This window comes from Cupressus sempervirens, chromosome 11 (assembly GCF_028749045.1).
Source record: "Cupressus sempervirens isolate cs-2001-9-10 chromosome 11, ASM2874904v1, whole genome shotgun sequence".
NCBI lineage: Eukaryota > Viridiplantae > Streptophyta > Pinopsida > Cupressales > Cupressaceae > Cupressus > Cupressus sempervirens.
This window is the reverse complement of record NC_143128.1, coordinates 156,153,373-156,441,730: the sequence shown is the minus strand read 5'-3', so window position 1 is coordinate 156,441,730 and position 288,358 is coordinate 156,153,373. Positions and strand designations below refer to the sequence as shown.

Here is a 288,358-nt window from a genome sequence, read left to right as displayed (position 1 = left end):
TCATATAGCTTCTTCCAACCACTTATAAGGCAATTTGGACTAAGGCATTACTCAAAATTCATGCTAAGACTATAGGCAACTCCTATACTTTGAATAGAGTGTTGAAATTGGTGATCTGAAAATGTAAATCACAAATTCGTGTTATGGGCAGCCATAGTCCTAGATCATTTTAGACCTACCACATGCAAAGTTTCCATTTTATGTTAGTTTGAGCTTCACTTGGTTTCAAGAGTACTATAATATTCTCTACTTAACAAGGCCAACCATGTGAAGGTGGAAGCTCATCTGGCCTCACCCCCTTCCCCCTAACATCAATCTAAATTATCCATTATCATCTAATTACATACTTCATTCATTCATTCATCCAATTATGAACTATAAAGTTCAATCAATACAATCACATGATATTCATTAATATGATATACAATACTACTCAAGACTTCATTAACACATAACAATATTCATTAACATAAAATAAAAATTAGTATTAACACGCATCATTCATAGATAATTACTTAAAACAAAGTTCTTTCATTATCCAACAAGGTTTATCAAAGAAGATTTTTAAAACATCATTTCTTCTTTTTATTTTTTTGAGCTCTCTTAAGAAAATCACTCATAGGAGCATCCATATTTGCATCATTATCCTCCTCTTCTAACACATGTAATGTCAAGTTATGATGGCTCCTTCTCTTTGGAGGAGCAAGAGGCTGCTGCATTAAAGGGGGCTCTATTGTAAGAACAAGTAAATGGGATAAATTGGCATACTCTTTTTCTTTTTTTAATTCTAACAAGTCTATAATTAAGTACTAGTAAAATATAACATGCATTTTTCTTGCCTGAAAATCCTGCATCATGTACATTAACATTTTGATCTACCACCATGTCAACATGTTGAACACTTGGAACATGCTCCACTCCTTCACCATGATGTTCAACATTCTCTAAAATATTCAAAAAAAGGATACATCTCAAATCGAAATTGAAGATGTTAAATTGTATTCATAATTTCTTAACTAATTTCTAATAGATAATTAATACCTCCACCACTATAATGCACATGATGGCCTTTTTCATGAGCAAGTTCTGTGGTAGGATATGAAGGCTGCAATAAAATGTTATGCACATTGTTATGTAGTCAATTTACATTCAAAAGTAATACCAAAAAAGAATTTTCTCAACTATTCAATTTTATTTACTTTTTATCTAACCAATTTACCTATGAGATATTATTTGGTTCATTGGATTCCTAGGAAAGGCTTTCAAATTCTTTGCATAGGCATGCAACCATGAATTTATAGCCTTCCTTCAAGGCAATTTTTCTATCTTCATCTATGACCTCCACATTGAATTCTATGCCCTATCTTTTTTGCTTAATATTGTCAGTTTTCCATGTATGGTTTCATTAAATAAAATTGTTTACAACATTATATAAAAAACTAAATATGAAATTTCATTGCTCCTACGTACAAGTTGAGACTAGAGATTCATATAGTCACCAGAGCCAAGTTTGTGTTGGCCAAACTTTTCTAGTCTCACTTTTGTAGCCACCGATGTGTCCTGCAATCTATGAACAATTTCAAACATCTTAGATTATATATTTACAAATATCAATAATTAGTGGATAATTACAATTTACTTAATACTATCATAACATACCTTTTTTTTCCCCTGTGCTGCTTCATTTACTCTATTTTCACATATTATTTTCTCCTTTACATCTTCTATTATTTCATTCCACTCCATCAGTGAAATCATAGGAGGATAGTCGTACTTTGGTTTATCCTTTAGAGCCCTTCTATATTGATCACTCATAGTCTTTATATTCTTTGATGCTCTTTCGAGAAGTAGGCCAGTGTCAAAAATGTTTTTTCCAAATTTCTCCTCAAAAGATGCAATCAGCTGATTCTTAATTCCACTGCTTGTAAATTCCACCTTTTAAAAAAAAAATAGATTGTTAGATCAATAACTTTAATATATTACAATAAATGGAAGAAAAGAAAAGTTATGTAGCAATGATATGAAACTACATACCTTTTACGTATGGTGGGTCCAAATAGTCTCAATGTCATATGAAAAAATGGTCAAAGAAAGCATTATTACCTACTAAAACATAAAGGTTTTATCAGTCCAAAATGAGTAATGTAAAAGTAAACTAAATTTACACTTTAAATAATAACAATTTTAAAGCACCTGGAAGCTTTTGTTCTTTTAACAGAAAAATAGTTTTCTTGTTCAACAAAAATGTTCCTTCATATGAACTAGTACTAATCACACAGACTTCTCTAGGAAATGGATCAGCTTTAGAAGTATTTTTTTGTGTTTCTCTATCAACTGAAATATCATGACAATTAAAGTAGACACCAAATGAAATGAAAGATAGAGAGATGCCACCAGTCACACTTTGTTAATATGACCAATTAATTTTTTGCCTAGAAACATATGTAAATTATAATACTCATCAAGTAGAATAATGTTTCAAATTGGTCATGGGCAACTCAACTTAATATGGTTGACTTTATAAAAGACTTTAATTTATTGATAGACTTGACAACTGGATTATATATCTATAAGCTAGTAGAAGTATCTCAACGTTAGATATTCAAATTGAGTTTATTTAGCATGAACAACAATCATATTGCATCAGTAAGACTATCAGTCAGCAAATTGAAACAAATGATTAGAGTGTGTTGTAGAAAAGTTGTTAAGAGAAAAGATACAATAATTATAGAGTTTGTTTGATGACAGTGATTTGTAGAAAGGAGCAATCTTTTATTAATTCAAAGAGGACAATAATGATTATTGTTTTAAAAGGTGTGATTCATAACTAAAGAAGCATAACTAGGTTTAATTAATTATATTATGTTATTACATGTTCATTATGTATCTTCCAACTTATTATCTTCGATAATATAGCTCCTTAGCTTCACATTTGGCTATCACATAATGCATTTTCTTTGAGCATACAATAAATAAGTCACTCTACCCCTTTCCTATTTAGAAAATGCTTAAGTAGAATACATATGTCAAGTACATACCAAACATCTTTCCCTCACCTATTTTTCTTACAATAAAAAAAATATTATCACAACAACAATCTAAATCAATCAGGAAACATAACATGCTTCACTGGAAATGTGATCTATAGTTAGGTTAGCTAAGTTGTGTTTAGTTTATAAATGCCATTTTAAACTAAGCATGATATAAATTCAAACTATGACACTCTTAATTATAAGTCTAAATGAATAAAATTTAGCAAAAGGATAGAATATACGCTTAATACTCTTCAACAAACAACAAGACAGTCCTGGTCGATGGTACAATGGTAGCATTCTTAAAGGCACATTAACAACAATAAGAATGCAAAAGTTAAAGATTCAACAAACAAACTATTGTTACTATTTTAAGTATGCATGAGTTTGTTTGACTATGAATTAGTCTATTATCATTTCTTCTACATTTATGCAGTCCAGTCCTGATCAAGATTAATAGATTATTACCTAATGCTTGAGAAGAAGACAATACCAAAGTCTATGAAAGGTGTAGTGAATAATAGCCAAACAACTATTATATTAATGATACAACTCATTCTTGAATATTCAAGCTTAGAAACTCTTGTATATTTTCCCGAAACAAATTTTAGATGCAAATACATATTCATAGTTATGGATATAATCAAATTGAAGAAATTGACTAGCAAAAATGTTTTTTCCTCACATCATTTAGAACATTGTTAGTAGTAGCTTCTAACTTGGATCTGATTGTTCACCAACTTGATGTAAGATTAGTGTCCTAAATGTAGAAGAATAGTTATACATGCAATAAACAAAAGTTAAGAAAAAGGACAAGTGAAAATTTTGTGAATTACGCATACAATTAGATGGGTTTAAGCAAATCTATCTTGGCTATCTCTATGGATGACACACCAAAACACTTTATTCTTACTGGTAATTTCAGCACAAAGTTAGCAGCAAAATTATAAAATGAGATGTCATGTAGAGATTAAATGTTGCATGTGAAACCAATAGCTAGAGATAGGAATAGACGGTTACATTACCTGAATAAGAATATGCATTCTAGCCTGTCTATTTGGAATTAGTAAATATAAGTGTGCTCTTCATTCTTGTAATATGGTATTTCTTTGAAATTGGTAGCTAAGAGTTACAAGTTTCTTTGCACACATTTGTTATGTTTATATTATTATTATGCATTATTTTATAACAAACATACTAATCATTTGTGGATAAAAATGGGAAATATAGGTGTTGTAAGTGGATTTTTTAGTAGGATGCAATTTGTATATGCCATTTATTGGTTGTGTCATTGTAAGTCAAAAAAACAAAACCAAAGGCCTAAGACCACTTGAAATATTTATTTATTATATGCATACTCACCAATCCATCTTTGAAACATTCTCCTGAACCCATACAAAACTTCTGTGGAAAATCTTAGTGTTGTAATTTATCCTTAATTATTTCAACTTTTAACCACACATTAAAAAGTCACAAGGGGAACTAGTTGTTCTTGTAATTTCACAAGCCTCATCATAACATCTGAATATTTCTATTTTCTTTATTCTCTAATTTAACTGCACAAGCACTTTGACCAATGTATCACAATGGGTTACCTAAATTGGGCTTGTAGAGTCTGTGATGTCCCCATACTTAAACCAATAATACTAAAGAAATTGTGTACTTTATGATTAAGGGGTGTCAGTCCTTGAACAACAATAGCAGTAGAAGTTAGAATATTTTAAAAGTATCTACACATATATGTTAGTAGAAGCATAAGATGTAGTTTGTCGTGAATTCTTAAAAATAAGATGGTTTCCTTAATTGCATTAGGAAGAATAAGGGTTAGTTACATTTGATGATCCCCTTCAAGAAGGATGGTGAACATTCTATACATCTTCATTTTCATCAGCATCAAACACTCTATGTTGTATGGGTAAAAAAATTCAAAAGGAAGGTTAGCATGACATCTTCAAACTAGTCATCATATAAACTTTAAAGCAATAACCATCACAAGATTATCCATGATAAAATGGTGAAGGATCCTTAGCATGACATCTAGTATTGAGAAATAATTTCTAGATGAAGGAAAGTACTCATATTAGAGAATCACAACTATGGATAAATCATGATTTAGAACTATATTCTCTAGTAGCTAAGATATCAATATACATCATACATGGAAGAAGTTGAAGAGTAGTCAATTAGAAAACTCTAGTATAAAAGTAGGTATATTTGCACCAATCATGAATTGGAAAAATTTTAGATAATTGTGTTCATGGTCTCAAGGAAAACAATGATTGCTTGATAATAGCAAGAAACAACACAGATGACTTAGAAATAGTCTATCATAATGAAAAACATATTTTTCCCATCATAACACTAGTAGTGCTCTACTATCTTGTTTTTGGTAATAGAGACTAGCAGAAACATCAATATGAACTCGAGGTTTATACTGAGAAAATGCAAGGTATGTAGTGAACTCTAGCCGAAGTGCACTCAAATATTCATACTTCTTTGGTATGTATTGGTTAATTTTTTTTATTGTTTGATTGTTTTCTGATTTGTTAGAGGATTCATGTGCAGGAATATATATAATAAAATATGTAGGTTTCTATGCTAGACTAACTCCAATTTGGACAAATATTGAAAAATTGGGATTTAAACTAAGAAAGAAGATAACTGAGATAAAGAAGAAAATATATTGGTCTGACATTTATTTATTGTAGCACAAATAAATTCTTTACAAGAATGCAGAAGTCTGAAACTAGTTCAAAGATTCAACAATTACACTGATAAGAATATGAAATATAATTCAACAATTACACTGATAAGAATATGAAATATGGAAACATTTTGTGTTGTCCAGTTATTGGTTGATGGACAAGACCACAATACACCTATAGAGGGACCAAAATAGACCATGTATAGTAGGGAGAGGTCTTATTTCTCCTCTCAATAACTTGGCCAACACACATGAAGAGTTTCAACTGACACAGCGCAAGGCAGGACAATCCCCAAAGTAGATGTCCTAGCCCCCAACTATACAACCATGTAATGGAAACACAATAACAAGAAGTAATACCACAAGATCTGATACCAAATCACAACTCTTTATTTATAAAACAACTGTTATATGAAATGTGCCAAGCAGTAAGGCCTTCCCAATTATGGCCAAATACAATAGCAATTACAATAATAGTTCTACAAGATCCCTCAAGATCCAGTCTAAACCCTAGGTAGTCTAGATCCACACTCTAGTAGAAACCTCCAAGGAAGATCTCAACTTGTTCTTGCAAGTCCACCAAGAAATCTCCTTGTTTTCCATGCCACAACTACTAGCCTTTCTCAAAATTTTCTCTTCTAAGCTCCTCCTCTTCTCCATGATGGATGAATAATGACTAAAGACTTCCCCACAACCCCTACTTATACCAATCTAAGCCACAAGTTAGCCTAGAATACAATTTAAATACAAATACATAAATTAAATGCCATAAGTCGGCCAACAACAACAATTAAATTCCCAAAATCGATGTCTTATCAAAATTGTGATATCTCCTAGCTCTGAATGAATTAGAACTCATGCTTCAAATCATAGGCAAAAATGCCTTCTTAAATTCTTAAAATTTTCATCCTCTAACTCATTGTGAAAAATTAGGTATATGGACTGAAACAGAAACCAAATTCCTAGACCATGTTGAGGAACCAAAGAACAAGTCGAGCTCCAAGACCATGTCGAGCTCCAAAGACCATGCCAAGCTCCCAAACCATGCCAAGCTCCATAGACCATGTCAAGCTCCAAAGAACATATCAAGCTCTCGGACCATGTTGAGCTCCATAGACCTTTCCAAGCTCCCAATATTCACCAAGCTCCATAACCATTAACCAAAATCCCTCCAAACATGTAGGATTGCAAGTGAACAAAGATGCTCCTACATCAGACACCCTAGGTTAAAGAAAATGTTCTAGTAATTAGAAAAAAAGCTTTTGGGATTCAACACATAAATCAAAAACTAGTTCTAAAGATACATATCCTTTGATTGTTCAACTTGCAAACTCCTTCCCTTGTTTTTCTTCTTCCTCACATCCATCACAAGTGTTACATAGGTATGGTTTCCATGCTGATTTCCAACCCGTCTAGAGTCTGCCAATTCAACTTGGCTACCAATAGTTAGGTTCTTCCTACCAAGCTCTTCATTTTGCAAAGGAATTAGGAAAAACTTCCTACCACCTTTCTCAATTGTAAACACATTCCTAACACAATCATGCATAGCCCTACAATCATGCTGCTAGGGTCTACCAAGCAACACACGACAACTATTCATATCCACAATATCACACAACACTTGATCCTTATACTATCCATTCTGGAAATCAACAAGGCATTGATTCCTCACTTCCAAACCATGCTCACCGTACTATCCATTCTGGAAATCAACAACACATTGATTTCTCACTTCCAAACGATGCTCACCTTGCAACCAACCAATCCTATAAGGATAAGGATGTCTCATTCTCTTCAAACCAATTTTTTGAACCATCTCTTCAACAACAAGGTTATTAGTAGTAGTACCATCCAATGTCCTCTCACCAACCAATACTCATTGAGCCAAAAATCATTCTCCTTGCTTAGGCTGACTATCTTGGATTTCAACCTCATTCACAACTATAGTTGTCCTACCAATCAGGCATTCAAAAGATCTATGCCCTTCTTGAAAAAAATTGAAAAAATTACCTCTAAACCCACCTCCACTTGTCCTTCTTCTTTGTTCAATAGGTTTTGGTTCACCTTCTATGTTTGTTTTAGCTTGTGCTGAACTATCTTATTTTTCCTTCCCTTGGGAACTACCTTGATTTTTCCTCTTTATCTTCTCCTTTGCTGTCAAAGCACATTGATAAGCATCCTCAACTGAAGAAATTTTTAGCATACCAAACTCATCTTTAATATTGAATCTCAAACCATTAATATACCATGCTATCTTCTCCTTTGACAACTCTCTATGCCTAGACCGAATAGTCAACTTGAAGAACTCCTCTATATAATCTTTCATAGTCATATCCCTCTACTTTAGATTCTGCAACCTTTTAAATAACTTAAGTTCATAATCATTAGGAATGAACTTGGTCACCATCAATTTCCATCTATTGATCTTCATTTAACCTTCCTCTTCTCTGTCTCTTTGTAGTTCTTTCCACCGAAGAGCAGCATGTCCCTTCAGCTTAGTCTATGCCAACCTTACTTTGAGTGGATCCTCAATATACTCAAGCTCAAAGTAGTCTTCCAATTTAGTAGTCCAATCAATCAAGTCTTCAAGATTCAAAGTACCCAAAAATTTAGAAACCTTAACCTTATGCTTCAGCTTCAACTGAGATCCAAGTTGAGCAAGCTAACCAACCCTAATTCCAATAGGTCTCTCCACATGATCAGATCTATCCTCACCACCAAATCAAACAACTTCAAAGTCTTCAAAAACTTCCTCATAACTACCTTCAGTACCCACATGCCTAGGTACACCACCTAAATAACTCACAATTTCAGCAATCATGTCACTCTTCATTGATGCTATCTCTACTCTAACATCCTTAAACTCAGATCTAACATCTACTTTAACCTTATCTTAAATCCATTCTTCTACAACATCAGTAAGATAAAAAAAATTCTTATTGTCCAATATTTTTGGATGCATCTTTCCAAAAATTTTGTAAGCCTTAAGTAACAAATCCAACAACTAAAAGATCAACTAGCCACAAGATCAACCTTCATCAACCCAAGTCCTAGTGCAAATTTCCTTAGCTTCGGTGATCTGTCTACATGCTCAAGAACAACCTTCACTTTGATAGCACCTAACATAGTGCAAGGTAGGAGAATCCCCAAAGGATATGTCCTAGTCCCTAGCTATACAACCATGTAGGGGAAACACAAGAAGAAGAAGCAGTAACACAAGATCTGATGGAAAATAACAACTCTTTATTTATAAAACAACTATTACATGTAATGTGTTAGGCTGTAAGGCCTTCTCGATTATGACCAAATACAATAGAAATTACAATAATAGTTCTGCAAGATCCCTCAAGATCCAATCCAAACCTTAGCTATTCTAGAGCTACGCTCTAGTAGAAACCTCCAAGGAAGATCTCAACTTGTGCTTGCAAGCCCACCAAGCAATCCTCTTCTTTTCTAAGCCACAGCTACTAGCCCTTCTTAAAATTCATTCTTCCAAGCTCCTCTTCTTCTCAATGATAGATGAATAATGAATAAAGACTTCCCCACAACCCCTAATTATACCAATCTAAGCCACAAGTTAGTCTAGAACACAAATTAAATACAAATACATAAAATAAAAGCCATAAGTCGGCCAACAAAAACAATTAAATTCCAAAAATTGATGTCTTTGAAAAATCATGATATCTCCTCGCTTTGAATGAATTATAACTTGTTCTTCAAACCATAGGTAGAAATCTAGGTCCTCTTGAATCATTGAAATATTCATCCTCTAACCATGCCAAGCTCTAAGACCATGCCGAGGTCCAAGACCATGCCTAGTTCCATAGACCATGTTGAGCTTCAAAGACCATGCCAAGATCCCATACAATGCTAAGCTCCATAGACCATGTTGATCTCCCAATATTAACCAAACTCCATAACTATTAACCAAAATCTCTCCAAACATGTAGGATTGCAAGTAAACCCAATATGCTCCTACACCATCAACCATCATTGAAGTCAAGGCATTTAATGCAACGAAGAACCATTGATTATCCTTAAACTCCACATTAATAAAATAATCTCCAGTAGTTAATCATCCAAATCTGAGTCCCTAGCCTCAAGGCCTAGCAAAGAAGTACTTATGTTCTTAAATTAGGATATCATTTTAATCCAAGAGAAATTGGAGTCTTGCCTAATATAGAGAAAGTGATGTTATTTGATGGATCTTGTTGAAGTGTAGATTAGGTCTAAGGATTTTCTTCATCGTGTATGATGAAATCTATTTCTAATTTTTGTTTTAAATTGGTGTAGACATTCCTCATACATAGGATGATGATTCAAACAAAAGTCTTAACATAGATTACATTTTTATGGGATTTAGAGAGTTTATTTTCTACATACATTTAGTGGAGTTGTGATAGATACCCATCAAATTCTGAAAAAAATACATTTGAACTTGTGGAATTAATATATATGTTGATATTAACAAAATTTCCTAACAAATTTGCAAATACTTACATGCGTCACATTTTAATATTACTTGAGAACATAATGTTTCCCATCAAAATAATCAATACAAATTTCCCCATACACTTGCATATGCTTAAAGGTGGAAAATGGGTCAAACTCTATGCTCATTCACTACCAATAAATGGAGGCATGCCAAGGTGTTAGAAGGTGAAGTTGGGCTTAAAATGAATAAGAAAACTAGTGTGAGAAGAGAAGGAGGTGAATAATCTAAGTTTTTATGGATGATAATCAGATTTCAAAATTAAAAAGCACACTTGTAAAACAAAAGAATTTTATATTATCCTAAATTGTACATGTGATATTTATAATTTAAACCATACTTAAGAATGTAATATAAATGTGAGGAGTAATTCCCAACATCCTTCTTCAATGTGAACATGTAAAAACTTTCACACTTCCAACTACAATAAGCCCAACTTGTGTATCTAATGAAAGACGCCTCTCATGGTTTTCACACATGTTTACCACAAACCTAGAGACTAATTAGGATACACTCATCAATGTTGTCATGATGAAACCCATATCACAAATAATAAACACCAAATAAATAAAAATCAAAATAGACAAAATAGACATAGTCCATTGAACACTATATTAAAATAGATCATGATACCAAGCGAGATCATTTCTTCCATACTCTCGTGGAGGGTTTCTTGTGTTCTTGCAGGTGATCATGAAGTGTTGGGCTAATCTTCAGCTCCTATAGTGTGTAGATGAGAAGTGCATCAAGGAGTTCACTACAAGTAATAGCTCATCTAGCTGAACAGAACTTATAAATAGATGTTAACATATATGTATATTGATGAAATTGTATCTACCCACACACATTTATATTGCAAGCACAAAGAACATGACATATAAAAATCAATACAACATTACTTGTAACAAATTTTTTCATTAAGTCCAAGCTTGAAAACTAAAATTAGGGAAGATGAATTTGAGAAGCATACCAAATATGTTTAGTCCCAAAATCACATATACTAGTTTATAAAAACCATCGAAAAACTAAAAAAACCACCAGGAGATATAGAAAGTTATTGCAACTGGAAATAGAAGCACACTACAAAATTGTGTTCAACATTCCAATCCCACATAATCATCTAGTACACATTTCAACATAGATTAATAAATCCCCAATCCTTATTAGTACTGAAATTTGAAACAAATGAAATGGTCTATAGACCAATAGGTTTCAAAGTGCAATGCAACAAATTGAAAAAATGCCTTCCTACCATCTACTGATGAACTTTTTGAAACCTAGCTCTACACAATAGCATAAAAAGCCTGGCCAACTAGAAAACCACACAACTTTGAATTACCAAACTGTTCAAGAATTTACTAAGCTTTTGACAACAATAAAAGGAAAAATAATAAAAAATAACTGAGAGAAAAGATACTAAGTAAAATCTCCTCAATGTAACAAATATAGGATATAAAAATTTCTACATAGAAAAAAGAATACATACATATACATTTATTATAGCCTTCATATGCATGAAAAATAACCTTAGGTATATTTTCAACCTTAATTGACTTACTTTAGAAAACACTATGCCATTCATCCAATAGATAATTTGTACCAAGTAAAAGAAACATAACAGTAATCTTGTTTAACTTGAAGCACTCAACCTAAGAAACTTATCATTGCAAAAACTTAGAAAATTGAAACTATCAACCTTAGAGGTGCACAGTGATGTTAGAATAAGAAAGTTCAAAGCAAACACTTGGAAATTATTCCAACCTCCTGATGTTTTTGACTATTTGAAAAGGATTGACCATTTATTTTACACTTTTTTTTTTGGTTTCACTCTCTTTCCAACAACCCCTTTCTCCATTTACTGCCTCCTAATTCTCTTCCACACTTCTATAAGCATACAACCTATGCCAGGATTACATAACATTATCTAATGGTACAAATTTTATATAAATGGCATTGTATAGATATTCAACATAATACAGTGATTTTAATCCCCCAAAAAAAAAACCAAAAAATTAAATCATATGTATAAAAAATAGTGATTTCATTAAAAAATTAACATAGTTTCATGGATTTTCTTAATGGGGGGATATGGTGCAATTAACATGTAATGGAATCTTCCATATAGCAAGAAAACTAGCAACATTCCTAGTGTAGGTGGCAAATGTCATGGTTTTTTGGAGCTACATTTCTCCCAATTAGCTTAGTCTGAGAAACGTCCCTCTACAAGGGATGGTCATTTCCAAGACTTGAAGAATTTTTCTAAAACTAAAATGACAAAGGGATACATAAACATTTCTTAGACTTAGGGACATTCCCAAGGCTAGTGTTAGGTTCAATCCTAGGTGTTAGTCTTCCAGAATCAATTGAATGGCATTATTTGGAATCACATTGGTAGAATTCTAAATGTTTGATTATAGCTCCATGGAGATTTGGAGTACAAGATGTTGATTAAAGTTGTGCATATGCAAAGAATAATTGTGCACCAATTATGAAAACTAATCATGTAAAGTCACTATTCCTGAAGTCCCTCAAGCTTTTAATTTGTCTTTTTTATTAAAATCACATTCAAATCAACGAAGGTTTATTTCCATAGTACCTAGCATTTTTAACAAATTAACACCTAACATGACACCATCTCCACACATAGGAATGCTAAATGTATTGCTAGTCAAGACAAATTTAGATGTTGTTCATTTAGAATTCAATTATAAAGAGAAAACCACCTTCCACCAACATGTTGAAACTTGTTTGAACCCTCCATTAAAAAAAAAAGGAATAGAATTCGTGAAGTGCCACACATTTTAGCCAATTAGATTGGGATACACATTAAGGCAACAAATGTGTCCCAAGGCCACAAAAAGATTGAAAGAGAAGTTGATGATTTTATGCTAAATTTTTTCCATAAATTTATATGGAAAGCCACACAAAAAAGATTGAGAGAGAGTTGTAACAATTGATTAAGGATAAGCGAATGTGTGAATGTTTATGTTCACATAAAAAATGACAATATCTTATAATAAGATTGCATTGGCTTCTTGTCAACTAGTTTGAACTCTTTTCAATTTTTTATTTATTTGTATTTTAAAACATGTATGTCAATCAATTTTTTTATGTTTGATTGAATTTCTTAAACATCACACACTAAAATTTGGTTCCTATATTAAAATTATTAAATAGTGAAAGTTAATTTATTTTTCCAAATTTGTTTCTTCTTTAGTATGTGATATTTAAGAGTGGTTGTGTTTGATATATGCATATAAATAGTTGGTCTCTAATTGCAGGGAGGCTTCTTGGGAGAACTAATAATGAAATAAAGAATTATTGGAACACCCATCTCAGAAAGAATTATGAAATTGCCAAGAATGGGAATAGAATAGCAAGAACATGAGGTTCTAGTGAAGAAGAAAATTATGATATTGTTAAACCTAAACCTATGAGAGGTATCATGAATAATGGTATTCAAGATTATGGCTCCAAACCACTTTGCAAGATTTTTATGGATGATTCAGATCCCACTACCTCTAATTTAATCCCATATAACACTGAGATTTTCTAGGGGATCAATATCAACATTGGAGGAGATAATCCATTGAATCTAAATGAGATGCCAAATACACATTTTAATATTTTTTCTAACCCATCTAATTTTAGACTTGAAGATTATGAGGAAGAAATATCAGAGATTTATAATGGCCCACAATAGTTAGATTGGATAAATGAATTGGAATATATGTAAGGAAAAATTTAGGGGTTCAACAAATGAACTGAAATACATGTAAGGAAAAATGTAGGGAAGGATCAAATATGCTTCCATACTATTAATGATGAATGGAAACTATGTGTATCTAATTTTAATAGAATGATATGTTGTGCTGAATGGCTACCATTCTACTTTTAGCTTGTAAAAAATTTGTATTGTTGGAAACATGGATATAAAATATAGTAGAAATATCAAGTTTTTGTAAATGCCAAGAGAAAAGAACTAAATGCATAAAAAGAATAGTTAAAATTGTATGGAATGCAAAACAAGGGTTTTGATATTGATAGATATATCATGTAATAAGAAGCTTTCTTCATTAAACACCATGTCTAGGCTTTATTTCACTTGGTGCATGAAACTTGTAGAATGAGCTCGAGTGGTTAATGTATGAGGGCTTTTCAAATTACAGAAGAAGTGAAAAGATGCAAAATTCTAGTGTAAACACCAATCCAATATTTAGAGTGTGCCAAAAAAATAAAATGAAACAAAATGCACATCTAGAGTGAATTTACAGGAAGAGATAAAAGAAAAATAAAAAATAAAGAAGCTGACCTTACTATGTAAGACAAAAATCTGAGTTTATTTGCTTTGCCTCCACCAACGTAGGCCAGATTGATGACTCAATCGCTTGTATTCTAGGAAATTGTAATACCACAAAATTGGTTCTTTGCCATGATACCAATTATGGTCTATTTCTGATAATTTCTAAGTCCTATTCTAATAGGCAATTCTCATTATGCTATTCGCTACTTGACTTAATTGTCAGATGCAGAAAACCCTAATCTGCATTCATCATATTTCCTATTTAATTCCTATAGTACGTACTCATATTAGTCGCATTAAACCTACTTGATTTAATTATAATTTAATTATTAAGTATTTATACTTTAATTAAATTAAATTATATCCTAAGGCTAATGTACTATGGAATTAAATTTATTTAATTTAATAAATACGCCTATCTTGATTAATTAAATGTAATTATTTAATTAAATGGGAAAGGTATTTCTAATTAATTAAACAAAATTATTTAATTAAATGGATTACTTACTTCTAATTAATTAAACAAAGTTATTTAATTAAATGGGAAGCCATTCCTAATTAATTAAATGAAGTTATTTAATAAATAAGAAAAGTGTCTCTAATTAATGAAAGATTATTTAATAAAATAGAAAAAGTAATTATGAGAGCATATCTCATTTTATTAAATTAAATATCTCAACAAAATCTCTCTTCAGTTCAAAAAGGGAAATTTCCAGTTCACTATTGATCAAAAATGAGTTAAATGAGTTAACTCCTTTTTCTATTCAAATTAAATCAGTTAACTCCTTATTTTACTCAAATTAAATTTGTTAACTCCCTTTAATTTGGGAATCTCCCTTTATGATTGAATCTCATCTTCAATCATGACCGTTGATCCGAATTGATCTCAACCGTTGATGGATTTCAGGAAAGTCTATTTAAGAGACCCTCATCTCTTAATTTTGGGAGGATGAATTTGGAGAATTTGCATCGAATCGCTGCTGAAATTCATGCTCACATTTACTTACATTTCTTGCATACATTCTTATTCTTAGTTTAATCTCATTTTAGTTTAATCATGCATATGCTTAATCTAGTTTGCTTTATTTGTTCTTAGATTACATTGCATCTTTCATTCTAGATTAATCTGCATACTCATTCTTAGCTTAATTTCATTGTCAAATCCTTCGTTCTTAGAGGGTCTGGTTCGTTAAACACGTCGAATCTGACGATATCTGACAAGCAATTCCCTTTAGATAGAGGGCAACAGGTCGCTTTGCAAGCTGATTTTCGGATGAACAATCCAATGTTTATTCTGGGATGAATCCGCATACAATGACTGTGTTAAAGTGTGTGTGTTAACAGAGGCCACATATTCACGCATACAGTTTTGGAACCCACCGTGGGGCACAAAAATTAGTTTTTCTGGCCTCTTTCTATATTTTTTTTTTTGAATCATTTTTTTGTTCTCTATACGTACTATTTCGTACAGATTCAAGAATCTTCACGCGAGACTGTTCATTTTTGCACGAGGATCCAGAATCTTCGCGCGGAGATTCTTTCCACATCGTGCGAGAAAGTTCTTTGGCGTGCAAAACTTCATGCAAAACCTGTAATTTCACGCGAGCCAAATTTGATTTCAAGTGGGCCATAAAACCTCTTCGTGCGGACTGTCTGGAATTTCACGCGAAAATCTGCTGACAAAGGCAATTTTTTTGCATTGATTTTCATGTTTTTTGATTTTTCTATTGACTATTCGTGGATTCTAGTGTTTTTGGGTTTTCTAATTTTTTTTTGGAATAGTATAACAATGGTTTGTGAGACAACGGGAAAAGTGTGATAAAGTCACTAAAAATAGGTAAAATCTACTAACCGCATTGCGAGGATCACCAAGTAACCTTCCTCGGCTGATATCACTTCATTTGGATCTAAAACAAACATCTCTCGTGTTGAGCTTGTGTGTGTTTTCTTTCGTATTTTCATTTTACAACACATGCATAATTTGATACTAGGGTGTGATCTCTGTTAGTATTCATTTAGCACGCTTAGGTACTAGTGATAGATTTAGATAGCTATCTTAGGTTATTGGACTCACTAATCCACCGGCCCCTCATTCCACCCTGTGGTTGCAAGATCAGCACCACGTTAAAGGGGAGGGTTCTACAGGACATAAACATTAAATGCTCCACTAGGCAACCCTTTTGTGCTTTCTAGAACTCACTAGTTTCTGAGTTGTGGACTTGCATTGGCTTGTGTGAGGGGTTAAATGTTGCACATCTTTGGACTCACCTCACATTAGTTAAAGTGTTAAGTGTACCACCTTGTGCTCTTTTATTGCTTTTGGATAGATTTTCTTTTAGAAATTAACATCTATACACACATAGTAATTAAGCCCCCATGAACACTATTCGTGGATCTTGAGGGAGTGGGTTCCTAGTGAAACTCCTCTCTAAGATGGATTCCTTATAGGTGGGGAGGATACTTTGAGCATCTCATAGATAGATGAATCTTCAACTTTTTGATTAAGGCATCCTTTCTTCAGAGAGGTTGATAGATCACGGGGAGATGATATCATAGATCTTTAAGAGATAATCTTAGTTTACCGTGTTGAATTAATCTGTCTATTTTGATTGGGCTAAAGGTGAAAAGGTGTCAAAACCTTGAATCTGGAAGCTAAGTCCCCTCATGGTATACTACTATGAGTCTGTCACCTTTAGAGAGGGTTAACCATAGCGAACAATCCCTCTATAGGGAAAACTGTGTTGACGGAACCTCAAGCGGTAATAGCCATTTTTACCATGGTAGTGACAACCACTATATAAATTTTCTTGTGGAAGAAATCTCCACAAATTTGGTTCATTGTGGGTTGTTAGATCTCCCTAGCAGCTCTTGAAGATTAAGTACTTGGACTGTGTCAAAACCTTGGTGCACCAGGATTGGAGGTCACCCTTGTGAGTCATAAAAGTTGCAGTGTCGAACCATTACTAAATACCTTAGAGAGGCCAACTTTTATTTTCTAGGGATGTATGCGTGATTGCAAAACTCTTTGTAAATGTACACAAATAGTTCTCTTAGGGATTAGCACAAACTAAGTCACTTGATTGTTCATGTGCAAGGTTGCTTTTGCCCTTGCTCATTATTTTTAGACCTGCTTGAAATCACTTGCTTGTTGTTCTACATGCCTATTTATTTTCTTGGTTCTTGGAACGATCAAAAATTTGGTCAAAATCAGTCGCTGTTGTGAAACTATTCTATCCTTCCGCGCAAAATCATTTGGGTCTCACACGAAATCATCTGGCTCTTGTGTGAAGCCATTTTGTCCTTGCGTGAAATTAAACTTCTATTTTGCATCTTCGCGTGATCCGGTAAACATTCTCGTGCAAAATTAAAAACTATTACTGACCTTCGCGTGAGACAGAAACATCTTCGCGCGTCTCGTAAAACTTCTTCATGTGACCTGTAAAGGTTTTTCACACGAGACTTTGTATCAGCATTAACAATCTGGGTTTGTTCTAAGCTATCTGTGGCCTACATGCTATCCTTTTCTGCATCTTTTTATCACTCTCTATTTGTAAACAGCCTTGAAACAATGACACTTTGCTTAGCCGAAGACTTGTGTCTTATATCTTGACTAGTCTCATCTCATAAGTAATTTTGGTCCTCGTCTTAATGCTTTTCATACTTTGTGTCGCAGTAGTCATAATCTTTGGCTATTCTAGCCTTTAAATCAGACCATTTGTGCCTTAGTGAGCAACATTCTTGCTATTATCTTGTTCTTATTGAGACTCAGTCTTAGTATAGTCCATGTCTAGGTTCTAGCTTCTTGTCCTTGCCTATGACTGTCACAACCAGAAGTGGCAATGTGTTTTATCCTGATAACATTAGATGTGGTTGTGCTAGGGGTCATAATTATGGTAGAGGTAGCTTACCTTTTGCTATGCAATTTGTATCCAATTTGGCTAGTGAGGTGTCTTCACGATCTTCCTCACCTGCAAGGTCATCTCAAGTTCAACGAACATTTTCCAATTTGCAACAAATTAGAAATCCTTTTTACCAAGAGGATACTGAGACAGGTAGAAGTCCTACATTCCCAAACACAATGTATGATCCTTTCTCCATGGATCCTTTTGAAACACAACATATGAAAATTGAACAAGTCCCTTTAATGACTAATCATGAACCTAAACGGGGTAGTCATAGTCGATATCAAGAACAACCTAGGGATGAGAAGGAGAAAGAGAAAGAATATGACACTGATGAGGAGTAGGAAGAGGTGGAAATCCTTCCTGAACACATAGAAAAATGTCAAAGAGACAAGAACTTTTAGAAGGTCATGGGAATCCTACTCAACGAAGAGAAAGAAAAGTACTTTCTCAAACTCACTAAAGAGGGAGCTAAACTACCCACACATTTCAATGTGGAGACTATTATCACACATAAAGAAGAAACTAAGACTGCTAAACTCCAAAAACAACTAAAAATTGTGTAAGACCAATTGGCTCAGATGATGCATGAGAAAGAGAAACCCAAAAAGACATACACATTGGATGCTCTTTGTTCATTCCCATTTGACAAAAGTATAAACATGCCGCCTTTCCCACGAGGAGTAGAACTACCCAGATATGACAAGTACTTTGGTACTACTGATCCCCAAGATCACTTGTGAGAATTTGGTGCTTTGTCTAAGGAGTTTATACATAATCAAATGTACCTCATGTGTTTATTCCCTAGAAGCCTAGGTGGTTAGGCTTTGGAGTGGTTCTCACATTTACCTCCTGGTATCAAGACGTTTGAAGAAATTTCTAATACATTTGTTCGGCAATATTCTCATAACATTCAACATCCTATAAATATTCAAGATCTATGCAACCTTAAACAGAAGGTTGGTGAGGCTTTTCTCACTTTCCTCCAACAGTGGAGACAACTTTACACTAAGTATTCCCGTAAAATCCCAGAAACAGAGAAGCTCAACATTTTCACTGATAACCTCTTACCTGATTTCAGGTATAGAGTCCAACTACAAGGTCCAGGTACCTTTAAAGACATGATTACACAGGCTATCCATATCAAAAAATTTATGGTCAAGAAAAGTGAGCTCACTCTTCAGAGAGACTCAAAACAAGGTTCCACTTCCAACAGGGATAAAACCAAACATGTCAACAAGAATCAAGAAATTGTACATGATGGGGTTGTTGATAATGTCACACCAAAACCTATTAAAGCAGCATTTAATATCACAGATTCCCCCAAAGCAGTCAAAAATGCTGAGAAGCCTCCTCCTAACAATAAGGCATCTGGGAACAAACCGAGAAACTCATGGGTAGCATGACCCAAGTGAGAGTATACACCTTTAGGAGAACATTTGGATGTGGTTTACAAAACATTGCTACAACACAAGCTTATCTCACCAATGGATAACCCTTGTCCCTATAATCCACAACCACGTCCACCATGGTGGAATGAGACCTCATTTTGTGAGTATCACCAAAACAAGGGACACAAAACTAGCAACTATATAAACTTGCATCATAAAGTCTAGGACATGATTGATGCTGGTAAACTTGTGGTAGATGGACATAACAAAAACTCAGACCACAAGGCATTCAAAGAGCCTTTCCTAGCTTATGAAAAAGGAGAGACTTCAAAACTAGAACCCTACAATAAGGTCAACTATATGTATTCCAATGATGACAATGTCATTCACATGGTTGAACCTGTAGATTCTAAATACTGCGACATTATTACCATAAAGGGGAAGCAATATAATGACAAACCCAAGACACAATTTGTCTTAAGAGGCCCTACTTCCAATAACATGGATAATGCGTCTTCGCAACATTTTGTTAATGCTATTACTCGCTCTTATGCAAAGTTGGTGCTCAAAGGCCCTACACCTCCTATTTCAAATCTTGAACAACACAAGGACAAAACCTTTGCTGGTCCATCCGATAAAGGTGCAAAACATACAATGAACTTGATTGCAACCAGTTATAGTATTTTAGATCAATTGAAATGAACTAATGCTCACATTTCCATATTTGAGCTGCTTAAGATCTCACCTGCTCACAGGAAAATTCTAGACAAAGCCCTCACTGAGGAAAATGTTCCTCAAGATCTTGATCTTGAGCAATTTCAATCCATGGTAGGTCACCTAACCTCACGTCATCTTATGACCTTCTCTGAGGAGGATGACAACTCACTAAATCACCCACACAATCAGCCTCTACACATTGAGGTTATGATCCACCAAACATGTGTTCGTCGGGTACTCATTGACAATGGCGCTGGCCTAAATATTGTTTCTGTTGCTTTGCTTAGACAATTGGATTATTCTAAGGACTCTTTTGATCCTTGATGAAAGATCACTATTAAAGTGTATGATGAAGTAGAACGAAAGTCACTAGGTCTTGTGACTTTACAAATTTGCATCGGTCCTATCAAAAGGGATGTCACCTGTTAGGTGCTTGACATTCCCTTAGCCTACAACATTCTATTGGGACAGCCATGGATACATGAGATGTGCGTTGTGCCATCCACATACCACCAATGCATTAAATTCCCATTTCATGGCTTCGAAGTTACTATTCCTACCACTACTAGCTACACTTGCAATATGCTCAAAGCTGTTGATTCTTTTGTCCCTGCTAACCGTAAGTCTACTGATAGTCACAACAATAAGCTGAAACAAATTGAGCAGTCATTTAAATTAAATGAAACTGGTATGGGAGAGTACCACATGGAACCAATGCTGTCATTAACATCTATTCCAGAGTCCCCTCAACATTTTGGAGACCCTCAAAAGCAAAGAAGCCATTTGTGTTGATACCTCAGACCAAGTTTAATGGCTCTTTTGTCAAAGCTACAGTTCCCTTAGAAGATGAAAGTGAAAACAAAGCCATTGCTGGATGGCTTTACAAAGAAGAGGCTCTAGTAGACCTAACAGAACAAGCTCAAGAAATCACTCCTAAGAAGTATGGGCTTGGTCTTAAGCTTATGAAGCATTTTGGTTACAAGGGAATGGGCCCTATTGGGTGCAATAACAATGGTTTAATAGATCCTATCAAAGCAATAACTCGAAGCAACAGTGACACAATTGGCCTAGGGTTTAAGAAGGTCCCTTTCCATTTGGGATCCAATAAATTCATACTGGTACCTGAGAGTTCATCTGAAAATGAGTCACAATCTGAGTTAGGTACTCGAGAGGAAGAATCTAATGATGAGGATTCTTACCCTCATCCCATTCCTTATGATCTTGGTAAATTCTTTGCTAAGCCAGATGACTTTGTGCCACGTGTTAGCATTGTGGATGATACTAGTGATTCTTCTGAGGAAAATGTTGAGCAACTCAAATATCATTCAGAAAAGGGAGAATCTAGTCAGTTATGCCATATTGAGTATTTGTGTAAGAATCCAGAGGCTGAAGGAGAGTATGTCCCTATCACTATTGGGGAGTTCTATAGTCTCTCACCATGTAGCACCGATTCTCATGAATATGAATTTGACAATCTTTCAGAAGCGACTATTGATAAAGACATTGACCAAGTGCATGTCTATGAAAATCAAATCGAAGTGAGTGAAACGTCTAGGGATAGGTCACAAGGGTCTGATCCAACTAGTGTCCTAGAGTGGTCAATTACTAATGTTCATACTCTAAGGTGTTTGAATACACTTGTGGGTGAGGTCGCCGTAGGTCTCGAATTGCTGGTCCACGCATTTAATGACTACACTATGAACACAATTGAACCAGTCACTACTCTCTCACTTGCACATCCTGAGCTTATAGACTGGAACCCCAATGCATCTAATGAAGTCCCCACGTTCCATAATGACTATGCTCTTGCCTGTTACCTAAATTCTATCAAACCTATAACGTCTTCCACCAATGAGCAGAGCATTAACATGACTAAGGCTGACATCAAATATCTAAGTCACATAATTAAAAGGAAAAATTGCAAGAGGTTCGATGGTGAAAACCACATTGTGGTAGTATCCGATCCCAAAAAGGTAAAAACAAAAGACATATCCAAGGGTGAAAACCTCTCTAAGGCGCCTGCGGATGAGATATTTGATGCCCTTCCCAGTCACTTTCAGGAGAGATCATCAGTGTTAATAGAGCCAACACAGCCAATTAACCTGGGCATAGAAGAACATCCTCATGTGATACATCTGGCTTAGTCATTGTCAACTGAAGAAAAGGAACAATTCATTGCCTTTTCAAGGAGAAGAAAATAAATTTTTCTTGGACATTTTCTAACATGCCAGGGTTGGATCCTGATCTTATCATGCATCACTTGTCCATAGCACCAAGCATCAAACTAGTGAAATAGATGCTTCGAAAAATGCATCCTCATGTTGCATTACTAGTCAAAGCCGAATTGGAGAAACTTCTGAAGGCTGGTTTCATTCGTGCAATTGATTATGCTGAATGGATATCCAATATTGTCCCTGTGTCCAAGCATGATAAGTCTATCAGAGTTTGTACAGACTTCCATGATCTTAACTTGGCATTTCCTAAAGACAACTTTCCACTCCCTAATATTGATATGATCGTGGACATGATGGCTAGCTATGAGATGTACTCACTTATGGATGGTTTTTCCAGATACAATCAGATAAAAATTGTGCCAGAAGATCAAGAGAAAATAGCTTTCACATGTGCATGGGGAACCTTTTGTTGGAATGTGATGTCATTTGGTTTAAAGAATGCTGGAGCTACATATCAGCGGGTTGTTACTACAATTTTCCATGACATGATGATTAGAACTATGGAGGACTATGTTGATGATACCTTGGTCAAAAGTGCTAAACACAATACTCATTTGCATGATTTGGGACCAATCCTCAATCGTATGGAAAAGCTTAGTCTTCGGCTCAATCTTAAGAAATGCGCATTTGGTGTCATATTAGGAAAACTATTAATATATATTATTTCTATAAAGGGAATTGAAGTAGATTCAAAAAAAGTACAAGGAATAATGGACATGCCACCACCTCGAAACATCAGTCAGATGAGAGGACTACAGGGAAGGTTTCAATCTATTCACAGGTTTATTTCATAATTGGTGGATAAATCACAACCTTTCACAAAGACCTTACATAAGGGTGTGAAATTAAATTGGAGCCAGGATTGTGAGAAAAGCTTAACACAAATTAAACAATATCTTGTCAATCTACCAATCCTGATGCCTCCTATGCATGGGAAGCCTTCTCTTTTATACATTTCAGCCACTGAAACATCTTTGGGAATCCTGTTGGCTTAGGAAGACAATGACAAAAAAGAAAGAGCTATTTATTACTTGAGCTGAACATTGGTCTCTTAATAGAAAAACTAAATCGTTATTGAGAAAGCTTGCTTGGAAGTTGTCTTTGCTTCCCAAAAGTTGAGACACTACATGCTTGCCCACACTAAATGGCTTGTGGCTAAAATAGATCCATTAAAGTACTTGCTCAGTAAGGCAGCTCTCATAGGAAGATTGGTTAAATGGGTGATGATACTAAGTGAGTTTGACATCCAATATGTTGAACGCAAAGCTATAAAGGGATAGGCAATTGCAAACCAGCTAGCTGAGGCACCCATACAGAGTCTTCTACCAATAAACATTGATTTTCTAGATGATTCAATTCTAACACTCACTCACCATACATGGGTTATGTTCTTCGATGGGTCCTTCACACAACAAGGATCAGGTGCTGGATTACTTTTTATTACACCACAAAGATACCCATTGCCTAAAGCATACAAGATTATGTTTCCTTGTACAAATAACATTGCTGAATATGAAGCTTTGATCAATGGTATGAAAATTGTAGCTGAATGGAGAATAGATCAGTTAGATGTCTTCGGTGACTCTCAGCTTGTCATCAACCAAGTAAATGATGTATATCAAATAAAGGATGAAAAAATAATTCCTTACAAATACATGGTTGATGACTTTATGAAATATTTTGCACATATCACCTTCCAACAAGTTCCACGCACAGATAATAAAGCGACTGACACCATGGCCACTCTGGCCTCCCTTCTACAAATGCCAGAAAATGATCTACGATACAAGTTCTTGGTGGAAGCGTTACACTACCTAGCCTATGACACACCTGATTCCAAGATGATCTGTCTTATTATAGGACAAGAATCATCCCGCTACCATCACATCTATTCCTACCTTCATAATTAAACCATTCTAAAAGGTCTGACCTGGAATGAGAAACGTTACCTAATCTGTAATGCTTCACATTATGTTATTATTGCTGACGATCTGTATAGGAGAGGTCTCGACAAAACACTCCTTAGGTGTTTAGAACCTGACGAGTCCAAATTTGCACTAATTGATGTTCATGAAGGCATTTGTGGATCTCATTCCAATGGCCTAAGACTAGCTCGTAAACTCCTTTGTGCTAGTTACTACTAGCCTAAAATGGAGCAAGAAGCTATTAAATATGCTAGGTCCTACAAGCAGTGTCAACTACATGGGAATCTCATTCACGCTCCAGCTAAAGAGTTGATTCCCTCTACTATGACATGGCCATTTCAACAATGGGCCTTTGACTTGGTGGGGCAGATTCACCCAACCTCTTCTAATGGACATAAGTTCATTATCACCGCTATAGATTATTTCACAAAATGGGTAGAGGCAGTCCCTCTCACAATTGTTGATGGCAAAATTGTAGTGCTTTTTATCACAAACTACATCATCTGTAGATATGATATACTGTCCTCAATCATTTTTGACAATGGAGGATAGTTCAAAAATAAAGACCTCAAAGAACTGTGCAAGAAATTCAAGATTACACAACATTGATCTTCCATTTATTACCCTCAAGGTAATGGCCAAGCTGAGGCATCCAATAAGGCGATCCTCAAAATTCTTCATCGCACAGTCAGTAAGTCAGGGAGAGACTAGCATCTCCAAATCAATCTAGCCCTATGGGCATATAGAACAAGCATTAGAACTCCAACGGGTATGACTCCTTTTGCATTGGTATATGGGGCAGATGTTATACTTCCAATAGAGGTTCAGATTCCTACTTTGAGAATCTCCATGAAAGGTCTTATCACTGATGATGACTATAGGATAGCTCGGCTTCAAGAGTGTGTGTTGCTGGATGAACGATGACAAGTGGCATGTGATCATCTACGAGCATATCAATAAATAATGGCACGAAGTTACAATAGGAGAATTAGGCCACGTGACATCTAGCTGGGTGATCTCGTCCTGAGAGAGAACCCTAAGAATCAAAAACAATGAATGCAAAAGGAAAAGTTTGAACCAAACTGGCTAGGTCCTTACATCATTACTACAGTATATGGATCTGGCGCCTATCATCTTTCCACAACCGAAGGAGAAGTTCTTAAAGAGCCTATGAACACACTCCACCTGAAGTGGTTTTACAGTTGATTCAATCTCAGAAAGCTCTCTATACATATCTAAATGTCCTAAAAAAACTCTAAAAATCCAAAAATTAAAAATTAAAAAAAATTGAAAAATAGAAAAGTGCCATTGGTGAAAACCTGGAAACAGGCGTCATGGTAGCAAAAAAAAGTTAATCTTGCCAAGAAGGTGAAAACTTGGTAAACAGGCACCTCTTGTTCCCAATGCTCCATCTTGCAGCGCATCTTCTGGCTATTCTGTACAACCACTTTCATGCTTTTTCTTTCCTACTTCCTGCTCATGTATCCATGGATTGAGTCTTGTCACAGCTCGGGGGCATTCCCCCTTAGTGTCACTATTTTTGAGATTCTCATAGGATCTCCTTCATGACAATCACCAGTCATTTTGACTGCGTCTACCTACTATCGCCAGTGTCACTCTTTTCGATATTCTCCTCATAGAATCTCTTTCCCAATGGTCACCAGTTGTTTTAGTTGTGTCTGCCTACCGTTGCTTGGGTCATGTCTCAAGATTCCTTTATGGAAGATCTCTTTTGTGTCAGTCACCAGTCATCCTGGCTGTGTCTATCTACTGTCGCTTAGTCCTTCTTAGGTTCTTCATCGTGAAGATTCCTCTTTGACCTCAGTCACCAGTCGTTCTAACTACGTCTACCTACTGTTAACACCCTACTGAAGAGATTTCTTTCTTACATGTTCTAGACATTAGCACTTTACATCAATCTCGAAAATATTGAACTCAAAAAAAAATGACATACTTGTTTGGATATGCTGAGCATTTTCATTGTTTGCTTTTTTTTTCTTTATCATATCTCCTCAAGCAACTCAATGATGTCATCTTTGACTAGAGAGGTAATGACTGGGGGCATGATCTTTTTCTTCGCTTTCTGTTTGCAGTTTAGTTCCAATAAGTTGATCTATTCCTATAAGAGGGGTGTCCACTATAAGAGCCTTCATCTCATATTGGATGGCCGTGTGTACCTTGACTCCTTTTATATAGATATGTTAATGACATTGGTTCTTCTCCTTGTTTGTTTGAGTGCACTCTTCATGCTATAGTACATACTGATACTCATCCTATTAAGTGAATGTACAGGTCATTGAGAGTATATCTAACACACTTCTATCTTAGGTTATGAACGTAAGGTCATTGCGGACAGAATGAATACAGAATACTTAGCATAAGAGGAATCTCCCGTGTGTTCGGTGTGCCTGTCATGCAAGCAACATTAAGGTCATCCTAGTGTTTATGCTCTAATGCTTATGTTAACTTGCTACATTAAAAGGGACAAATGTTCTGGTCATTCTGGCTTGTTGTGCCTCGAATGCTTACATTTAATCTTGACATCCCAATAATGTATGTTATATTTATATCTTCATGATTGCAATGACATGTAAGGAAATTTGGCAACAAAGAATAGAACTGTTTCCACATAACCCATAATAGATCTAAAATAAACACGGAATTAAAATCCACATGCAAGAGAATAGACAACATACCCATAAAATGTGACACAAGATATACCCTGGGAAACCCTCATTGACGAAAAAACCCAGCCTCCAAAAGCATCCATCACCATGTATTATTCAGCAAAAAATACCATTGCCATACAACCATGGAAGCCTTCATGGACATAGCCACAACCGAGCAAACTATGCGAACAAGCATGAATCCACACATCCCATGCCATGCTTTCAACCTTCACAAATGCTCCCTTGGCTAACCTATCAAGCCTTGTCCTGCTTGACTCCTGCCTTTTGTCTTCTCCTTGTCACTCTTACTTTTTCTCTCTACAACAACTACCCTTGTGGCTGCTTATATAGTAGCAAGTTCCACAAAACCACTAAGTGGTATTACATAAACCATGTGCTACCTAACCCACTGACCCCACATTTAATATTGAGCATTTAATTATTTTCCCCAATATTAAATAATTACATGAAATATTATTTTAATGTTACAATACAACTCATCAAGAATATTCCATGAGAATCTTTACATGTTGCATGTCCATCTAGATGGAACATTACATAATAAAATAAAATAATAAAATAACAATATTATGCAATGTGTGCAACACCCATTATCTCAACAATCTCTCACTTGTTGTATACATTGCATAGGGTCAATCCGTAGCCACATAAATGAACAAGGGAACAATGCCTCCCAGCACATCCACCATCATGGATCAAAATACACCAAGTACTCCATCCTGGTACCCGCAAAAAAATCAAAGTATCTAGCATCTCGAACATGAATGATCTCACCTCCTATTATGCCACTCCCACTGGACATACATAGAAACCATCCAAAGAGAAAACCACCCAACCTGTCACATTAGAAGATCATAAAATCCTGTACCAACTGAAATTCCAAGCACAAAAAACCTGATCCAAAGGTAATCACATGTATCCGTAGTTGTCAAAATATCCATAGCTGAAATAGCACCCACAGCAAGTGCCAAACCCATCCAACTATCCATACCTCAAAGGTATAACAAGTGAATCTCATATCACCGACATATCCAATTTGCAACCTGCAATCACAAGCCTCAAGAGCAATACCTACCACATATATGTAGGGCCCATTTGTCATTGCACCAAAAGCCATGATTGTTAGTGAACATGGAACACCACATAATTAACCACCTGTGGGTAGGGGAGCGCGTTGCATCACCCAACAATCTCCCCCTCAACGCACGTACCAGGCGCTTACGCGGGTCGGGAAGGCACCGGGGAGATTTGAACCCTTGACAAGGCCAAAACCAAGCTCTGATACCAATTGTAGGGCCCATTTTCCGTTGCACCAAAAGCCATGACTGTTAGTGAACATGGAACACCACATAATTAACCACCTGTGGGTAGGGGAGCGCGTCGCATCACCCAACAATATATACCAAGAAGCTCCCACTGCAAAAGATAATGTCAAATCTATAACCAATCCACTCACAATATCTCAAAAAAGTGAATCCATGTAGTATCATGGACATCCACAATACATAAACTAATATCCTGCAAGAACAACTCTCATAAAAAGTCTCCAACAGTCTCCCAAATTCTCCACAACCAACAAAGGAGAGAGAAAGAAATAACCATGTCATCTCTCACACGACATACATGAGCACAAACCAGTGATCACAATCTCCAACCAATCTCAAATCCAATGTAGAAAAAATTGAACATCCAAGAAAATAACCAAGACCAGAGAAACCATGTGAATCATAACATGTATCATGTCCTTCTACACGCACCTCTAGATGTATACTGTGCAAGTATGATCTCCTCCATAAAACCCCAACAAGAAGCCTCAACAACACCCAAACCATACCATATAACTAATCATGGATGTAAGCCTCTCACAAGAAGATCAAACTCAATAAAACCATTCCTAAACCAAGGAATAACCATTCCTAATCCAAGGAATATGCCCAATATAAAACCATCTCCCAAACTCAACCAACATAATAACATATGCACATGGAGATAACCAATGCTAAACCATCTCTCAAATGAACCCTCTAGAACTAACTCATGTACCATAGCTCAAGATCCATATCCATGAAAGACAAGCATAAATATAATGTGACTGAGAGAAAAAAAAATGGGCTATACCTCTCAAGTAGCAAACCACCGAGTAGACCAAGAGTGGGGAATGAGAATGCTCATTAAGATACCCAAGTCTCCAACCAAGACTCATCTAAGAACAATCTCCTCTCAAGTCCATATCAGGTGACTGCCCCTCGGACTTCTTGCTAAAACCATCAACCGTCCCAAAAAATACTTCTCTAATCCAAGAGAAATCAGCATCACCACCATCTCTAAGTATCCATGAGCACCTATAACCAATCAATCCATGCCAACTCCAAATGCAACATAGCAATATCATGAATATCTAGCTTATGATCAGTGTACTCAATACCAAGAAACTAAACCAAGATCAATGTCAAAGTTCCAACCATGGCCTCAGGAACATAAACATGACAACATGATCTAACCATCTCAACCAAAGAGATAACATGCTCCACATGAACATACTATAACATGTCACAACTCTAAACGTGTATCAAGAGTATACCATGACATAATAATAAAACCATCCTCATACCAAGGATAACATGCCAAATAAAAAATATAAACCACACCTTTGCCAAGAACCCTATGAGTTCTCAAGATGCAACCATCTCCACACACCATGAAGAAAACCATCTCTACATACCAGGAAGAACCATCTCCATACACCATAAAGATAACCAAGAACTCAATGAGTCCTCAAGATCTAACCATCTTCAAACACCATGAAGATAACAAGTGCACCATGCAAATGTCAAAGATGCTTCTACAGCAACAGGATCTAAGAAAAACTTCCAACATCTGCAAACACTCAATAAATATATCAATGCCAACAACTCCCAGTCAACCGTGGTACCAAGTCACCTATGGCATCATAAAATTCATCTCCTATATGAAGATCCAAATCAAACTAGGAACTAGTCCTGCACTGTCACCTCATCATTTGTCACAAGCTCCCACTAAACCATTTATCCAAGCTATCCATGACATCATGATGAAAAAACTATCATCTAACCATGAGAATCAACCAAGGCATCAAACCATCAAAGAACTCAAAGTGCACATCATGAGCTCCTCAAAAAAAAACCAAATAACCATGATCCTCAACCAAGAAGATATACCACCATAACCAAATCAGAAAATCCAAGCTAATGAACATCAAGGATGTACCTGTATATCCAATCATGTCATGCCAAAAAAAAATCCATAACACCATGATCACATCCATGAACTGAGCATCTGGTTCTCAATATGTCCAACCTATCAGCATAGTCAACCACAATCCTCTACCATGACTGTACCTAGTAACAACATCTCATCCCTTCTACATGAAGATAAAATCATGTGACTTAGTTCATATACAACCCAAATCCAAGCCACCAATCTGAATATGCATCAAAAATGAAAGATCAATGGGCAAAGACAACCCATAACCAAGCTATAAATGCAACCTGTAAGTATAGACCGCTTACAACACTGCACAACTTGTAGACCCAACAAGTCATCATACATATCCAAATCAAACACTGATAACCATATCATCATGAGACCAATCTGAATAATGAACTGAGTATACAATGACATCAAATCTTAAATCTTCCAATGCCATAAACCCACAATATTACCATAGTCAAAATATATACCATAAACTGTTCAGATAAATATATTAACAAATAAATCATGCCAAACCTGCACCAAATCTAAACCAATGTGTAGAGCTCTCCAAGAGCTTTCTGTTGACTACTCGAAGTCCAAAATCCGACTTCATATGCCCAAGTTATGCCCTAATCCATGCTCAAAATAAACAACATCTGACTTTGGGGCTCTTAAAACCTGACAAAATTTCAAAATCATAGAACCAAACCTACACCATGTTGTAGTGCTCTAAATTAGCTTTTCAACACCTATAAGAACTCTAAAATCCGATATTCTGAGAGAAAGTTATGGCCATTTTACTAAGACAGTCTTTTTACCATTTTCAGTACGATTTTTCATTTTAAATTTTTTCAGTGACGAAAATTTCGACGGGATTAAATTTGACGGCCATCATGGGCTGAAACCAAAAAAAATTTTCATTTCCTCTGAACATGGCCAAACTAGGGCATATTATTTATCAAATTTTATGAAAATGTCGACCCGGATCCAATGGTGAGGTCTATTTTTACCCAGGAGGTCATTCATGCAAGCTACCCCCCAAAACCCTCATTTAAATAAAACATCCAAAAAAAACTTTTGTCCAACAATTTCACATGCCCAAATCTTTTAACATCCCATCATAACAGCAAATCCAAAACCCTCAGATCTGCAATAAATCATTCATATATCTTGCCATTTTCTTTTATCCTCTCATGCATTCCCATGGATTCAATCTAGGGTAACAATAATAAAACCATAGCTCTGATACCACTTGTAAGGAAACTTGGCAACAAAGAATATAACTATTTCCACATAACTCATAATAGATCTAAAATAAACATAGAATTAAAATCCACATGCAAGAGAATAGACAACATACCCATAAAATGTGGCACAAGATATACCCTAGGAAACCATCATTGAGGGAAAAACCCAGCCTCCAAAAGCATCCATCACCATGTATTATTCAGCAAAAAAGACCATTGCTATACAACCATGGAAGCCTTCATGGCCATAGCCACAACCAAGAAAACTATGTGAACAAGCATGAATCCACACATCCCATGCCATGCTTTCAACCTTCACAAATGCTCCCTTGGCTAACTTGTCAAGCCTTGTCCTGCTTGACTCTTGCCTTTTGTCTTCTCCTTGTCACTCTTACTCTTTCTCTCTACAAAAACTACCCTTGTGGCTGCTTATATAGTAGCAAGTCCCACAAAACCACTAAGTGGTATTACATAAACCATGTGCTAAAACCATGTGCTACCTAACCCACTAACCCCACATTTAATATTGGGCATTTAATTCTTTTCCCCAATATTAAATAATTACATGAAATATTATTACAATGTTACAATACAACTCATCAAGAATATTCCATGGGAATCTTTACATGTTGAATGTCCATCTAGATGGAACATTATATAATAAAATAAAATAATAAAATAATAATATTATGCAATGTGTGCAACACCCATTATCTCAACATGTCAGTGGGAGTTGTATAACATACGAGCTTTATTTTATATCCAATGATGATAAATCATCGAGGCTTGGTAACCAGACCTATGGTTGCATTTAACATAGTCTTGCATTACATACTTCATTTGCATTAGCATGCAATTCGATGGTAATTTTGTTCATACTCCACATGCATCAGATTCCTCCACAGTTGCACAAGCATTTGGTTTGTCGATTCTCGCTCCTCAATGGAATACCTATGACTGTCAAATAAAAATATGCAACACTACATAAGATGCCAGTTCATACATATGCGTTCTATCTAAGTACAACATACATCTCATGTAGATCAAAGAAAAATAAAATAGACAATGACATGTACACAGGAATACTCAGGTAAAAGTCTCGTATAGATATGTATCAAAGAATGGGTCAGTACAAAAATGGGCGCTACTCGAGCACAATCGATCAAAAATGATACATGCGGTGTTGGCACACCAATCGATACATAGCCAAGGATCAATATCAAAAATTAGACACAGAGCATCTAACTTTGTCCCGAACTCTCACATCTAGGAGGAGCAAGAGGAGCAAGGGCAGTAGGTGGCAGAGGTAGTTGTGGCATATCGAACCTGATAGGATGTCATGCACCTCCAAACTCGCGTGCATACTGAGAGAATCGTTGAACCTGCAATGTCTCATTAGGTACTACACTAGTATATGCTGCATAATAATATGTTGCTTGAGCTGATTGGAAGTGGATCTCATCTTGTGCCAACTCTAAACTCTGCTCTACAGTCTCCCCGCACTCTCTCTGAAAATTTGTCTCTCACTATTGCTCTACTAGTTGCGCATCCTTGACTATCAATGTAATCTATAACTCTCCCAACTGTCGAGAGGCCACACGAACCCGCTCATAGTACCACCGTACCGCATCCTATACCCCACCTGCCGACTGATCTAACATATCCTCATCAACCATCTCAGGTGCCTGCTATGGCTGAGGCACCTATTGCTGTGGGACCTCCTGCTGAGGGGCCTGCTCCTCTATTCTCTGCCTCCTCCGCCGACTATGTCCTGCCCTACTGCCCCCAGCACTTGGGTTTGATCCCATCTGACGTGGGAGAATAGGCATCTGCTTTACCCGATGCTAGACCTGTGGTGACAACTATGGTTGTCCCTGTTGTTGCTGGGGCACCTGTCCCTATCCCTGTCCCTGTACCTGCCTTGCCATCTCCACTAGATCTGTAAAACATGGGTATGGATGACTGATAAAAAATTCTTGATATGTAGGCATCATCTCGGCATCTGCTATCGTCGGCAGGTAGTCCCACTAAACTGTAGCTAGGTTGCAGATGTCTATCATAGATCATCCTGGATCCATCTATGGAGGCCATCCCTACTCAATATCCCTCTGCACCCTGGCATAGGCATAGTACTCACCTAAAATGTCCTATGGTCAGCCATACTACTGCCATACTCTTGAGATCATGAATCTCTCTATGACTGATGTCATCCTACCTGTCAGCGGTCGAGAACTAAACACCCAGGGAAGCTCTCTAGGGGCATCATCCCAGTCCTCTATCTCTCTCTAGGGTCGCCATATAACAGACACCAGGTCATCAAGATGTGTCCGCCAGTGCTCAGTATTACCCAGGTGGGCCTGGGTAATATGCCCTCAATATCTGCAGATGTAGGACTCCATGGGCTCCCGAGAATCCTCAAAAATTAGTCTACATACAGGGAGATGCTCCCAGACCCAGATCTGTAGAACATAAACACCCACTGCCATGGTCTTCTTCTTGTAGAAGATGACCTCATCCATCTCATGAAAAGGAAGGGCCAACATGCAATGACCCCACCCAAAGATCTCGGGTGCCTCAACCATCCTACGGAGCATGACACCCCATCCACACTCCAACCCATGTTGTCCCCTATCAAGACATAGGAAGCAGCTCAAGAAAATACCCAGCATGGATGCCAACCTATGTGTGGGTCCATAGGTATGCATCAGCTCATCCGAGCTGATGGCCCTGCCTCTCGGTAGCTCTCTCTCAAAAACAATGGATAGTGCCTCTGTCCCTAATCGAGGCACTGTATCATACACCACCCGAGAGCTGTGAAAAGGAATCCGCAAGATCCTCCATATGTCCTCTGGTGTGATGGTCATCTCACCCATCAAAAAATGAAAGGTGTTCATCTTCGAATGGAAACACTCTACCAAAGTAGTCAGTAAGCTATGATTCACCATCACGGCTGGAATATGGCAAAGAGAAGACAAACCCAATTGGGCAATGTGTGCCCGATCTGCGTCATCCAGACTCCACAATAACTCTCCATATGGAAGATAATGAAATCTAAATGAAACATCTCCAAATACCTCCTACACACACAACAAAAAAAAATGACAAGAAAACGATCAATATCAAGTCGAATCGAAGCATCAAAATGAAATAAAGTGCAATTTCTAAGTGCGAAATCACAAAACTGTCATAGAATTTCACGTGAGACTCATGAAATCTTGCATGAAGACATTCAGTTTCACGCAAAATAATTCTTTCTTCATGTGAAGAATCTAGCCTTCGTGCAAAAAAAGATCTTCTCGCACAAAGATAGAGCGGCCTGCACGAGAAAAGAGATTCTTGCGCGAAGAATCCCCATCCTAGCACGAAACCAAAATTGCCCCTCGCGAAGATCCTCTGGCCACGCTCGAAGAAACATCACATCCTATTTCTTCACCTGAAGAAAGAAGATCTTTGCACGAGAAGAGATCGGTCTCGCTCGAAGAAAGAATTGACAAGCCTAAAACATGCTAAAAACATGTAATAAATGACCTTGAAATGGGTGACAACAAAAGTATGAAGATGGGAAATCGATGACTCACTGGTGGTCCTTAGTCTGCTGGCTAGCTGTGTCGTCTAGAGTCCTCAAAATGATGATATCTCACATTCACTGCCATGTCTCTATCAGAGCTCAAAACCACAAGACAAAAGCACAAATGAATTGAAAATGACCCTTCGAGCCCTTATATAGGTGTTGACCAAATTTTTCAAAGTGCTCAGATTTGCGCAAAAATCACACCCCTGGCTAATTGGACCATTCTAGATCCATTTTTGGGATCAAATTTGAAATTTGACACACCTAAGAGCCTCAAAAATGCATTTTAAAATTTTGGGGACTGACACGATCGAATGCTTGTGCAGCCCAAATCTTTCTGATACTTTGTGATTCTTGGAATCCTTTCAAGTTTACATTCTCCATATTTTCAAAAGTCAATTGTGGCTAAATCTGGTCAACTTTTGGTGAAACTCAATCTTTACGACTTCGCAATCATTTCAAATCAACCCTAAATCTTCTTCAAGTCATTCTGATCTCTTCTAGATTCTATTGAATCTCAAATTTCTTCTGTATCTCGTGATGTACTGCTTTAATCATATTTTTGGTGTGTCATCTTTCGATTTCGCTCCCAAGGGGGCAGGATGATTACATCATTAAATACTTATTGCTTGGAGCATCTAGTTCCCATCTTATGTCTTAGTCACTTAGGGCATCTCATCACTTGGGGCATTTTTTTCCCTCCTATCTGGCATCTTTTCCATCTATTTTATCTTTTCATCAATTGATCAACCTTATAAAAACTCTTCTCAGAGTTCGATAGACAGGTATTGGGACAGTCTAAACCCTGACTCCTGAGGATCAAGCCTCATTCCAGGGATAATTCTATGACTCATGATGGGACCTTGTTATCTTTTATCAATCTCAGGTATCTAGGTGTTCTATCTAGATCCTTGAAGGTTAAGCTCCGTTCTGGAGATAGTCTTCTAAATGCTATTATTCTCAGGTATCTAGGTGTTCTATCTAGATCCTTGAAGGTTAAGCTCCATTCTAGAGATAATCTTCTAAATGCTATCAATTTCAAGTATCTAGATGTTCTGTTTGGATCTTTAAAGATTACACTTCATTCTAAAGATAGTCTTTTAAATGCTATCAATCTTAGGTATCTAAGTGCTCTACTTGGATTCCTTAGGATTAAGCTCTATTCTAGAGATAGTCCTTAAAAGCTTATCAATTGGTCTCCGTATCATCAACTTCGGAACCAATCTCATCTTTGCATTATGCTTTCTGATTTTCTTTGAATTGAACGTGCTACTCGCACATTCATTCAAAGAGGGGCAAAATGTAATACCCCAAAATTGGTTCATTTCCATGATACCAATTCTAGTCTATTTTTGATAATTTCTAAGTCCTATTCTAATAGGCAATTCTCATTATAATATTCGCTACTTCACTTAATTGTTAGATGCAGAAAACCCTAATCTACATTCATCATATTTTTTATTTAATTCCTATAGTACGTACTCATATTAGTCGCATTAAACCTGCTTGATTTAATTTTAATTTAATTATTAAGTATTTATACTTTAATTAAATTAAATTATATCCTAAGGCTAATGTACTATGGAATTAAATTTATTTAATTTAATAAATATGCCTATCTTGATTAATTAAATGTAATTATTTAATTAAATGGGAAAGGTATTTCTAATTAATTAAACAAAATTATTTAATTAAATGGAGTACTTACTTCTAATTAATTAAACAAAGTTATTTAATTAAATGGGAAGCCATTCCTAATTAATTAAATGAAGTTATTTAATAAATAAGAAAAGTGTATGTAATTAATTAAAGATTATTTAATTAAATAGAAAAAGTAATTATGAGAGCATATCTCATTTTATTAAATTAAATATCTCAACAAAATCTCTCTTCAATTCAAAAAGGGAAATTTCTAGTTCACTATTGATCAAAAATGAGTTAAATAAGTTAACTCCTTTTTCTACTCAAATTAAATCAGTTAACTCCTTATTTTACTCAAATTAAATTTGTTAACTCCCTTTAATTTGGGAATCTCCCTTTATGACTGAACCTCATCTTCAATCCTGACTGTTGATCCAAATTGATCTCAACCGTTGATGGATTTCAGGAAAGTCTATTTAAGAGACTCTCATCTCCTAATTTTTGGAGGATGAATTTGGAGAATTTGCATCGAATTGCTGCTGAAATTCATGCTCACATTTACTTACATTTCTTGCATACATTCTCATTCTTAGTTTAATCTCATTTTAGTTTAATCATGCATATGCTTAATCTAGTTTGCTTTATTTGTTCTTAGATTACATTGCATCTTTCATTCTAGATTAATCTGCATACTCATTCTTAGCTTAATTTCATTGTCAAATCCTTCATTTTTAGATGGTTTGGTTGCTTAAACACCTCGAATCTGAGGATATCTGACAAGCAATTTCTTTTAGATAGAAGGCAACAGGTCGCTTTGCAGGTTGATTTTTGGATGAACAATCCAATGTTTATTCTAGGATGAATCCATATACAATGATCGTGTTGAAGTGTGTGTGTTAACAGAGGCCACATATTTAGCATACAGAAATAAGCAACATACCAATGAAATTAGGGTTCCAAAAGGACCTTTTTTTTATTTTGACATAATGAAGCCATGGGCATGTTTTTATTTTGATATAATGAAGCCCGTATTGGTCAAAATTTTGACCAACATGGGCATGTATTTTTAAAAAAAATGTTTCCTTGCATATTTTGACCAATTTGACCCCTTTTTATTAGATGGTCAAAAATTTTGGTCTAAAAACGGGTTCAAATGTAATAATGATAACAACATGATAAATATGATGGTTGCCTATACTGGAAACTATGAAGGATGCTCTAACAACAAAGTTGAAGCTCCAGTGCTGTTGTGGGAGATGAGAATTGCGAGAGCTTTGGGAATCAATAAGTTGGCCATTAAGGGGGACTCTATGCTTATGATTAAGGTTGTTAAGGGAGATGGTCAAAGCATCTGGTCAATTAAAATCATAATCGATGAAATTTGAAGGTTGATGGAAGATTACCATGAGATCCAAGTGGTGCACATATATTGAGAAGAGAATGGCATCGCATATTAGCTACCCAAATTTGGCCATGGTATCATGAGATCAGTGGGATGGGAGGATGTCAAATTGTTGCCATCATTAATGCAAGTGGTGATGGAAAGGGAGTGTACTTTCAATAGTGCCATATGAATAATCAAAATAGGTGGCAAGCTTTCATTTTTCTACATGGGCATGAGGACAAGGTGCTCAATAACGGGCTTGTTTGGAAAGATTGTATGATGATATGAATTAATTTTTTGACTACCATGAGTATTGATTACTGAAAAAGGGATATAGAAGGGGGATTTAGTGAGATATAGAGAATGACCTACTAATAATCAAAATAAAAAATTGTTGAATTCTAGCACAAACTACAACTTAGGTTAGCTATTTACAGATGGAAAGAGATCATTCACACATGTCAGGCAGGGTGGATTTTTGTTTTTCAAGAAACTTTGTAGAGTTATAATGAGTATACATAGCCTTTTCATTTTTATCATTGAGGCATTTCTTTTTATATTTGATAACTACCATACCTACAACAAGGCTATGTAGTTTGAAGATTTGGTGTTTGAGCTGGGAGAAGGCATGGGTGTTAGTGATTACATTAAAATGGTGGGTGTGGAGGGGAAGGCATACTCTTACCGTACATGGAGGGTATGGTAAAGCATGATGAGATTGTCTCAATGCAGTTCTTGTAGAGTTGGAAGGATAGAAATTTGACTGTCAATGGAATGGGATTTGAGATCTCAGAGGAAACCATTACAAGGGTTAGAGAATTTACTATGGAAGGAAAGAAATGGTAGAGGTAGGCTAAGGTTAATCAGGAAGCCAATTTGGAAAAAAAATTCAAACTCAAGGACGAACTGATATGAATACATAGAGGATTTTCATAGGAAGCCCTCCCTAAGCCTTGGGACACCAAATTCTATTTGATTATGTTTTATATCACCATGGAGGACTTCTTTCAGGTAATCTATTATTACAACTTCCCTATTTTGAATCACTTAAGGAATCTTGACCATATTTCCTTCCCATTTCTGTTATTGCATTCCTTGGAAGATTGTATTTATAAGGTCAAGACAAAACATTAGGAGGGTAAAAATTTCTACCTTATCTACTAGGGACTTATGAAAAAATTGTATATCCAACACCTAACCAAAACCCACCTCTTTTGGTTAACCCTTTGGCCTTTGTCACCCCCCAAGTCTCCTTGGACCCAGGCTCTGGCCCTAGCCACAAGAAGTTCAAGAAAACCCCTAGCCAGGAAGTCAAAATGGACCAGAAGGTTAAAACTAGCCTCACAAAGTTAGATTCAGGTACAAGGGAGGGTATATAGAGCACTAGGAGAACCAGTATTTATGTGTCTAGTTAGAAAAATTTAAGTCCCCTCCCCAACATGATTCCACCTCTAAGTCTTCCAACAGTGATGTCAAACCTATGAGAAAAAAGAGATTGCCTCATGACAGTTTGACAAGCCTGCCCCCATCCCTCTTAGCCCTTCCCATATATCTAACACCCTAGAGACTACCCTGGCTAATAGTGGAGGGGAGGATATCACTTCCCCTAGGAAAGAAACCAACAAAGATACTAGGAAGAAAGGGAAGTAAAACCATAGAAAAGCTAGACTAGAAAGGTTGGAGCAATCTATGAAGGACTTGGCTAACAATCAAACTGGTATCTGCCAAAGATGCAAAACTTTGGTGAATTTTACCACCAAGGTCATGCACTTTCCAACCACAACCTTATACTTCTTGTTGGCTAATAAGAAGGAGAAGGACCTTGGCAAAGCTATTGAGATCACTCGATGCATCTGTGGGTTTCTAGCTGAGGATTGGCTAAAGACCATCCTGGACAAATTGGTTAAAGTGGAGACGGAGGATGTGGAAAAGGATGTTGCTAAGGAAAGGAAGGAGGAAAAGGAAGGGCAATAAGAGGGTAGCTAGCCTTGGTTCTTGGTGTTTTTTTTCTATGTGGTTTTCATTCTCATTACTACGAACTTGGTACCCAATGGGTTTTTAGTTTTTATGTTTATGTCGATTAATAGCAACGTTTTGTTTAGGAGTTGTTGGTCTATTTTAAAGTTTTTTATGCATATTAGATTAAGGACCAATATTATCATCAATTATGCTATGGACATAATTTGTTTATTGAAGTTTAAAGATGGCATAGGGTAGATAAGTGGGAGGCTACCTCTGACGGATTCTTCAGCCTTTTTGTTACTTGGGGTAAATAATGCTTGTATTTATAGAGGAAAATAATCATATCTTGTACTCTATTTTAGCACATAAGTTATAGCTTTAAGTTTTTGATTTCTCTGGACATAGAAACCTTGTATACAACCCAATAATGTTGTAGTTTTTTGTTTTGTTTAGTAAATAACAATAGGAATTTTTTTCTACAAATATCTACCAGTTGTATTATTAAGTTTATAAATCAGGTAGAAATAAATACAATATTTTTCATAATCCAGCATTGTTATTATCTCCATTTAATTTAAGTTAGGTTATATTGTTGGATATGTAGCATCCATCTTTGTGCATCCAACACTCTGCCTGGTTAGGGTACAAATATACTTGGTTTTGGAAACATTATTTTTCATATTTCTTGTTCTATTTTGTTTCTTATATCTTCACATTTGGTCATAGACATGTCCAGGTAGGAAAAATACCTAGAGCCCTAACAAAATATTGTAAATGGTAGAAATATTAAAGGATAAACTAGTCCAAAGCCTCTACATTGACTCTATTTAGATATTGTATTCAAGAATCATTAGAAATGAACTTACATACATATGCATTTCCTTGCACATATCTCCAACCTCTAGCTTTTAAATTTAATCACGTAGAAAAAGTAAGATAATTCTATTTTTTCATTTTTGGGTGTGATTTCATTTTTAGGCTAATAATCCCATGAAAATAAGTATTTCCATGAACCTTTTTCATCTCTTTTTTCTCCATTGCTAAGAATAGTTCTGATATTATTAGATCTATTTTGGTCTATAGTTGTGCATATAGTTACACTTCAAATTAATTAATAAGAATAGTTGGTGTTGATCTTCTATCATCTTTATTAAATTGCTTTCTTAATTTGAAAGAAGTGTTATGTTTTCCTTTGGAGTGCATGAAGAGTTGAACATAGTTATTTGTTACCAGTTTAAGTTTTTTCTTTAGAAGTTTTGCATTTCTATATGTGGATTTCATGCCTAAGATATGCCTCATAGAGCTTTTATTTTTCTTCATTGGACATTGCCTATTTAAATATCAACAAGTCAAATCATTGGTGTAGTTTGGTAGTGGGTGAAGATAGAAATGACTTGAGTTTATTACCAATCATATTCCTTTTGTAATTTCTTTAGTTGGCTATGAAATACAACTGAATGAATCTAATTAAGCTTAAGCTAAATAAGGAAATTATATGGTATAATTTTTTAATAAAATCTTCTAGAAGTAATTGATGGTTATGGTTGGCTAAAGATTGCATAGTTCTTTCGTGTATAGACTTCAAAATATTGATTCTTTCCAATAATCGATTATTTTGAATCATTATTTTAGAAATTATTATTTTTCTCTATTAATCTATATTTTAGAAAATTCCTCAAAGATAAATTAGTTTGGAATTTATTTTAATATTTAAACCTCCTCTCTCTTATGTAGATATGATAGGAAATTTAAATATCTAAATTACTAAAAAAAAATATTTTTCTTCAAACCAACTATGTGTTTGTTTAATTGTATCAAATGTGGGTAATAGGTTTCTCACACAACCTTGTCTTCATGAATCCATATTTTGGCTCTCCTTCTCAATGTTTAACCATTTTATCCAGAGTTTGGAGTTGTACTTAACATAACTTTGAATATGTAACTATTTATGGTGTCTAGGAATGATCCCTCCAAATTAGTTATCCTTGGATTTCCAAGATGGGTGCCCATGAACATGACTTTGGTCACACCAAAGAAATATTATATTTTGATATGGAACAGGAAAAATGAGGAACAAGTCACTTCCACTAAAATCAATTCTACAATAGCCTATTTTATATTTGCATCTATGTTTGGCTTTCTTACTTTTTTATAAATTTTAATTGAAAATTGAAACCCAAAAAGTTTTCCAAAAAATGGTATTACATGAGGTAATGTACATAACATATTTATATAATTATTAATTGTTTCCCATAAAATATATTTATTTTAAAATCATTTGCATGGATATTATATTGAATTATATATTGCATAGTTGAAGATCACTGTAAGGAAATCATTTATAAGCATATTGTTGGGACTCAAAATCACCTTCCCGATTTGAGTACCATTCCAAACTTTTGAGCCCTTTAAAGCACATTTAATGTATGTTTTACCGGCTATCCATTTGAGGCCTAATAGGTGTTTAATGTTTCTAACTCCTTGCATTCAATATATCCACTTATCTTGTCAAGATAAATTTCCATTCTGAGTCATTCTATGAAGTTCTATTTTGAGCAATGTCCAAATCTACATTTTTTCCTAAGTGTTAAACAATGACAGGAGGCCTAGTTTGAAATTCAATATTTCACACCTATAAACATTTCATGACTCGCCACATTGGGAGTATTTAATATCCATATTAGAGAACTTATTTTTCATATTTCAAGTTTTTTTGGTATGCTTTGATTAGGTTTTGAATCCATCAAAGTTAGTTGTTTATTGTTGTCATGTTGAATTGTTCAAAATTCTAGGAGGCCCTGTTTGACTTGTTATAATTTTGACCTAATTTATCAAAATTAGAAAATTTCTTTTGAATTTCATTCTAGACCTTAAAGACTCATTATGTTCCAATTTTGAGCTTATGCCGTATCCATTTGATCACTTTTTCAATGTGATTACATTTGCAATTTTTAAAGATTTATTGGTGTCATAAAATGCAGATTGATCGGTACCCCTATTAGTGATGTCATAAATCTAAATCTATGATAGGTGAGATTGAATGAATTGTACCAATTTACAAGTTTTAACAAATTCATCTACACACATTCTTAGGTCCATTCCATTTGCAAAAAATACTTTTGTGTCAGCGTTTCTAATCCTACAAATCTGAGTAGCCCGCTTTGACCATTTGCCAAATTCGCCTAGTTATTCATCATGAGCCCAAATACTAGATTTATATTGTCCTCGTAGCACTAATTCTAATGCGCAACCTTTCATGTCCCAAAGTGTCAATTTTCATGTTTTCAAAGCCAAATCTGAATGCATATTATGGTTTTCTAACACATTTCTTGCAGGCAATTTTGAGAAGGCAACTTTGATAGTCAATATCTTTTGATTGAGAATTCCAAATGAGACAAGATTCAAGATGGTGCAAGAATGTGGAAAAAAGAATCAATGCATCTAGGGATTAGTCAAGTGTTTTGGTCAATTTTTATAGCCAGTCAGAGAACCCCTTGGCATGAAAATTGCAATTTGCTAAAGGTCAAAAATTGAAATAAAAATGATTCTTTAGTGGTCAATTTTGATTTTCATCAGTATGATAGGTTTAGTAGACCAGTTTAAGGAATTGGGTGTTCCAGTTTGAAATTTCTTTTTAGCCAGACCAAGTTTGGGGCCCAACTAGTTTAAGTAGATTGATTAGATGTTGGGGATTGGGAATATCCAAGTGATTTTATAATGATTCTAAATCATTTAGGGCACATGATCATAACAAAAAAATGGTGTATAAAAGTGTATACCTAATGATAAATAGAAAAGTTGAACATGCTAAACGTATCAAGTTTCACATGATGAGGATTATTTTAAAATGTGGCTAGTTCTTCAAAATTATTGTCTAAGAGTCATCCCATAAATAAAATAGTTATAACTCTTTTCACCATTAAGAGTATTCACGTTGAAGAAATGCAAAGCATCCACAATGATTCAAAGGTGAGTAGGAGGAGAAATCATGACATCAAGTAGGTTGAGGTACATCATCCATGTCATGATGCATATATCCATATAGGGTGAAGATAATTGGTGTCCATGACATGATAAGTAAGGAAACTAGTATTGAGGAAGTTGCAAATCATAGAGGGCAGAACTCCACATGCAAGAAAAATATAGATAAAAATTAGCTGGAGGGTCACAATGCAAATTGTAGAGATCCATGGTTAAAAGAGAAATGTAAGGGTAATATAGGACAAAGCAACTCTATCACAATCTCATTAACCAAAAAACTAGCGATTAGAAAGGCACGAGTTATAATAATGGAGTTCATGATTCTAATCCCACATTGGATGTGAGAGGAAATTTATTTTTATTTTTAAGTTTTAACACATAATATCCAAGTCTCTTTAAGACACCATGCATTTTATAAGCTACTCATCTGTGGATGGGGTCCACCTTGGCTAGATGGCAATAGGGTCAACAAAAATTTGACCAACCTTGCATAATAGAAAATTGACATGTGGCATATACTCCATAAGATCACAAAGGGGATGTTAATGTGCTAAGATATTATGGTATTGTGAAGTCTTATGTTGTTATGAAGTTAGCATGAGATCAGAAGGAAAAACCAAGAGGTCTACGATGCTACAGTGGTCACATGCATTTCATCAATTGTAAGATTTGAACAAGGTAATTACCATAGTAAGATGTTATGATGAATTTGAGTTCACAATATTGTAAGGTTCGTATGGTTGGGAGTCACAATTCTTATGGTTCCTATCTTATACTTGAGGAAGACGTGGGGCCCACCTAGGTAAGGTTATCAAATAAGAATTTGACACATGGAACCTAGTGATTGGAGAGATAAGGAAAGGATAAAAGAGATATTTGAATCCAATGTTTCCCATTCTCACATTTAGAGTTGAAGATTTAAATAAAATGTTTTCATAATATATAATTCTCACTATATAGTTTATTTAAATTTTTCAATTTTATTGTTCAATTCATGGTCCATAGCCAAGTTTTTCAAATGCACCTTAGAGGCACCATTTACATCAAAAATAAAAAAATATTATATATCACCACAACCGAGAGAGAATGAACTTTCCATTTTTGGAGTTTTTTTTGCACAGGAAGCCATTGGTTCAAGTTTTACAAGGTTTTGTCCCAGGTACCCAATTTTTAGTTTGATTCTATTAAGTTCAGCATTGATTTCCAGTGAAATGGTGAACTGGATGAGCATGAAAGGAAATATGAATGCAATTAGGAGCAGGTTTTGTCACCTCCAAGTTAGTTAAATGAAGATTTAATCAGCATTTCAGATGCATTTCATATATTTTGGCAACAGAAGGGTTTTCATCATTGAAGAAGAGATATTTCAAGTTTGTTATAAAAAAATGTTGAGAATCATATCAGATTTTAGTTGTAGAAAGAGGAGACACATTTTACAATAGTAGGGAATGAAGATTGAAGTGGTCACATGTCACTTCCAAATTAGATCCATGATTTTATTCTTTTCCTATATCTCTCTCTTTCTGATTCATTGTAAGGGATCCAGTATTAGAGAAATTTTCACATTGTTGTGATATCAAAGGGGTTCCAATCTTGAAATTTTTCTCACTATTATGAGACCAAGGTTCCTGTGTTGGAGAAATTTTCTCATGGCTATGATACCATTTCTCTTTAGCATCTCTCTATTATGAACAACAATTGTAATTTCTTTTAAGAAATTAGATTTTTTAGTCATTTATTGTGTATATTCTAAGTTTTGGCATATACCATGATGTATTGGTTTCAAGGAGATTAATACAAAGCTTCATTTTCTTAGTTTTATTCTCATTCTTGTCTCCTTCCTCTATTGTCTGCAATGTTTTGTGATTAAGAACAAAGAACTTAAACTCATTTGCAATCCCTTAAGGTTGTATGTTTAGATAGGTTTGCTATTGGAACAAAGAGCTAAGTAAATGTTTATTTACCTTGATAGGGTTGTAGGTTTCACCAAGAGGATATTATAATAAGTATGAGATATTTTATGAATATAGATGTCTATTTACAAGGTGAATGGATAGATTAGGTATCTAAATATATGAGTATATATCAGGTATCCATGTGTATGTTTTGGCTTAGCTTGTGCCCAATGGATAAGGGTCTAATCAGCCAGGAGATTGCATGTGTTTTTTGTTGCATACTTGGGTTGTGCTAATTCTCAACATCATTAATCAAAATCTTTACCCTTTCATGTTGAAAAGGTAAAAATAATTGCCCTCACTCAAGTTCTCAATTTCATAGAATTTGCAATTTTCTATTGCACATCTTTGTAATTGCATGAGTATAGGAGAAATAAGGGATTTAATTTGCTTTGCTTAGATTTAGTCTATTATTTGAATATTGGTACCATATGAAGAATCTAATAGGTCCACCTACCTAGGTTTTACAAAGCCTAAAGTAGAAGAAGGGTCTAGCCTTAAAGTTGGCCTAGTGTCTGAAAGGATGTGTTGCATATGGGAAGTAGCTGCCCTTAGAGGTATTATGTTCTCATCGATGTAATTTGAAATAGTGAAATTCAAAAAACCAAAACAATAGCAACTCTACTAGCGAGTCTATGAATAAATTAATCATTAAAAGTACTAGAATCTCTAGTATAAATAGCATTTTTAGAATCTCTATGATAGACAAACCTTGAGAATATGAAAAAGATTCAATACAGTAGGAAGAATTTGCTACAACAGTAAGGTTATGAAGTGTTTCCCATTTCTTTTCTGAAGAGTCATGTCTTCTAATAATGTTTTATCCATTTCCAATAATAGCTTTCAGGTTGAGTGTAAATTGTGGCTGCTAAGGGAGTTCATCTTGAATTAATTCAGCTAGATTTTGTTTTCAAATTGCTATTGTAAAATTAGAGTCAAGAATGGACAAAAGGTTTTGTTCTCTTTTTCAAGTTTGAAAATCTACAAAAGTGGTTTGATGATTCACATCTCTCCTACATCTAAAGGTTTGGTTTAGATTTTCCAAGTGAAAAATTATGTTTTATTTCTCACATGCATGAGTGGTGACTCTAAATCTGTGCACTAGTTTGTTCTGAGTTGATCTCATTGTAATATTTTGAAGGACTTTCAAGTGTATGGGAAGACCTAAATATTTTGATAGTCTCTTCAAAAGAAAGTATATATTCTTGATAAGTTTCAAAGTTTTTTTTTCAATCTATTGTTATAAGGAATAGATGTGTTAAAAAGTAAATCACAATAGTGATTTCTTTAACCTCAATCTTGGAGGTGGCAGCTCTACAAAGTTTTATCAATGATGTGAACGATTTTTAGTATGCACCCATGTGAAATTAGTAGATCAAAGTCTTGCATCAGCACTAGAGGTATTTTTTATTTTTATGTTTCTCTTTCATGGAAGTTAAGTGTTAAAAATGGCTTCCTCTATTCAATGATTTTGAGCACTAGAAGAAAGAGGTAGAAATTTTATTTTAAGGTGGAGTTAGATCTCAGATCTAAGATTAGTTTTCCAAGTTTTTAAATTTTGGAGACTATGGTTAACAATATTTTTATGTTGAATAAATAGATCTAAAATAAGATTTTCAATGTCATAACAATTGAAGTAGGAAGTACTCAAGGTCTAAATGTCGAGCAATGTTATCTAAAGATTAAATTGATAATCAACAAGATGCCTTTATATTCTAGACCTTAGGAATCTTCCATGCCTAGTGTTTTCCTTGATGTTCCGAGGCCTGATTTAATTAATTGGCTAGCAACTATAAGATTAAAAGAGTTTTTGCAAGTTGAAAGATTCATTAAGGAGATGGAAGGTGATAATTACAAAATTCATGTTATATCTTGTAATGATCATAATGGGTTACTAAAAGTCAAGGTAGTTATGAATATAATGAATCTGCATATAAAGATAATTTTTCTTCGAAGTGTGAAGAGATGGATTCAAATGCTAGTGAATCAAATGATTGCAATCAATATGAGGTAGATGGATATGAAAGTGAAAATGAACTTTGTTATTGTGAATATGAAGTTGAGGAATTATATAACAGCAATGGAGGTAGTTTGTGCCATGATGATAATGAAAGTTATAATGATTCTGATGTTCTAGGTTGTTATACTAATTATTTTTCTATTATAAGTTTTTCATGCCATCTAGATGACAATCACAACTAGGAGAAGATTTGTGAGGTAGTCTTCTTGAGTCCTGATGAAATTTCAGCTTTGTTGGCTCATGATTTTGAAAATCATCTAAGTGTTTCGAAGGATTCTCATATTTTCCCTCATAATGTTTCTTCATTTAGTCAAGTTACTTCCCCAAAGTTTGATGTGGAAAGAGCTATAGAATTTTAACAATATTTGTCAGATTTTTGAGGTGTATATGATAGTACCTCAAATTTCTCTACACATGACAACTTGTTAGATGTGGGGGATGTTAGTGAAGAGAAATTTCACACTGTTTTAGATTCCTCTCATGTTGGTATTGCTGCAATTTGTTTTGATGTTTTGTTTGATGAAGGGGAAAATAGTGAAAGTTGTCAATCCAAATATGGATTTTCTTTATGTGCTGATAAGTCTTGTAGTGATATGTTTAGGGTTTATTTTGATATTATGTTAGATGAAGAAAATAAGTGTGATCAACATAGTTTAGATCAACATTTTTAGGATAGGTTCTCATACTTGGTGATTAATCAATTTTTCAAGTGTGAAGAGGTTACAACAAAGGATAAATCTGATTTGATGAGTATCAAGACTACAAATGAGGTAGAGAAATCAGGTTTCATGTACTCCTCACATTCGGTTACACAAGGTGAGGTGTAAAATTTTGACACATGCAAATTTTTAAACAAAGTAGAATATGAATCATTTTTGTTCTCGGTTGATAGCATGCAACAGTCATATGTAGATGATGGTTTTTAGTTTGACAATCGTTTAGGTGAACATGTTGATCCATATTTTCATAGTAAGCATGATGTAGAAGTTAATGTTGATTTATATATGCACTATGAGAATGAAGGAAGTTATCTCATTTTGCCAAGTGATTTAAATCAAGATGCTAATCTAATTGGTGAAAATAATAGAAGAGATGTTTCGAGCTTACCTCCTAAAAGTGAAGATGAAAGTTTAATATATCATAGAGGTAAATTTTTTTGAAGATTCAGTGGCCTGAGACCATGATTTGTACAGTTTAGGAGTAGTTGTTTTTGCATTCAATAAAGTTGTTCGAGAGAAGTTTTTTCTATTAAGCATGTGGTATACTTCTTCCAGTGATTTTGAGATCCTTTCCATGTCCACAAGGGACATGCATCCCTAAACAAAGCCACTATTGGGACTCAAAATTTCCTTCCTCATTTGAGTACTATTCCAAGCTATTGATCCCTTTAAAGAACATTTAATGCATGTTTTCCTAGGTATCCATTTGATGCCTAATAGGTGTTTAATGTTTCTTACACCTTGCATTCAGTATATCTACTTGGCCCATAAAGATAAATTTCCATTTTTAGTCATTATGTGAAGTTCTATTTTGAGCAATGTCCAAATCTACATTTTTTCCTAAGTGTCAAACAACGATAGGAGGCCTAGTTTGCAATTGAATATATAGCACCTAGTAACATTTCATGACTCACTAGTTTGAGAGTGTTTAATATCTGTATCGAAGAACCTATGTTTCATATTGAAAGTCCTTTTGATATGTTTTATTAGGTTTTGAATTCATCAAATTTGGTTGTTTATTGTTGTCATGCTGATGTAATTTGTTTAGAATTTTGGTAGGCCCTGTTTGACTTGTTATACTTTTGACCCAGTTGACAAAATGAGGAAATTTCTTTTGCATTACATTCTAGAGGTTAGAGAATTGTTATGTTTCAATTTTGAGCTTATGACAAATCTGTTGGATTAATTTTCAAATGCAATTCCATTTGCAATATGTAAACTTTTGTACCCCTGTTTGTGATGTCATAACTTTGATTCCATGATAGATGATATCAAATGGATTGTACCATTGTGTTTTACTCTAAAAATTATTTAACTGTACCATTTTTTAAGTCTTCAAGAATCCATTTGCACACTTTTTTAGGTCCATTCTATTTGCAAAAATCACTTTTCTACCAGTGTCTCCTATCCTGCATATCTAAGTAGCCCACTTTGATCGTTCATCAAATTTGGCTAGTTATTCATCATGAGCCCAAATCCTAGATTTTTATTATCCTTGTGGCACTAATTCTAATGCTACAACTTTCATGCCCACAAGTGTTAGGTTTTCCTATTTTCAAAGCCAAATCCAAATGTGTTTTATGGTTTTCTAACATTTTCTGGCAAGCACTTCTGAGAAGGCATCATTGACAGTTAATATCTTTTGACTAAGAATTCATCATGAGATGAGATTTGACATAGTGGAAGAATGTCAAAGAAAGAATTAGTGAATTTAATTTTGAACCTTAGTCATTTATTTTGGTCTATTTTTGTGGCCAGTCAGAGGACCCCTCGGCATGAAATTAGCAATTTGCTAAAGGTCAAAAATTGAAGTAAAAATGATTCTTTAGCGATTGATTTTGATTTTCATCAATATGATAGGTTTAGTAGACCAGTTTGAGGAATCAAGTGTTTTAGTTTGAAATTCTTTTTATGCAAACTCACTTTGGGGCCCAACCAATTTCAACAGATTGATAAGATGTTGGGGATTTGGAATATCCAAACAATTTTATAATGATTCTAAATCATTTAGGGTGCAAGAAAAAGATAAAGAATGGTTTGATGGAGGGCGGCAATGCATATTGTAGAGATCCATGGCTAAAAGAGAAATGTGAGGGAAACAGAAGACAAAGAAACTACATCACAATCCCATGAACTAGAAAACTAGAGATTAGAAAGGCACGAGTTGTAAAAATGGAGTTCATGATTCTAATCCCACATTGGATTCAAGAGGAAATTTCTTTGTATTTTTAATTCTAAACCCATAATATCAAAGTGTCTTCAAGACACAATGCATTTTATAAGCTACTCATCAGTGGATGGGGTCTACCTTGAGTAGGTTGCAATGGGGTCATCTAAATTTTGACCAACCTCGCACAATAGAAAATTGACACATGGCATATCTTGGGTACTCTATAAGATTACAAAGGGGAAGTTGATGTGCTAAGATATTATGATATTGTGAAGTCTTACAATGTTATGAAGTTAGCATGAGATTGGAAGGAAACACCAAGAGGTCTATAATGTTATAGTGGTCACATGCATTTTGTGAATCATAGTATCATAACAAGGTAATTACCATGGTGAGATGTTACAATGAATTCGAGTTTCGAATACCATATGGCTTCTATGGTCGGGAGTCAAAATTCTCATAGTTTTGATCTTACGGTTGAGGAAGATGTGGGACCCACCTAGCTAAGTTTATCAAATAAGAATTTGACACATGGCACCTAGTGATTTGAGAGATAAGGAAAGGATAAAATGAGATAAATGAATCAAATATTTCTTGTCCTGACATTTAGAGTTGAAGATTGAAATAAAAGTTGTCATAATCTATAATTCTAACTATATAGATTATTTAAATTTTTAAATTTTATTGTTTAGTTCATGGCCCAAGGCCTGGTTTTCCAAATGAACCTTAGATGCACCATTTTCATCAAAAATAGAAATATTATATATTGTTGGAACTAGGAGAGAACAAACTTTCCATTTTTGGAATTTTTTTTTACACAGGAAGCAATTGGTTCTAATTATACAAGGTTTCTCTCAGGTGCCTATTTTTCAGTTTGATTTAGTTAGGAAAATTCAAATTTTGTTTCTAGTGAAATGGTGAACTTGATGAACATAAAAGGCAATATAAATTTAGTTAGCAATGTATTTTGTCACCTCCAAGTCAATTAACTGAAGATTGTATCAATATTTCGGATGCATTTCAAATATGTTGGCAACACAAGGGTTTTCATCACTCAAGACAAGATATTTCAAGTTTTTTTTTATAGAAAATGATGAGAATCATATTAGATTTTAGTTGTAGAAAGAGGAGACATTTTGCAGTATTAGGGAATGAAGATTCAAGTGGACACATTTCACTTCCAGATCAGATCTAGGTTTTTATTCTTTTTCTATATCTCTCTCTTTCTAATTCATTGTAAGGGTTCTAGTTCTAGAGAAAATTTCTCATTGCTGTGATACCATAGGGGTTGCAATCTTGAGATTTTTCTCACTATTATGAGATGAAGGTTCCAGTTTTGGAGAAACTTTCTCATGGTTGTGCTACCATTTTTCCTCAACATCTCTCTCTTATGAACACCAATTGTAATATCTTTTAAGCAAATACATTATGTAGTCATTTATTGTGTATATTCTGAGTTTTGGCATATACCATGATGTATTGGTTTCAAGGAGATTAATATAAAGCTTCATTTTATTAGTTTCATTCTAATTCTCATCTCCTTCCTTTGCTATCTGCAATGATTTTTGTTTAAGAACAAAGAGCTTAAAATCATTTGCAATCCCTTAAGGTTGTACGTCTAGATAGGTTTTCTATTAAAATAAAGAGCCAAGTAAATGCTTATTTACCTTGACAAGGTTGTAGGTTTTACTAAGAGGATATTACAATAAGTATGAGAGTTCTTATGAATATAGATGCCTATTTAGAAGGTGAATAGATGGATCAGATATCTGAATATATGAGTATATCTCGGGCATAAATGTGTATCTTTTGATTTAGCTTGTGCCCAATGGATAAGGGACTAATCTACTAGGAAATTGCATGTGTTTTTTATTGCATACTTGGGTTGTGCTGGTTTTCAACATCATTAATCAAAATCTTTTCCCTTTCATGTTGAAGACCTTAAAAGAGTTGCCCTCACTTAGCTTTTGGATTTCATAGAATTTTCAATTTTCTACTGCACATCTTTATAATTGCACGAGTATAGGATAAATAATAGTTTTAATCTACTTTGTTTAGACTCACTTTATTCTTTGAATATTGGCACTATATGAAGAATCTAATAGGTCCACCTGCCTAGATTTTGTAGAGCTTGAAGTAGAAGAAAGGTGTAGCCTTAGAGTTGCTCTAGTGTTTGAAAGGATGTGTCTTAGCTGGGAAGTAGCTAGCCCTAGATGTATTCTATTCTCATAGGTTAATTTCAGATAGTGACATTTCAAAACACCAACACATATGATGATATTTATTGGTCATACCTTTAGTTGAAATTTGAATATAGGCATAAGAAATAGGAGGAGGATATAGATGTATGTGATAGAAAATCTATACATGACAATTCTAAGATCATGTGTTGAGAGATGTGCCTAAACATCTCAAACAATTCTAAAAGCATGTGTTGAGAGAGGTGCTTAAATGTATTGACATATAAAGAATATACTCATGGTCATTGGTCCTATTGAGATAACTACAAAACTAAAGTATGGTGGTATTTCTTAGTATATAGATTATATGATTACTAAAAGATGGGTAAAATTTTTATTGAATACCATAGAGAAAAAAATAACATAGTAAACAAAGAGCACTAAAGAGCTTTATCCTATTCAAGAAGTTGAGCTAGCTTGTGAGATAAATTAGGGGTAAGCATCCTATGAAAAACAATGTTCCAATCCACCACATGCTCAAAGGCCCATTTAGCCAAGCAATCAGCCACACCATTTCACTCCCAAGGGATATGCATAAAACACACCAAATATATAGAATTGCATAACTAAGTGATCTGTTGAATAACCAGAGCCAAATGCGAGTCCACATCCACAAGGTACTATCTATTCAATAAATTTACAACCACCTGTGAGTTAGTCTAATGGGTAATTCTTCCCTAGAAACGTTGATAGCATTGTTCCACTATAACCAAGATTAAAAGGGCTTCCATGAGGTTATTTGTATGGTAACCCTTGTAGATAGAAAATAGAAACTGAACATCACCAGAGCTATCATGCAAAACTCCCCCAATGCCAGTCAGTCAAGGATTTTCATGAGAAGAGCCATCAATGTTGATTTTAAGAACTCCAACCTAGGGAGGAGTCCAATGCTCCTCATGATTAACACACCTAGAGCACTACCTAGTTCTATTCCTAGAGCATCTATTGGGGAGAGAGAGAGCACTGCCCTAAAGAGGAAAGGAAAGGCATGAGTAAATACTAGCATTTCTTGGGTCCAAACTTCCACTAAAGTCAAATTTAGGTGAGGAGTGTTTGATGAAGATAATGAGAAATTTTCCCCCACAAATGCCTGATCCCCAACTAAACATCATGAAAGATCCTCCTATTTCTTTAATGCAAAACATTCCATTAAATAAGGGAAGCACCAATACTCAAATAAACCTTAAGAAAAGAGGTCTTGGAAGGGGGATGACCTAGATGGTCCCAAAACATAGACAAGGAAGAGACATACTAGAACATGTATCCCCACACACTCCACTAGAAGTGCCAAATTGCTTGAGAAAGGGGCACTAGAAAAAAAGGTGGGAAAATGTCTCTACACTATTGTGGCATAAGACATAAAAAGAGGGTCCTTGGAATCCTCTCTTGCAAAGATTCTCCCAAGTAAGACAGTGATTGTAAACCAAAATCCAGAGGGAAAACTTACACTTAGGCCAAGAAAAGCTATTGTAAGCTTTCTTCCACCAAGAGATGTCCATCTCACCAAATAGATGATTAGTTAGTGCAAGGTACCCTAAAGAAATAGAATAATTTCCAGAAGAAGCACCTCCCCAAGCCAAAACATCAGATTCTTGTAGAGAGCTACACTCCCTAGAAGCCAAGATTTGAGAAAGCTTCAACTAATCCCCTAGAGAGCCACCCAACAACCAATTAGAAGAATTCTTCCATCTATAACCAATAGCAAGGCCCAAGTTATGAGGCTACTTATAATGAGCCACCTTATTCCATCTAGAAACATGAAAAAATTCACAAAGAGGCTATAAGTGCAAATGAGAGGAAAATAGAGGAGGACGCCCATTCCAGGAATCACTCTGAAATAGAACCCTAGTGCCTTTGGTATAGATCCAAAATAGACTTCTCTTCACCAAGTGAGTACAAATTTTGATTGTATTCCACATCATAGAGCGTCTTCCCTCAAGAGGAAACCTAGAAACATCTAAAGGTTCAATGCCAGGTAAATACTTATGTGACATGATATGGGCCCAAAGCTGAGACTGGCTGGGACACCAATGCCAATATAGCTTGGCAGCAAGAGCTTGATTGCACAAGATAGAAAAACAAAGGCTGAGGCCTGTTTCCTTTTTTGGTCTATAGATGGTATCCCAACTGATGAGGCTCCATTTAGTATTTTGCGAATTTCCACTCCAAATAAATTTTCAAGAAAGAGCATCAAATTCCTTAAGAAAATATGTCAAGGTAGCCTGAACCATACATTTGTATATGGGAAGTGGATGAGTCATAGATTGTTGGAGAGTCACCCTACCAGCAATAAAGAGCCACGTATGAGTCCAATGATTGAATTTTTATCAAAACCTATCAAGAAAGCTCTACCAAAAAAGTTTGGGCTATCTTTCCACCACAATAGGGATCCCTAAGTGAGTCAAAGGGAGAGACTCAATCTTAAATTTTAGGATATTAGGAATCCTCCACTAAATAGGCTCAAGAGTGTTGAAGGAAAAAATAGAGGACTTTTGGTTATTGATTTTTTGACTAGAGGCAGCCAAATAAGTATCCAAGTTTAGCCAAAAGGCTTTAGCTTCCCAAATTTGAGCTCTCCCAGCAAGGGTTGTATCATCAACAAATTAGAGGTGGGAAAGAGTGGGCAGACCATTTCCCCAATGCTATCCCTGAATTAGATGATGAGAAACATGAGACTTGATAAGTGTGCCAAGTCCCTTAGCCATAATGATAAATAAATAAAGAGAAAGGGGATCTCCCTGGCAAAGATTCTTAGAGACCTGTTGTATTTTAACTTTCTCGCCAAAATTCATAATTCATATTGCCCTTCCCACCTTTGAAATATCCATAGTCAAATACCTGTGAAATATTCAAAAATACCAAAGTTTTAAACGTTATGATATATTTTGTGGCCTACAAGTTCTCTACCATCAGATCTGAGGAAGATCTACGGAGGGCGTTGTCTCGCTATGGTGAAGTTGTGCGAGATTTATGTTAGCGACATCGCGCCCTATTGACGTGTATCCGGTGGGTCCAATTTGTAGGTCATCCAAGACTCTTTGGTAGGTCAAAAAATTTTCACGGCAAGTCAGAAAGGTTCCACGGCACCATAGGCGCGATGTCACTATTGTGTGTTGGCCGAGAAATCTTTATAGCGACATAGCACCTTGTTGACACGTGACCGCTCTGTGGGGTCAAGTCTTTGGTCTGCTAGGTTGATGTTTCAAAGGCTAGTAGGGAGGCACCAACTGTATGAGTCAGAGCATATGTGGTTCATGGGCCCAGCAATTCTCAAGGGATGTGTAAAGTACGAGGTGGTTCTTACCGTCAGATTGAGATTGATCTACGGTACATGCCATCGCGCTATGAGAAACTGCTCGAGAAATATCAATAGTGACATAGTGCCAGGGCACCACGTGTCCTAGTGGGACCATATTTTCATGTAGCTAACACAGTAAGGGTTGGGGTCGCTCATAAATGCTAGATCAGTTCAGATCGATGGATGATGCTATGTCGCTATGGTAAAGTTGTGCGATCGTCACCATAGTGACATGACACCCATCCACCACATAGATCAGTAGGGCTAGGTCTCACCAAAGTATGACAGGTGTCATTTGAGTGTGGTGCGTTGTTGAGGTGGCACCAGATGTGATGGGCCTGGGGTAAGGAAAGCACAGAACTTGACGAGTCTTCACGATTGTCAAATAAGAGAAGATCAACGGAAGGCATTGTCTCGCTATGGTGAAGTTGCACGACCTTTACCATAGCGACATAGCATCTTGCTAACACGTGTCTTGCTAGCAGACCAAGGTTGATGGTTAATGATCAATAGTCAGTGTAATCATCATGGTCAACGTGACAGTTAGTTTTGATGTTATGGCTAGATGGTGGAAAGGTGGCGCAGTCAAGTTAAGACCACTAGGCGTTATGGCGCTATCAAGATTTTCAAAGACTTTTTCAATGGCGACATGGTGCCCAGTCAATATTAGGGGTGGTCAAATGTGGAAATGGTGTCCAGAATGGCAGAAGGAAGGAATGCAATTGGCCCGTGTGGCCCTGTAAGCATGTTGAGCCATTTGACCTCACAGACCCTGTCGATTCATGAACCAAGAAATGAAGGTAATCAATTTTGTTGTGTGATTTGATCTTCATGATCAATCTCAACCTACCAAAAATGAATGAAAAATATAGGGAGACACTCCACCATCTCAATCGATCCATCAACCCAGTCAGAACGTCGATGGTGCCATTTTATGTCCTCTCAGGACACCTATTGCAACAAAGATCAGATTTTCCTCAAATTCCCATGATTGTTCTTTGCAGGACTTAATGGTAGGTAGTTGTAGGGTCACTTCAGCTGGAAAAGATCTCAGTTATGCCTAAACTATAAAGGCAGATTTTGTAATTTTTGTAACAAGGACCTTTCTCTCTGATTTTCCTCTACTTTTGCTCTGCAATTCTAGTGTGAACTCCCCTGTGCCTCTGAACTGTCTGATTCTCTACTTATCTCCTTCAGCCATTCATATTAAAGTGCAAGAATTCTTTGCCTTTACCATTGTTTTGTGGAAATCTGTAATCCACACGACTGTATCTTTGCTGGCCTGTGAATGGTATATAAGTGAATTTCTTCCTTGTGTCATTCATCTTGGTTTTTTGATCTGTATATGGTTATTTGATTAAAGCAAGTCTAGATGTGTATATTATTAGTTTCATTCTGGTTCAGTAGTGCATGTATGGGCAGAGAATTGTTTTGAACACTCTATTTTGGTGCATCACCTCCTTAGATTAGACTAGGTAGACTTGCTTTCGTGCTCTCCTTCTCCCTTTTTCTCTCTAAAAGTAGATAGGTGCACCCTGATAGTAAGAGGAAGATGGCCTGCTCCGGAGACTCAACCTCACAGTTCAAGTCCCACAGCTTAGAGGTTGTTTCCATGTTTCACTAGGTTGTCCTGACGCATAGGCCTTGGACAAGGGTGGAAACCTAACTGACAATAGTTTTTGGCATGCTCGGTGGGACACTTTTAAAACAAATTTAAAGTCTACTGGTGTTAAGAAGAAAGAGTTTTAGAGATTAATGTTGAAGAGGTAGTGCTCGCTTCATTATTCAAGCCTTTAAGAGGCTGATCCTTCAAAGTACTTGGTGACACTGAACATTAACAAATCTGGTTCCAGGCCAAAGTTGTAGTGATTCATGCCCAGAGCTGAAACAAGGGCGTCTTCTAGAGGTAAATTTCAATACCAAGAGATTTCTCTTTTAAACCCTAGAAGAAGGAGGACTAGAACTTCATTATCACCATTTAGGGGTGTAATAATAGTTAATATACCTATAAGATCTATCTCTACTCCTCCTACTATTCAAACTCAACCTAGATTGCCATCAACACTCATCAATAGAATGCTTGTTTACATGGCACAACCAAGAGTTCATGCTTTCGCCACCTTTAATGGTGGAAGTCCTCTATTGTTAGCAAAAAGACATGATATACTAGTATCTACACTCAAAAGTATACCTAATTTTACTGGTGAAACTTCCATCTCCCCTTTAGAGCATATCCAAGAAGTAGCAAATGTCTGTAATATTCATGGTATTACAGAGGACGATGTTGATGTTAGACTTCTAGCCTCATCTTTAAAAGGAAAAGCACTACAGTGGCATAGAGGCTTAGCTCATGGTTCTATAACTGATTGGGATGGACTAGGAGTAGGATTATGCAAACATTCTGAGGATAGAAGTGACCATCTGTCACTTTTAGAGCAGCTGACTACTATAAAAAGAGCCCCCCATGAGTGTATGACCAATTTTAATTATAGATTTCAAAAGACATGGGATAGAATACCTACTACAGTGAAACCTACCCCTAGTAATGCCTTCTTGCATTAGCTTAGAGCTTTTAATAGTGATATTGCCACTACAATCCAAACTATGGGAGGAGATACCTTGCCTAATGCCTATGAGATATCCATAAAAGTTGAGAACATCCTAATACAAGGAGGAAAGTTGGCTCCAAGGCCCCCTATGCCTTTCTTTCCTGATGTTCCCAACCACCAACCAGCAATGGCCCCTCCTCCTACAACTTCTACATCACAAGCCCTTACTCCAGTTCCCCAAGCTTCCACATCCTCAAACGGGATAGGTGAACTCAACGAAATGCTCCAAGGTCTACTGTTGAATACAGATAAGAGAGAGAAGACCCTGGATAAAAAATTACAAGAGCAGGGGAGGGAGTTGAAGGACCAAGGAAAGAGATTAGAGGATAGTTTTTCTATGATACAAAAAATGAGTAACAAGGTGGTGGCCTTGGAAAGGCAGCAAGCTCAAGGTGGCAAGCCTCCTCAATTGCAATATCAAGCTCCAAATGGTGGTAGGCCTCCTAATTAGTGGAATAGCTTTTTTGATCAGGGTAGACAAAATAGTCATGCTTCTGCTTCAAGCTCAAATCAGAATAGAGCTATAGTCCCTCAAAATAACTTGGCCCAAGATCAAGATTTATGTCCTTCCTGCAACTATTCTTATGCCTATTGCATGTGCCAGAAGGCAGAATCTTATTTGGCCTTGACTAACCAAGAACCTGCAGCAAAGCAATCATACAAGGAGGCCTCATATATTCAAAGACATGATGATTGTTCTTTCATTAATCATCAGATTGAGGAGAATTGTAATGTAAACTAGGATTCCATCACTCATAACACAAGAAGTAAGAAGAGAGCTATGGAACATGCTACCCCTCCTTCTCCTAAGCAGGCCTCAACTTCAAGTGTTTCACCTCATGCACATGCAGCAAATGAACAAACAAGTACTTCACAATAGCAAATGCAAGATTCTAGAAAGAAAGATGTAGGTGATCCTTATGTTGCCCCATCTCAACCTCTTATAAGTATAGCTCCCAAAGTTTATACCAAAGTTCCTAATACACCTTTCAGTGTGGTAGAGTAAATGAAGAAGACAAATGTGAACATTTCTATGTGGGATGTTGTTGCTACCATACCAATGTAGAAGAGGATGCTACAGCAAGAATTAGAGAAGTTTGAACCCAAGGATCAGCCATATACCATGGAGAGTGCCACAAGTCTAGTACAACTAGCAGGGGATGTGGAGACAAATAAAAAGGTTAGACCTCCTCCATTCTATGTTTCTCTGATTATAGGGGGCAAATTAGTCCACAATTGCATGATAGATTCAGGGGCTAGTAGCTCGGTAATGCCTAGGTGTGTTGCTGATGCTTTAGGAATGAAGTGTGAGGCCATTGTTAGGGATGTGTTACAATTAGATGGTAGTACTGTCAAAACTGTGGGTATCCTTAGGAATGTGGAAATGGCCCTACATGTATGCCCTGGTTGCACTGTGATTCAAGACATATCTGTTGCTGAAGTCAAGCCCTATTTTGCTATCTATCTTTCAAGAGACTTCACTGCTCAAATTGATGGATTCATATCTACTGATTGGTCATATATGTCATTTAAGACCAGATATGGATCCAATGCCTCAATTAGAGCAAAAACTCAAGCCCTTCATCACACTAAATCTTACACCACCAACCCCATCAACATGAATTGCACTATTCTAGAGATGGATGAAAATGACATAGTAAATGAGCCTACTACTTCTATAGTGGAGATTCTTGATTTCTTCTTAGATGAGTGGGAAAATGCATATCAGTTTGAGCCTGTGTTAGAAACTCTTGAGACAGGTCTTAGTACATATTGCATAATAGAGAAAGATGCTCAAGTTCCTGATCTTGTTGGGACTAATGATGATATAAATGGAATGTGGAGTATGTACTTTGATGGCTCAAGGAATAGAAATGGGTTAGGGGATGGTGTTATGTTGATCTCTCCTGCACAAATTAGATACTACTTCTCCTTTAGGCTCCAGTTCGGTTGCACCAATAATGTGGCCGAGTATGAATCTTTGATTCAAGGTCTCTTACTTGCCCAAAAGAGAGGAATTCAAGCCTTGAAATTATATGGGGATAGTGAGTTGGTAGTTAACCAAGTGAGAAACTAGAATATCACCAAAAATGGCCTGCTCAAGTCTTACAAACATAGAGTCTGGGATTTGCTTGAGGGCTTCAATGCATTTAATATTCAGAGCATTCCTAGGAAAGAAAATAGACATGCTGATAGACTTGCAGTAGTGGGTGCAGCTTGTGATGTACCAAGGAATCTTGAAGAAGAGAAGAAGAAACAAATAAGGGTGGTAGTGAGGCCTGCCATCCCTGATAACAACACTCATTGGCAGGTGTTTGATTCTGATGAGAAAATTGTGAGTTTTTTGCAGATTGATGCAGAATTCTCAAATAGAAACCAGTCAAGACTGCAAGATCAGTATAGTGATTAGATCATTCATCTAAGTTCTAAGAATTTTCCAAAGGATCTCATTACATTGGAGAGTGTCTTTAATCCTGATGATCAAACAAGAGGCAAAGGGATGAATCTAGCTACAAAAAAGGATGATTATGCCCCAATTACAATTGCTGATGGAAAATCTCTGAATATGGGGAAGGTATGTTCTGAAACTGAGCAAGAAAACTTCATTCAGTTATGTCAATAATTTCATGATGTATTTTCTTGGACATGTGATGAATTAAAATGGTTTGACCCTAGTTTGTTGCAGCATACCATAGATTTAGTTGATAGGGCCAAAAAAGTAAGCCAAATATAGAGGCCAGTGAATCCTAAGATTAAACCTCTAATGATAAAAGAACTATCCAAGTTGATAGAGGCTAATATAATATTTCCTATCAAACACTCATCATGGGTAGCTAACCTTGTCCCTATAAGGAAGAAGAATGGAGAAATCAGACTGTGTGTGGACTTTAAGGATCTTAATCAAGATTCTCTTAAAGATCACCATCCTCTCCCTTCCATGGAGAAAATTCTATCTAGAGTCAGTGGTTCAAGGAGATTCTCTTTTCTTGATGGGTTCTTTGGTTGTAATCAAGTGTTGGTTAAAGAATCTGATAGATATAAGACAACATTTACTACTAAATGGGGCACCTATGCTTATTGCAAGATGCCATTTGGACTAACAAATGCAGGTTCCACATTTCAGAAGGCAATGGAGATGGCCTTCAAAAAATTAATTGACAAATTTGTCTTAGTATACCTTGATGATATAACTGTGTATTCAAAGAATGTAGAAGATCATTTTGATCATCTAAGACATGTATTTCTAAGATGTAGAGAGTTTGGGGTCTCCCTCAATCCAGCCAAGTGTGTCATTGCTACAAGCCAAGGAAAACTATTGGGACACATTGTATCTGAGGATGGGCTAACCATTAATCTAGAAAGAACAAAGGCAATACTTGCCCTTCCTCTTCCTAAACACAAGAAGGGGCTGCAAAGTTTCCTTGGTAGAATAAATTTTGTAAGAAGGTTTATCCCTAATCTTGCTACCATGGTGAAACTTCTTACAACTATGCTTAAGAAAGGTATGGTCTTCTCATGATCTTCTCTCTGACCCTACTCTCATGAACCCAAATTTTAAGAAAGATTTCATCCTCTACACTTTAGGTGGTGAGTCAAGTATCTCTGCTGTCTTGACTCAAACAAATGACAAGGATGAGGAGCAGCCCATAGCCTTCTTTAGTGAAAAGCTCAAGGAATATGAAGATACGTATAGTTATGTAGAGAAGAAAGTCCTTGTAGTCATCAGAGCCTTGAAGAAATTCAAGCACCTCTTATCCCACAATAGGATCCATTTGTTGGTGCCCCACGCCAGTGTAAAGGATTTCCTGTTAAGCAAGCATATCAGTGAAAAGAGAGTTGGATGGATCACTAGGGTAATGGAATATGATGTTGTTATTCAGATTACCAAGTAGGTAAGAGGGAGAGGATTATGCAAAGAAATGTTATCAGGTCAGGATTTTGATGAAGAGACTGCTATGGTAGTAACAGAGCAGCAGGAGGAAGGAAATGTTAATGGTCCAAGGAGCTAGATAAATGATATGAAGAGCTTCTTATTAGGGAATGGATACCCTCAGGGATTGGACAGAGCTAAAAGGAGACAATATAGACTGTAGTCCATCCCCTATGTTGTGATTGATGGTATCCTATTCAAGAAGGATTTTAATGGGACCTTGTTGAGATGCATTGAAGAGGATAAGGCTAAGAGAATAATTAAGGAACTTCATGATGGCCCTGATGGTGACCATATCTCTACAAGAACAACTGCCATGAAGATCATGAGGGCTGGTTATTATTGGCCATCTCTGTTCCACGATTGTTATGGATATGTGAGAAAATGTGAGAAATGTGCTTTCTTCTTAGGCAAACAGAGGCTTGCAGCTCTCCCCCTTCATCCTATTCAGGTAGATCAACCCTTTACTTAGTGGGGGTTTGATTTTATAGGCTCCATTAATCCTCCATCTACTGTAGGTCATAAATGGATTTTGGCTACTACTAATTATTTCACTAGATGGATAGAGGTAGTTTCCTTGAAGGATGCCATAGAACCATCAGTTATTGAATTCCTAGATGGAATTGTGTCTAGGTTTGGTGGTCCTTCTACTATCATCTCGGACAATGCTAGGTCTTTTGTTGGAACCCAGATTTGTGCATGGGCAATGAATCACAATATCTACCTAAGCACACCATCAAATTACTATCCCTAGGGTAATGGTTTGGTTGAGTCTTCTAACAAGAATCTAATCAGAATCATGAAGAGGACAATAGAAGACAATCAGAGGCTCTGGCATAAGAAATTAAGGACTGCTCTGTGGGCTGATAGGATAACACCCAAGAGATCTATTGGGAATTCACCTTTTGTGCTGGTATATGGTAGGGAGGCCAGACTCCCAATTTCATCAAAATTCCCATCCTTGGAGTTAGCTCATCAGCTAGAATTGATTGAAGATAATGCCATGTCAGTAAGAATGGCAGAGCTGATTGAACTAGAAGAAAAGAGAAATAAAGCTATGCAAACCCTAGAGACACATCAACGGTAGATGAAGAGGAATTTTGATAAGAAAACTAGGGTCAGAACCTTTAGAGAAGAAGATTTAGTCCTCAAATGGGATTCAGACAGAGCAAAACCAGGAAGACATTCCAAATTTGATGCACTATGGAGTGGCCCCTATCTAATTGCTAGTTGTAAATAGGCTAATGCATTTCAGTTGAGCCAGCCCAATGGAGAGATTTTGCCCATTCCAGTCAATGGGATCTATCTAAAGCCCTATTTTTGAAAATTTGGGAATCCATGTACATAAGTAGTTTAGTTTCTTTTCTGTTGTTTCCTACTTTTCAAGAAGTGCACGAGCACAGCCACCTCCCTGTGAGGTAGTAGATTTTGAGGTGTCTCAGTATGCAGAGGAAGTTTTTTTTTTTTTGTTTCCAGTTGCAGTTGCAGAGCTGGGGTTTTCAATGTTTTGATCCCCTCACAAACGGGTTAGGGTTTTGCAGTTCTTAGATTCATAACTTTTTGACTCCATGGCCCAATGGATTGTTTACAGGCACTGGTCATGCATCGAGTAGGCTCATGCCCCATGTGAGTCACCAGAAATGTTGTATTTTAACTTTCCCGCCAAAATTCATAATTCATATTGCCCTTCCCACCTTTGAAATATCCATAGTCAAATACTCGTGAAATATTAAAAAATACAAAAGTTTTAAACCTTATGATATATTTTGTGGCTCGCAAGTTCTCTATCGTCAGATTTGAGGAAGATCTACGGAGGGCGCTGTCTCGCTATGGTGAACTTGTGCGAGATTTATGTTAGCGACATCATGCCCTATTGATGCATGTCTGGTGGTTCTAGTTTACAAGTCGTCCAAGACTCTTCTATGGGTCAAAAAAGTTTCATGAAAGGTCGAAAAGGTTCCACTGCACTGTGGGCACTATGTCACTATTGTTTGTTGGCTAAAAAATCTTCATAGTGACATAGCGCCTTGTTGACACGTGATCGCTCTGTGGGGTCAAATTTTGGGTCTGCCAAGTTGATGTTTTAAAGGCCAGTAAGGAGGCACCAAGTGTATGAGTCAGAGCATATGTGGTTCATGGGCCTAATGATTTTTAGGGGATGTGCAGAGTACGAGGTGGTTTTGACCGTTAGATTGAGATTGATCTACGGTAGGCACCATCGCGCTATGAGGAATTGCTTGAGAAATATCAACAATGACATAGCGCCAGGGTGCCATGTGTCCTAGTGGGACCATATTTTCATGTAGCTAGCGCAGTAAGGGTTGGGGTTACTCGTAACCACCAGATCAGTTCAGATTGATGGATGACGCTATGTTGCTATGGTGAAGTTGTGCGATCTTTATCATAGCGACATGACGCCCATCCGCCACATGGATCAGCAGGGCCAGGTCTCACCAAAGTATGCCAGGTGTCATTTGAGTGTGGTGGATTGTTGAGGTGGTGCTAGATATGATGGGCCTGGGGTAATGCAAGCACAGAAATTGATGAGTCTTCACGATCGTCAGATCAACGGAAGGCACTGTCTCACTATGGTGAAGTTGCGCAACCTTTACCATAGCAACATAGCATCTTGCTGACACATGACTCACTAGTAGACCAAGGTTGACAGTTAACAGTTGGTAGTCAGTGCAATTGTTGCGGTCAACATGACAGTTAGTTTTGATGTTATGGCTAGATGGTGGATAGGTGGCGCAGTCAAGTTAAGACCACTAGGCGCTATTGCGCTATCAAGATTTTTGAAGACTTTTTCAATGGCGACATGGCACCCAGTCAATATTAGGGGTGTTCAAACATGGTAAGGGTTTCCCGAATGGCAGAAGGAAGGAATGTGATTGGCCCGCATGGCCCAGTAAGCATGTTGAGCTATTTGACCTCGCTGACCCTACTGATTCATGAACCAAGAAACGAAGGTAATCGATTTTGTTGTGCGATCTGATCTTCATGATCAATCTTGACCTACTAGAAATGAATGTGAAATATAGGGAGAGACTCCACCATCTTATTTGATCCATCTACCTAGTTAGAACATCGATGGTGTCATTTTCAGTCCTCTCAGGACACCTGTTGCAACAAAGATCAGATTTTCCTCAGATTCCCATGATTGTCCTTTGAAGGACTTAATGGCAAGTAGCTGTAGGGTCACTTTAGCTGGAAAAGATCTCAATTATGCTTGAACTATAAAGGCAGATTTTGTAATTTTTGTAACAAGGACCTTTCTCTCTGATTTTCCTCTGCTTTTGCTCTGCAATTCTAGTGTGAACTCCCCTGTGCCTCTGAACTGTCTGATTCTCTACTTATCTCCTTCAGCCATTCGTATTAAAGTGCAAGAATTCTTTGCCTTTACCATTGTTTTATTGAAATCTGTAATCTGCACGACTGTATCTTTGCTAGCCTGTGAATGGTATATAAGTGAATTTCTTCGTTGTGTCATTCATCTTGGTTTTATGATCTGTATATGGTTATTTGATTAAAGCAAGTCTGGATGTGTATATCCTTAGTTTCATTCTAGTTTAGTAGTGCATGTATGGGTAGAGAATTGGTCTGAACACTCTATTTTGGTGGATCACCTCCTTAGATTAGACTAGGTAGATTTTCTTTCATGCTCTCTTTCTCCCTTTTCCTCTCCAAGAGTAGATAGGTGTGCCCTGATAGTAAGAGGAAGTCGGCCTTCTTTGAAGACTCAACCTTGCAGTTCAAGTCCCATAGCTTAGAAGTTGTTTCCATGTTTCACTAGGTTGTCCTCACACATAGGCCTTGGAAAAGGGTGCAAACCTAAGCGACAAGAAGACCCCAAAAAGCTTTGACAGTTCACCATTAAGAAGGACTGAGAAGGATGGAGTAGTAACATAGCTCACGACATAGCTAACCCATTCCCAATTGAAGCCAAAAGCTAGAAAAAAATTCCACAAGAAACCCCAATTGACTCTATCATAAGACTTAGCCATATCAAGCTTGATGAACATGGCACATTCTCTAGAAGTATAAATAGAGTTAATAGTTTAGAAGAAATAACCACCGCATCCAAAATTTGTTTTCCAACTACAAAACCCCCTTGCTCCTTAGAGATAACCATTGGAAGCCAAACTTTAAGCATCTCTACTAGGAGCTTATTAATGATTTTATAGACCACATTACAAAGAGAAATGGACCTAAAGTCCAGTTGATTAGCATGTTCCTTCTTCAGAATAAGGACTAGGAAAGTAACATTCAAATCTCAGAGCATACTTTTTTGGAATAGGACTCCTAAACCACATCCAAAAGGTCATGATTGATGATATCCCTAAATTCCTAGAATAATTCATTAGGGAAGCCATCAAGCCCCAATACTTTTCCCTTATTCAAGATGGAAACCACCTCCTCCAAGTTAGATATACAAATCAACCACATAAGAGAGTCATTCATCTCCTTGGTCACAATAGAGGGAATAAATGACATGATCATATTCTCCTCAATCTCTATTGGAGGCAAGTCATCCAAAAAGAGAGTAGAGTAAAACTAAATAGCTTCCCTAGACATAGCTTGAAAGAAGGTTAGATGTGTCCCATTAGAAGTAACAAGAGAAGAAGTGTATCTCCTGTTATGTCGAGCGTGCATAAATTTATGGAAAATTGTAGTGTTCTTATCCCCTTATTAAAGCCACTCAACTCGAGCCTTTTGTTTCCAATAATTTTCTTCTCTAAGATCCTACTTTGCTAAATCACTAGAAGCTTGGAATTCCACTATGCTAAGAGCTTTAGAAAAACCACAATCCTAAATTTGCCTAGTAATAAGATCAAGAAAATCCTAAGCCCTCTTCTTCATAATATGGACATTACCAAAAAAATTCCTATTCTAATTCTTCAACATCCTTTTGACATACTATAATTTTGTAGAGAAGGAGAACATAGAAATGCCATAGGCAGGGTCTCCCTATCTCCACCAATGAGCTATTAAATCATGGAGAGAAGAGTGTCAAAGCCACATCAATTGGAACATAAAGGGATTCTTCTTGGGGATAGCAATATAACTAGCCATGAGCTTGATAGGCCAGTGGTTAAAGCCTCTCCAATCAAGAATTTTTGAAGAGAGAGAAACAGAGCCACAATTCCAAAAGCAAGAAACCAAGAACCTGTCTAAGCATTCTGAGATGACATCATGTCCAACCCTTCTATTGATCCAAGTAAAGAGCCCATTAAGAGGTTTGACATCAAAGAGATCTAAAAGATCTATATTTTCCTAAAGAAGCTTAGAAGAAGGACCCAAGTGAGTCAACCCACCCCACTTCCCCTCTAGACTGATGATAGAGTTGAAATCCCTAGCCAAAATCCAAGGCAAGAATGGGTGATAGCTTCTAACATGCCTAATATGTGCCCAGAGTTTAATCTTGCCAGGAAGATCAATAGGAGCATACATATTAGTAACAAGAATGGTCTCTCTAGTTTCTAGAGAAGAGGCCACCATTAAGAGAGCCAAGTGGAAAGAGATCTAGTAGAAAGGCATCACTTTCCTAGGATCCCAACAAATGGCAAGAGCACCAGAGCTCCCCAAAGCACCAACATAATAACATTGCCCATGAAACCACATTTTAGGAGCACATATAAACATGGAATCTATTGAAAGCTTGGTCTCCTGGATACAAAGGATATCTGGAGAATGATCAACCACTAGCTCATGAATAGCTTTTTGTCAAGGGACACTACTTAACCCCCTCACATTCCATGAGAGAATAATCATTGAGTAGAGTGGGGAAAATTTTCATCCATGGTCTTTATGGCCTTAGACTCTACTAGTAAATCTCTTGTAAGTTTAATTTTTTCCTAATCTTTCTTTTTCCCAATTCTTGAGGGAGCAACAAAATAGACTTTTTTAAATGGTCTTTGCATTAGGTCCAAAGCAAGAGAAAATCCCTTTCCTTTGCTAGAGGAAAATATATCTTTGACCAAATCTTCAAGAAGAATATCCTTTTCCTATGGAGTAGGAGAAACCACAAGGGCACCGGACTTAGGGCCAACAGACATCTCCAAATTCTATTGAACTACAACATCTTGGTTGCCACTAAGAATAAAACTCGTCCCCTCTAAGCTAGTAACCCCACATTGAGCCTCTATAGGAATGCCTTCTTCTATGACCATGTTGTCAAGCACCTCAAATCTATGGAACCCTGAGTCCACTTGTTGATCTAGATAAGATTACGTCTGATCCCTTCCCATAGCATGATTTTGCGTCTTCTTTTCTCCTGTGAGATTACCCTAGGTGAAGATCCACGATAAGTTTAGGCTCTAGGAAGAATGAGACTCTTAGTGACCTTTCTCATGGCCATAAGAACCCAAAAAAAAAACTCCCTCACAACTAATCTACACAGTAGCACTCAACCTTAACACACCTCTAAAGAACACTCCCATGCACTCACATAGCCAAACAAAATAGATAGAGTAGGAACGGTTAGCAGTAGGGCACAAAACCCTTGCCTAGATGAAGCTCAAAGAAGAACACATTTCCATTCCCTTTTCATCTTTCATCTTGGCATGAATTGATAGTGAGGAAAGAAGGAAAGAAGATTTGATCTTATTCTGTTACCACATAGATTCTATGATTGATGTTGATGTAGTCAATATTTTCATTTTGATTTCATTGATTTTAATTTACTTTTTAGTTAGAAAAATAATTCCAAAGAAAAATAATTAGATACCATTCTATTACATCAAGGATTCAAATCAGAACTTTAAAATCAAACAACCAATATTACATAGATCTGCCAATTTCCCAATAAAACCCAAATCGGCACTATTTAGCACAAAGGAAAACTCTGTATGAGCATGCACATGGAATGGCTTCAAACTCCCATCTTTAGCCTTCCTGGAAACCTGCAAACTCCCATTCTTGGGTCTCCTTCTCCATAGGTTTGGCAGCCTTTGAATAACAACAAGAAAACTAGCAAGAATCAAGTTGTAGAATGAGCCCAAAATGCTTCCAAACCCCTTTTAAAGAGGGCATAACCCTAACTCACGTCCAAGAGGGGTTAATAAAATATAATTTAATAATAATTTTTATTTATTAGTCCATTGGTTTCCAAAGATTAACCCCTTTTTCAAAAATTTGCATAACAATGATATTTTTTCCAAGTTCTTTGTTTGTGTGAGGTGCCTCTACTATTTGTAACTAATTTTTTTCCCTTTAGAATTCTCATTATTGTAGATTCTTAATTAGGTTTTTCATCATATGTTCCAATATTTACCAATCCAAGTTATTCCATTCAAATGCCATCTATGATGCTATCACTATGTATGCTTTATTAAAGATTTTGACATAGAATTATATGACCATGCCATATTTAAGAAACTAGGGCTTGGTCTTATGTTGTAATAATTAAATGTGACTATATGTAATGTGTTTTTGTCTCTATTAATGATGGTATAATAGAAGGGAAAGAAGGATAAAATTTAAGTAACCATGTTTTCTATGCCTATGTCATGTAGAGTCTTAAACCTAGATTTGGTTTAGTGAAAATTTAGGTAAATTTGGCTGTTAATTCCCTTTTATTTCCAAATATTTCCAATTTAAACAATGACTAACTAAATTCCATTTATGCTTGCATTTTTTCTATGTAATTCTCCTAGTGATGGTATAATTGCGTGAGTAGTGTGAGAGGAAATTAGGTCCACTCTGAGGTTATACTTCAATAATTTCCAAAGTTGGACTTATTGTTTTCATTATTATTAAACAATTTCTTTGCATGTGATTTGAATGAATTTAATATTTGATGTTTTTTTGGAATTGTGTTATAATATAGAAGGACATTACTTATCTTTTCACCTTGCATGCTCAATGTGTTTATATCTAGGGAGAAGGTATCATATTATTTTTATTTATGGAATCATTATTATGCCGAGAGGCATATACAATGGGAGAAACACTTCCTAGCACAAAGAATATTCCAAAGAATAATCCGTGTAAGGAAAAAAGATTTGGTGAGAGTTACAAATGAAATTAAAATATGGAATGCCATTTGGCAATCAAAAAGATTTGGTGAGAGTTACAAATGAAATTAAATAATGGAATGCCATTTGACAATCAAAAAGATTTGGTGAGAGTTACAAACAAAATAATAGGCCCGAAATAATAGGGCCCGAAAAAGTAGGGCCTGAAAAAATAGGGGCGAAATAATTTCAATATGATTTTTTTTTTGTTAAATATAATTTTGCATGCACATTCATACTTGTTTTTTGTGGGGAGTGGGGGAATTTGAAACAAATTCATGGAATGTGAAGAGACGTCTGTTGGGGGATATGAGGAGCCTCTTAGAAGTTATAAAACCAAGGCTCACCATTTCATTTTCATTTTATGTTTTTGCAGGAAGGAAGAGGTGGAGGTTATTGGAGGATTAGATTGGAGTTTTTGAATAAGAGTAGATTGATGTTTTGGAGTAACATTTTTGTAGGTGAAATTTCTATTTTTTATTTACATTTTCATTTAGATTTAGATGTAAATGTAAATTGAAATTCAAAATTAGTTATAATATTCTACTTTGATTTAGATTTCAATTTTAATTAATTTCATTTAGATTTAGAATTTTGTTCATAACTATTTAGGCTTGCATTTAATAGTTTAGTATTGCATGTTTGATTTAGATTTAGATTTGTATTCAAAATCTATTTGATTTATATATTTTATAATAATTTTCATTTACATATTTTAAAAGTGCATGTTTCAAATTAGTTTTATATTTGCATGTTTCATATTAGTTTTAGATTTTCATATTTCAAAACAGTTTTGGTTTGCATGTTTTAGATTTGAATGTTTCACAATAATTTTACATTTGCATGTTTCTAAGTATTTATATTTTCATATTTCAAAACATAATTTTATCATTAATCTGGATGAGAATGCCACCATATCAATACAATATATAGTTTATTAAAGTTAATGATTTATTTAAAGTAGATAAATCATATATTTAGCATATATTTTAACATTATTGAATTATAAAATAAAATAAAATTTTCAAAATAATAGCTAGCCAACATAATATTAAGCCAAATGGATGCTGAAATAATAGAACTTGAAAAAATAAGGCCAAAAAAATAGAATGCAAGAAAATAAGGCTGAAATAACTTAATGAAAATTTTAAATATAAAACATTTTCTTTTTGTTAAATATATTTTTGCATGCACATTCATGCTTTTTTTTTGTGAGGAGTGGGGGAATTTGAAACAAATTCATGGAATGTCAAAAGACATCTATTGGGAGATATGAGAGTTCTCTAATAAATTATAAAACAAAATCTCCTCATTTCATTTTCATTTTGTGTTTTTGCAGAGAGGAAGAGAGGGAGATTATTGGAGCAATTAGAGTTTTTTAACAGGAGTAGATTAAAGTTTCATATAGTTTAGCCTTGTATGTTTGATTTAGATTTAGGATTCAAAAACTTTTTGATTTAGATATTTGATAATACATTTCTTTTGCAGATTTTTAATGTGCATGTTTCAATTTGGTTTTACATCTGCATGTTTTACATTAGTTTTAGATTTGCATATTTCAAAATACTTTTGGTTTCCATGTTTAGATTTGTATGTTTCATAATAGTTTTATATTTGCATGTTTCAAAATATTTATATTTTTAATGTTTCATAATTAAATTTAATCGTTGATGCGGACAAGAAGTTCACATTAGATTATATATGTGGCTACTAAATATATTAATTAAGAAAGAAAATCATAAGTCTAAATAGATTCCTTAATGATAGGGAGATTTATTGATTACAATTCTTAATCATTGCAATAAAAATTGCATTAGCATTATTAAAAATTCAAAAATATATAATGTTCTTACATCATCATGGAGGAATAATTAGAGTTAGAATTAGAGTTAGAGTTAGAATTAGAGTTAGAATTAGAATTAGAGTTAGAATTAGAATTAAAGTTAGAGTTAGAGTTAGAATTAGAATTAGAGTTAGGGTTAGAATTAGAATTAGAGTTAGAATTAGAATTAGAGTTAGAATTAGAGTTAGAATTAGAATTAGAGTTAGACTTAGAATTAGAGTTAGAGTTAGAATTAGAATTAGAATTAGAATTAGAATTAGAATTAGAATTAGAATTAGAGTTAGAGTTAGAGTTAGAGTTAGAATTAGAATCAGAGTTAGAGTTAGAATTAGAATTAGAGTTAGAGTTAGAATTAGAGTTAGAGTTAGGGTTCAAGTTAGAGTTAGAGTTAAAGTTAGAGATAGAATTGTGATAAGGGTTAAATTAGGGTTAGGGTTAGAATTACAGTTAAATTAGGGTTAAATTAGGGTTAGGGTTAGAATGATAGGGAGATTTATTGATTACAATTCTTAATCATTGCAATAAAAATTGCATTAGCATTATTAAAAATTCAACAATATATAATGTTCTTACATCATCATGGAGAAATAATTAGAGTTAGAATTAGAGTTAGAGTTAGAATTAGAGTTAGAGTTAGAATTAGAGTTAGAGTTAGAGTTAGGGTTAGAATTAGAATTAGAATTAGAATTAGAATTAGAATTAGAATTAGAGTTAGAATTAGAATTAGAGTTAGAATTAGAGTTAGAGTTAGAGTTAGAGTTAGAATTAGATTTAGAATTAGAATTAGAGTTAGAGTTAGAATTAGAATTAGAATTAGAATTAGAATTAGAATTGAATTAGAATTAGAGTTATAATTAGAATTAGAATTAGAGTTAGAGTTAGAATTAGAATTACAATTAGAATTAGAGTTAGAATTAGAATTAGAGTTAGAGTTAGAATTAGAGTTAGAGTTAGCGTTCAAGTTAGAGTTAGAGTTAAAGTTAGAGATAGAATTGTGATCAGGGTTAGATTAGGGTTAGGGTTAGAATTAGAGTTAGGGTTAGAGTTAGAATTAGAATTAGAATTAGAGTTAGAATTAGAATTAGAGTTAGAATTAGAGTTAGAGTTAGAATTAGAATTAGAATTAGACTTAGAATTCGAATTCGAATTAGAGTTAGAATTAGAATTAGAATTAGAGCTAGAGTTAGAATTAGAGTTAGAGTTAGAGTTAGAATTAGAATTAGAGTGAGAGTTAGAATTAGAGTTAGAGTTAGGGTTCAAGTTAGAGTTAGAGTTAAAGTTAGAGATAGAATTGTGATCAGGGTTAGATTAGGGTTAGGGTTAAAGTTACCTTATTAGATTTAGGGTTAGGGTAAGAGTTCGGGCTAGGATTAGGATTAAACTTAGGGTTAGTGTTAGAGTTAGAGTTATATATAGTGTTAGGGTTAGGATTAGGGGTAGGTTTATAGTCAAAGTTAGGGTGAGGGTTAATATTGGGGTTAGGGTTACAAAAAGTGTCAAAGTTAGAGTTAGGGTTAGAATTAGAGGTAGGGTTAGAATTAGGGATAAAGTTAGAGTTAGAGTTAGGGTTAGAGTTAGAGTTAGAGTTAGATTTAGCGTAAGAATTAGGGTTAGGATTAGAATTAGCATTAGAGTTAGAGCTAGGGTTAGAATTAGGGTTAGGGTTAGGGTTAGGGTTAGGGTAAGAATTAGAGTTAGAGTTATAGTTAGGGTTAGAGTTAGGAACATAGTTATAGTTAGGGTTACAATTAGGTTAGGGTTAGAGCTAGAATTGCGGTTAGAATTAGAGTTAGAGTTAAAGTTAGAATTAGAGTTAGAATTAGAGTTAGAGTTAGAATTAGAGTTAGAATTAGAATTAGAGTTAGAATTAGAATTAGAGTTAGAGTTAGAGTTAGAATTAGAATTAGAGTTAGGGTTAGAATTAGAATTAGATTTCGAATTAGAGTTAGAATTAGAGTTAGAATTAGAATTAGAGTTAGAATTAGAATTAGAGTTAGAATTAGAGTTAGAATTAGAATTAGAGTTAGAATTAGATTTAGAATTAGAATTAGAGTTAGACTTAGAATTAGAATTAGAATTAGAATTAGAATTAGAATTAGAATTAGAATTAAAATTAGAGTTAGAGTTAGAATTAAAATTAGAGTTAGAGTTAGAATTAGAATTAGAGTTAGAGTTAGGGTTCAAGTTAGAGTTAGAGCTAAAGTTGGAGATAGAATTGTGATCAGGGTTAAATTAGGGTTAGGGTTAGAATTAGAGTTAAATTAAGGTTAAATTAGGGTTAAATTAGGGTTAGGGTTAGAATGATAGGGAGATTTATTGATTACAATTCTTAATCATTGCAATAAAAATTGCATTAGCATTATTTAAAATTCAACAATATATAATGTTCTCACATCGTCATGGAGAAATAATTAGAGTTAGAATTAGAGTTAGAGTTAGAATTAGAGTTAGAGTTAGAGTTAGAATTAGAGTTAGAAGTAGAGTTAGAGTTAGAATTAGAGTTAGAGTTAGAATTAGAGTTAGAGTTGTAGAACAAGAATTAGTATGCAAAGAACATTAACAAATAAAGTAAACATTCACAAACCAAAAACTAAATTCACATATATGCTTAGACAAAGAAAGAGAACAAGAAGTGGAAACCTCACAAGAGAAAACACTCAATGCTTTCTTGATTCTGTAGATGTGTCCTTTTGCTGTGGATGTATGCTCAAGATGCTCAAAAGCTGCTTCAATGGAGATGGGTAATGGCAAATTGGTAGCTTTGTGAGCTCTCAATTTGGCATTATAAGGGTATGGTTGATGGCTTTGGTTCTCAAAATAGCATGGTACCTTTAGCTCAAAGATTGTTGATTAAATGGCTTGGGATGGGATTCAATTTATAGGCTAAGGGGTAGAGGGATGGAGGGCTTAGATGCAAGGATGGATGAAGGCTTAAGGAGGGCTAGGATGCACTCAAAGGAGAGCACATGGATTGTTCTTGTTTAGCACCAATGGGAAGGTGACACTTGTCACAAGTAGGATGAGTGTGAGAGGATAGGGTAAGGTGTTGGTTAAAGGCATGATGAGTGGGGTTGAGTATGTAAGAGGGATGTAAGAGGAATGAGTGTGGAAGAGGGAAGAGTGTGGAAGATGGATGTAAGAGTCATGAGTGGGTTTGTAAGAGTCTTTTATGTTTTGTAAGAGCACTCATGACTTAGTGGTTGGGTTTTTTGAGGGGAGACATTGGTTTGGATTAGGAAAGTATTAAACTTGTTTAAGGAATGTGACAACATTAGGGGGTGGATTAAGCTTGGGTTTAGGATTAGATTAGGGATGTTAGAGATGTGCAAGTGGATGGCATTAATGAGGGTGGGTGAGTTAGTGGCTAAGCTTGGTTAGTATGGGTGGATGGGGTGGATTAGGCTAAATGGAGGATTAGAGATAGGTTAGGGGTTTTTGAATTTGAGGATTTCATTTATCAAATAGATCTATTTAATAAATGGGGATTTTTGGAATTAGATAGAAGAATAGGATTTAATTGATAAATAATAGATTATTTGATTTATCAATTAGGACTATAGATGATTAATTAAATTAATCAACTAGGGGATGACAAAGGATTAATTAAATATAAATTTAATTAATAATGCCTTTTTAGATAACTAAATAGGATTACTAAAATAGTGTAATAAAATTTAGGTGTCTACATTTTGCCCCTCTTTGACATAGTGTTTAGACAACACTATTTCAAAGAAGTTCGAATGAAGACGACACGAAGAAGATGTTTTAGCAACAAGGTTGCCCCAGTCTTGGATAAGAAGAGGAGAGACTAGACTTAGATGATGCCCCCTCAAGACGGTGGCAGGGAGAGAAATGAGGCTCGACGACTTCTTGAAAAGTACAAGAAATTGAGATGAGCTAAGACACACGTTGGCAAAGAGAAGGGGTTGAATGAGCTCAAACTCTCACTATGGGAGAATGATGAAGGGAAATCAAGGGCACAATAGTAAAGCAAGCTTAAGACTTTCTAGGATTGGGGGGGGGAGGGGGGGGGAGGAGCGGAGCACTATAAAAGGAATCCATGGTAGGGAGATGGATGATAGAATGATAAAGCTGATGCAACAAGATTTCAAAGAGTCAGATTGGCGGAAGATGGGTTTCGGAGATCCCTAGGACTAGGATTGTGGATCTCGAAAGATGAGGCTTGGTTGATTGATTTGGATTGGTGGATCCCTAAGACTAGGATTTTGGATCCCTAAAGCTAAGTGTGAGGAGTGATTCAAAGAGATATTAATGCATAAGCTGGGTAGGAGCGACAGATGTAGGATGTGGATGGGGTATAATGGAGATGAAGGGAATCCATTGAAGCTTTTTGAGCGGGGGGATACTTCAAAGAGAAGTACCACCATGTAGTTGAGCACTAGATTTTCTATAGGACTATTGGTTAATTTCCAAGGTTACCAAGAACATCAAGGCCTTTTCACCAACTGTCCAGAGGACTGACGAATTGACTCAAAAAAAACATGCAAGGATTGCCCCAGTATCACACATGAATCCTAGAGGAAGTAGCGTGGAAACGACACTAGGTAACCCACAAGAAGAAAAAGAAAACAAGCAAAAGACCTGATCAAGACCTTACACTCTAATTGTCCCATTCGTAGCATACCATGATATGGAAGATCGTGGCAACCTTGAGGAGGGAACAAGGAGATTGCTTGGAAAAGATATTTCAAGACCCAAAAGGGAAGATCCCAAATCAAAAGAAAGCGAAAATCCAAAAGATAATTGTTTTCCAACAAGATGGGTAGGACGAGGTACTAACGGACCAAGATCAAACATGAGGAAAGCTATATCCTGCAAGGATCTATCAGAGAGCACCTAAGCTGATGGATCTGGATGAGTGATGCGTCTGGCAAGCTGAACTAAGAAGGATAACACTTTGGTGATAGGAGATCTAGCTAAAGGATGCATTGGAATATCTAACCAAGGTGTGCGATGTGTGCAAGATGTTGACCAAGGATGAACTAACATGAAAGCCAGATAGATACAATGATACTAAGCTAAAGAGGATGTACAAGCTGACAGACCAAGATATGTTACAAATGTACAAGTTTGTTCATGTTTTGGTTTTTTGTGAGATGGAAATGTTTGTGAAGGATGGGATTTCTATAATAGTTGATAGGTGGATAGGTAGATGGTTTGTGAAAAGCTTAAGGAAAATGGGATTCTGTGTGTGCATGTGATAGGATACAGGCTAGGATACAAGATTATTTACAAGCTGGAATATGGTACAAGCTTTGGACAAGATTCAGATATATACAAGGTATGGTACAAGATTTACAAGGTATAATACAAGCTTTGGTACAAGATTTACAAGCTGTACAAGAGGTATTGACAAGCTCCATCAGATTTTGGATATTTGATTGGAACACCAAGGGAACAAGCAGGTGTTTTATGGGACGGTGGGTGGATGGATGAGGGATAGGATAGTGATAGATAATGGATTAGTCTTTAGCACACAAGGCACCTGAATTACCAGGTTTTCACCAAGGTACCTATCCAAGGCACTTGAATTGCCAAGTTTTCACCATTGGACGCTTATTTCTCTTTACTATTTTTTTTTTTGTATTTTTCAAAAGCTGGGTATACAAAGGATCTTCAAGCATAGAACTTCTTGAGATGAATGATGTTAGTGGGATTATTCAAGAGTTCTCCTTCTGGTGTAGATAATTGATAGGCTCCGGAGCCAAAGGAGGCAGTAACCACATAGGGACCAAGCCATGTAGGTTCAAACTTGCCTTTCTTTTCTCAATCTGCTTGGACTTTCATATTTTCTTTGAGGACCATGTCACCTGGCTGAAAGTGTCATGGGAGCACCTTCTTGTTGAAATTCCTTTTGAGATGAGTTTGATAGACTGTGAGATGGTCATAGGCTTGTTGTCTCTTCTCATCTAAGAGATCTAGCTGGGTGAGTCGAGCTACTCTATATTCTTCATCTGAGATTTTCCCTCGCAAAGGTATGTGTAGTAAGGGAAGTTCAACTTCTATAGGTAATATCGCTTCGACACCATAGACTAGGGAGTATGGAGTTGTGCCTGTGGATGTACGGAAGGAAGTTCGGTAGGCCCATAGAGCCAGATTTATTTGAAGGTGCCAATCATGGCCGGAATCATTGACAACTTTCTTTAGGATTTTGAGGAGGGTTTTATTAGTTGCCTCTGCCTGGTCGTTACCTTGTGGGAAATATGGGCTAGAAAAGCAGTGATGGATGCAGAGGGAAGTGCATAATTCTTCCATGTTGAGATTTTCAAAGTTACCTCCGTGGTCAGTGAAGATGGTAGATGGGATGCCGAAGCGGCAAACAATGTGGTACAAGATGAACTTGGAGACTTGAACTCCTGTAGCTGAGACTAGGGGGACTGCTTCCACCAACTTAGTGAAATAGTCGATAGCTGTTATTATCCATTTATGTCCATCAATTGAGAGAGGTGTGATAGTTCCAACTAGATCAATGCCTCAACAAGAAAAAGGCCAAGGTGGTGCAATAGGTTGTAGATCCTGTGCTGGAGCGTGCACAAGATTTGCATGCTGCTGACATGGGAGACACTTTCTGACAAAGTCACAAGAGTCTTCTTCAATGGTAGGCCAATAGTAGCCTGCCCTAAGGATTTGTTGTGCTAGGACAATACCACTTGTGTGGGCACCATAAAGTCTGGAATGTACTTCTTTTAATGCCATCGCGGCCTCATTTTCATCTAAACATTCAGAGAGAGTATCGTGATAACCCCGACAGTATAGGGTATTGGCTATGATAACATAGCGAGATGATTTTTGAATAAGGTTCTGGCGTTGGGTGCGTGTGAGGTGAGGGGATATGATACCATCGTTAAGGTAAGCGTGAATTTCATGGTACCAAGGGGATTGGGGACCAACCAAGATACAAACACGGTTTGAATCCTCATTCGCATAAGCGGGTATGAGGAGCTGCTCAACAAAAAACTCATACTACGTAGCTTCTTGGGGAATTTCCAAGAGTGAGTCAATAGTGGCCATGGCATCTACTGCCTTGTTCTGCATTCGAAGCACTTGTGTAAACTGAAGCTTTGTAAAATGCTGGGTCAGCTGATCAACTAGCTCTTTGTAGGGTAATAGCTTTTCATCTTTGGTTTGATATTCATTTAAGACTTGTTTGATGATGAGTTGGGAATCACCAAAGACTTGTAACTCAGTGATATTCTATTCTGCAGCTATCCTTAATCCTACTACAAGAGCTTCATATTCTGCTATATTGTTGGTGCTAGGGAATTGTAGCTTGAAGGCTTTTGGAATGTAATCTCCTTGAGGTGTAACTAATAATATTCCTGCCCCTGATCCATGAGAGGTGTATGAGCCATCAAAATAAAGCTTCCATGGGGGTTGTTCTTCAATTAGGAAGATATGCTCATCTGGAAATTCTGTGAGCAAAGGATATGCATCTACTAGAGGTGCATCAGCTAGGTGATCTGCTATAGCTTGCCCTTTGATTGCCTTTCTGTCCACATACTAGATGTCAAACTCACTTAGTAGCATAACCCATTTGGCCAAACGGCCTGTAAGTGTTGTTCTGGAGAGCATATACTTGAGAGGGTCAATCATGGAGACTAGTTGGATGGTATGACTTAGCATGTAGTGGCGAAGCTTTTGAGTTGAAAAAACAACTGCCAAAAGAGCTTTTTCCAAAGGAGTTTAATTGAGTTCATAACCAACTAGGGTCCTACTGATATAGTAGATGGCTCTCTCTCTGCTATAATCATCATGTTGTGCTAGAAGTGCCCCTAGAGCAGTAGGTTTTTCTGATATATACAAGATCAAGGGATGACTAGGAACTAGTGGAACCAAGATAGGGGGATTGGTGAGATACTACTTGAGCTGATCGAAGCTGCGCTGACATAAAAGATCCCACTTGAAGTTCTCATTCTTCTTTAGCAAATGTGAAAATGGTGTACACTTATCTGCAAGTTGGGAGATGAAGCGCCAGACAGATTGAAGTTTTCCCTGAAGAGAGCGAAGCTGTCGTAGTGTCTGGGGAGGAGGCATGTCTAAGATAGCCTTGACCTTTTTGGGGTTGATCTCTATACGTCGTTTAGAAACTATGAAGCCTAGAAGCTTGCCAGATGTGAACCCAAAGACACACTTCTTGGGATTTATCATGAGATGATATTGGGCCAACCTATCAAAGAGTTTCTCCAGGTCAGCAAGATGATCCATGAAGGTGTGAGATTTGACTAGGATATCATCCACATAATCCTCCAAAATGCTATGGATAAGATCATGGAAAATGGCTGTCATAGCTCTTTGATAGGTAGCCCCAGCATTCTTTAGGCCAAAAGGCATCATGGAGTAGAAAAAGGTTCCCCAAGGGGTAGTGAATGATGTCTTATGCTGGTCCTCTTCTGCAATCTTGATCTGATTATACCCAGAAAATCCATCCATAAGGGACAGAATTTCATGTCCAGCTGTAAGATCTACAATCATATCTATGTTGGGCAAGGGAAAATGATCCTTTGGACAAGCTTTGTTAAGATCTCTAAAATCAGTGCAAATTCTGATGTCACCGGAAGGCTTAGTGACAGGGACCATGTTGGAGATCCATTCTGAGTAGTCGATAGGTCGGATAACCTTAGCAACTAACATTCTTTCTAGTTCAGCTTTGACTAGTAATGCCACCTTGGGGTGGATTTTTCTAAGCTTTTGTCTGACGGGCTTGATCTTTGGATCGACTGCAAGATGATGAACTACAAGCTTTGGATCAAGTCCTGGCATGTCCTGATATGACCATGCAAATCGGCCAATGTTCTCTCATAAAACCTCAAAGAGGAGGTCAGCTTGGTCTTGTGATAGGGATGCAGCAATGTGAACAATTCTAGGGATCTCTGAAGAACCAATGTTGACTTCTCTAGTATCCTCTATTAGAATAGAAGACACCTTTGGTCGATTATCTTGAGGAGGCAATACTAAATTCTCATGTTCTGCTTGTGGCTCTGGATTTTCTTGCTGAGGGGTTCTCTTCGCTACCTTAGCTGGTCCCAGATTTACCTTAGTTTCAGTTTTGGGTGTATCGAAACTGGGTTGGGGATTTTCTCCAAAATACTCCTTGGGATTGAGCTTGTAGATGTAGGCAGAATCTGGCTTTGTCTTCTTATGAGGAGTTTTGGCTCCCATGAATCTTAGAAGTGCTTCTTCTGATACGAACTCATCAATATGTATGACACTTGGTTGGTCCCAATCTATGAGTTGTGGATGAGCGAGTGGTAGGTCAATGAGATGGATGGATAGTTCTCGGAGAACAGAGTCTCCTAGGAAGATTTGGTCTAGGATATCATCGTAGGCTCTCTTTTCAACTTCCTCAGGAATGTCTTCAATTTCAACAAGGTCACGGTGAATGTTTGAAAAAGCGTGGCAGTTCTCGTTGGTGCCCCCAGTTGTGGGTATGCCAAAGCCAAGACCTGACTTCGTTTCCCAATTATGTGCTTCGATGGGACATTGCATGCCCCTTTCTTCTGGTCCTAGTCCACCTCCTTGATAGTTCCATTTTTCAGTGATGAGCTTATGTTGTTGGGGATACTTCTGGGTGAAGTGATCAAGGCGTGCTTGATTTCTTGGAGGTGCATCCTTATGTAACCAATTGTTGATATCTTGAGTGAGCTCCTCATGAAGAGGGGTTTTTGAGGACACAAAGGTGGTTGGCCCAAACTGTTTGTATCAAGGAGGTGGAATCTCCTTAGCTTTGTGATATGTTGGCCATCCATGGGTATGTGGATCAAGTGGGATTGCTCCAACAGCAAATGCATCTGATAGACTATATTCTCCACAACCTTTTTTGTTGATCTTTACAGTAGATAGGGTGGAGGCGAGGATGGTTTCTGCATCATTACAAGTGTGGGATGAGCTGGCGATGGCTGTGCCGATGTCTATTCTAGGGAAATGGTTTGTATATGAAGCTTCAACTGCATTGCAGTAAGCAAAGGGTTCTAGATTGGCATGGATGGTTACCTCAGTGCCCTGATGCAGAAATTTGATGCACTAATGGTAGGTGGATGGAATGGCCTTCATAGCATGAATCCATGGGCAATCGAGGAGGATGTTAAATGGTAGGTTTAGATCAACAACATGGAAAACTGTCTCTTGAATGATCGGCCCAACCTTGATTGGTAGCAAAATAGTCCCTTCTGTGGTCCTTTCCAAGTTGTCATAAGCTTTGATGGTGATAACCTCACTGATCATATCTGCCTCAGTATACCCAGCTTGTTTTATGAATTTTAGGGTGCAAATGTTCAAGGCTGATCCATTATCTATCATTACTCTTTTCACGGAAAAATTGGATACCATGATGGCTATGCGAAGTGGAAGGGTGTGATCTGGCTCAACTGCGAGTATGTCAGTGGGTTTAAAAGATACGGCACATGAGGATGAAAGGTGTCCAACAAGATTAAAAAAATCAATAGCATTGATATCGAAAGGGACACGGGATTCTATGAGAGCACTATCAAGGATGTCTTTGTACACAGGACTAGTGTGGAGAAGGTCTAAAATGGATATTTGGGCTGGCATGTTCCCAAGGTGTTCCAAGATATTGTACCAACTTTTTGATGGAGCTGATGGTGCTGATGAAACTGGTGGGCCTACAATGTTAAATCGCACTCTTCGAGTGGTGACCGCACACTCATTGTCTGGTCCTCAGATATTGATAACATTGACAGAAGGCTCTTTCTCAGATATACAACCTATAAGGCTACCATAGTCTATATAGGATGAAGTGTGGTCATTGTTCTTCCCATGTTGTTGGTTTGGCTGGCAGTTGTTGGTGTTGTTTTGGATAGGTGCTTTTCCAGGATTTTGGTTGTTGTGTGGAGGAAAAGCATTTTGATAAATCTGTAAGCCTGCATTGGGAGAGGTTTGGGCACCAACAGTGATTTCCTTCTGATCAATGAGGTCCTGCACATAGTCTTTCAGTTTCATGCATCTGAGGGTGGTGTGACCATTTACCCTATGGAACTTGCAATAGTCATTGTCCTTGTACCATGTAGCTTTGGATTGGCTTGGATCAATTTGCTGGGTAGGAGGAAATTTGATGAGGTTTTCCTTAGCCAATTTCTCAAAAATAACATCCAATGGCTCACCAAGGGGTGTATAATTTCTAGGTGCAGGTTGGAATCTGGACTTTTGCCCTGCAGCTACATTGATGGCATTAGCTTGATTGTTAGACCCTTGAAAGTTGGGTCTTGTATTGTGGTTTTGATAGATTTGGTTATTTTGTTGTTGGTAATTGATAGCTTGTTGGTTGTTTGTTTGATATGGTGGGTTAGACTGGTTTTGAGAAGGACCAATGATATTCACATATCTGGTGTCAGTAACCCCATCTATTGCAACATGCTTTTTTTTCTTCCAATACCTAGACTTGCCATTGGAATGTGATTGATTTTGGTTGGCCTCTTTGTAAATCTTTACCACACCATCTTTGATGAGTCCTTGCTCAAGGATCATTCCTTTCTCTTTGATATCCTTATAGGTCTGCAAACAGTTCATGGTCATGTGGTGAGCCAAGCTGGGATGTGCATTATCAATAAACATTTTCACCACATGGCATTCTGGCAAGGTGCAGGATATGCGGGTGGTAAGGGTTTGCCATCTTTGTAGGTATTTGGCAAGGCTTTCTCCACCTTTTCGCTTGGTGTGGACAAGATCAACTATTGATAGCTCTGTTTCAACAAGATGGGCATATTGGGCTACAAATGCCTCAGATAATTCAGCAAAGTTTTTAATTGTGCCATAGGAGATTCTATAAAACTATTCAAGAGCTGGTCCAGCCAAGCTTTTGAGAAAAAGGCACAATAGGAAGACATCATTGTATGCCACGTCCTGGCAATGCATGTAAAATTCTTTGATATGTGTGACAGGGTCTCCTTTTCCTCTGAATTTGTCAAATTTAGGTACCTCAAAGTGTTTGGAAAATGGTGTTGTGGTAATGGCTCTGTCAAATGGATAAGGACACACATTCTCAAACTTGAATGTCTTTGGATCATTCCCTTCTTGGATGGCTTTCAGAGCTATCTTCATTTGCTCCCACTCTGAATTGATAGGTGATGGTTGGGGTGCCCCCAACGTAGGAGTGCCTTGAGGTAGGTATGTGCTGGATGTGGCCACTGAATATGGATGGCTGTGAGGGATTTGCTGATAGGGATTGTACATTTTTTGGGCAGCTGCATGGTGGATGACAGGTTGTTGAGGGGGAGGTGGCGCATATTGCTGCATGTTCTGCGAGGCTTGCTGTTGATATGGAATTTGAGGTTAGGGTTGAGGAACATAAGCTGGCTGTGGGATAAATGGATTGCTTTGTGGAGGTAAGGTATAAGATGGTTGTGAGGCTTGGGGAAAGGATCAGAGGGCTTGTGGGGTTTGACCAATATATATGGGTTGTGCCCCCATTTGGGATGGTATCTGTAGATAATTGGTGGTTGGCTGGGGTGGTGGATTACCTCCTAGAAGTGGCATTGAAAAGTAGTTGGTAATTGGAGGTAATGGATTAGTTGGTGGTGGAGCTGGTGAGAATTGAAAGCTTGGGAATGGAACTGATGGGGTTTGATAGCTTTGTGGCTGAATTTGGAAGCTTGGTAGAGTGGTGGTGGGAGCTGGGGTCACTTGGGAGCTTGGTAGAAGATTGGCAGTAGCTTGTGGGATTTGATAGCTTTGTGGAGTGAAGGTAGTAGCTTGTGGATTTGTGGCTGGTGGTATTGAGCTCCCAAGACCTAATGGAAATGATGGGATTGTGATTTTGGATGTGGTGAACAAGCTGGGGGCAATGAAAGGTTGATTACTTGGCCCCATGGGTGGCATCCTTGTTGTATATTGCTAAGGTTGGCCAAAGATGCTAGCACTGATTTGGGAGATGGGTGGATTTGGAAGGCTGGGTTGGGGAGTAGCAACAATAGTGAAGGGGGTGAACAGTGAGATGTTTTGGGTAAAGGGGGTTTGGAGCGGAGAGGTATGAACCAAGGATGGAGTGGTGGTGGCTAGGTTGGCTTGCGGCATGGAGATTTCAACTTGGGTGGATGATGGTATGTTTGGGTCTGTTGGGTCATATGGATTGGCTGGAGGCTCTTCTTTTGGAATATATTGAGGATAATTTGGATCATAAGAGCCTATGGGTGGTGGCATCTACCCAAACAACGGGTGAGATGGATCTGATAATGGAGGGGGTCTTCCAAAGTCAAAGGTTCCTACATTGTCCCTTCAAAAATTAGCCATGATTGTCTCTTTGTTTTTGTCTATAATGGCGTTTACCAATACTGCATTTCTTGGTTGGTTCATGAAAGCTTCAATGTCAGTAGGTGATGGCATAGCTGGCTCTAGGCTGAAGGATGGCTGAGTGCTCAAGGGGGGTGAGGCTGTTCAATCCAAATGATAGGGCTCCATTGTTTCTTTCTTCTTGGCTAAGCGAGTGACGGGTGGCATGAAAAATGCTCCTAGGGATGAGATGCAGTAATGCTAATGGATGCAAAAGGGGGAAGGCTTTTCTATGCAAATGATTTCCTAGGTTGAGGCAAAGCTATATGACAAAACCTAAGGAGGATTGGGTTGGGGATTCTAACTTCAAAGATATGTTGTCAAAGCACAAAGGTCTGCTTTCCTATGTGCAAGCTTGGTGGTGATTGTGTCAACTTAAGGATAGACTGATGATCCTTTAGGAAGAACATGAGATTGACCACTTGTGGATCCCAACCTAGATTACCCTAGACAAAGCTCTATCAAAGGGATAACCTTGGTGAGATTGGTGGATTTGGAAGATTTTAGGAATGGCAAACTTTTAGCAAGGTGACAACAATTTTGAAAGCTTAGATGTGCAAATTTTCGATTGCTGGCTAGATGGTTTGATTCTAAATGAGATGGATGAGCTAATAATGCTTAAGGGGATAACCTAAGATGGCTGGCTTTTCTACAAAGATGACTCTAAAATGAAGCTTATCCAAGAAGATGTAGAGAAACAAGGGTGTCTAATCATAGAAATCATGCCTAGTTGGTAAGGCATAAGTAGGATTAACTCCTGGATGATGGCTAAATTTGATGGTGCGCTCTAACTAGGCCTCTTGAAGTGCTTCGTCGATAGCTTTGTCCTCTGCTTTGTGGAGTTTGGCAATTCGTGGGCTTGGTGTTATTTCTTTTCTCTTGGCTGAAAGTTCTTGGTATGCTAGAGATGGCTTGAGTTTGACCTTGTGAAACTTCTGTTTGTGTTTGGGTTGTTCCGACATAAATTCCTGAATTTGCTTGGCTTTGGGAAAAATCTCAGTTGTTTTGCTTCAACTTGTTCAACTTCCAAAATAGGCAGTGACTACACTAAGTGTGCCCTAAGCTAGGATTGACCAAGTTTGGCAAACATTAATTCAATAAATAAAAACAAGCAATAGATAGGAACACCCAGATAGAAGTTTGTGGTTCTCAGAATGTGATACTTGCGCCGAGGAGTGTGTATGTTCTACAAATGTTTTGATCAGTCACTCCAAACACATTAACATCCTAGATGGTTTTCTGCAAGGATAACAATTGGTTTAGCTAGGGAGTCCTCGATATACGCAAGGTACGTGAGGCCCAAATCTGTAGATGAGACCAAAAGGATGTCACACAGCCAAGAGGAGCGGTAACCCACTTCTCCTCTTTCACTTCTCAAGGGTATAAAGTTCCTTGGGCTTAGCCCGAATGACAAAATCTTGATCCCAAGAGAGGTGTCTTTCGATTCACCTCCTGATTCTTATACTCTGCTGGAATGCTGGAGTTGAGGTCGTCCAAGGGGTGATGAAATCTCCAAGCTGGCCTCCTAAAAAGAAACAAGGTTTTGGATCCTAATCTTATGCACCCAAGATGGCCTCAAAAGATGACAAGGGGAGAGAAGACTTGGATGACCTTGGGCTAAAAAACACGCTTGTTCTTTTACCAACTGACTCTTATCTGTGCCAATCTAGACTTTGCAAGCACTCATGTTTAAGAGACAATGTTCAATTCCAACTTGAAGCGCCAACAAAAGTAAATAGATTGAAGAATGCAAATAATAAGAAGAGTTAGGGTCAAAAAAAGAAAACTCGCGTGCCTGGAGGCCCTCCACGTCAAGTATCGATTAATTTTTTTTAAGACATTCAAGATTGAGTGTGAGTTTTTTTTAAGCCCAAAACAAAATTGTGTGAGATTCATTTTCAAGCGCGCGCTTGGAGGCTCTCCACGTCAGTTGTTGTTCAATTTTAGTGCCCAAACTTGAAGTGTGATCGATTTAATCTAGAGTTTTGGCCATTTAAGAATTTTGATAAAGTTAAAGCAAATGTTCAAAGACCAAGTGAGTGAGTTAGATTGTGGAACATTTAACACCTTTTTCAAGTAGACCCATCCCCATAAATGGCGCTGAGATTGCAACCAATGGTTAATATTTGATGGGTGATTAGAAAAGAGGTGAGTCCAAGGAACTACTCAAATTGATTTTTGTAAATTTGTATTTTAACTTAACAAAGTTTCTTAAATGTCCAAAAATCAAACTTTACCTAGATTGCATGTGAAAAAGAGATTTGTTTTGTTCACTTTTAGAAGCTCCAAATGAAGTGTTTGATATTGCAATGGTTAATTGATCCTTGGCATTCAAGATTGGATTTGTTGTTTTAAGCATGCATTCCAAGGAAAGTTGATTTTAATCCATGGCATTCAAGAGTGTGTTTTGAGCAACATTCATTCAATGGAAAATGTGTTTAACCATTCAAGCTCATTTTTTAGCAACATGCATTCAAAGACAAATGGTTAAGCATTAAAGTTCATTTTTTAGCAACATGAAAACCTGCAAGAAACATGGTTAGTGGTTCCATATGTGCTCCAACCTGCAATGAGACAAAAAAAAGCAATTTAGTTAGTTAGCCAAAATCCTCAAAAATGAGAGTTTAACTATGGGAAAAAAATTTTTAACTTTTTTTGTTGTTTTTTCTACGCGTAAAAATGCTTAAAATGGTCTAAATCCTACGGAACCACTAAAAGTGCAGAAAGCAGACAGAGACGACAGTCTATCAAGCGGAGATGCCACAATACGGAGACGCTGAAATACAGAGATGCTAGTATTCGAAGACGATAGAACAGATTTGCGGCACAGAACATAGGTGACAAGCAGAGACGCCGATTTGCGCAGATGCGGATTTTCGCAGAAAACGATTTTCGCAGACGCAGATTTTTGCAGATGTCGATTTTCGTAGATGCGGATTTTCGTAGACATTGATTTGCGCAGACGTCGATTTTTGCAGACGCAGATTTTCGCAGACAGAACAGGTTGCAGATGCCAAAACTGCACCAAAAAAAGTTGAAAAACGCAATTTTTTTTTTTAGATGGTATTTCTTCTTCCTAAGTGCATTCTTTAACCTGCAAAAACAAGCAAAACACCCTCACAACACACTCAAACAACAACAAACATTAGATGGTTAGAAAAAATGACATATAGATGATTAAATGACCCATAGTGGGGTCCCACAGGGCGTCCCAAAATGTAGAACAAGAATTAGTATGCAAAGAACATTAACAAATAAAGTAAACATTCACAAACCAAAAATTAAATTCACATATATGCTTAGACAAAGAAAGAGAACAAGAAGTGCAAACCTCACAAGAGAAAACACTCCATGCTTTCTTGATTCTGTAGATGTGTCCTTTTGCTGTGGATGTATGCTCAAGATGCTCAAAAGCTGCTTCAATGGAGATGGGTAATGGCAAATTGGTAGCTTTGTGAGCTCTCAATTTGGCATTATAAGGGTATGGTTGATGGCTTTGGTTCTCAAAATAGCATGGTAACTTTAGCTCAAAGATTGTTGATTAAATGGCTTGGGATGGGATTCAATTTATAGGCTAAGGGGTAGAGGGATGGAGGGCTTAGATGCAAGGATGGATGAAGGCTTAAGGAGGGCTAGGATGCACTCAAAGGAGAGCACATGGATTGTGCTTGTTTAGCACCAATGGGAAGGTGACACTTGTCACAAGGAGGATGAGTGTGAGAGGATAGGGTAAGGTGTTAGTTAAAGGCATGATGAGTGGGGTTGAGTATGTAAGAGGGATGTAAGAGGAATGAGTGTGGAAGAGGGAAGAGTGTGGAAGATGGATGTAAGAGTCATGAGTGGGTTTGTAAGAGTCTTTTATGTTTTGTAAGAGCACTCATGACTTAGTGGTTGGGTTTTTTGAGGGGAGACTTTGGTTTGGATTAGGAAAGTCTTAAACTTGTTTAAGGAATGTGACAACATTAGGGGGTGGATTAGGCTTGGGTTTAGGATTAGATTAGGGATGTTAGAGATGTACAAGTGGATGGCATTAATGAGGGTGGGTGAGTTAGTGGCTAAGCTTGGTTAGTATGGGTGGATGGGGTGGATTAGGCTAAATGGAGGATTAGAGATAGGTTAGGGGTTTTTGAATTTGAGGATTTCATTTATCAAATAGATCTATTTAATAAATGGGGATTTTTGGAATTAGATAGAAGAATAGGATTTAATTGATAAATAATAGATTATTTGATTTATCAATTAGGACTATAGATGATTAATTAAATTAATCAACTAGGGGATGAAAAAGGATTAATTAAATAGAAATTTAATTAATAATGCCTTTTTAGATAACTAAATAGGATTACTAAAATAGTGTAATCAAATTTAGGTGTCTACAAGAGTTAGAGTTACAATTAGAATTAGAGTTAGGGTTAGAATTAGAATTAGAATTAGAATTAAAATTAGAATTAGAGTTAGAATTAGAGTTAGAGTTAGAATTAGAGTTAGAGTTAGAATTAGAGTTAGAGTTAGAGTTAGAATTAGAATTAGAATTAGAATTAGAATTAGAATTAGAATTAGAGTTAGAGTTATAGTTAGGATTAGAATTAGAGTTAGATTTAGAAATAGAATTGGAGTTAGAATTAGAATTAGAATTAGTGTTAGGGTTCAAGTTAGAGTTAGTGTTAAAGTTAGAGATAGAATTGTGATCAGGGTTAGATTAGGGTTAGGGTTAGAATTAGAGTTAGGATTAGAGTTAGAATTAGAATTAAAATTAGAGGTAGAATTAGAATTAGAGTTAGAAATAGAGTTAGAATTAGAATTAGAGTTAGAATTAGAATTAGAGTTAGAGTTAGAATTAGAATTAGAATTAGAACTAGAGTTAGAATTAGAATTAGAATTAGAGTTAGAGTTAGAATTAGAATTAGAATTAGAGTTAGAATTAGAATTAGAGTTAGAGTTAGAATTAGAGTTAGAGTTAGGGTTCAAGTTATAGTTAGAGTTAAAGTTAGAGATAGAATTGTGATCAGGGTTAGATTAGGGTTAGGGTTAAAGTTACCTTATTAGATTTAGGGTTAGGGTAAGAGTTAGGGCTAGGATTAGGATTAGAATTAGGGTTAGTGTTAGAGTTAGAGTTATATATAGTGTTAGGGGTAGGATAAGGGGTAGGTTTATAGTCAAAGTTAGGGTGAGGGTTAATATTGGGGTTAGGGCTACAAAAAGTGTCAAAGTTAGAGTTAGGCTTAGAATTAGAGGTAGGGTTAGAATCAATGATAAAGTTAGAGTTGGAGTTAGGGTTAGAGTTAGAGTTAGAGTTAGATTTAGGGTAAGAATCAGGGTTAGGATTAGAATTAGCATTAAAGTTAGAGCTAGGGTTAGAATTAGGGTTAGGGTTAGGGTAAGAATTAGAGTTAGAGTTATAGTTAGGGTTAGAGTTAGGAACATAGTTATAGTTAGGGTTACAATTAGGTTAGGGTTAGAGCTAGAATTGGGGTTAGGGTTAGAATTAGGGTTAGAGTTAGGGTTATATAGGTTTGGGTTAAGATTAGGGGTAGAATTAGAGTTACAATTAGAGTTAGAGTTATAATTATAGTGAGGGTTAGAGTTAGAGTTAGAGTTAGGGTTAGAATTAGGGGTAGGGGTAGGGCTAGGGTTAGAGATAGAGTTGGAGTTAGAGTTAGGGTTGGAGTTAGAATATGGGTTTAAATTAGGGTTAGATTTAGGGTTAGAATTAGCATTAGAGTTAGAATTAGAGTTAGGATTAGAGTTATAGGAAGGCTTAGGGTTAGGGCTAGAATTAGGGTTAGGTTTAGAATTAGCATTAGATTTAGGATTATAAAGGGTTAAGGTTAGGGTTAGGTGGAGAATTAAACTTAGAGATAGGGTTAGAGTTAGAGTTAGGGTTAGGGTTAAACTTAGATATATATACTTATATATACTTATATATATATATAAACAAATAAATCGATACTAATTTTATCAAAAATAAAAAATTAGAATATATATATATATATATATATATATATAATATTAAAATTATTATCATATCTTCCATATTCGCGGCGACTGCTACTAGCTTATATATACTTTTATATATATATATATATATATATATATATAATGCTAAGAGTCATCCTTCTCGAGGCACCTGTTTTAATTCAAATCGTATCCAACACAAAAAAACCATTACGATTTAAATTAAAATAGGTGCCTCGAGAAGGATGACTCTCAGCATTTTATATATATATATATAAGTATATATAAGCTAGTTTAAGTTTAAATGGTAAGTTCTAGGATGGCCAATTCATTATAGAGTACTATGTCAATTTATATCTTTCAAAAGAGGTAAGGAGGAGATCTCGAGCATATGTAGTATTAGGTAGAATCATAATTAAATGTTATCCTACTCCAGATTAAAACAATATAATCACAATTACATGATTTTACATAAGTCTTTTAGTCAAGAGTAAATCAAATTAATGATGACATTGGATTTTGCATGCGTTTATTAAAAGATAAAATTTTGTTGAATATAACATTCGCTTGAATATCTTTAATAGGTTAAAGAGATGCAAATTTCTTATAGCAGTCAGCGTCTCTTTCAAAATATCAATCTATCTACTTCTATCTAGGACAATGTTTGAGTGCCTGAACAAAAATGTTAGAATTTAAAATTATTCTTTATCTCTTGTCAAACTTCAAAAATTGAACAAGAAAGTTGTAATTTCAAGTTGATTTTTAAAAATCACTTTATAATATTATTATTTTATTTAGTAAAGTAAATTAATTCTTCTTTAATGAAAAAATATTTTGAAAATAGATTATGAATTGATTTTAGTGTCCTCATAATTGTATTAAGAAGTGTGTTTATTTAAATTTTAGCTTATGTCTTGTAAATAAATTATTTTATTTTTGAGATTCTTTTTTCTTTTATGATGTACTATATAATTGAATTTAATTGAAATATGCATAAATATATTACTTTAATTTTATATATTTAAAAAATATATATTTAATTCAATTTTGAATTTTAAGTTTAATAGCTATTGAATCTTTCTTGAAAAGACAGTCTAATCTAATTTATTAGGGTTGGGAATCAATTATCATTATGGTTAGTTCTAAAGTTTTCATTCAATAAAGACAACCATAATTGTAGATATGAAAATATAATATTAACAATTGTTGGAACCCTAATCCTAAATGCAAAATTCTATGTAAACTCCAAACATAAAATCTAACCCTTATATAAACCATAACACTAAACATTTTACATACCAATACTCAATAATAAACCAAACCATAAGACTAAATTCCAAATAATGAACCCTCATCCCAACTCTAAATGTTTAATATTAAGCTATATCATAATCCTAAATGCTAAAAAAATTGTGTACATTGGTTTAAATTTAATGTTAATGTTCAACCAAATGTAACTATAACATTAAACTTAATTTAACATTAATTTAAATTTAGCTTTAATCCTAACATTATATAATATAATGCCTAACCCTATGTCCACTAAAAGTGGTAAATCTAATTGAAACCTAAGTTGAAACTAATTACACTAAACCAATTTACCATTTATTGAAAAATCAATTGACTTTTATTGGTAATAATACATGTTACTCAACCCCTCAGGGAAGAAAGACATGTAGAGTGGTAAAATAGATGTTGAGTGTAAGAGGTTAATTATGGGTAGAGAGATGTGTGTGTCAAAGAGAGAGAGAAAATATATACTTATATATACATATATGCATATACACATATTATATATGTAATTGTATAGATTTGTGTAGTGTATATGCCACACGTGCTTGAAATCTCTTCAAACTCCTAAATATTACATCATCAATCATATTCTAAATGCTAAATCCTTATTGTAACATTAACCCTAATTATAACTCTTACCATGGTCAAAACCCTTATCATTATGCTAAGCCTAATTGTAAGTTGCTTGATCAAAATCCTAACACTCATAATACTATTGTACCTCATACCTCTAACTTGTAATTCTTACTTAAACCATATAACACTAACCATAATATTTAACTATAATCTTAAATAGTAACACATTTAACCCTAATCCTAATTCAAAACAAGATGTTAACTTAGATTAAATGATAATTTTAAATTGTAACAATTATCATAATACTACACCATAAACCCTCATTCTAAACCTAGAATATAACTTTTAACGATAATACCTTTCTTCAATGAATATGATTTAGGTAATGCAATTATCCTCCAATTTTAATTTGATTTTGTGTCAAATTTTAAAAATATGAATTATATATTTTTCCTTATCTTATTATAGTTAAAATAATTGAAGATAATATAATTAAACAACTACTATGATTAATTGTGTTGCTGCTACTAACTTATATACATATTTCTAATTTTAGAAGCACATATTTTCATAATCCTTCTCATAGGTGCCTTAGAAGAATATCTATAAACTAGTTACATACAATGCGGAGTCTTATAACTCAAGAGACAAATAATTAGAAGGAAAGTCAGTATGATCGTTGGCATTCACTACAAAAACTTGTACTACCTTCTGTAATGAAACGACTACATATCGGAGGTATTTTTATAGTTGGTGTGATTTATATTACCAATGCACCCAAGATGAAGTTTCATCTTGTGGACAAATCGAGACTTTCAACCATGATAATTTCTATTCATCTTGCTTCATCTTCTGAATAGCATTGTATCAAAGGATTTGTAGCTACTAATATGTAACAGCTATTTGGATTTAATAGAACCCTTCTTACTTCATTGCTGGTGGCTAGTACAAGATGCATGCATTAAGAATTCATTCTGCATCATTTGAGAATTTAGACTCATATTATCAATGGCAATATTCCTCCTAGACCAAGGTCATATGCACTACCATATCCTACTTTCACAATACTAGGGGAAGTCCCATTATTCTAGTGCGAAAATTGGAATCCCTAATGCCATTAACACGATGACTTTGATAGGTTGTTCCTTAACCAACTTACTCTAACCACCATTTTCTCACTAAGTAGTCATCCTTTTGTGTGGAGAAATTAATTCTAGTTGCATAGAACATCATACATTTAGTTCTCAGTTGGCTGCTAGTGGATGGGAGGGTTCTAATCTTCCTTACTTTATATTGCAAATTAATTGCACCTACCACACATTCCTAAGACAACTCATGTGCTCATATATATTTTCCATTTTGGGGTAAAATCACACATGCACTATGACGATCAAGCACTTGACTGCGTTCAAAGAGATCTTAGATAGTGAGAAATGTGCTCACAACACAAAACAAACTTTGCTTGACAATTACTATTGCTGAGTTCCAGCAATGCTCAGCACAAGACAATGCCGAGAGGCAGGGGAGACAATGCTGAGTGAACCTGGCACAAGAGGATGTTGAGACTATGTCGAGAGAGCTTGATATCCAAAAGATGTCTAATGAGTTCAGTAGGGTCTGTAGAGAGGAAACTCAGTCAATTCTAGACTAAGTGAGCAGAATGACAAACTGCCATTAAAACATAGAGAGCTAAATGATTAAGATTCAAACAAGGAACTTCTCAAATGCAAAACATGCAATTGTGAATAGAAGACAAGAACAACAAGATATGTATGCTTGCTTTCTTTCTTTCTTATATTCTATTCAACAAAACTATTACAAAATTTGGGAGTATTTAGCTTCAACTAGAAAACCCTAAAAATCTTCAAACTAATAAAACTTAAAACTTAAACTTACAACTCTAATGGCTGCATTCAACAATGCCTAGAGCAATCATTGCTTCATAGGTGAAAACAACAATAGCTTATAGAATGAAAAAAGACCCAACATGTGCTAAAACACTTATGCCTTTTGAACATTTTACTATGATCTGATGATCAATTTTCTTCTCTATAATTGATTCAATCTTTCTCTCTACTCTATTTTGCATCTTCTCTCTGACTCCACTAACTGGTCGAATGGAATAGATTCATTCTTTTTGTCTTCTTTCCAAAAAATGTTTCCCTCACTTTTCAAATTTCAAACTCACCTACTTGCAATCAATATTTCTAACTTGTGCAGGTTGTTAGGGGTGGTAGGTGGGCATTTGGCTCTAGGGGCAATCGTCTATAGCATTAAATTCCAACACTCCCTCTTTGTCCCAAGACAAATAAAACAAGGATCATTGTTGATCCACATCAACTACACCAAGACTCTCTCTTAAGTGTGCAAAAATTCCAATGCCTAATGGCCTTGTAAAAAATTTTGCTAGCTACTGTTCAAACTTGCAAAATTCTATTTTAATATCCCCATTTTGTGCCAACTCTTTGATGAAGTAATATCGCATCTTAATATGTTTTCTTCTCCCATGGAAGATAGGATTCTTGGAAAATGCAATTAAGGAGATGTTGTCACAATAATTTATGGTTCCATCCTCTTGCCTTTCATTCAAATCTTTCAAGATCCTCCTTAACCAAATAGCTTGACATGCTACTATTTATTTAGCCTTTTCTGTAGATTGAGAAACAATAGGTTTCTTATTGGATGCCCATTAAATTGAGCATGATCCCATATGGAATATGTATCTATAAGTGCTCTTCCTATCATCTAAACTTCTAGCCCAATCACTATCCATGTAGCCAATCAATTTGATATCATTTACACTAGTATACAAAATTCCAAATCCATTGGTTTTTCCATAAATATGGAAATCAAACTTACTGCATGCATTATGTCTAGTTGAAGTGTAGTCAAATACATCAAACTTCCAGCCATACTCTTGTATAGTGTTGGATTCACACTTTTGCTACAATTTTCCTTGCTCAAATTCAAACCTACTATTGTTGGTTTTGGGGTTGCCTTGTTGTTTTGCATTTTAAATCTCTCCAAGATCTACCTTGCATATTTTTTTTTAGAGATGAAGATGTCATCATGCATTTGTTTTACTTCTATGCCTAGAAAGTACTTCAAGAGAGTTAGGTATATCATTTCAAATTCATTCTTCATTGCCTCTTTGAACTCACCAATTAAAAAAATTGCATCTCCCTTGAAAATTAAGTCATCAACATACAAGACAACAATCAAAACTTTACCATTTCTTGTCTTGATGTAGAGAGTGGCCTCACCGTCACTTTTTCTAAAGCCATTGCTCAGCAAATATGAGTCTATCCTATTGTACCATGCCCATGGAGCTTTCTTGAGCCCATAAAGAGCTCTCTTCAATTTATACACTTTGTATTCTTCACCTATGACTTTATAACTAGCTGGCTACTCCACATAAACTTCTTCCTTCAATACACAATTCAAGAAGGTAGACTTCACATCTATTTGATATACCTTCTATTTTTGTTGGGTTGCAATTGCTATGATAGTACACACGGTTTACATTCTTTCAATGGGGGCATATGTCCCATCATAATCTCTGTCATACTGCTCCTTATACCCCTTGACCACTAATCATGCCTTATGCCTATCTATTTTTCCTTTAGCATTGCATTTGGTCTTCTATACCCATTTCACTCTAATTAATTGTTTTGTGGGAGGCAAAGTAGTTAACTCTCATGTCTCATTTCTTTCAATAGCATCTATTTCCTCATCCACAACATTACACCATTTATGTTCATTCACAGCTTCCTCAAAATAAATTGGATCACTATGAAAATATAATGCAAAATTTAAACTCTCATCATAATCTTCCTCATACCTTTCATCTCAGTATATCTCCCTTAGACTTTTGGTCTTTCTTGGCAATAAGGAAGTGAGAGTGGGATTTGAATTCTCAGTATTGCTACTACTATAGTTTTCAATACTAGCTTAGGGATTGCTTGATGTACTTGGAGCTATTGGTCTATATGTTAAGGGTTGCTTCCCTTTTTGCCTTTGTTTGCAATCCATGTTTGTTGCTCCATCTTCTTGTTGATCACCAATGTCATCTTCTTCCTCTTAAATGGTAGACACTTTATGTGAAGTTCTTGAGGATTCATCCACTGAGCCATCCCATGACTGATTTTCAAGAAACTCCACATCTCTTGAAATGATGATCTTCTTGTCAATTGGATCATACAATCTATAAGCCTTTGATTCTGAGTTGTACTATGTGAAGATGCACTTCAAACCTTTTTCATCTAGCTTTTTCCTTTGTTCCTTAGGCACATGTGCATATGTTACATATTTGAACACTCTCAAGTGGTCAACTATCCATCTGCCCCCTAACCAAGCCTCAAGAGGAATCTTGTCATGAATAGACTTTGTAGGACACCTATTGATCAAGTTACTATTGTTACTACAACTTCTCCCCAATATTCAGTTAGGAGTCCCTTTACTTTCATAATGCTTCTAGCCATTTGAAAAATGGCCCTTATTTTCCTCTCAACCATTCCATTTTACTATGGAGTCTAACTGGTTGTAAGCTTTTTTCTTATGCTATTTTTCCTACAAAAATTTACAAACATATTGGAGATATACTCCCCTCTATCTGATTTAAGGACGTTAACATAGTGTCCATATTATTTTTTAGCTAGGGCTTTAAATTCAACAAATTTATCAAATTCTTTTAGATTTATTCTTTAAAATATACACCCATGTCCTACAATTGAAATCATCTATTAATGTCATAAAATAAGCACTCCCCCTAATAGAAGTAGTTCACATAGGGCCTACCAAATCACAATGCACCAATTCTAATGGTGCTCAAGCCCTTCTAGATTTTCCAGAATTAAATGGAAGCCTATGTTTCTTACCCAAAATACAAGCCTCATACTTGTCATAAGAATCTACTATGCTTGGCAAACCATCTACCATTCTTTTCTTGGACAACAAATTTAAACTAGCAAAGCCAAGATGTCCATACCTGAGATGCCAAAGCTTTGAGGGGTCTTCAATCACACTCCTAAGAGTTGATTTCTTATGTACTGATGTACATGCATGGCTAGGGGGTGCAACACTAACTTGAGAAGAGAAACATGTCTTTATCTTCAATGGGAACATCCAGTTCTTTGTCATTTGGACTACTGCAAGTAATCTATTACTCCCATTCTTCTCATGAATGACACAATTTTCATTTTCCATCAGCACATTGTATCCATTTTGAGTGAGTTTTCCAACACTCATCAAATTGTACTTCATACCAAGGGAAAAATACACATTCTCTATTTCCTTCTTTTCACCTTTCTTCATGCAGACCATAATAGATCCTTTGCCCACAATGGGAATAGTTCCATTATTTTCCATCTCAATTTAAGACTTAAAAGTATTATCAATGAAAGAGAATAAAATTTCATTACAACTCATGTCGTTGCTACATCCACTCTCAAGGTACCATACCTCAGGGCTTCCTTCTTCACCAATGTTACACATGATGAAGGCTATGGGATTATTTGCATTTCCCATGTTCATATTAGCCACATTAGCATTCTACTTTGATTGATCACCGTACTTCTTCTAGCATTCACTTTCATAATGCCCATACTCATGATAGTAGTAGCATTCAACATTTCTTTTTTTAGAGTTGTAATTCTTCTTAGCTCCTCTAGAGTTGTTTTGAGAGGTGCTTTCTCCCTCTTGGTTACTTTACTCTTCTTGAGCTTTCTGCACTAGCATTCCTTTGACTATTCCATCCATGACCTCTACTTCTTGAGTCTCTACCAGAGCCATTTCTTCCTCTCCCCTTGCCTCTTGAATTCTCTTGAGCCTTGAAAGAAGGCTCTTCGAAAGTTGTAGCTAACCTGTTAACTTGGTGCCCATGGGTTTGAAGAGTTCCCATCAACTCATCCATGGTCAATGCGATGATGTCTTTTGCCTCCTCTATGGTCATGAAAAGGTTGTCATATTCTTGAGATAAACTTCTCAGTATATTTTCTACAATCCTCTACTCATCATAGTCTTCTCCATTTGATTTGAGTTGGTTCATCAAAGTGGAGATTCGTGAGTTGAACTCTGCAATAGGTTCATTATTCCTCATCTTAAGGTTCTCAAACTCTCTTCTGATCATTTGTAGCTTCAATAATCTAACCTTATCAGTCCCCTTGAATTTCATCTCAAGGATATCTCATCCTTCCTTAGCATATTTTGCTACTACAATATAGGGGAAAATTGTCTCTATAATTGTTGCCTCAACCAGACTTAATGCCTTTGCATCCTTTCTCCTTGACTCTTTCAACTGAGTCTTTTGTGGATTTGAGAGGGTAGCATACATTATTGGGACTATAAAATCATTAAATCCATTTATCATAAACTCCCACAAATCATTTTCAACCATTATGATTTTCATCTTCTTTGCCCATGTATCATGATTTTGTCCAGTAAAGGATGGTGGTTGCTGCCATATCTTTCTTGTATCTGCTACCATGTCAAATATCCCAGAAAAAATAAATGCCCTAACTCACTATGGATGTGCAGCCTCAAAGCTCTAATACCATGTGAGAAATTTTCTCACAACACAACAATTTTTTCTCAACAAACACTATTGTCGAGTGCCAACATTGCTCGACACAAGACAATGCAGAGTGGCAGGGGAGATAGTGTTGAGCTTGCTCAACACAACAGGATATCAAGTGAGCTTGAGACAAGGATAACTCAACACATGACAATGCCAAGTGAGCTTAGTCACCACTGGGAGGTGAAGATTGGCATGACACTATGTCGAGAGAGGTTGACAGCCAAAGGATGCCAATTGAGTTTGGTAGGGTTTACAGAGAGGAAACATAGTCAAGTCTAGACCAAGTAAGCAGAATGAAAAACTACAATTAAAACATAGAAAGACAAAGGGTAAAGATTCAAACAAGGAAATTCTCAAATGAAAAACAAGCAATATTGAATAGAAGATGATAATAACAAGATATGTATGCCTTCTTGCTTGCTTGCTTATATTCTATTCAATAAAACTATTACAAAATCTGAGAGCATTCAACTTCAACCAGAAAACACTAAAAATATTCAAACTAATAAAATTTAAAACTTAAAACTTACAACTCTAATGGCTACATTCAACAATGCTTGGAGCAATCACTGCTTCATAGGTCAAAACAACAATAACTTACAAAACGACAAAAGATCCAACATGTACTAAAACAACTCTGCCTTCTAAATTTTTAACTCTTATCTACTAATCGATTTGCTTCTATGCAACTGATTCAATGCTTCTCTCTACTCTGCTTTGCAACTTCTCTCTAACTCCACTAATCGGTCGAATCGAATAGATTCATTCCTTTTGTCTCATTTCCAAAAAAAGTTTCCCTCTCTTTTCAAATTTCAAACTCACCTACCCACAATCAATGTTTCTAACTTATGCAGGTTGTCAGGGGTGGTAGGTGGGCATTTGGCTCTAGGGGCAACCATCTGTAACATTAAATTCTAGCATAGATCTGTAGAATCTAAAACAAGGCAATAAGTACAAAACACACAATTTTACAGACTAAGATATAAATTTTTATTCATAACTCTTTCAATACATATTGCTTCTATTTTAGGGCTTAAACAATGGCTATCATACTTTCTATTGTTTAGCATGCAACATTGCATCATAAGCATATCATAAAAATCAATGTAAATTTAAACACTCACTATGTTGAAATTTATGATAGTTAATTAGTTTTTGAGATTGCTAACTACATGTTACATCAATTTGTATGCTTAGAACAATATCGAAACTGAATTTACACTTGACTAAAAGTTAGATATGCTTTATTTTCATTGTACATCATAACTAGCATCTAACTATACAACTATTTGATTGTTGAGTGGTGAACAAATAGATTAATTGTGCAGCATGGTGTGATGCTCATGCATCAAATCTAAACAATTCCTATTGCTATTGAGACTCAGAAATTGATCTCAAAAGACTCAAATTTTACATATTCAACTCACAATATAATTTTTCATCCCTAGAGTATAATAGACTCACATAATACTTCTAGTAGAGCTCAATTATTCCTTTATCAATTTGTCTCTTCCATTAGGGATCACATGGCTTAATCATCCCCTCCTTACTCTAATATAGAGAAGACGCGTGACACTTCCATGTGGTAATCAAAACAAATAGTCATCAACTACTTCACTCAAACATCAAAACCTTGATATACCACTATCACTTTTGACATGCAAATTTTGAGGTTTGTATGACCTTTTGAACATTCTTGTCACCTTCTACCAACATGATCCATTAATTTATCCATAATCAATTTGCATACAACCTTTCTTCCAACAAGCTTTTCATTGTGACACTTCAACCCAAAAATTTGACAAGGGTGAAGATCCCAACATTTATCCTTCCCTTCTACAGTGGGAACAAAAAATGAATTCTTTATTGTGAACTGGTTTATTTGATTCTCCAACATTAGCAGCATCAGATCTCTCACACTTACCAAATCTAAGACTTGTACATTTTGGTCTCCAAATGCATTAGATGGACTCCTTCATGCATTGCCTATGGTTTCCTAGTTCACTTTATTTAAAACTCATTTCTTGCATAATCCTTAAATAAATATTATTCTTCAAACAATACTTATTATCATCCTAAAAAATTTCATCCATAGTGGTAGATGTGTGATTACCTTAATCTTCACTTGGCAGAAGATAAGATAAGATAAGATAATTTTATTAATGTCCAACAAAAGACCAAAACATGGGTCTATGGGACTGAAAGCTAACACCAAGAAGAAAGTAGACAAATAGAACACCAAATGGTGTCCAAAAAAGAACAAGTACAAAAAAAGTAGAAGAAAGAAGGAGATATCATGGAAAAGATTAGGTATTTTTCCTCATAGGGAAAAAGTCCAACATCAATTGGTTTGTGAGGGTACCAGCTAAGTGCTACTAGAGGATTGTTGCTAGTGAAGAGATCCGCTACAGGGTCTCATAGATCTAGAAAGACCCGTGTTATGGAAACTATATGGTTACTTCACACCCTGAGCCAGAGGTAAGGGCAAGAAGAAGGTCATAATAAGTTGTGCCTGGGTCTAAATCCTGGGAAATGATAGCAGTAAAGTATGGTCACGAAGCTATAAGGACTCATGGACATAGAGCACAACGCAACGCTAATCTGTGTACCTAAAAAAATTCAAGAGGGATATGCAATCTATAAATAGACAATAAAATCTCCCTCTAATCTCATAGTATATGGGGCATATGAAAAGGAAATGGATCTTAGATTCTGTCTCTACTAAGTTACAAAGTCTACACACTTGATCCTTTGTAGCAATATGGTAATCAACCTATATCTGGAGTCTGTACGAGCCCACCCTAAAGGAGACAAGGGAGATCTGTAGAACATGTGTCCAATATCTGTATAAGTACTTAGGGCATACAATAATCCCATCCCAACTATCTAAGAAGTGCTTGGCATAGAAATCTATCCTCGAACATAGCCCCGCAAGAGGATCCACCTAGGTCCATATGATATACTGCTTGTAAATGTCAAGTCTAACATGCCTATTCAACTCCTATCAAAACCGGAGTAGATTAGTAGGAGCATCCAATAAAAACTAGTAGGGAGGGTGATGGTCAATCTTGATCCCAACAAAACTTAGCAGGATAGTAGCCTGAGCATACCAACAACGGGCTCTAGTAGCTAGATCGGAGTCTATAATAGTAACTGAGGAGCAACAGGCTAAGTAAGGGTATTTGTGTTGGCCTTTAGCTGATTCTACAAAGCCATGAAGATGGTGGAGAAACCAAATTAGGTAAAAAATGGCTGCAAGCCTGAATGGTCCTTAAAGTGTTGTCTGAAGAACTATCTCTCGAGCATGGCAAGGGAACCCAACCTTTTACTGATCCAAGGTTGAATGGTTGGTCTCAAGCTGAAATAAGATCTAGAAAACTTAACCCCAAGGTATGTATAAGATGATATAATATCAACTTCTCAACCGTGGAAGTGAAAACGAAGATGTGAGTTCTTCAGATTGTTGAAGACCATAGCACAAGTCTTCTCAAGGTTCATGACTAGTTGTCTCATGTTGTAAAAAGATGCAAGTCTATTCAAAAGCCTTTGAAGACCCTCAGGAGAAGAGTCAAGAAGAACCACATCATCAGCAAAGAGAAAGATGGAGATCAATGCCTAGTGTAGATGACAACCATCACCTTGAAGGGGAATCAATGAAAAAGGCCTCAAGCTCATCAATGTAGATCCCGAACAAGGTGGATGAGAGTGGGCAGCCCTAGTTCACTACAATGGTGCTCTGGATAGGGTCAAAGAGGCCCTCTATGGTCCTAAGTCTACCAATCACTATCTCATATAACCTCATTATAGTCGTTAGTAAGATCTCAAAAATACCAATATCTCTTACACTTTGAAAAAGGGCCACTCTAGGGATGGAATCAAAAATCTTATGAAAATTCACAAAATAGTAGTAGATTTTCTTCAAGAGCTGCCGAGCGTCCTCAATAATATCCCATAGTGTAAAGATATGATCCATGGTCTAGTAGTCTGCCTTGAATTCTGCTTGTTCCTTAGCCCTACAATTCCTCCTGTCAAGATCACTAGATAAAATAGTATTCAATGTTGTAGCATAAAGTTTGGAAAATGTATGCCCAAACATGATGGTCCTATAGTTTTTAGGATCAGAGGCCAACCTAGACTTGTGGATTGCGTGAATAACGAGTCTCCACCATGAGTCTAGAAAACCAAAAAAAACACTCTATTAAAGAGTGTAGAGAGATGAGGGCCCAGGATCATGGTAATGAGCTTGAAGAAATCAGCCTAAAAACCCTCCTCATCAGCCACCCGACTGCATCTCATAAGTCTAATGGCCTCGTAAATGCTAGAGGTGGAGAATAAGTGATAATGGGGAAGTGGACTGGGAAGTGGAGTGAACTGACCTATAATGTCATACAACGTGGAGACATGGGAGGAACAGAAGTGAAGGTTGGGGGTGGACTGGAGTTGGCTATGCTAGGGGAACATGATGCACCAAAACAACCTAGGATATTGAATAAGTGTGTCATAGAGGGATCTGCCCTGTGAATAAAAACATAATAATTTCTTATGGTGAAGAAAGTGTTTATAAGAGAGTCATAAATTGGTGAAATTGGAGGAATGAGTATCAAAATCCAAGCGCAATGAATGATGGAAAGTTTTATAGGCATCGTCAGACCAGTATTTCATGGGACAAGTATTTCATCAAATAGATCTGGTAGTGTTGCGAATGGAGTGGTGTGGGATAGAGAGGAGAGATGACTCCCAAATCATGGTAGCTAGTGAGTGAAACATGGTGGACACCTGACTATGATCTGTGAAGCTAGTGCGGCAAAGGAATCTTCTCAAATGAAAAATGAAGAGGTCTTGATCACTATCCTCAAAATAGAAATGGGTATGGAGGCAGATTTGGGCAGGGTGACTAGAGGTGGGTGGTAGAGGGTGGGAAGAAGACCAACTGAAAGGCTAAGGAGGGCATGTTTAGCCAAAGGAAGATGGGAGATAGTAAAGTTTTGGATGGAGGGGAGAAAAGAAGCAACAATGAGGATATAATCAACCATGCTCTCACCCCCATTGCGAGGCCAACACACAAAAAGCTCAGAACTTGGCAAGCAAGAGAGGCCATTCAAAATCACAAGGTCAGACGACTCATAGAGCTGGAGAAGGTGGCAACTATAGCAAGTCCAGGTCCACTACAATCTTGAGAAAAACATTGAAGCCCCATACTAGTAGGATCCCTCTCAATAGTACAAATCAAGTTGAACCCGTGGTCATACTGGGGGGTCTAGAGTTCTTTAGTGTGTGCATTAAAATTGCCTAAGATGATGATGTCACCCATAGCCCCAAAGTTGGAGATGCTCTTGAATAGGTCTATAAAAGCATTCTCATCCTCAACACTATGAATGGTGTAAGGTGAGGAAGTTGGTAGAACGTAACATACAATAATGAAAATATCTCTCTAATGGCAACTGGTGCCTCTAACCTGGATCCACATAAATCTAGCATGAGTGTTAGAAAGAACCAATTTGGTAGTACTAAACAAATCATCTCTAATCAAACAAGTAACCCCACTAGAACCATGTACACCACCTAAAGTATGAACCTCCTCTCTGTAAATTGAAAGCCATTGATACCTTGCGTAACCTGAAAAGGTTCGAGCAGGACTCTCATGAGTCTCACTAACAAACAAAAAATCAGCATACCCAATTGTATCATGAAGTAACCCTGGTGAATCTGACAGGGAGCCATTGCCATTCCAACAGTTGACAATCAAAGAGCCAATGGAGGGCTTAGACTTGCCCAACTATTGGTGCTTAGGCCATCATTTGGCTTGAGTATGTCTCATTTCCCAACCTTTGGGAGGTGTGTCACGAATAACTACTTTTAGATTCCTTATTACTACCCATTTTCTATTACTCCTTGCTTCTACCACGAGACTCCTATAGTGCTTTAGTTCAGCTACCTATGATTTTCTTAGGTCCTCATCAAGAAATATCTTTGTGAGAAGAAGGAAGAGCTTCTTCTTTTCTGTGAGAGCTTGTAGTCGATTAGCAAGTGAGAGAAACCTAAGAAAAAGGGTGTCATCATGTCCAAACCATGCTCTGACTAATGTAATATCAGAAATACCCATTTGCTTGCTGAGAAATGAGTAACCTGTGAGGAGAGGATCAATGGGGGATGAAGGAAGACCTCTAACCTAAAGGTTGAGTTCCCTGAAGTGCCTAACCCAGTCTTCTACCAACTTCTATTGGATAATTTTTTCAACCTTAGGAAGAGGCATAGTTCTGGAGTTTTTGCAAGTGGATGCCCAAGATTTAATTTGCTGCTCTATTTCAGTCAGGAAAGATGTTTGTTTATAAATGAGCTCAGTCTGCTTGTCCTTGAGGTTTCCAATATCCCTAGAGTCTTCAATAATGTAGCTGATATCTTTTGTAATGTCTGTTGTTTTGATGGTAAAAGTTTTAGAGAGGTCTTGGATGCGTGAAGAGTTTGCCACAACCTACTGGTTTAAGTCATTTAATGATTCAGATAGGGAGTGAATAGTGTCCTGGAGAGTTTGGTTCTGATTCAAACTTCTAGAACTATAGTAAGAGACCTTGGGAAATTTTGAGTGAGAAAGAATTGTGACTTTTAAAGCTGCATTATCCTTCTTTAATAATGTCAAGTGGTCAACTATCTACTATAATGTTGCTAGATTGGGTGGGGTTCCATGATTCAAAACAATACTAAGCAGTATATGAATAAACAATACTAAGCCATATTTGAATAAACCAAAGCAGATACCATACCAGACATTCTATCAAACAGTTCTCATGCAATCTGGTCATGATATCAGGGTACCATGGATAATCTGCTTGCAGAGGTATATTGCTAAACACTTGGTCTGGCATACCAGCACCCCCACAGTATAACGGCGTCTAATCACACCAGGGGCTCACGACAGGGACTCCTTTGCAACTCCATTCCTTGCTTGCATATGGCACCTGCTTCTTGTCTGTTCACTGCAGGGAGAGAGATGATTTTGCCACGGTAGGGCACGATCCAGGCCACAGGAGAACAGTATACAAATATGATTTATGGATTGTATGCTTGCAGATCACAGGTACAGTCATGAGATTTCTCCATAGTAGCAGTAAAGATCCTGAGAATAGAAGCTCATCAAGGCGAAACAGAGTGGCTGAGTGACCTGCAGATTCTAACAAAGCTACGCCATCGACCATATAAAAAGACCTATATAGTCAAATCTTTTGTTGCGGATGCGGGCATGGAATTTCTGTGTGTGAGATCTGAACACGGCGAATCCAGAGCTAGAGATCGGAACCCTGGCGAAGATGTTGATGTCAATTCTGGCACAGACGGAGGATGGTATGTCCTAAGATGCCCTCGACCTGTTTAGCAGCCGATCACCGTCAGAGAAGATCAACAACCTGCGAAATTGCTAGATTGTTCAGCGGCTGATCTCCGTCCAAGAGGAGAACCAACCAAATCTTCTATGCTATAAGAGACATTCCAACTAATTTCTTTGATTTCAAAATTTTATTTTATTTTTCTAAAATCTTTACCTTCTTACCCAAATTAACATTCACCTTTTTGACATCGTCAAACAAGATTAATTTTTATTTCAACTAATCATTTTCCTTTCAATTTTTCTCTAATTCTTCCACAATACTTTCTATTTTATACAAATATCTATATGTCCCTTTTCCAAACTTTTTAGAATCTTTTAATATTTCTGAATTACACTTCTGTAAATTACTGAATATATTATTCAAAAGATCTTTTTTCACATATCATACTTTCATTCTCTTTTTAAGCATCTTTTCATGACTTCTCCACTGAAAGAGAAAAATATCTTACACAAATAAATTACCTCTACTTGTAGACATTGTTCTTTCACTGCACGATGTACATTTGCTTTAGCATAAACTTATCATATTTTCACTCTAGCAATCTTTCATACATATCATCAAAGATCTATGATCTTCGAGGTTCTCAAATCTCTTCCCTTGGTCGAAACTTTTATACTCCAAGATCTCTTATCATCAAGCCCTCATGTCCAGATCTTTTCATATAGATCTGATACCAATTGTAAAATCTAAACAAAGGAACCAACATAGAATACATAATTTTACACACTAAAATATAAATCTTTTATTCTTAAATCTTTCAATACATATTGCCTCTACTATTGCCTCTATTATGAGGACTTACACAATGGTTGTCACACTTTCTAATGTGTAGCATGAACAATTAAAATATAAGCATATCATAGAATCAATCTCAATTTAAAGAGTTGTTGTCTGAAATTTACGATGGTTAATCAGTTTGATAACAATAGTTTCCAGATTGCTAACAACATGTTACATCAATTCTGATGTCTAATTGCACATCTATCTGATTTGTACGGAATTGAAAAATAAAATAAGTGAACTGCATGGTATGAGGCTCATGAATCATATTTTTACAGGATCTTTGACATATTATCCCATTCAAGCCCTTTTTTCAATATCTTAATGCACTCTTGTGTTGATGAATCATGGTCACATGCCTCTACTTGGGAATCAATAGATTATGCAATACATTCACAAACAAATGAAAAGTTGCCTTCCTGCAAAGACACCATAGTTGAGTTATATATCATCATGATGTTATTGCATTGTTTTGGCACTGACAAAGCAACTTTATACTATTCCATTTTTTCAATAGAGCATGCAATTCTAAATTGTTTAGATTGTTTAGTTATAAGCCCCAATAGTTTTCTGTCAACATACTCCTATAGAGAAATGTGCCTTCTCTTGTATGTCGATCATACAGATTTCTATCACATCCTAGGACTGTCTCTACAATCTAATAGGAGAACAATTAAATTTATTTATTTATACTAAAAGAGGGGTAAAATTTTTATTGAATATCAAAGAGAGCTGAACAACACAATAAACAAAGAGAACTACATAGCTTTATCCTAGTCCACAAGTTGAACTAGCATCTGAGATAAATCAAGGGAAAGCATCCTATGATCAAGAATATTCTAAGTTGGCCCCTACTCAAAGTCCCATTTAGCCAAACAATCAGCCACACCATTCCAATCACGAGGGATATGTATAAAAGACACATAATCCAAAGAATTGCATAACTAAATGATCTGTTGAATAAGCATAGCTAAATGTCAATCCACATGGAAAAGGTTCCTATTATGCAATAAGTTCACAACCACCTGCAAGTCAATCTCATAGATGATTCGACTGCAACCAAGATAGTTAGGGCTTCCATGAAGTTATTAGTATGGTAACCCTTGTATATAGAAAATAAAAACTGAATATCACCAAAACTATCATGCCTAACTCCCCCAATACTAGCCAGACTAGGATTTCCCCAAGAAGAACCATCAGTGTTGATTTTAAGAGTGCCCACCTCAAGAGGAGACCAATGTCCCTGACGATTAACATGCTGAGAGTGTTGCTTAGCTCTATTCCCAAAGTGGGTGTGGGGGACCAAGGGAGTGCAACCCTAAAGAGGAAAGGAAATGTGAGAGTAAATACCAACATCAATAAGATCCAAACCCCCACTGATGTCACATTTAGTTAGGAGTGTTTCTTAAAGAGAATTAACAATTTTCCCCCACAGGTGTCTGATCTCAAACTACAAATCATGAAAGATCCTCCTATTCCTCTCAAGCCAAACATGCCATAAAATAAGGGAAGGGCCGATAATCCAAGTAACTTGAAGAAAAGAAGTCTTAGAAGTGGAATGGCCCAAACACTCCCAGAATTCAGACAAAGAGGAAACATGGCAGCATGTGCATCCCCACACACTCCACCATAAGTGCCAAATATGTTTGGCAATGGAGCAATGGAAAAGATATAGTCTCTTCACTATTGCAATAGAGAACACAGATGGAAGGCCCCTGGAAGCCTTGCTTTTAGAGATTATCCCAAGTAAGAAAACAATTGTAAACCAGAATCTAGAGGAAAAAGTTACACTTAGGCTATGAAAAACTATTCCAAACTTTCTTCCACCAGGAGACCCCCACCTCACCAAAAAGTTGCTTCGTTAATGCAAAGTACCCAGAAGAAATAGAATACTTGCCAAAAGAAGCACCTGCCCAAGCCAAAACATTAGCTTCTTGCAATGAGTTGAACTCCCTAGAAGCCAATATTTGAGATAGTTCCAACCGATCTCCGAGTGAGCCACCCAGTGGCCAATCAGAAGAATTCTTCCATTTATAACCCACAGCAAGGCCCAAGTTAAAAGTATCCTTATAATGAGCCATCTTATTCCATCTAATAGAAAGGAAAGAATCACAAAGAGCCTACAAGTAAGAATGAGAGAATAGGAGAGGAGGATGCCCATTCCAAGAATCGCTCCAAAATAGAGCCTTAGTGCCTCTGTTGCAGATCCAAAATAAACTTCTCTTCACTAGCTAACCAGCAATCTTGAGGGTATTCCACACCATAGAGCCTCTTCCCTCAAGAGAAAACATGAAAATAGTTGATGGTTCAACACCAGGTAAATACTTGTGTGGTAGGATACGAGCCCAAAGCTAAGACTAACTAGTACACCAACACCAATAGAGCTTGGCAGCAAGAGCTTGACTGCACAAGATATCAGACCAAAGGCCAAGGCCTCCCTTTTTTGCTTGAAAATAGTATCTAAATTGATGAGGCTCCATTTCATATGTTGGAAATTACCACTCCAAAGAAATTGGCAAGAGAGGGCATCAAATTCCTTAAGAAAATACACTGAGGTAGCCTGAACCATACTTCTATCTATGAGAAGAGCCTGAATTATAGATTGAAGGAGTGTCACCCCACCAATAGTAGAGAGCCACCTGTGAGTCCATTGATTGACCCTTTGTCAAAGTTTGTCAAGCAAGCTTTGCCAGAAAAGCCTAGGCTATCTACCCACCACAATAGGGACCCCCAAGTAAGTCAGATGGAGATAGGAAATCTGAAATTTTAGGATATTAGCAATCCTCCACTAGATCAGCTTAGGAGTGTTGAAGAAAAAAATAGAGGACTCGTGGTCATTAATTTTTTGCCTAGAGATAGCCAAATAAGTATCCAAGGTGAGCTGAAAGGCTTTAGCTTCCTGAATCCAAGCTCTCCCAGCTAAATTAATAGGTATGTTAAATATTATGGTTTGAATTAATAAGTTTGTTAAAAATTATGCATCTTTTCTTATAGAGGTACTAATGGGAAGATAAATTTTAATTAAAAGTAATTTCTAATTGGTGGTTGGAACAAAGTTTAATCCTTGACAATAATTTCCTACCAACATATTCTATTAGAGAAATGTTCCTTCTCTTGCATTGGGACCATACAGATTTCTATGACATCCTAGAACAATCTCTAAAGTCCAATAGGAAAACAACTAAAAAAAATTAATTAATAGGTTTGTTAAAAACTATGCATCTTTGCTAATAGAGGTCCTAATGGGAAGATAAATTTTAATTAAAAGTAATTTCTTATTGGTGTTTGGAACAAAGTTTAATCATTGTTTAGTTATAAGTCCTTGACAATAGTTTCCTGTAGAAAAATGTGCCTTCTCTTGCATTAGGACCATACAGATTTCTATGACATCCTAGAACCATCTCTATGGTTCAATAGGAAAACAACTAAAAAGTTTGAATTAATAGATTTTTTAAATATTATGCTTTGAATTAATAGGTTTGTTCTCAATTATGCATCTTTGCTGATAGAGTACTAATGGGAAGATAAATTTTAATCAAAAGTAATTTCTGATTGGTAGTTGGGACAAAGTTTAATCACTATTTAGTTATAAACCCTTGACAATAATTACTACATTACACAGAAACTAAAAATACTAGACATAGAGCTTCTCATCTGCCAAATCAAGGCAATACCTTACTCAACAGCTTTTAATGCTTCTAATAGACATCCGATACCGTATTTCCTTGCTGTAGTAAGAGAATATTCAAAAGCCTTGTCAATAAGTTCACCGCTACCTTACACTTGCTTTTAAATAAAGCATAACTATCTAGTAGTTTCAGCGCTTAGGCAAATAGAAGATGTCACATTGTTATTTTATTCAATAAGTTGGAAGATAAAAATTTTCTAAGATATCTAACATATTTCTATAAATCGTCTAATTAAGTAATAATATTATATATAAAAGTATTTCATATGAGATGAGAAGTATAAATATTTTCCATCTCGACTTGCCGCGAAAAGTCATTTTCATTGTCAATATGAATTCTAATACGAGGATCTCCAGTATCAACACAAAGTTCTTAAAAAGAAACCATCTGGATATATCTATACCATTTTTGTCCATTTCATACAAATCAATTTGCTCCACTTAACAGTACTCATACATCTCTCTCAGAATACTCCCATCACCACCTCTAACTACATATTTGAACGTTCTATTTCGACCTTTGGAGACGGAATAGAAAAACGATGAAGATGTGCTGTGATCTCTCGGTAAGCATGTTCGTCTTTTAAGACAACTGAACACTCTATCAAGCATAAGTAATTTGATATTCTAACTTTTTTATGAGTAATACCTTCTCGACGCAAATGTGGCTCTACGATTGTTGAAATACTGCAAACTTTAGGAACCTGGGGTAATCCAACACTTCTAAACAATCCAGATATGACTGAGGGAATATCCCCTTAGGTTCTGTCCTCTTGTTTTTCCCACGCCATGAATGCTTCCTCACTAGATGTACCATATTTTCCGCTTCAGTCTTCTTGTTTAGCATTTTTTTTGCTTCCTCTTCTCCTTTAGCCATCAAAGGCTTTGATTCTGCCGCAATTCATATTCACAGTTTTATGGGCCTCCCCCATGCTGAAAGAAAATCATGGACTGTCAACTGTTGATAAAATGATGAAAGATAATCATCACATGTTAACCCTATAACCAATCCGAGGCTGCTCGAAATAAACGTTAGACAAGGTGGAAAGAATATGTAAATAAAAGAGTCTCATCTCAGGGCCCAATGAAGGCGACACATCAACATTCTCCTCCTTGCTAATTTTTCCAATACCTAACTTCTTTAGCTCTAGTAGCCATACACTCAAAGCCTTGAGAGTAAGATCATCACTCCCTTACGGCAGTGATTTAACAAAGGCTTGTGATTAGAGAGCTAACTACAAGTATGAGAACTTCGGCACATATGATCTAGATTGAGAGTGAAGTTCCGGTTCAATCAAGAAATAGTTTGTTTAAATGCCATGGAAATTCAATAAACAATGTACTTTCATACAAGTTTTTTTTATTCCATTCATGAACCATGTGCAAGGCATGTTAAAATCAGTTCTGCATAAATACTTTTATTCGAGACATGCGAATTAACTATGCGATGGCGTACATAACAGTGTCCATTTCTTTTTGTATTCGTTTTGCTGTCACTTAAACAATCTGCGTGAGCTTTAATGGTTTGTATTTGCGGTGAGTAGTAGTAAAATTTAAAATTAGGTAATGTTTAATATTATTTAATTAATATTTTAATATTTGATTAATGTGCAACATTTTTAGATGAAGCTTTATGATTGTTAAATAGTTCTTTTAAAAGAATAGTAGCATAAGAATTTATCATTAAATTACACATGTTAAAATATCATCTTATGTTTCTAGAATATGTCATATATATAAAAATCCTAGAAATCTGTCCTTATAAGACATCATATATATATATATATAATATCAAAATTCAAAAAAAAAACATATAGATCTAATTGGTTGAAATTAAAAAGATTAATCACTCAATAAGTAGAAGTGAATGCAATAGTATATCAGATAGTCTCAGCATTCCCTATTTTGTGATTATGTTCATTGCATGTGGAAAAGAATAGAATGGCCAAGGTTTGCAAACTATGAAAGTTTATTTTTAATAATTTAGATATAATTATAAATTGTATAGTTTTTATTTTCTCAAGACTAGATTTTTTATATGATATAGATACTTTTAAATTATTTAACAATCCCTTTAATAAATGTGATTATGTTGTTGGGTCAATACTAAATTTAAATTTTAGAAATGAATTTATCAAAAATTTAATTTAATATTTTAAAAGGTCAAAATTTTACATATTAGAATGGTAAGAAGATCAAAATAAGTGAATCTTACAACTAATATAATTACAATCTAGTTTAAAAATACTTATAACCAAAATTCATTTATAAATGGAACACAATAGAAGAGCTTACCTATTATATTGAACATCCCAATTACTCAAATATACCTCCAAGGCCCCAAATAGAAGAGACATCATTAATAGAGTGAAATATTAATAGTTATGATTAGATAGAGTAGGAGAGGGCCCAAAGCCAACATAAAAATAAGATCAAATCTTTAAAAGACAAACAAAGAGGAATTCACAAGAAATGGAGACACAAGGCTAACTAAAAACACCTAAAAAGAAGAGCTAAGAAACTAGAAACCATAAGACAACATGTAGGAGCATTGGAAGAAGAAGGGACCAATGCAAACCACAACCAAATCTTGGAAAGAGAAGAAATCTAGGAACCTCAAATGAGCATGCAAGACTACCAAGGCTCTAAACACCATAAAAAATGAGAGGGTGGAAGTACTAGAAAAGATGGAGATATAGTACAAACAACACCCTCTCACCAAGAAAATGAAGAAACTAGGTTATCACACTGGCTAGAAAACAACCACTAAAAAGGATAGCCATATCGACCCAACAACCCCAAGCATAGAAATGCAAAGAAAAAGAAAGAAAGGATATGTGAATTCTTCATAGAAAGTTGACAAGAAGAAGGAACAAAGAAGCCACAAATAGACTAACTGAGGAGAACCTTATCCACCAGACATAAAAAGGTCAATGAATTGGGGGAAATAAGGAGAATCCAAAACAACACAAACACGAAACCTAAGAAGAACAAGCACAAAAACTACAGACAACAAGAGTGATGGGCCACCTTAGAAAACCAAGAACCACACAAAAAGAGAGGGTAACAACACTGATAGAGGAGCTAGAGAAGGGTTGTAATCCAAAGCAATGAAGAAAAGGAAATCAAAACTACCTACAAGAATACCATGACAAAGAACAAACCAAACCATGCTAACCCATGAAAAGAGAAACCCAATCTAAAATCCAAACACACAAACATAGAATGGATCTCCTACAACCATTAAAAACTCCTTTCTACTAGTAGTGTACCACTTCCATAAGATGAGCCTCCACCTAAAAAGGGGATTCTAGCTCAAAAAGAATTAGGAAAGATGAAAAATAGAGCAAGGGGAGCCTTAGCCACAATTGTGGCATGATGAGAAAATGGCACCTCATACAAGGTAGCTAGACTAGAGAGAATCCCACAAACCACCACTAGGAAGATATGAAAAGCCAGAAAGAATAGGAAGAGACACACACTGCATAGAAGCAACAAAAAATCTCCATGAGTTACATGAAAGTGAGAGGAGAGGAGCTACTCACAAAACTCTCCCTAACAACCACAAAATGAAATAGAAAATTGCACCTTGTAAAGGGTGGCTAGGCTAGAAAAAAAACCCCACACATCACCACTAGAAAAATAAGAAAAGCTGAAAAGAGCAAGAAGAGACACCCTCCACACAGAAGAAACAAAAAAATCTAAAATACTTTAGTTAAAGGGAGAGGAGATGAGCCACCCACAACACTCTCCCCAATAACCACAACAAGGTATAGAGAAATAACCCTTCAACCAAAAACTAGAGAGAAGGCCCAAAACTCAGTAGGAAATAAAGTGCAACCCTCAACACCCAAAAGTAAAGGGTAACCAAAAGAAGCCTCCAAATCCTCAATCTAAGTCTTACCATCAAGAGTTATAGATCCAATACCTTTAAGTTGACATGCTACATTGTTTACAACTCTTATAATGCCTCCATCTTGACTTTTGAAGTCAAAAAACTTGTTAATATCACCAGTGGTGGTCATATGATGTGAACAACCACTATCAATTATCCAATCAGATTTCTACTCAACCTATGACACAAATACTATTTTCTCTAGACTTTCTTCTTTAATTGCCACAATCCTATCTCATCATCTCTAGCATTTACTCCTTGATCATCAAAATCATTTTCTTCATTTGCATATAAAAACTCTCTGTCTTTTCTAGGTTTATAATTTCCTTTATGCTTTTTCTCTTGTTTTGGACACTTAGATGCATAATGACCATATTAATCACAATTCCAACATTTAAAGATTTTCTTACCTCCTTTTTCTCTTATTACTAGAAGGGCTACTCCTTCAATCTCTTTTCCCTCCTCAGATCTACTATTGCTAGCAAAATCTCCTCTAGCACTTGTGCTCCTTTATAAACTAGGTCGAATATTCAAGGCATTAAAATTTGTCTCTACTCTGGTTAATTCTTCGAACTATCTAATCTCATTCTCAACTACTTCAAGTGTTCAAATAAATGTCTCGTTTATGAATTATTTCGTACAAGATGTCAACAACTATATCATTTGAACTACTGGCTTAAATGGTGGTGCTAATCTCTTCAGGATCTTCCATATAACCTCATCATCTTCTTTGGTTCCTCCTTGAGATCTAATACCTATAGTAATTTTTGATATTCTGCCTACAAATATTCTTATAGATTCATCTTCCATCATCTTAGCATCCCTAAATGCACAAATCCAACTCTGTAACCTCAATTTCTTAAAATGTCCATCACCTTGAAAACTATCTTCCAAAGCTTTCCAAATCAAATGTGAAGTAGCAAGTGACTTTACATGATTGTATTCAATTTTAGGAAGTGCATTCAACTGAACCAATCACTATTAGACCTTGTAGACTAGGTTATAGACCTCAGATCACTCAATAAAACCTTGGCAGTGTTATTTCCTTCACTTCCATATTGCTCTAGTCAACTTCACATTCAGCTCTATCTACTTCTTACAATTATTTCTCTATCTCATAATTCTATACTATATCATATTTTCACGATAAAGGAAAATTTCCTTCCTTTATACTTAGTCCATAACAATTCCCTAAGTTAGCTATTAGACCTTCTCAATTAATTATTATAGGACCACATTAAGAACACATTTCACCTAGTGATAACATTAATCTTCTACCTTGTAACTTGAATAACTTTCCATAGATGCAATATTATGACGAGAAAACTTAGCCATGTCATCACCAACATTTCTTCTTCACATCCTCAACCTCTATTCTCATAATAACAAATCTGCAAAGAGATATTACAAGTTTACCAGATCATGCCTTTATAAACTCTATCTCAGAACAAACATAACCAAAACTTACATAACTTCTTCTAGACTTATTAATTTTTTCTCTTGATATTAACTGCATATACCAAATACTCATAGGTATCTCCCATAACCTTAGATAGTTAGAATACTCAAGTAGTCATCTGTACCAAGTTGATCTTTCTGCTATTCTTTTGACAGATACCACAAAAAACTACTATGCTGACATCAATGACAAAATTAGTAATGAACATAACATATCTACAATACTCCCCCATAGGAATATCATTAGAATTCATTCTTTCAACACTCTCTCAACAAGAGGGACCAAGTAGCCAAAATAACTAAATCTTCACTATAGTATATCCCAAAGGTAGATCTTTTAGCTTCACTCTTAGATCTCTTTAACCTAATGTCTTTAATGATTGAGTCAAATATAATAGAATCAACAATATTGAGGTTTGGTTGCAATTGGAAACCTTATTCCTTTATAATTTTTTTCCTTCCCTTGGGCTAATACTATCAAATCTAATCATTGTCTCATGTTTAGCCTCTTTAGGAAGATAATAAGGATCTTCATCTGGCTTTTACTTCCCTTTTTCTTCACCCATTTTTAGGCAATCCTCCCTGTAGTATTGCCACATTATTTTATTTAAGTGGATTGATTTGACAAATTCATCATTAGCTACATCCACCTTGCAAGACTTTGTTCTTAATTCTATTGGGTATTGTCCCTTTATCTCTTGGGTAGTAATATCAATGATTCGTGCTCTAGGGAATTCACAATATCTCCTTTCCACATCTTCTTTAAGGGAAATAAATATATTCTTCTTCTTTATCATCATCATCCCTATAAGGGATATTTAATTCCCCAAATTTATCTGTACCTTGAACATCATATGCATTCCTTGTAGTCTCTCTTTCATCAGTCTCTTTCTCCTTTTCTTCAAGTATATCAACACTATTCATTTTCTATGGTGAGGCCATTGAGGGCATCTTGGAGATTATGGAGATGGAGGTCTTATTGCTAGATCCTTCAATGTTATTGCTTCCATAGTTGGTATTTTAATTATTCTTGGACTAGTGGGTCTCTCTCGCATTCTCATCATTTGATACAATCTTAAATCTTCACGGGTTTCAATATGCCTTTCTAATTCATCATCATTGGTTTGTACTTCCCCTCTAATCCTATTCTATCATCTTATTTCTTTAGGGACTATATTAGTAAACAACAACAATGCATTCAAGATTTTAACATCATCAACAGAAGTTACTTTTGTATTTTTTTCTTCCCAACTTCTTAGTCATAGTATTAGCCTAAGGGAAAAATTCATCTAGGAACTAAGAACTCAAACACAAGCACACAGTAGACCAGAAAGAGAGAGTATGATCAGAATGATGATATATTCAATATGCCATGATCAAAGTACACTAGGAGTGCCTGTATATAAAAGCCTCTTAGGAAGCATCTAGAATGTTCCTAGAAACAACCAGGAGATAAGACAACTAAGCACCTTATCCAACATTCTAGATGAATGGATAACAATGATAAAGTGTCATATGTGTGTACAAGATTCTTGTGTAGTTCTGAGCTCTTACAATCTAAGAGTGGATCATAATTTGGGCCCTTTTCTTGAATCTCTTCAAATGTCTCCTAGTACATACACTCTTTGAGATTTCAAATCCTAATCATTTTTTATCATGTCCTCTAGAAAATCAAACTCATGTGTAATTACCTCTTGGATCCTTATTTATCTTGCACATTAATCTTTCATAAAAACTTTCTATATCATTCATCCTCTTTGAGCTAACCTCCAAGTTATAGGGTCTAAGAAGTTGAACCAAATTTTTCCTCCCATCTTTGATAATTTCAAAATGACAAAAAGTTGTAAGGTTAGGAAATAAAGTACCTTTTTCTAGCCTTTTATAGAGGGAAATCAATATCCAAGAAAACCAATCCTTAATGGAACACACTTAGGTAACACAAAAGGCCTTCCTATAAACCCATACATTCTGATGACTATGGTATATGGATAGAAATAAATGTTTCCCCATTGGTGGCACATCTTTGGTTTTGAGTCAAAATCAATATGTCTCAAGAAAATTTTTGAAGGACGAAGAAAATCATCAACCACTAAAAAAATTATTCTTCTCAAAGCAATTCCAAATTGATTTTTAAATAATAGAAAGCTACAACCCTCCCAATCCATAGATATAATGTTTGGCCACAATTGGATAACATATATTTCACCATCCCTTCCAAACTCAAGATCAATGTAATGTGCAAAGTAGTATTTGTTATGGAAAAATATCATATCCATAAGTAGTGAGTACTATCTAAAATATGTTCATTCTCCTTTCTTAAAATTTTTTAATCCTTCATTGATATTTATTTCCAATTATTTAAGGAATTCATAACTTACCAGATCCACATTGTAGTCATGCAGAATTTCCTTCTATTTGTCAATGCTAAAACCTAATAGAGGGTAGTATGGGTGTTCACTAGAGTGTCATTATAATACTCACAATTACCTATGGTGTATGATATAGCCAAATGTGTCAATTTGATTCCATCTACTTCTTTCAAGAAGGAATTTATCAAACTATGTTACATCTCCACCCCTACTCGATCCAAAGCTTTCTCAAATGTATTGAAGTCTATAATATCAGTCACATCTTTAGTAGAATGGAGAGGAAAAACCTCTCTAAAGGAATTGGTGTCTATTCCATTTATATCTCTGATTATGTGTGACACTATGTCATACTTGTCTACCAACTCTAAAATTAGGTCAACATCGAGGAAAACTATGGGCATCACCAGTAATACATTTCTTTTAACTAATGCATATGCTTGGCCAAGTACTAAATAAAACCTACTTTTTAGAATCTGATGGGTTAAGAGAATCAAAATAAAAGAGAATCCATCCCCACCCTCCCAAAAGCAACATCACACCCTTCCATAAGGTAGTGAAAATAATATCAACACTTAGAAATTCATTAGTTATTTAGCAATCAGTTAGTTTTCTTGTTCATAACATCAATAAATAATATTCATCCTAGAGTTTGTGATTTCAAATTTTGAATCAGCAACAGATTTCATATTCACCATAAGGTGTCCATATACTTGGAATGTATTAAACAACAATGTATTATACCTAGAACAGTACACAAGCTAGCACTCATGAAGGGAATTTTGAATTAATCTTAGGTATGTATGCACTTAATTTTTAAATAAGCTATTATTATTCCTCGATGTAGAAGTCCTAGTAAAATACCTCAAAGTGCTTCAGTTTAGATAGTAATGTAATGATTTTTTTTTTACTTACAGCTTAATACCAGTAATACAACTAGGTAGCGATGCCAGATCTTCAATAATTAATGATTTCTAGGGAGTTCAACATTTAAGTTTAAGGATTTTCTCAAAGGAAGTAGTTAGGTTTACAATTTAGAGGAGTTGTGTGGATTTTGGGTTCACACAATCTAAATTCATGTTATAGTTTAACATCCATCCAACTACTAGTTACTAACAAGATGTTGAGGAAATTTGGCTAGAACTACCTTTATGCAATAAACATCTAAGTTTAGAGCTTACAACATAGTCCCAATTTCCAATGGATGCATGGTCACAAGGGAAGTTTTTGTTCCAATATAAATAGAGTTTAAGGGTGTTCACGGCGACTAATCACATATGCAAAATTACAACTGCAGATGTCATCCTATGTAATCAGAATGTTCAAAAGTGCATTTGATTCTGATTTGACAACATTACCTCTAGAAATCCACATCTTTATAAGAAAGAAAATAATACTTAGTATATATAAAGATAGTCATAAACCAGTGCTCTGACATGATAGTTTTTGTAAATAAAAAATCAAAGTAAGATGTGCTCCCTACATTGAGGATTCAGGTGTATCGAGGTTAGGGTCTGTTCAAAAAGTTAGAAGAAATTAATTTAAAAGGAAAATCTAGTAAACTAAACCATTGAGTCATAATTCTAATCAAATACTCACTCACTGTTTGCTACAGTTCTTGTTGTTAGTTTTCAATTTCATGTTTCTATGGTTGAAAATGATTTATGGGAGTTTGTAATTAATGGGCTCAATGATGTGATAGACCCAGCTTAGTATGATGCCCTCACAAACCCACAAAAGACTCAGTTAAAAGAGTCAAGGAGAAAGGATGCTAAGGCATTAAGTTTGATTGAGGCAACAATGATAGAGACAAATTTTCCCAAGATTGTAGCAGCAAATTATGCAAATGAAGCATGGGACATCCTTGAGACAAACTTCAAGGTGACTGGTAAGGTCAGAGTAGTGAAGCTATAGATGATTAGAAGAGAGTTTGAGAACCTTCAAATGAGGGACAATGAACCTATTGCAAAGTTTAGGTCACAAACCTCCACTTTTATAAACCGGCTCGAATCAAATGGAGAAGAATATGATGAGTAGAGAATTGTAGAGAAAATATTAAGGATTTTACCTCAAAAATATGACAATCTTGTAATGACCATGGAGGAGGCTAAGGACCTCACCACATTGACCATGGATGAGTTGATGGGAACTCTTCAAACCCATGAACATTGGATAAATAAGTCAGCTACTACTTCGTAAGAGCAGTCTTTCAAATCTCAAGAGAATTCAAGAGGTAGGGGGAGAGGTAGAAATGGCTTTGGTAGAGGCTCAAAAAATAGAGGTTGTGGAAGGAATGGTCACAGGAATGCTGGTGTAGAAAGCTCACGAAGAGCAAGCAACCAAGAGGGAGCAAGCACCTCTCAAAATAACTCTAGAGGAGTTAACAAGAATTGTAACTCCAATAAGACTAATGTTGAATGCTACTACTATCATAAGTATGGGCATTATGCAAGTGAATGCTAGAAAAAATAAGGTGATAAATCAAAGAAGAATGCTAATGTGGCTAACATGAACATGGGAAATGTAATCAATCCCACATCCTTCATCATGTGTAACATTGGTATAGAAGAAAGCCTTGAGGTATGGTACCTGGATAGCGGATGTAGTAACCACATGAGTGGTAATAAAATTTTATTCTCTTTCATTGATAAGACTTTTAAGTTTGAAATTAAAATGGGAAATAATGAAACCATTCCCATAGTGGGAAAGGGATCTATTATGGTCTACTCCAAGCAAGGTGAGAAGAGGGAGATACAAAATATGTATTTTGCCCCTAGTATGAAGCACAACTTGATGAGTATTGAAAAACTTATTCAAAATAGATACAAAGTGCTGATGGAAAATGACAAGTGTGTCATTCATGAGAAAGATGGGAGTAATAGATTACTTGCAACAGTCCAAATGACAAACAACCGGATGTTCCCATTGATAATAGAGACATGTTTCTCTTCTCAAGTTAGTGTTGCACCTCCCAAGCATGGATGTATAGTAGTACACCAGTAATCAGCTTTTAGGAGTGTGATTAAAGGCCTCTCCAAGCTTTGGCCTCTCAGGTATGGACATCTTTGCTTTGCTAGTTTAAATTTGTTTTCCAAGAAAAGAATGGTAGATGGTTTGCCAAGCATTGTAAATTCATATGGAAAGCGTGAGGCTTGCATATTGGGTAAGCAACATAGGCTTCCCTTTAATTCTAGAAATTATAGAATGGCTAGAGCCCCATTAGAATTGGTGCATTCTGATTTGGTAGGCCCTATGTAAACTACTTCTATTAGGGGGAGTACTTATTTTATGACATTCATAGGTGATTTTAGTTGTAGGACATGGGTGTAATTTTTGAAGAACAAATCTAAAGTTTTTGAAAAATCTATAGAATTTAAAGCCCTATCTAAAAAATAATTTGTATAGTATATTAAAGTCCTTAGATCAGATAGAGCAGGGGAGTATACCTCCAATATGTTTGTAAATTTTTGTAGAAAAAATAGCATAAGAAAAGAGCTTACAGCCAGTTATACTCTGCACCAAAATGGAGTGGATGAGAGAAAGAACATGACCATTGTTGAAATGGAAAAAAGTATGATGAAAGAAAAAGGACTCCCAATTGAATATTGGGGAGAAGTTGTAGCAACAATAGTATATTTGATTAATAGGTGCCCTACAAAATCAGTTTTTGACAAGATACCTCTTGAGGCTTGGTCAAGGAACAGATGGATAGTTGAGCATTTGAGAGTGTTCGAATATGTAGCATATGCACGTGTGCCTAAGGAACAAAGGAAAAAGCTAGATGATAAAGGTGTAAAGTGCATCTTCATAGGGTACAACTCAAAATCAAATACCTATAGGCTATATGATCCAATTAACAAGAAGATCATCATTTCAAGAGATGTGGAGTTTCTTGAAAATCAGTCATGGGACGGCTCGATAGATGAATCCTCGAGAACTTCAAGTAAAGTGCCTACCATTGAAGAGGAAGAAGATGAAATTGATGATTAGCAAGAAAATGGAGCAACAAACATAGATTGCACACAAAGGCAAAAAGGAAAGAAACCCTTAACATGTCGAGGAACAGCCCCAAGCACTTGAAGATAGCCATGAGCTAATGTGCATAATAGCAGTAGCAACAATACTGATAATTCAAATCCCAATCTCACCTCCCTATTGCCAAGAAAGATCAAGAGTCTAAGAGAGATAGAATTTAAAGCCCTGTCTAAAAAATATATTTTGAGGAAGTTGTAAAAGAAGAGAAATGGTGTAATTCCATGGATGAGGAAATAGATGCTATTGAAAGAAATGAGACATGGGAGTTAACTACTTTGCCTCCCAAGAAATAAGTGATTGGACTGAAATGGGTATATAAGACCAAGTGCAATGTTGAAGGAAAAATAGATAGGCATAAGGCATGATTATTCATCAAGGGTATAAGCAATAGTATGATAGAGATTATGATGAGACATATGCCCTAGTTGCAAGAATAGAAACTATGTGTGCTATCATAGAAATTGCAGCTCAGCTCAAATGGAAAGTATGTCAAATGGATGTGAAGTCTACCTTCCTAAATGGTGTATCGAAGGAAGAAGTATATGTGGAGCAACCACTTGGTTATGAAGTTGTAGGTGAAGAGAACAAGGTGTATAGATTGAAGAGAGCTCTATATGGGCTCAAGAAAGCTCCACCGGCATGATATAGGAGGATTGACTAATATTTGATGAGCAATGGCTTTAGCAAAAGTGATTGTGAACCCACACTTTACATCAAGGCAGAAAATGGTAATCTGTTGATTGTTGTCTTGTATGTAGATGATTTAATTTTTACTGGAAATGATTATTTCCTAATTGGTGAGTTCAAAGAGGTCATGAAAACTGAATTTGGACTAACAAACCTAGGTCTCTTTAAGTACTTTCTAGGCATATAAGTAAAACAAATGCATGATGGCATCTTCATCTCTCAAGAAAAGTATGCAAGGTAGATCTTGGAGGGATTCAAAATGCATAGAAGCAAGGTAGCACCAAAACCAATAGCAGTAGGTTTGAAGTTGAGAAAGGAAGATTGCAAAAAAAGTGTGAATCCAACACTATACAAGAGCATGGTTGGAAGTTTGATGTATTTGATAGAAAATCGATCAGATATAATGCATGCAATAAATTTAATTTCTAGATTTTTGGAAACACCAAAGGATTCCCATTGGCAAGTAGGAAAGAGGATCCTAAGGTATACAAATAGTACCAAGGGATTTGGAATTTTTTATACAAAAAATAGTGATTTCAAGTTGGTTGGTTACACGGATGGTGATTGGGCTAGAAGTCTAGATGATAGGAAGAGCACTTCCAAATATATGTTTCATATGGGATCGGGTGCAATATCGTGGGCATCCAAAAAGCAACCTATTGTTGTTCAATCTACAATAGAGGCTAAATGTATAGTAGTAAATGTAGTAGCATGTCAAGCTATTTGGTTAAGGAGGATCTTGATAGATTTGAATGAAAGGCAAGACGATGGAACAACAATTTATTGTGACAACATCTCATCAATTGCATTGTCCAAGAATCTAGTCTTCCATGGGAGAACCAAGCATATAGAGATCAAATATCACTTCACCAAAAAGTTGGTGGAGAATGGAGATATCAAAATGGAATTTTGCAAGTTTGAGAAGCAGCTAGCAAACATTTTCATAAAGCTATTAGGCATTGGAAGTTTTGTACACCTAAGAGAGTTTCTTGGTGTAATTGATATGGATTAGTAGTGATCCTTGTCTGTTTGGCTCGGGACAAAGGGGGAGTGTTGAAATATTAAATGCATATAGTCATTTGCCCCTAGATAAAAATGCCCACCTACCACCTTGATTGTGTTAGAAACATTAAAACTTAGTAGGTGAGTTTTCAAATCTAAAAAATGAGAGCGAAAATGCTTTGCCACTAAGACAAAAGGAATGTTTCAAATTCATTCGACCAAAGAGAGTTGAAGAGAGAAAATTGTAGAGAAGAGCAGAGAAGAAAGAAGAAAGTAAGCAATCAACAGATCTAGTCATCCAGAAGATAGAAGGAAGTCCATTTCGTGCCTATAGTTGTACATGTTTCTTCTATTATCATTCTATAAGTTTCACTATTTGTTGAATTCATCTTGTGAAGTAGTGATTGCTCCAGGCACTATTTTATGCAACCATTAGAGTTGTAAGTTTAAAGTTTGAATTTCGAAGTTTTACCAGTTTAAAGTTTTAGGGTTTTTTTAGAGTTTTTCTGGTTGAAGCCGAATGCTCCCAAATTTTGTAATAGTTTTGAATCAAAGTTGAATAGCAAGAAAGTGGGCATATGTGAATTCATTGTTTTTCCTCTAGCTATTACATTTGAGAAGCTTCTTTTTTTAAAGCTTGACACTTTGGCTCTCTAATTTTAATGGTGAAAACGCTCAATTTGTTATTTTGCTCACTTGGCTTAGTCTAGGCTGATTTTGATCTTCATAGTTATTACCAAGCTTGTTCGGCATCCACTTCTATCAAGCTCCACTCTGCAATGGTGACTAAGCTCACTCGACATCCATTTGTGCTGAGTTTTCCTTCACATGTCAAGTTCACTCACCTCCTTCATGTGTCGAGCTCACTTGGCACCCTCCTGTCACTCGGCCCCTTTATGTGCTAAGAAAAAAATTTCACTCGACAATAGTTATTGCCGAGAAAATTTTTAATGTTGTGGTTTTATTATTAGTTTTACATCAGCCACCTCCAATAAGATTCTTTCTCTAAAGTTTTCAGTAGAAACCCCCCAAATTTTAATGCTGGATGCCCTTTCCCCCAACTCAAGTAGCCAATGTCCTCTCACAACCACCAATTACATCTTTTTATAGATCTATTTCATAACCAACCTAAAAATTAATTCTTTCTTGATTTCCCTTCATAATAAAAATATTAATTCTAAAATAAACAATCAATTTTACACTTGGAAATATTACGGTTTAACAATTCTTGATATCCACACATTGAAGTTGGTCCACATATTTAACTATTATGAGCAATTCATATCATTTGGTAAATAATCAACAAACTAATAACTTCCATTGTACTTAATGTAGCACTAAATCTATCCCATTTTCATAGAAGAGAGAAGGGTTGGTTAATGTAAAACATCAAATAATTCATCTAATCATTTAATATTTAAGTGGTGTGTGGGCTATGTAGGATATCCATCCATTCCCTTTCAAGAGAGTAACCTTCTCTACCTCAACTACATCCTTGTCTTCATCCACTCTTGCCTGACTCAGACACTCGAAACTAAATAGAAGTCAGTATCCATCATATTAGAATAATAATACTATTAATAATTAGTTAAATAGAACCCCTCAGTGTACATACATGTACCATAAATTTTTTCCAAGTGAATATGTTATGCTTCACAATTTTGTATTGATTCAATTAATATAATCCCATTTCATAGTTTCATAATTAGATAAATTTTTCCTATTCAATGCACATTTTTAACACATTTAACACCACAATTAATTTTTGATAGTACAAAAAATGAGATCAATACAATATTTGTACCTAAAACCAACCTAATGCTCAAATATATGACCCATTTTTCGTTGAAATCAATTGATTATCTTTTACATGTGCTATTTAATACATGTTGTATTTGTACAACTTTTCTTTAAAATTAAATTAGTTGGACATTGTACATATATGCTTTGCCATTTATCCCTCAAAATTTATGATTGCCAATTGTTTTAAAATAAAATAACTTGTTCTCAAAATGAAATAGTGTTCTCTAATTCCAAAAGAATATTTAACTAGCCACACATTATTTCTTAGAAAGAAATATGTAATTGTTCATATTGACACAAATACATATGTCTGTATATATGTGTATGTGTGTGTATATATGTATATTTATATAAATAAATACATATATATATATATATATATATTTATATTTATATTTATATACACATATGTGTGTAGATTATAATTGTCATGTAAATTTCAATCGTTAAAACTAGCTAGTCATCAATACTTGGAAAATAATTCAATTTGTATATATACACAAACTATATATATATATATATATTGGTTTCATCCTTGGAAGATAGATCCTAGATTCTATAATGCTAGTTCATGAAGTCATTCATTCTCTTAAGGATGGGAAGAGGGAGGGTCTTCTCCTCAAGTTGGATCTCTCTAAAGCCTATGACCAGGTGGAGTGGTCCTTCCTTGGAATAGTCCTCCAGGCATTTGGTTTTGATCACCAACTATGCAAACTTATATCTGAACTTGTATCCACCTCTTTGCTAGCTATCATTATTAATGGGGCTTCAACTAATTTATTTAAACCATTAAGAGGCTTAAGGCAGGGAGATCCCCTTTCCCCCAACCTCTTCATCAACATGGCAGAGTGTATTGGTAGATTGATCTAGAGAAAAAGATAGGAAGGGTCCTTGAGAGGAATTAATCCTCCTTCATGGTATTTATCTTTCATTCACCAATAGTTTGTGGATGACATTATAATGGGAGGAGAAGCTTCGGTCTTGGATGCCAAATTGACGAAGAGCTTACTGGATAAGTATACTAGGGGAATTGGCCAATTTATTAATTAGGAAAAAAGATTGATATTCTTTATCAATACTCTTGTAGACAAACAAAGGAAGATTGCAAGTATTCTCGATTGTAGGGTTGGAAGCCTATCTATGAGCTATCTTGGACTCCCATTGGGGACTAAGCTTTTAGATTATTTTTGGAACAGGCTTATTGATAGGTTCAACAAGAAGATGACAGGTTGGAAAGGAACCACTCCTAGCCAAGCTAGTAAATTCCTTATGGTGAAGTCCACCTTTTAGACCCTTCCCACATATGACTTGAGTCTCTTTGTGATCCTAACCAAATATGTTGAGAAAATAGAAAATATCTAGAGAGATTTCTAATGCTCTAGATTTGAGGAACATAAAAGATACCTCCTTGTAGCCTTGTACAATGTTTTCCTCCCCAAGTGTTATGGGGGCCTAGGAATTGGAAAACTTAGGCATCTCAATAGTGCACTCCAAGCTAACCAATTTGGAATATATTTAACAACACTAGAGAATGGAGAGATATTTTGGTGGATAAGTATATTATGAGACCTTCTCTAAGATATTTTATCAATGATTCTACATCTTGACTAGCTTGGCTATATGGAATGGGATCTTAAAGGCAAGAACCCAAGCTAATTCTAAGGCCAAATGAAAAGTGGGAAATGAAGAGAACACCCTCTTTTGGCATGATAATTGGCTGATTCAGGGTCCTCTTATTAATAATCCTAACTATGATAACTGGGCCAATACCTATATAAGGCTATTCAGAATGAAAGTAAGTGACTATAAAATGGACTAGGGATGGAGAAACATGTCTTTGGTATTGAATGATCTCAAGCCAAAAGTGTTGATGTTGAAATATTTGATTTTGAACAATGACAAGGATGAATTGATATGGGAGGGAAACCCAAGTAGATTATACTTAGTGTCCTTAAAGTACAGCTCCCTTTGGAGCCTAAAGGAGAAACCTCATTGAGCTAAGGCCTAGCTGCTTGGCCTTACCCCTGAAATTAACATTTTCTTCTGGCTAATGCTTCAAGATAATATTGTCAATTTGGACAACTTGGAAAAAAGAGGTTAGTATATCCCTAATAGATGTATTCTTTTCAAGCATTACTTGGAGATGGTTAACCACATCTTCATCCATTGCCCCTATTCCATGGAGGTCTAGAAATATCTCACTAAGAACTATGGTGTCTATTGGTGTAAGCTAGGGAATATACTAGACTTCTTCCATCAGTCGAATAGCATGTACAAAGGCATGAATCTGCATAGTATAATCACATGGACTTTGCCCCACTTCTGTTGGGGTGTATGTAAAGAGAGAAACAATCAAATTTCTGGACACAAAGAGGCTCCTTCTAATGTGCTTATAGATAAAATCAACAACAACTTGAGAGAAAATTTTCTTATGAGGAAGGGTGGTAATCATGATGAAGGGGATATCAGTAAAGACAAAGAGAAGAACACGAGAATGAAAAGATAGTGGGTCAAGTGGAGACTCCCCCTTGAAGGTTGGCACAAAACCAACTTTGACAGAATGACCAAAGGCAACCCTAGTCCTACTAGATGTGGGGGCATCATTGGACATAGTCATGGTGTTGGCATTGTTACTCTCTCCTACCTCTTGGGAAACTAGACAAATCATTATCCTAAATCTAGTGCTACTCTCCATAGTGCTAAATTGGCACTTGAAGTGGGAGTCAATCACCTATGGCTGGAGGGGAGCTCAAAAAATATTATCAAATGCATAAAAGGTGATCTCCAACTTGCTTGGACCATTGCAAACATAGTGGAAGAAATCCAGACTACCCTTGGAAAATTTGAGAGTGTACATGCCAGCCATGAGTATAGGGAATACAACTTGGTGGTTGACTAGTTTGCCAATGAGGTACTCAAGAATGAGACAATGAAAATATAGACCACTAGAGGAAATAGTCCATCAATCTTGAAAGGTCTAATTGATCAACAGAGGATCCAGGGAGATATGAGTGAAATCCCCAGTTAATTATGGAAACTAATGCAAAAAATGTGTACAAGCCAATACATTTATGAAAAATATGGGGTGAACTAGCAGATGACACATTTGGTGTCTAATCACCATGCTTTATGGGTTGCTTATTTTCTTTTTTAGTTCTTGTGAATTGAAAGAAAAGGAGGTTTTGGACAGAGTAAATAGAGGACTAACAAAGGTGAAAAAAGAATTGTGTTTATGCAAAAGGAAACCACCCAGCTGATCAAGATGGTGGGAGAATGGAGCAAAAGTGAACTAGTTGGAGAGGTGGAGAAATGGAAACAAAGAACCAAAGTTTGAGAGAAACTTAAAAAGGGAGGCATTGCTAACTACATTGCCAAGCTTCATGGGTATGACTTAGATGTTACCAATCTCATGGTTAATTCTTGGAAGGATGGAAAGGTTTAAATTGATGGGGTTTCATATCATGTTGATGTGGGGGTTGTCACCCATGCTACGTAAATCCATGATGAGGGTTTGAAGTTCTACAGAGACAAAAAAGTTTCTCTGAATGTGATGAAGCATTTTGTCAAGAACATGAAAGAGAAGAAGGAGTTGGTAAAAAGTGAGACTTACTATGAGATGGACTAGATCAAGAAGCTCTGGAGGTATGTGCTGAGGGCTATCATAGAGTTTATTTATATAGATATAAGGTTTGATAGGGTTATAACCCATCATTATATACTGCTTAACCACTTCCATTATGGAGCTAAAGTCTCTTTTCCTTTTAACATGTATTCTTCTATGAACAAGAATATTTTAGCATGTAAGAAAAAACCCAATGCTAACCCCACCCTACATCAGGGTTTACTTCTTTTTTTCTTGAATATTTTAGAGCCTAGTCCAAGAGTAAGCCCTTGCATCATGTTGTGGATGCTTCTGAGGAGATGGGGAGCTCCATTTTTTCCTCAGCCACCAAGGAAAATCTAATCTTAAATTTGGAGGAGGAAGATTATTAGTCTTCGGGGAAGAAGAGCAAGGGGAGAGATAATGAAATTCTCACTCCTAGTAAAACTCCTTGTAGGAAAATCAATAGAAGACATATGCCCAAAACAATTGGTCAAGGAGAAGAAGAGTAAAATGTGGAAGGAGAAGACATGGACACAGGAGAGGAAACCAAGGGTGTGGATGTTGAGTCTAGAGAGGAGTCAATTGGTAATCCAAGAAAGAAGCAAAGGAAGATCAGGGAGGAGGATATGCCATTGGAGGGGCAAACTGAAATGGGGCCAGAGCTCTTTGTTCTCCCTTCCCTTCCCAAGCCCCCACAAGAGCAAGAAAACAAGGAAATGGTGGAGGGCAGTGCAAGCAATGTGATTGTAATTAAAGATAGTCATATAGCTTAGAAGAACTTCAATGCTAGAACCTCTAAAATGGGGATTTTTAGAGAAGTTATGAACCCCCAAATCCTTGAAAAAAAAGAGGGTAAAATCCAATTAGAAGAACTCATAGAACTGGTGCTGGTGGCCATTACTAAAAATGTGAGGGATATGGGTATGAACTTGCTCAATAATGAAAACACAACATGATTGACAACTTCTAATATATAAAATGGCTCTTTAATGAGTTGGAGTAAGTAAAAGAAAGAATGGGGCAGATGAAAAGCCAGGTGAAGAAGAATGAGAAAGGGAACTCAACCGACCTAGGGGATTGGATCAAGATGGTTGAAGAAAGGATTAAAAATATGTAGAACTTCAACTATGGCATGGCCAACCAGATGCTCACTATTCTTAAATATATCAATGATAACATTGTCAATCTAGGTGGCAAGCTCAAAGCCAGGGGGTTTGTCGCAGATAAGGATGGGAAGGGTGGTGATAAAGACAAGATGGAAGAGGACACCATAATAGACATAACCCAAAGCCATATGGATCAAAGTTATGAGAAGAACCTGGAGCTCTTGGTAGAGAAGTTTCAGAGAGCCAATGAAGTGGCAAAGATCGTCTAGGACCTTCGAAGGAGGGTGCAGGAGAAAGAAAAGATTATACAAGCACAACCTTTGGCTTTTGTTGTCTCTGTAGGTTTTTTTCTTGTTGGCTTTTTTTCTGTCTTTCATTCTAACCTTTCTTTTGGCCATTGTTCTATTGTTAGGCTTTCTTGTTAACTTGCTACCCTTTTTTATGTAAGAACTTTTGGGTTCTAGGATCCCTATAAAACCTATTTTTCTTAATAAAAAATGTTGTGTGTGTGCATGTGTGCATGCGTGTCTATTATATCTATGAAGAAAAAACCTTTAAAATTGTAATAATTATCAATTGGGGTTATTTGTAGCATGGGATCATTGAATATATTACCAACTTTGTATTATAACTAATTTGATTTCTTATGTAAAATCTCATTATGTTGTTCTTAGATGGTAGTTTTAGTGAGACTAGATGTAGGCTCCCTAATGGCCTAACTCTAGTGTAGGATAATCTATCATAATTTATTCTAATCACCACTGCATCATTCTAAAGGATGCTTGGATAGATTGTCAACTTTAAGAAGCATGTGATCCTATACCAAGAATGACATGTTATCTATTATTCAAAATTCTTTCTTATTTTTGTATTACAAATGTTGAGAGATTATGTTATTTTCTTTTGAAAGGATATGTATGTATTCATCATTTCTTATGTATGTTTGGTATAGAAATTATACTCTCCTTATAAACTCTGTATTAATACTTATTAAGGCCAAATTCAACTTCAATTGCATCCTCTTTATTTTCCCTTCATTCTCTTTTTTGGTGGAGTATTATATTATTGCTTTTAAGATTATTTTTAGTCCACCTTATCACTCTATCCACGATATACTCATGCCTTTAGAGGGTTTATAAGCATTTTCCTTTTTGTATCAAGCATTTGGCTTGATTTATTTATTTTATGTTCTTTGATGCTTACATCTTTGTTTTATATATATATATATATATATATATATGTCCCCCTCTAAAATCAAAATAATAAAAGAATGAAAAAGTAAAATCATTGACCATAAAAATATGGTATACTTATTAGTATATCATATATACAGCTAAAACTATAATGATATAATTGACTTAAAAAAAAAACATATCTTCAATGATCTTCACACACACACGCACACACACATATCTATGTGTGTGTGTGCATGTGTGTGTATATATGTATGTATGTATGTATGTATGTATGTATATGTGTGTATGTATATAAATATGTATATATCTATATATATGTATATGTGTGTGTGTGTGTATGTGTGCATATATATGTGTATATATATGTATATATATCTATACATATAAGCATATAATATATACATACATACATATATATATATATATGTGTGTGTGTGTGTGTGTGTGTGTGTGTGTGTGTGTATATATATGTATATATATATGTATGTATGTATGTATGTATGTATGTATGGACACACACATATATATAAAGAGTTATGTATTTAATATTATTTTTTTGCAGCATATAGATTACCTTAGATATTATTTTATTTAGTAAATAAAATCAATTCATTACTATTGATAATTATTGTTCTTATTTATTATTGTTACCATTTCATATTGAGCTATTTGATTGGTTGAAATTAAATAATATCATATATATTATTTGTAATAATCAATATATTTTATTTAGTTATTTATATGCTTATTATTGTTAGGTTTATTACATTAATTAGGTTAGTCTTTGTGTTTAGATTAGATAAATAAAATTAGTTCAGTATATAGTTGTGGAAGTTATTCTCGTAAGTAGTTGCTATAAGGGAAGTAGTTTCTGTAAGGGAAAATAAAAATATATAACAATACTCAGACATCAATGTAATTATTCAATACCAATTCATATCATTCCCATATAATATTCAATATCATTTCAATATCATTGTTAGTTTCAATTCTATATGTTTCCAAATGTATCTAAGAAATTTGAATCAATAGTTTTAGCATTTTATATTTTTGCTCTTTCATTTTATATTTTTCAATTTTACATTCTTTGGGCCTATTACAGTGGTATCAGAGCCAGTTGATCGATGGGGAGAAGACTTCTTTTGATGGATTTTGGATGATCAAAGTCTAAAACAATAGGAGGCTGGAGGCAATGGAGGTTGGAGGATTTTTATCATCTCAAGCTAGCTTCTCGATTAGAGATGATTACTGCATGATAAGCTACTATTTGTGTCCCTGTAAAGTTGGGGCTTGGCCAATTCCTCCTCGAAGATAAGAGGGGAATTGATAGATTTGTGTCCCTGAAGAAAAGACGAGGGCTTGGCTACATGATTGTCCTTCTATTGAGTGAGGGAGGGTAGGATTTCAAGAATGGTGTTTGAGACACTCGAGGAGATGTCAACTTTCAAAAGAAACACGTCTAGACATATTAGTGATGATTGTTTCTATGACACTTGAGGAGGCGTTAGACACACTCAGAGGAGATGTGGACTTTTAGAGGAAAGGCATCTCATGTGCAACACCAAAGGAGGCACTAGACACACTTCATGGAGATGTGAAATTGTGGAGAAACTATGTCTCATTGTGTAAAAGAGGTAGAAACAATATTTTTATGAGGCCAACTTTAGGATTTACAATCTGAAGTTGGGATATGAGGGAAACTTCAAGATTAGGATTTGCAATCTAAAGTTGTAGACTACTTTCAAATTTTGGTGAATGAGCTTCATCAAGGTTTATAATATTGGTGAAGGTTTTTCAATTTTATTGGATTAATGTAATAAGGGGGGAATGTTGGACTTATTACATTAATCAGGTTAGGAATGTTGGACTTATTACATTAATTATGTTAGTTTCCAATAAGCGAGAATGATTGTTGAATTAATGTAATAATGGGGGAATGTTAGGTTTATTACATTAATTAGGTTAGTTTTTGTGTTTAAATTAGATAAATAAAATTAGTTTAGTATATAGTTGTGGAAGTTATTCCTGTAAGTAGTTGCTGTATATAACGATGCTCAAACATCAATATAATTATTCAATATCAATTCATATCATTCCCGTATAATATTCAGTATCATTTCAATATCATTCTTAGTTTCAATTCTGTATGTTTCCAAATGTATCTAAGAAATCTGAATCAATAGTTTCAGCATTTTATATTTTTGCTCTTTCATTTTATATTTTTCACTTTTACATTCTTTGAACCTGTTACAATTATAGCTATCCTAATCTTTACTTAATTGATTAGTTATAAATATTGTTTCTTACTAGTATTATTATATGATATATTTATGAGTATTATGATCTAACAGTAAATCTTATCATTAGAAGGGATATTTTAAAAAGTATGGACTATCAAACAAATGACTTTTTAGACAAATTAAAAATAGCATACATAGATCCTCTCATCGGAGAGCCGAATGAAGACAATACCTCACTGCACAGCTTAATGCTTCTAATACATCCAATACCCTATTTTCTTGCGTGTACTATGCAAAATTTCAAAAGCCTTGAGAATAAGTTCATTGCTAACTTACACCAGCGCTTTAATAAAGCAGTGCTAACTAGTGGTTTCAGTCCTTAAGCAAATAGAAGATCTGAAAGGCATTCAAATAGTATATGTTAATTTATTATTTTCTTCAATAAGTTGAAGGATCAATTTTTTTTTTGGAAGATATCTAAGACATGTCTTTCTATTTGTATAAAACGTCTCATCAATTAATGATATTATATATAAAAGAATTATATATTAGATGAGATGTAAAAATACGTTCCATCTTGACATTGCCGCGAAAAGGCATTTTCCTTGTCAATATGAATTCTAAAACGAGGATTTTCATAACCAACACAAAGTTCTAAAATAAATTCATCCGGATAAATCTATAACATTTCTGTCCATTTCAGACAAATCAATTTGTTCCACTCAAAAGTACCTATATATCACTCAACAGTACCTATATATCTCTCTCAGAACACCCCCATCACCACCTCTAACTATATATTTTTAATGATCTATTTCGACATTTGGAGACGGAATAGTCAAACGTAAAGATTTACGGTGATCTCTTGATTGTCATGTTCCTCTTTTAAGACAACTGAACTTTCTATCAAGTACAAGTAATTTGATATTCTAACTTTTCTATGAATAATACCTTCTCGACCTTCAGCAAAAATGCTACAAATTTTGGAAACACTAGGTAATCTAACAGTGCTATACAATTCAGATATGACAGAGAGAATACCAGCTCAGGTCCTCTTGCTTTTCTACACTGTGAATGATTCTTCACCAGAAGCACCATATTTTCCGCTTCCTCCTCTGCTTTAGCCATCAAAAGCTTTGATTCAGCAGCAATTCACCTTCACAGTTTTATGGGTTTCATCATGCCTGAAGAAAATCATCAACTGTCAACTGTTGATAAAATGATGAAACTTAATCATCCCATATCAACCCTATAACGAATCTGAGGCTGTCGGAAATAAACCTTAGACAAGGTGGAAAAACTATGTAAATCATAGCCTCCCATCTCAGGGCCGAATGAAGACGACACATCAACATTCTCCTTTTTAATGATTTTTCCAATACCTCCAATACCTAACTTTTTAGCTCTTGTAGCCATACACTCGAAGCCTTGAGAGTAAAGTCATCACTACATTACGTTAGTGACTTAACAAAGGCTTGTAATTAGAGAACTGACTACTAGTATGATAAGTTCACATATGATGTGGATTGAGAGTGATGTTCCGGTTCAATCAACAAATAGTTATTTAAATGCCATGGAAATTCAATAAACTATGTACATTCATACAAGTTTTTTTTATTCCATTCATGAACCATGTGCAAGGCATGAAAGAATCAGTTCTGCATAAATAATTTTATCCAGGACAAGCGAATTAACTACGCGATGGCGTACATAACCGTGTCCATTTCTTTTCGAATGCGTTTTGCTGTCAATCTGTCAATCTGTGTGAGCTTTCCTCTGTCAAATGTAGCTCACATTTATTATTGAATAAGTACTATGTTGAAAATTTTAATGTTCGATTTTATTTTTTTATCAATAATTAAAAATTTGCATTAAACCAATCAGTAGTCCCTATTTTGTGGTTATGTTCGTTGCATGTGGAAAATAATAGGAACGGTGGAGGCTTGCAAATTACGAAAGTTTATTTTTAATATTTAGATATAATTATAAATTTTATAGTTTTTTTTTTTTTTTTCAAAACTAGAATTTTTTATATGATATAGACACTTTTAAATTATTTAACCATCTCTTCAATAAATGTGATTATGTTGTGGATACATATTAAATTAAAATTAAAATTGTAATGTATCAAAATTTTATTTTCATTTTTTTAAAACGTCAAAATTTTAGAGATTAGAATTGTAACATAAGATCAAATTGAGTTAGTCTTATAACTAATTCAATTAAAATCTAATATGCAAACACTTATAACTAAAACTCATTTATAGATGAAATGCAATACAAGAGCTTACCTATTATATTGAACATTCCAATTACTCAAATATACCTTGAAGGCCTCGAATAGAAGAGACGTCATTAATAGAGTAAAATATTAATCGTTTTGATTAAATAGTGTAGGAGAGGACCCAAAGCCAACATAAAAATAAGATCAAATATTCAAAAGACAAACAAAGAGAAATTCACAAGAAGTTTTGTGATGTGGAGCATAAGCAACATTGTTTCCCCTAAAATTATTTAATGGGGATTTGGGGGCAGCACTCCATAGACGAGCTCAAAGGGCAGCAAAAAATGACCTTATATTGTAAAAGGCATCATTTTTCTTCTTATATTGGATGACTTTTCCTAGCCGTAATTTTTTAAGTGACAAAAGCTTGTATAAAATAACTTAGGGTTAGGTATTTCATAATATATGGTGATATTTTAGATTCTTCCTATGGTATTGAGATGTAAGGGATTTGTAGATAGTAATCACTGAATAATAATAATATTGAACTTGTTGTTAGTGTGCATAGCCTAGGGAATGAGTGAACCATGTTAAATGTTTGTGTCTTGTGTTCTCATTTGTGTGCTTTATTATTTTCTGATATTGGTTAAATTTGTATGTAACTGTTATCTTTGTCTGTGGTTAATCCTAACAAGAAGTGTAGACACAAGGCTTTTAAACCAAGCCACAACTACACAACCAACTAAAAAAGAGCTGAGAATCTAGAAACCACCATACAACAATATGTAGGAGCATTGAAAGAAGAAGGAACCAATGAAAACCATAATAAATTCTTGGAAAGAGATGAAACCCAACAACCTCAAATGAGCATGTAGGCCAACCAAAGATCTAAACACCACAAAAGATGAGATGGTATAAGTAATAGAAAAGGTGGATATATATTACAAACAACACCCTCTCTCCAAGAAAATGAAGAAACTAGGGTGTGACACTGGCTAGAAAATAACCACCAAAAAGGATAGCCATAGTTACCCAATAACCCCAAGCACAGAAATGTAAAGCACAAGAAAGGAAGTATATGTGAATGCTTGACAAAAAGTCAAGAACAAGAAAGAACAAAGAAGCAATAAATAGACCAACTAAGGATACCCTTATCCACCAGACATAGAAACTTTAATAAATTGTAAAGAATAAGGAGAATCTAATACAACACTAGCATTAGAGCTAAGAAGAAAAACCACAAAAAATACTAGCAACAAGAGTGATGGGCCACCTTAGAAAATAAAGACCCACACAACAAGAGAGTGCAACAGCACTAACAAAGGATCTAGAGAAAGGATTTAATCCAATGCTGTAAAGAAAAGGAAATCACAATTACCTACAAGAACACTAAGACAAAGAGCAAATCAAACAATTCTAACCCATGAAAAGAGAAACCCCATCTAGCCTCCCAACATACAAACAAAAAATGCACCTCCTACAACCATCAACAACACCTTTCTACCAATAGTGTACCACTTCCATAAGATGAGCCTTCATGTGAAAAGGGGATTCTACCTAAAAAAGAAGTAGGAAAGATGAAAAATAGAGCAAGAGGAACCTTAGCAACCAGTAAGGCATGAACAGAAAATGTTGCCTCATACAACATAGCTAGACTAGAGAGCGCACCACACGCTACCATTGGAAAGATAAGAAAAGCCAGAAAGAACAAGAGGAGATACACATCACATAGAAGAAATAAGAAATATATGACTTACATGAAAGGGAGAGGAGAGGAGCTACTCACAATACTCTCCCCAAAAACCATAACATGGAATAGAAAACCCCACCTTATAAATAGTGGCTAGACCAAAAAATACCAACACTCTACCATTGGAAAGACAAGAAAAGTCAAAAGGAACAAGAAAGAGACACCCTCCACACAGTAGAAGAAAAATATTACCAAAAGACTTTAGTGAAAGGGAGAGGAGAGGATCCACTCACAAAACTCTCCCCAATAACTACAACAAGGCTTAGAGAAATAACCCTTCAACCAAAAACTAGAGAGAAGGCCCAAAAATCAGTAGGAAACAAAGTGCAACCCTCAATACCCAAAAGAAAAGGGTAACAAAAAAGAGCCTCCAAATCCAATAGAAACAAACACTGCTCTTCCTTAAACAAGAAGATAAGAAGAAAAAATTCTACCCTATTTATTTTATTTCCTTTGAACAATATGGGATATAGGACAAGAAATTCCTTGCCATTAGTGTTTTTTTTTATCTTCTCCCTTGTCATCCGATCAAATTGAAATCCTACCCATTGTGTTAGGATTAACCTTAGACATAAATAATTGATTTTACATGCAAATATAACCAATATCAAAAAATAATAAATCACACAAAGGAGAACACAAGGCACCAAGATTTAATATGGTTCATCCAATCCCTAGGCAACCTCCACTAACAACAAGTCCAATATTATTATTATCTAGTGATTACAACCTCATTACAATCTATAATCCTTTATAGCTCAATACTGCTGCAAGAACCAATTTTTGCATCACACATTATAAAAATCCCTAACCCTAAGCCTTTTTATGCAAGCTTTTTGCCACTTACAAAATTAGGGCTAGAATAAAAGAAAAATAATAGCCAACTCCTTTTACAATATAAGGTCATTTTTGGCTTTGGAAGTGCTACCCCTGAAAACCCTCATGGGGGCATTTCCCCTCAACTATATCCTATACTATGATAGGGAGCACACCTAGGGTACTACTCTAGGACTTCACAGGGGCACTTCCCCTTAACCCCATCTTGGGGGCACTACCCCCAATCCCTTGTAGAAATAATCTAGATGGAAACTATGTTGAATAAACCTCTAAGTCTTATTAGGCTCCACATCACAATAATCTCCCTCTTGGAGACTAATCAGACTCAACAACAATAGCTTCCCACTTGGAGACTTATCATAGCACTGCTAAACATGTAGCTACCACTAGAATATATCAAACTACATTGGACTCTACTATTCCTTCTTTTTTTTTTAGTCTAAAAGACCAACTAAAGGAGAAGAGGAGTTCAACTTCTCCCTTATTACCACCTTGGTAAACATATCTACTAGATTATCATCTATATGTATCTTCTCTAGCTTTAACTATCCATCATCCAAAACTGATAGAATGAAATGGTACTACAACTATATGTTCTTAGTCTTTGAATGCAAAGATGAATTCTTTGTAAGATGAATGACACTCTGGCTATTTGTGAACAAAAAGTTATCTCTTTATGGATCTTCCAACTCTTCCATGAAGAACTAAAGCCATATCATCTCCTTGGCTACCTCTGTAGTAGAAACATCCTTTTCCTTTGTAGTGGATCAAGCATTAACCTTCTACAACCTAGAAACCCAGCTCACTATTGTTCCACAAACATTAAACACATAAACTATAGTACTCTACCTAATATCAATATTCCCTTCCAAATCTAAGTCAACATAGCCTTGCAGCTTAGTAGTAGAGCCCCCAAAAATGTAAACACTTACTAGATGTACCTCTCAAATATCTGAGAATCTATTTAACAACATTCCAATGCCCAATTCTTGGATGACTCATATACATACTAACAACTCCCACTACATGTGCAATATCTAGCCTAGTACATACCATAGCATACATCAAGATTTCTATAGCTAAAACATAAGGTACCTTAGACATCTTATCCTTCTCTTCTTGTGTCTTTAGACACATCTTCTTAGTCAACATCAAATAACTAGGTAAAGGTGTGCTAATAGCTTTAACATTCTCCATAGAGAAATTTTGCAACACCTTCTTGACATAATCAGCCTGAGATAAAGTCATTTCCTATTCTTCCTATCTCTGCAAATCTCCATTCCAAGGATTTTTTGCTACTCCCAAATCCTTTATAGAAAATGCATGCACAAACTAATGTTTCAGCCCCTTAATGTGATCCATGTTAGAACCAGCTACAAGAGATCATCAACATATAAACATAAATTAATGTGGCTATCACCATCCAACAACTTAAAATTAAAAAAATGATGTAAGTGACACGTTCTATATCCATACTCATGCATAAACTTGTTAAATTTCAAATACCATTGCCAAGGTGCTGGCTTCAAGCCATAAAACCTTTTCTTCAATTTGCACACTAAGTTATCCTTAGTTTGACCTCAGATCCCCATGGCTATGTCATACATATCTCTTCATCCAACTCACGATGAAGGAAGGTTGTTTTAACACAAGCTTCTCTAAATGTAAATCTTCGGTAGCCATAATACATAAAATAGTGCAAATAGAAGTCATTTTAACAACAAGAGAGAATATCTCATCAAAATCAATGCCTTTTTTCAATGTAAATCTTTCTACAACTCACCTAGCTTTAAATATTTTCTTACCTCCATCCTCTTCCTTTATCCTGTAAACCCTTTTATCCTATAAAGCCTTTTTACCTACAAACAACTTGCATAAATCTCAAATCTTATTCTTCAACAAACAGTCCATTTCTTCTTTCATTGTAGGCTCCCATAGAATCTTTGTATCCACCTACATAGCTTCATCATAACATTCAAGTTCAATAGCATTAGTAAGTTAAATAGAATACAAGACATGAAAAAATCTTTTTTGAGGTCTACTTATCCGTGTTGACTATCTAACATTAACTTTGGTGTGGTATTTGTTGTTATGATTGTTGTAAATCATGAAGATTTTTTAGAACATCATCTTTTGGAGTATCATCTATCACTGCATAATCATCTTCTTTATTCTTATGTTGCTACAATAGATCTTTGTACAACACTTTCTCATTGAATATGACATCCCCACTTCTTACAATTTTATGATTTTCAAATTTTCAAAGCCTATAACCAAATTCATCAATTCCATAGCCAACAAATACACATTTCTTTGACTTAGCTTCTAGCTTGGTTCTATTTTTAGAATCAACATGTGCAAATGCTTCACAATTAAAAGCTTTGATAAAATAATAACTCACCTTCTTACCAATCTAGGCTTCCTCTAGAATACCACAATCCAAAGGACAAGAGGGACTTCAATTAATCAAATATATAGTAGTATTGATAGCCTATACCCACATGTTTAGGGTCAACCTTGCATGCAACCTCATGCTTCTTGCATGCTCCATTATAGTCTTGTTCATGTTTTCAACCACTCCATTTTCCTGTGGAGTCCTTAGAAAAAAATTTTGTCTATGAATACCATTAGTGGAGTAATAGTCTTCAAATTCATGACTACAATTCTCACCACCATTATTAGATCTAAGACATTTTAATATATTTCTAGTCTCATTCTGAGCCAAGCATTTCTATTTCTTAAAAGTTTAAAATACATCAAATTTTTGTCTACGAAAATAAACCTATACTTTTCTAGTTGCATCATCAATAAATGTATCATTATAATGAGATCCACCAAGCAAAGATACCTAAGCTAGTCCCCATACATTTGTATGCACAAGCTCTAATCTCTCACTTTTCTTTTCCTTCCTAGTATTCACAAAACTCACTCTCTTTTGTTTTCCACACACACAACTTTCATAGAAATCCATCTTAACACATTTCAAACATGGTAAAACTTGCTTTGAATGAAGTAATTTCATACCTTTCTCACTCATCTGCCGAAGTTTGTTGTGCCACAACACTATATCAGAATCTAAAACAACTATTTGTTCTCCCTGCTCAACTGTAGTAACTATTCCTTAATATTCATTCTCTCTAAAACAATCAAACTAGAAGGAGAAATATAACATGTACAAAGATATAAGGTGTATACTTTTACACCTTTTGCTACTACAAGGAAACCTTTTGAAACCTTCCAATTTTTATCGTTAAAGGTAACTACACAAAACTCATCATCGAGTTTCCCTATTGAAATTAAATTCCTACTCAACCTTGGAACATGTTTTACCTCACGTAGTAGCCAAGGATTCCTATTATGTAACTTAATGTTAACTTTTCCTTTTCAAACAATCTGATAAGGTTCATTATTTTCCAAATAAACAAGCCTGAGATCCCCTTAGACATAATCAATAAAATAACCTCTATGAGTTGTAGCATGAAATGAAGTACCACAATTTAAAACCCATGAATCATCAATACTTTCTAAAGAAAGAAGCAAATGATCCTCTTCATATTTGTTACTTGCCACATTTTCCTCCTTGTAGTCATAAAATCTTTCTTCTTATGCCCTAGTTTACCATAGTACTAGCAATCTCTTGGTCCTCTAGATTGAGACCTCTTCCCCTTTGACTTTTCTCTTGATTTCCCACGATTTTTGGAATTATTTCTTCTCTTATTCATTATGTCTCTGCTTTGTGCATTCAAAGCACTTCCTGATGTAGATCCAGCTAAGGTTTTTCTATGAGTTAGGGTATTAGATCCAGAAACAAAATTACCCATAGCCATTACCAAGCCATTCTAGCTTTTAAGAAAAGAACACAAAATCAAGAGATCCATAATATCTTCATCAATATTAATAGCCATAGAATATAACTGACTAGTAATAGTATTAAACTCATTTAAATGATCTGCAACAAATCCACCTTTTGTCGTCTTCGTATTAAATAAATTATTCATGAGAAATACCTTATTTGAAGCGGAGGGTTTTTAATCCAATTTTGCTAGGGTTTCCATCGACTCTTCCATCGTCTTCACTTTTGTAATGTTAAATATCACTGATGGTTCCAAGCATAATCAAATGCTTCCAAGTCCATTTCTGTCTAAAATCTCTTGGTCCTCATTTGTCATAGTTCCCAAGTTTTCAATTTTCCTTTTCAACAACTTCCATAAATCATTCTGACAGAGATAGTCCTCTATTTGCATCTTTCATAACTGAAAGTTATACCCATTAAACTTGTCAACCCTCAACTTAGCCTTGTCTGCCATCGCTCCCACTCAACTGTGAGACCTTCTTATAGAGGATCACTAAATAAAATGTGATAATGGTCTTTCTAAAAACAATGACAACCATCTAGCTCTAATACCACTTGTTAGGATTAACCCTAGATAGAAATAATAGTTTCATGAAAATATAACCAATATCATAAAGTAATAGATCACACAGAAGAGAACACAAGACACCAAGATTTAACATGGTTCACCCATTCCTTGGGCTACATCCACCAACAACAAGTCCAATATTATTATTATCCAGTGATTACAACCTGATTACAATTTGTAATCCCTTACAACTCAATATCATTGCAAGAACCAATTTTTGCATCACACATTATAATAATCCCTAACCTAAAGCCATTTTATATGTAAGCTTTTTGTAACTTACAAAATTAGGGCTAGAATAATAGAAAAATAGTAGTTGTCCTAGGCCCCTATTTTGGGGGTGCTGCCCCCAAACCCTTATGGAAACAATCTAGATAGAAATTGTGTCAAATAAACCTCTGAGTCTAATTAGGCTCTACATCACAACACCTTGTGTTTCTATTGCTTAATTTTTTTTAAAAGAGTTATGGTACTAATGCAAAATATTAATAATTACTTTTAATAATATATAATAAATCAGGTTTGAATTATTAATTTTAATTATGAATAATGCATGAAATATTCACACTAAATCTATTTTATGCGCTTTGATATGATCATGTATAATATCCTTCTCGAATAAGGGTATATCATTTTTATTAATTTTTATTATGACTATGTTGACCCAAGGCTATAGTAATTGAAGCTCAAAGATACCACAAAATGACCTGTGTGTGTGTGTGTGTGTGTGTGTGTGTGTGTGTGTGTCTAAAAGTATGCTCATCCTTACTATATTGAATAGTTTAAGAAAGAAAATGAAGTAACTATTGATAAAAGATGTTTAGTTAGATTCACCATAAGAAATGTTTAGAAGGATGTGATACGATGTGATGTTTTCCATATATTGTTGGGAAGACCATGGCAGTATGACATGAAGGTCATACATGATGGGGGGAAAAACTTTCACATTTGGGAAGGATGGCTCTAAAATGGTTCTCTTACCACTTAAGGATGAAAAGAAGACCGAAATCATGTTGTCTGCAAAATAAGTTGTCAAAGAAATGAAAGTAACAGAATTTTGTTATGCACTAGTTCTAAAAAGAGGAGAATAACAAGAAAACTTGGTACCACCTAAGGCAATGAAGGTGCTGAAGAACTTTGCTAATATTGGTCTTGATGAACTACATGATCTTCTCCCACCAAAAAGATATTTTCAACATCATATTGATCTTATTCCTAGAGAAATTTTACCTAATCAAGTAGCCTATAGTTGAATCCAACACAAAATGCAAAGTTAAATAAATAAGTCACATAATTGATGCAAAAGGGTTTGGTCAAATAAAGCATGAGTCCATGTGTAGTACCCACATTGTTTTCTGGAAAGAACGATGACATAAGGATGATGTGCACTGATAGCAGAGAAATTAATAAGATTACCATTAAGTATTGGTTTTCTATTCCTTGGATAGATGAATTAGTGGTGGCTAAGTACTTTAGCAAGATTGATCTCCTAAGTTGCTACCATGACTCTGATGTGCCCAGCTTTAGACTAGATTTTAATAAGAGTTAAATAATATTAATATATTAATTTAATATATTTATATAGATAAATATATGATATAAAATCGTGTAATATATATTTTTGGACATATTTAAATATAATAGTAATATATAAGCATTTACTAAAGATAATATATTACTATTTACTAATAAAACTATATATATATATATATATACACACACACACACATATATATAAAATTTTGTGTGTGTGTGTGTGTGTACATATATAGACACACATATATTTATATATGTATATATGTGTGTCTATATATGTACACATACACACATAAAATAAAATAATGACAATAAAAAGAGATGTACCAAATGCATGGTGACAAGATTATTATATTATCTAAACTACTTATATTATGCATATGCCTAAGAATACACTACAAAAATGAAAATTTAAATAAATAATAAATTTTATACATATATAATATATATTAATGTATATTATTAAGTATATGTTAAATAATCACTATTAAATGTCAACCATAATAACTAGATTAATTATTATTTAAAGGGATGCAACCATCCACAACTATTCACTAGTAATAAAATATATAAATAGGAGAAAAAAGGATACAAATATATATGAAATTTATTTGGATAGGAGAATCATTAAGAAAAAAATAAATGTAGTTCTAAAAGGAGACATTAAAATTGATATTAGAGTAATCCTACCAGCTTGAAGAACATTATAATTGTGTAATTAATTTCCTATAAGTATCATGAAAAATATCTTTTGAGGGTGTAATATAGAAACATTAGCCTTGAGGAAATTCAAATTTTAAGGGTTGGTTGCACATTCATGATTGTTTGAGACAAATATGAAGGCTCTAAGATTTACAATAGAATGTATTGGAAGACAAATTATTCATATAATTTCTCATTAACAAGGTTGATCATTTATATGGGTGAGTTGAGCGTATTGAGATAAAGAAAAAATAGAAGAAACAATTTTCTCTGCATTTACTTTGACCATCTGAAGTAGATTGCCAAAGGAAAAGAGGATTCTAATGGGAAGTGGATAAGAAATAACTAATATTTGGAAAGGCGTCATATTTGCAATTCAATAGAATTTATGATTTGGAACAATCAAACACATGAATATTAGATTGGGTTGTCTTACTTTCGAGCATTACCAAATACTCATTATGAGAATCATCAAATAAACCTTTGCATCTCTCTAAGGAGTTGTCATATGCATTAAGGCATTCAAACAGAAAATGATGAATGCATATTGTAGTTGTCATATGGAGGAAAAAAGGATCATATTGTTTAAGTTAATAATGACTCCACTCCATATTTAGAATTTTTTTCTTCTCTTTGGCGTGAGACAAAGTGAAGAAGAACTGAATAAGATGGAGGACAGATGGAAGTCAAGATAAAGGAATAGTTTATACTCAACAAAAATTACAAATTTCTAAAATCATGGATATAAGTTCAAAGTTAGTAGATAACATATTATTATTATTATGAATCTTGTCTTCAAGTACATAGAAACCCATAAATTACAAATATCTAACCTTTAGTTATATCACAATGCTATCATGATTAGTTATTTTCATTCATGTAGCCAAATTCTACAATTTATTGAGACCAAACCAAGCAATAAAATCAAGGAGAAGTAATGACATTTAATTATCCAAATTTTATTAGGATTCATTATCATCATCTTAAGCATACAAAACAAGTGATGAATCTAATGTACTAGAACACGTCAGCATGAAGGTATGCATCAGAATGTTAAGAATGAATTATTGTCAAAGTTTTATACAATAAAGAGAACAACGATTGGGAAATGATAGTATTAAAGGAGGGAATCACATCGGTCTACATACATGAAAAATAAAATCAATTAATACTAGCAATTGCACCTTAGTGTGCAATAGGTACGCCATAGAAATATGAAAGGTAAATAAGCCTCTCTCTCGCCCTCTTCCATCTCTTGCTTCATATATATGAAGTCCCTTTCTATCTTTACCTCTCAATCTATTTTTCCCCCATCTCATTCTCTATTCATCTCTACCTCTATCTTCCCATCTCTATTTATCCCCCTTCTATGTTTTTCTCTATCACTTTTACGCGCCCCCCCCCCCCCCCCCCTTTCTCTCTCTCTCTCTCTCTCACACACACACACACACACACAATTTGTCCATCTTTATTAATCAATATAATCCTCTCTCTCTCTCTCTCTCTCTCTCTCTCTCTCTCTCTCTCTCTCTCTCTCTCTCTCTCTCTCTCTCTCTCTCTCTCTCTCTCTCTCTCTCTCTCTCTCTCTCTCTGTGAATATATTTTTCTCTACAATCTATATATGTCCCTTTCTCCTCTATCTCTATATATCCCTTATTGTGCTCTATACATATGTCTTGTCCATATCCATCTCCATCTATCTTTGTCTTCCTCTCTATTACTAACTCCTTACCTCTTTCTACCTTTCTATATCTCAATCGATAGAACAATCCAAAGCCTTGAAGAATTCTGCTAATCTAAATGAACTATAACTTAGTAGTTCTATTAGATTCTATGTAATATTTTTCAAAATTTAATTACGTAATATATTATTAAACATATTTAAATATGTAATTTTAAAAATAAATATATTTATTTTTAAAATATTATTTAAAATACTCTGGCTATAATGTAATGATTGTGATTTATTTTTAATAAAAGTGTAATATGAATAAATTTTTTTATATATATATATACTCATAATTATTTTACTAATGTTATATTTTTAGCAGTTGCTAATATATTTGAAAAATAAAGATTAAAATAAAAGAAATTGAAAAAATAATTTATATTTCCAACAACTTTCATTAAAAAAAAAATGACAAAGTTACAAATTACTGAAGTAGGAAAAAGTTTAGAATTAAAAAAATAGTTTAAGTTTGAAATTAACAAAACAGTTTAAATCTGCCCATAGTTTAGCCATTGCCCATAGAAATGGTGCTCCCCAAGGGTGAATTGGAGATGAATTCATGATGATACTAAGAATCAAAGTTCAAGGTAAAATTTCATAGAAACTTAGATAATGGGTAACAATCACAAACCCCCCAATCTCACATGACCTATCTGATTTGCAGGGAAGGAACCGAAGACCATCTCTCTTTCATGGCTGAATGAAGATCATAATCATCATAAGCAAGATGATCTAAATGTTAGAAATATAAATAAAAAATTTAAAACACACAACCCTAAAACTGCACAACCCAAAAATTTTGCTCGGCACAAACCATTGTTAGAGTAAATAATTAATATCTAATTATTTATTCTATTGCTTAAGTTTACTTAGGTCATGCATTTATTTAATATTTTATATTTAATGCGTGTTGTGGTTAGTTGTTGACAACACGGGAGTTTGTTCCCTTCTTGTTGTCACACTTATCTTCTACCACCTTCCAGCTTGTTCTACAAGCTTCCATGAGCTCTTTATATTCGGGCTCTCTCTCATTGTATTTACATAACATTGAACATCATAACAACATCATTTCTTATTGTAAATACATTTCTCATTGTGTTTGCATTCATGGTGTCTCTCATGTCCGTTTAGGGTTTTTGCTCGTGCTCCATGCTCCTCCCCGTCTATGGCTTCTCTTTGACAGGTTTCCCATGCAGGTGATCTTGGCATCTTCGGAGTTGGCTTTCCTCAACTCCAACATGGTATCAGAGCCTTTCTGCTGCTGCTTCGTTGAAAAAATTTTGAAGCCATGATTTGGAGTCACAAACCCTAGTTTGTTTGTGCAATTTTTTTTCAAATTAGGGGATCAGCATTTTTTCGAAGCACTTTCAGCCCAAACGAACATCACCATTGGATCCGGAAGGCCGTTTGCAGTCAGGATTCATATAAAACTTGTCGTTTTTGGATACAGGGCAATTTTGGCTAATTTTTGAGGCCTCCAGGGTCGCTGCCGTACGGATCGTACGGACGCAAAGCGTAAAATTTTTTTTAAAAGGTGTTTCCGGGCGCACCGCCGCCGCGCCACCGCGGGGCCGCCACCCGCGCGCCGCCCGCAGCCGCCGCAGCAGGCAACGCCGCCCGCGCTCCGCCGCGGCCCGGCCTCCTCCCGGCCGCCGCCCGTTCGCCGCCCTCCGCCGGCGGCTCCTCTGCCTCCACCACCCCTGTGGCCACCTCCGCCAGTTCTCCGCCCGCCGCTCCGACAACTCCGCCTGACAGCTCTGCGCCACATCTGGAGCCGAGTCAACCACTGCGGGGGTGACACGTGGCATGGGCGCCATGTGGCACCTTGCCACATGGACCCGCCACATCACCCCTGCCACGTCAGCTTCCACGTGGCATAGCCACGTGGCACTCTTTTTTTGCTGCGACGGCCATCAAACCGTCAAATTTAATCGGCTGACTTGTTGACGTCAGCACTGCATCAGCCCTTGCATGCACCTCTCCCGATTGCTTTTGGACCTACCTTTGGTTTTTTGGCCATAACTTTTGCATACGGAGGTATTTTTCCAATCCGAAAGAAGTGCCGGAAAGCTGGTTCCGAGACAGAGATTTTGGTGCAGGTATTTTTAGGTTTTGATGCTTTTTATTGCCTTTTTTTTCTGTTGAAGTCTGAAGTCCTATTTTTGACTCCGGCGTGCATATCTTTTGCGTCCCATGCCTATTTTTTGAAAACTTTATATTTCTGGAAAGCTGATTCTGTGTACTTTTCAGAACTGTAGTCTTTTTTCTTCTTTTTTGGCCTTTGCTCTTTCTATCATAGTTTTGGCATTTTTTCTCTATGGTGGATATTTTGAGTGTTTTAGGCCCGAGGATCATTTTCCTGGCATGGTTTGCTTTCTTTTCGGCTGTACTTTCTTTTGGTTCAGCTCTTTTTCATTTTTGATCATTGTAGCTATCATTTTGAAGCACTTTTCTATTTCGCACTGAGATAAACTGTCACTTTTGCATTCTGGGAGTCATGAACGTTGTTTTGAGTCAGGTGTACTTGCACTATTTTCATAAAGCACCATGGGGAGGATTATTGTTTGCTGTTTTAGGCATTCTCCCTTTGTCAAGTGAGTGTCCCTTCCATGACATTAGCCCATGAAGAGTCAGTTAGACCGTGTCTTTATCAGTGTCTGTACCTCTTTTCCTCTCTCCTCGTTCTTGGTTCGTTTGCAGGAGATTTTGGCCCACCTTCTCAGTTGCCTGTCATCACACCCTGTCTGCATTAAGGGGGGGTTATGCTGTGTTCTAATGCATCCATGGTTCGATGGTTCGATAGTGTGAACTATGTATTCAGTGGTTGATCCTATATACAAGGCGATTGCAGTGGCTGGCTACCTATGCATTTCGGTGAGATGCATCATCTACCATATAGACATGCTCAGTTCGTGCCTTCTTCTTCCATGGAGGTTTCTTCAGATCAGCAGTTTGGCAGATTTGCGACTTCTTCATGCTTCAGTGATGCTGCTTCTTCATGGTCACTCTTTGTTCCTGTTTTAGGGGACAATTTCCCTAGTTGGAGACTTCTTCAGCTCTTCACTGGGTTCTTACCTCTTTTTGGGGGAGGGTTTTTCCCATGTGGTTTTCTTTTGCCTTGTTAGACTCTTCATTAGAACTTTGTTTGATAGACTCAGGAACACTAATATTATTCTTCTCAAGAATGTATGTCAAGTGATCAATTTGTTTCTTCAAACATTTATGTTCATCATGACCGGGTCTTTTACAATAGGCACATTTAACCTTTTCTTTCTTAGGCTTATCGCCCTTGGAGGATGAGGTATCAATAGTTGCTTTTGAAGCAATTAGTATCTGATCCTTCTTTTCCTCACTATTATTTTGTTTCTCATCCTTACTATTGTTGTTACTACTTTGTCCTTTTTTTTCTTTTGTGCCTTGGTTGGTTGCTAAGGCATGTGACTTAGAGGACTTAAGAGTGCCCATCTGGATTAGCTTGTCCTATTCTCGAATAAGATTGATAGCAAAATCATCTAGAGATGGCATGGTGAATTGAGTACCAAGTGCACCCTTAGTAGCATAGAAGGTAGAGACAAACACAGAATATTCTGAACTTAGCTTAGAGAGAATACTGAGAATCAGTTGTTCATCTTTCTTTTCAATTCCACATTATTTGGCACACAAGATTCAATGAGGGGTCATATGTTGGAAAATGAATTAATTAGTTTGAGTCCAGGCAATTTCAACACAATCCAAGATTTCTTCACCAAATTGAAATCCTATGCATTTCGGTGAGATGGATCATCTACCATATAGACATGCTCAGTTCGTGCCTTCTTCTTCCATGGAGGTTTCTTCAGATCAGTAGTTTGGTAGATTTGCGACTTCTTCATGCTTCAGTGATGCTGCTTCTTCATGATCACTCTTTGTTCCTGTTTTAGGGGACAATTTTCCTAGTTGGAGACTTCTTCAGCTCTTCACTGGGTTCTTACCTCTTTTTGGGGGAGGGTTTTTCCCATGTGGTTTTCTCTCTTTCCTCGCTTACAGAGGTTGCATTTTCTTGCATTGTACATGGGTACCTAACATGGCCTCGTTGCCGGGACCCATTATGCATTCATCTTTTTTTTGTGAGCTTAAGGCATTTCCCTAAGTTGCACTTAAGGGGGGGTGTTACAGTAAATAATTAATATCTAATTATTTATTCTATTGCTTAAGTTTACTTAGGTCATGCATTTATTTAATATTTTATATTTAATGCATGTTGTGGTTAGTTGTTGACAACACGGGAGTTTGTTCCCTTCTTGTTGTCACACTTATCTTCTACCACCTTCCAGCTTGTTCTACAAGCTTCCATGAGCTCTTTATATTCGGGCTCTCTCTCATTGTATTTACATAACATTGAACATCATAACAACATCATTTCTTATTGTAAATACATTTCTCATTGTGTTTGCATTCATGGTGTCTCTCATGTCCATTTAGGGTTTTTGCCCGTGCTCCATGCTCCTCCCCGTCTATGGCTTCTCTTTGACAGGTTTCCCATGCAGGTGATCTTGGCGTCTTTGGAGTTGGCTTTCCTCAACTCCAACAACCATTGCCTAGTGCTAGTTTTTCTCAGCACATGAAGGTGTCAAGTGTAAATTTTCTTGGCATGTGAAGGTGCCAAGTGATAGGTTACTCAGCATGTCAAGGTGCCAAGTGATAGGCAGTAAGTGTCGAGTTAGCTTAGCACAAGAAGAACTTGCCACTCAAAGGCAATGCTCAATAGTCACTAGAAAGTAATACACAATAGAAGAGGATGCCAAGTGTTCTATTTCATATACTTAATATTTTTACCACTTAAGACATAGAGCCAAGTTGAAGTATCCAACAATAAACTTCTTTTTTTTAAAAAAAAGAATAGATAAAGACCAATGGATTTAAGTATGCCTACTTGTTTTTCTATTGAATTGAGATTAAAAATATTACAAAATCTAGGAGCATTTGGATTCAACCAGAAAACCCTAAAATAACTCTAAACTAGAAAAAATTCAAACTTCAATGAACTTTAAACTTGCAGCTCTAATGGCTGCATACAATGGTGCCTAGAGAAATCACTGCTTCAACAAGAAAAATCCAATAATAATGAACTTACAGAATGAACAGAAGAAACTCATGCAACTAAAAACACAACACAAACTTCCTTCTGTCTCTGCAATGACTAATCTATTGATCAACTTCTTTCTTCTTTCTCTTCTCTGCAACTCTCTACTAAACTTTTGATCTACTGAATCACTTGAATGAATCTAAAACATTTATTTTTTCATACTTTTCCCCCTCTTTTCTGATTTCAAAAACTCACCCACCACAATTATTGTTTCTATCTATTTTGGAGTCTGTTAGGTGGTAGGTCGGTGTTTGGCTCCAAGGACAAATGACCATTACATTTAATATTCCAACACTCCCCCTTTGTCCTGAGCCAAACAATTAAGGATCACTACTGATCCAAATCAAATACACCAAGAATCTCTCTTAGGTATACAAAAGTTCCAATGCCTAATGGCTTAGTAAAAATGTTTGCTAGCTGCTGCTCAAACCTGCAAAATTCCATCTTGATATCCCCATTTTCTACCAACTCTCTAATGAAGTGATATCGGATCCCAATATGTTTACTTCTCCCATAGAAGACTGGATTCTTGGACAATGAAATTGATGAGATGTTGTCACAATAAATTGTGGTTCCATCCTCTTGCCTTTCATTCAAATCTGTCAAGATCCTCCTTACCCAAATTGCTTGACATGCTACTGCATTTGCTGCTATGTATTTAGCCTCTACTATAGATTGAGAAAAAATAGGTTGCTTCTTGGATGCCCATAAAATTGCACCCGGTCCCATATGAAACATGTATCCAGAAGTGCTCTTCCTGTTATCTATACTTCCAGCCCAATCACTATAAGTGTAACCAACCAACTTGAATTCATTTGATGCAGTATAAAACATTTTAAATCCCTTGGTACCTTTCACAAACCTTAAGATCCTCTTTCCCACTTACCATTGGGAATCCTTTGGTGTTTCCATAAATCTGAAAATCAAACTTATTGCATGCATTAGGTCTGGTCGAGTTCCAGCCAAATACATTAAACTTTCAACCATACTCTTGTATAGTGTTGGATCCACCTCTTTCTAGAGTCTTGGTTTCTCAACTTCAGACCTATTGCTATTGGTGTTGGGGCTGCCTTACTATTCTGTGCATTTTAAATCTCTCCAAGATCTGCCCTACAACTTTTCTTTAGAGATGAAGATGCCATCATGCATTTGTTTTACTTCTATGCCTAAAAAGTATTTCAAGAGACCTAGGTCTATCATTTCAAATTCATTTTTCATGGCCTCTTTGAATTCACCAATTAGAGCCTTGTCATTACCAGTAAAAATCTAATCATCTACATACAAGACAACAATCAACACATTTTCATTTGTTGCCTTGATGTAGAGAGTAGGCTCACGATTGCTTTTTCTGAAGCCATTGCTCATCAAATATGAGTCAATCCTACTCTACCATTCCCTTGGAGCTTGCTTGAGCCCATAAAGAGCTCTCTTCAATCTATATATATTATTCTCTTCACCTGCAACTTCATAACCAGGTGGCTACTCCACATACACTTCTTTCAATACACCATTTAGGAAGGTAGACTTCACATCCATTTGATATACCTTCCATTTGTGTTGAGCTGCAATTGCTATGACAGCACACACAATTTCCATTCTTGCATCCATGGCATATGTTTCATCATAATCTCTACCATACTATTGTTTGTAGCCCTTGACTACCAACCTTGCCTTTTTCCTATCAATCTTGCCTTCAAAATTGCATTTGGTCTTGTAGACCCATTTCACTCCAATCACTTGCTTCTTGGGAGGCAATTTGGTTAGCTCCCATGTCTCATTTCTTTCTATAGAATCTATTTCCTGAGTCATGGCCTTACACCATTTCTTCTCCTTAATAGCTTCTTCAAAATATATTGGATCACTATGAGAAAATAATGCAAAATTAAAACTCTCATCATAATCTTCATACCTTTCATCTTGGTATATCTCCCTAAGACACTTAGTCTTTTTTGGTAATAGGGAGGAGAGTGTGGGATCATAATCTTCACTGCTACTACTTTCCCAACTAGTTCGATCTTCACTAGTACTCGGCACTGACACTTGGTTATGCCTAGAGGAGTTCGGAAATGACTAAGGTTGCTTTCCTTTTCTTCTATTTTCTCCTTCTTCTTTCTATGCATCAGCATCTTCTTCACTCATAATTGGCACTTTACTTGAAGTGATTAGTGACTCATCAGTTGAACCATACCAAGAATGATTTTCAAGAAATTCCACATCTCTTGAAAGAGTCATCTTGTTGTTAAATGGGTCATACAATCTGTATGTCTTTGATTCTGAGTTGTACCCTATGAAGATGCACTTCACACCTTTTTCATCCAACTTATGCCTTTTCTCTTTCAGGACATGTGCATATGCAACACATCCAAACACCCTTAGGTGTTTAACTGTCCATCTTCCTCATGACAATGATTCTGTTAGAATTCTATCACGGACTGCCTTTGTAGAACACCTATTAATTAGGTAAAATGTTGTTGCCATAGCCTATCCCCAGAATTTAGTTGGGAGACTTTTCTCTTTCATCATGCTCCTTTCCATTTCAACAATGGTCCTATTTTTTCTTTCAGCAACTCCCTTCTGCTATGGTGTATAATTGGCTATGAGCTCTTTCTTTATGCCATGTTTCCTACAAAAATTTACAAAAGAATTGGAGGTATACTCTCATCCTCTATCTAATCTTAGGACCTTGATGTAGTGTCCACATTCTCTTTTAGCCTGGGCTTTAAATTCTACAAATTTATCAAATGGTTTAGATTTATTCTTTAAGAAATAAACCTATGTCCTATGACTTAAATCACCAATAAATGTTATAAAATAAGTACTCCCCCCAATGGAAGTAACTTGCATAGGACTGACTAGGTCAGTATGCAATAACTCTAATGGATATCTAGCCCTCCTAGAATTTTTAGAATTAAAGGGAAGCCTATGTTGCTTACCCAAAATAAAAGCCTCACACTTGTCACATGAATTTCCTATACATGGAAAACCTTCTACAATTCCTTTATTTGATAACAAATTTAAACCAACATAGCCAAGATGACCATACTTGAGGTGCCATAGCCATGAGGAATCTTCAATCACACTCCTTAGAGCTGATTGTGTGGGAGGTGCAGCACCAACTTGAGATGAGAAACATGTCTCTATCCTCAAGGGAAACAATTTTTTCTTTTTCATTTGAACTGCTACAAGTAAGTTCTTGCTCCCATCCTTTTCTTAAATGATACGCCTATCATTCTCCATCTGCACTTTGTATCCATTTTGAATGAGCTAACCAATGCTCATCATATTGTGCTTCATACCAGGGGAAAAACACAAATTTTGTATTTCCTTCTTCTCACCTTTCTTGGTGCAGACCACAATAGATCCGTTGCCCACAACTGGTAGGGTTCCATTGTTACCCATTTTAATCTCAGATTTGAAACTCTTGTCAATGAATGAAAACAAGGTTTCATTACCACTCATGTAGTTGTTACATCCACTATCAACGTACCAAACGTCAGGGCTTCCTTCTTTGCCAACATTACACATGATGAAGGCAGTGACATTGTTTCCACTTCCCATGTTCACATCAGCCACATTTTCTTGTCCTGACTAATCATTTGCTTCTTCCATCATTCACTTGCATAATGTCCATATTTGAGTTGTAGTTTTTCTTACCTCCTCTTGAAGTATTTTGTGAGCTACTTGCTCCATCTGCTCTTTCTAAGCCTTTTGCTGCAACATTTCTTTGTCCTCCATTACCCTAGCCTCTAGCTCTAGAGTTTTTGCCTGAGCCATTTCTTCCTCTCCCCCTTCCTCTTAGATTTGAGTGAGCCTTGAATGCTTGCTCTTGGGAAGAAGAAGATGCAGATCTATTGATCCTATGTTCATGGGTTTGAAGAGTACCCATCAACTCATCTATTGTCAAAATAGTGAGGTCTTTTTCCTCTTCTATGGTCATCACCAAATTGTCGTATTTATGAGGTAAACTCCTCAATATTTTTTCCACTATCCTCTACTGTTGATAGTCTTCTCCATTTGATTTCAATTGATTAATCACATTGGAGGTCCTTGAACTAAAATCTGCAACTGATTCATTTTCCTTCATCTGAAAGTTCTCAAACTCCCTCCTTATATTCTATAGCTTTACTATATGGACTTTATCAGCCCCCTTGAAATTTGTCTCAAGGATATCCCATATTTCCTTTGCATAATTTGTTGCTGCAATCTTTGGGAATACTGTCTCTGTCATTGCTGCTTCAATCAAACTTAATGCCTTTGCATCTTTCCTCCTTGACTCTTTCAAATGAGTCTTTTGTGCATTTGTAAGAGCAGCATACCGAGTTGGGTCTGTCACATCATTGAACCCATTATAAAAAAACTCCCATAAATCATTTGCAACCATTATGGTTTTCATCTTCTTTGTCCATGTATCATAATTTTTCCCATTAAAGGATGGTGGCTACTGCCATATCTTTCCTATATCTACTGCAATGTCAAATATCCAATAAAAAATAAATGTCCTAACTCACTGTGGATGTGGGGCGTCAAAGCTCTGATACCATGTTAGAAATGTAAATTAAAAATTTAAAACTCACAACCCTAAAATTGCACAACCCAAAAAAAATTCTTGGCATATGAATGTGCTAATTGTAATTTTCTCGACACATGAATGTGCTAAGTGATAGGTTGCTCAGCATGTAAAGGTGCCAAATGATAGGCAATAGGTGTCGAGTTAGCTCAGCATAAGAAGAGCTTAGCACTCAAAGGCAATGCTCGGTAGTTACTAGAAAGTGATACACAACAAAAGAGGATGTCGATTGTTCTATTTCATATACTTAATATTTTTACCACTTAAGATAGAGAGCCAAGCTAAAGTATTCAACAATAAACTTCTCAGAAAGAAACAATGAATAGATGAAGACCAATGGATTCAAGTATGCCTACTTATTTTTATATTAAATTGAGATTAAAAATATTACAAAATCTAGGAGCATTCGGCTTCAACCAGAAAACCCTAAAATAACTCTAAACTAGAAAAAATTCAAACTTCAATGAACTTTAAACTTACAGCTCTAATGGCTACATACAATGGTACCTGGAGCAATCAGTACTTCAACAGGAAAAATCCAACAATAATGAACTTATAGAATGAATAGAGGAAACTCGTGCAATTGGAAACATGACACAAACTTTCTTCTGTCTCTACAGTGACTGATCTGTTGATCAAATTATTTCTTCTTTCTCTACTTTGCAAGTCTTTGCTAAACTTCTAATCTGCTGAATCACTTGAATGAGTCTAAAACATTCCTTTTGTCATACTTTTCTCCCTCTTTCCTAATTTCAATAACTCACCCACCGCAGTAATTATTTCTATCTATTCTAGAGTCCGTCAGGTGGTAGGTAGGGGTTTGGCTCCAGGGACAAATGGCCATTGCATTTAATATTCCAACACTAAATAAGACTTTTCCACTTTTTAGCTACAACCAACAATGCCTTGTTTCTGTTTAAAGTTATGCCTATGATTGGTTCTTGTGTCATCTCTACTTGTTTTATCTTGTCCAACATGCTCCACTTACCAGGGAGTAGTTTAACCACTCTCTTCTCATACAATGAAAAAATACAATTTTCCACACTATGAAAACATAGGATACCTGTTATGGTTTGGGGAAGTAGCAAAACAACAATTAGAAAATAGTTTCTCCACTAAATCACAATTCCTGCCATGTTTTTCCATTGAGGACCATGACTCAATTACCTAATTGCTCCCTCACCTGTGTTCTTGGCGGTGGCAATGGCGATGACATTTAAATATATTAGTAGATGAAAAATTCCCATCATTCATTTCAAATTTCAGAGTTGGATTGTAATTCGACATTCAATTAGAAATTGTGATTATACCTATCTTAATTGCATGGAAAAGCATTCACATTTTCTAGCAAAATATCTCAATTTGAGAAATACAATGGGTGTGTCAATCTTTGAATTCAAGAAGGTGCAACAGGTTGCAGAAAATAATAGAATTGCATCTCTTGTTGTAATAGTCACTATTCTATCTCTCATCATTTTCTATTCTTATTTTCCCTCCTCGGACGCTCATGATGATGATGGGAAAAATTCAAGAGCCAATTGTCTCACAACCCATTTTAATTTTATCGATTTAGGAATGAATTCTGCCACAACCCATTCTACTGTTGTTGTGGTCTTATCAGTATCCTTGCAATAAATAATTTTTGAAACCAAAAATAACAATTGAAGATGAGAGAAATATGAAGTTTTATTAAATTGACATTTCCATCACTAAAGAAAACATCAAGAAAGCCATTTTCAAAGTCCTCACTCTCACCGATTTGGCCAACTGTAGCATATGATTCATTAATACACAGGCTTCAAATGCTTGCCCATTTCAATGGACAATCAAAGAAACTCAAAATAGTCACCAAATTGGGCACCCTACCAAGCTTCATCTTTTTTCACATTGTATCTTTGAGCCTCGTAGAGTCCATATAGAAGGGATCATAATGTTTGTGCTAAAGATCATATCACCCATCAGCTTCAAATTCAACAATTTATAGGACATCGTCCACCCAATATCCACAAACTTTTCCTGGTCATTGAAAATGACTGGAATGGTGTGAAATATGTAACTAGAGTCGGGACCATTTGGGCAGGCATCAAACACTTTATTGGTCAAATCATTTATTGTGGTACAGTCAAATAGTTTTAAATCGCTCCTTTGATACATGTAGGGCTAAAACAAATTACATGGTTGTCAATGCCTATCCTGAAGTGTTAGTCATTCATCTCCCATTTGAGGTTCTCCTTCTCATATAGGGAATTCCTATGGTGTAAATAAAATGAGGAATTTCAAACTCTTATGGCCCATGATCAAAATCAAGGAAGTATTCAAAAATGATACTGCTTGTCATATAAGGGGAATCAGATTTGGAGGAAGACACATTCATGATAAAATAAGAGAAGAAAATGCCAATACTAATTTAGATATATAATTTGTATTCTAAGAAAGGGAGAATATGTGGAAATATAGGGCAGTTTATTTATAAAAAGAGGGCTATGAGACAATAGATATAGTAAGGAGTACTAGATCATTAGAAATATTTTTATAATAGCATTAATGTCATTGTATAATATTCAGCTATCAAAATTTTCATAAAAGAAAATCTAGACAAAGGAAGGAAAAGGTCACAAAAATATGGGGGGCTATCCAAAATAGCATATACAAGAATTTGTACAAATTGGTAAAGTTGAAGAAGGTGGACCTAACAATTCTCACTTTTTTAAATCAAGAGAGACATATAGGACCAATAGATTTTCATATAGGGACAAAGCTTTGATACAAAATTGAGGTGAAGGATCAAGGAAAGGTATGTGCCATGACCATACAAAATGATAAATGATAATTGTTTGATATATGAATAGAATTATAGTTGTATTAATTACATCAGGAAATTTCTTCACAAGATAAGGTAAGGCTCGTAGTGGAATGGACAATTCCACATCATACAAAGGCACTAGGTAAGGTTGGAGGTGAAATAGGCATAGGCTACATCATACAAAGGCATTAGGTAAGGCTTGCAGTGGAATGGGCATGAGTTACATCATTCAAGGGCACTAGGTATGGCTTGTGGTGGAATGGGCAAGAGCTACATCATACAAGGGTACTAGGTAAGGCCTGTGGTGGAATGGCCTTAAGTTACATCATACAAAGGCATTATCTTGGAATTCATGATTAAAAAGATGTGACAATAATAAGGGGGAACAATGAGGTTAGTGGGGTAGAGGATCTTCCCTTAGGCCTAGGGTTGGGTAACAAGGCATCGTATTGTAGTCATTCCTCCAACCTTTAAGGAAATCTAAGTACACCACTTTGATGGGTGCCTGATACATGACATCAATACCAAGGAGGTTAAATTTTTTCTCTTGGGCTTAGTATGTAATTAGGTTGAGCATAATCTATTGTGATACACCTTTCTTTGGAACTTATATATGTATATATATCTATATATGTGTACTAATGAGTTTGTGGTTGTAGGGTTCACAACCAAGTATAAGAAAGAAGAACATTTTGTAAATCCTTTCTCTAACCATAAAAATTCAAAATTATAGGACTTAATCAAGAAACTACATAGCATGTGTACTATGTGTTCACTATTAGAGAAAAAGGTTAATTTAATTTCACTAATTAAATTACCTTTTCTGTCTTCTTAAGATTTTTCTTTATGTGCTTTTTGCATTCTCTATTTAATAATTAATTAGTAATTATTAAATAACTTTTACCTTTTAGGTTACCCTTTTCAAGTTTCAGTCTCCTTTCATAAGGATTGATCTCTTTGTAATTCTTTATCTTTTCTTCATCTAAGAATATCATTTGCATGTTTTCAGAGCAAACCCTTCCCTCTTCTTGTCTTTTTCTTCTCTATGACAAGTTTTCTACATGCAAGTATTCAAGAGTTTCATTGATTTGATTTTCATATTTGCTCAAATCCTTCATGGTATCATAGTTAGATTTGTTGTAGCTTGTTTGGTATTTGGAGAAAAAGAGAGAGCAAAGGTTTAATGGATCAGATCTAGATTTTTTTTAGGTATTTCCTAAGAGAATATGGGATTCATTGATTTTTGAAGTAGTTTGAGGCCAAATGGACTTAACAGATGGATCCAGAAGTTGTCAAAATCTCTATTTCCATATAAAGTTTGTCCATTTTTGACAACATTGATCTGGGAGGCAAATTTTTTTTGCCTTGAAGGCTATACAACCTCCTACATGCACTATAAGGTGATTTAAAAAAAATTAAAATTAAAAGCCTTACAAGCCTTTTCTAGCCCATAGGACCTTTTTCTAGTACCAGCAGTGCTTTATGACATTGAAGAGGTACCTTCCGACACCGTTGACCCTCTGCTAGCCTATATAATTTTCAATCATTGGCCGATATTGAGCTACTGCCAAGATATCTCATCACCACCGGGATACCTCACTACTGCCATGATCACCACTTAGTGCCCACTGTGCTGACCTGCCACTGTCGGACCACTTGCCACCACCAAACCAACCTGCTATTCTAGTGCACCAACTCTGGGGATTCTCTACATCCTTTGCCTATGTGGCTCTGTAGGCACCTTCCATGTGGCGTTGGTGCCACATCAACACCTACCATGTGTTAGGTGCCATGTCACCATTTCTTTGGGCCCACTATCATATGGATGCCACATGGTAATTTTTTGCTTTGATAGCTGGCAGGCCATCAATTTTAAGATAGTAAAATGCTGACATTAGCATGACATCAACACTACATTAGCACTCCTACATGCCCTTCAGGTCCTTTTTTGACCTACTATTGGTTTTCTGGCCATAACTTAAGCATACAGAGGTCTTTTTTCAATCTAAAGAAGTGTCAGAAAGCTAGTTCCAAGATGGAGACAATGGTGTAGGAATTTTAGAATTTTGGTATCATTTGCTTGCTTTTGTGGGTAGTAAAAGTTAGGTTTTTATTTTTTCACTCCGAAGGGCATACGTTAAGTTTCCCATCTCTATTTTTTGAAAACATGATATTTTTGGAAATTTGGTTGTCTTCTTTTCAAAAATACTATATTTTCCTCCAGATCCTACTTCATGCTTTTTCTATCATGTTTTTTTCTTTATTTATCTATGGTGGATATCTTTAATGTTTAAGGTTTTGAGATCATTTTCGTAGCATGAGATTTCTTCATTTGGGCTATACAATCTTTTTTTTTTTAATCTCTTTTCCCTTTCTCATCATTGTTGATATTGAATTTGTATGCATTCTTGCAAACACATTGTGATAAAGTGTCATATTGCATCTATAAAAGAGTTTCAGTTGTTTGCCTTATTTTGTCTTCTGATTTGAGTAGTGTCATATGAGGACAGTCATATAGATAAATGTATTCTTTGAATTCATTATGTTTTGTGCCCTATTGTGCAGGCACTACTCATGATAAAGTGCCATGGGGGGTTCATGTTTGCCTTTGGTTTCCATCTTCCTTTGTCCAGTGAGTGTCACTTCCATGAAATTAGCCTCATGACATGTTTGAGATTGATCACCTTAGTACACACTTATGTACTCTTCCATGCATCTTGATCGCAACTCCTTGATGTGCAATTCTTTTTGGTCCACTTTGTTAGATGCATGTTACCTCAACCTTCTCTGCATTTGTGGGGGGGAGGGGGGTTCTTCTATTTTTTCTCATGCTTCCTTTGTTTACTTCATCTTCTCTTTAGGCTTTACTGTTTCATGCCATCTGTATTTTCATGTTCAGTTGTTTGCCTTTGTTTTTCTCCTAATTCGATGCTAATTATTGTCTTCTCTGCCTGGTTAGCTTATATTTCAAAGGAAGTTCTATACAACAATAGTTTCTTTTTTATAGAGTTTGCATCTTCTACATGCTTTAGTGGTTTTCTTCGTTATTTCTCTTGTTCCTATCTTTTGGAGCAAATCCTCTAGTTGGAGGCTTCTGCAGTCCTTCACTAGGCTTTCAACTATCTCTTTTTGGAGTGGAGTTTTTCCCACTGATTTTTTTTAAATTTCTCTATTTCATAGAGATTTTTTTGTGATTGGGTACCTCATTAGACCTTGTTTCTAGGACCCAAGTTTGCTTTCAACATTGCATTGTAGTTTTCTTGCTCTTTCTACATTGTTTGTAACTGCATTGTTGCTCATCTTAACGGGGGTGTTAGAGAAAAAGGTTAATTTAATTTCATTAATTAAATTACTTTTTCTCCCTTCTTAAGATTTTTCTTTATGTACTTTTTGCATTCTCTATTTAATAATTAATTAGTAATTACTAAATAGGTTTTACCTTTTAGGTTACCCTTTTTGGGTTTCGATCTCCTTTTATAAGGATTGATCTCTTTGTAATTCTTTATCTTTTCTTTATCTAAGAATATAATTTGTGTGGTTTCAGAGCAAATCCTTGCCTCTTCTTGTCTTTTTCTTCTTTGTGAAAGGTTTTCTACTTGCAAGTATTCGAGGGCTTTGTAGATTTGATTTGCATATTTTCTCAAATCCTTCATTTACATCACATATCCTTCATGTCTTCATCCATTTATGTGCTTACTTTTGGAAATTATTGAAATGATGATAAGAAAAGTTGTTGGAATGATATATGGAACTGGTAAAGAATGTTCTCAATCATTGTTTTGTCATTGATATCAAACTTGCTACTTGCAGGAATGACAATTGCTTTAGTGATCCAAATACTATCAATTAGTTGATTATCAAGGAGGAGGCAATCAATAAGATGTAACTAGAACACCTAGAGAAAGGTTGAAGTTATGATGTTTTAATGAAGTACAAGGATGAACTAAGCCATTTGATGAAAAAGTGTATTTGATGACATACTATAAGATACAGAGAATGGGCACACTGAAACATATCAAAGATTTAAGGTTTTAGCTAAGACATTTGTAAAGCTCAACTAAGTTCATTAGAGAGAAGGAGCTAAGAAAGCTAGTATGTGCTGAGCAAATTCCTAGTAACTGTCGAGTAAACTTCAAGTGCCGAGCAAGTTCAAGTGCCAAGTAAACTTCAAGTTCCGAGCAAGTTCAAGTACCGAGAAAGTTCAAGTGCCGAGTAAACTTCAAGTCCCGAGGAAGTTCCAGTGTCGAGCAGAGATAGGTGCCGAGTAATACAGAGATGCCAAGCACCAGTAAATCAATAATGCTGAGTTTCTGCATTATTTTGAAAATCAAAGATTCGCTAGATCTAAGCTGACAAGGTTGTTATCTAGAAGTTTGTGATAAGAATGATGAGCTGGTGGCACAGAACACCATGTAAAACATTTTTAAGAATACAACTAATGAAGTTTGAAGATAAGAACAAGATATGAGGTAGATACATTGTATCCTACCTAATCCATTCTAAACCCTAAAATTGGAGAGGGAGAAATGAGAGGCAAAGGAAAATTAGATTTCTATTTAAGGAGTCATTAGTTAATGAAAAAAAGAGAGAGATGCGGTCAAGCATGAAAGCATGAAATGCTGAAGGAGGTGCTAAGGAGATAAGAGAGCATAGTGACTCAGTTTCAGTAAGAAGACCCCTGATATAGATGCATTGGTACAATGAGTTAGAAGACTTAAGGAGACAAAGCTTGAGAAGAAGTCAAGCAGTCAAAGCTGAAGTGATTGAAGCCAAGCATTAGGATTGAACTGAAAGTGTGATCTTAAATCTGCAAAGTATGTTGTAAGTTATATAAGATCAAAAGACCATTATCATTACTTTCTAGCAATTGTAACAGTAAATTTTAAATCCTATGGACTTAGGTTGGTTTAATAGCCATGAGATAAATCTTTTAATAGGGTGACATTCGAAGTGAATGTTCTAAAGTCTTTTACCCAAGCCCATTCCTAACAGTTTGGTGAAATCCTCTACCAAGGTCACATTTAACAGTGTGTTGTAAGCCTTTAACAGGGAAGGCTTTTAATAGGGTATCACTTCAGAAGAGTGAGAATCAAGTAGCATGTTACTGGTAATTCTTTCCAAATTGGGTTTCCACATGAATCATTGTGTCATATGTTGATCTTGCATGTTTTATCTTTGCATGTTGATTTATTGTAACTTGCTAATATGGTTGAATTAAAGTTTTGATGGATGAAAAGTGTATGGATTCATTGAAAGTAGTGAAAAAATATTAATAGGGAATTTGGACCTTGGATAACTGATTCAACCCCCCCGCCCCCCCTTAGTTATTCTAAAGAATTCTAACAATTGGTATCAGAGCCTTACTAATGACTCAGTTTAAAGGAACTATAAGAAGAAAAGATCTAAATGCCTAAGAGAGAAGTTCCCAAGCTCAATAAAGAAAACTTTGCTGCATGGAAAAGCTTGATAAAGCTACATCTTGGATCTATAGGAGATTATGCCCAAAATTCAATTGTCACTAAACATGTAGATCCAACAGGTGCTCCTACTGCAGAAGATATGCAAAACAAGCAAGAACACAATCAGACAATGCTGGAAATTGCCTCTGCACTCAGCTATGTTGAATTTGATGATATCAAAGGATGTGATACTCCATTCAAAATGTGGAAAGCCCTATCAGACATCTATGGAGGAGATCAAAATGTACAAAGAGCAAAAAGAGAAAGTCTCAAAGGAAAGTTTGATGACATGAAAATGGAGGAAAATGAGAATGTTGCTCAGTATGGTGCAAGAATAAAAGAAGTGGTAAGTGCAATAAGATGCTTGAGTGGTCAATTGGATGAAGATAATGTTAATAGTAAGTTCTTAAGAACCTTTCTTCCTATCTATGCTATTAGAGTATCAGCAATACAAGAGCCCTAGGAAACAATCTAAGTTTTGAAGGAATAATAGGTAGACTCACTACATTTGAGTTATCTAATTTTGACAACTATAGACTAGAGAATGTTGAATCTGCCTTTAAGGCCAAGTTATCCCTGAAAAATGTTGAATAGGTGAAATCAAAGAAAGAAAGAAAAATGAAGTATGTATCTAGTGATAGTAGCACTGATGAGGAAGATGTGGAACAATTGGAAGCATTGTTTGCTAGAAGATTTCACAGAGGTAAAGAAAAATTCAAAGGTAAGATGCCTGTCATTTGTTTCAATTGCAATGAAGTAGGTCATATTGCTGCTAGGTGTACACAGAAAAAGGATTACAAGGAAGGAAACAAAAAAAAATTTAGAAGAGATGATGACAAAAGAGATTACAAAGAAAAGGGTAAGAAGTGTTACATTGTTGAAGAAAATTCTGATGAAAATGATGATGAAGTTGTTTATGTAGCCATGAAGGATCAATCTGATGAAGAAGAACCACAGCACTGGTAACATGTATGAACAAGAATGATAGGTGGATCATAGACAGTGGATGCTCACATCACATGACAGGAGATAAAAGTAAGTTTGTTAACTTTACTTAGTATGATGGAAATAGTGTTAAATTTGGTAATGATGCTTGATATCAAATCAAAGGAAAAAGTTCCATTAAGCTCAGAGAAAAAATTTCATGTGATAATGCATACTATGTTGAAGGATTAAACTACAATTTACTAAGTGTATCACAGTTAGGCAATATAGAATGCAAAGTGGAATTTGGAAATAAAACTTCAAAAATATATGATACTGATGGTAAACTGATAGGAAAAGGAGATCAAACAAAGAGTAATCTATTTTACCTTGAGATGGATGATGTTTCTTGTTTTATTACAAAATTTGATGATGAATGGTTATGGCATAGAAGATTATGTCATGTCAACTTTGACAATTTGGTCAACATCAGTAAAATGAAGAAAGTTAGAGGTTTACCAAAATTGAAGAAGCTTGAGAATATCATGTGCAAACAATGTCAGCTAGGAAAGATGACTAAGTCAAGTTTTAAGAGCAAAAACTATACATCTAAAGAAGTACTTGAATTAGTTCATACTAACTTATGTGGTCCAATGGAAGTACAAAGCTATAGAGAAGATAAATACATAATGTTGTTTGTCTATGACTATTCCAGGATGGTGACTGTTATGTTCTTAAAATAAAAATCTGATGTTTTTCAAATGTTTAAGTGGTATGTGGCTAGAGTTGAAAAGAAAATAGGAAAAAGCTTGAAATGCCTAAGATCAAACAGAGGTGGTGAATTCACATCAAATGAATTCGAGATATTATGTAATAATAAAGGAATCAAAAGACAAATGTCAGCTCCTAGAACTCCCCCACAGAATGGAATTGCTGAAAGAAGAAACATATCTATGATTGACCATGCCAGAAAACTAATGATGGAAAATACTGTTGCTCTAAAATATTGGAGAGACACTATAAGTGTAGCTGTTCATACACTGAACTGAGTACAAGTCAAGAAAGGTACATATACAACACCTTTTGAATTATGGTATGGTCACTCACCCAATGTAAAGCATTTCAAAGTGTTTGGTTGCAAATGATTTATCCTTAAAGATGCTAGAAATGGAAAATTTGATGCAAAAAGTGATGAAGGTATATTTCTTGGTTACTCCACTAGAAGTAAGGCATATAAGTGTTTGAATATTAACACTAACAAAATTGTGGAAAGTGCAAATGTAATTTTTGATGAGCACACAGAAGTCCAAGCTAAAGTACCAAAGAAAATGGAAGAGTACAAAAACTTTGTGTATTCTTATGAAGGAATGATTGTTGATGAGGATGATGTCAATCAAATTGAAAATCAACAACAAGTATCAGTTTCAGCCAAGTCCCAACCAGTGAATGCCGAGTTGCATTCAGAAGCCAAGTTGCAGAATGAAGAAAATGCACAATCTAATTTTGAAGATAGTACACATGATGAAGAACAACCTGACAACAAAGTGCATAGTGATCCTGAATCTGAAAGATCAAACATGGAAACAAGGATAGAGCCAATATTATCCAAATATGTAAAAAGACATCACCCTATTGAACAGATAATTGGTGACAAAAATGAAAGACCAATGACAAGGAACAAACTAAGACATGAATCATGTCTGATCAGCAATTATGAACCCAAGATAGTATATGGTGCATTACAAGATGATAACTGGTGTAAAGCTATGGAAGAAGAAATTAATCAAATAAAGAAAAACAAAACCTAGAGTTTGGTTTCCAGACCAACTGACAAGAATGTGATTGGCACCAAGTGGGTATTCAGAAACAAGCTAGATGAGAATGGTGAGATTACCAGAAATAAAGCTAGACTAGTATGCAAGGGTTATGATCAAGAAGAAGAAATAGACTATGGGAAAACATTTGCCCCTGTTGCTAGAATGGAAGGAGTAAGAACTTTACTTGCATATGCTACCTACAAAGATTTTAAAGTCTATCAGATGGATGTAAAATCTGCTTTCTTAAATGGTATACTAGAAGAAGAAGTCTGCATTGAAAAACCAGAAGGATTTGTTGATGAAAACAATAGGGATATGGTGTGTAAGCTACATAAAGTACTCTATGGTTTGAATCAAGCACCTAAAGCATGGTATGAGAGACTTCACAAGTATCTAGTGCAAATTGGATTTGAAAGAACTGATGATAATAGCAACATGTACATCAAAGCAGAATAAGGTAAAGATATTATTGTATCTAAAATATTTTTGGATGACATAGTGTTTGGTGGGAAGGAAGTGCTTTGCAAAGGCTTTGCTGACAAAATGAAACATGAATTTGAGATGTCTATGTTTGGAGAAATCAAATTCTTTGTTGGATTGAAAGTACATCAACTCAAACATGGTATATTTGTGACACAATCAAAGTACATAAAAAAGATTTTTAAAACATTTGGATTGGAAGAATCCAAACCAGTCAGCACACCAATGGCAAAAGGAAATAAGCTGTCCAAAAATGATGAATCAACTAAAGTCAATCAAACAATGTACAGATCCATGATTGGAAAACTACAATATGTTGTACATAGTAGAATAGACATAGCATTAGTAGTTGGAATAGTAGCTAGATTCTCTGCTAATCCCAAAGAAAATCATCTCATAGCAGTAAAAAGAATAATGAGATATCATTAAGGAACTGATAACTTTGGTATATACTACAAAAAGAATGAAAATTTTGAGCTTAATGGCTCACACATCTATTGAAAGGAATGAAAGAAGAGGTAACAAAACCTGTGATATTATATTGTGATAATACAAGTGCCATAAACATATCCAAAAATCTAGTGATGCATGCAAAAACCAAGCATATCACAATCAAGTATCATTATGTCAAAGAATTGGTAGAAGACAAACAAGTGAAGTTGGAATATATTCACACAAAGGAACAAACTGCAGATATCTTCACCCCATTGCGCAAGGATGCTTATGAATATCTTAGAGGCAAGTTGGGGGTAATACCCCTAACTCAAGTAGTTTAAACCAACAAGGATGTTGTCCTGCATCAATAGAAACAAATCATTGAAATATCAGAAGAGTGATGCAGAGCATGATAGCAGGAGCAGAAACTCCAAATCAGTCACAAGCATGGTGGCAGAGGGAGAAAAAAAAAAGAAGCCAAAGCTCATATTTAGCATGATAAAGATGCTACATCTTTGGCATTTATGTCAAAGAGGGAGAAATGTGTAGAAACTTGATCAATATATAAGAAAGAGGGAGATATATATGAAAGAGGGAGATATATGAGATCAGTAGTAAAAAATGTAGTAGCAAAGAAATATAGCAGACAATGTATACAATCTTAGTGGTAACTAAGTTGGTCAATTGATCAGTTTGGTTTGACATCAATGCCAAAGAGGGAGACTATTGGAAATGATTTAAATGATCATAAGAAAAGTTGTTGGAATGATATATGGAACTGGTAAAATATGTTCTCAATGATTGTTTTGTCATGGATGTCAAACTTGCTACTTGCAGGAATGACAATTGCTTTAGTGATCCAAATACTATCAATTAGTTGATTGTCAAGGAGGAGGCAATCAATAAGATGTAACTAGAACACGTAGAGAAAGGTTGAAGTTATGATGTTGTACCTAGAGAAAGATTGAAGTTATGATGTTCTAATCAAGTACAAGGATGAACTAAGCTATTTGATGAAAAAGTGTATTTGATGACATACTATAAGATACAGAGAATGGGCACACTAAAACATATCAAAGATGTAAGGTTTTAGCTAAGACATTTGTAAAGCTCAACTAAGTTCATTAGAGAGAAGGAGCTGAGCAAGCTAGTATGTGGTAAGCAAATTCCTAGTAAGTGCTGAGTAAACTTCAAGTGCCAAGCAAGTTTAAGTGCCGAGTAAACTTCAAGTGTCGAGTAAGTTCAAGTGCCAAGTGATATCGAGTGTCGAGCAGAGATAGATGTCGAGTAACACAGAGATGATGAGCACTAGTAAAACTAATAGTGCCGAGTAACACAGAGATGCCAAGCCCCAGTAAATCAATAATGCCGAGTTGCTGCATTATTTTGAAAATCGAAGACTCGCCAGATCTAAGCCAACAAGGTTGTTATCTAGAAGTTTGTGAATTAAAATGAAAGATAAGAATGATGATCTAGTGGCACAAAAAATCGTGTAAAACATTTTTAAGAATACAACTGACGAAGTTTGAAGATAAGGACAAGATATGAGGTAGATACATTGTATCCTACCTAATCCATTCTAAACCCTAAAATTGGAGAGGGAGAAATGAGTGGCAAAGGCAAATCAGATTTCTATTTAAGGAGTCATAGGTTAATGAAAAAAAGAGAGGGAGGTGGTCAAGCATGAAAGCATGAAATGCTGAAGGAGGTGCTAAGGAGATAAGAGAGCATAGTGACTCTATTTCAGTAAGAATCCCTTGATATGGATGCATTGGTACAATGAGTTAGAAGACTCAAGGAGACGAAGCTTGAGAAGAAGTCAAGAATTCAAAGCTGAAGTGATTGAAGCCAAGAATTAGGATTGAACTAAAAGTGTGATCTAAAATCTGCAAAGTATGTTGTAAGTTATATCAGATCAAAAGACCATTATCGTTACTTTCTAGCAATTGTAATAGTAAATTTTAAATCCTATGGACTTAGGTTGGTTTAATAGCCATGAGATAAATCCTTTAATAGGGTGACATTCCAAGTGAATGTTCTGAAGTCCTTTAACCAGGCCCATTCCTAATAGTTTGGTGAAATCCTCTAACAAGGTCACATTTAATAGTGTGTTGTAAGCCTTTAGCAGGGCATCACTGCAGAAGAGTGAGAATCAAGTAGCATGTTACTAGTGGTTTTTCCCAAATTGGGTTTCCACATAAATCATTGTGTCATGTGTTGATCTTGCATGTTTTATCTTTGCATGTTGATTTACTGTAACTCGCTAATATGGTTGAATTGAAGTTTGGATGGATGAAAAGTATATGGATTCATTAAAAGTAGTGAAAAAATATTAATAGGGCATTTAGACCTTGGATAACTGATTCCCCCCCCCTCCTCTCAAATATTCTAAAGAATTCTAAGACTTACTTTGTGTATTTATGCATCAATAAGTATACTCAATATATTCTAATGTTTTCTTATATCATATCTTTGTCGATACTAGCTTTATATGGAAATATTTGTGTAAATTTTCTTTGCTTGAGGACAAGAAAATTTCTAGAGGGGATGATTGTGATGTCCCAAGTTTTAGATTAGGTTTTAATAAGAGTTATATAATATTATTATATTAATTATGTGTGTGTGTGTGTGTGTGTGTGTGTGTGTGTGTGATATAAAATCATCTAATAAATACATACATACATACATACATACATACATACATACATACATACATATATATATATATATATATGAGTATTTACTAATATAACAATATAAAATTATATATATTTAGCAATATAAGAATCTTATTATATATATAATAATGATAATAAATAAAGATGGTACCAAATGAATGGTGACAACTATCATCATTATATTATCTAAATGTCTTATATTATGCATATGCCCAAGGATACACCACAAATATGGCAATTTCAAATAATAATAAATTTTATACATATATAATATATATTGATGTATATTATTAAATATATGTTAATAAAACACTATTAGAACTTTACTATAACAACTAGGTTAATTTTTATTTAAAGGGATGCAACCATCCATGCCCATTCACTAGTAACCAAATATACAAATAGGAAAACAAAGAATAGATTAAGAGATATACATTAAATTTATTGGATTTAGAGGAATCATTAAGAATAAATAAAAATACTTCTGAATGTGGACATTACAACTAGATTTGCATTTGAGAGGTGGTTGAATGGAAGACAACATTTAAGGCAAGGGATGGTTATGGATTTTGGGCTTTCTAATGCACCTAGCACATTTATGTGATTGAAGAGTAATGTATTGCTAACTTACATCAATAAGTTTTGTGTGGTTTATTTTGATGATATCATGTTCAATAGTAGAAGCAAGGAAGACTTCTGACAACACCTAAGGATCATCTTGAGTGTATTTAAGGAAGGAGAAGCTCTTTAAAAACTTGAAGAAGTGTAGGTTCATGCAAACTAGTTTGACCATTTTAGGCTTTGTCATTTCTAAAGCTAGTGTTTAGATGGATCTTGAAAGGCATGGGCAATCTTAGAATTCCCTATTCCTTCTAGTATAATAGGATTAAGAATTTTTCATGATTTGGCAACTTTCTACCTAAAGTTTATCAAAAAAAGTAGTAGTATTATAGCACCCATAACAAACTATACCAAAGGAAGGGAATTCACATGCACAAAAAAAATTGGGTAGAGTTTTAAATTCTTGAAGAAAAAGGTAACTAAAGCTCCTATATTGACACTTCCAAATTTTGATAAAGATTTTGAAGTAGAGTGTGATTCTTCACATGTTCGGATAGGTTCTATTCTTAGACAAGAATATAAGAATGTAGCCTTCTTTAGTGAGAAATTGAATGAAGTGAGAAAGAATTATTCTACCTATGATGTAGGGGTTTATACATTTGTTCAAGCATTAAGAAACTAGAGGTATTATCTGGTCCCACACGAGTTTGGGATATTTACTAATCATATTGCTCTCAAATATCTCAACACAAAAAATTAGTTGATTATTGGACATGCCAAGTAGGTATCTTTCTTTCAAGGATATACCTTTATTCTAAAACATAAGTCTGAAACACAAAATCAGGCTACTGATGCCTTGAGTAGCCATGCTACACTATTAACCACAATGGAAACTAAAGTAACTAGTTTTGATACTATTAAGGGCTTGTATGAAATTGATGATGATTTATTAGAAACTCTAGAACAAATAAAGGCCTCATTTTCTTGTAAGTTGGATAATGTGAAAGGTGACTATTTTATGCAGGATGGTTACCTCTTTAAAGGTAAACAACTATATATACTGGCAAATTAATAGTGGAAAACATTATCAGGGAATTTTATAGTGGTGGACTAGCTGGAGACTTTTGAAAGGAAAAAATAATAAACTTAGTTGAAGATAAATATTATTGGCCCAAGGTAAAGAGGGACATCACTAAATATGTGGCATGGCGCAAAAGCTATGAAGTGGCTAAAGGGCATTGACATAATATAAGATTATACATGCCTTTAGTAGTATGCACCAAACCATGGAATGACTTGAGTATGGATTTTGTTTTGGGGTAGACACACACTCAATGAGGTAATGGCTCTATTTTGTGGTTTTTGATCAATTTTAAAAAATTGTCCACTTTATTGCTTGTAAAAAGACGAATGATGTCACTGGAATAGTAGAATTGTTCTTCTCGTAAGTTATCCCTTTACATGGTCTTCCCAAGACCATTACCTTTGATAGAGATACTAAGTTCTTGAGTCAATTTTTAATGATTCTCTAGAGGAAATTAGTAAAAAAAGTATAGTTTAGTAGTGTAGATATCATCCTCAAATGAATGGAAAAATAGAGGTAGTCAATTAGTGCTTGGGAAATCTATTACGCTAAATTATGGATAAGAAGCCTAAATAATGGGACTTGGCATTTCTATAGGAAGAATATTACAATAATAGTTATGTTCATAGATCAACTAGTGAATATTCATTTCAAATTATCTATGTTTGAAACCCTTGAGGTGTTCTAGATCTTGTTTCACTTCCATTGGGAGACAAAATTAGTAATGATGGAGTTGATTTTGTTAAACACCTTCACTAACTCGAACAAGATGTTAGATGAAAGTTACAAGATAGTAATGTAAGTTAGAAGATGGCTACTAATGCTACTCAAAGACAAAAAACATTTGGTTTAGGTGACTTGGTGATGGTTTACTTGAGGTGTGAATGGTTTCATGTAGGCACATATCATAAATTGAAGTATAAAAACATTGGGTCTTACAAAATCATCAAAAAGATCAATGATAATACTAATGAGGCCATCTTATGAGAAAATCTTGACATCTTCCCTTTTTTTAATCTTTTTTATCTATAAAAATTCCATGGAAATGTTCCAAATACAAATGACATAGAGGGATTGGATTGGCAACAACACCTTCCCAATAAGAAGAAGGAAAAGATTGGTAAAACTCTTGACAAGCATACTACACCCACAAGGCATGGCTAACATAATAGATTCTTAATATAGTGGCATGGGTTACATGAAATAGAGAGTACATGGTTAATTGAGTGGCAAGTAATGTAGTTTTATCCCACAAAGTTAGAGCAATTGACATAGAACCACTTGCAGGAGCTTTGTTTCTTTCAAGACGGGGAGAATGATGCATCAATGTTTAGGAGTCATAACTTTTGAATCGGATCAAGATTTTCTCTCAAACTTTTATAGTGATTTCATAAGGAGAGTTTGATGACCCAAAGAATTATGTCCAAAAAATATTATCTTTCAAGTCCCAGAAAATCCATTTTGACCCCCAAAACTCAGTTGTTGTAACCTTTGTGCATTTTTTTGAGTTTGGTTTTTCTAATAACTTTGAATGGCTATTTTCAAATTCAAAGATTAGTTCACAACTCAAGTTTTCATACCTTAAGTAAAGTCCAATTTTATTTTTAGTTTTTTAGGAGTTAATTTTGAAGGTTACCTAAAATGGAAAAATTAATGATGTGTTAAAATCTACCAAAAGGGTTATTTCCTTTTTTTCCAATTTAGATAGTGTTTAGTTATTTAAAAAGATGCAAAATAAAGTAGAAGGAGGTTGATAAATGGAAGATATGTGAGCTTCAAGATATGTTTATTGCATTTGTATGTATACATGTTATCCTTCTATAGAATGCATTATTGGGAATATATACTTGGGTACTACATCATAATGTTAAGATGCTATAAACAAATTGATTAAGGATTGAAATAATGTTTTAGAGGGGACCCAAAGTCCCAAAAGTCACTACAAAATAGAACTTAAAGTTTAAAATAAAAAATGGTGTAGTAACAACAACCAATGACCCTAGACAATTGACATAAACAAAAAACTAGGTTAAAGATAGAGACAAGAACCAACACAAAAACCAAACTGCTATCAATAAGATTAAGAAATGAAAAATCAAAAAGTCATAGAGTAGACCAGTAGGAAAAAATTGGACCAGCTCTATTGTTATCTCCTCCTTTTATTTAATCTTCTCATCAATACCATTGACATCCTTATAAATTTGTTCCTTCATCCTTGCCTTCATCTTCCATGTAGAAAACCTTCTTGTCTTCTTATCTAGATTCTTTTCCATGCCCTTATCCTCATCTAAGTCCAAGAACATCATGTTTTCCACCAACATATCCACATTGTCAACAATTTTCTTTTAATTTTTCACCAAGGATTCCATCAATTTCTTGTCATTATTGATTACCACAAATTTATTTCTCTCTGAATTCTCAATTTTATTCAAAAACCCATGAATCTTGTCTTCCACATTATCACCAACTTAATCATTCCTTGCCTCCACATTTGACATATTCTCAATTTCCCCCATTCTAGAATTTAGGGTTGTGTAATTAATATTGTTCTTTTTAATAGAGTTAAAAGTTAATTTCTTCATTCTAAAAATGTACATTGAAATTACTTTTTCCCTTTGGAGCACTCCAACAAAGGCTTGAATATCATTTCCTTTCAGATCTTCCTTCTAACAAATTAAAGTGGGCCTCTTCTACACTCATAGTATTTTTAATAGTGAGATGCCTCTCTCTATTTTTCTCAGTTTTTTCCTTGGACTCTTCATGGGCCATATTTAAAGGGGAATTCTCATTCTCAATAAATACACCATGAAAGACATTATTCTAAAAGGATTTATAACAAGGGGCATATTTATCATACTCATCTTCTCTCTCCCCTATCTTCGCATTCTTGTTTTCCTCCTCTTCTTCACCAATTTTTAATTTTTTCCTCACCACTCCACCTTTTCATGGAAACTAACATTTTTCTCCTCGAAATGAACCCAAATGGGGGAAGTAAAGTACTTGGTGTGTGAAACAATTTTCCCACCAACCCACCAAAAAAATCACTCTCTACTTCCTCCTCTGTTACTAGACTTTTAGCTTTATACTTAGATACTTTATTTGAATCCAACTCAATTTCTTTATAGCTTACATTATTTTTATGTCTTTTGCCTAGTTCACCCATCAACCTCTTTCCTTTGACTTTGCTACTAGCAATTTTCGTGATTTTCTCTCTTTTAAAATGGAAGGGTAAAGCGAGAGATTGATTTACATAATCCATCATAAACTCAAAAATGATATGCATTAACTCTTCATGAAGAATGGGTTCTCTTTGTACTCTATGATGCTATGAAAAAGTAAAAACAACAAATAGAAAGAGAAACCAACCCTAATTTTATGGTGAAAGTGATTAATCAAAACAAAATGATAGTTACGAGCCCTATTATGTTTGGAAACTTGCAAGAAAAATATAACTCTTACAACATGAACCATAATAGATTTGATGTAAATATATAATTGAAATCCACATGTAAGAGAATAGACAACATACCCACAAAAATGTGACACAAGATATCCAAAGGAAACCCTTGTTAAGGGAAAAAAAACCATCCTTCAAAAGCATCCATTACCATATATTATGTAGAGAAAAACAACATTTCAATACAACCATGGAAGCCTTTAAATCCATATCTAAAACCAAGAAATCCATGTGAATAGGCTTGAATCCATGCATCCCATGCCATGCTTCCAACCTCCAAAAATGGTCCCTTGGCTAACCTGGTGAGCCTTGTCTCACTTAGCTCATTCCTTTTGTCCCTTTTTATCTTGTCTCTATAAGTACTCTTGTGCCTGCTTACCCAGAAGAAAGTCCCAAAAAACCACCAAGTGGTATTACATAAAGCATGTCCTAAAACCATGTGATTATTAGTAGAATATTGTCAGATAAATGACTGTGTGACTAAAAATTTACTAAATGTCTTAGTCATGTGACTAAAACTGATCAAAATCTGGTAATGTTTTATAATTTCTAAGTATAAGTGACTAAATAAATGACTAATCTTGTCATCAGGTAATATCACAAGGTTGGAAAGATAATAGTGACTAAATAAATGATCAAATAAATGACTAAACAATTGGTCACTAATAATTAACTACCCAAACAATTGACTGATTGAATGATTGATATTTTTTATATATATCATATTAATACATTCTTTTAAGTTTTTTATAACTTTTATTACTCATGAATGAACCTATTAATACATCATTACCAATTAACTTCCTTGAATGTCCTCTTAATTGATATTGAACTAAAATAAACACAAAATCACCACAATCTACACTCAAACTCCCTAAACTCTATATATGAACTCCTGAAGAAAACAAAAACCATACATACACTCAAAAGAAAACCCGAAGTCTATCTTTGCATGTCAAAAAGATAATTATCAATTAAGTATTTTATAATCTTAACATATAATATCTATTAATTATATGTTTTTTTTACAATGACAGTAATGTGCATTGATTTGAACCATCAAGGGCTAAGATAGGGTGATGGAAGATAAATTTCAAGATTATATCATTTGTCTCAAAATAACACAAACTTAATGTTAGAGCAATAAGTATATGTTAAACTTATATTACATGACAATATTTTTTTGGGATAGTGTTGGGCTTATTTTTTACTATTTTAAACATATGGCATGTGTTAATTAACACAGTTAATGTTAAGTAAAATCTTAATTGAGTTTTTGAATGCTTTTTTTTACTATGCTAAAGTTTTTTTGCTAGAATAACAACAAATTTTTTTTTTCTACATTATTATATTTTATAAAATATATATTTGAATAAATATTATATAATAATAATTTATTTATTTATTTATAAAATAATATCTAATATATAGTTAATATATTATACGTTTAAATATTAATTGAATATATTACTTTAAATATGGTTATTATCATTATGATATAGATAGATAATAATTAATTATTTATAATATTTTAAAAAAAAATTTACATATAGTTAAGTGATAATATATTTTTAATAATTATAACATTATTTTATTGAAATGACTTTATTCTATTATTAGTCTATATTATTTTTAAGTTTTACGATTTATTTTTACTACGATCTTATTATAAATTACAACTTTAATAATTTTACAATAGATTATTTTTAATTTAAATATTTTATTACAAATATGATTATAACTATTGACTGGAAATTGCACCTTGTTGTGAAATAACTTTAATATTTTCATTTTGTATTACTTTCATTAATATTGTCTTATCTTTCCATGCCTTATGACTTACTTTCCCTCTTATCTTTCACTATGTCCTTAATTCTTTTGAACCCTTATCTCTCCATTTCTTATTTTCTCTTTGAACTTTACCTCTCAATTATTTCATACTAATTATTAGTCTATTGATCTACTTATATTTCTTTAGTCAGGGACTTCAAAGCTTGTCTTAGGAGACACCAATTGACATGGACCCTTAAATATCATCTGTGTTTACATCATATGAGTGTGAGAAACCAACACCTTTTGTTGCCAAATTCAATTTGCATCTAAGGCATCTACCAAGCCCTTTTTTAGACACCTCACCTAAGCATGTAGAGTCACTAAGAAACTCAATCAATATGAAGCTTGTGTGAGCATGATTTTCTCTTTTAAAAGCATTTACATAGATATTTTCATGAGTCGGAGGGGATTTAGACAAATATCACCATCTCAAGAAGGCTTTGTAATGAAAAAATTGGTGTTACACTATATGATCAACACTACTACATAATATTGATTTATTCTATTTAAAAATATATTACATATAATATCATACCTTTTATCATATATGCATTGTTAGATATTTTATTCCATTAGTTGTAGGATCAATATATTGGGTTCTTCAACAATCTTGCAACAACCAATTAATTTAGTCAAAATTCCTAACACTTCACCTAAATTAATCCACTTTTTTCAATTAGACACAAGAAATGAATTTATTGATTAAATTAAATTAGCCATATTAAAATAGCAATTTTTTGAATTAAAAGTTCATAAGATGATAAAAGCAATTAAAATGAGATAAATAATTAATTTATCTTCTAAAATTTGAAAAAATCAGCTCTTTAGTTAAAAAAGGGAAATGAATTAGTTAACTTAAATTAGAAAAAACACATTGTTGTTAACTAAAAGTCATCTAATAAGTTAGCTCCTTCATTCACTTCAAAATTGGGAAAGTTAACTCCCTCTCAATAAAAATTGCTTATTTTTTAACTCAACTCTGGATTGATCTCAACTATCTATCAAGATCAATCTCAACCATTGATTTATATGGGATTTCTATAAAATAAGGCCTCTTACCTTTCATTTGACAAGTGCATATTTGGGTTTTGAAATTCTACAAAATTTGTGCTAAGGCTACTTAGATCATTTCTTATTTCTTTTTATTCATTATTAGCATTTACATATCATTTAGTTTAATTGAATTGTCTTATTTGATAGAATAGATTGTGTCATCTAGATCAATTTATCTTTCTTGCATTATACAAACTACAAAAGTATGGTCTAACCATACCTTTTAAACTCTTTATTTTAATGGAGTCTAAAGTCACTAAACACTCTTGGTTTTGAGAGAAATCAATCTCCCATTGAATAGGAGGTAATAAGTCATTTTCCTAACATTATTCACATTGGATTCCATATTCATTTGTGATCAATCTTGTATTTAATGACTTATTAAAGTGTGTCATTGATTGCATTAGCCACATTTTTCATACACAACTTTATATTGAAATTTTGTTTATAGTTAGACATATTATAGCATAGGAAGAATAGTAGACCTAGATTTTGAATTGTGAGTGAAATTTGAATATTATTCTACAAGGTTTTTGAAACATTTTGTTGAGATTCTGAAGCTTTCCACATAGATTCCTTTATAAGTTAGTCTTGATTAAAATCTTTGACCTTAACACTTTTACTATCAAATGCATGCAAAAATGAACAAAATCCCAAAAAAAATTGTTTTTATTTAAAAAAATTACCAAGTAATTGTAATAATTCACTTAGAATTAATAAAAGAACCCATAAAAATTAACAAATATCCCTTTTATATACCATCTATAATTTTCTAATTATTTCTAATAATGTTTCTATAGACTATATTTTTTTAAATATTTCATGTATTAAATTTTTTTAACTTTTTAATTAAATATAATTTAACAATTATATTTGTATATTTATTTTTAACATATAAATTATAATATAATAAAATAATAGAAAATTTTTCTTTTTTAATATAATAAAATCCTATTGTTAAATTTAATAATAAAATATTTTTATATATTGAAATTAATATTTATTGAATAATATTATGTTTGATATTTAATAAATATTCATTTAAATATTATAAATATCATAAGGTAACCTTTTCTAGCTAAAAAAAATCTTACACCTGAACAAAAGGCCGTTTCTTTTTTGATACTTTTTATGCTGGGAAACCTGGTCGCTGCTTCTTTAATGATTTTGCATGGGTTTTAAGAGAGTATTGTTGATGTGTGTTTTATGACTCACCAAACAATAGAACAAAATACTAAAATGTCTTATCCTCTCTTGAATAAAGTCTTGTTTATGCTGAGATTGCTAGAAGATCATACAATGACTTCAAGGTTCTTTTAATGCCAGGTCTTGACTGTGGATAAGATCGGTGGTTGATCTGATTTGATGATGATCACAAGGGGCCTTACATGTTTATTCATATTCATTTCAAGCCATACTGGATGTGGGAGCTATCTTAAGGTTTTGCAATGAAGTGCTTTTTTCTTTTTTTTTGATTTTTCACAGAATATGCAAAAATTAAATAGGATGGGGTTTAGGAATCCTATTCTAATCCTAAGGGTAGTGATAACAACAAATAGTATTCAAGTGGAAAAATTCCTCAATTTACTGAATTCAGCTTCGCCAAGTTATACTACAACTAAGCATGAACCAGTGCAATCTTCAAGGGTTATGCCAAAGATTTTCATATCACTGCATACACCATCATAAAGAACAATGTATACAAATGATAGAAGTTGAGCATATGCATGAAAGAGGTTCAGGCTAACTTTACACAACGAATTAGAATCACTATAATATCAAACGTATGAACCAAAGGAATTCATCAATACACCATCATATTCTCCATTGTAATCACCACACATTGACTATACTAAACTTAATCTACTTGAAGAGATTTAGGAGAACACACAAGCACTAAGACACGTCAAGTAATCACCAAACTCCAATGAAAAATTTATTATCTCAGTAGCTCATAGAAACAATCTCATAAAAATCTTTCCTACAAATGAGAAAATGAGGCCTTTATATAGGTCCTTGATTACAACGGGTGGCCCAGATGATCACAATAACCGATGGCCGAGATCATGCCACATTAGCCCTAATTAGGGTTAGGGCAATGGAAAAGAATCTACATTAATGCCATAAGGAATCTGCTACTGTAGTGGGTAATAAATGCCCATCATGCATGCTAATTTAAGAAAGAGTGGGGTGTAATAAATGATCCCTATGCACACCCACTCTGCATTTAATGCATCTATCCTTGATTTCTTTGCCTGAAAGATCGAAATCGATCTAATACTATTTCCAACTCATCTATACTGATGCTTGGTGCAGATTTTTGCTTGAATTCTTGAAATGCAATTGCTCTTTCTACTTTTCCCAAGCTTTCACCCCAATCTGGTAGTAAGTCCTTAGTAGTGTGCGTTGTATTTGAGAAGATGGAGAAGTTCTCAAAATCATCTCTTCCATATATGTTTAGCTGAAAGAATTCCTCTAACTTGACTTTCAGATTATCAGTTGTCATTTCCTCTTCCCTTAATCTTTGTGATAACAAGGATGCAATTGCATTTGATATTCCTTGCTTGATGTTATCAACAACCTTTTTCCATCGATTGGATTCCCTGGTAGAGCTCTCAAACATTTCCTTAGCCATGTTCTTGGATTTTTGGATTTGAACTTTGATCTCTGAACCTTGAATGTCTGGGACCAAATCACTTAGTACTTTGATCTTGGTATTAGAATTTTGGATTTGAGCGTCTTTCTTGAATTTCTAGAACTAGAGCTTTGTCCTCCTTTTTCTTCAAATGCTTTCAATTCACTATTATGCCTTTTCTTACATTTTGAAGAGTTCCCCTTTTTTTTTTATCATCATCAATCATTTTTCCAGTCTTGGGTACACACTTGAAGAGGGTGAAATTCAAGATATGGAGGAGAAATTTCTAGCACTTAATCCTTTTTCATTTTTCTATGAAGGAGAAAGTTTCCAACACTTAGCCATTTATTCTTCCATGAAGGAGAAACCTTCAACACTTAGCCAGTTTTCCTTCCATGAAGGAGAAAGTTTCCAACACTTAGCCAGTTTTTCTTTCATGAAGGAGAAAGTTTCCAACACTTAGCCAATTTTTCTTCCATGAAGGAGAAAGTTTCCAACACTTAGCCATTTTTTCTTCCATGAAGGAGAAAGTTTCCAACACTTAGCCAATGTTTCTTCCATGAAGGAGAAATTTTACAACACTAATAGCAATCCTTTGCTTTCATCCTTTCTTTGCATAGCCATTTTTCTGTTTCTGATATCAGGTACTTAGCGTTGATCGTTCACACTTTTATCTAAATCAACACAATTTTACTCTTGGTGTAAGTTCATCTGTATATTGTTTTATGTTTTGAGCTTTAGCACAACCAAACTCCAATACTAATTAAATGGGTGACTGATGAAAGGATGCAATGTTACATATTGCCTCATGTGTTTCAGGGAAACTTATTTGTTGTATTGAAAATTTGTAAAATCTTATGCAATTACATGTCCATGTCTGATTTATTAAGTTTCAAGTGATGTGTCGGTTCAAAGATTAGAAACATTGGACTATTTTGATAATCTTCTAGACTAGTAGTGGTTCACAGAGTAAGCAGATTCTATTACTTTTTATTTTGAAGAAACTTTGTTACTTAAGATAGGGAAAACTACACATTTTGTTCTTTATTGTAAGATCTTTAGGAAAATACTAACTATAATTGTATGTTGTGTTTAAAAGGTGGATCGAATCTACTTAAGCACCCCACAATCACTTACATTTATTTATCATGGGAAGAAAATAACTTTTGTCCTTCACAAAACTAGGTCTCCTGATGCAAGTAACAAACTCATTGCATTGAACTTATTATAATCATTGTCAAGATTTTAGAGAGTTTACTCAAATATGAAGTGCCCTGTTGGGTTTTAAGTCTATTAATGCCAAATGCGTAAAGATTATATGGTAGTATTAGCAAGCATATTTCCCTTTGTTTTAAGTCATATGCACTTGCAGTTTATCATGGCCTGCACCCAATGGATTATTGGTGGTAGCTTTGATTTCATCCTTTTCATTCTAGCCTCTATTTCCTCCCAGGCAATGACTAATTGTATTGATTTAAGCATTTACTATGGTTGTAGTAGTGCATCTATTTGATTGTATATTAATTTAAAATTTATATAGTGGTATTATCTAATTGATCAAATTATCATTCCACTATCAAAGGACAAAGAGTCAAAAATTGTGCCCAATATCATTCTAGGATCTAATCGATCATATTTTTATTTGACAAGTAATAGGAAAACTTGTGGTAGCAATCATTCTACCAATTCAATTTATTGCATGTAATGTGATGCAATGTGTTGTGCTTGATAGCATAGGTTTTCCATTTAGTCTACTAGGTCCTTATCAAATGCATGTGTTAAATTGTTTGTAATAGTTAGAAGAAACCATATTTACAAGTAAGGATAGAAAGTTAATTCTCACAGTTTAATAAATAAGATTACAATTCTGTATCTTTTCATTGTTATTATTGGTGTTTTTATTTGTGTCAGTTTTTATTTAGTCGGTTTGTATCTCTTTTGAAATTATTGGGTTTACCAATTACCAACAATAGTTTAATAAAAAAAGGGCATCAAAAGAAGGTCAAAGATATGTTAGAAAATATTTGGGGCACAAATGACAATGAGGCTTACTACCACTTCCAAACATTTTTATCATTGAAATACTTGCTTCGTAAAATCCAACTATTGCTTCCAAATTTCCTTAACTAGTTTTGGATCTATGTAATGAATCTATCCACCATAATATGTGGATTTGTCAAGGATTTATGGTTAAATAATGATAAGAGGATTTCCAATAATATCCATTATAGAAGGAATCCAAAAATATAGATTTGGCAATCTGATTTATATAGACACAATCTTGAAATTTTTTTGCCAATGGATTGAGTATTGGTAAGAAAGGCTTCATAAAAGATAGAGAGGATTGTCTCAGTGTCAGGGATCCCTTCTCTATACCAATTATCTATCTTCTAAGGATAAACATTAAAACTTATTTTTTTTGTACACAAATATAAATCACTATAAGATTTATATAAGAAGCTACCTTATGCTCAACACTAGTGTTTTGACCCACACTCTAGCTTTCCAATGTATGTTTCAAATGTTATAATAAATAGTCAACACACTCAGAAAGAAAGTTTTTGTAATGAAAAGAACCAATATTCATAGAGTGTATGTTCAAAAGTTTCCCTACCTTCAAAATTTTCAAGTGTATATTCTGAATCAGACTTAAGCTATTGCATTTGGTACTTTTAAAGTCATGCCTAACTCATACAAATCCTTTTGCTTGGAAGTGAACAAAAATTTTCTTCATAGCATTGGCATTCATGTTTCTAATCTAGTAAAGTATTTAAAAAAGACAGTTCACATTCATGTTGCTCAGTGCATACAAAAAAGTAGAGTGAGACTTCGCAGAAATGTTTGACACATTCATTTGGTGATTGAAATAAGGTTAGGCTGAAGAACATCATATTGACTCTGGCATTTTTATGCTTTAGAGCAATACTCTTGAAGAAATTTCTCCAACTGGGCTTGGCAAAGTGTGTGTGAACCTGTGTAAGATCAAATGAATCAATTATGAAACATCATGACAATGATATTTCAAGCAACTATTTATGGAAAACTCTAGATATTTCCATAATGTTTTCCCTACTTTGGTTCTAAAAATAATATCAACACCATACTAGGCATGATTTAGAGCTTGCAACATAGATATCAATGTTGACCGCACATCACCCTCTTCATAGATACTTGTGCAATAATTATGCAGTTCAATTACTCCCAGTAAGTGATTCATTCCATTCTCCATTCAACAATTTTATTTCACAGAATAGATCTATAGATGTAAAATCCTATGGCTTCATACCTTCTGATTTATTTCTGCCACTTATTCATTATTCCTTTATACCATTCAAATGATCCTTGCCCTCTCTTGACCCAATAAAAGCAAGCACGGGCTGCATTGAAAGGTTTCTTCTTTTCTCCTCCAATATTCTTTATATCTTTTAGCTAAGTTATAGAATACAATAAATTTCATCCATGAAATTCAAGTTTCAGCGAATTTTACCTTTATGAAATTTGGTTGAACTTTATGATATTTAATATAATACTATTATTTGATATAATATTATTTATTTTAAAATAATACTGAGTTATTTAGTTCTGTTATTTAGCAATGTCAATCAATTTTGACAATTTTGTAAATATTTTACCTACATTTAAAAATAAATAAATTTAATGCTAATTATTTTTAAAAATATATACCCTTGTCAAATTTTATTTGAATGTTATGATCGAAAAGCTTGAATTTAAATTCAAACTTTTTGACTTAGCCCTTCAAATGTCACACATTCAGAACAAGAAAAATTCAAGGATTTATTCAAAATCACAATGACATCTTAATGTAACTTACTCTTTCTTCTTCAAATACTTTCATGTGATTACCAATGTCCTTGAGAATGCTAATAAATTGGATAGCTCCAATCCAAAGTCCAACATAAAGCAATATGTCATATATTTTGTAATCTTGAGCTGGTGCTCTGTAGGGCCTGTCAATGGACAACTTCAAGAACCTACTTCATGAGCAATGATCTAAATTGAGACCTCGAAACTAACTTAAATATTTACTGAATGGAAGATTACATATGATATTGAAATGATAAATAGATCTTGATGATTTATTTACCTCTGGTTGTATTGTCAATGCATGAGATAACTCTCAACATACTACTTTTCCTAGTCATGGGAGGCTCCCATACCTTCTAGGAAGAATAAAAAAAAAAATTAGTCATAATATTTCCACTCTTTTAAAAAACAAAACACCTTTAACTACTTTAAAGAGGAAGAGACATGAGAAATTGTGTATCTCTATAAAGACATTTTTAAGTTACCAAGTGGAATCACCTAATGTACAAATATGAACACTGAAGTAGTGATTTCCTAAGGCGCCTGATGTTATGGAGAATGGATGCCTATAAACAAAATAAAAAATATTAAATTTATCCTTTCTTTCTATCTTTTTCTTAAATAGATTAATTGGTGGTGAAATTCAAAGAAAAGAGGAGTAATAACATCCAATGTTTAGATTTTCCCTACCAAGGATGAGATGCACCTTTGTTCAAATTATTATTATTATTTTGTATAGATTAGGTTGTGGGGAATCTTTGGAATGGATATGTTGCTAAAGGAAGATATCCCATTCCTTATACTTTTTCTTTGATGTATGTTTGAAGAGTTTATAAATTTAGATTGTTTATAATGTATTGTTATAATATTATGTATGGGTTGTGTACTATTACATGTTTTTTCTTATGTTTATACTGGTGATTAGAGTATGATTTGAATTAAAATACTATATCCCATTCTGATTATAAGGAAATTGGAGACATTGGGTTAGGCTTAAACAAAACACTTCAGAATGATGTGAATTAAAAAATTGGACCAATCTTAAGAAAAACATTCTAAGTTTTGGGTAGTTCATTGTTAAATTATAGTAGCTTCAAAGGAAAAAATCTTTGAATTTACTGGTGTTTAATTCAACTAAAAACAACGATGTTAACCAAACTTATTTTCATAGACTTTTAATGTTATATATAAATGTGTTTACAATAATGACTAGAATCTAATTGGAAATATTGTATTGGGCTTAGTATTACATTCTAAGATTTGACTAGAATGTAATTGGAGATTGGGTTAGGCTTAAACAATACACTCTAAAATGATATCTGAACTGTGAGCATTGAAAATATTAGTCTGTGCTTAAACACTACACTCTAATCTCCGACTCATATAGATTTAGGTTATTTGTCTTTAAATTAATTAGCCTTTTAAAAGTACGATCCACCTATCAAATGAATGATATGAACAAGTCAAAGTTTGAAATGTGTTTTTTAAATCAAACTAAAACATTAATGTAAAAAAATTAATCATTACCTTCAATTCCTTATTTGAAAACAATTTTTTTTTTCAAATCTTTTTGGGCAAGGTAGCTATTGTAACTGATGCAAATGCTTTTGTAGAGGTCTCAATGATGACTGAAGTGGAGGAAACAAAGGTGATGATTGGAATGCTTCTGGTTTGGTTTGCTACTCTGATACAAAGAATAAAAATAACACAAGCTAATACATTGTTTGTGAAATAGTTAGAGACAATAGACAAGAAAATTAGTTTTTCCTTTTGAAATCCTAGCAGCAAGTACCACAACCCAAACTTAAACTTCACACACTAAAGATTAGAAAAGAGGAAGCACCTAGATCAATTCTTCTAGATCAATTTCTAAAACAAACACACAATTGATTCTATAAGTACCAACTGGAAGAACTTCTATGTTAGAATACTTAACGGCTACCGCTACATATTCATCTTGTGGTAGAGACTGAGAAATGTAGTTTTATTTCTTCACCAATTGAACTAGGGATTTTGAGTAAATGAGAGATAAGTAGTACATAGTCTGGGAATTTTACAAAATATTTGACAAACATCCATGAGGAGATGAGTAAGCACATTACAAGGATGAATACACAAAACAAGGCTAAGGTAGTTGAGAATATGACACATAAGGAATTTTAGGTTGGGGAGGAAGCCATAGTATATTTTAGGAGGGAGCATTTTCTTTTGGGAACATATAACAAGATGAAAATGAATGAGTTTATCCATGCAAGATACTAAAAAGATACGATTCTAGAAATTCCTATGAAGTAGATTTGTGTGTTGAGCTGAATATTTCACATGTATTTGTTATTTTAGATCTAAAAGAGTGTCATGAATGAGGTGATGGAGATCAAGTCATAGAAGTGTAGTGGAAGATTCTAGCAACTACTTTAGCTACAAAGGTGATCAAGGAGATACTCAATAGTTGTGTTGGTGCAGGTACAAGGAATGTAACTTGTGAAGATTGTTTAGGCAAATAGAAATGTAGACTAGTAGAAGATGGATTATGTCTTACAAGGGATGTGGTTGACCATCTTGGTTTTTTCTCTAAACACCTAATGAATCACATGGTCACTTCTAAAATTACCTTAGGTGTTTGATACAAGAGTGCTAGGCATAAGAGAAATCTCACATCACCCAAAAATAAATTTCATTTCTATCTCTTGAATAAGGGTTGTCTAAATATAGAGTTATATTTTGTGGAATCTTTCTACTTAGTAAGTTGGCAATATCAGCTTAGAATGTTCTCATTTTGGAGGTGGAGTTTCATCTTGGATATATCAAGTTGTTTCTTGGGATTCTTCTCCATATCATGAGTATTCATTAAGCTATTCCATACTTTTGGTATTAAAATTTGATCTCAATTTTGAAGGCCGTAAAGGTTCTAGATGAGGCTTAGCAATTGGTTGACTACAAGTTGTGTGAATCTAATACTATGAAAAATATGGCAATTCTAGAATGGGGTCATATTAGCCAATAAACTTATCTATGCACAAGTTATGGTCATCAAAATTTGGGCTGCCTTAAACTCTTGACATAACATTTGTAATTATTTTGGGTTGACTCTATACATAATTCTAGGCTTGATAGTCCTCAAGGGTTATAGCTGAATTTCTAGAACCTTCTTAGGAAATGGAAAATTTCCTATATAAGAAAGGTGTATAGATTATCTAGAATAGATTTCGACGATAGCTTGTGTCTCTGTCTTTCATGTTATTGTAAGAAAGGCACCCATGTGGGTCTACATGTGGAATTTCATATTTGTGGAGATAACTAGAATCCCATATTTTATTCTATCAAATTAGTGTTGGTCATGTATTTCATCTTAAGTGTTTGTGGCATTAAGTAGAGTACTCTTCATCAATTACTCTCATTTCCCCATTAAAAGGCTACCTAAGATGGACTAAGAGCATGAGTAACTAGTTGAAATCAAGGAGAAGGGAACAACTACTACTACTTGGTGAAAATAAAATATATTTCATTATAGTATCTAAAATTTATCATTAAACATTTCACTCTTAATGGTCATTTTAATGGATCATATGGTCACCACTATGTTTTATGAAGTAATTTCTGTTGACAGATGGCTAATTTTGATATGTAATTGTTGTCATCAATGGAAACACATGATGTACATGTTAACAAAAAAACTTAGAAATAAAGGCACTTAGTGTTTGGTTATCAAAAAATTGTCTAAGTATAGAATTTGGTTTACATCAGTGTATTGTTTTGTTTATAACATGTTGCAGATGTCATATTATGACAAGCAAAGTTACATGGAGATAGTATACATTTTGGTGATGACGTGTATAATTTTAAAAGTTTGTATAGATAGTATGGAATAGAGTTCATCATGTTTTGATGAAGCAGGGCAATGGAATTGAAGGAAATAATGGTTTTGGTTGCAAAACAATTACTTGTTCAATTATGGCTGACATCCTAGATGTTTACTCTAACTTGGAAAAGTAAATTGTGGTATTGGCCAACCTAGTAGTAATTTATGTAAAGGCATAGCATTTATGTGAAGGACTTCTTTTCATAAGAAGTGTGTGAACTTGTATGTGATTGAAAATATTGCAAAGTGAGTGAACTTTTGTGAAAGCGATAAACGCAAATTTTCGTATGAACTATCTAGTGATTCGAGATCAAGCTAAAGATTAGAGATCAATCAAGGAAGGAAAATAACAATAAATCACTTGTTTGAGAAATGAGCTCTTCTTGTAGTTGAAATTGCATGTTTGGGCAGTGGGTTCTTCTTGCATACATTATACTACAACTCCTAACAAGATTGGAATCTCCTAATAGGGATTCAAAGTCTCCTAATAGGGATTGCTTATAATGAATTTTCTCATTGACTCCTAATAAGGTCCATCCTCTAACAAGGAACATATATATTAGCATATTATCTATTGGGTATCATCCTCACTGAGGTTTTCCCTTGGCTAGGGTTTCCCTATTTAACAAAATATGGTGTTACGAGTTATCTTTGTACATTTCTACTACTACTATTCAGCATTACTTTATTGCTTTTTATGCATGGTTTAAGGTAAGTAATAATATCTAGTTGGCAACTAAAGTTTGTAGATTACTAATTCACCTCACCCTCTCAATAATCCCTATTTGTAACAATTGGTATTAGAGCATAGTTACTTTGAAGAGGCTTAATAGCTTAAGTAAGATCCCTATGGATATGGAATATTTGATGAAGAATCTCAAAGCAGCTCTTGAAAAAATTTATCTCCTTACTGAAGAAAGTGATAAGCTGAAGGATAGATATGAAGACACCAAAGTGTACATTGGTAAGTTGAAGGAAAAGATTGATCATCTCAAATCAAAGCCTAAATCTATTGAATCTAGAACTAATGATGATGACTTTTCAAAGTTGAAGATAGAGTACAAGATCTTGAAGAATGATTTGAAGATTACAAATCTGAAGTTGACTTTGAGAAATGATCCTAGAAAAGTTGAATCTAGTTTGAAGACTGAAAATATAGATTTGAGAGCATGTTTGGCAAAGAAAAAATTTGAGTTTGAAACACTAAAAGAAGATCATGAAGAAATCCATAAGTACAATACTAATGTGAAAGGTGAATTGATACAATGCAAACAACAGCTTGAGAAACTTTATTCTAGCAGAGAAAATCTTGGAGATTCAATGTCTATATAGAGACCTTCTTATGACAAGATTGGTCTTGGTTATCTAATTAACGTGTCTATGAAGAAACTTAAGATTAGATCAGATCCAAAAGAAAAAGACAAATCTAATGATAAGATTGAATCCAGTCAATATTCTGAGAAACCTAAAGTTGAGAAAAAAGAAGTTTAAAACTTGGATGAACCAAAGCAAGTGGAGACTCCTAAGACAATCAGGTATGAATTTATAGGTAAGTATTTTTTTATGTAAAGAAATAGGTCATATGAAAAGAGATTGTACTAATAAATCATTTAATCATGTTAAGGACTTTTATTGTCATAATTTTCATTGTATGGATCATAATGCAATTGATTGTAGGAAACCTAAGTATAATAATGATAGAAGAAATAGTAGAACATCTAGAAATACCAACCGTATAAATAGAAAAAGATCTAATGAAAGGACATCAAGATAAAGAAGATCTTATGATGACAGAAGATAGATCGTGTGTTATAAGTGTAACAACTTAGGACACATTGCTCAGAATTATCATGAACTTGATGATCACAAAAATTCTAGAAGTAGAGCAACTATATGTCAGCTATGCAGCAACTTTGGAGAAAAAGTGGAGTACTAAAGAAAGGATAGAAACTTTGGAGATAGAAGGAACAATGGAAGAAACTTCAGGAACAAAATGAATGATAGAAGGAACCATGAAAGGAACTCCAAATTTAACAATGAACAACAAAGAAACATTGTGAATGCACTTTGAGAATAACTTAATGAAGCATTTGTGAAAGAAAAAGATATATCAAAAGAAAAGTTGGATGATGATGAGACAGGAAGATCGAAGTCAGTTGTTCAGTTTGATTAATTAAGTTGAAGTAAGCTTGTTCATAGCATCAATATTTGGAACTTTAGTACAAATTAGAAGTAGAAAAGCTGAGAAAGGATGTATCTAGTTGTGTTTAGATGGTACCTAAGCTCACTTGTAATTTGGAGCTCATCTAAACAATTTATGAAGGAATTCAGAGTTACTAGTATTGTAGTAAAAGATTGATTCTATAAAAAAAGATTCAAAAAGTATATTTTTGTAGAGAATTTTGTGATGCAAAATTTTGAGGATGATTTTCATGATAGTAAGGAGGCTATAGTAAGCCTTAGATGACAAGATAGATGATCTTGAGTAGTTCTGTGATTGCAGAACATAATTGATAACTTTTTCATATTTGTAAAGTATGCAATAAATGCAAGTTTCAAGTTGATGCATAAATGGAGTATAGAATTAAATTTTACTTCATTGCAAACACATTTGAAGTGAAGAGCATTCAAAATCAACTTGTCAAAGTGATTTCAAATAAAACCCTACTTTTAGAAAGAGGTATTTTATCATTTTTCTTCAAATTCGTTCAATAAAGGATATTGTTTGATAAAGATCATATATATGCTAGTTGTTCATAGTGTTGAGAATAAGGATAGACCTATGTTTAAGATAGTTTCTATAAAACCTAATGAAGGAAACCCTAATTCAACATCATTTATCACTTCAAACAATGTAGTTTATCTAGAAGATGTAGAAAATTATTTGAATTGCAAGTTTGAGTCAATTGGTAGTGAATATATGAATAACGATATGGAATTGGTCTTTAACCATGACATGATAGTGAAGCTCAGATTTGAACATTTATAGGAATTAGACTTGTTTAAACATAATTTATACTATGAGTTAGATATAAATGAATGGAAACAAATTATATTGAGTAGAATTCATCATGGAAAACTATGGATGCAAGATAATGTAGGGTAAAAGTACAAAGTTGTGTCACCTTGATAATATAGGGTAAGAGTACAAAGTTGTGTCACCTTTAATGTTGACTTATCAAAATGACTGAATTTAAATATTTTTTTATCCAAAAATCAGTTTTTCAAAAGTATGATCTAGATAAATTCATTCTAGCTAAGTTATATATGGTCTGAATGCATGCTTTATACTAGTTTTTATCCAATTACTAAAGAAATAAGATTATTTTAGAAAACTAACGTTTCAATATCTTTTACTATTTTTTATGATATTTTTTTTAGTAAAATAAAACACCATTTTATAGAGATCAAAGTCAATAATAATCTCATATACAGTTTATAGTGTTTTAATTAAATATAGTATATTGTAATTAAAAAGTTCTACAAGCAAATATTTTAACACTAAAAAAAAGTCAATTTTGAGAAAGAAAAATATTAAATCATATCGAAAAAATTGAAAATTTATATGATGTTCTAGAGGAGGGAGTCATCTTTTAGAATATATAATTTATCTTCTAGTTAGAATAGATTTGTTTTTAAACATGTGGTGGGAGATGAAAGGTATCGATTTTAGGTGAGTTGAAATTTGAATCACTATAAAAGAGAAAATATAGGTCTAAATTAAATTTTTATTGTTGATTATTATAGCTATATGTGTTATCTATAACATTGTCTAGGTTCAAATATAAACACATTTGTTTCCATATAGTTTTCTGTTGCGAACCAAACCCCTAATTTTCTTCATTTTTCAACAACTAAAAAATTATCTATAAAAAATAGTAAAATATATATTTTCTTATTTCAAATGATTATTTAAAATTATAATTCTAAACTTTAACCATTTCTACACCTTTCATTAGTTTACTTCATATTCAAATTCTAAACAATAATACTAGCTTTATATCATCGAATATGAATAGTTATACTTTTGTTAGCCTTTTCCTTTACAAAAAGGTAACATAAGTTTGTGCTTTTACAATGTAGTAGACATCTCAACCAACCTTATACATGAGGTAACTAGTCTTAGAAAACAGGGCAGTGTACCCATAGGAGAGAAATTGGTAAAGAAGAAAGTGGAAAGTTATACTAAGGCAGTATAAAATGAAAAGGCTATAATAATCAGCTCCATCAAGTAGGATGATGTGAGATTTCTTAGTAGAACTATTTCTTATTCAGTTTGTGCAAGTTTTAAGATAGATGAACTTTTAATAGGATTTATATATGCAGCTTATAAGATGTGTGTTGAGAAAGAATAGATAAATCTTAGTGAAATACTAAGGATGCAACTCTTGGAGAATCTTGAAAAGATTAAGAGGACAAAGAATGGTGTATTTAGATTTTGATCATTGATTAATCACATATTGTTTCATGTTCTTAAGAGATTTCCTTACTTATCAATTACAAATATAATGATTAGTGATAGATGCACTATGGAAAACATTACAAAGGTATGCAGAAGATACCCTGCAGACAGAGTGTTGGATAGTGGAAACCTAATAATGAAAACATTTTGAAATAAGATGAGATAGAGATTTAGGAATTTACTACCAATTGTGGATATATTCAAAGAAGGTATTTGTATATTGGTTGATACAGATCACACTTACATTCAAGTAGTGGAACCTTGGGAGACATTTTAGGATCCTTCGAGCTATGAGTTTAGTGATGATGTTGTAGTTGGCTACATTGAATTATTGTTAAATTCTAAGAAAGATAAGGCAGAGTACATATTTGACACATATGATGAGATTACACAACATGTTCATCAAGAAACCTTGGAGAAAGCATCTTAGAAGAAGGTTAAGTCAATCATGAAGAAAGCACTAACTAAGGCTAGAATGACAAAGAGTAAATCTAAGGCTATCAGATAGACAATGAAACAAGGTGTACTAAACATACAACCCTTGATAGTTTTATTTGTTGAGACATCTTTAGAACAAAGCATTCCATATGCGGCAGTGTCCTATGTTCAGCCTAGTAAGCATAAGAGAAAAATGGAAAGATTGGTTGAAGCAATGACTACAAAGGTAAAGAGAGTCAAATAGATGACTACAAGACATGGGAAGATGTAGAAAACATTTTTGACAATTGAATATAGTGATGATGAAGAGGTTGAGGAACATGAAACCAAGCAAGTAGAAAAGGTAACTCCACCTAAACAAGCAGCCAAAAAAGCTCGTCAACCTTGGAAGCCGAAGATTGAGAAGATTAACACAACAATTGCTAATGAGGGAAACTTTGTTTAGATGAAAAAGTTTTATGATCTATATAATAATTTCAAGAAGGATCAAATTGATATATCTACTATAAGAAATATCATTGTAAATGATCTATGTATGAATGATATCAAAGGAGTAGTAAACTAGAAAGTCTATGAGAGACACATAGAGAAGAAGACTCCTACAAGGGAAGAAGTCCTTGAACTTAAAAAGTATATGCTAAGGACCATTAGAAAGACTAATGATGAAGATGAAATTAAGAGATCACTGAATAACCTTGCACCATACTTGAGGAATAAATTGAGGCTATTCTTACTTATTGTTGGTGAGAAAGATAAATTTAGAAAGGAGACTACAGCATCTATCAGTCGGATATTGTCAGAGTCACAAGTAGCATCTCCTCTAACTCTTAGAACCTCAAAAGTATCAGTAAGTGGTGAAACTATGAAGATTAATCAAACCAATGTTACTCTTAACGTTGATGATACTAATCCATTTGGTGGTTCCAAACTTCACATCATACTTGAGGAATAATTTGAGGCCATTATTATTTATAGTTAGGTAGAAAGATAAATTGAGAAAGGAAACTGCAACAACTATAAGCCAGATGTTATCGAAGTCACATGTAGCATCTCCTCCAACTCCTAGAACCTTGGAAGTATCAGTAAGTGGTAATACTATGAAGATTGATCAAACCAATGTTACTCTTAACATTGATGATACCAATGCATTTGGTGATTCTGAACCAAATGTACTAGATACTAAGGATGTTGAGGAAAAGTTGAAACAAATTGAGGAAGAGAAGAGACTAATAGAAGTTGAAAAGAAGAAGATAGAAGAAGCCAAGCAATAATTGTTTGAGGAAGCAAGGAAGAAAAAGGAAGATGAAGATAAGAGAAGGATTACAAAAGAAGAAAGGATAAAGAAAATAGAGGAAGAAGAGAGGAAAAGATTAGAGGAGAAGAAAGAAAGAGAGGAAAAGGAAAGGAAAGAAGAGGAAGAGAGGAAAACTATAGAAGTAGTAAAGAAATAGAGGGAGGATGAGACTAAACCATCTAGTTCATCTACTACATTCTCTTTTGTAAATTTGGCTACTGATGATGATAATCAAATTGATCTAATTTGATCTTTATCTAAACTTTTATAGAAGAATAAGATAGTTAAAAGTTTGCAAAGATCACTAATGGAAGTGACAGACATATTGCACAGTACGTTGATAGTGTAACATACTGAGTTAGTTCTTGAATAGAGAGCACAAGTAGTGCTAAAGTCTTTCAATGAAGAGTTTATTAATTTGTTGAATGTTGTAGAGGCAAAAGTTCAAATTTTCCATGATGCTAACCTATTTAGCACCATCTGCTAGAACATCTAGAACAACTTAGCCAATCTTCATACATGCATGATAGAACATTGGAAATGTCAGCAAGAAGGGAAAGCTTTCTATGTTAAGTGTACCTTATCATACAAATTGACTAAAGATTTGGACAATCAGATAGAGGCAAAGATGAATGAGCTATAGGATTTTTCTAGCCTAATCTAGCACCCATCTAGCAAAGTTGATGATATTGAGAGTCAAGTTGCTAGTGTTCATAGTGAGATTAGGAAACTAGAACTTTGGAAAGAGCAAAAATTAAAGAGAACATCTGATTTTAGAGAGTCCATTGCTCTAAAGTTATCATTTGAGAAGCAGCTAGGAGAATGTGTCAAGGCCAGGGACACATATATAGACTTTTTGTATTCAGGTATCAATGCAGTTGACATTGCATCATATGCATTATGTGCAATTCTCACATCAATAGAGTCTACAAAAGAGACATGGAACAAAGATAGGAATAGCCTAAAGACTATTTTTGATGATCGTATGAAGATACTTTTAGAATAATGGGAAGACAGGAGTTTCAATAGTTTTTTGGACAGTTTTGGATTCAATCTTGAGATTTTGACCTTTGTCATTGATGTCAAAGGGGGACATATTCATGTAAAAATTGTATACGTGTCATTGTTGGGAAAGATATAAATGGGAGTCACACATGTGTAGTATGAATTATATTGTAAGGGGGAGCACATATGTAAAGTTGAACAAGTTGTAATAGATGTAATGTTTATTTTTGTCACTTAGCCAATATTCCCTATTTTGTTGCCATCAATGCTAAAGGGGGAGATTGTTGACAATTGGCTAATTGTGATATGTTTTCATTAATGGCAACACATGATGTACATGTTGATAGGAAACCTCAAAAAAAAAGATACTTAGTATTTGGTTATTAGAAAATTGTCTAAGTATAGAATTTGTTGTATTGGTTTACAATAGTGTATTGTTTTGTTTATAACATGTTGTAGACATCATATTATGACAAGCGAAGTTACACAGAGATAACATATATGTTGGTGATGATGTGTATAATGTCAGAAGTTTGTACAAACTGGACATAATAAAGTTAATCATGTTTTGATGAAGCAAGACAGCATAATTGAAGGAAATAATTGTTTTGGTTGCAAAAAAATTACTTGTTCAATTAGGGATGACATCCTAGATGTTTACTATAACTTGGAAAAGTGAATTGTGGTCTTATCTGACCCAGTAGTATTTTATGTAAAGGCATGCTATTTATGCAAAGGACTTCTTGTGATAAGAAGTGTGTAAATTTGTATGTGATTGCAAAGATTGCAAAGCGAGTGAACTTTTGTGAAAGTAATATATACAAAGTTTTGTATAAACTATCTGGTGATTTGAGATGGAGCTAAAGATTAGAGATCAGTTGAGAAAGGAAAATAATAGTAAATTACTTGTTTGAGCGGTGAGCTCTTCTTGTAGTTGAAATTGCATGTTTGGGCAATGGGCTCTTCTTGTATACTTTATACTACAACTCTTAACAGGGTTGGAGTCTCATAACAGGCATTCAAACTCTCCTAATAGGGATTTCTTATACTAAATTTACTCATTGACTCTTAACAAGATCCATCCTCTAACAAGAAACATATATATATCAATATATTATCTAGTGGGTATCATCCCCACTAGGGTTTTCCCTTGGCCATGGTTTCTAGATAGTTAACAAAATATGGTGTTATGAGTTATCATTGTGCATTGCTATTGTTATTGTTCAACATTACTTTACGTCTTTGTTATGCATGATTTAAAGTAAGTAATAATATCTAGTTAGTAACTAAAGTTCATAAATTATTGATTCATCCCTCCCCCGATCTGTATTTCAAACAAATTCTACTACAAGATTAATTTATTTTTCCCTTTTAATCTTTGGTATTAACTACAAGATAGTTTCAAAAGTTATAAAGAGAACCCTATTAAAAAATCGTGTTTTTTCATAAGGGTCTATTGATCCTTGTTTTTAACATTAGAAAGCCATTTCTACCCTGTTAAAATGTTATCATGTCTTTAAAGAAGGATGAAACAAAAAGGGAAATGGATACTAATATGGGAAAAAAAATTAGAAGAAACATGTTTTAATGCTAGAGAAGGAAAAGGGAACATTAGTCACGTTTCCCAACAAGAGGACATTGGCCAATATAAAGATTAGGCCTAACAATATGCCATTTGATCACATAGACTTGAAGAAGATGGGGATATAAATGACCTAGGTGGAAATTGATACATCTCAAGCACTTGAATGGCTAATCTATTTTTTTCCTCTACTTACTTTATATTTTATGCTATGTATTTGGTTTTTAGTTGTCATTTTGGTGGTACCTAACTACCTTTTCACTATATATGTTTTGAGCATATTTTTCTTTGGGCTGGTTAGGTTTTATTTTCTTATCTTTGCTATGTACTATTTTAAAATTTTATTCTTTTGTTGTCAAAGTTCTTTGAATCCCTTCCAATAGTTTTAACAAGAATAAAAACTCATTCATGTACCTTGTATATTTCATTTGAAACTAAATGATTTATTGAAATATGTATTCTAGATTGTCTTATTAGAAAAGTAAAAAATATTCCTACAAAAAACACATGTTTCTTCTGAGTAGTATTTGTTAATAGTTGATCTCAATTTGTATATATACTAGAGGTAAGTCACTTCCCACAATTTTGAGATTTTTCATTTAATAGTTTTAAAATTATTTACCAGCCTTCTCTTCTCTTCCATCTCCAAGATTTTCAGATTTTAATTGAGTGCTCTTTTAGGGTTTAAAAATTGCAAGATTTTAAATATTCTAGCTTTAAATACAAAGGTTTCTAAATCTCTGATCTCATTCATTTTATAGTTAAATGCTTTGGATATTGAAAACTTGGAAACATCCACATTCTCTATGCGTTTGATTTTAAGAGACACTCAAAACATGCACACGCATTCACATGCCCCATTCCCACGCTATGAAATTTGAAAGTTTTCCATGTTAAAGGAAAAACTATAGGATGCCACTTTCGCTCATCCAATAATCAATTTCTGAACCATTTCTTTGAATGAAATAGGATTCGGGGGGCTCGGAAGAGCTAGCAAATGTCAAACTGCACACAAGTAAATTAGGGTGGAAACTATTTTGTAAAGAGACATATTCCTAATAACTTTAGTGCTTCATTCTCTCATTAGGAAACAAACATAGCAGAAATATAAATGCTAAACTATTCCCTGAACTCTTATAATGAACAAAACACCATGTATTAGTAAGGGGAGAATCTAAGTTTGTCAGGAATATTCATACTACACATGTTAAGGCTCATTTTTTACTTTCATTTTTTTAATATAATTAATTATTGATGGCATTACGAACATGACCTAGCTTCCATTCAATCTATGGAATCCTAATCTTCTATAGTCTTTCACATAATGCAATATTTAATGTGTAGTAATGTGTGTTCAAATTTGTGAATTCCTGCTTGGATTCATCTAAGTAAAGAAAGTGAAGTTTGTAGAGGGATAATGATTTTGTATTTGGAAAAAACTCCTCTAAATCCTCTCCATGAAATTACTACCCCTGTCTGGCTTATTATGTCAGTTATTTGTATAAATCATGCAATATCCTATCCAACAAAATTCACCATTTCGGCTAATATTGTGCTGGGGACTTCTGTTAAAAATCTGCAACTATCAATTGAAGGTTATAAAAGAGAACTCAATATCCTAAATTTAAAATTTGATAAGATAGTAGTAATTGAGGGTTCTCTGAGAAAATGGATCCTGCAATAACTAAAAAATATGATGGAATTTAGGAAAAGAGGGAAAGTGGATGATGAGAATATGGAATCATATGTTCATATGAGACCTGCAATTTTGTTGTGTGATCAGATAAATTGGATATTAATAAAAGCATAATATCATTGTTGTGTCAAATGAGTTGAAAAGTGAATTGAAACTATTCATTATTGAAGATTTAAGATTACACAATATTCATTAGTTATCAACTAATACAAAACATCATAATAACTAAGGTGTCAATTTACATTGCATGTCTATCGTATACGTGAACAATAATGCATGGCCATCTTTTTTATTACATTATCCAATAATCAAAGATTACATAAATTGAATGTTACCGTACTCATTGTCAAGATGAAGGTAGAAGACCATAAGAAATGTTACTCGAATTTTATAGGTTTCTTTTAGTGTATCTAGTCTCTAAATCCATCGAACATCATCCATCTTCTATCTAGCTCAGGTGCTTTTACCTTGCCAACCACAGAGTGTTTACTCCCTGGGATTCTTCTTGACATGAAGAATACCTGTCCTTGGCATGAAAATTGTAGTTTCCTAGAACAAGATGGATTGGATGGATCTGGTGCAGTCATGAAATATACTACATACATGTATGTAGTTAGTAGCCTAGTCATAGAACATGATAGGGAAATAAAAGAACACTACACACCTACCCATGTGCAGTGAAAGAAAAACTATAGCATATCCACACACATGTAGATTTTTTTAACTAATGCATATCTTCACATGCAAAATAATTGAAAGTAAACTTAGTAAGACACATATGCTACATGTTAGAAACAACATTCTTAAATGTAAATAATAAATTGCTTGATCAAGTACTAAATTCAATGAAACCTACTATCTAGAATTTGACAGGTTGAGAGAACCAAAAGAAAAATGAATTCATCCCCACCCTACCAAAAGCTACATTACACTCTTCCATAAGGTAGTGAAAACAATATCAACACTTAGTACTTTATCAGTTCTTTAGCAATCAATTATTAGTTTTCTTGTTCATAAAATCAATAAATAATGTTCATCCTCGAGTTTGTGAATTCAAATTTTTAATCAGCAACAGAGTTCATATTCAGCATAAGGTGTCCATATACTTCGAATGTATTAAACAACAATGTATTATATCTAGAACTATACAAACCAGCACTCATCAAGGGGGTTTTGATTTAATCTTAGGTTTGTATGCACTTAGTTTTTAGTTTTTAAATAAGCTATTATTATTGCTCAGTGTAGCAGTCCTAGTAAAAGACCTCAAAGTGCTTCAGTTTAGACAGTAATGTAATGACATTTGCTTTACTTACAGCTTAACATCAGCAATACAACTAGGTATCTATACCAGATCTTCCATAATTAATGATTTCTAGAGAATTTAACATCTAAGTTTAAGGCTTCTCTCCAAGGAAGTAGTTAGGTTTTCAATTCAGAGTTGTTGTGTGGATTTTGGGTTCACACCACCTAAATTCAAGTTAAACTTTAATATCCATCCAACTGCTAGGTACTCGCAAGATGTGGAAATTTCGCTTGAACTACCTCATACAATAAACGTCTATGTTCAGAGCTTACAACATAGTCCCAATTTCCAATGTATGCATGGTCACAAGGGAAGTTTTGTTCCAATGTAAACAGAATTTAAGGGTGTTCACAAAAATTAATCACATATGCAAAATTACAAGAGCAGATCTCGTCCCACGAAATCAGCGTCTTCAAAAGTTCATTTAATTCTACATCAACAACATTACATCTAGAAATCCACATCTTTATAAGAAAGACAATAATACTGAGTATATATAAAGTGATAAACCACTGCTCCAACATGATAGTTTTTGTAAATAAAAAGTCAGAGTAAGATATGCTCCCTACATCGAGGATTCAGGTGTACCGAGGTTAGGGTCTGTTTGAAAACTTAGAAGAAATTAATTTAAAAGAAAATTTAGTAAACTAAAACCATTAGGTACTAATTCCAATCAAATATTCACTGATTGTTTGCTAGGGTTCTCGTTGTTAGTTTTCAATTTCATGTTTCTATGTTGATAACGTCTGCATTTTCGCAAGCAATCAAGCTATATGCGCGGTTAGAAGGGATTGGACCAAGAAATTCTTTGAATTACCTCTTCATACAGGACGCAAGTAAACAGGGAGTAAGATGAACAAAATACTCATAAATTCCTTTACCTACCTTAGTTTAAAAAGACACATTTTCTCTTTGGGAATATTAAATGGTTGTTGTCCTACAGTGAGTTAAAGAAGAAGGCAGGGAAAAAAAAAACCCAGAGCATTATGATGTTTAAACCAATTGTTTCCCTTCATTCATGATGAAATGCGGCATCATCTATTTTCTTGCATTTTACACTTTAAGACAATATAATTAGCAAGGAGAATGATAAAAATGGAACTTATATAGCGATGAGACCGTCCTTTGCAATCACGTTGGTATCAAAAATCTCCTCTTTTGTGCCTCTGTCCTTTGCCGCTGAAACTTCCCCACTTACAGTGGCCTAAATACAGACGTGCTACCACTGACAATGTAAAGTAAATCGCTAGAATCTTTTCGCACTCCTTCCCTTGGTTCTATTGCTCGCACCACTCTGCTGGTTCAGCCACCACCAATAAGATTGTTTCGCCAATGTTTTGAGCAGAAAAGCCCCAAATTTGACTCCCTGATGACGGATAGTTTTTGTTTTCCGTAAAAACCAATCCCCTTTCCCCCAACTCTAGCCGTCAATGTCCTCTCACAGCCACCAACCACCTCTTTTTATAGATCTATTTCATAACTAACGTAAAAATCAATTCTTTCCCCAATTCTCTTCACAATAAAAATATTAATTATAAAATAAATAATCAATTATATACTTGGAAATGTTACGGTTTAACAATTCTTGATATGCACATATTTAAAGTTGCTTCACAATTAAAACTATTATGAGCAATTCATACCATTTGGTAAATAATTAACGAATTAATAACTTCCATTGTACTTAATGTATCGCTAAATTATCTCATTTTCATAGAACACACAAGGGCTGGTTAGTGTAAAACATCAAATAATTCATCTAATTATCTAATATTTATTTGGTTTGTGGGCTATGTAGGATATTCATCCATCCCCTTCCAAGAGAATAACCTTCTCTACCTTAACTACACCCTCATCTTCATCCACTCTTGCATGACTCAAACACTATCAAATAGAAGTCAGTATCTTCATATTAGAATAATAATACTAATAATAATTAGTTAAGTATAACCCCTCAATTTATATACATGTACCATAAATGGTTTCCAAGTGAATATGTAATAATTCTCAATTTTGTATTAAGTTAATTAATATAATCCCATAGATGCCAAATCTAACTAAATTCATAGTTTCATAATCGAACAAATTTTTCCCATTCAGTACACATTTTTAACACTTGTATTGATTTTACAAATCATACAATTAATTTCTAATAGTACAACAAATGAGATCAATACAATATTTGTACCTAAAACCAACCTAATGCTCAAATATATTACCCATTTTTTGTTAAATCAATTGATATTTATTGTATGTGCTATTTAATACATGTTGTATTTCTATAACTTTTCTTTTAAATTAAATTAGTTGGACATTGTATGTATATGCTTTTCCATTTATCCCTTAGAATTTAGGATTGCCACTTGCCTCAAAATAAAATAACTTGGATTCAAAATGACATAATGTTCTCTGATTTTGAAAATAGAACTAGTCGCTCATCACTAATTAGAAAACAATACGTAATTGTTTCTATGGACACACATACATATATATGTATATATGTGTATGTGTAGATTTTTATATAAACATATACATACATACATATATAGTTATATACACATATATGTGTGTATATATGTGTAGATTAGAATTGTCATGTAAAATTCAATAGTCAGAACTAGCCAGTCATCAATACTTGGAAAAAAAATTTAATTTGTATTTATACACAACCAAGGTATGTGTGTGTGTGGTATGTGAAGAACAAAACTTTAAAATTGTAATAATTGTCAATTAAGGTTATTTGTAGTATGGGATCATTAAACATATTATCAACTTTGTATTATAGTTAACTGAATTCAATTTTATTTCTTATGCAAAATCCCATTATGTCATTCATAGATGATAGATTTAGTGAGACTACATGTAGCCTCCCTCAAGGCCTAACTCTAGTGTAGGATAATCTATTATTTTTTTATTCTAATCACTGGTACATCATTCTAATGTATACTTGGGTAGATTCTCACCTTTAAGAAGCATGAGGTCCTATACCAAGAATGACATGTCATCTATTATTTAAAATTCTTTCTTATTATATTGCATATGGTGAAAATTTTATGTTTATATCACAAATGTTGAGAGATTATGTTATTTCTTTTGAAAGGATACATATGTATCAGTCATTTCTTATGTATGTTTGGTGTAGAATTTATATTTTTCTTATCAACTCTATATTAACACTTATTAATACCAAATTCAACTTCAATTGCATCCTCTTTATTTTCCCTTAGTTCTCTTTTTTGGTGGAGTATTATATTATTAGTCCCTGCCAATAGGCAAGCAACTAAAGTTATCAATTGCATTTAGTATATTAGTTCAAGTTTTGAAAATCATGCAATTGTCATTTAACTTAAGTTCCTTATGCATTTTCTTATTAAAGTGAATTTTTTCTTTTTAATTTCTATTTTTTCATTGGTTAACTCCATTTTTGTTGGTATTATTTTTATTTTTCTCATTGGAAAATTAATCCAACAGCCTTGAGATGACATTTTTTTTATTAGGATTGAACACTTGACAACATACAAGTGCACGTGGTTTGACTGTGTTGCACCATCCATATGAGAAACATGACTACTACAAACTATGATGATTTAAGATACTTTTTGGCCCTTTTTCATTTTGAGATTCGATGGCATCCAAATACCTCTACACCTTTAATTTACATGGGTTTTCTATAGAGATGAAAGTTGCATTCACAAATCTGCTTAATTGCATTTTGGGGCTTTTTGAATTCCCAGTTTTCTTTATCTCATTCATTGTAAGCCATGTTAAATCTAGGGCCGATCAAGAAAGAAGGAGTTAGTCAATATTAAGAGTGGAATTCCAACACATGAAGTCATCTCATGCTAGTATAATTGGTCTCCTTCTGATTTACAATAAGTCATCTCATGCTAGTGTAATTGGTCTCCTTCTGATTTACAATAAATGGGGACTGAAAGTTTCTTTAGATTTTAGAGAATTCCTTTGGTTTTTGGTCTTGGTTTGTTTAGGTGATATGGGCATGAAATTGTTTGCCATTAAAAAAATTATTTAAATAAAAATTTGCAATGCTTATTTCTTATTGAGATTCATTACATTTCATATCCAAAAGATGAACAAATCTATGCAAAAATAAATCAGAAATTTTTTTTTTCCTACTATAATTCAGCATGAAAAGAAGATTTTTAATCATATGATATTAGGTTAAGCCATTGGTAATTCTTCTAGTTTCCACCCTAAATATACTTCATGTTAGATAGGGTTCAAATATGTTGGAACAGATTGGATTTTGTAAAGGCATCAAAATTGTATTGATTTGAAGCTCTTCCTTAGGGTTTTCAGTTCCCCTTTTAGAGCTGGTGTTGTTCCCTTTGGTCATCCGCCTGTATCATTTTGCCTAGAAAATGTGTGGATTGCATTTTTCTATTTTCAATTTATCCGCGTTTGGATAGATTGGCATCGTCTTTAACTTCATCTTTCGCTCTATTTTATGCTTGGAAGCCGATGCATAGGAGTTTTAGATAAAAGTAGTAGGAAACAATTTACAGCAATCCTCTAAGTGAAAACCTACAAGTTTAGTTTTAATCATGAACTTACATAGTGTACATAGAATCTTTACAGTCTTAAATTGGATTCATCTGAAATAATTTGTGTCTATTTTGATTCTTATAAAATTATGTTTGCACTTTTTAAATTTATAAATTTAAATTAAAAAAATTGTATTAAATATTAAATTATTCAAATAATGGTAATTTTAGTATAATAGAAAAGTTTAAAAGTTTGTTAAAAAATCTTCGTATTTGATTTTAATAGTAATATAAAATGTATTGCTAATAAAATATTTATTCTAAATCCTCAAAATTAAAAGTTAACTTTAAACTAAAATTATTAAGATTACAATTTAACATGTTTATTCTAAATCACTCAAATTCTAGAAAGTAGGTGAAAATTTTTGAACAAGAAGTGAAATTAATTAAATCAAGTAATAAATGAAACTTTAGTTGGACAAAGGATGCATAATATTTTAAACTAGAGGTGAAGTTGATGAGCACACACTTAATAAAATGAAACAAAATAAAAATTTAGTTGTTAAAATGAAACAAAATGAAACTTTAGTTGTACAAATAGCACACTTTTTCTCAGTTGTTTTCCTATTGTTTGTCCCTAGAGACTGTAATTTTTAGGCTTCTTTTCCATATTTATTTCTCCTTTGAAAATAGTGCAAATTGCATAATATTTCCTATACACTATGGGGTTTGCAAACTGCATAATATCTCCTATACACTATGGGGTTTTGAAACTACATAATATTTCCTATACACTATGGGGGATCTTTTAAATTTTAGGCACACAAAATTTGAGAAAAAGAAATTTACAAACATGTGGCATGTGGTGGGATGATGTGTTGTCATTCCTGGGTTCTATGTGTAGATTAATAAATGTATCCTTTGGTGGGATGATGTGTCCTCATTCCTGGGTTCCACGTGTAGATTAATAAATGTATGTGTCCTCATTCTTGGGTTCCATGTGTAGATTAATAAATGTATCTTCTGCTTGTAGGCTCTATTGCATGAATGCATATTGTTTGTTCCTCTCCAATTTGTCTTCCCGTAAACAAATGTCTTATAGCTTTAACAAATTACCTCACCATCTATTGAGAGATCAAAGAAAGATAATCATGCCCTGAATCTATTTTTTGCATTCATAGATTTTTCATGCCAATTTTTCATTCTTGATTTTAATTATATAGATGTTTTATTTTCTAATAAAAATGGGTAACTCCTCGTGTTTGGAGAAGGGGAGCTGGTTGCAAGAATTGGAGCCTCGTTTCATTTATAACTTCCCATAGGTATAGATTCAAGTAGCCATTGGACCTTTGCTACTTATTTATTTTACGTTCTTTGATGCTTATGTCTTTGTTATATATATACACACACACACAAATATACATATATATACATATGAACACACACACATATATATGTATGTGTATATATATACATACATAAATACACATATCTACACTCAAATATATCTGTGTAGATACAAAGTTATGTATTTAATATTTTTTTTGCAGCATATAGATTATCTTAGATATTATTTTATTTACTAAATAAAATCAATTTATTCCTATTGATAATTATTATTTTTATTTATTATTCTTACCATTTCATACAGAACTATTTGATTAGTTGAAATTAAATAATATCATATATATATTTGTGTGTTATTAGTAATAATCAATATTTTAATTAATTATTTATATGATTATTATAGCTATTCTAATCTTTATTTAATTGACCGATTATAAATATTGTCTCTTACTAGTTTTATTATATGATATATTTATGAATATTATGACTAACAGTAAATCTTATCATTACAAGGGATATTAAAGAAAAGACTGGACTGTCAAACAAATAATTTCTTAGACAAATTAAAAATACCATACATAGATCTTCTCATGGGAGAGCCGAATGAAGGCAATACGTCACTGCACAGCTTAATGCTTCTAATACATCCAATACCCTATTTCCTTGTGTGTACTACGCAAAAATTCAAAAGCCTTCAGAATAAGTTGATTGCTAACTTAAACTAGCGCTTTAATAAAGCAGTGCAAACTATAGTTTCAGTCCTCAAGCAAATAGTAGATCTCAAAGGCATTCAAATAGTATATTTTCATTTATTATTTTCTTCAATAAGTTGAACGATCATTTGTTTTTAAAGATATCTGAGATATTTTTATTTGTATAAAACTTCTCATTAATTAATGATATTATATATAAAAGCATTCCATATTAGATGTATAAATACGTTCCATCTGGACATTGCCGCAAAAAGGCATTTTCCTTGTCAATATGAATTCTAACAGGAGGATCTTCATAATCAACACAAAGTTCTCAAATAAATTCATCCGTATACATCTATAACATCTGTCCATTTCACACAAATCAATTTGTTCCACTCAACAGTACCTATATATCTCTTTCACAACACCGCCATCACCACCTCTAACTTCATATTTTTAATGTTCTATTTCAACATTTGGAGACGGAATAGATCAAAGGTTATATATCTCTCTGAGAACACCCCCATCACCACCTCTAACTACATATTTTCTTATGTTCTATGTCGTCATTTGGAGACGGAATAGATCAAAGGTAAAGATTTGCTATCATCTCTTGGTAGGCATGTTCCTCTTTTAATACAACTGAACTCTCTATCAAGCACAAGTAATTTGATAATCTAACTTTTCTATGAATAATACCTTCTCAACCTTCAGCAAAAATACTACAAATTTTAGAAACACTAGGTAATCTAACACTGCTATACAATTCAGATATGACAGAGGGAATACCCGCTCAGGTCCCCATCCTCTTGCTTTTCCACACCCTGAATGCTTCTTCACTAGAAGCACCATATTTTCCGCTTCCTCTTCTGCTTTAGCAATCAAACACTTTGATTCAGCAGCAATTCACATTCACAGATTTATGGGCTTCCATCATGCCTGAAGAAAATCACAAACTGTCAACTGTTGATAAAATGATGAAACTTAATCATCCCATATGAACCCTATAACCAATCTGGGCCGTGAGAAATAAACCATAGACAAGGTGGAAAAACTATGTAAATCATAGCCTACCATCTCACGGCCGAATGAAGGCGACACATCAACATTCTCCGTTTTAATGATTTTTCCAATACCTCCAATACCTAACTTATTTAGCTCTTGTAGCCATACACTCGAAGCCTTGAGAGTAAGGTCATCACTACATTACGCTAGTGATTTAACAAAGGCTTGTAATTAGAGAACTGACTACTAGTATGATAACTTTGTTGAATAGTGAAGGTCAACAAACGCATGTTTTTTTTCCTTCTATTTTATTTTGTCTCTTCAGCTGATCATTAGTGATCTATATATGCTGATGACATGTATTGTAAACATATTCATTTTCTCATTAATATAATTTCTCTGCTCTCAGTGTGGACGTAGCCACGATTTGTGGTGAACCATGATAAACTCTGTGCTTATGCATTTTTGCTGTTCTATATTTTCTTTTTGCATTCTTAGTTAATTTACAATTGGTATCAGAGCCATAATCGATTTCAGTGATCAATTTCTAAAGTCATGGAGGAAACAAGAGTGCAGAAATTCTTAGGGAAGAATTTTAGTTTGTGAAAGGTACATATGTGATCACTTTTTGTCAAGCATGATCTTGCAATAGCAATTGAAGGTAAAGCAAAGAAGCACACTACCATGTCAAATGAAGATTGGACTAAAACTAATGAGAAGGCAATGGCAGAGATTTTTCTTTCTCTATCTCTAAATGTGTTGTTCAATGTGAACAATGAAATGTCAACAAAGGACGTATGGAACAAACTTCATAGTATGTATCAAACAACATCTGTTGCAAATAAAATTTTTATCATGAAGAAGCTTTATAAGTTAAAGATGAAGGATGGTATAGCGATGTCGAATCACATAAATGAGTTGAATACTCTTTTATTTCAAGCACACTCCATCGGTATGCCTCAAGATGACAAAAATAAGGCAATCATCTTATTATGTTCTTTACCAGATAGCTGGAATGGTGTGGTCCCAGCAATTAGCACTTTCGTAACTGAAAAAAACAAGTTGGTCTACGATGAGGTAGCATCTACATTGCTTAGTGAAGACATGAGGAGAACTGATAAAGAGTCTTCATCTGGCGAAGCACTAACAATGGTTAGTATGGAAAATAGAGAAAGAACTCAACATAGAGGCAAAAATAATAACAACAACTGAAGGTCACAATCAGCTAGAAGGTCGCAGTCCCGAGGTAGACAAAACGATTGTTGGTTTTGTGAAAAGGATGGTCATGTTAAAAAGGACTGCAAAAAATATAAAACAACTCAAGAAAATTTTTTGGATAGTGGAGCAAGCATCATTCCTGATCCTAGTGATGGTGTTTTGGTTCTTACAACAAGTGACACAACTTCGAATTCATGGGTAATTGACTCCGAGGCTTTATTTCATGCATCTTCTTGCAGCAAACCCTTCACAAATTACAAGGAAGGTAAATTTGGAAATGTTTATTTGGGTGATAGCAAGATTTGTGAAATCTTAGGAAAGGGGGATATTTTGTCATCAATTAAAAGGAGGTGCTCAATTATTACTTCAAGATGTTAGGTATGTTCCCAAATTAAAAAGAAATTTGATTTCTGTCAATGAGTTATATGCTCAAGGTTTTCCTACACTCCTCACAGACACATGGAAAATTACCAAGGGTTCCATGATTATTACAAAAGGGGATAAAGTTGGCAAATTTTATGTTGTAGAAACTAATGATGAGGTGGGAGCTGCGATGACTGTTGCAGACAGCAATGCTGCACTTTGGCATCAAAGATTAGGCCACATGAACAAGAAGGGGTTAGAGGTTATGCTTAATAGAGAGCAACTTCTGGGTCTCCAATCAGCGGATTTAGAATTCTATCAACATTGTCTTCATGGGAAACAAAAACGTGTCAACTTTTTGAAGCATGGTCATGACAAGAAGACAACACCATTGGAGTTGGTGCACTCGGATGTCTTTGGTCCAACAGAGGTAACCTCTCATGGAGGTGCAAATTTCTTTGTTTCCTTTCTTGGTGATTGTACTATAAAGGTTTGGGTTTATATGATGTCTAGAAATTCTAAAGTTTTCTCCAAATTCAAAATTTTTAAAGCTCTTGTTGAAAATCAGAGTGGGCACAAAATTAAATGTTTAAAATCAGATAATGGAGGTGAATTTTGTTCCTTGGAGTTTGATAAATTTTGCGCAGATCATGGTATTCCATAGGTGAAAGTTGTGCCATTCACCCCTCAAGAAAATAGGGCAGTGGAAAGACTAAATCGAACTATACTTGAGAAAGTTTGATGTATGCAATCTAATGCCAGTTTAGGCAAAGAATTCTGGGTAGAGGCCTGCAATACAATGGTATATTTGATTAATTGAAGTCCTTCATCTCATTTGGACTTTGGAATTTTAGAGGAGGAATGGCTAGGTAGAACGATTTCATACTCACATCTTCGAGTGTACAGGTGCTAAGCATTTGTTCATGTTCCTAAAGAAAAAAGGAGCAAGCTGGATTCTAAATTAGAAGAATGTATCTTCATGGGCTATGGTGAAGATCAGTATGGATTTCAATCATGGGATCATGTTGCAAAGAAGATTGTATGGTGTTGAGAAGTGGTATTTAATGAGATGAAGTTTCCATCTTTTCAATCTGTGCCAGAGGAAAGAGTTGTTGAAGATTTTATTCCTATGCCTTTATTTAATGAGAATACTTCTTCATTGAACTCACAGTCATAGTCTCAGCCTATCATTTCCACTGCTACCTCTATTTTAGCTCATTTTCCTAGTATCAACAGTGATTTAGAGCCTTCTTATTCTAATATTCTGCCATCCCTACAACAGTCAGAGCATACTTCTAAGCATGAGAAATTCCCTGAACTAGACAATCCACAGGGATATGGGAAAAGAATTGACAATAGTTCAAATCAGTCAATTCATAGGAGATGTGGGGTATTGGATAGCAATCACAATGGTGAAAGTATAAGAGATTTATGTAGCAATACTCCTACTGAGGGAGAGCATCCATATGTTACGCAAGGAGATCCTACACTCTACTCCATACAGCAAATCTATACTTCTGCTCAAGGTGATATAGAGCCATCTTCTCACATACGTGGAGCTGTTTATATGCTTGGTGACTCCACTTGGGCAGTAGAGCCTTTTGAATATAGAGGCCATCAACGTATGGATTCTTCTGGCTTGCCCCCTCATACAAGCTTGATGAATCCCACCATATTTGGAATTCTAACTCTCACGTCAAACTAGAAGAGGTTGAGAGACATAGGGTGCAAAATTCTGATAATCATTCATGTAGGTTGGTTAACAGTTTTAACAAGAAACTAGTCACTAATGAAATTGGTGTCACTAGTCTTGATGAGTCTCATGGCATTGAATAGAATGTCTATGGGTTTGGGGGATTCAATGGTCATTGTAGGGTGCAGGAAAGGTTTTTGGAAATTGGTGCAGTCTACAGCAAACAAAGCATGACATGTATGAATTTACTCCATCTCCCACTCACATAAGCCGCGTGAACAAACATAGCCATCATGGTAATCATAGTCACTGCTGGCTAGGTGAAACATTAGCTACAACTCCTCCACATGTCTCAGGTTCCTATAAATATGATAGTCTTCACCAATCTATGACAGAGCACCAAATAGTCGTAGAGCATGATGGAAGTATGGGGATTCTTGTCTACACCACTACAGTGACAGATTAAAATTGTTTTAAGAACCCCATGGATTTGGGTGTTAATGGGGAACAAGACTTTGATGTTCCTCAGCCTATTCGAACATCTTCAAAGGGTAGTGAATATGAATTAATAAGAAATAATTCTCAAAATGCCTAACAAAATCTAGACTTAAGGCAATCTACAAGGTAGAGGAGGATGCCTACAAAATATTCTGATTATGAGCTCCTTTATTCTGAGGAAGAAAACCCTAAGATATTAATCTCTGATCAAGTAGAGCCGGCTAATTTTCAAGATACTTGCAGAAGTACTGATAAAAATTAGTGGATGATTGCAATGGAAGAAGAGATGACCTCTCTTAAAACAAATAGAACATGGGACATAGTTCCACTTCCACCTAACTGGAAAGCTCTAAAAAATCATTGGGTATATAAGGTGAAAGAAGAGGATGGTGAAAGAAAGAGCTACTGCGCTCAACTCATTGTCAAAGGATATGCTCAAAAAAAGGGCCCAAATTTTGAAGAGATTTTCTCACCTATTTAACGAATGACTACAATTTGGAAAATTTTGGGATTGGTAGCCATTTGGGATCTTGAGCTCGAACACCTTGATCTTAAGATGGATTTTCTACATGGTGACATCAATGAAAAATTGTACATGGAATAGCTTGAAGGCTTTGTTCAAAAAGGGAAAGAACATCTCTATTGTTGGTTGAAGCAAACTTTTTATGGGCTCAAGCAAGCTCCAAGACAATGGTACATTATGTTTGATCGGTTCATGGTTGAACATAACTTCACTCGATGCTAATTAGATCCTTGTGTCTACTATAAAAGACTTCCTAGTGGTGTATTTTTTATTCTTTTACTTTATGTTGATGACATGCTAGTTGCTGGTACTTCTCCTCAAATAATCAACAAGCTAAAGAAAGAGTTACCTTTTTGGTTTTCCATTAAAGACTTAGGGGCGCCAAAAAGATTCTTGGGATGACTATCGCTAGAGATACACAGAAAAAGGTGTTGACTTTGTCACAAAAACAATATATTGACAAAGTTGTAGAGCAGTTTGGCATGGCTGAAGCTAAACACATTCCTATTCCTCTTGCTCCTCATTTCTATCTAAATTTTGAATTCTGTCCCTAAACACAAGATGAGAAGGATTTTATGAATAATGTTCCTTATAAATCAGCGGTTGGTAGCTTAATGTAAACTATGGTTTCTACACGTCCCGACATTACTCATGTGGTGGGAGTAGTTAGTAGAAACATGAGCAATCTCGAGAAACCTCATTAGGAAGTAGTGAAATGGATATTGCAGTATCTCAAGGGTACTTCTGATTATGCATTTTGTTTTTGTAGAAATCATGCTCAGCGGCAAGGATTCAGTGACTCAGATCTTGCTGGAGATCAAGAAAAGTGCAGATCTACTACTGGTTATGCTTTCACATTTTTTGGGGCTGCCATTATTTGGGCCTCAAGACTACAACATTGTGTTGCACTTTCTTTTGCTAAAGCCGAATACTTGGCTCTTTTCGAAGGGGCTAGAGAGATGATTTGGTTGCAATGCTTATTCAATGATTTACATTGGCAACAAGATGATTATGTTTTATTTTCAGATAGTTAGAGTGCAATTTTTATGGTTCACAATCATTCCTCTCCGCGATGCTCCAAACATATTGACAAGCATGCTCACTATGTTCGCTATGTGGTGGTAGAAGGAAAACTAAAGGTTGCCAAAATTGATAACAAGATCAATCCGGTGGACATGTTGATGAAGGTTGTTGCCAAGGAGAAGTTCGAATGTGGCAGGACTTCTCTTGGCCTTATTAAAAAGAAGTAAGTCAGCATGTAGAGTAGGGGAATGGATGATCAGCTAGTGTATCGGTTGTCTTCAGGTGGGAGATTGTTGAATAGTGAAGGCCAATAGACACATGTTTTTTTTCCCTCCATTTTATTTTGTCTCTTCAGCTGATCATTAGTGATCTAATATGCTGATGACATGTATTGTAAACATATTCATTTTCTCATTAATATAATTCCTCTACTCTTAGTGTGGACATAGCCACAATTTGTGGTGGACCACGATAAACTCTGTGTTTATGTGTTTTTCCTGTTCTCTATTTTCTTTTTGCATTCTTAGTTAATTTACAAACATCACATATGATGTGGATTGAGAGTGATGTTTCGGTTCAATCAACAAATAGTTATTTAAATGCCATGGAAATTCAATAAACTATGTACATTCATACAAGTTTTTTTTATTCCATTCATGAACCATGTGCAAGGCATGAAAAAATCAGTTCTGCATAAATAATTTAATTCAAGACAGGCAAATTAACTATGTGATGGCCTACATAACCGTGTCCATTTCTTTTCGTATGCGTTTTGTTGTCAATCTGTGTGAGCTTTCCTGATTGATGTCCTGTCAAATGTAGCTCAATTTATTACTGAATAAGTACTATCTTGGAAATTTTAATGTTCGATTTTATTTTTTATCAATAACTAAAAATTTGCATTAAACCATTAATCCAGGATAGTATCAGTACTCCCTATTTTGTGTTACGTTCATTGCATGTGGAAAAGAATAGGAACGGTGGAGGTTTGCAAATTATGAAAGTTTATCTTTTCTAGATATAATTATAAATTTTATAGTTTTTTTTCCAAAACTAGAATTTTTATATTGTATAGATACTTTTAAATATTTAAACATTTCTTCAATAAATCTGATTATGTTGTGGATACATATTAAATAAAAATTTAAATTGCAATGTATCGAAAGATTAATTTCATTCTTTTTAAAAGTCAAAATTTTAGAGATTAGAATTGTAACATAAGATCAAAATGAGATAATCTTATAATTAATCTAATTACAATCTAGTATACAAACACTTATAGCTAAAACTCATTTATAGACGGGACATAATACAAGAGCTTACCTATTATATTGAACATTTTAATTACTCAAATATACCTCCAAGCCTCAAATAGAAGAGACATCATTAATAGAGTGAAATATTAATAGTTATCATCAAATAGTGTAAGAGAGGACCCAAAGCCAACATAAAAATAAGATCAAATATTTAAAAGACAAACAAAGAGGAATTCACAATAAGTGTTGTGACGTGAAGCCTAATTAGAGTCAGAGGTTTATTTAGCACGATTTCCCCCAAGATTATTTTATGGGGATTTAGGGGTAGCACCCCATAGACTTGGGGTCAAGGGGCAGAAAAAAATGACCTCATATTGTAAAAGGCGTTGGCTATTTTTTTTCTAGTATTGGATGATTTTTGTTAGCCCTAATTTTGTAAGTGGCAAAAGCTTGTATAAAATGCCTTAGGGATAGGTATTTCATAATGTATGGTGATATTTTAGATTCTTGTGGCAGTACTGAGATGTAAGGGATTTGTGGATTGTAATCATTGAATAATAATAATATTGAACTTTTTGTTGGTGTACATAGCCTAAGGATTGGGTGAACCATATTACATCTTTGTGTCTTGCATTCTCATTTTTGTGCTTTATTACATTTTGATATTGGTTATATTTGCATGTAACTATTATTTTTGTTTATGGTTAATCTTAACAAGAAGTGTAGATACAAAGCTTTTGAATGGAGCCACAACTATGCATAGCTAACTAAAAGCAACTAAAAAAAGAGAAAAGAAACTAGAAACCACCAGACAACATTATGTAGGAGCATTGGAAGAAGAAGGAACCAATGCAAACAACAATAAATTGTTGGAAAGAGATGAAACCCAAAAACCTCAAATGATCATGCATGCCAACCAAGGATTTAAACACCACAAAACATGAGACAATAGAAGTACTAGGAAAGGTTGATATATAGTACAAACAACACCCTCTCACCAAGAAAATGAAGAAACTAGGGTGTGACACTAAATAGAAAATAACCACCAAAAAGGATAGCCATAGTGACTGAATAACCCCAAGCACAAAAATGCAAAGCACAAGAATGAAAGTATATGTAAATGCTTCACAAAAAGTCAAGAGCAAGAAAGAGCAAAGAAGCCATAAATAGACCAACTAAGGATGACCTTATCCACTAGAAATAAAAAGGTCAATAAATCGAGAAGAATAAGGAGAATCCAATACTACACTAGCATTAAAGCTAAGAACAAAAAGAACAAAAAATACTAACAACAAGAGTGATGGGCTACCTTAGAAAACAAAGACCCACACAAGAAGAGAGGATAGAAACATTGACAAAGGATCTAGAAAAAGGTTGTAATATAAAACCATGGAAAAAAGGAAATCACAACTACCTACATGAACATCGAGACAAGGAACAAATCAAATAATTCTAACCATGAAAAGAGAAACCCAATCTAGCCTCCCAACATACAAACAAAGAATGGACCTCATACAACCATCAACAATACCTCTCCACGATTAGTGTACTACTTCTATAAGATGAGACTTCACATGAAAAGGGTATTCTACCTCAAAAAGAAGAAGGGAAGATGAAAAATAGAGCAATAGGACCTTATCAACCATTGAGGCATAAACAAAAAATGTTGCCTCATATGGCGTAGCTAGACTAGAGAGTGCACCACACACCACCATTAGAAAGGTAAGTAAAGTCAGAAAGAACAAGAGGAGATACACAACACATAGAAGCATCAAAAAATATCCATGACTAACATGAAAGGGAGAGGAGAGGAGCTACTCACAATATACTCTCCCCAATAACCACACAATAGAAGAAAAATATTACCAAAAGACTTTAGTGAAAGGGAAAGGAGAGGATCCACTCACAACACTCTCCCCAATAACCACAACAAGGCATACATAAATAACCCTTCAACCAAAAACTAGAGAGAAGGCCCAAAAATTAGTAGGAAACAAAGCAAAAGCCCCAACACCCAAAAGAAAAGGGTAACAAAAAAGAGCATCCAAATCCAATAGAAAAAAACACTGCTCTTCCTTAAAGAAGAAGATAAGAAGCAAAAATTGTACCCTATTGATGTTATTTCCTTTGAATAATATGGGATATAGGACTAGAAGGTCCTCATCATTAGTGTTTTCATTTTCTTCTCCCTTGTCATCCAATCAAATAAAAACCCTACCCCTTTTGTTAGGATTAACCTCAAACATAAATAATAGTTATATGCAAATATAACCAATATTAGAAAATAATAGATCACACAGAAGAGAACATAAGACACAACGATTTAACATGGCTCACCCAATCCTTGGGCTACATCCACCAACAACAAGTCCAATATTATTATTATTATCTAGTGATTACAACTTGATTACAATCCATAATCCCTTATAGCTCACCACAAGAATCAATTTTTGCACCATACATTATAAGAATCCCTAAACTTAAGCCTTTTTATACAACCTTTTTGCCACTTACAAAATTAGGGCTAGAATAATAGAAAAATAGTAGGCAACACATTTTACAATATAAGGTCATTTTTGGCATTAGGGGTACTGCCCTTGAAAACCCATGTGGGGGCCATTCCCCTCAACCCCACCCTTCTGCAATATGGAGCACACCTTGACATTGTTGTAGGACTCCACAAGGGCACTGCCCCTTGATCCTATCTTGGGTGGTGTTATCCCCAAACCTCCATAGAAACAATCTAGAGAGATACTATGTCGAATAAATCTCTGAGTTTGATTATACTCCACATCACAACAATCTCCCTCTTGGAGACTAATTAGACTTGACAAAAATAGCTTCCCACTTGGAGGCTGATCATAGCACTACTAAAAATTTAGCTCCCAATGGAATATATCTAACTATGTTGGACCCTATTGTTCTCTTATTTTGTTCTATCTAGAAGACCAACTAAAGGTGAAGCATAGTTTAGCTTCTCCCTTTTTACTACCTTGTTAAACATATCTATTGGATTATCATCTTTATGAATCTTCTCTAGCTTTAACTATCCATCATCCAAAACTAACTAAATGAAATGGTACCACAATTGTATGTGCTTAGTCTTTGAATGCAGAGCTAGATTCTTTACAGGACGAATGACACTCTAGCTATCTATGAAAAAATAGTTTTCCCTTTGTGGATGTCCAAGCTCTTCCATGAAGAATTGAAGCCATATCATCTCTTTGGCTACCTCTATTGTAGAAACATACTCTACCTCTATAGTGGATAAATCATTAACCTTCTCCAACCTAGAAATCCAAATCACTACTACTCCACAAATAGTAAATACATAACCTATAACACTCCACTCGCTACCAATATCCCCTACCAAATATGAATCAACATAGCCCTATAAGTCATTAGTAGAGCCCCCAAAATGGAAACACTTATTGGATGTACCTCTCAAATATCTGAGAATCTATTTAATTACATTCCAATGCTCAATTCTTAGATGACTCATATACTTGCTAACAACTCCCACTACATGTGCAATATCTAGCCTAGTATATACCATAGAATAGATCAAGCTTCCCATGGCTAAAGCATAAGGTACCTTAGATATCTTATACTTCCCTTCTTGTGTCTTTGGACACATCTCCTTAGTTAACTTCAAATAACCAGATAAAGGTGTGCTGATAGCTCTGACATTCTCCATAGAGATATGTTACAAGACCTTCTCAATAAAATCAGCCTAAGATAAAGTCAATTTCCTATTCATCCTATCTCTGCAAATCTTCATACTAATGATTTTTTTGCTTACCCCAAATCCTTTATAGAAAATGTATGTGCTAACAGATGTTTCAGCCCCTTAATGTGATCCATGTTAGACCTAGCTACAAGCATATCCTCAACATATAAACATTAAATAATGTATCTATGACCATCCAACCTCTAAAAATATACACAATGATCTGAGTGACACCTACTATATCCATTCTCATGAGAAATCTGTTAAATTTTAGATACCATTGCCAAGGTGCTGTCTTCAATCCATATAAACTTTTCTTCAATTTGCACACTAAGTTCTCCTTACCTTTGACCTCAAATTCTTGTGGTTGTGATGTAGTGCAAGGCAAGAGTATCCCCAAAGGAGATTTCCTAGCCCCCAATAAATAACATTGCAATAGAAACACACTAGAAAGAAGCAATAACATAAGATCTGATACCAAATCACAACTCTTTATTTATAAAATAATTGTTTACATGCAATGTGTCAAGTTGTAAAGCCTTCCTAGTTATAGCCAAATACCAAGTAAGTAATAGTTCTGCAAGATCCTCCAAGATCCAATCCAAACACTAGCTAGTCTAGACCCACACTCTAGTAGAAACCTCTAAGGAATATCTCAACTTGTGCTCGCAAGCCCACCAAGTAATCTCCTTGTTTTCCAAGCCACAACCACTAGCTCTACTCCAACTTCATCCAAGATCCAACTATAAACTACATCACATTCGACACATTGTCGACACATTCGTGAACAACTCCATCACAATCCTATTGTAAACTACCTCACATTTGGCACTCTATTCACAGACTCAGGAAAACTCACTCTTTGGCTACTCTCCACACTCACTCCTCTTGTGAATGAATCACTCCATGAATGAATGATTAAAAGACTCCACCACAACCCCTAATCATATGTATCTAAGCTACAAGTCAGCCTAGAACTCAAATTAAATACCCATACATAAATTAAATGCCAAAAGTAGGCCTCCAACAACAATTAAATACCCAAAAATTGATACTTGAGTAAAATTGTGATATCTCCTAGCTCCAATTGAATTATAACTCGCACTTCCAATCATGGGTGGTACTCTTAGACCTCTTCAATTATTAAAATTTTCATATTCTAACTCATTGCAAAAAATTAGTTACACAAGCTACAATTAGATGATTCGAACATCAACTCAATCCATCCAATCTCTATGAAATCATGATGAAAGGTTCTCCAATCTATCTCCAACACATCCCTAACCATGAAAATCATAACTATACCAAAATCCAAGCTCAATACTCCCGCATCAGACTCCCTAGGTAAATGGAAAAGTGTGTCCCACACTTTGATGCCCATAGAAAGAGAAACAACCATCTTCATCTTCACCAAAGGCTTCCACTTTGATAGGGACAAGATAACCAATCTGTTCATCATCCACATCTACATCACCTTATCAAATACTAGAATCTTAACCATCTAATCAACATGCCCACTCCCAAGAACAAACTAAACATAATGCTTCATTGGTAAATCCTTATCCACATCATCAACTAGTGAATTCACATCATTAGCAATATGTAGATCTCTATCAACACATGCCAAAATCATAACACTAGAAATCTCATTTCTCACAACAAGATACTTTGCAACACACAACTCATCACCAACAACAACTAGATCATCCATGACCAAGTGCTTTGAAATTTCCATGTTAGACTCAATCAATTGATCATGAAAACCAATCTCCATCTCAGCATCAACAAGGTTAGGAATATCCTCAGCAATAATCTCCAACTACTCTGCAAGTTCTATATCAAACTCCATTGAACTGATAAAAAAAACCAAACTCTTCCACCTTGTCCTTGTTATGCTAGCTTCTCTCACAAACAAGTCTCTTAATTGGCCATACAACTCTCTTCCAAATTAGTATACTCCAACTCCAAAAACATCTACAAAATTTCTTCCTCATCCTATCCTTAGCTCGATTATCTAATTTAGCTTCAAATCAAGGAACCACCTCCTTAGCTCGATCATCCAAACTAGCTTCAAACTGAATAGACATCCTAGAAAAATTTGTGTCCTCCACATCATGGAGATTCGCAATCATCTTAGGGTCCAATCCTCTTGAAACCATCTCCCAAGATCTTTGTAAACCCTCTACAATGAATCCTTTCCACACTCCTTATGACAAAATTGAATTGTTTGCAAGTTAGATCACGACCTGCCACCTTGCATGAACAATCAGGAACCACATCACAAGTCTATGACCATAGATCTACAATCCAAAAACTCTCTATGATCATTCCTCAACAAGATTTACCTTCCATATTTTCATCCATTGATCCATCTATAAGCCCTCTCTAATTTCATGTTAGAACCATGATCTACCACCTCGCAACTAGGAGATCTAGGACTCCAAAAATAAAATCCACCACCAGATCAAGATCAACTCAGATCTACTTCTCCCACCCAAGTCCTTGTGCAAACTACCTCAACTTCGACGATCTATATACACACTTAGGAACAACATTCGCTTTGATACTATCTAATGTAGCACAAGACAAAATTATCCCCAAAGGAGATGTCCTAGCCCCCAAAAAATAACCATGTAGCAAAAACATAATAGAAAGAAGCAATAAATACTTTCTAAAGAAAGAAGCAAATCATCCTCTTTGAATTTGTTACTTACCACATTTTCCTCCTTGTTCCCTTCTAGTTTATCTCCTTCATTGTTCTTCTAAGTCCAACTATCTTTCTTCTTATGCCCTAGTTTACGATAGTACTGGCAATTTGTTCGTCCTCTAGATTGAGACGTCTTCCCCTTTAACTTTCTTCTTGATTTTCCACCATTTCAAGAATTATTTCCTTTCTTTGTCATTCTACCTCTTGTTTGTGTAATCAAAGTACTTCTTGATATAGATCCACTTGAGGTTTTTCTACAAGTTTCCTCACTCAAAATAACACTGATCAAATCATCATATTTTAGGGTATTAGATACAAAAATAGAATTACTCATAGCCATTACCAAGCCATTCTAGCTTTCAAGAAAAGAACACAAAATCAAAATTTCTCTAATTTCTTCATCAAAATTAATATTCATAGAAGATAACTAACTAGTAATAGTATTAAACTCATTTAAATGATCTACAATAGATCCATCTTCTTTCATCTTCATATTGAATAAATGCTTCATTAGAAGTACCTTATTTGAAGCAGAGGGCTTTTCATACAATTTCACTAGGGTTTCCATTGACTCTTCCATCATCTTTGCTTTTATAATGTTAAATATCACTAAAAGTGCCAAGCATAATCTAATGCTTGCAAGTCCATTTCTATCTAAAATATTTGAGTCCTCATTTGTCATAGTTCTTTGATTTTTAGTTTTTCCTTCCAATGGCTTCCATAAATCCTTCTGATAGAGATAGTCCTTCATTTTCATCTTTCATAACTAAAATTTTTACCCATTAAACTTGTCAACCCTCAACTTACTCTTGTCTGCCATCACTCCCACTCAAACGTGAGACCTTCCTATAGAGGATCGCTAAAAATAAAAAAATGACACTGGTCTGGCTAAAAAAAAAATGATGGCCATCTCGCTCTGATACCACTTTTTAGGATTAACCCTAGATAGAAATAATAGTTACATGCAAATATAACCAATATCAAAAAATAATATATTGCACAAAAAAGAACACAAGACACCAAGATTTAATGTGGTTCACCTGTTCCTTGGGCTACGTCCACAAACAACAAGTCCAATATTATTATTATCTAGTGATTATAACCTAATTACAATTCATAATCTCTTGCAGCTCAATACCATTCCAAGAACCAATTTTTGCATCACACAATGTAAAAATACCTAACCCTAAGCTTTTTTATACAAGCTTTATGTTGCCTACAAAATTAGGGCTAGAATAATAGAAAAACAGTAGCTATCCTAGGACCTTGTCTTGGGGTTGTTTCCCCTAGACCCCCATAGAAACAATCAAGAGGGAAGCTATGCTGAATAAACCTTTGAGTCTTATTAGGCCCCACATCACAACACTTTCTATTTCCATCACTCAATTTTTTCAAAAGAGTTATCTTACTAATGCAAAATATTGAAAAATACATATAATAAATCAAGTTCAGTTTATTAATTTTAATTATGAATGATGCATCAAATATTAACACTAAATCTATTTTATAGACTTTAATATGATCATGTATAATATCCTTCTCAAATAAGGGTATATCTTTTTCATTAAGTTGTATTGTAACTATGTTGACCCAAGGTTATAAAAATTAAACTCAAAGATTCCACAAAATGAACTTGTAATAAAATATATAAATAGGAGAAAAAAGGATACACACACATGTGTGTGCACACACACACACACATGAAACTTATTTGGACAAAGGAATCATTAAGAAAAAATAAATGCAGTTCTAAAAGGGGACATTACAAGTGGTATCAGAGTAATCTTGCCAGCTTGAAGAACATTATAATTGTGCAATTGATTTCCTATAAGTATCATGAAACATATCTATTGAGGTTGTATTATAGAAAAATTATCTTTGGGGACATTCAAGAATGAAAACTCTTTGAATTTTATGGGTTATGCATTCATGATTGTTCAAGACAAATATAAAGGCTCTAAGATTTACAATAGAATGTATTGGAAGAAAAATTATTTAGATAATGTCTCATTACCATGGTTTAATCATCTATGTGGGCAGGTTAATCACATTGAGATAAAGGAAAAACAGAAGAAACAATTTTCTTTGCATTTTCTTTGACCATTTGAAGTAGATTACAAAAAAAAAAGAGGATTCTGATGAGAAGTGGTTAAGAAATAACTAATATTTGGAAAGGTGTCATATTTGCAATTCAATAGAATTTATGATTTGGAACAATTAAACACATGAACATAAGATTGGGATGTCTTACTTTCGAGCATTACTAGATTCTCATTATGAGAATCATCAAATAAGCCTTCCCATCTCTCTAAGGAATTGTCATATGCATTAGAGCATTCAAATGGAAAAAGATGAATGCATATTGTAGTTTTCGTATGGAGAAAAAAAGGATCACATTATTTAAGTTAATTATGACTCCACTCCATATTCATAATTTCTGTCTTCTTTGTGATGTGAGACAAAGTCAAGAAGAACCACATAGGATGGAGGACATATGGAAATCAGCATAAACGAATAGGTTATACTTCAAAGAAAATGAAAAATTTCTAAAATAATGGATATAAGTTTAGAGTTAGTAGATAACATATTATTATTATTATTATTATTATGAATCTTGTCTTCAAGGACATAGCAACCCCTAACTTACAAATATCTAAGGATAAACTGGACCATATTGCTTCCAAAAAAACATGGAATTATTCTTTGGTTATATCACAATCCTATCATGATTAGTTATTTTCATTCATGTAGCTGAATTCTATAGTTTATTGAGACCAAACCAAGGAATAAAATCAAGGTGAAGTAATGCCATTTGATTATCTAAATTTGAAATTAATATTCTTTATCATCATCGTGAGCATACAAAACACGCAATGAATCTAATGTACTAGAACACATCAGCATGAAGGTATGCATTAGATTTTTAGGAATGAATTATCATCAATGTTTTATACAATAATCACATTGAAGAGAACAAAGATTTGGAAAACAATAGTATTAAAGGACTGAATCACATCTGTCTACATTATAAAAAAGCAAATCAATTAATAATAAAAAGAGGAATTTCAAATCCATATGGCCCATGAGAAAGATCAAGAAAGTACTAAGAAATGATACCACCTATGATATAAGTGAAATCATATTTGGAGGAGGAGACATTCATGATAAAACAAGAGAAGAAAATGCCAATACTAATTTAGATATGTAAGTTCCATTCTAAGAGAGGGAGAATACGTGGAAACATAGGGGAGTTTACTAAAAAAAAGAAGGCTATGAGACAAGAAAAGAAGACATTCATGATAAAACAAGAGAAGGAAATGCCAATACTAATTTAGATATGTAAGTTCCATTCTAAGAGAGGGAGAATACATGGAAACATAGGGGAGTTTAATAAAAAAAAGAAGGCTATGAGACAAGAAACATAGTAAGGAGTACGAGCATTACACATTTTTATAAGAGCACTGATATCATTATATAATATTTAGCTATCAAAGTTTCCATAAAAGAAGAGTTGGACAAAGGAAGGAAAAGGCGTAAAAATATGGGGGGCCACCCAAAATAATATTAAAAGAGTTTGTAGAAATTGGTGAAGTTAACATAGATGGACCTAGCAATGCTCATTTTATTAAATCAAGAGAGACATAGATAGGGACAAAGTTTCAATACAAAATTGAGGGAAAGGATAAAAGAAAGGTATGTGCCAAGACTACACAAAATGATACATGATACTTGTTTGATAAATGAATAGAATCATAGTTGTATTAATTAAATCAGGTAATTTCTTCATAAGATAAGGCAGTGCCTACATTGGAATGGAAAATGCTACATCAAACAAATGCACTAGGTAAGGTCAGTAGTAGAATGGGCATCAGCGACATTATACAAAGGCACTAGGTAAGGCCTGCAGTGGAATGGGAATTAGCTACATCATACAAGGGCACTAGGTAAGGCCTATAGTAGAATGGGCTTAAGTTACATTATACAATGACACTATCTTGGAAGTAATAATTGGAAAGAGGCAACAACAATAAGGGGGAACAATGAGGTCAAGTGGTAAAGGATCTTTCATTGGGCATAGGGTTGTATAATAGGGAACCCTATTGTGGTCCTTCCTCCAACCTTTAAGGGAATATAACTACACTATCTTGATGGATTCCTAATACATGCCATCAAGATCAAGGGGGTTAAATTATTTCTCTTGGGCTTAGCAGTGAATTAGCTTGAGCATAAGTTATCGTGATACATCTTTCTTTGGATCTTATATATGTATATATATATATATGTGTGTACTAATGAGTTTGTGGTTGCACGGTTCACAACCAAGTATAAGAAATAACTAAATTTTGTATATCCTTTCTCCAACCATAAAAACTGCAAACTATAGGACTTAATCAAGGAATTTTGTAACGCATGTATTATGTTTTTAAATTGTGTATGTTTCATGTCTTCATATGTCTACATTGTGTATGCTTCATTTCTTCATATATTTATGTGTTTACTTTGTGTCTACTTTGTGTCTTCATGCATTTATGTGTTTACTTCATGTCTACTTTTTCTATTTACGCATCAATATGTATACTCAGTATATTCATATGTTTTCTTATATCATACTTTTTTGGATACTAACTTTACATGGAAATATTTGTATAAGTTGTCTTTGCTCAATGACAAGAAAATTTTGATAGGGGAGGATTGTGATGTCCCTAGTTTTAGACTAGGTTTTAATAAGAGTTAAATAATAAGATTGTGTTAATTTAATATATTTATATAGATAAATATATGATATAATATCATCTAATATAGTTTATTTTGATATATTTAAATATAATGATAATATATTAGTATTTATTAATATAATAATATTACAATATATATTTACAAATATAAGAATCTTATGATATATATAAAAATGATAATAAATAAGGATGGTACTAAATGAATGGTGACAACATTATTATGTTATCTAAATGGCTCATATTATCCATAATCTCACTTGGATACACTACAAATATGAAAATTTAAATAATTAATAAATGTTATACATATATAATATATATTAATGTATATTATGAAATATATGTTAATAAAGCACTATTGAACCTTAACCATAACAACTAGGTTGATTATTATTTGAAGGGATGCAACCATCCACAACCATTGACTAGAAATAAAATATATGAATAGGGGAACAAATGATAGATTAAGTGATATATATGAAATTTATTGGATTTAGAGGAATCATTAAGAAAAATTAAATGCAATTTTGAAAGGGGACATTACAACTAGATCTAGATTCAAGAGGGGGATGAATGGAAGACAACATTTAAGACAAGAGATGATTATGCCTTTTGGGATTTCTAATGAACTAACACATTTATTTGATTGATGAATACTGTGTTGCAAACTTATGTTAGTAAGATATTTTTGTAGTTTATTTTGATAATACCATGATCTATAGTAAAAGCAAGGAAGACCACTAACAACACCCAAGGATCATCTTGAGTGTTTTAAGGAAGGAGACACTAGTGCAAAAATGACAATATATGACTAAATAAGCTTCTACTAATTGTAGATATATGACCAAATTTGTTCATGTGACTATTGGTAATTTATTATCGGTCACTAATCTGGCAACAAAATTTATGACTAAACTATTTTAATCATTAATTTGGTTGTTGATTTTTTCATTGATTTGGTCGTTTATTATTATTTCTTGGTAGTTTATTTCATATTTTATGTGCTAGTTTATGTGTTATTTTTGGTAGTATATTTGGTACTATATTTGGTATTTGATTTGTTAGTTGATTCGGTAGTATCTTTGGTAGTTTATTTGGTAGTATATTAGGTGATTCATTTGGTGGTATATTTTGTGATATATTTGATATTTTATTTGGCATTGGATTTTCTATTTGATTTGGTAGTATATTTGGTAATTTATTTAATCACTAGTTTATTCATATTATGGTACGATGGAATTGAACCATCATCCTTCTACTTGTAAATTACGCACTCTTCCATTGAGCTAGTACCCTTTAAAGAATAATGCAAAAGATTGTCAAAGTTGTAATAACTATTCTTTTGTTAATAAATACTATAAATTTATAAACAAGAGACATTTTAAGAATAAAACTCTTGAATATGGTTCTTATGTAAAAATTCAAGTAACTTAAAAATCTAAATACATGTGCCCAAAATTGTATTAGTCATATATCGGTTCTACCGATAAGATAAGTTTATTACTCAACTAAACACAGATATTATTTTTATGAGATCTAAACCTGTTAGCTATTATGAAATTGTTGATGTTCTTTGATATTTTTTGTTGGTACCTTCTCCATTGTGGCCCTTTCTATGTAACTTCTAAGAAAAAAGATTGAAATGATTTTTTTGTTTATGTCAAGCAAATAAATGCATGTACTAATACCTACCAATCTAAGTAATCAAAAAATGCCTATAAAATAAAAAATAAAAATGTCATGATTCTACCTAAGCACCAGTGGATAAGAAGTCTAAATAAGTCAACTACCATAACATTGCAAACATAAAAACAACTAGCAAGATGCTCATGAGATATCTTTACAAATTTTCTAGCCTTAAGATTAGTTAATAAAGGTAGTTGCATTTCAAAAAGTTTTACTGTTACACTCCTATCTATATTTTAAAGGAAAAAATTGTAATCACAACACTTAATTTTGATTAATCTAGAGAAGTTTAAATGAATAAAAATAAATGATAATTATGACAACAACTACAAAATTTTTATGGATTAATCATCTATTCAATTTAGGGTATACCTTACCTTACTACCCTAGATCTAGCATCCATGCCTTCACATCATACTTGTGATATGTAGGTGCACCTAAGTCCTTAGAAGGCATGTCTAGATTCCTACAATAAAATCAAAGATTGTAAAACAAAATATATATATTGTGTTGTATAATCAATTAAATAGCCAAAGATGTCCAACTCACTTGAAGTATAATCTAGGTGAAGAAAAGAGATCTTCTTGGATTATAATTAGCTCCTCCACAAATAGTTCACTTTCCTCTCAATGACATATCAAAAACATTTCAACTTTGCTGAACAAATGGACATGGTGCTAGCCCCTGCGCAATAGCCAAGAAAAAATAGCAATAGTTTAGGCAATATAATTTAAAAAATAAAGAAAAATAATTTTAGTATTCATTCAATAGATAGAGTTAACAAATTTGTATAACACATGTATATTATTGTTAGTTGTGGAGCATTTCAAACAACAAAGTAGTGTGCACCCTTGGTATGTTTCCATCATTATAGCTTGGAGTCTCAATCATTTGTCACCAATATTTTATTTGTAGGTAGTAGGAACAACTAACTATATAAAGAAATCAAAACAAAGGCATCAAACATAAGTAGGTCTAATAACAAGAATAATATTTTTCCCCAAAATATAGTTTATTTTGAGCATGCATTTTTTTTTCAACTTGACTCAGTTGAAAAATATTAGTGGAATATAAGTGGAACATAAATTTAATTTGGTGCTTTACAAATCAAAGAGCTCAATAAATTGTTAATTTTACATCTTCAATGGTCACTATTATGTAAATGATCTAATGGTTTTACTAAAAAAAATTCTTTCCATTCCACACAACATTATCAATCCTAAGAAAAATTACTAAATTTATTGTTCGTTATTGATTCTAAACATTGGAACTTTCAAGAACCTCAAACCATATTTTTTATTTGTATGGAGTTCATACAAGTTGCAAGCATTTTGTTCAGCTGAACTATTTTTTTTAGAGTCCAAGAAAGGTATTTTGGATGGACTAGATTACCTTTTATTTAATACAATCATAGTTTCCAATGTTTATGTAATTCAATAAATATTAATATAGAAAAAAATATGCCAACTTCGATTACTCAAGAAAGTGACACTGCCATAAGTAAATATAGAATCATACCTTGTTGCATATCCTATAGCACAAGCCCATGTCTGAAATAAATGTGAAAAAGAAACATGTTTTATTCGACAGTGAGTATTATCAACAATGCAACCCATGTATATTCAACCCACTGGAATCTCTAAGGTTCCTACTAGACATTGGTCTGTTCCACGCATGCAATATGCCATAACCCAAATTTTCCTTGTTTGAATAAAATGGCAATTTCATTACCACATGGACTTGTTCAATTATCATGATTGTAGAAGTAAAAAGTTAATTATATTGATAATGCAATTTATTTAAGTAACCACATAATTAGTAATATTCAAATCATTAAATTTAGATAAGGAATTGTGTCAGTTATGGAGAAGGTAGTAGGATAATGAATGAAATACTTAGTGGTTGAGAGAAGATGGGGGTTCTTTTTAAAAAAAAACTAAAACACACAAAACCATAGGGAATCATAGAGTTGGGAAGCAATTAGAGGCAGGAAAACTGAACAAAAAACTTGCAAGACCAAATTTCTATCACTAGGTTCCACTTTTTGGTTTACAAATTTTACTCATTTGCATGAATCTATCCTCAAATCTTTTTTTTTGCACTAGGATTGGGGCTCAAAAATATTAGAATAGTTGAGAAATGAAAAGGAGTGCTAATGCTTCATCTTAATTGAGGATTAAATAAATCTAATTTTTTTGTTTTACTTACTATCCAGTATTATTTTCCTATGTCATTCAATTAGCCAAAGACATTAGATAAATTGGATTTGTTAAATTCTTTGCATTAGATTTTCTCCATCACTATGTCACATGTTGTTATTCTATTAACTTGATCATTTAATTATTCATGCTATTGAATGAGAATAGTTTGGCACTCTTGTTATTCTATAGTAAAATAAAAAGTGATTTTTGAGGCAAAATTACTATGAATTAAAAATGCTACCCATTGACTCACAAATTATAGCATTTGATTGAAATCATGTAGCTGGAAATATCTTTGAATGTCTCGTTCATTGAGTTATTGCAAGGTCATGAACATTAGGACAATGTTTGAACTTTCTTATTTACATATCCAGGAAAAAATTGATTATTGGCAATATGTGCGTTAAACTCTGCTATTTTGAATACTCATGTTTTTGGAGGCAAATGTCTTCCCATATTATTAGTGCACTAAGTTCCCTGAGAATATTGAGAATATCTTCTTTGTATGTATGGGTTGGGTCTATTGTTCTATCATCGTGATCTACTAGTTTAGTAAAAGGTTCCATTGTATAAGAATAAAATATTAGACTAGGTTGAGATATACATGTAAACATATCTTTTGTGTGAAAATGCCTGCTCATTGTATAGAAAGACAAAATAGAGTAGTAATTCTACATGCTACCTTGGAATGCATGGACAACTAACAAAACTGGAGTGACAACTTAATACAAATCATATATGGTATATGAATATCTAATTTTGATGTCATCATATACTATCAAGTTTATTTGAGCATGTTTCTATGTGAAATATTGATAACTATGTCATACCATGTTAAGGAGAATTATATTGAAACAAAAGTTTGGTATTACAAATGTAGAATACATTGTGCTCCATAGTGAATGCCTTTTGAGATTAAAATCAAGTATATGTTCTTGAACTGAAATGGGTGAATAGTAATTAATACAATAGAATTAATCAGTAACTGTATTGTAGAGAGTCAAATGCTATATTTCTAATAGATTAGTAGATAATATAATAGAATGCAAATAGAGATCTTATTTGAAAAGCTTCCACTCATCGCCTATACCCTCTTGAGATGGATTAGCTACATGACCTTAATAAATACATATGTATTTGGAGTTTTGTTCATTGTGTGATTAGATGAACACCTTATTACATTGTAGTAAATTATACTCCTTTTTGTAAATAGAAAGGTATATATATATATATATATATATAGTGTGTGTGTGTGTGTGTGTGTGTGTGTGTGTGTGTGTTACTTATACTCATATCTAGAAGTGATTGGACAAAATTATTTTGAAGCCATTGGTTGATGCCATAAGACTATAATGCTAGTTTTGGTAGTTTTGAAATTCAAAGAAATGTCTTTCTTGGCATTCTACAATAAAGCTTCAAAATATGTGAGGTTATAATTTTGGTGATACACTATTCTATTGAAAACTGATTATAATAGCATAGAATTTTAAAAGAGAAAAAAAAATTGAAAGTAGTGAAATTATATTAGAAATTTTTTATTTTCTCCACCTAAAGAACCTCCAATGACTAAAATGACAAACCTATAGAAGCATGCATTGAGTGCTAGCATTTTACATTCTAAAAGTTTAGAATATGGATTATTTTCAAACATCTTTTAAGCCATTTTTTATAAATTATGTTAAGTATTTACTCTTAGTAAATCTATTGTAAAAGAATGAGCAATGGCTGATTTAGTGGTGATGTTTGCATGATATGTGCCTATGTGTAGATAGTGCATTTGAAATGTTAGTACAACTGAGATGCAATAGCAATTTTGGAATTATTATATTCATTCACTTCCTTATGCATCTTTTGCATTGTCTTGAGAGGTGTTAAATATGGAATACCATTTGGGGATATAACTATTGATGTATGGATTGAAAGTGTTATCCATGTATGATGACAAGACATGCACACGATAAGGTATCTTGATTTTGGATAAACCATATTATGTTTTTAAAATTGTTGGAGATGAGAGTGACACTAAAATGGTAACTAAGAACAAGGTTGTTTTTCTATCTTGCTAAGCTATATTTTCTGACACTTCAATATTTCTGAGACTATTTTGCTACTCAATTCCATTACTACTCTTAGTTTTTCCTTTTTAGTCTTCCTCATTACCAAGCTAGGTATCTTTCATGTTAGGAAATATTTTGGGGAAGCTTAATAGCTTTGTGGTAGGGTAGTAAAGCACTCCTACAATATTCTCACACTTGTGTTCTTAGACAAGGTTCTGGAGCTTCATACCAATTTGGTCATCATGGTTAGTCCATCTGGTGTCTGGTATATGTATTCTTTTAAATTTAATGTTAATTAAATATTTGTGTTGACCGGTCAATATTCCAATTACCTTGACTCTCTTTGACCTTTTGCATTTTACAAAGATTGTTGATGTGGCATTGGTTTTGTAGGAGCGATCTCTACAATATACCTACTCAAAATAGAATTACTATATCATGGTGGTTTACATTTTCAAATGCACCATATTTAAATCTTTGACCTTCTTGTAACTCCAATGATGTAAGACCTAGATCTTGGAATATAAGAAAAGAATAACTAGGACACTCAACAAATTATTGATGGTATTAATTATTTTATCAATCAAATTTTGTGTCATAAAAGGACTTAACATCTAAATACTCTCTACCTGGGGTTGAAACCCATAGCTTTCAAGAACCTATGATCAAACAATGCCAGGGGTACTCAAAAGGCACATATCTTCTTCTTGTGAGTTCTAATAGTTTAACACTATCAATGAAGCATAACAATATTGATTAGGTAATATTAAGAAATGTAGAGAATTAATCTTCAGATAATTTTTAACTAATATACAGAGAAAAGATAATTACAAACTTTCAAGAAAAGGGTGTGAGTTTACAACTATCAATGAATTATAAGGGTATTACATTGGATAACAAAAAGGATTGTAGTTTGATTATTGAACAATTCTACATTGCATGTTTCTGTAGATTGATATAGTTCTAAGATTTTGTTTATTCTTTTGTACTATAGTCTATTTCCTTAAACAATGAATTCTTAGTGGAGTAAACTGTGTTGTGCATGCTCTTCTTTTGATCTCTACATATTCTTTTTATTCCATAGTTTATGCATGACCTTCTTAGTTAAGTGATTTGCATAATTATTTATATATTTAGATTCTCTTTATTATTCTGAGAAGGTAGAAGAGAGCTTGTAAGCCCTCATAATGGAGACAATATGAAATTTATTCAAGAATGATTAAGAGATTTTATTTGTTTTGTCAAACTCATTTGTCTCTAAATTCTCTATATTAGTCATTACCTTATTTACTTTATGTGCTTCTCCTATTTCCAATATCTACATGGAATGAATATGAATTAATATCATGTAGCTCATTTATAAAGAAAACTAAATAGTTAGAAGAGAGATCATGTAATCTTATGAATACTATATGACTATTCCCATGTCGGATAACTCTTTTGCGACATCAAAAAAAAAACCTAATAGTTATCTATATTTGAGTGGTGGAATCTACTTAAATAATCATGGATTCTAAGAAGTAACAGTAAAATGTTTTTCCTAGATTTGACATGAGGAACTTTCAACGTTCATGGGATGATCCAACCAATGAGTTCCTACTTATACTATGTTACAACTACTTTCTTAGCTTGATTCATCAATGTGGGCATAAAGCCCTTGCCCCAGTCTAGATATGCTACAACTATTGAGCTGAGTAAATGTACCTTCAACTCTTTGAATGATATGTTTTAGTACTTCGTTTCTTATTTTGATCCATCCACATGGGCATGAATCCCTTGCCCCAATCTAGACCCTTCAAAACTTTGGGTGATTCTTTTAGCTCTTTCATCCCTTGAATGTGATCACTTTCCTTGTAAGCATGTCCATAGACCAAGAAAATGCAAAAAAGTTAAAAAAATCAACAACCAAAATGCACAAGATTCTATAATACATATCTAAAAGCTCAAGAAAATATGTGACATTGACACAAAAATCTCATAATCAATTAAAAACATAACTTAATGCAAAAAAAATCATTCAATCATTCGAGGTTAATATCCATGACCATGATAGAATCTACCTATTTTCAAATTTCCAAATAAAATTTTAATATTTGTTCCATCAGATGTAGAATTTAAAAGTAAATGAAAAGATTTAAGAACTAGGAAGGTACCTCTATACATTTGATGAGCACTCTGTGTTCTTTCACTCTGTGACATTGTAATTTATTCTTACATGCATGAGAAGAGCTGGAGTTTTATGTTGTTTGCATGATTATCAAAACTTTGATCATACAATAAGTCTTACAAGACTGAAGATTTTATATAAGTTAACATTAATACAATTTTTTAATAGGTTATTAACATAATTATCCCATCGTAGTTGTGCTCCCTTTCTTGGTACAACTGGTTTTAGCTTGACCTTTGTCAATACTCTAGACACTAGAAATGAGTCTTCCCAATCATGCTCAACCTCCTCATCTTTGTTAACCTTATTAATATTCTTTTTTTCTATAGCACAACATTGATAGCTGCAACTGCTGTGGCAATTTAAATAGTTTGTACACCAACTGACCTTGTAAAAGGATGCCATAGATAATTGGGAAAGTGTGTTTGTTATTGGAGAAACAAATTTCAAAGTTTTTTTAAAGCTTCCAATAGTTGACAAGATGGTTTTAGATGTGAACCATGACTTTTAGAAAATTAGTACCAATAATGCCCCTAGCTCTACATATACAACACTATGGATAGGGTAATCCCTATAGAATTTGTGAAAGCATTAATTCAAAAGAAAAAGAAAGCAGGGCATAAAGTGAGGGCCTCCCAATTTGGACCATCACCTCATGTAAATCTCTTTTGGAATTTCTCAAATATTTATACCTTTTAGCTAAGTAGCTCCTTGGAGGATTTCCTATATAATGATAAAGTTTAATAGCATAGATATTTTATATGTTTCTATTGTAAGGTAGTGTTGATGTGTGTTTTATGATCCACCAAATAGTAGAACAAAATACCAAAAAATCTTATCCTCTCTTGAATAAAGTCTCATGTATGCTAAGATTACTAGAAGATCATATGATGACTTCAAGGTTCCTTTAATGCCATGTCTTGACTGTGGATAAAATCAGTGGTTGATGTGATTTGCTAATGATCACAAGGAGCCTTAGATGTTTATTTAGATTCATTTCAAGCCATATTAGATGTGGGAGCTATCTTAAGGTTTTGAAATGAAGTACTTTTCTGGAGTTTTCACAAAATATGCAAAAATTCAATAAGATAGGGTTTAGGAATTCTATTCTAATCCTAAGGGAAATGATAACAACAAATAGTATTCTAGTGGACAAATTCCTCAATTTTCCAAATTCCACTTCACCAAGTTATACTACAACTACGCATGAACCGGTGCAATCTTCAAGGGTTATGCCAAAGATTTTCATATCAACGCATACACCATCATAAAGAACATTGTATACAAATGATAGAAGTTGAGCATATGCATGAAAGGGGTTTAGGCTAACTTTACACAATGAGTTAAAATCACTAAAATGTCAAAAGTATGAACCAAAGGAGCTCATCAATAAACCATCATATTCTTCACTGTAATCATCACACATTGACTATGCTAAAATTAATTTAATTGAAGAAATTTAGGAGAACAAGCAAGCACTAAGACATGTCAAGTATTCACCAAACTCCAATAAAAAATTTATTATCTCAGCAGCTCATAGCAACAATCTCATAAAAATTTCCCCTTACAAATAAGAAATGAGGCCTTATATATAGGTCCTTGATTACAATAGGTGGCCCAGATGATCACAATAATCGATGGCCAAGATCATGCCACATCAGCCCTAATTAGGGTTAGGGAAAAGGAAAGGAATCTACATTAATGCAACAAGGAATCTACTATTGAAGTGGGTAATAAACACCCACTATGCATGCTCATTTAGGAAGGAGTGGGGTGTAATAAATGAGCCCTAAGAATACCCACTATGCATTAAATGCATCTATCCTTGATTTCCCCTCCTAAAGGAGCAAAATTGATCTAACATTGTTTCCAACTCCTCTATACTGATGCTTGGTGCAGATGCTTGCTTGAATTCTAGAACTATAATTGCTCTTTTTATTTTTCCCAAGCTTTTGTCCCAATCTGGTAATAAGTCTTTAGTAGTGTGCATTGTATTTGAGAAGATGGAGAAGTTCTCAAAATCATCTGTTCCATAGACATTTAGTTGAAAGAATTCCTCTAGCTTGACTTTTAGATTATCAATTGCCATTTCTTCTTCCACCAATCTCTATGATAACAGGGATGCAACTATGTTTAGTATTCCTTGCTTGATGTTGTCAACAATCTTCTTCCATCGACTGGATTCCCTGGTAAAGCTCTCAAAAATTTCCTTAGCTATGATCACTGCACTAAACCATCGAATAAAATCATAGACATCCCCCTCATTGATAACTCGACCATCTATCAATTCTTGCTTTGGGGTCTCCATCAAGTTTTGAATGTCGGCAATCACATCCTCTTGGTAAATATGCTCATCCACCCATGATTCCTCCATGCATTGGATCCTAGAGAGTGCAGCTAATGCCCTATTGTGCACTTGCACTAATTCTTCTACATGTTTGAAGGGTAGCTCTTTGATTCCTTCAATCAAAACTTTTGCACCTTGAGCAGTCTGCTTGATTTTTCCAATATCACCTACCACCTCAATGGAAACACCTATTTGAGGAACAAATGATGGACCTTCCTCCCTCATTGGATGAGGCAAGTTATTGATTTACTGACATAAGGCTTTAATTTCTATTTCTATTTTTCTTACCCTTCTTCCACTTTCCTCAACCTATCCTTCAAAGTCTGTGTACAGTCATCAAATTCCTCTAATATTTGTTCTCAGGTGGCCTGACCAAGATTTATTTCCATAACATGATATTCATCTAGAGCAATATGATTTTTTCCTTTGTCAACCATGGGAGTCGCAATTTGCAAGATTTTGGATCTTGATTCTCCTATGATGAATTTTGTATATCTTGCTTTTCCTTGCTCTTCTAATTAGTTTGATCGGTCCAAAATTTCCTATAATTCAATTGCTAGATCAACCTCCCTTTGTTGACACAATTGAATTTTTTGCCTCAACCAATCTTGAATTGGTATACTTTGGTCTCCTAGAATCACCAATTGCTCTTTCCTTTGGACTACTCGAATGTCGATCTCCTCTTCGCCTCCTAGACTATCCATTGTAACCATAAGAACTATGGCTTCAATATTTGGAGGATGTATTGCTTTTTCTAGAGTTTCTTCCTCTAGTGGACCATCTTCATCATTGATCATTTCCTACTCTAAGATTGTAGCAATACTTTCCTCTATAGCAATATCTTGATCTCTCCCTCTTTTCTGCATGGACTTTTCATGGGCATTTATACTTAGTCTATCATGAATTGGCCTATCCAAATTTTCTTCTCTCTTGAATCTCTTTATACTTGTACTTGTATCCTACCTTTCGAATGTTTCTATCTCTTGAACACTTGGAGTGTGACTTGGAGAAGAGGGAACATTTCCATGTTTCTATTTCTTATTTTGAGGTTCTTGGATGACTTCTTCAATCCTAGGATGCTTTTCTTGAGGTACCTCTTTCCCTTTCATGATTCCTACGTCCATAGATGGAGTTTCACTTTCCTCAACAGTCCCCTCTAATCTTTCATCCCTAAGTGGTCTATGACCAGGCAACTTATATGTGAATCCATTAGCTAGTATAGCTAATTTTTCAAGCTTACATTCAATCCACCACCTCCTGAAATCTAAGACTAGTCTTGAAAGAGTTTCTAGATCTATAACTTCTTTCTTCTTCCAATCATATTGTTCAGCTATTTCTAGATTGAATCCCTTTCGCATCATGCTTGTATCCTCCTCCATTTGATCAAGAACCCTAAGTATGTGGCATGTTCTAATAATGTTCAATGGTAATCTTGAATGCATCTTCTTCCTAATCTCAATCTCATCTGCCCCATTTGCCCAAAAGTCTTCAAGGTGAACCTTGTGTTGGTACTTTGATCCTCCTATTGATGAGGTCTTGTTGTAAGGATCAATATCATTTCTTTTTGGATAAAGCAGAAGACAGAAGAAGTGGAGCTCATTTGATTATCTCTCTACAACCTTTAGACATGGGCATACCTCAGTTTGCTCTTCTCCTATGGAAATTGGGAACTGTAATCCCAACTTCTTCTTTCCTTTTTGAATCTTGTCATAGGCTGTAAGTTGTCGAGTAAGCTCTACCAAGACCATCTTGTCCATTGGATACCTAGGAAGTTTGTATGACTCCATGGAGAATCCTTGAACTCAGATGTATGAAAAGGTGGGAAACTGAATAAACCAAGAACCATATTCTTTGACCAACTTCATCCCACCCACTGATAATCTTATATGTGGCCTTTTTTGTAGTGTTCTTACTATGCGCATGGCAAATATATCATTAACCCTCATTTAATCATCCTTTGAATATAAATGCAACTGCGGGTAGCACTTATGGACTTTGAGGTGTTGAATTTCGCTTCCAATCGGTCCTTTGCATCGTAGTCCCTCATAATTAATTCTCCATGCTAGCATGTAGATTACATATGAGCTCATGTAAAATTTCCTTGTATGCTCTAGATTCATCAACTATTCATTTAGATTGTCACTTATGAGCCTAGCCCAATCTATTCTGTCACCTTCCTCCATCACCTGCTCAACAAAATACCACATCCAAGATTCAAATCTATAAGAATGAGGCATGCCAAATATGTGACTCAACACTATGATCATGTCACTATATTCTCTCTGCAAGTTGAACCATAATATCTCCTTAGGAATCTTGGAATGATGTGATATATTCTTTTTCAATCGTCTTTTGTTGATTATTTCATCACAAAAATGGACTCCAGACACATAAGACTATGTAAAGAAAGTATAAAAATAGATACAACTTGTCCATAAGAAAAAGATTTTGGATTTTTTCCAAAATTCCCATACTCCTTTTGAGATTCACTTTTTAATATTTCTGCGAGAAATACGCAATTTTCCACAACTCACTTCTAAAAAATTCCTTTTTGATAGGATTCGAAATCCTCTATTGTGAATTTCTACAAAACTCCTCAACAATTTTGGAATTTTTCCCAAAATCTTCTTTTTGAACTTTTTGAATTTCACTCCTATTCTTAATTTTCTTTTCAAATTCCTGTGTGAGAAGGAATGAATGAGAGGGTTTCTTATATAAATCATCCCTCAAAAAGATATCTTTAAAGCTGTAGGCTAAACTTAGGAAGTTGCTTTACTTAGCCATCAAGGTTTCCATCTTTTGTGCCACTTGTTGCTTTTTACTGTTTGTTTCAAAAAGTTTGCTATTATTGATGCTTTTAGCTTCAAGATAAAGCTAAGTATTCCTTTTTCCCATTTTGATTTTAAATTTTTTTTTTAATTAAATATCAATTAAAATCAATATTTAATTAATTTTCATGTTTTAATGAAAAATCAATTTTTTTGCAACTTTTCTCCAATATTTATTTTTTGGATTATTATTTAAACAACCAAATTAAGTATCAATAAATTAATATTTAATTCTTTTTATGTAAATCCAAAAAATAATCTCCTTGTAAGAAAATCGCTTTGTGCTTTTTTTCTAAATCCAACTTTTCCATTCAGAGGAATTCTCATTCTTTTGCTTTTTGGATCAATTTTCTTTTCAAATTTGAGGATTTTCTCCAATTTCCCAATATTTCATGATTTTTTATACTTTTCAGATTTTTCGCAGAGATTTCAGATTTTCTTCCTCAAGAATATCGAATTTCTGTGAGATTTTAGATTTTCACACTTTCCATGTTTAACAATTTTCCAATTTTCCAATTTTTTTGAAATTTGGGTGATTTTTTTTTTCTAAATTTCAATGAATTTTAAGAATCTTCAGTAAAGCATACTTAAAAAGAGGGGTGCATCGCAGTTTAATAGCAATCATGGATTCTTCATCCACCAGACACATTTCACTACCAACCCAAATCTGCGCTCAAAAAAATTTGCAAGGGCAGGCTTTTTCCCAAATGAAGGATTTTGTCCTTAATCAAACATTCAACAACTAACCCGACTCTGCGCTCCAACATTTACGGGGCGGGTTTTTTTGTTGAATGAAGGATTTTATCCTTCATAAAACTTTCTCCACTATCATAAAATCCCGCTGCAAGGAATGTTGAAGGCGCAGTTTTAAAACAGTCGGGGATTTTTTTCAGTTTGACCGTTCCTTGGATTCTGTTGACTTGCGCTCCACAAAATACTGAAAAAGCTGGCATATTAAGAAAAACAGGGGTCCCAGGCTTGGGGGATGGTGACTGCCGGTCACAACAGGTAGTTGCAAAAATTCTTTACAGGTCTGAAGGATACAAAAGATTACACAGCAAATTGCTTGCTGAAGCTAGAATTCAGAAAAAGTGAATGCTGCCGATCACTTTCATGATTGAATAAAGTATCATTGATTACATAATGTGCCTCTTGGTAGAAAAAGAAGAAAACATTATTACCAAATTAAATGATCTCTATTGTATATACATCTTTTTGATTAATCCTTTTTCTTTACTTGATGAATATATATTATTGAACATTTGACCAAGTACGTGAAATTATATTTATACTGTAAACCCATCAAAATTTTCTTTAAGAAGTTAAAATGTGGCTATACCATGAAAATGAGCTAATTTATTAGTGACACTAAATAGAAATAAATATTCTACTTTGTCACTCCCACGAGAAAGCATGTGACAAACACTATGAACTGTGGTCATCAAAGATCATCCAAATATAGGAAAGGCCACCTTTCATTTCTTCTCTATTTTTTTCTTTGTTGTCCAAACAAGTTTTAATGCCCACTTTTGTAGTGAAGATTTTTAGATTTCAAGTGAAAATAATAAAATATTTATGGAACATTAAATGTTCAACAAAGATGAAGGAAATAATTAAAATTTTCTAGAGGTTTCATAGATATAATACTATAAGTTGTGAAAGAAAATTTGCATATGGATCAAGAAAGAGTAAATGAGGCCCTTGAACCCTTTGAAGATAAAGATTAAATTTATCTTGTCTAGTCTTGTAAAGTTGCACTTCAAAGTTGGCAACATTGAGTGATGATCTAGAGCTTATACGATCATTTTCTATTGTATCTTGAAAAATATTATTTTTGTGATTATTACAGAGGAATCAATATTCCAAATTCAATACGGAAGCCACCTATATTTTGTATTTTGATTTCTTATCTTCTTCCATCGAAGATTAAATTCTTGAAGTTCTTTGAGAGCCTCTATCATTATCTCCCAAGGATGTGCTCTAGACTGAATAATGCCCATTCCATCTCAACTGGAAATTGGGATCTTGAAGAACTTTCCTAGTAAAATAAAGTAGGAATTATGTGTCTCGTAATTGAAACTAGATTACCGTTTCTTATAAACTGCAGCATGTTTTCCATTCCTTCTCGAAACTCAGCCCCGAGGTAACCACTGGAAATAAAACACCGATTGACTAGCAGCAGATAATATGCAACTATACCCTTATTCCGAATTCTCATTCTGAGAGATTCTACCATTTGATTCCACTCAAACCTCATTTTTATCACTTCCTATAGAATTTCTTCCTCAATATTCTTTGCATGTTGAGCTGTATCTAGATGAAAAACAACTAAATAGCGTGAAAGTTTTCTTGAAACAATAGATGGTCACAATTTTTTTAAATATTCATTCTTTTCATAGGATTTATAACAAGCATCCTTCGAATCAAATGACTTGCTCCAAATGAAAAATGACTTGCCCTTAATCTTCTTGAAGAGATTTGTAATATTCTCATTGTCGAAAGATAAACTGCCATAAATAAGTACATAGTATATAACTCCATAGCTCCATACATCCAACTCAATACTCACATATAGCTTACCCAGGATAACCTTAGGTGCAACATAATTTGGACTTACAAATTTTGTCTAAGAAAATTTCCAACATGCATAGCATTTCTCAGAACAAAATCCATAATCTTAATATTGAATTTAAAATCTAGCAACAAGTTCCCTTGCTTAAGAACACAATGGACTATAATGTTTTTGTGGTGATATTCAACACCTGATATAATCTTCTGGAAAAAGCATCAGATCTCATTCTCCTGTAATAGACATTTCTCAATAATATAATCAAATAGTTCCCCAGAGTTGACATATTCATATCCATTTTTCTTATCTTTGTGAGATTAAGGATCTTTATGGAAACCTTATTCTTGTCTAAGTGTAAATTCTATAATCTTCACTTTCCCAAAAGAGCCAATTTTGAACATCTTTCCAAGTTTGTAATTTGGTAAATACATCTCCAGATTGTTGCTACCTTGAGATAATACTTGCATTTCCATTCAGCTCAAACATTTCCAATAAAAGTTTCATATCAATTTAAAAATAGGATGCCTAATTTATTGTTGGAATGAACAAAAGGTTGATACCGATGTACTGATATCCTTTTAGTTATTGTACATTTAGAGAACACTAGCATGACTTCATAATTAAGAAAACTTGTCATGCCAAAGAGTCAAGATTTACTCATGACTTAACAAAAATTAAGTGGAAATTTTCTTGTAAGTGCATCAAACACAAATATGTATAACCAAATCCATTATTTAGAGGGGACAGGAGCTCCAGTTTTATTGGCAGTACAAAATAGTGGTTTGTAGATAATAAAAAAATCAAATTCACATTTTAACTCCTACCTGATATTTAAACTAACACAAATCCACACCTCTGTAGGCCACAAGAGCACGCCAAGGAATTTATACAATGTTGAGCAGAAGACGAAAACTATTTCTACTTACACTTGTGGAGTATTAAGATTATGGTGTGCCATCACCATAGATGCCATTAACAATCCCCTCTTCTAGAATTAAGCTTCATGTATACACCAAAAGAGAAATTACCGGTGCCCTTACTGGTTATAACCCCATCATTCATTGTTACTAAAGGAAAAGAAATGTATGACAACTAGAGGTATAGATTTGGTATAGATTTCTTATTTGGACAAGTCAAGTTTGCAAGATTCTTAGCTAGTTTTGTATCTCTAATTGAATACTCAATGACATGCCTTTGTCTAGTATATACATGGTGCACTACATTCAAATTTATATGATCAATCAAGGGGATTCTCATTCTTCCAATTATTTTTTATTCAGAGTGAAGTGGAATTGGTATGGAGCAATTGTAAAACAACTAAGTTTTTCAACGAGTGGAATTTGTTGTTATGAAGGATAGATTTAGAAGAGTCAAAGCTTCACAGAGACTCCAAGATAGTCTATCACAATTATTCATGATGTAGATATATATTGAGTTATTTTAAGAAACACAAGTAGTTATTGTAATAAAGTCAAGCATTTTAATGAATAACTATGCTCTTTTCTGAACTAAAAATTGTGGCACTTATTACTTTCAACCTCAAAATGATTTTTGTTCTTGTAACACGTGAAATCTCCCTACTGTACTCATCATGCACATTTAGCAATCCACATAGATTTTTCAATCTTAATTCCAAAGGAAACTAAAGAAAGTCTTTTCCTTAATGCTTTTGGCTAGGGTTCACTATGTTACATTGGAATTCCATATTTAAGATATTTAAAATAATATATTCATACATTCAAAATCGGTATGAATTTAATCATCAAAATATAGAAGATAATTAATTTAAGGAAAAATACCTAAAGAATCATTAAAAACATGCAATACTAGGAAGCCTATGAAAGACAAATGCCCTCAAAAGTTATACCCAAAGCTACAATTATGTTCTTCAAATATCCAGTATAATTTAAAACCCCGTCCTATGAAAATTGTGTCTATATTAATTTGATCTTAAGATGATCAATAGAGTGCGCAGACATTATCACTCACATGATTGATCTCCTAATTTTACAATATAGTAAGTAATATATATTTTTCATGATAGGCACCGTGTGCATTAATCCGCTAAAATACCTAGTGTTTGGTTAACATTGTCTATACCTAAATGCATAACTCTGGATAATTTTATATTGTTATTAAATACCATTCAACAATAATGGATGCTCTTCTTGTTTAGTATCGAAAGACATACCTAGAGAAGGTCAAAATTTGTAGATAGATTCACCTTTACGAACTCCCCATCCAACGTTTTCACATCCTCCTTTGAAATGGTAGCGGTGGGGGCTTCTTAAAAATAATAACTACAATGTTCGTTAACTGTGGCAAGGATTTTACCAGTTATGTTGAAGAAGCGATTGACATTATATACGCCTATATCCTCAGCAATGTGAGATGACAACATGAAAACTAGTTTTAGAAGAGATCGACACTATATACGCCTATATGCTCAATCGTTATCAGTTCAATGTGTGATGACAACATGAAGCATTTTCTGCACGAAGCGTGGTGGCAGGTCCTTCGTAATTAGCTTTATTTCTCTTGGTCATCTTCTACCACCTTTACAAACCCCTTTCGAAGATACCTATTCTATAATAAAAACAAGTGCCATCAAGTTATAATAGTTTAATTAGATAGAGTAGTACATTAAATCAATTATAAGACAACGAATTTATTGATTGATAATGATAATCTATAATATAGTTTAATTATAGTTTTAATATTTTGATATTGAGATGTTAAAAAATCTTATATTCAATTTATAATTTTAAAAATGAATCATTCTAGTTTTTATAAATTGTTAGCATTTAAAGTATTAATATTTTGAAAATATATTAAAATATGTTTGATCTATTTCATATTTTCATATATTCTTATCGAAAATATTGCCTCATAATATGGGTATGCTTTATGAAATCCGCCCTATAAGACCCCAAAGTATCAGCCAATAAAATTGAATTAAAATAATTTTAGGGATTTTAGAAATTAAAAAACTCTCTTATACATTAGAAAAATAAAAAAAGGAACTTCAAAATAAAAATACTGAAATGTAATTGGTTGAAATAAATAAAATTAATCACAACTTAAGTAGAACTGATTGCAATAGTATACAATAAGTGATTATACAAAAAGCTCCTATAGCTAACTTATTATAATTAAAATAATGTTAGGGGTTTTAGAAATTTAAAAACTCTCTCATATACATTAGAAAAATAAAAAAAGGAACTTCAAAATAAAAATACTGAAATGTAATTGGTTAAAATAAATAAAATTAATCACAACTTAAGTAGAACTGATTGCAATAGTATACAATAAGTGATTATACAAAAAGCTCCTACAATAGCTTGTAGCGAACTTATTATAATATATTTATTTAATATATTTATATATATTGAGTAGGTTGGGAATTTATTTAAAAAAATGATATATATATATATATATATATATATATATATATATATATATATATATCATACTTTAAAGAATTAAATTGACAATGTTTTAATTGATTTATGTTTTTACAATTCATCATAAAAATATTTACATAAATTAGAAATAATCTTTAAAAAATAAAATTATTCTACAATGAAAAGTCTTGATAATAATGTGAAACTTAATAGAAATCATTAATTAGTTGAAGAATTTTTATGAGGTAATTTAGGTGATAATTTGGTAAATAGATAATATACTCCACATTTTACACAAATATTTTTCTTATTTTCACACAAAATTTAAACATTTTGCTTATTTTTGCATAAAATTTAAATATTTTAAAATAAATTATCTGGAAGAAAACATCCAATGTTCAATGTAGAACATGGGTTTGGAATCTTTTGTTAAAAAAATCTGCTTTTATTTTTTCCCTATCAAATTGTGGAGATAATACAAATCTACTCTCTTAAAATAATCTTTAAATTCTTTTGAAATATGAATGGATAAGTAGGAGTTGAGATCTAATTTGATTGGTACAAATTTCATATAATATATTATGATAATATCTTTAAAAAATCAGTTTGATCTCTTCAGAAAATAATAATTATTGACCCTTTTCTTTAGAAAGAAACTGAGTACAAAATATTTATTTAGGTGAGATTATGTGTAACACATTATTACACAAGTCAATGAATTTAATAGAAATTGTATGTTGAAATTATAAAATTTTGTGAATACAATAGGAAAAGTAAACTTTGAGAGTAGGGGGGTGAATCAGTGCTTCAAGCTTTTACCCATAGAAATATTCAAAATACATCCATCTCAAAATATAACAAGTAAACTAAAATACCATATAAATCATATACCTCTAAAATATGTAAACAATTTTAAAAGCATTCACACATGTATGACACAAAATATGATTACCCAGAAACTCTCCAATGAGAAGGTAAAAATGGGGTGGGAATGACACCCACAAGTCTTCAGTGCAATGATAAAGCGTATCTAGTGAAGGTAATAATGTTTGATCATGAAACATGATCTACCCTATGAAAGGTCTAGCCTATTAAAAAGCTTACAAAGACTGTTAGGTCTTACCTTGTTAAAGGATTTCAACACCCGATTAGTAGTGTTCCTGATTAAAGGACTCTAACTCACAATTAAGTAAGCATCTTGTTAGAGGATTTCAATACAACCTATTAGAACTACTCTATTAAAAGATTTAACTAATTCACCTATTAGAGTATCTTAGCAATGATTCTAAGATTAGCACTCTATTTCTTGATGTTAGATCACCTCTATATTGATGTATACTTGATTTTTTCTAATCAGATGTCTTTATGTTGTCCACGGTTTCCTTTCCCTATTCCCCTTTTACTGATTCTACAATGTAACTCAAATCATAGTACCTTGGTCACCATGAATTTCTTGTTTGTGCATGCAAACCCTCCTCTCTGCTTCTCACTTTTTCTCTACTTAAAACATTTAGTGTCTGTCCTCCTTAAGACCTAAGTGACTTAGGATTAGGTTATGAATCAATGGTTGTGATATACACATATTGCCACTTACACCTTCTATTTTTTTGATTTGGTGCATAGGAATTCATACTTAGGATTCATCCTTATCAACAAAAGATCATAAAACAATCCTTAAGTCAGCTAAAAAATGGTTTATGTAGTAGTTTGTGCCAATGCAAATAACTATGTCAAAATTGTGTTACTTAGAATTTGTAGTCCCTAGTACTCGGCACTAACTATGACTTCAATCCTATCACTCGGCATCTAAGTGACTTAGCATGCACTACTTTCTTAGCTCTTGAATCATTCAGTACATACTATCTACTTGGCACTTAAGTGACTCGGCACATGAGTGACTTGGTACTCATTATTTAATTAGCATGCTCTAACTTATGTGTTGTGCTAGGCATTTGTTACTTTTTCAGCATGAACTAAGTAAATGACTTAAGTGTATAGACACTCACTTGTCAAAAAAAATTTGAGATTAACATAAAAAACTTAATTGATAATAAATATTTTTGATATGAAAAGATATACATGGAGTTCTTTTTTTAGGGTATTGAGGGTTTTTATTTAATTCTTTAGGAATTCATAAATAGATTTTAAGGATTTTGAATGTAGATTGGGGTGATTTTGAGTTTCTTTCTAGTTCAATATTAGTTTAGAAGGCATTCAAGGAAGTTAATTGATAATGATGTGTTGAAAAGACAAAAAATACATCAGTGAGTGATAAAAATTTAAAAAAAATAAATTATACATTAAAATGATTTATAAATATAATTTTTCATTTATTTAGTCATTTTTTTTGTTGACCAATTATTTAATCATTTATCTGATCATTTATTTAGTCACTTATAATTGTCTAACCTTGTTACCAGATGCCCAAATCAGTCATTTATTCTTATAAATTTTAAAACATTACTTGTATTTGATCAATTTTAGTCACGTGACCATAAATTTTAGTCTTGTGACTAAAGTTTTTGGTTATGTGGTCATTTATATGGAAAAATTCTACTAGTGAGAATCACTTTGCAAACTTGAAGAAGTGTAGGTTCTTGCAAACTAGTTTGACCTCTCTAGGCTTTGTCATTTCTCAAGCTAGTGTTTAGATGGATCTTGAAGAGGTAAAAGAAATCCTAGAATGGCCTAGTCCTTCTAGTATAATAGAATTAATAATTTTTCATGGGTTGGAAAATTTCTACTAAAAGTATAGCCAAAATTTTAGTAGCATTATAGCACCCATAATTGACTATACCAAAGGAAGGGAATTCACATAGACAATGGAATTTGAGTAGAGTTTTAAATTCTTGAAGAAAAAGGTAACTAAATCTCCTATATTGACACTTCCAAATTTTTACAAAGTTTTTGAAGTAGAGTGTGATGCTTCACATGTTGGGAAAGGCACTATTCTTAGCCAAGAAGATAAGCATCTACCCTTCTTTAGAGAGAAATTGAATGGATTGAGAGAGAATTATTCTACCTATGATCTAGAGTTTTACACTATTTTTCAAGAATCAAGACACTAGAGGTCCTATCTAGTCCAACAAAAGTTTGTTCTATTTATTAATCATATTGCTTTAAAATATGTGAAAAAACAAAAGAAGTTGAATAGATGACATGCCAAGTGGGTATCTTTCTTACAATGATATACCTTTGTTCCAAAACATAAGTGTAGAAAACAAAATTAGGTTACTGATGCCTTGAGTAGGCATGGTACACTATTAATGAAAATGGAAAGTGAAGTCACTAGTTTTGATGCTATTAAGGCCTTGTATGAAACTAATCATGATTTCTTGAAAACTATAGAAAAACTAAAGCCTTCATCTTCTAGTAAGTTTGATCATGTGAATGTTGATATTTTATGCATGATAGCTTCCTCTTTAAAGGTAAAGAGCTATGTATACCAGGCAGATCTATGGGGGAAAATGTTATCAGGGAATTTCATAGTGGTGGACTAGTTGGAGACTTTTAAAAGGACAAAATAATAAACTTAGTTGAAGGTAAGTATTACTAGTCCAAGACAAAGAGGTACATTGCTAAATATGTGGCAAGGTGAAGAATCTATCAAGTGGCTAAAGGACATTCAAAGAATATAGGATTATACATTCCTTTACTAGTACCCACCAAACCATGGACTGACTTGAGCATGAATTTTGTATTGGGGCTTCTACACACTCAACATGGTAATGATTGTATTTTTTTGGCTATTGATAATATTTTTCAAATGGTCCACTTTATTTCTTGTAAAAAGAATAATGATGCAACTAGAATAGAGGAATTATTGTTTTCAAAAGTTGTTCATTTACATGGTCCAAAAAACATTACCTTTGATAGAGATACTAAGGCCTTGAGTCATTCTTGGAAGACTCTTTGAAGGAAATAAGGAGCGAAATTATAGTTTAGTAGTTCCTATCATTCTCAAACTGATGGAAAAATAGAGGTAGTCAATCGGTGCTTGGTAAATCTTCTAAACTCCATTATGGGTGAGAAACCTAAACAATGGGACATGGCATTGCTCAAGGAAAATTTTTCCTATTATATTTATGTTAATAGATCAATATATGAATATCTATTTCAAATTATCTATGTTAAAAACCATCAAGGTGTTGTAGATCTTCTGTAACTTCCATTGGGAGAAAAAATTAGTGATGATGAACTTGATTTTGCTAAACACCTTCACTAGCTCCAACATGACATTAGACAAAAGTTGTAGGATAGTAATGTGAGTTACACGATTGCTATGGATGCTACTTAAAGACAATAAATATTTGGTGTAGGTGACTTGTTAATGGTTTACTTGAGGTGTCAATGGCTTCCTATAGGCACATATCATAAATTGAAGTATACAACTATTGGGCTTGCAAAATCATGAAAAAGATCAATGATAGTACTTATGAGGTTAGCTTACTAGAAAATCTTGACATCTCCCCTATTTTTAATGTGTTTGATATATACACATTCCATGGAGATGTTCCAAATACAAATAATGTACACATAGTGGATTGGCAAAAACACCTTACCAATAAGAAGAAGAAAAAGATTGCTAAAATTCTTGACAAGCAGACTACCTTCACAATGCATGGCCAGTATAATAGATTCTTGATATAGTGGGATGGGTTACCTAAAACATAGAGTCTATATTTATTTTAGTGGGAAGTAATTAGTTAGATTTGATAAAGTTAGAGCAATTCAGAGACAACCACTTGTAGGACCTTTGCTTCTTTCAAGAAGGGGAGAATGATGCATCAACTTTCTAGAGTCATAACTTTTGACTTACACTGGGATTTTCTCTCAAATATTTATAGTGGGTTTCTAACAAGGATTTTGATGGCCCAAAAAATCATCTCTTTTCCATTTTGACTAGAAAATTTAAATTTTTAGGTCCCAGAAAATCCATTTAGACCCCCAAAACTCAATTGTCATAATTTTTGTGTGTTTCTTAGACTTTGTTTTTTGTAATAACTTCAAATGGATATTTCCAAACTTGAAGATTAGCTAGCAAGTCAAATTTCCATAGCTTAAGTAAAGTCCATTTTTATTTTCATCTTTTTAGGAGTTAATCTTGAAGGTTACATAAATTTAAAAAATTGAGGATTTGTTAAAATCTACCAAAAAGAAAATTTTCTAATTTTTTGAATTTAGAGAGTTTTTAGTTATTTAAGAAGTTTCCAAATGATGTAGAAGGGGGTTGACTAATCAAAGATATGTGAGTTTCAAAATATGTTTATTGCGTTTGTATTTTTACATGTGTTCTCCTTCTATAGAATGCATTACTACAAATATATACTTGGATACTAGGTCATAATGTTAAGATGTTCTAGAGCAAATTGATTAAGGGCATAAACATGTTTTTTTTAGAGGGGACCCAAAACCAAAAAAAAATATTACAAAATAAAACTTTAACATAAAGAATGGTGTTGGAACAACAATGCATGACCTTAGACAACTGACATAAACAAACAACTAGGTGAAAGGTAGAGACAAGAATTGACACAAAATACAAATGGCTATCAATAGATTAAGAAAAAAAAAGAAGAAGCAGCCATAGAGTAGATAAATAATCCAACATTGGATTGGCTCTAGTTTCATCTCCTCCTTTTCTTTAATCTTCTCACCAATAGCTTTGACATTCTCCTTAATTTGTTCCTTCATCCTTGTCTTCATATTCCATGTAGAAAACCTTCTTGAGTTCTTATTTGGAGTCTCTTCCATGCCCTTATCCTCATCTAAGTCCAAGACCATCATGTTTTCCTCTAGCATATCCACATTTCTAACAATTTTTTTTATTTTTTCCACCAAGGCTTCCATCAATTTCTTCTTATTATTGATCACCATGGAAGTATTTCTTTCCAAATTCTCAATTTTTCTCACAAACCCATGAATCTACTCTTCCACATTATCACCAACTTAATCATTGCTTGCCTCCCCATTCAACATGTTCTCAATTTCTTCCAATATATAATGTAGGGTTGTGTAACTAATATTAAGATATTTAATAGAGTTGAATGTTTGTTGCTCTATTCTAAAACTGTACATTGAAATCACTTTTTTAATTTGAAGCACCCCAACAAAAGCCTGAACATCAATTCTTTTTAGCTTTTATTCCAACAAATTAAAGTAGTGCTCTTCTACACTCATAGTATTTTCAATAGTGAGATGCCTTTCTCTATTTTTCCCAATTTTCTCCTTGGACTCTTCAGGGGCTGTATTGAGACAGGAATTCTCAATATCAATAAATACATCATGAGACACATTATTCTCAAAAAATTTATAAAAATGGGCCTCTTTCTCATACTTATCTTCTCCCTCCCTTGTCTTTGCATTCTCATTTTCCTCTTTTTCTTCACCAATTTCTAAGTTTTTTCCTCCCCACTCCACCTTTTCATGGAAACTAACATTTATCTCCTTGGAATGAACCCAAATGTGGGAAGGACAAGTAATTGGTTTTTGAAATAGTTTTCCCACTGACCCACTAGAAAAATCACTCCCTACTTCCTCCTCTATTACTAGACTATTACCTTTATCGTTAGAGACTTCATTTGAATCGAACTCAATTTCATTATAGCTTACATTATTTTTTAAGTCTTTTAGCCAACACCCTTTTTATCTTTCTTATTTCACCCATTAGCCTTTTTCCTTTTCCTTTTCTACTAGAAGGAGTTTTAGGGTTCTTCTCTCTTTTAATAGGTAAGGGTAAAGGGAGATATTCATTTACATAATCTGTCATAAACTCAAAAATTAAATGCAATAAAAATTCTTGAAGAATGGGTTTTTTGGGTTTCTCGTTGCACTCTTTGATGCTATGAGAAAGTAAAGAAAACAACTAGAAAGGGAAACCAACCCTAATTTTATGGTGAAAATGATCATGAAAAACAAAATGGTAGTTATGAGCCCTTTTATGTTAGGAAACTTACAAGAAAAGTATAATTGTTTCCACATGACCCATAATAGATTTGATATAAATATATAATTAAAATCCACCTGTAAGAGAATATAAAACATGCCCACAAAAATGCAATACAAGATATACCATGGGAAACCCTCATTGAGGGAAAGAAATCTAGCTTCTAAAAGGATCCATTACCATATATTATGCAACAAAAAACACCATTGCAATACAGCCATAGAATCTTTTAAAACCATAGCTACAACCAATCAATCCAAGTGAACAAGCATGAATCCACATATCCCATGCTATGCTTCCAACCTTCACAAATGCTCCCCTAGCTAACTTGACAAGCCTTGTCTCACTCAACTCTGTCCTTTTGTCCTTTTTTAAAATGTCATCTTTGAAACTACCCTAGTGCCTACTTGTCTAGAAGAAAGTCCCACAAAACAACCAAGTTATATTACATAAATCATGTCTTAAGACCATGTTCTACCTATCCTATTGAACCCACATTTAATATTATTTTCTCCAATATCAAATAATTATGTCAAATTTTATCATGATTTTATAATACAACTAATCAAGTATATCCCATAGGAATTTTTACATGTTGCACATCCATCTAGGTGCTCCTAGGTGCACTATTACATAATAATATAATATAATATGATATGATAATATTATGCAATGTGAGCAACACCCATTATCTCAATAATCTCCCACTTATATAAATTGCATAGGGTTAATTTGTAGCCACATAAATGAATAAGGAAACAATTCATCCTAGCACACATACCATCATGGATCAAAGTAGATCATGTGCTCCACCATGGTACCCACAAAAAAATCAAAGTATTGAGCATCTTGAACATGAATCATCTCACCTCCTATTATGCCACTACCACATGACATACATAGAAGCCATCCAAAGAGAAAACCACCCAACCTATCAAATTAGAATATCTTAAAAGATGGTAGCAATTGAAATGTCAAGAGCAAAAACCTAATCCAAATGTGATCACATGTATACGTAGCTCTCAAATATCCATAGCTAAAGTAACACCCACAACAAGTGTCAACCCATCCAAGTATTAACACATCCAAACATACAAAAAGTGAATCTCATATCATTCACATATCCAATATATAACCTGCAATCAGAAGATGCAAGAGAAATACCTACCACATATATACCAAAATGTTTCCATTACAAAAGATAATGTCAAAATTGTAACAAATCCACTTATAACATCTGATAGAAGTAAATCTATATAACATCAAGGACACCAACATTACATAAACCAATAACTTGGTTGAATAACTCTAAGAAAAAATCCACAATGCTATCTCAAGTTCTGTACAACCAACAAAAGAAAGAGTTAAAGGAATAATCATTCCATCTCTCACATGACATACATGAGCACAAACCATTGATCACAATCTACAATAAATATCAAATCCAATGTATGTGAAATTGAGCATCCAAAAAGACAACCAAGGTCAAAGAAAAACCATGCAAATCATAACCTATATCATGCCCTACACAGGCCTCTAGATCTAAACTATGAAGTATAAACTCCTCCATTAAACCACAATAATAAGCCATAAAAACACCCACACCATACTAGATAGACAATTATGGATGTAAGTTTCTCATAAGAAGATCAAATTCATAAACCAAGGAATAACCTATTAGAGTAATTATTTGTTTACACTTATTAATTAAATCAATTTAATTTAATTAAATAAGTTTCTTATTACTCTAGTTTGCTTATGCTATCTCGTAGGTGCATATAATTAATATTTTATTAATTATAATGTGCAATCCTAGCTTTTTAGGCTTTAGGTTACTCTTTTCAGATTTTGATCTCCTTTATAAGGATTGATCTATTTGTAATTCATTGAATCTATTGAATAATACTTTTCTTTGTCTGAGCTTTTTAGATCAAATCCTTGCCTCTTCTTGTCTTTTTCTTCTCCATGATAGGATTTATGCATGCAAGTTTTCTTGGGCTTCATGGATTTGTTATGCATTTTTGCTCAAATCCTACATGGTATTAAAGCCAGATCTACTGTAGTTTGTTTGGTGTTTCAAGAAAAAGGGAGAACAAGGGTTTGGCAGATCAAATCTAGAGTTTTTTTGGGTTTTTGTAAGAAAACAAGGGAGTCACCAAATTTTAGAGCAGTTTGAGGCCAAACGGACATATCGGATGGATTCAAAAGGCATCAAAACCCCCATTTTGATATAAAATTTGTCTGATTTGGACAATGTTGATTTGGGAGGCAAATTTGTTTTGCTCGATAGGGACATACGACCCTTGGCACACATATCAAGGTAGAAAATTGCAAAAAAATCACAATTTGTTTTTGAAAAATGGGCATTTTTCACCACAATGGTTTAAAAAACTATCTGCGATCACCACGACGACTAGCAGTTAGAGGTAACGACCTGCAGTAAACTACCGGCTGTCCGCTGATCGTAGCAACTCCCCGTGACCGCTACCGCTTAGTAGCCTTTTCTACCAGTGGCACCTCCTACCCACCACTGTGGCCACTAGAAAATCCACCCCTACACTGGTCAGCTACCACTCATCATGGTGGCACATTTTGTGGAGTTTTTTATTCTTTTAATTAAAAATAATAATTTTTCATGCATTCTGGAGGCCCTAGATTTTTTTCCGTAACTTGAGCATACAGATTTATCTTTTCAATCCAAAAAATGTGCCGAAAAGCTAGTTCCGAGATGGAGATGCTGGTATAGGTGTTTTTGGGTTTTGATGCAGTTTGGTTTCCTATTTTTGTTGTCAAAATCAGATGTTCTATTTTGCACTCTGGGAGGTGTATCTTGAGCATCTGATCTTTGATTCTGGACTACTTTATATCATTGGAAAGATGTTTCTATGCTCTTTCTAGTGATGCTAGTTGTTGTTCTAGATTCTACTCTAGGAACGTTTTATTTAGTCTCATGCATTTTTTCATTCTGGTGGATATCCTGGCTGTTTCAGGTCTAGGGATCAATTTTGTTGCTTCAGATGCCTTGTTTTGGGTTGTACTTTTTGTTGTACGTATCTTATGCTTTTTATGATCATTGTTGATATTCATTGTAAGCATCTTTATGCAAACACACTAAGATAAAGTGCCACTTCTTGTGTTTTGGGATCCTTTTCATCATTGTGATTCATTGTACTCGCACTATTTTATAAAGTTCCATAGGGGGGATAGTTTTTTTCCGCTTATGTGCCCTCTTCCTCTTTTGCCTCATGTAATGTTGGTAACATGTGCCTTTATATGTGTCTATACCTCACTCTCAATGTGTTTGGTTCCTTTGTTGTAGGATATTTTTGGCCCACCTTTTCAGTTGTCTATCACCTCACCTCATCTGCATTAAGGGGTTGTTATATGTCTGGTTCTAATGCTTCCTTGGTTCAATGCTTCATTAGTTTGAGCTATGTATTTAGTACTTGATCCTACATACTAGGCGATTGTAGCAACTAGCTACCTATGCATTTCGATGAGATGGATCATCTACCATATAAAAACGCTCAGTTTGTGCCTTATATTTCTATAGAGGTTCTAGAAATCAATACTTTTTGATAGAGTTTTGCAGCTTTTCATGCTTCAGTGGTTCTCTTCTTGATCTCTCTTTGTTCCTTTCTTCTAGAACATTCTTTGCTATATCTTTTTGGCGTAGGGTTTTTCCCATGTGGTTTTCTCTATTTCTCCATTTCATAGAGATTTTTTTTGTATTGGGTACCTAATCAGGCCTTATTGCTGGGACCCATTTTTCTGCTTTCATAGCTGTGCTAGGTTAGCTTCCCTCCTAAGCTTCACTCAAGGGGGGTGGGGTGTTAGAGTAATTATTTGTTTACACTTATTAATTAAATCAATTTGATTTAATTTTAAATAAGTTTCCTATTACTCTAGTTTTCTTAAGCTATCTTGTAGGTGCATATAATTAATATTTTATTAATTATAATGTGTAACCCTAGCTTTTTTAGGCTTTAGGTTACCCTTTTCGAGTTTCAATCTACTTTATAAGGATTGATCTCTTTGTAATTCATTGAATCCATTGAATAATATTTTTCTTCATCTAAGCTTTTCAAATCAAATCCTTGCCTCTTGTTGTCTTTTTCTTCTCCATGATAGGTTTTCTTGGGCTTCGTGGATTTTTTATGCATTTCTGCTCAAATCCTACAAAACCATTCCTAATCCAAGGAATATGCCCAATCTAAAACCACATTCCAAACTCAATCACTATAAAAAAAATATGCGCAAGGAAATCACCAATGCTAATCCACCTTTAAAATGAAACCTCCAAACCTAACTCACATATTATAGCTCAAGATCCATATCCATGAATGACAAGAATAAAGATAATGCACCTAAGAGAAATAATGAGATATACCTCTCAAGTAGTAAACAATGAGTGAACAAAGAGTGGGGAATGAGAATGCTCATCAAGATATCCTAGTCTCTAACCATGACCAATCTAAGAAGATTCTCCTCTCAAATTAATATCAAGTGATTGTTTCTCAAAATTCCTTCTAAAACAATCAACTATCCTAGCAAATACTTCTCTAATCACAAGAGAAACCAACATCACTATTAGCTCTAAGAATGCATGAGAACCTGTAAACAATAAATCCATGCCAACTCAAAATGAAACATAGCAATATCATGAAGTATCCATCAAATGATCAATGTACTCAATACCAAGAAACTATACCAAGACCAATGTCAAAGTTCCAACCATTGCCTCAGGAACATAAACTTGACAATATGATCTAAACCATCTCAAGCAAAGGGATAATACACTTCATACGAACATACCATAACATTTCAAAAATTTAAATGTGTATCAAAAGTATACCTCACATAACCTTGAAACCATCATAATACCAAGGATAAAATGTCAAATGAAAGAATAAACCACACTTATACAAAAAAACATTGTGAGTCCTAAAGATGCAACCATCTCCAAACCATCTCCACATGCCATGAAGAACTATCTCCACACACAATGAAGATAACTAAGAACCCCATGACTCCTCAAGCTCTAACCATAATTACACACCATGAAGATAACAAGTGCACCATGCAAATGTGAAAGGCATTTCTACAACAATATAATCTAAGACAAACCTCCAACATCTATAAATAGTCAATAAATATGTCAATGCAAAAAAAATCCCACTCAACCATGGTATCAAATCACCCATGCAATTATAAAATCTATCTCCTACATGAAGATCCCCTAGGTCTTCACTCACACAACCAAAGTGTTAGTACCAAGTGAAACAAAGATCTCAAAATCAAGAAGATGCAAACCAAACTATGAAAAAATCTTACAGTACCACCTCATTAGTTTCACAAGATTCCACTAAACTATGTATCCAAGGTATCATGAAATCATGATGAAAAACCTTCCTCTAACCACAAGAATAAACCAAGGCATCAAAATTTTAAAGAACTCAAAGTGCACATCATGAGCTCCTTAAAAGAAACCAAATAACCATTATCCTCAACCAAGAAGATATGCTACCATAACCAAATAAACAATCCCAATCAACAAATGTAAAAAATGTACCTATATATCCAATCATGTAAGACCAAAATTAATAGTACCACGATCACATTAATGAACTGAGTAACTAGCTCTCAATGTGTCCACCCTGTCATTATAAAATAGTCAGCCACAATCCTCCACCATGACTTTACCTAGTAACAACATCTCATCTCTTATACATAAAGATAAATAAGAAAATTATGTGACTTAGGACATAAACTACCAAAATCCAAGCAACAAAGCTGAATATGCATCAATAATGAAACATTAATGGGAAAAGACAACCCATGTCCAAGCCATAAATGCAACATGTAAGTGTAGATCACTTACAACACTAGACAACTTGTAGACCAAACAACTCATCATACATATCCAAAATAAATACTGATAACTATATCATCATGAGACCAATTTGAAATATGAATGAAATATACAATGACATCAAATCAAAATCACCAAAATACATAATATCATAAACTTATAATATAACCATAGTAAATATATTTTTAATTAACCATTTATATCAATATATCACTAAATAAATCATACTAAACCTACACCACATCTGAACCAATGTATAAAGCTCTCCAAGAACTTTTTTTTGACTACTCAAAGTCCAAAATATGACTCTAGATGATCAAGTTATGCACTAATTTGTGTTCAAAATAAATAATATCTAAGTTTTGGGCATATAAAATATTAAAACATGTGAAAACCACAGACCTAAACATACACTAAATTATAGTTCTAAAAAATTTCTTTCCAATGCCTATAGGATGTCTAAAATCTAATATCCTAAGAGAAATTTATCGTTGCTTTACAAAAATAGTGTTTTTTTAAAAATAATTTTCACTACAATTTTTTTTCTTTTTGGTGATGATAATTCTAACAAGATTAAATTTGATGACCATTATATGCTGAAACTAAACACCTTATACATTTTCTATAAACATGACAAAACTAGGGTAAATTATATATCAAAATTTATGAAAAAACTTACCCAGATCCAATGGTGAGGTCTATTTTTCCTAGGAGGTCATTTATGCAAGCTCCCTAATAAATTCATCATTTAAATGAATCATTCGTAAAACTCTTTCGACCAAAAATTTTACATGCCCAAAAATATGCTAACATCTCATTATAAAAGAAAATCCAAAACCCTTAGATTTGTAATAAAAAAATCATATATCATGCCCTTTCTTTTATCTTCTCATGTATTCCCATGGATTCAATCTAGGGTTAGAAGAACACAACCTAGCTCTGATACCACTTGTAAGGAGACTTGAAAGAAAAATAGAAAAAAAGATATATCATGCCCTTTCTTTTACCCTCGCATGTATTCCCATGGATTCAATCCAGAGTTAGAACAACACAACCTAGCTCTGAAATAAATTTGGAATTGAAATCCATATGTAAGAGCATAGAAAACTTACCAAAATTAATGTTACATAAAATATACCATGGGAAACCCTCACTGAGGGAAAAGACTTGGCCTCCAAAAACATCTATCACCATTTATTATTCGACAAGAAACAACATTGCAATAAAACCATGGAATCCTTAAAAGCCATAGCCACAACCAAGCAATAAATGTGAACAAGCATGAATCCACACATCCCATGACATGCTTCCATCCTTTAGAAATTCTCCCTTTTCCATCTTTTCAAGACTTGTCCCACTCAACTCTTGTCTTTTGTCTTTTTTTGTATTGTCTCTACAACTACCCTTATGGCTACTTATATAGTAGCAAGTCCCACAAAACCATCAAGTGGTATTACATAAACCATGTGCTAACTAACCCATTGAACCCACATTAAATATTGGACATTTAACTATTTTTTCCTATATTAAATAATTACATTAAATATTATCACAAGGTTACAATATAACTCATCAAATATATCACATGAGAATATTTACATGATCCATGTTCATCTAGGTGCTCCTTGGTGCAATATAATAGAATAAAATTAAATAATACAATATAATAACAATTATGTAATGTGTGAAACAACCATTATCCCAGCATATCATACCTCCCATTACAAGTAATGTATTCAATTAGAACTTTAAGAACAAGTTTCAACAATTTGTTGACAGAAGAAGTTGTTAACCCCCTCCCCCTCTTTCCCTAGCTAGAGTACCATCCTCAACCTTAAGAAATTTACTAATTGCTTCTTCAAAAATGTAGTTATTAGAGTAGAAATTTATACCTTTTTTGTTAAGACTCATTATCAAAGCCATAATATTGATATCAAGTTTGAGACTCTGCACAACAAGAATCACTATACCCACCTTTTAGTCATTATTGAAAACTTCACTAGTTTTTAGTTTGGGATGTGTCATGCTTTTCATATATGCAAGCATACCACCTTTTTCCAACTTCTTTAAAACTTTTAGTTATTTTTTCCACTCTTTGCAATTCTCTGCTTATGGTGATACCTTGGCAATTTTTTCAAATGCTATAGAAACTAGAATGTAGTTCTTTCTAAAAATAGAGAAAAATGTAAACAAAAACATAAAATGAAAAAAACCCACAAAATGTGAAAATGTTTTCAATTTTGATTTCCAAACTTGATATAAGTACACTGATTATTAGACTTCATGTACCAATGCATACTTTTCATTTATAACCAGATTTTTAAAAGCTCTAACTTTACATAGAATCTTGTCATGATCAACTATAGCTTTGAGGTTTTTGTAACCTAATATATACTCATTCCAAATTATGTAAAATGCACTAGAAACAATGATGTTAGCAATTACATCTACCAAATTGGTTGCTTCCTTGTATATGTTTCTTATTACCACTTTTTCAAGAGTACTAATAAGAAAAAAATGGTCTAACAATATATAATGAATCAGCCATGAAGCTTCAACCTTTTTTGTAAGTAGTTTATAATATTTAGACAATATCCTTCTATCCAAAACCACTTGAAGCTACTATTGTATGCTATCCTCAAAGTATGGAGAAGATCCAATACTTTCACTAAGTGGTTGGTTTGACTACCAAGAAAAACCTCCATGGCGTTGACTATATTACCAAGTTGACTACAAATCATAGATCCATATTTAGAAGACCCCAGGTTCCCCTTGGTTGTCCTATCAAAATTCAATTTACTCCACCCATTCTATAGGTCTATCCCACCTAACATTATATTTTATCTTTATTTATCTCTTTAGTGATCTAAGTTATATGAGCTAAATTTTCCATCTCAAAATCCAATTTAGCTCTGAACCTGCTATGATTTTTTTTATTACATTGAGTTTGATTTTAGGATTTAGCAATGATGAACTTATAGTAGCATCCCTGGAGGCTCTATTGTTTCTTTATTTCTAGAGGTTCCATAATACATGGGGGGTTAACAACCACCATAATCCTTTCTGGATAGTTATGAAATAATCAAAGCACATAAACAAAAAATTGTTCACCAACATAGGAAAAATCCATTAAAGATTCCTATATTGTAAGAGACACATCCAAGTTTCCCAAGAATAAGGACACTGTAAATAGATACAATCCTTTGATTCCAAGTCTCCTTCATAAAGAAAAGATCTATTAGAAAAGACATGCCACTTTTTATTAGATTGTTTATTACAAGGATCTCTTTCTAAAGAACAAGAGAAGGGAAGATATTATTTTTTGCAATAAGATATTTTTTCTACATGTTAGCCTAGAAAAGGGATAGAAAGATTAGAATTTTAAGAGAACAAGTCCCTAAATCCATGGAATAGGAGCCACTAGAACTATCATCCCAAATAACCATCTCTAGTTCATTATTAAGTAGCATAATAGAGTTGAGGTCTAGTATCAAGAGATCAAAATGATAGGAGTAGTCTATGGTAATATAACTAGTGGATAAGAAATCCTACATATCCCCTACTCACACAAGTTACCTTTGTTCAACTAAGAAAATATTTTCCCTTTGGCTACCCTATCTATTCAAGCTTCCTCATTAACTTGGACTTCATTCTAGGCCTCCTTATTGGTTCACTTGTTCTTGCAAGGGTTGGAGGCTCTTTCTAGGGTGTCTTGGACTTCTTTCCATCCATTTTTTCTCACTTTTTTTCATTAGGTTACAATACGATCCCTTCAAATCCTTGAAAATGCCCTATTACGTCTAGTAGCATTCAATTAGCCCTCCTCATTGACTAATTTTGGTTTTGTGCAAAACTTCCCTCAAGAAGACTACAATTAAACTTCAAATAATGATACCCTTTTCTAAAGGCCTCAAGATTCTTGAGGTTGAAGGTCCCCAACTCCTATTTGATTCCCTAACCCTATTTTTAAGGGTTTTCTAGGGTATAGTCACAATCTTAACCAGTTAAGAGAAAATCAACTGCCACTCACTTCCTAGAAAATTTTAGAGTTTCTCCTTGCAATTAAAGGACCTTTACTCCATCCTCTAGCCTTCCCTAAAAAAATTCCTCGTCAAATCAATTCACCCTTACAAATAAACTTCTCTCCTTGGATCAATTTCTAGCCAAGCACAACACTATCTCGCTTAGGTATTTCAAGGAGTTGGCTTGGCCCATAAAATTTGGATCCATCCCTTGCCCCACATAATATTAAATATTTCAAGGTAAAAGCACAAATCACTATCACCCTTTTGTAAAGGAAAAGGGTAACAAAAGTATAATTTTTCACTCTTAATGACATAAAATTGGTATTATTATTTTGAACTTGGAAATGAAGTAAAGAAATAAAATGTGTAGAAATGGATGAAGTTTATGATTATAATTTTTAATAATTATTTGGAGTAAGAATTGATGTATTTTCCTAATTTTTATAGATAAATATTTAGGTGCTGAAAAATGATGAAAATTAGGGGTCTAGTTCCCACAAAAAAACTATATGGAAATAAATATATTTCCCTTTGATCTCAAACTATGTTATAGATAAATATTAAATATATAACAATTAAAAATAAAAATAAGCTTTAGACCTATATTTTCTTTTACATAAGGATTCAAATCTCAACTCATCTGAAATCGATAGTTTTCATCTCCCACCATATTTTTCTAAACAAATATATTCTAAACGGAGAAAAATTATACATTCTAGAAGAGGACTCTCTCCTCTAGAATTTCATATAATTTTTAGGCTTTTTTGATATGACCTAATATTTTTTCTTTCTCAAAATGGACATCATTTCAAGTGTTAAAATACGTGGTTGTAGAATTTTTTAATTACAATATACTATATGTAATTAAAATGCTATAAACCGTATATGAGAATATTCTTGACTTTGAGAACTATAAAATGGTTTTTACATGTTATTAAAAAATTATCATAAAAAATAGTTAGAGTTATTGAAATACCACTTTTCTGAAATAATTTTATTTCTTTAGTAATTGGATACAAACTAATATAAAACATGCATTTAATCTAGACATTTTTTATTGGAAAAGTGTGAGAGGGTATATAACTTAGCTGAATGAATTTATCTACATCATATGTTAAGAAAAAGAAGAAGAAGGATTAGATAGAAATACTCAAATTCAGTCATTCTAATAAGTTAGCCTGAAAGGTGACACAACTTTTTACTTTTACCCTTCTACTAGTATTCATCAAGGTTTCATGAAGTTTCAACCATGGGGAATACTCACAAACACCATTTTGCCAAGTCTACCCAATACAAGCCAACAAGTAGACTATTTAGCAAAACATTTATTGTGCACACCAATGGATTGTTAAAACCTTCAAACCAAAATAAAATCATAGTAAAAACAATGTACAAACTATTTTGAAAAACCAAAACACTAATCTAATCACATATCAATCCAAATTCTAACTTTCATTCCAAATGCCATCAATTTGTTGTTCTATTGTAGGCTTTTGTACAATGCCAAAATTATGAACCATAAAAAAAGGACATCTAGGGCCTTACATATCCATTATACACCTAAATCAATGAACTTCCATGTGTGGGTAACCTCCTAGTAACTATTAACCAACTTTGCAACTTTTCTTGTCAAAGTTGCACTTTTTGCAAAATTGATAATTTTTCTATCTTAGACTTGGTTGGACTATGCCTTATGACTCAAAAATGTGAATGGAAGGAATTTAGGCCATATTTATACCATTCCCATCTCTACCTACCATGCCTTTCTTATTTGACCCTCTAAATAATGTTTTTGCACTTTTCTCCTAATTAACAAAAAAAGCAACATTGCACCTAATTTTCTCATCTCATGCATACATTAGCGTTTGGTGTTTCAAAAAAATTCATTAGTGTTTGGTATCTCACATACATGACTCATGACTTCTTATTTCTATCTACTATGTCTCATGTCTTATCTAGATTCCTAAACCCTTAATTGCTTCTTAGTGACCTAACCTAGGTGCTCTTGTGCCACAAAAGATGGCTCAATAAGAGAGATATCCATCCACTTACCATTTTGCCAATAGTTTGCAACTTTAGATCCTATATAAAGTTTAGATATGAGCCAACCTTATTAAAATGGAAACCAAACATTAGAAGGTCCACTTATGTTCCCATATATCAACACTAGTTCCATTACCCACTTATCATATGAATCTAGATAAAATTAATTATTTACCTTGTTCCATGCCATTCCAACTACTAGACTCCTTTATTAGGTTGTTAGATCTCAAGAAGTCCATAGTATTTAGACTGTTGATATGGTAATTACTCTTTTGGATTTTTTTTCCAATCTTTACTATGTTCAGAAATGGGCCAATTTTGTTTTGCTAGGAGAGAAAAAATTAAATAATTTCAAAGAGCAGATTCTGCAACCACCATTCACTTTGTGAGAACAAACATTATCATAGTAGCCAACATCAACCTTTTTAAAACCTCAACACCATAGAAAAAGAAATTTCCTCTAGATTTTTTTAATTGTGTCCAAGAACATAATTTTAAACAAACAAAGAGAATAATAAAAATGTTTTATAAAGTAGACTTGAGAAGTTGAAGTTTCCTTTCTTGACTAAGCAAGGCACCTTTCCATCTAGCCACTTTAGAATTAAATCTATCAACCATTTTACCTAAAAATTCTTGGGAGGTTCAAATCCTAAAGGAAGACCTAAATAAGAAGCTAAATAATACTCAATTTCACAATAATTTTTTTTTGGCTATCTTCTCTTGTCTCTAGATAGGGATACTAACTAAAAAGATAGAGCTTTTCACCTAGTTGATCAATTAGGGAGTTGCCTTAGTATATACCTAAAGACAAGCTTTGAAACTTTTGGCTACCTTAAATAGAAGATTCTCCCATCATAACCATGTCATCCATAAAAGAATTATGAGAAAAAGTCAGACCATTTGAGGAAGGCTTAACACCCACAATCAATAATCTAGAGAACCGATCATTAGTTGATCTCCTAGGGTCTTGATGCAGGAGCATCTAGAGGTATAAAGGCAATCCTGTCTCACCCAAAAAAAAAGTGTACTTAGACTTAGTTTTTGTTTCATGTCTTTACATTTTTGGATACCCATTTGGGTTAGATAAAGGTTCCAACTCTAATAGTTCCACTATCAGTGCGTTTGAAAATCCTAAAAAAATAGGAGCATGTATTTGGGCCATCATTTTGGTAAACTAGAAGGTGTGAATTGGCCAGATGAATTTAATCATGATTTAGAGCATTCTAGAAAAAGAATCAGGTCAATAGACCCCATGGTTTGAAAGTTATTGCAGTTTTTCGGGTTTTGGAGACCTCCTAAGAATGCTTCAAAGTCAGGTTTGGGGCATTAAATGACCTCGAAAAGGGTCAAAAAATGGGGGACAAGCAAAGCTGGCACATAGGGCTATAGAGAACTTTGAGAGCTTTCTGAAAATGTAAACGGTTCGTCAATCGAAGCTACGGTTCAAAAGTTATGCCTCCCGAAAGTTCGGTTACCATTTCTGGATTCTTCTAGATTTGCACCGACTTCTAATGCAGCTTCTGGAACCTTCTATTTTGTCGGTGGATGCCTACTAGCACTTTCTAGAATGTACTCCTAGTCCTTAACCCTTCGGCATCTATTTAAGGAAATTTTTGGCATTGTAAAAGGCAGTTCGGAGTGGAGTTTGAGAGGAGGTACTGAAAGGAGAAATTATCTCCAGATTTATGCTATTGTAAGCCCTTAGGGCATGTTTTGAAGTTTATTTTCTCTGTACTATTGTACTAGCTTATTTTCTCAATTAATATAATTTTCCCTTTCTGTTGTGTCCATTTTGTTCTTGAGTTGTGTCCCCATCAGGTCTCCACTATAATTTCAAAAACAATGGGAGGTAGAGGATCGCCTTGTCCTAGTCCTATAGAAGGTTTAAATTTTTTGAAGACAAGTCACTGGTAATAACCATAGATGAAAAAATTCCAACCAACTTGGAAACAAGTTTGTTGAATCGATCCCTAAATCCAACTATTTAAACACTTTGAACATAAATTCCCTATCACCTCCATATAGCCATAGTTGTAGCTACACCAACTCTAAAAGAATGTAGAAGTAGTGAGAAAAGTGAAGAAGACATCATGTAAGTTTGGTTCATTATTAGCTTGCATATTCTTCTATGTATAGAATTATTTTCCTACTGTTGGTTTGAATTTTTGCATGTTAAAATTCTTTTGTCCAAGTATAAAAATTTAGATTGTGTCCATTAATGGTGAATAGGGTTTATGGTCTTTGGTCATCCAGATTTGTTAACCTTTGAAAAAAATTGTTAAAACCCTTTGTCTCATTCCTTTTGTAATTTTTGTGCATGAAACCCTTTTAAAATTTGGGTGAATATTCCTTTTTCTTTTGAAAATTTCCCATGCCCTCAAGTAACCTTTCCTCTCAGGTTCCTCATTGTCTAATTTGAATAGATCTACCATTGTGAGTACCTTGCCATGAAGAGTTGAGCACTTTTTATACATAGCAAGGTAGCGAGTGCCAAAAAGTTTATAAAATGAGATCCTACAATGATTTCATGGCAGTAAGGGATTTGTTTTCTGGCCAACTTTTCAGTCACATGCAACTTGAAAGTACTATCAAAATAGGAAAAGGGACCAAGTAGAAGTAGCTAGAAGTCAGTGCCGAAATAAAGGTCTTTCCAATGCCTTGCTACCTCGCTATCAGAAAAACTTGACATTTTACCATTAGCAAAGTAGCAAGGCACTGTGAAATCAAAGACGCGGTGGCCTCCAAGTTTCTCAATAATCATAGCCTATCTAGGTGGAATGACGAGTAATAACTGCTATTTTCAGAAGTAGATACTAGGGGCAATGGTGATTTGATGGGTTTTTATCCTTTCGGCACCAAGTTTTATTAAAGTAACTGGACCTCACTACCTCACTATCAAAAAAATTTAACATCTCGTCGTTAGTAAAGTAGCAAGGCACCATGAAAAGAACATCCAATATGACCTCAAGTGGCATGGAAGGGTGACTAGGATTACAAGGAAGGTCTTGTTGGGTGCCAACAGTGCAGATTTTCCTACGTCACCAGTGCCCCAGACCCATGCCCCATTCATAAAGTGTATAAGGGATTCTGATCGTCAGATCAAACTAGAATCAATAGTTCTTGCTATCTTTCTATTAAAAGTTACAAGTTGTTTAATCTATGTGACATAGAAATTATGGGACCCACCACTGTTCTTCTAAGCAATGCAGTAATTTGTCATCCATAAGATCTAGATTGAATCAATGGCTGTCGCTGCTTTGCTATGGCAAGGTGCTTGTTCTTTATGTATAATGAAGTAGCGACCTATTGACACCTATCCTCAGTCGCTAGTGGGTCCAAACGAAAGTTCCATCAAGGAAATAGCTATGCACACCAGAAATTTTCATTGGATTGACTGACCAACTTGTTAAGTGGAACACCAAGTTTTCTTTCTCTGTATCGCATAATCATAGGATTTTTAAAAGATCGACAACATAGATTTAAACGTAGAAGATGGTGCCACTCTATGTATTAATTAGACATGAAAGCTTCACATATGAGGAAAAATAGAGTATAATATAGAAGTTTTTATCAGTTTCACCTTATGTGAACAAAGATTTCAAACCTTTCTTGAGCAGAAGCAATTACTGAAGAAGATCGTGATGAAGTTTGGCAAGATTGTGAAGCAGTTTGTTCGCAAAACATTTGCAGAAATACAAAGGAAAATGAGGATAGAATTAAAACAAGTAATCCTACTGTAATCTTTATAAGTATCTTATTTTTTTTAAGCATAATCAAAGATGCCTCCGAAGAAAGAGTTTTCAAGTCAAGTAAATTATTTGGACAGAAATGTACATGATGATTTTCTTGAATTGCTTCCTGAGTCTACTGTAGAGATAGTGCAAGTTAAAAATTTGACCTCACTAAACCCTGGGAGGATAGTAGATGGATTTTATGATAAGGGTAATTGGGTCTAGGATGCTCAAACCTTACAAACTGGTTTAAATTTTTTCAAGTAATGGTTTGTAAAAAGGAAACTATTTGCCCCAAGTGCCAATATATGGAATTTTGACCTGAGAAAGCTAGTTGTTCCCAGTATGTTTATGGATTATGATCTCCTTTAGGCCATGGTGAAGAGTTATAATCAAGCCACTAGGGTAGTAAGAAGAGTAGATGGTGAAATTATAATCACTATTAGTCCAAAAGAGATTAGGGAAGTCTTTCGTTTGGGACCTCTCACTAGGTATCATGTGCCTATTAATTTGAAAAATTTAGAAAAAGAATATATGTCAAAGAAGGATATAATTAGAAAAGGTGCACTGAAGGCCCACATTGGTAGAATTGGAACCCTACCAACAATAACATCATCCTCTAAAGAACCTTTCAAGAAAACATGCTTCAATGCCAGGGCAGTAGAGATATACAAGACCCTGTGTCGAGTTTTTGGAGAGGGTGAAGAAGACTTTATCCCTATGAGTTCCATGTATATGATCACTCAAATCTCCTCTTTTAGTGTTAAAATAATTTTTGATTTTTCTTCTTACCTGGCTGATGAGATTCATAGTGGATTGGTTGGGATTGGTAAGGGCAAGGTGGAGAAGGTTTGGGGCCAATACTCCCTATTGATGCACACGTTTATGTTTAAAGGGGCTACATACTTTGGTAAAGAAATGGTTTTGAAGAGAGAACAAGAGGGGGAAGCACTGCTAGTTCAATTGTGGAGTGCAGATATGACCAGGGAAGCTAAAAATGCTAGTTTTGTTAGATTTGATAGGTACTTCGCCTCCAAACTAAGGTGCCTCATATTAAGAGACAATCCTAGGATCCCTAAGGCACTAATGCACCCTTTTAGGCCTATGGATAAACCCATAATCTCAAGGTTTCACATAATTGGGGAGATATAATCCCATATTTAATTTCAACTATTATCAGAATTTATGGATTCAAGGGAACACCTCATGTACTACCTTATCAGGTTCCCTTAAAGGTAGGAGTAGCTGAATTCTTGTGGCAGTTAGGAGGAGTAGAAGAATCCTTTTTGCACAAAAGGGGAATAGGATCAATTTTTCCCACTTGCATAGTAGCTCACTAGTTTGTGATAACTAAGGAAGGGTGGGTTTCCCTTTACAATTTTTTGGATCAGTATAAGATGGTAGTATCTCACCCTCATTTTTGTGATGTAGAAGGTTTCTTTCATTTGGCTCTTAGGCATAGGATTAAACTTCATCCAGTTGAGCATGAATTTTATTTCCCTGAAGATGTAATAAGGAATGAGTACTCTCTGCAGGAATAATAAACAAAGAAAGAAAAATGGAGAATCTATTCAAAAGTTTTGGGTTTAATTAATTATTTTGATAAAGATTACAACCCTCTAAGTAATGATGTAACTACTGTAGATAGAATTAATAAGCTTATGAATACATTCCTTGAAATAATGGAGGTGATGAATGAGAAAAAGTAATATTTCATCGATTCTTTTCTAGATAAGGCTAGAGAAATAATGAGGAGATTGGGCTTCACTCCTAATATAAATGCAGGCCCACTAGTTGTTCAAAGGAGGTCAAGATATATTGTCATTCAGTATCAAAGGCCTATTGTGGATAAAGGAAAATAGATAGTTGAATCTGTTAACCTCATAATGGTTTTTGACACTTGAGTGCTAATACACTTAACCACTTTGTATATTGGAGCCGAGTACACCATGTATGCTGAGCCACAACATGTGTTGAGTTAGGAAAGACTTCAAGTGCTGAGTGATCTTTAGGTGCCGAGTAGCCTCTAGGTGCCAAGTGAAGATCAGGTGTTGCGCAAAGTTCAAGTGCTAAATGAATTTAGGTGTTGAGCATGATACAAGTGCCGAATGATATTTAAGTGCTGAGTTATAAATGATGCCGAGCAATACAAAAATGTAATAGGAGCTGAGTAAGCCAATTTTTTATTAGTGGCAAGCATCTAAAATTAGCAAGTGTCGAGTAACATAGAATGTACATATGAGTTTGTAACTTTATTGATTCATATGTAAACCATTTTCATGGCCGACATATGACATGATTAAATGATAAGATCGAATATTTTGTATTTCCTATGCAATCTACATGTAGCCAATAAGAAAAATGGAGAAGGCATGCAACCAATAAGAAAAGTGCAAGGAATGAGTGAGAAGCAAAGATTCGGTATGGATCGTAGATCCATACCTAACCCTAAGTCTTCGAATGTCTTTATAAGGAAGATGAAATCTCATTAAAAGAAGTGGATGTACAGGGGTGTGGAAGGAACACTATTTTAGAGTAAAGAGTATCAAATCTCAGAGGATCAAGATTAGAGAAAGCAAATCAAGTGCCTTTATTTAGCAAACGAAGGATTGCAAGCTATCAGGTTTATTGTACCTAATGCTCTGATACGAATTGTTGGAATATTCAAATGGAAAGAATTCTTTTGAGAGGGGAGGGGTGAATCAAAAGTACTATATTTTAACCATTGAAACCTTTTTTTTAACTAAAAGTAGATTGTATACATATGAACATATCAGACAGTTATGAAAAACACATAAGCATCACTACATAACACTTGAGATTTTGGTAACCCAAAAACCCTCCAAAAATAAGAAGGTAAAACTGGGGTGGGGATGATACCCACAAAATCACTGTAGTAATAATATTTAACCACTTTTGATGGTCTGCCCTATTAAAGGCTTGCCCTATTAAAGGCTTTACACTGTATCAATAGTGACCTGGTTAAAGGATTTACAAACACTTTACATGAAGTGTCGCCATGTTAAAGGATTTAATCACCTATTTAAAGGATCTACAAAATAGCTGGAAAATAGAGGAAACTCCTAAAGAGCAAGAGGCAATACAAAAATTGATAAATTTTCCTACCTCGGGAACTCCTTCACAACAGCCATTGCAAATAGCTACACTAGGATCTAGTACTACAAAAGTTTCAAGGGCACTTCACTATGGAGACCCAAAATTAGATGAGGAGATAGTCATACCAGGATATAACTCAAAAAAAAAAAACCATTGGTCAAATCAATGAGGTGCAGGAAGCACTGAATAGGAGAAAGAGACAAGAGATACTCAGGAGGGAGTATAAACAAAAGGAAAAACTACATGAGATTAAGGACATCTTTATGGATGCCTTCAGTTTGCAGTCACCAGATGAGTCAAAGCATATCATAGAGCAATTATCAGATATTGTTGACCAGGTGAAAAATGAAAACCAAGAGACAAATGCAAAACTTATAGAATGGTCTGAAAGAAAATTCTAGGGAAAAGTAAATGAGCAAGTATCAAGTCAAATTGCAATCTCCTAGGTTGAATTGGCAAAGCTAATAGACAAAGTGAGAAAGGTACTTGAGAATATATTCTCATTGTACAAAAAGTTGTATGACTTTTCATACTTCACACAAGAGACAAGCCAAAAGATACTAAGCTTGGAGAGAAATTTAAATATTTCAAGCATGCAGCTACCAAATGATCCAACTCAAAGTGAGAAGCATTTTTCTCTATTGCTTCACAACTAGAAAGAAATAGCTATATTATTAGACATTGAGGCCAATATCAAGGCAAAACTGATATAGCTCTAGTCCTCCATTACCCCACATTTTGAAATACTCCATAAGAAACAAGTCTATGCAGAAACTATTCTCAAGAAAGATCCTAATCTTTCTACTTCAGATGGACTTATTCATCTTGTTGTAGAAATTTCTATCTAGCACAAGTCACTGGAAATTGCTTTGAACAATTGGGATGCAGCTCTCAGGATAATTATGGAGGTAAACAACACATTTTTAGCAAAATATGGTCTTAACCCTTAAAATCCTTTGACATAAGTGTCAAAAAGGGGGAGATATATATCTTATTAACTAAGGGGGAGATATTATAAGATGAATGAGAGAATGGGGGAAATAAAACCAAGGAAACCAAGGGGAGCATGATATATAGATAATGGTACAAATGACAAACTTAGGGGGAGTTACAATAATTTTGATGTATATATATTGTAAGTTACACAAATTTTTATTAAAGGTTTTTAAACCTCTGTATATACCAAGCAGATTAGTTAATGTACTCATAAGATCAGTTAAGTGTTTTTGTCACTCATGTTAAAGAGGGAGATTGTTAACCTCATAATGGTTTTTGACACTTGAGTGCCAATGCACTTAACCACTTTCTATATTGGAGCCGAGTACACCATGTATGTCGAGCCATAGCATGTGCTGAGTCAGGAAAGACTTTAGGTGTGAAGTGATCTTTAGGTGCCAAGTACCCTCTAGGTGCCGAGCAAAGTTCAAGTGCCGAATGACTTTAGGTGCCGAGCATGATACAAGTGCCGAATGATATTTAAGTGCCAAGTTACCGATGATGTCGAGCAATATAGAAATGCAATAGGAGCTGAGTAAGCTAGTTTGTTATTAGTACCAAGCATCTGAAATCAACAAGTGTTGAGTAACACAGAATGTACATATGAGTTTGTAACTTCATTGATTCATATGTAAACCATTTTCATGGCTAACATATGACAGGATTAAATGATAAGATCTAATATTTTGTATTTCCCATGCAATCTACATGCAGCCAATAAGAAAAATGGAGAAGGCATGCAACCAATAAGAAAAGTGCAAGGAATGAGCAGGAAGCAAAGATTCAATATGGATCATAGATACATACCTAACCCTAAGTCTTTGAATGTCTTTATAAGGAAGTTGAAATCTCATTAAAAGAAGTGGATGTACAAGGGTGTGGAAGAAACACTATTTTAGAGTAAAGAGTATCAGATCTTAGAGGATCAAGATTAGAGAAAGCAGATCAAGTGCTTGTATTCAAAAAATGAAGGATTGCAAGCTATCAGGTTTATTGTACCTAATACTTTCTATTAATTGTATTAGAATGAAAAACGTTATGGTGATAGGTTAGCTTAACAACTATTTTGTAGATCCTTTAAATAGGTGATTAAATCCTTTAACAAGGTGATACTTCATGTAAAGTGTTTTTAAATTCTTTAACTAGGTCACTATTGATACATTGTAAAGCCTTTAACAGGTCAGACCATCAGAAGTGGTTAAATATTATAACTGCAGTGATTTTGCGAGTATCATCCCCACCCCAGTTTTACCTTCTTATTTCTGGAGGGTTTCTAGGTTACCAAAATTTCAAGTGTTATGTGGTGATGCTTATGTGTTTTTCATAACTGTCTGATATGTTCATATGCATGCAATCTAGTTTCAAATAAAAAAAAAAGTTTTAATGGTTAAAATACAGTACTTCTGATTCACCCCTCCCCTCTCAGAAGCATTCTTCCCATTTGAATATTCCAATAGAATCTACTAGTTCTATTTTTGAAGAAAGGCCTCCTAAACCTTCTCCTAAGAGGAGAAAGATAATAAGGGAAGAGGAACCACATGATGAGAGTTACTCACCTTCCCAAACCCCCATGAGAATTGAGGAGGAGCAGCTCACTGATGAGCAAATTGAACAAATTAGATAAAAAGGGGGAGTTTTTGTTACCCAAGTAGAGATTGATGAAGGGAACCCCCAGGATCCTCCTATGCCAAGTTTTGAGTTGACTGTAGAAGATTTCAGGGGAAAGGAATTAGATCCTATTTTGGAACAAGCCAATCAGCAATTTTTGTTTGATGATAGTTTTGTAAAGTCTAGCGCTTTCGATCAGTTTGCTTGGAGGGAAAACATGCACAATTTAGAGGAATGATGTAAGAATGTGAAAATAGAGCATCCAAAAATGATGAAGCCTCTATTCAAAATCAAATAAAGGAACAAATGATTCAAGAGTTCTAGAATATAACCCTTGAAGAAGGGAGATAGATGATAAAGGCTGCAAATATTTTATTATTGCCAAATTGGGACATTGCTAATGCTTTGATTTTCAATTTTGTGTCAAATAATTTGGGATTGCAAGATCCAAATAAAAAGGAGTTCTTGGGAGCTACATTCAGTAATGACCAAGCTTCTCTTGTCATGTGGTCATTAAAAAGAGGATCTAGGGCTGCTCCATCATAGCCTAATGATTCAGGACTAATAGGGAATATCACTATGAGGAGAGTTGTCGATACCTCATATGTATAGGCAGCCCACATGAATGTAGCTTACTCTCAAATTTCCTTGGCCAATATAGAGAGGGAGGAAAAAGAAATGACTAAGTTGCAAAGAAAGTATGAGGTAGTTGTGGATGCCTACAATAAAGAGGTAAAGAGGAGAATTGAGTGTGAGAACAAGCTAATGGGTAGGTCAACAACACCAAGAATTACATACCCTCGCCCCCTAGTTAAAACCTTCAAATCTGCCCCCCTCATAGAAATACCAGATACACCCCAAAGGCCATAGTACTACATTATTGAGAATTTTGAAGAAGAAAATAATAAACTATGGGCCCTACATGTAGAGTTGGAGGCAAAATATGAAGATAAATTAAGAAAAGCTCTTACATATTTGGGGGATAAAATTGAATGGCCACTAGTTTATGATTAGTTGGCTAGGGTGTTCAGTATCTAGGATGAAATGAAAGCAAGTGATGGGGCTCTGAAGCCCATTGTGAATAAATGGATAAGAAGGAGGAAGGAGATGACGTTTTTATGTTATTCTGTTATAAAAACCTCCTGTGATCAAATTGAGAAAACTTTTGATATTGTTTATGATCTTACTGACTTTGACAATAAGAGAGTTTACTTGCAAAGAATAATAGTTGGCTACTTAGATAAATGAAAGAGCCAAAAGTTTAGTTTTTTTTCCTCATGCCCTAGATAAGAAAAATAATTTGAAAAGAAAAGATGAATGGGCTAAGGAGCTTGATTATTTATTTTGTTTAAGAATGAATCAAGTTATCAATGAAACAAGGCATGCATGGTGGGCCACAACAACTAAAGAAATAGTGAAAGCCCAAATATTCTTTGATTCTTTGAAACAAAATTTTGCTACTATTTATAATGAGGCTGAGTATGTGGTCAAGAGGCAGAGTGATATTTTGCAATTCAATTGGCAAGATGACACATTGTTTGACAAGTGGATGGTAGAAATAGCTCCTGATGAATAGTTTGAGGAAGTAGAAACTGACAGTGATAAGGTGCAAGGTGATGAGAACCAAATTATTAACACCATCAATACATAAGGCCAACAAGGAGAAGAAGACAAGAATGATCAGTCTCTTTTAATTGCAGACCCAGGCCCATAAGACATTGATAGAACCAAAGAAGAGGGAAAAGTAGAAGTTAGTCCCATTGTACAAGATAAAGATGGTTAAAACCCACAAGTGGAGACTAACTTGCAATCATCAGAAAAAAATTCATCATTGGCTAATTTGGTAGTTGCATACAAAGAGGGATCATAATAGCAGCCAAATCAAAAACAATAGAGGATGTGATAGAAGCAAACCCACCAAAAGGATTGTTTGATCCAGACATCTTCTGTTACCCACATTTTTATCATTTTATGATAGGTGTATGTAATTATCTCTTGTAAAGGATACCTGTCATTTCTCTTAGCCTAGAGCTTGTTGTATCTCACACTATATAAGTTAGATTCCAGGGCTAGAGAATGGTTTGATTTCTAATGTTTTCTAGGTGATATACTTAGTTTGTTTTTTGTCCAATATTTAACAAGTTTATGATGTATTTTCTCTATCAGTTCTTGAGAATACATGAATATAGAATGATTTCTATATTTCTTCCTAAAGTCATTCTAAGTTTACTACAAATGTATACAATTTTCAAATAAAATGAATACAAATTATTAGCTATCCCCATATCAGTTCTTTCTGAATTTTGTCTCCTTTTAATTACTTGGTCATCTTGATATTGTATGAGTAAAGGCTTGTGCAATTGAATGCAATCTAGTTAGGTTGTATATATGTTCACCATTGCTATTAGTTTAATGGATTAAGTAAAAGCTTTGATGAATTTGATAAGGTTGCTACAGTAGTAGGAAGGACTTTTTGAATGATGAATTCTGATAAGAATTGCAGATAATATTTTTTGTAAGGCAAAAAATTAGATCTTCAAAGTTGGTCGATACTTGTTTGCATGGAATTTTTTAGCTTTAGTTAGCCACTATTGCTGAGAACACATGTACATCTATAGAAGAATTTTTGCCAGATTTGTTATATGGGATGTGTTTATCAAATTGTCAAGAATTTTGCATGTATTTGAGGATTTGAGATGAGAATCAGAATGAAACTAAAATAATTCTCATTTAGTGCTTTCTAGTCTTGAAATCATCCATGGGTATACCCACCCTAGTTTTGCAAAGCCTAAAGAGTAGAAAACCACCCTTGGTCTTGTTGAAGTTGGGTCTAAATGGTTTGCACATATAATTGTTAATAGGAATTGGCTAATCCTTAGATTGTGTGAGTGATATCATTTTGGTATTGAGCATTTTGTTTTTTAGTAGTTTTAAAACACCAACACCTACCATTGGAAGGATTGCATGGGATAGAAATGGGATTTCTATAGAGCACATAAGTGGCCCAATAGATAAGTAGGGTGAGAATTTTGAGGGAGTAATGGATAATTATTTTGAAGAGTTCAATGTTAAAATGAAGAACAAAATGAGAATTCTAAAATTAGTTTTAGATATATACGATGGTGAAATATGCTTCATAGTGGATAAACATTTTGTGCATACACAGGTAGTATTATCAAGGGTAGCATGCTTAAGTCTAATGCCCTATGAGGTAAATGTTGATGGTGTAACTATAGTACTTACTACACTATTAGAAGAAGTTATTAATGCTAGTTTTGAGCATTTTGGTACATATGAGACTATCATTGTCAAGTTGACTATAGAATCTAACACACCTCAGGTAGGCAATAAAAGGAAGAGAAAATATGTCAAGGCTACTAAGAAGGAATAAGTAGAAGGGCTAGGAAAAAATTTATAGGCTAAGGAAGGAAAAAAATAAATAAATTTAGTGGTGAATCCAAAGACCACTAGACAGAGAAAGGTTGTTATCATACAACCTAAAGGTGAAAGAAGACTTCTTAAAAAACATGCAAGTAATAGTGACACCATAGACGACAAAGGGAAAGGTAATCATGACCAAAAAGAGGTTAGCATAGCCTTTTTTTGACTTATTATTGGGAAGTCCATCAAAGAAAAGGAAGCAAGTAGGTGATCAAGAAGATCCAAAGGGAAAGATGATCATTGCACAAGAGGAGGAAGATAAAGAAAAGACCAAGTCTAACAAGACCAGAAAACTACAAGTGGTAAATAGATTCCCTCTAATGATTGCCAATATGTTCTATTTAAAATTAGTAGAATTTGAATGCATTCTAGGATTCATAGATATTCAATATGAATTTTTGAGTGATGATCATAAAGTAAAACTTGAATGTGAAATGATTGATATGATGATCAAGTTTAGGCGCACACCCCTAGAATTTAGAACAAGATTTCTAGTAGGATTGTAGAAAAGAGTCGAAGCTAAGTGGAAATGGGCATTGTCCACTAAAAATAAAATAAGAAAAAAATTATTGACACAAGCTTTGCCTAATCTTGGGAAGACACATATGTCTATAACAATTTGATTTTTTGTCAATAATTTTATGCCAAGGGATAGGGCATATAAAGTTTTGAATAATATTGATTATCCGGTTGAGAAAGATAGTATAAGAGTTTGGAAAGAAGCATTTTGAGTGCTCACTGCAACCATAGAGGAGAGAGAAGGCCTAGATGCTATTGAATTTGAAGATGAATATAAGTAGAAGGTGGCCAAGCTAGTAGAGAAAATTCAATAATTTGTCAATAGGTATGAACATAAAGATATAGTAATAATTGAAAATGCTAGAGGCACCCCTCCACCTAATGCTTATATACTAACTAAAGAGAATATTCAAGGTTTGATGGACTCAATAAAACTCTATACAAACCCAATTTTGTTATGGATAGTTAGATATCTAAAGCTTTATGTCAACAAGACTAATCATGTGATAGTCACATTAGTTACATAGGCTACAAGTTTTGAGCAACTTGGTAAGATGTTAATTATATATATGACACCAAATTCTATACAAGTTTTGAGAAAGGAAGTAAATTTTGTGAAAGATTACTGCACTAATTTGGTAGAAGTTGAAGTAACATAGAAAGAGAAAGAGGTTACTCAAGCTCTTATTCAATTATCAAGTGCAAAGGATGTAGAAATAACACATGTGCCACTTATGCAACAAGTTATTTCTACACTAGTATAGCAATAAAAGTTGAGATCAAGTGAAAAGGGGAAGCAATTGCAACTATTATTGCCTAGTGATACACCTTCTAGATCTCAGAATATGACTCATGAAGAAGAGCAACATGATGATTTAGTGAACCTTGATGAGCTAATTATATTACCTAAATATGATTTGAATAATATTACACTAGAAAAAATGTATGAATTTCAAATCTTTTTGAGTCCTAAGGCAAAAAAAGAACAACTAAAGAGAGAAGGAGATAAGACATGTACTTCATACTATAAAAGATATATTTATAGATGCATTTGGAATTACAAATGTAAATAATGAGTAAACAATTTTGGACCAGCTAGTGTATATTGTTGACAAAATTAAGATATATGATATAAAGAAAAATGAGAAATTGTTGCAATGGTCTAAGAGAAGAATGGAGCATAAAGTACTACATAAAGTATTATTGAAACTTGTATAAAGACAAGTTGACATTTCTGCCTATTACACAATTGGACACACTTTTGAAGACTATCAATTATTTATACTTGAAATTGTGTGACATTGAATTCTTTATAGCAAACACTACATGTTCATAAGAGCTATTACATGTAGGAATGAGAGCTAATGTTCTTGCATTGGGAAAGAATGCAAGTTCAAGTTCATTCTGCCATAGTGAACTAAAATTTAGTCAATCAAGGTTACCAAAGATCATCGCTAAAGACACGAAGATATGACTTAAGTTGACATTGATTCAACTTTGGCTACTGACATACATGCATACATACATACACACATATAAAGATATACATATACATATACATATACATATACATACACATATATATATATACATATATATATATATATATACACACATATATACATATACATACATATATATTCATTGATCTAGCTTTTGAGCTAGAAGTTCAATTTAAAATTTTGGAATAGGTATAGGAGAGATGAAGCACAAGGTATGCCAATATTATGGCAAGTAATCAAGAATTATTTGATAAATATAAGTTAGCTCCAACAACCCCAAGTTCCATCAGTGACAAAACCAATAGGGGTAACAAGGATAAGAATGATAAATAATGGATAAAGAGGATAAGGAAGGATAAGAAGAATAAAATAATGAGAAATGGGGAGACAAGAAATAAAGGAGTTAAGGAAATATGTAGATGATAGATTAGATATATCAAATTGAACTATTGATCTCATATTGATTTTGAGAAGTGAGTGTCAACACACTGAAGCCATTTACTTAGTTCATGCTGAACTAGTAATACATGTTGAGCACAACATGTAAATATTAGAGAATGCCACGTTGCTATGAGTGCTGAGTCACTCAAGTACCGAGTCGATAGACCATGCTGAGTAATGTAGGTGTTGAGTCATAGTATATAGAATAGTGCATGCCAAGCATCAAAGACTTCACATGCTGAGTGAAACATTTTGACATATTTTTTTGTGATGGCACAATCAACTATGTAAACCATTTTATAGCTAACTTAAGGATAGATTATGATCTTTTGGAGATTAGGACTAATCTATATTTGGATTCCCTATGCAATTGTATGTAGCCAATTAGAAAATGGGAAGGTTTAAGTAGTAATATGGATGAATCTCAGTCATAGATTCATACCTAAGCCTAATCCACCTATCTCTTCTTAAGGAGGAGAAAGCCCTAAACTCTTTATGAGTGAGTAATGAAATTGGAGGAGCAAACATGGTAGTTTGCAAAGCATTCAAGGTGACTTAGAGGAACGAGTGAATTGAAAAATCAATTAGAGAAGAATAGAGAATAGAGAGAAGGATACAACATTGAGACATCTTATCGAGAATGATCAAAAAGACATTGTGTAGAGATGATCAATTATCAGACAAGCAAGTGCCAATCGTAGGATCTATGCTGAGACATTTCAACAAGTGATTTTTGTTAAATCTCTTAATAGAGTAGTCCTAATAAGCTATATGAAATCCTTTAATAGGGTTTTTAGCTATGATTTGAAGTCCTCTAACAAGGAACACTTCTTATAGGGTGTTGAAATCCTCTACCAAGGTGAGACCTAATAGTCTTTGTAAGCCTTTAATAGGGCAGACCTATCACAGGGTAGACCATGATTCAAGGTCAAATTATTGTAACCTTCATTGGATACACTTTATTATTGTAGTAGTGAATTTTTGTGGGTGTCATCCCCACCCCAGTTTTACATTCTCACCTAGAGGGTTTTTGGGTAATCATATTTGGTGTTATGTGTGTGATTGCTTACATGTTTACATGATTTTGATGCATATGATTTACATGTTATTTTAGCTTACTTTTTAATGCATGTGGTGAATGAATGGTGAAAATTTTATGGGTCCAAGTTTAAACTACTAATTCACCCCCCCTCTAAGAATTTTACTATTTTCATTTGTAATTCCAACAATTGGTATTAGAGCCTAGTTCTTTGAAAGAGAAGCTTTGCATCTTTGAAGAAAGATCTTGAAATGGAAGTCTAAAAGTTAGGAAAGACTATTGAGATCAAAATGACACAAAAACATCTCATATTACATCAACTAAATGAGGCAAGAGAGGAACTAAAGAAATCCTTGATGAGAAGGAAAGAAATTGCTATAGTAGAGAATGACACACAATAAAAAGAGATTGACACTACTAAGCTGTTTGTAGATGGAGACTAAAATGAATTTCATGCAGTAGTTGCGGATCTAATGGAAAATAATAGAATGCAACTTGAGGAAATAAAAAATCTCAAGTTGGAAGAGGAATCACAAGCCATATTGGTATGTGAAGTGGTTGAATAGAAGAAGAAAGCCATGGAAGAAAAAGCAATGATTGAAGAAGACAAAAGAGTTTTGGCTAATAGAATAGAAGAGAAGTCAATAAAATTGACCAAGATTTCCAACATGCAATTGGATACTCTAAGTCAAATGATGAATGCCAATTATGAACTGACTATCAAGGATATTGACATAATTACATTGAAGGTGCAGAATGAACAATTGCAGAGTGACTTGATAAGAGGAAAGGAATTTTATGAAAGTTTTAACAAGCCAAATGAAGCCATCAAATACTTTAAGAAACTATTGAGATCCCCTAGATCCAACAATGATACATAAGGATTGGGTTACACAAACATTGAAGAAGGAGAATCGTCCAAACTTGTTGAAGAAAAAAACATCAAAGGTAAGAACTCCAAACCTACTTGTCATAATTGTAGTAAGAAAGGTCATACTACTAATATATGTAGGAGCAAGAATACAAATTAGAATATCAAGCCTAAGAACATGACTCATTGTCATAAGTGTAGCAAGCAAGGCCATTAGACACATGAATGCAAAACCAAGACCATGCATAAGAAAAAATTTGAAGGATATTGCTACAACTTTCAAAAGTATGGACATAGAGCTTTTAAATATAGATCCAAAACCATGTGATCATCAAACAAGCCAACAATGGTAAGAAATAGTGGGAACTTTTATAATTGGGATTATAATACAAGATATAGAGGCTCTATCATTATTATCAAAAATATGGACATGTTGCTAAGAATTTCATTAGGGCACACTTCAGTGGTAACTATGAAAGGTGGTTAAGTCAAACCACATGTTTTAGTTGTTTGCAGACTAGTCACATCAGTAATTGTCCAACTAGGTCAAAGGAACCAAATTTTGAATTTGATAAAAGAAAAGGAAAAGAAATTGTTGAAAACTTGAGAGATGAGATTAACAAGACATGGAAAAAGAGATATGATTGCAACACATCTAATGGAGAAGGGATCACTTCAACCAATGGGTCAAGTGATCATACCTCATCAAACTAGACAATCAAGAGGTATGTGGGATTGATACTCAAGTGTCATATCGTACATTAGTTCCAAAGGAGAAAATACTAAAAAGACTACATTAGCATGAATAAAGATGAAGGATATTGCTGAAAATTCAAGTTAAATCTTTAAGTTTTTCATGTTGTTGCTAAGCATGAAATGTTACTATATGTGCCAAGTGGAATGTTAAGCGATGATGAGCTATTAGAATATCTAGTTGATTTTGAGTTCATAGTAGCTACTAAGTGATGGAAATATCAATGGATATCACGTGATCTTCAAATTGGTTGATGTCAAGCTTACAACTATGTAAGCACTCAACATTAAATGCAAGGTTTTCGAAGGGTATATGAACAATTTTTTCTCATTATTCATCATATCAAATTTGAGCAAGAGCGAGTAGAGAAGATGGAAATTTAGAAACCTATACAAAGAATTTGCAATGATTTTAGCAATGATCTCATATGAGTTTATTAGATTTCACAAGGTATTTATCACAAGTTGAGCTACAGAGTTTAATTTTGCATTAAATCTAGTTTGACAAAATGGCATCTAGTTTGAAAAATGTTGAAGAGAAGGAGGTTTTAAATGTTCAAATTTTCAATAATAAAGTTAAGTAACCTATATTTAAAGCTATTCCTGACATCACCTATAAAAAAGATCATTCTAGGTCATTGTCAATGATCCTGCCAAACATAATTATGGTACAACATGTGAGGAAGTCATAAGAATTTGGTATAGTTATGATACCATGAAGAATTTACCTTCGGGAAAAATTAAGGCAAGATAAAGAAGCACAAGACTAGCACAATATGGACCAAATAATGTATGACCAAAATAACAATATGAAAATGAATATTTGATTATCATTGGATAATAGATTATTCAATGATAGATAATTGATTGATTCATGTATAAGTGCACTAGAAGTTCATGTATATAAAGGCCTCTAGAATGACCGGGAGTTAGCAATATGATAAGCCTCATAACTAAGCACATGTTCACCAAGACTGGATTATCCTCGATTGAGTACAAGAGTTAGTGTGATGATGAGAGGATAAGATAACATGTGTGTGCCACATAAAATTATGTTTTAGAGATCATGTGCTTAATTAAGAGTGCAAATAACTATGTTGTTTACATGACAACTCAGTTAATTATGCAAGCTCTAGTGTTATAGACACCATGTGCTAAATTAGAGTTGCTTACTCCTATTTTGTCAACATGACAACACATATGAGTACACAAACTCCTAGGTGTCTAATCCAATAAATAATAAAATAATGCATTTATCCTAAGTAAACTTAAGTAAAGTGTAAATAGTAATTATTTACACTAACACCCCTTTAAGTGCAACATAGGGGAATGATATTAAGCTCACAAAAGCTATGATGAAATGCATAATGGGTCCTAGATACTAGGCCATGTTAGGTACCCAAGTACAAATGCAATTTTGTACATACAATGCAATGCAATGAAATCTTTCTAAAAATGGGGAAAGAGGAAAAACCACATGGGAGAAACCCTTCCCCAAAAAGAGAGTTAAGTACAATAAAGAAATATGTATGTATGGATGGAGTAATCAAGACCCCCCATTATGACATACATCATTCATATACAATAGAGAATCCCTCCATGAAATCCCCCCCTTAGTTAAGGATCTCCTAATGATGACTGGTTGGAGACAAAAGAAAATCTAATGCTAACAAAGAACATTTCTCTCTTTAGGAAGAAGAAACACCAAGAATAGGTGAAAATATGCTTCCCACTATGGATAGGAAGATGGAAGAGGAATCCATATGTAGTATGGTGTGGATGCTACCTCTGAAGTCTTCTCATATGTTGACAAGTCCTTAATGTTTGTAGATGCCACAAACCAATCTGGTATATACCCAAAATAAGGTGGCAAAAAAGATATATGTCCATGTATGAAACTAAATCAACCCCCAACGACAATGAAGCATCCTAATAGGGAGATGTAGGAAGAGAAGTATTGTAGCCTCCCCTCAATGATGTAAGCACACTCATGATAGAAGCTCCTTGATGACTGAAGAATTTGCACCATGAAAGTTGAATAATGTTCCTCCTTGTAGGAAGAAGTGGTGCCATAGGTGTAGTACAGAATGCTCCCCAACTAGTAGGAAGAATCCTTAGAAGATATGATGTCTAAGGAAAATAGAATACAATTTCCAAAGACTTATATGTCTCCTCTAAAGAGGAAGAGTTCTCCTCCAACTACTGTAAAGAAATGTCCACAATCAAGTCAATCTCAAAAGAAAGCTCAACTAGTTGAGGGTTAGAGTGTTCCCTCACAACAAGTGAAGAAGTATCCTAAATAAAGAGAAGATTGATATCATCAATGATGTCTCCCACATCTTCAATGTAAGATTCCACAAACAACCCTGCAATGTCTAGAAGGAAGTCATCACATGAAGTTGAAAGGGGAAGACATGGTAATTCTTGCTGCACTAAATCAGGAGCATCTGTGGCTAGAACTAGATTAGTAGAAGCAATAGGAGCATTAGGAGGTATGATCTCATCTAGATTTAAAGGTACCATAACTAGAGTGATTGGAGGTATAACATACTCTAGAAATGGAGGAACTGTAAGATCCTCATATACTTTCCAAAGTCACATCCAACTTTCGTAAGGTTCAAATGCCTTTCTAATGACAACTTAACCATTAGCATTGAGACAAAAAAAATGACATCTAAAATTATTTTAACAGGTAGCAAACTAGTTGAAGAGGGTAGTTCTTTGGAATATAGATAAGGAAATACTTCCTGATGCACTCTTCTTATATGATCCATGATTAAAGCACTCCATTTGTGGATAGTTTCTTTTTGTCAACCTCGGTATAACACGAAACTGACATGTGAAACAAAACACCATGAGAGAAATAAATATATGCACTTCCCAAAATGAAAAAATAATCAATCAATCTGCCTCTAATGTATGATTTCAAACTTTATACTTAGTGTGATTACAATAGGCCACTTGTCAAAATGGACAAAAGTGGACTTCTAATTTCATTGTTTACAACCTCCTCTTGGAGTGCAAATCTAGAACTAAGCAATGTAGCTCAGATATACAATTTTTTTGAATTAATACAATGCAAAGAAAGGATCTATTTATGAAAGTGATATTTTTATCCACACAAACCTATAATTTGATTGTAGATTTGGAAAGTAGATGAAAAATTATTGCCTTT

At 34.2% G+C, this 288,358-nt stretch overlaps 2 pseudogenes; one reads left to right on the top strand and one right to left on the bottom strand.

Moving 5' to 3' along the window:
- The first annotated feature begins 13,244 nt into the window (after window positions 1-13,244).
- On the top strand, window positions 13,245-13,964 carry LOC149528673 (transcription factor MYB113-like; annotated as a pseudogene).
- Window positions 13,965-243,938: 229,974 nt separating this feature from the next.
- Window positions 243,939-245,342, bottom strand: LOC149528672 (SNF1-related protein kinase catalytic subunit alpha KIN10 pseudogene; annotated as a pseudogene).
- Window positions 245,343-288,358: the final 43,016 nt, after the last annotated feature.